This window comes from Larus michahellis, chromosome 5 (assembly GCF_964199755.1).
Source record: "Larus michahellis chromosome 5, bLarMic1.1, whole genome shotgun sequence".
In the NCBI taxonomy this organism is placed as follows: domain Eukaryota; kingdom Metazoa; phylum Chordata; class Aves; order Charadriiformes; family Laridae; genus Larus; species Larus michahellis.
Genome location: NC_133900.1, coordinates 72,069,139 through 72,305,022, shown reverse-complemented (window position 1 = coordinate 72,305,022; position 235,884 = coordinate 72,069,139). Strand labels below are relative to the sequence as shown.

At 40.0% G+C, this 235,884-nt stretch overlaps 2 protein-coding genes and 1 long non-coding RNA gene across 6 annotated transcripts; 1 reads left to right on the top strand and 2 right to left on the bottom strand.

The window, feature by feature from the left end:
- Positions 1-32,527: 32,527 nt before the first annotated feature.
- On the bottom strand, positions 32,528-46,062 carry LOC141744039 (uncharacterized). The gene is made up of 4 exons (XR_012587321.1): positions 45,849-46,062; positions 45,308-45,574; positions 36,557-36,661; positions 32,528-33,999 (listed from the first exon to the last, which is right to left on the bottom strand). It is a non-coding gene; the product is annotated as an uncharacterized LOC141744039 (long non-coding RNA).
- A 279-nt stretch (positions 46,063-46,341) lies between these two features.
- ATP8A1 (ATPase phospholipid transporting 8A1) lies at positions 46,342-169,784 on the top strand. 4 transcript variants are annotated; one of them, XM_074587941.1, is made up of 37 exons: positions 46,342-46,607; positions 58,570-58,684; positions 60,711-60,810; positions 63,128-63,226; positions 67,584-67,629; positions 71,092-71,132; positions 74,656-74,729; positions 76,630-76,699; positions 77,327-77,454; positions 81,937-82,048; positions 82,949-83,114; positions 85,619-85,746; positions 87,420-87,497; positions 89,989-90,077; positions 92,034-92,078; positions 94,689-94,761; positions 97,497-97,602; positions 98,844-98,926; positions 99,018-99,067; positions 105,007-105,076; positions 106,089-106,173; positions 109,925-110,064; positions 111,957-112,095; positions 113,978-114,042; positions 119,083-119,255; positions 126,415-126,598; positions 126,699-126,809; positions 133,758-133,832; positions 133,991-134,113; positions 136,550-136,628; positions 140,297-140,358; positions 146,170-146,226; positions 146,711-146,818; positions 159,749-159,837; positions 160,244-160,336; positions 168,057-168,148; positions 168,499-169,784. In XM_074587941.1, exons 1-37 carry the CDS (start codon positions 46,559-46,561, stop codon positions 168,594-168,596), a joined length of 3,495 nt encoding a protein of 1,164 aa, XP_074444042.1. In that variant the 5' UTR covers positions 46,342-46,558; the 3' UTR covers positions 168,597-169,784. The 4 variants fall into 4 exon arrangements, with proteins under 4 accessions (XP_074444042.1, XP_074444039.1, XP_074444040.1 ...); XM_074587938.1 differs by lacking the exon at positions 74,656-74,729 and adding an exon at positions 71,969-72,042 and having other exon boundaries at positions 46,359-46,607; XM_074587939.1 differs by lacking the exon at positions 92,034-92,078 and having other exon boundaries at positions 46,359-46,607.
- Positions 169,785-177,019: 7,235 nt separating this feature from the next.
- Positions 177,020-179,934, bottom strand: SHISA3 (shisa family member 3). The gene is made up of 2 exons (XM_074589255.1): positions 179,637-179,934; positions 177,020-178,750 (listed from the first exon to the last, which is right to left on the bottom strand). Exons 1-2 carry the CDS (start codon positions 179,923-179,925, stop codon positions 178,299-178,301), a joined length of 741 nt encoding a protein of 246 aa, XP_074445356.1. The 5' UTR covers positions 179,926-179,934; the 3' UTR covers positions 177,020-178,298.
- Between the last annotated feature and the right edge of the window lie 55,950 nt (positions 179,935-235,884).

Below are 235,884 nucleotides of genomic sequence, written 5' to 3'. Positions count from 1 at the left end.
TAGCCATGACAGACGATACAAAAATGGCCGGTATAGTGCAGATGAAGCATTTGCAGTCAAGATGTCCAGCAGCAGAGTTTACTTACACGCTTGTTTGCAGCTCATTCATTAGGATCTTTGCACAGATGGGAGAAAATTAAACAATAAAGTCTGAAGAATGTAAATATGCGCAGGGCAAACAGAAACCTGTGGAGACCTATAAAGGGAAATCACTACGTCCTCAGCCTCCATTTTATCAATGTTTTGTTTACTATACAAACATAGGAGAGGCAGAGGTGATGGGGCATTTGCTCAGGAATTATTCAGCACCATCTGGCATCTTGAGGTAATTAGTCTGCACTGCACCTCCTTCGGAAACCATAGCAACTCTACAATAACTTAATTGTGTTCTCTGATGATGGCATAATAAATAATAAGTGCCACTGCTGTAATATAGTAATTAATGCATTCTCAACTGCCCAGCTGCTGTATACAAATGCACTGTCTATTATGGGTTTCTTGGTAAGAAGTGTTTGCAAAACAGAAAAAGAAAAGGATTCAAAAAGAGTATAATTTTGCATGACATGAATCCTGGATAAAATCAAGGAGAAGCTGGTACACGATTTAATTGATTAAGAATTGCAGGAATCTACCTGATGTCAGTCAACATGGTTTTATAGGAAATAGATTAGTTTTGTCAAACAAATCTAATTGCATTTTTAAGAGCATAAGTTTTGTTGATTTAAAATAACTAAGCAGATGCAACCCAGACAGCTCTGTAAGGTATTTGATGTACTGCAAAATGAAAAAATATGACTACAACTCAGGATTACACAGTATAAATAAAGTGCATGTTAAAAAGATGAACAAATCAGAGGGGAGGAGAAAAAAGCCAAACCTCAAAATCACCATTTGACTCGGTGAAATGTAGGTTTTTACATCTAGAAACAATGCATACAAACTAAACAGCCAAGAAAAATGAATCAGGAAAGCAGTAAATCTGGAAAATATCTCTGAGTAATACTAGATTCAGAAATTAATCTCGATTGTTGGAAAATGAATATAGGCTAGTGGATTTGGTACTGATAAACCCAGTGTTAGAGTATGGTAATAATTTTTGGGTGTATGCTTGCAAGGTGAAAGAAATGATTCCAGACTGGAGAAAATGCTCTAGAGCAGAAAACTGTTGCGATGATATTGGCCAGTGTTTGACAAGCTAGTGGCGGAAAGTCGTGCAGACGCAGCAGTGCAGTGCAAACAAGCCCAGCTGAGAGACAACGGTTGTATCTCCTCCTCAATGGCTTCCAGAATTTGTGGTATTACCTCTGCATAAGGCTGCCCTACCATTGCGAACACGTGCCAGCTTGCTCAAAACTAGCCCGGGGATCCCTAAGCAGGCACAGCATCATGTTATTTAGACACGACAATACTCTGCCGAGTTTCTGTCCAATTCCATTCAGACACAATGGAATATGAGAAACTGAAGCCAAATGCATGTTTAATGTCCTAAAATCAAGTTGGATAACTTTCAGGAACACCCAAGGGACTGGGCTCAGTCCAGGAGTAGATGGAAGAAAAATAATGGCCTGTGATACATAGAGGATGTTACAAGAAACAATCGCGTGGCCCCAGTCAGTGAAGATGGACCTATGATTTCATGAAAATACACAGTCCCCCCATTCCCAGTCTGTGATTGCCACCATTCCACTGTCACACTGTGGAAAAACAGCAGTGTGATCATCCAGTCCTGGAACAGTAAAAAAAATTTGCAAATATTTTGTTTTCGTTAAACCTGAATTTAATTAGTCGGGCACATTTTAAAATCAGATATTTGTCAGTAAAATATCTCCAATAAAACCTGGATTCCTTAATAATAACGGCAAACTGAATTCTGAAATTTGCATGGGGAAAAAGTGAAATTTATCCCACAGAACATTATTTAGTGAGAGTTAAATAAGAGTGCCATTGCCATGCATTATGAATACCAAGACAAATCTCTCCTTAGCCACAACCACATTAATTTTGTAAAACACCAGCGCAAAACATCATGTTTATACTTCTCTTATCCTCTCCCCAGGCCTGTCGGTCATGTTAGTTTTGACACACCTTTTTTTTCCTAACACAGATATGACTGTGTTGTTTTCCCCGCTCCCTAAGAAGGAATGCACATTACAAAATCCAGAGCAAGTAAATACACTTGTATTCAAAGTGGTGACTGAAATATTTTGTAACCATATGATTACAATGCCCAGTCCCATGCTAGCTTAGGCCTAAACTGTGCCTTGATCCCTCACAACAGACCTAGTATGCTTTTATGGCAGAATAAATGGTGAGCTATGAAGAGTTGTAGAACAAAGATGTTGAAAATATTACCAAATACAGTAAGGAAAAATATTTTTGGTTAGAAAATGTAACGTCAGGTTAAAATATATTCAAACACCAAAAAAAAAATATAGCCAAATATATACACAGGGCTTTCAGAGAGAACAAATAATCACAAGACGATCAGGAATTATGTTTCTATCCATCATGATTCATATTTGACTCATATGGTAAGTGAAATTAATTTGAGTCACTGCCATAAGTGCGAATGCTTTTTCCTGGAGGAAGCTAAGAGTTGTTTTGACTCGTAATTAGCACCGTCCCAGATGAACATTCCCAAAAGTCTGGGGAAAACCAAAAACCCACGATGCCTAATTCTGCTGAACTCATCCCCGTTCACGCTCACAGAAAGAAACAGGAAAGTGATCGAGCAGTTTCTTCCCTTCCTCTGGCATCCGACCCCTCCTTTAGAGATATGTCATAGCATCTACTTATGCTGAATTTTGCCACAGGAGTGGCAAAGGTCTTTTGAAGCTTTCCAAGCCTCTTTTCCCGTGTCAGTGCAATGCACGCAGTCTGCCACACGAGGGGATGCATCCCAGTAAATAAACACACCGAAGTGGGTACTCCATCGATTACACCTTCCCCTGACCAGAACGCGCTGGATGGCACTACAAGCTTGGGGTATTTTCTGAGGGCAACGATATCTCACTCCCACCCGCTCTGTGTCAGCAGGGCACGCAGCAACATCACAGCCAGAACTCGTGGGTAAAAACAACTTTTCGGCATTTAAAAGATGACCACGATTATTTGACAGGCTTGGACAAAAATCTATAGCTTTACATCTACTTCTGCGAAAAGCAGATGGTAGTGCAATAATTTCATGCACGCAAGTCAATAGAAATTTGTTAAATTGATTTCTATATTTCCAAATACTGAAAAAGCTAAAAGGGCTACTATTGCCTTCGGTTGAACCAGTTTCAGCCCAGAGCTGAGGAACAGGCTTCCTCATACATGCTACAGACCTGTGTAACTGAAGCAGAATTCAATGATGTATGTATTTTTTTCCTGATTCCGTGATATGAGCATACTTCATTGTTCATTTTCAGATATACTGGGAGTTAAGCATAAAAATAACAGTAACCGTGTCTATGTAAAGCGTGGAGTGGGAGGAAAAGGGGGACTTTGAAACAATTTCAGAATTAATAATGGTGTGCTATTCTAAGCACTGCTATTTTATACTAACTTCACAGAAAGTTCAAAATTGTTTAAATGCTTTTTGTCAGAATGAGCAATACTAACTGCACAAAGCCTCTCACGTTCTTTGCAGAAGGAGGGAAGGGGATTGCTCCATTTCACTTCCTTTCCCCTTCTTTCCCAACCCTCTCCTTTCCTTCCTCCTTCCCCACATTTCTGCAGCTTGCACTTTCATATGAGAGGTAACTCTTACCTTCACAACCCCAACAGCACCAAGCTAACAGCCAGCAATCTAGTGATCACCAGAGCAGTCAGCCGGGGCTTTGCCCTCACTAGACATTTATTGGCATGTGCCGAAGACTAAAAGTTTGTTCCAGATGGATCCCAGCCTGAACAAGTCAATGGATCTCACCCCTACTAATAAGCCTAAGTGAGATACTTCAGCAGCTCGACTTGACAGCCATCATCAATCACAACAGAGAAAGTAGTTCAGATCATTTACTGCTTAGGCAGGTTGAGATCTTCCTTTTGAGATCTAAGTTAGGTGAACTTAGCCTCATTTCCAAGAATAGATGGATAGATGCTGGTTGCCCTGGCTCAGGCACCTTTCCAGGCAGCATAAAAATAGATCTAGGAAATCTAAAAGTTCAGATCCAATTTTGTCAGGAAATCTCCCACCAAAGACACTGCTGCCCAAAGACCGTCAAGATAAAATACAGAGTTAGACCTTACGTTTCATGGCAGAAATTCACTTTTGTGAGAAGATGCCACATTCCCTGGCTGCTTTCATTCTCACTCTCTCTTTCTGGTCTAGATGAAACACTGACTAACAAACTAACCCTGTTTGCTTCTTTCTCCATAGCTAGCGCCACTGGGAAATGCTATCTAAAAAATGCAAAAGAGGAATTCCGAAAGCTTTTTGTTGGTCACAAAGTAAATAGAAGGAACTACAGCTTACCCAATGAGCAAGAAAGCAATGACACATCAATAGTTTCATTTCTAGTTGTAAACAGGCCATTTTCTCTCCAGTTTGGGTTTAAGTACACTGCCAAAGTGGGAGCCCTCAAACCTCGTTTATACAGCCTTTGCCAATTCGCTGTCCTCTCAGTAATCAGGGAGTAAAAGCTTGAATATGTTGTGTGAAAAATATCTTTTTAATAAATTGCCTAATTAAAACTAATGGCCCTGGAATTCCTATGATATATGCAGCCATGTAGCTATTACAACTTGGTTTTCTCTGTGCCTTGTATTTCGTTAGCTAATCACTGACCTCTCCTCAGGGGCTGCTGTCATGCTACTGTGTAGGTGATGAAGACAAAGGCAGCACATGGCAGAGAAAATACTCCTTTCAAGCAAACTTAACTTTGTCCTACCATGTTTCTGCCACTTATTCTCATCTGAAATAGAAGAACTCCACCCTAAAATAAGTGGGTGCTCTTTAAAGTTGACTCGAAACTCTAAAGAACACCTCAAAAAGGGAAAATGTTCAGGCATGATCAAGGCAGAGGTGTTCTAATGAAGACAACATCTGATCTGGATCTGCAAGGGAAGTGTGCAGTGCCGGGAACTTTCGTGGCATTCACCCTGAGGACTCTCGTGGTCCTTGAGACAGCCTTGGCTCTCCAGCTCCCTCAGAGAATCACAGAATGGAAGGGGCTGGAAGGGACCTCTGGAGATCATCTAGTCCAACCCCTTGCCAGAGCAGGGTCACCCAGAGCAGGTTGCACAGGAACGCATCCAGGTAGGTTTTGAATGTCTCCAGAGACGGAGACTCCACCACCTCTCTGGGCAGCCTGTGCCAGGGCTCTGCCACCCTTAAAGAAGTTCCTCCTCATGTTTAGGTGGAACTTCCTATGTTCCAGTTTGTGCCCATTACCTCTTGTCCTGTTTCCAGGCACCACTGAAAAGAGCCTGCCCCATCCTCCTGGCACCCACCCTTTAAGTATTTATAAGCATTGATAAGAGAACCTGCTACCCTTGCTCTCCTCCTCCCACCTCCCACAGGTTAACATCTGCTAGCATCAGTTAATGCCAGTTAGCAATAGCTGACATTCTCTAGAGAAGCACCAGCTTCTGGAAAGGTTTCAGCCCATCACCTCAGCAGTCTGCAGAGGGCTGCCTGCAGACAGAACGGACACTCACCTGCTCCTGTCCTCACCAGATCTCAGTCCTGCATCGAGTTTGCTGAGGTCCTGCCTCCTTAGGACCATAACGCATCCTCACAGCCTACTTGGACCACGGCATGTCCTCACCCCGTGCTCCTGTGGAAGGGTTGGTCTGGGCCATGCACCGGGCTGAGCAATCTGCTGGATTGCCTTGATGTAGAGCAGTGAGAGAATCCTCACACCGCATTTCAGGGCTTCTTTCTAATCTTTGTTTTTGCTAGACTAAAATCACAAGCAATTTCCATAACCCCATTAGGCAAGGTATTTCAGAAAACACTGACAACCTACATTATATGATTATTGTAATAATGAGGTCTTTCATCAGGGAAGTCTATGAATAATTAATTCTAATTAAGTAGCTGATAGACACAGTAAATCATTCATCAGTGCTTGAGTCCTGCACATTACAGACTGTAATAATTTTTCTGTTAGCGTAAACGCTGAGCAAGAGAGTGTAATCAATGAAAACATTATTAAAGATTTGTGTCACTGCTAGGAAACAAATTGGAAAATTTCTTCTCTGACTTTGTTTTCCTTATTTGCTCTTGCAACATTAGGCGGTAGTTGTCCTTGGCCAATGACTCATTCTTACTGCGGCATTATTGGAAAAATAGGAGTGAAGCAGTAAGTACAACAGGAGGAAGAATAAGGAAAAGAAGAAAAAAGATGGGCTATAGACAGAATGTCGCTGACTTTCTCCATTAAGAAAAGTGATGAGGAAGATTTTTCTAGAAAGTGCTGAGCCAAAGATAATGGACACAGAAAGCTTATTTTGGGAGAGTGTTGTGTTCTGTGGACTGCCATCACACCTGCTGCATATAATTCAAACTTTTGGATTTATAAGGTGGCACATTATGCTTAATTCTGGGATCAGGTACCCCTGAGCTGTTCAGGTTCTATTGGTAAATTCTGCAAAGAAATATGCATATTTGAAAAGCAATGGCAAAATCAGCGTAATAAATATGGTTGTGATTACATACAGAACCAAGAAACTATAAATATTAACACAGAATTCCTGTTAACTCAAAGCCTATCTATAGATATAGATACAGATATATATGCACTATCTCTGTCAACTGGACAAAGTTCTCCTTAGACGTAAGTGCTCGCACCTTGCACAACAGAGGGAACCAGAGCACACAAATAATTCTGGCGATGTTACGGGTAAGGAGATAACACACAGAGAAGCCGTGGCAGCGCTGCTATCTCTTTCATAAATGCTGAGCCTTTAGGCAGGCTGGCTTAAAATTTATGAGTTAAAATGCTGGTGAAATTTTTGTCTTTGACTTGTGAATTCTTGTGTTCTCATAGTCCCAATTTTACTTTATTTTCCAGAAAGAACATCATAATCTAACTCGAGAAGAAAAGCTTTATTGAGAGTCTCCAAGTATCCTGAGACTCCGTATAAAGCCAGGAGAGACAGCAACTTTTGCAGTTGCTGAGATGTTTAGAATTCAATTAAGGAACCAGGTCTTTATGTGCTTGGGATATGAGATAATAAAAGCAGACTTTCACTTTACATCCAGGGTGAACAAAATGGAGGAAGTATAAGTCAGACTATGTAAAATACTTAGAGAAAAATCATCATTACAAAATAGCAGCAAATGTAAGAAGTAATTTTAAAAAAATGCATCAAGAACATTAAGGGTGATTCAAAGGAATTTAAATTGCCAAGTCTGTGACGAAAAAAACCATGTAAAATCAACAACCATAAAGAAAAAAATATATGAAGGTGGTAATGCAACTATAGAAGTATGTCCTCAACAATTTTCCTTTTCTTTATGAGTTTTCAATTTTTGAAGATAGCAATAATTATAAATACAGGAATTTGAATAGAGCCTATGAAGAAACCAGAACGTAAAATACAGGAACACAGGTAAAATGAAACAAGAGCAAACCTGTAAACAAAAGTCTCAGATTCTATGACAGTGTTCCTCCAACAGGATATTTGCCTATTCTGCACTTTCATGGTAGCCACTGCCATGGGAGGCATTGAACACCCCAAAGTTATGTTTTTTCACTCCTGTGAATTGTATGTTCTGTCTGAAACATACCTTTTTATCTGGAGCAGAAAATAAAAACCTCGGTAGCGTGCCTCTGCTTGCTCAGACCTGTAAGTACATAATGTTGGTCATTATGGGGAGTCCCACCGACTGCAAGAAAGCAAATGACATTTACTTCTGTCTTTGTAGAATCAAGGCTGAAAGTTGCCACTGATGTGGAAGAAAAAAATACTTATATGGCAGCTGGAAGAAACGATAAATCATACAGCACACTTCTCTGGCATGAAATTGCAATGAACATTGTACCTGTCTTTCCTTCCCTTTCACTGAGTATATATTTTGCTACCTCTAGTTATATACTGTCACATACTCGGAGATAGTTTTTTTAATTTTTAAATGTGCTCAGACAGCATTAAGGAGGCTATCAGTTACCTGCAATACCTGGGCATAGCTCAAGGTGGAACTCTCTTATTTTCCTTCATCTTGACACAAAAAAAAAAAAAAATAGCAATAATGGCAGGTTCTTAGTAATATGAATAAAAATATCAAAGTCCATCTATTCCTCAACAGCAATTTCTTAAACTGAAAAACAATCTGTTTCCCAAGAGGCAGGAAATAAGTCCAGGGAAAATGGATAAAGCAATGTTTTAATTTTTTTCTCTGATTCACTTGATAAAAAGAGTTGTACCTGTTTTGAAGCCAAGTGGAATGATCCAGCAAAAAGAGATAACAAAGCTCTGAGCCAAATCCATGGCAGTCAATGGAAAACATCTCACTGATTCGATGAATATTACAGTGTATTGAATATTACATTCAATGTTCAATGAATATTGAATTCCATCCTCTTCAGATTAATCCTAGTTTAGTTCACTTGACATCAGTTTACTGGCTAAAATATATCATTTTTCCCTTGAGAGATCACACTGTAGTTTTTTTTTAAAATGTCTCCATTAAGTGAAGGCAGAATAAAGTCGCTGTGACAGAGCTGAGGAGGCTCTATGTGCCCCATGGTGTTTCAGTCAGATCATACTCCTGTCACCTGGCCATGAAGAGTCCTCTACTGATGACAGCCAAGTGAGCCACAGTCTACCTGGCAGTCTGTGAAAAGCCTTTCTCTCATCAGCAGGTGTTTCATAAATGGCTTAAAAGGAACACAAAAGTCCCATGCGTATTCCAAAGTACACTCGGGCTTCCTGAGGATACGCTGAGTAGACCCACACAAGAGTACAACTCTTATTGCTGAAGGAGGCAGGGAGGAAGGTCTAGCAGACAGATTAATTAAAACTTCCACATATCTGCAGTTACGGAAATAAGGTGTTTAATGAATGAGCTAATGAAGACAGAATCCGCCGTAATGCTGAGCAGCAAGCCAGCCATAGCACAAAGTCTCCCTCTTGTTTTAATAAGATGAGCACCTGCATAGAATCATAGAATCATAGAATTGCTGAGGTTGGAAGGGACCTTTAAGATCATCAAGTCCAACCATTAACCTACCCTGACAAAAGCCACTTCTAAACCATGTCCCTCAGTGCCCCATCTACCCTTTTTTTAAACACCTCCAGGGATGGTGAATCCACCACCTCCCTGGGCAGCCTATTCCAATGTTTAATAACTCTTTCAGCGAAAAAATGTTTCCTAATATCCAATCTAAACCTCCCTAATGTAACCTGAACCCATTTCCCCTCGTCCTATCACTTGTCACCAGGGAGAAGAGGTCAGCCGCCATCTCTCTACAACCTCCTTTCAGGTAGTTGTAGAGGGTGATAAGGTCTCCCCTCAGCCTCCTCTTCTCCAAGCTAAACATGCCCAGCTCCCTCAGTCGTTCTTCATAAGGTTTGTCCTCCAGACCCCTCACCAGCTTTGTAGCCCTTCTCTGGACACGCTCCAACACCTCAATGTCCCTCTTGTAGCGAGGGGCCCAAAACTGAACGCTGTACTCAAGGTGGGGCCTCACCAGTGCCGAGTACAGGGGGATGATCACTTCCCTAGTCCGGCTCACCACACTACTTGTATCTTGCAAGTAAAGCCCATTACCATGGAGTTTATGAAGTACGTAATCATTTCTAATGTAGATCTTCCTATTTGAGAATGTTGGTATGATAGTTGATGTTCCACTGGCAGGGCTGGCAGACTGCAGAACGGAAACTGGTGTACAGAGGCCACCTCTAGTTTTACGAGCAACACCTTTATAGAGTATAGGGTTATAATATTTACCAGATTTTTTTACTATGTCCTTCAATATTTGTTCTGCTCTGTGAGTTCATAAATGTCCGAGTATCTTTTCTGGGTCTAATTTGTACTCTATGTATTAAAACAGCCAATCCAACTGTGACCTTCATGTCAAAAATATGTTTCTAAGGCACAAACACTAAATCCCATCCTCAAGCAAAGAACAATTCGGAATTCCTGTTTGCCACTTCCACATTTTAAGCCAGTCACATTTAATTAAAACTGCAACAGTCGTCTATTTGTTATAAATCCTAGTACAGCAAATACATCAACAACACTGTAAAAAATAAATAAACCACTGCTGTTTTACTTAACCAAGTTTTCAAGCACATGATGCACGATTGCTTTACTCTAATCTTTTAACTCCTCCAGAGATTAGAAGAATGATTCAGGATTGTTGCAATCAGAAGAAAAAAAATCAGCAGTAACAGACATGAGAAAATGGTTCATTCCTTTTGCAATCAAATTTACTGGGCAATAATACAGTAGCTCTTGAACACATAAGTTTGAAAATGAGTGTATTTCAGATGCGCTGAGAACAGGCTGCATTATCTTTATTGTATAAGAGCAAAAAGACACTCCATAAAATGAACCCAGGTACTTTACAACAGAAGTTTATAACTCACTCTTCTTTATACTGGAGCACTATTATAGCTCCCAAGTACTTCTATATTGAAAGAGTGGCTACTTCCTCGCAAAGTGAAATTGATTTGGTATTTTATTAAAGAGAAAAAATCCATTTTTTGGAAACGGCTTTTTAAAAAACTTATAAAAGCCTGTTTCAAGCCAGAGGACCAGAAGTCCTTCTAACCTCACATTCAGGCTCATGCAATAACCAATAATGAAGGCCTAGGGACATTCTTCCTTACTTTTGCAATTCCCATAAAATCTCAAAAGAAATAGAAGAACATTATTTAGGGATTAAAAATTTATTTCATTGTATCTCCTCACTGTTACGACTAACTACATTAGTGCCTTAGACAGGTATAAATGTAGAGGCTTAAACTATAGTTATACAATAGTTTGTGCAAGTCATCCACTCCTTCACTGAGGTTCTGTGCAAGTCAGAGCAATTGCAAAGAAAAGTGTCTAACTAAATGGGCAGATAATCAATCACCCGAGCATGAAACGACACCCAAGTGTGAAATCACACATGAAACCGATATTCTGGTACAAATACGGTCACATCTTTACATATCTTTGATGTAGATTTCAGATCTTCTTTCTGAAGACTTAAAACATTATAAAACATCATATAAAACATTTTATATGATATGAAGAAGTGATGCTAAATATTCCCCATCGATTATGTTATCTAAAAATGCAAAATGTTTTGGAATGCAATTAGTGTAAAGCAATCTGAGTTATTCTCTTACTACATTACCTTTTTTCTCATTTATGGGAAAAAAAAGAATTAAAAAAACCCCAAATATATGGGGTGTATATGGAATACTTTTGCCTTACAGTACAAAGTGCCCTGTGACATTTAATGTCCCTTAAAACAGTTCACAGAAATTGCAGATGTCTATTTATGACACTTTTAACACAATGCAGGTGCATGCTTCTCATATACATAATAGGATTTCTGTATATGTCTAAACTAAATCTATTTCTTGCACACCTCCAGCTAAAATTTCATTACAAAACTGACACTTGATAATAAGGTAATATGTTAAGTTGCCTCACAGGGCAGCAGGCAATCTTAGTCTGTTTTCAGAAAAAATGGCAAAAGCAAAAGTTGGGGTTTATTTTTCAAAATGGAAGTAGAGTTCTAAGTAAAATCCTTTTGAGTTCTTCAAAAGTGATAAATTCGGCTTCTACTGAGAATAAGCGGCGGACATAGGAAACAATAGAAGCCTGCAGCACCTGGCAGTGACAGCATTAGATAGACGTTCTGTACGTCTCCCAGCTGAGTGTTTTTCCTAAGGTTGTGGAGTTAGCCACTACAAAAATGAAAGTGCAATAACAGCGGTTTGAACAAATGGAAGTTTTGTACCAAGGTCACTTGGTCATGTCCACACGGAACCAGTGATTGTCATCCCATTCCTCAGTATGTAATTCTAGGTTTGCAAAATATGTAAGCAGAAATGTAGTGAGGAAAAATGCTTGCACAGAGACTTTGAACACAATCTGAACTCCGATTTGATTTCAAAGTTGTGATCTCTGGAGTGTCTCATCTGCTTTCATTCTTGTAGTGAGACCTGGGAGGCAGAAATCACTGCATACATCTCCCCTGCTTAGGGGAAAATTGTATTATAAATAAGGTGAAGAGGTAAGTGATGTGTGCCTGTTCAGCTACATGAAATTTGAAAGCAGCTATTCACAGTAAAAGTGGACGTTCCACACAGAACCTCAAAGGGAAAGGCAGTTCTCCATCTGGACTACTTTTATGATTGAGAGCAAAATTATTTGATCTTGTTCTTCTGTTACTGTTTGGAGGGTGTTCTGGAGATGAATACTGAGTTCAAAAATAGTTGCGGCAATGATCTTTCTTTCGAGCCTGTGATGTAAAGCTGGATGTACAAAGGTTCTGCCTGCCACCAAATTAATGACAGTCTTTTATGATAATAATCAGACAAGGCAAGGATGATTCAAAGTCCCAAATTTAGATAAAAGATGACTTCTCGTAACAATAACACAACAGTTCTCTAACCACTTCTTCCCCGAGTGAGCGCTATGAAGAGGGATCTACAAGATTTTCTTCCAAGAAAACAATATCCTTGTCATCTTACTTACTGACTTTGCTACTCTTCTTCCTCTAGGCATTCACCTACAAGAACTTGTTTTCTAAAGGTTAATATAAATTCTTAAATTTAGCGTGGGACACATTACAACACTGCAATAACACTATCCTCTTGCAGCTAATATATAAATTTCATCTTTTTTTTTGTATCAGGTAGTCCATGGAAGATTAATAGGGCTTTTAGGCTGGCTTTGGTTTTTTGCGAATAGCTTTATCGCTTATTTTTCACTTGAGCAGTGCTCAGCCTCCTATTAGAAGCTCAAGGGACAGTGCCATACTAAAAAACAAGTCATTCAGAGACAATGACCTATTAAGGCACCAGAACTGGCCATAGACTGTGTACATATTGCCCTTTGGTAGGATCACACAACTTTCTCCCAGTTTCCCAGGCTCAGTGATGCTCTTGCACCCACCCCAGTTGCATCTTCACTGGAGAGGCCTCAGTTGTGTCCATACCACACTTTGGCAAGGAGGCACCTTAGTCTTCATGCTTTTCTGGCATGACAGACACCTGCTAAACCAGGGCTGAGGTACGACCTGAACAAGAGGAAAGCCTATCCTTGGCTCTTCAGTTGCCTCCTGGCTCTCAAGATCCTGGCTTTCAGGCTACCAACGGCAAACCAGAAGCACAGGTCTCATACACCACATGAATGTGGTGGCTACCCTAGAAAGCATCTCAGACAGCTTTTGCTCACTAAGTGTCCTGGAGCAGTGAATAATATCAGTGATACTGCTTACAGCCTTGCTTTTAAAGCATGGCTGTTCTGCTTATAGGTGTGCCAGGACATGTCTTCTATGAAGGCACCCTATTTTTCATAAGAATGCACATACACCAGAAAAGAGAAAGTACTTTATAGCACACAGCATCGGCAACACAGAGATGGATGGGGACATGCCTTAGGACAAGGCAGGCTTTGTAAGGTCACATCATCCAAAACTTGCAATGCCAGTAAAGGTGCTGTAATATCTCTTACACGAAACTTGGAAACGGCACTGATACGGTGCCGTTCTTCTAAAGACTATGCAAGGAGCAAAGGTCCATCTGCCCTAATTCAGTAAGCTCATTCCTCCTTCAAGCTTAAAAGCCACAGTAGATCATTTCATGTACCAGGGTAGGTGGTCTGAAAATCACTGCTGCTTTCTTATTTTGGATAGTGATTTGGACCTTAATGTTTCCTGGAGAATAAGAGAATAACATACTAAATGTACTACAGGACTGACAGCCTTAAAGTCAGATTTGCCATTGCCATCAATAACCTTTCACCGTTTCATCAGTTCTTTTGTTCTCTGTTAAACAAATGTTAAGCTGATGTTTTAACTGAATGACCCACTCTGCTAGATCTCCTTCCAGTTCCAGTTTTCACCTTACATTCATTCCACAGGGCACCTCTCAGCATTACGGTCAGCTACTTTTCCTTCCCTGAGTTATCTGTCTCACCGAAAGCTACTGGTCCCCCTCCCCTTTTATTAAAAAAATAAAATGTCACCACCATAAAATATCAACCTTGCTTCAGGCCAAATAAGCGTTATGCATGTCTCTAGCCCTACATTCACTATTTCTGCCTTATTAGAGCACTTTGCTAACTACCTTGCTTCAGTGGCTTCCTGACTGTCTCCTTGCAGCTTAGCATGGGGTCATCCAACGTCACCTTCTATTGGATCTTCAAGGCTGGTTTTGATATTATCACTTGTCCTTCTTCACCATCTACAAAAGTGGTGGGAGAAAACTGTACAAATGTATCTATTGCATGGGAGATATGAGCCATAAAAAAGCAATGAGAAATTATAGTTTAAAAAAAAAAAAACAAACACAAAAAACAAACAGTTGGATACTCTACAAGAATGTGTTTTGTGTCTTCAAGTGAAAAAAGCAGCAGGTTTCTCTCATATGTTTTTTAGTTGCTCATCTTGATATCTTTACCTAGTAGGAGATTGCTTTAGAGCAAAAAATTATAGCCAATTTCCAGATGATTTCATCTCCTGTTACAACATTGTTTTGGTTATTTCAGAAGCAGTGAGTCTTCCCCATCTTGCCATGTATTCAGATCCTTATCTCCTCTTTCCTCACCACTGTGGCTTTTTCCAAGCAGGTTTAAGTATGCCATTTTATGATAATCAGTCTTTATTATGTTAGACTCCCATGCTAGCAGATAACATCTCAGGCCAAGGAGAGGGGAACTGCCCAATAGAAAAGACTGGTCAAGGGTGAAATGGGTCCAGAAAAGAGAAGAGCATCAGTGTGTGAAGATTCAATTGAGACTACAAAAATTATGAGTGGAGATAAGGCAAATTAAGGAGAAAAAGGCCCAGATGAAGGAAAAGAAAAAAAAAAAGTAAAGAGAAAACAAACAAACAAAGAAAAATAATTCAAACTCAACACTGAAGTTAAAAAAGATTATGAGAGTTCAACTTAAATCCCCAAAAGCTCACATATATATGCTAACATGACTCTTCTGGGAACAGCACACGAGTTGTGTGAGAAAATTATTTTACAGTACAAAGATGTTAAGATGGCAGCGGGTCAGCGGAAAAACCTTAATGATAATTTGCACACGGGGTGACAAGAAGTCCCAGAAAATCAAGTGAGATAACCCCTATTTATTTAGAGAAACAAAGCTTGCAATTCACTATATGAAATGTGGAAGTGATGGGTCAGAGCTTGACATTAAATCTTACGTCTAGAAGCACTATGCCAGCAAATGCAAAAGCAGACCTGAGGAAAGAAGATAGCGAATGAATTATACATAAGCATTTCTGCAACACTACAAGCATTTAAAGAAAAAGGAAGTACGGGAATGAATATGCAAGTAACTTCTTTCTGTGTTGCAAGGTCTACTTAATAGCCTGGTGTAACTGAAACCCTACCTATTGCACCCCAGTGTCCCCAGGACACATGCGGGGCTTGGAGACTAGCTCTGAGAAGGAGACATGCTGCACCATGTGAGAGAAAATACAGGCATGAAACTGCTGGGAAGGATCCCTACAACACTCTCCGATCTCTCTTCCCCGTAGCTGGTATCCTGGCAGTGTATTCCTGAAATCTTCACAAGGCGGGATTCTGGAACATATATATATATACATTTATATATATACACACACACACATATATACACCAGGAATATAAATATATTTACATATATTGCAAAGCATTGCAATTACTAAAGAAAACCATGGAGCGCATCGCTACCCAGGTAGCAGAGATCTTGATGAACGTGAAGTCAGTGGAAGGTCTGTACAAAGAGCTCCTCACAGTACAGAGATGGGAAAGGAAGATTTGTAGGAAATGCACGTGTCCAGATAAGTATGTCAGTTCAGGTATTTAGGTTTAGAGTTAGAGTTTGCAACTTCATCATTTTCCCACTTGGAAAAAAACTTTTTTTTTTTTTTTTGCTTCTGTGCTCCTAACATGTGCCTAATATGCTTTACTTTAATTCATCTTTCAGAAATGTCCAGGCTATGTGTACTGGGCAAAGACTGCAAAGTGTCTCCCTTCTAGAAATGAGAACAGAAAACACGGGAGCTGCCATCACAGATATTTTTAAAAGAATACATGTCCTGCAGGTACATGGGCATTCTATAAGAAACACAGTGTTTTTAGTGGGATCTCTTCCCTTTCATGTGAACATACCCTATTGGCAGTAACAGCCATGTTGTATTACACATGGCTACAATATAAAGGACAGACAGGATCAATATCTCCTGCAAAAATGATGAGTATTTTTGGTTAGACTTTAATCCGTGCCATTTAAATTCATGACTCACTTCTTATGTGTAGCTGAGATTTAAGGAGCTACATTTAAATCAAAGACAGTGAAATTACAATATTTTGACAAAGCAAAATGGTTAGTGTTCAAAGTTTTCTACTTCAATAGCACCAAAGATTTTTATTATGTTAAAATTAGCCACCAAGTATTATTAGAAATTATTCAGTGGTTTTAATGGCCTAGGTTTGTCCGTATTAAACAAAAAGAGAGAAATTTAAACAGAAATTTACATCATATAGGCAACTCTTTAAAACCCTTACTGTCTGTTTATTTTCCATTAAACTTTTCCTCTAAAATTTCAGCCTGATGCTGATGAATACTGGCCTGGATTGAGCCCTCCCCAGTAGATCTCCTGGCCACACTTACACCTCCATAGCACTACATCCCTCTCTTTTCCACCCCGTCTCAGAACTGGCCAGCATTTGGCAATTCCACCCCAAATACGAACTATCTTCCTATGATTATCCAGATACAGGCAAATCAGCCCTATCGTTTCTCTCTTCTAATGCCGTCTCCAAGCCAGAATCATGGTCTCAGCACCCGTATTAGACCAGATGATAAACACAGATAGTCATGGCTTCTTCCCAGTATCTAAAAACCCACAGACAGTCCGCTCCCAAGTAAGACTGCAGGTAGCTAGTTTCCAAGATGGTTTGCTCCCATGACAGACAGAAGTGGAGGTGATAGAGACAGGTCAGCAAAGCATCTCTGCTGTGAGCAGGCCGAGCCCTGTGAAAGACAAGTTTTTCAAGACCTCAAGTTTTCCATGGCAGAAAAAGGAATGCAACCTCCTTGCTGCATGCTCCTGTATGGATCCCAAGAGGCCACAGTGTCTGTGAAAAAAAGACTTCAGTGATAGCTGATATGATCACTAAACACCAGTACAGCAAGTATATTCACTGGTTAAGCAAAAAACCCCAGCTGTTGGCTTGCACCTACATCAGTTGACAGTAGATGGATGGGTTGCATGGTCGTCTCTGCATGAACTGCAGGAAGCAGCGGTGTGCTAGGGTTTTCTTTTCTCTATGCAGAGTTGCAAAAGACCTCCAGATATGCAATACAAAACTATTGTCTCCGGTTTTGATCCCACTCTCTACTGTGTGCTCAAAGGTGCTGGAAAATTGATAAACTAACAATGCAGGAGTTGCGAAGTCAGGAAATACAGAGGCTGGTCCAACAGAGAAGGGAGCTGACTCAGCAGGACTGGCACGAGTAGCGGAGAGATTAGATGAATTTAGAGCCAGAAGTGGAAAATAGTTCTTTCTAGGCAGCCAGCCTGCAACAGTAGTTTCTAGTTTATGAGCTCCAGGAGGGAGATGGATTGACAGCAGCTGCAAGAGTAGGACCACTCGGTCTGATCCTGAACCTTCACTTACTATTTTCCATTTACCGTGAAAAGTAAATGACAGAAGTCCTGGGAGAACCTAGCTGAATCAGGGGGAGGTGAGGCTGGAGTGGCCTCCCCAGCTGGTCCCTCAGCTCTCAGGCTCCCAGGAAGTGCTGAGCATGAGATTGGAAACTGTTCCTGGGGAGGTGAGTGAGCTGGATTCAGCTGAGCAAACAGCTGAGCAATGCTGGCTGGATGCCAGGTGTCCACAAACCCCTCTTGTTTCTGCCACTCCTTCCTCCTCAGTTGGAGGTCTCCTCACGCTCTTCCTCTGCTCCAGCATGGGGTCGCACCCACAAGAGACAGAACTTCTCCAATGTGAGCTCTTCCCATGGGCTGTGGTTCATCATGAACTGCTCCAGTGTGTGTTCCTTCCACAGGCTGCAGTCCTTCAGGAACAGACTGCTCCAGTGTGGGTGCCCCGCGGGGTCACAAGTCCTGCCAGCAAACCTGCTCCGGTGTGTTCTTCTTTCTCCACAGAGCCACAGGTCCTGCCAGGACCCTGCTCCAGCGCGGGCTCTCCACAGGGTCACAGCCTCCTTCAGGCATGGGGTCCTCCACGGGCTGCAGGTGGATATCTGCTCCACCATGGACCTCTATGGGCCACAGGGGGACAGCCTGCCTCACCATGGTCTTCACCATGGGCTGCAGGGGAATCTCTGCTCTGGCGCCTGGAGCACCTCCTCCCCTCCTTCTTCACTGACCTGGGTGTCTGCCGAGTTGTTTCTCTCACATATTCTCCTCTCTTTGGCTGCAGTTGCGCAGGGTTTTTTTTTCCGCTTCTTAAATATGTTATCCCAGAGGTGTTACACCATCGCTGCTGGGCTCAGCCTTCACCAGCCGTGGGTCTGTCTTGGAGCTGGCTGGCATTGGCTCTATCGGATATGGGGGAAGCTTCTAGCAGCTTCTCATAGAAGTCACCCTGGTAGCCCCCCTGCTACCAAAACCTTGCCATGCAAACCCAATATACTAGCCAGTAGTCGGGCTTGGGCACCCAAGGAAAGTCCTCAAGGCATATTCCTTAACTCTCCTGGGAGGGGCTGGGATTAACAGGGGTTGTTGCATGTGTCTCTTCTCCTGATTATTATACAGGGAAAAAGGAGGCCCCATCATTTAGTTTGTATTTTTCTGCCCTGACAGAAAATAAGTCGTTTCTTAAATATGTTTTCATCAAGGCACCACCAGCTTGGATGGTGGGCTCAGCTGTGTCCTGGGGGGTGGCCAGCACAGGGCAGCTCCCAGTCTCTCCTCAGAGGCCACCCTGCAGCCCACCCACTACCAACACCTTTCCACCAACACCCAACACACCTGGGCTTGACCAGCTTATGGGATGGCACTAGACCCAGTCAGAGCTGCCTCATGTAGAAAGTATGTGTCAAAACACCATTCTCTGTAGGACTTCAACACACTCAACACTTACAGCACGAAAAAGGCACGGGTTAATTGATTTTCAGCTTTTCCGAATTATCTGACTGTTCACAGAGTATGTGACAGGACATACTGCCTACATAAAACTCTAAGGAAAAAGGTGTTTTGCTTCCACAGCTGGTCTAGGTGTGGGTATTGAGAAAAGCAGAGGCAAAGAGTCTTAAGAAATAAATTAAGATATTCCCCCCAACACAGCACAAAAGAAGTCTACATGGCAGATCGCAGAAGTGAGATTAACAGCATGTAACGGGATCTCCAAAGGGCCGTCTGCATCTGAGGAGATACCTATAGCATTGCCTTCACTGAATATAGTGAGATGTCTTTCAGATCTCTTTCTTGTACCTTCAGCATCTGCCTGGAGACATCACTTGTAGCTGCTTTTCTAATGCCTTCAAATAACCCACCCAAGTTTCTCTCAGGCAGGCAGAGAAGCCCCTGTCACAGTGACCACAGAGGCTGGTACGCAAAATATCTCAAGTTAAAATTGTACTGTAAAACATTACGTCATAGTCTAGACTTACCACTTCTGCAACAATTCAGGGGAGGTTACATAAGTTACATAAAGCTCTAAAGCCTTCCATTATAAGAAGACACGCATTACCAGAGTTTCGTAATAAAGCATAATAGCATGTACTGATGTGTGGAAAAAAAAAACAACAACATTTTGTTTCCATAGCAATAGGAAAAATGTGAATAGTTTTCAAGGCCTTTGCTTTCTCTCTTTTATTGTTACTGCTGGTTGTAAAATATCTGACGGTGGAACAGCTAAGGTGCCTCTACTCTACAAAGATATACAAGAATCCATCATTCAAATTACATCATCCATCAAGGGTTAGTTTCCAGGAGTCTGGGTTGGTGTTGCTGGAAAAATTACTTTAAGCAGTGCATAGGTGGGAAGGGACACACATAGCAAGAACAGCAAGGCAAATGCTAGTCTTCCTCCAACCAGCAGTACTGAAACAATAACATTAGATTTCCAACTAAATATTGTCGCCATATGGAAATTATCTCAGGACTCATTCTATTGTGCAGATCAATTACACAGAGCCTCCTACAGTCAAGGTTAAAAAAAACCTCCACCTTGAAGTTTATCTGAGATTCTTTCAGCTAAGCCTGTTCTGTGTTAGCTGAAAGTGGTTTGGGACCTTTCACTCCCTTTATACAGGTGTGTAAAGTAGAGGCCAGGCATCCCAGAAAGGGTGAAGAGATACAGCTGCAAAGGAGCATCTCCCACAGTCTCCACCAGGGGTGAAGCCTTGCTCTTCTTTCTCATTAGGACTCCAGCACTGGTCCAGCTGTTGCACGAAATTGCTAAGTTCTGAGGCTTCTGCTGCCACCTGGCCTCTCTGAGAGCTGTTTTTGGGACAGCCAGCCTTACATTACTGGAAAAGGATCCTGGACTCCCAGGTGACCTCTAGATAGTCCCAGTCACTTTGCAGCACACGGGATGAACAGAGAGGAGTCAGTGGAAGAGGTGTTAGAAAACAAGCCCTCCTGTATTTCTTATTGGTGTTGGTGTTACTGTTTTCAGTTGCATGTGGATTTTGTGATGGAAATGGCTTCCATCTCTCTCCACCACTGTCAAACAGGGAAAGGTAAAAAGCACTCACTCGTGGAGCAATGCACCATTTAGTTGTCTACTATTACCACTAGTAGTAGTACACCTAGTCTACTTATTCTAACATGGCAAGGACCCAAATGGCTGGTAGGGGCCAAGATGGCAGTTCTACTTCAGTCTCAAGTCAGCAAACAAGTATCATTTTCCTAACTGTGAGTACTTTGGGGGAGGGAAAGGGGTGTTCTGGAATAAAGCTCCCCTCTAACAAGGGAGAAGGCTGAGCTGGTAGGATGGAGTAGATTACAAATTGTATTTCTTTGACTACAAGGTGGGAGAGGCTATTTGCCACTTGGTTGGTAGAAAAGACCACTTTTACTTCTGGCCATGACAAGGAGCTATTTTTGTGATTAAGTTCTGAAAGACTTGTGTAAGACATTCAGAAGAATTCTTATTTCAGTAGAAACATTAGAGTTTTCTTCACAGTTTGAGCCAAAAGGAAAATTATTTTTTCCTATCAAGTATTGATGCAGCTGTAATTTTAAGTGCGTCATGCTACATCAGTATCTTCTTAGTACAAGCTAATGCAGATCATGAGTTTTTTCTTATCTTCTTGAGAATTGTCTGTCTTTCCCTACTTTCTCTCTTTTTTATTTAAGCATTTTATATCACTCCTTTGTCTGTCTTTAAAATGGCACATATTTACTTATGGTCTGAGACCCAGCAGAATACTTAATCACTTACTAATGTTTGAGTGTTACACATTTACTAGAGGGTAATATAAAACCCAAATACGTCACCTGGCTAATTGCTTAATAATATTCATGCATTCTTTATGCCACATTCTGCCACGGATGCTGATAAAATGGAAAACACCTGAACAGCTGTAACCAACTTAGGGAGAAATACTCGAACCCCCTTGTTCAACTCTTCCTTTCCTGAGTGTGCCGCAGTGAGCAGCGTGCACAGGAGCCTGGATGTATGCAGTGGTAGACAGAGCTGGTAATAACACCTATTGTCAGTTGCCTGACAGTTTCCATTCAAAGATTCTATTTTGGCTGTTTATATTTCAGACTAAAATTTTCAATGCCAGGTTCTCTGCCTCAGGCTGAGTTTTTTTGGAAGCGTTGCAGGGAAAAAAAAATACTCTGCTGTGTCAGAGAGCTGATGGAGGAAGGGAATGCACTGCTTTTTCCACATTACTGAAACAGTTCAATTACCTAAGCAGGAATCTGCTTGCCATTGTTTTTCCCAGTCCTTGGGGGGTGCTGCAGCTGAGCAAGTGGCTGGATCTGTGTGACTATGGAAAAAACCACCTGGATGCTGAAAGTTGCAGCAGAGTAGCAGTGCTTGAATAAAGCAGGGTTCAGATCTCCGTTTTGGTTTCAGGGAGACTATTCACTGCTAGAAAAAGAGGCTGGTTCTAGCCATTTTGAGAGAAATTGGTGTCTCAAGGCAGAGAAGGAGGAGAGGGTACTGGGATGAGGCAGAAAGAATCTGCACCTGAGGGAGGGAGAGGGCAAAGAGGAAGAGAGAAGCACAGCCTTGGGCTTGCACCAGACAGCACTCTCCATTTCAGACCCTGACGGGGCCAGAGATCACCAGATTCCCCATCCTTCAGCTCTTAGCAGAGGCACATCTTGTCCTCATCACAGGGCCGCTCTGCAAACAGTGACAAGCTGCTATCTCACCTGGTGAGAGTCAAGAGATTTGTGTATTGGATCTAAAATGTTCAATACTGTTGATTGACCCTGCCATGTTATAGTCAGTATGATTCTTCTACGGCAGCATTGGTTTCCTCAGTTCTTGGAGTGGCTAAATCTAGGAAATATGCAGGAAAAAACATGCAAATAAGTTGCAAAGTCAGTGACATCAAAGTTACAGAAAACCAGATTAAAAACTGACTTTGTATTTCCCATCACATCTCATGTGGGACTACTCCGTTTCATTTCTGACAGCACTTAGCTGCCAAATTCTTCTTACATGCTTTGAGCAGAGAGAAACATCAACCAATGGTTTAGAATGGGCAGAAGAGCTGAGGGGAACAGCCTGGACGTTCCTCCTAATGCAAAGCATCCTCAGTCCCTCTAGCTCTCACTCTCTCTCAAAAGTATGGGGGGAATTGATTTTGCATCTGTGATTTAAAACCAAACAGTTGATAACAGTTGCTAACCTTACTGTTAAATGCATGTGCATATATAATTTACCATTCCTCTTAATTTTAAACCTCCATTTTAAGCTCTTTCAATAGAGAACAGATTTCTTTGGGCAGATATTTTTTTATTTCCTACCTTCATGCTTGATCAGTGCAGCAGGCAGGGAAGTGCTAGAGTCCTCTCTTCTTCCCCATCTCACATGGAGGATGTATTTACAAATCATGTTTTACAGGAGGCTTCCAGACTCTAAACACCCGTAAGCAACGTAATGAATCACAAGCACAGACATAATGCTGCGGACACAGGAAGCTGAAGAAAGTAACTGAAAAAATAAACGTGTTCTGCGGTGGGGTTGGAAGTGATGGAGAGGCAGGAAATGCTCATTTCCCAACCTTTTCATTCTGAGGTTTTTCAGGTGTCACGAGAAAAAGAGCCAGCAATGCTACCCTTCCACATGTGATGTCTTTCATCAAATAAAGGATGCCAGGCAGAGACTAAACACTTCATCAGGTGTCAGGCTCAATGTGCTCTTCCCCAGCTCACACGGAAATGTGCTCTGCAGTCACGTTGGCTAGGGGGGAAAAAAAAAGACTTATTTTTAGTGGCATCCATTTGAATCATAGTCAAATTTCCTGCAATTCACAGGCCAGCGTCCAGCCCTCAGGCCTTGGCGCAGGTGGGGACTCGGTGTGTCTCCGAGGTGGCACCGTAGCCAGGCAAGAGGAAGGAGCCAGCTGGCCCCGCTGCAGCCCAGCACTGGGAGAGCAGCCTCGGGAGAAGGAGCTGCCACTGCTTCAGCTACCCAGGAGGAGGACTAGGGGTGGGGGAAGAGCACTTTCTGAGCATGGGCTAGCCAGCTAGTTCTTATCCAAATGCCTGCTGTTCCCTTTCATCAGATGGATGATCAGCCTCAAAGTCAAACGCAGAGTTCTTGGATATTATTCTTACATAACCCACCCCATTTCAGGATAGCCTGAACAGGCGAATTCTAACAAATCAAAGAGGAAAGTCCATTTAGTGAGTATTAGTTTCAGCTGTGCATGTACTTTTGTATCAGACCCATCTCTTCGGGACCTGCTCTACGCACTCCTCCAGCTCCTCGTGTGCAGCCAGATTTGCACCATTGAGGTGCACTGTCATTTTCTCAATGCAGTCTCTGGGGTGACTCAGATCCAGTGTGCTTATCAAAGATTTAACAACAATACAAATACATTAATAGGACACAGATTTCAGACATATCAACAATTACCTGGAGCGCCGTACAAGTCTTGACAGAAATGATGTTCGTACACATGAAAGAGATTGAGAGCTAAAAATCAGTTAATGGTAAAATGGAAAAATACAAAAGAATACCGCAAATAAAACCCATCTCTGCTGTGGGCATATTTCTCTTTAGTGAAGAGAAGAGAAGATCATTTCCAGAAGCGGCAGGAAGAAACAATTGTGAGAGTCTGCCAGACAATCTGCGACACAAAAGCCTGGAGTGGAATGATAACCAGAGAAAAGCACTTTATTCCCTTTATGTGATGTATTTGTTTTCCCATCAGAAACCACAGAGCCGTGATAAGTTGCTGTTAGGACTCTGCAGATCTTTCCTTATGATGGATAGTTAATGAATGGAATATAGGTATGTTTAAAACTTCTGCCTTACTTTATTATTTTGGAGTGAAGCTTAACCGCCTCTCTCCCCGGTCAAGGAAAGGCTCTTTTTAACTAGACAGACAGCATCTCTTGGGTGCAAGACAGCATATCACATACACAGGTCTTGCCATAAATTAGCAATTCTGGTAACTAAGAAAGGGCTTCCCGGAGCTCATTGCTATTCTGGGACTGCAGTTGTTTTGTAGTTTTATAGAAAGATTTCTTCCTCCACTGCAATTTCCAGCAGATTCCCTGCAAACAGCTCATTTGCTTGAGCCATGAGTGAGAGAGAGAGATCACTTTTAAATAGCAATATCTGACCTAAAAACCTCTTGGAAAGGAATGGAGAAGTGAAATGGGAACGATATTGTTTTGCATAAAGCAATGTAATATTTCTTTCTTTGCATGATGTGCACGAGTGTTTTCCAGATGCTAAAAACCCACAGGGAAAGACAGTTGTCTCTGAAGCTGTAACGGTGTGCTTTCCCCCCAGGACACCAACCTGACCTTTATCTCCCATAACCGCTGTGGTGGATCTAGTCGTGATGGCTCAATGTGGTTTTAGGGAGACAGATAACAACACCACAGCCAAGGGCTAACTTGAGCAGCACGCCCACCTAACCACACTGCTGCTACTGTGGTCGATATGGAAATATGACTATAAGTCAATCATCTTACCTCCATAAATAATGAACAGCCCAAGAGCTCTTTGAGCTCTCCCGTATGGCAGTGGGCTGCACGCCAGAATCTCCCGGTGAGCAGGGATGCCTCTCAAGGTTACTTCTTGAGATTCCGGGATTCCTTGCCACAACAGATTCTTGGTAAGTGGTTTATAGCATGCTAAACTTTGAAATCTTAGCTAAGTGATCTAAAGGATTGATTGTGCATACATAATCCTTTAGACACAAACAATTGACCAAGTCTGGAACTAGGACTGGATCCAGCCGCACCTAGACTCCTCTCTGAGAAGGAGTTTAGAAAGCAAGGGGGTCCTTTCTGAACCTCAGCTCAACGGGAGGGTCTCCCCGACAGCTCTGTCTGACCCTGTCCTCTATGCAGCAAATAACCAAGTGTGCCTTTCCATCGAATATTGTTAAAACACAGTCACATTTACTATCGAACCTTGTTAAATCTGTGTTTTATATCAATAAAAGTATCACTGCTTGTCTCTACAAGTAACGCGCACCACTCCATCCGCAATAGAAGCAACACACAGCAGGAGCAAGGTGCTGCTCTGAAGCGCGCTACTGCATGCTCAGCGGAAGTGGTTTACTGTGTAGTGAAACACATAAAGCTCCCATTGGAATCAGCCACATAAATGACAAATATGGTTAGCGGCCCAAACGAACCTGCTGTAATTTAAGTGAGCAGAATGTAATTAATGACTTAAGTCAACACTGAAGCTACCTATGATAATCTTTCAAAAACAGTCATTAAATTTTTCCCAAGCACTGTCAGCACATTGATTAACAGGCAAAGTCAAAATATTGTTTTCTTTCTGAAGTTCCTTACAACAGAGATTTCCAAGCTGCAGAGAGCTGGTTAGTCAGGTATTCATTCCTTTTCATTTTAGCTGTTAAGCACAAGGGGATACAGCAGAGGAAAAATGAGAAGGAAATTAAATAAGTGTGTGTGTGCAGAAGTACACAGAGTAATTTTTTTATTTTTTTTAAGTTTTAAAAACCCACATGCATTCTTTTCTCATGTTATTACACCTAATTATACCTTGTGATTATCGAAGGGATGTTCTCAATTACAAATAGAAAAAACCCATTCACTTGAGACTGGAAATAGAAGCAGTTGTGCAGTCTCTTTGAATGTGGTCCACACTGAAAATTCAAAGCTTCTTTCTATATAATGCGATAAATAATCTTTCTCAGTCCTGAGTTAGAGATATCCATATTAATGTGGCCTACACCATAGATTTTCTTTGGAAGTCAGTGACCGGATTTTTTTCTCTGCAACTGCTGAAAGTGAATAACATAATGAATCACAGCATTTTGCCTTCCCCTCCCCCTCTTTTTTCGGTATACATATTTAAAAAAAAAAAAAAGTTTAGAGAGGAAATAAGTGCTCCTTCAACATTTACGCCATCCCCAAAATAACACACACCACATAAAGGCTCTGTTTGTCACTTTTGCTCACGCTTGAGTAACATTGCAATTTCATGCCCTCATCCTTGCCACTGTTTGGTATAAACCTTTTACAGAATACATCCCAGTACTCTTGTATTTTGTCCATCATGAAGTTTACAATGCCCAGCACTTAGGAATGCTGGTTTTGCAGAACTCCCAGTGTGCCCTTTTGCTTCTGACCTGTGCCAGGGTGGCTGTGCCCGAGGCTGAAGCCCACTTCTTTCGGATGCCATCTGAGGAGAAGTTCTGCTCTTCAAAATGTTTTGAAAGTAAACTGCTTCCAAGCATGTGTAGAGTTTGTTTGAAAGTCTGAATCTGAAAAACCCCAAAGTTTATGCATTCAACCCAGTAATCTGTGGTGGTGCATGATGCAAGATGGCACAGGATTGCTTCAAGTAATGTGGGTAATATCTGACAAAGAAGGAATAGCTTAGATCAGTGTTTAAAAATCCATTTCCTAGACATTTCAAATGATTCCTCACTTAACACTAATTCAATATTTAAATATAAGACTCTTCACGGAAGGGGAGATGGAGGAAGTGTGAGTGTGATGCCAAGAAAGAATGACTGGGTGGTTAGAATGAAACAGATAACGTAGAAAGTTAAAATAATACAGATGACTGAACTCCTAGCAAATGTGCATTATTGACTAAAGTGGGAAAATTATACAGATGAATTTACTGTCTTGAAAGTTAACTATTGAATGTGATAGACCTTATTGCTGGCTCAGAAGATAGGGTGGTATCCCTATGGACCCAATTTGCATAATCCTGAATTTCTCCGTGGCTGAGAGCTCCTAGCACATCATGGTCTCTGTTCTCATTAGAGCCTGTAGCAAAACCAGAAGGCAAACAGCAAGGGAAAAGGCTCTTCCAGAAAAAAAGTGAGGGGCACAAAATAAAAAATTCTTCCAGTTTTCCTAGCTATCATTGTTACAGAGATTTATTATCCTCTCTAAAACCAGTTGAAGCAGATTTGCCGTCTTTCAGATGTAAGGAACAACTTAAATGAGACAGAACTATTAAAATTGTTCTAAAAGAAAAAAAATCAATTCCTAACCATGCTGCTGAATGTGGGATACTGAAAAGGCTTAAAAGAAGTGAGAGAATGAAAGCACAGCCAAGTTTCAACTGTTTTTTCCCCTATTCCCTAAGGACCCATCAGAGAAACCGACTGCAGTGAGGAGAGTCATTGGTTGGTCCCCAGAGCTTGTAACATCAGGAGTAGTTGCTCCATCAGGAAGATGGACACAAAGGCTCACACGTCGTTTTCTATGTGGACATTCCCACCTGTGCTGGTTTAACCCAAAAGAACAAACTAATTCAAATTCTCACGTCCAGTGTTGTGTGCGATACACAGAGCCTGGGGGAAGTTTGGACACCAAAACCAAGTTACACCACTCCTCCAGAAAACAAAGTTAGCCCTAAAGAATGAAGAAGGCTCACCACTTCTGTAATCAAGCAGTAGGAATCTGCTGCTGTGACACTGTTGGCAGTTGAGAGAAATGTTTCTTTTCTAATCCCAGAGGAGCCATTGCAATGTGCAATGTCTGCTTCTGCTTTCTTCCTCTCCTGCTGGGTATCAGCAATACCAACAGAACACCTTCTGTACCATATATGCTTATCATTTACCTGTGAAAGCAGTGCTTTGTAGCAAGACCCTTCCTAATGCAAAAAAAAAACCAAACCAAAAAAAAACACCAAAAAAAACCACCCCAAAAACCAAACCCACATATTTTCAAGGGTGGCATTAAAATGTAACTGCAATTCTTTGTCATAGTGTCAGGAGAGTTCACTGTATTTTTAGAAACTAGTCAGCCAAAAATAGAAGAGTAGGTCTAAAATAAATCTCCTCTCATGACATATAAGGAATTATAAATCCAGTTTAAGCAGATTTTTAAAGCTTACCAAAATGTTTTTTCTTATTTTATACTACCAATCACCCAATTAAACTACAAACTGGAAAATCTCCTGACAGAACAATGTACAATAGAATTTAAATTATATCCTATCTCCTCTCAAAATTCAAGTCAGGACTGCAGAAGAATTTCTTTCTAAAAAAAGGGAGGGGAGGAAAAATTCTCAGATTTAGTTTTTACCATCTCTATCCATAATTGTTTACGTTAAACGCTCAAAAGTTTTGAAATGCTAAGACAAGAGCAAGAGGAGGAAACTGGGAGCAGGGGGTGGGGGAGACAAGGGCAAGGAACAAACGTTTTTGAACTGGAATTGCTGAGGGCAGAGGCTGGTCAGTTAATCTTGATGCAATCACATTCCCAGTCCTTTCTGGACATTGCTTTTCTAAGGTCACTTAGTTTAAAGAAGAAAAGGCTTAAAGTACAACTGAATTTCAGTGTTATGGCTACTACCATGATGTTTGAGAGACAGACTTAAGTTATTCTGTTACCTTGCTTCTCAGAGCAATGTAGGCAAAGCCAGGAGATAAGGCAAAATCACTACTCTTGAAGTTCAGGTGGATCCTGAATTTCTAGACTGAGGCTTTCATTTTTCACCTAGCATTGTCTCTTAATATTTTTTTTTCTTTCTCATTTGGTACAATGCATAACTGTATTTCAAGAAAGAAGAAACTGATGAAAAGTAAAATAATTTTTCAGAGGAATGAAAAGTTGCCATATAAAACGTCTCTAGAAATGAGGGAAAAAAATTATACAGAAGTATATCAACTTTAAAAAAAGAAGCAGAATCAACAGCCCAAGCAAAACAACTGACTAATTTGACCAGCACCTCCCCTGTGTTCTAGCACATTCAGATGTAAAGGGGTGAAAAAAATGTTTTCTTAAAAAAAGATAGGAGTCCTCATGCATTGTGTTGGAACACATGGCCTGGAGTGACAAAAGATCAAACCAACATATCTTTTACTATTAAGTGAGAAGTAAATATCTTCAATATCTTCTAATTTACAAAAGAAAGCTTATCTGGATGAATTATTACTCCTGCTAGCAGAAATAATTTGAGAAGTCTTCCATAAGGTGAGTTAATTAGACTTAACCACCAAACAACAGCAGATAAAGGAGAAAACCCAGACAAATAAAAACTTGGCAAGATTAGAAAATGCATGGTTAACATCTCGTTAAAAATGTTTAATATAGAGGATGCATCTAATATCACTCAGGGATGGGAGGAGAAGACAAAGAAAGGTAACTGAAGCAATGCATTTGTGTAAAAAGCACACATGCAGCAAGATGTTGGTGTTCTGGTGGGGAAAAAACAATCAAGTAGGAAAAAGCCTAAGAATATTTCAGTCCTTCTATAGAAAAGTAAAGTTTGACCCAAATTTCCCAAATTATAAGTTTAGTGAAGCTGGATCCTAAGCAGTCTACAAAACTACAAAAAGTAGTTTTGTTAATGTGTCACCTAACCGGTAACTCAGACTTTTTCCAGCCAGGTCTCACACCGATCACCAGCATGTTTCACAATGGAGGGTCGCTAGGTTAAACAAAATAAAACAGTAGGCAAATATTAGGATTTTTATGGTTACCTTTTTTTTCCTTTCTTTCTAGTCTCTGTCTCACTTTATGAAAATAACAAACACAGACAAGAAAAATAATTAGGATGAAAATAACTCCATTGCCAAATAAACTTAATGGTGTCACAAAATCAAAGTATGCAAGGAAGATTCAGGTTAAGTGGAATTATAATGATTTAATACCCAGGAGGGGAATTCAAGGCATACTTGTAAACACGAGGGGAAAAACTATCGCTATATTAAAGCATCCATCATTCCCTTCCTCTTCTCCACAGAAATAAGAATTCCAGAGAATAACATGTAATTATAGCACCACAGGTGTATGTACAGCTCAGAGAACGGTTACTTCATAATTCTTACAAAATATATCTCTGATAAACAGTACTTTATTTGAAGTTGCATTTCTTTTTGTCTTTTGCCTCTAATGAAGATACCTGGGACCTGGGCACCTAAAATCACTTGAAATTATTTCCTTCTTTGTTTTCATAAAGAAATATAGACATATATCTAGTGTGTGTCCCCACCCAGGCATGCATATATGCATATGCACAAAAGCCATTTTATACTCTATTTTGAGGATTCAGATTTTGCCCTTTTTTCTCGTACTGAGACAGAAAGAGCTTTTGGGAAGATGTGAGGCTGGAAATAGGGCTGGGGATGCCTGGCAGGGCAGGGACTAGGCTGGGGGCCAGGAGGGGAGGATGGCAGCTAAACTGCCCATGCCAGTGCCCCAAGCACAAGGGCTGTGGAGAAACTGGGTTGATCTTCTGTTAATACAATAGTCATCTTTGATCACTGATTCTTGCACACATCCTGTTTTTTCAGTGATTTTAATTTCTTTTCAGGTGGGTTGTCAGTTAGATGCCGAATACTCTTACATGGTTAAATCTGTGGTAGAATTATCAAGCACTGTCCTGATATACGTGCTCTTCCATATATTTTCAGAATAATCAGGTGCATTCACATTGCGATGCCATCGGATAAATATTTTTGACAGGGACTCTTTCAGCCAACTCGCTTTGCTGTACCAGAGACAGGGTTTGTGTCAGGTCGAACAATCCTCAGGTCTTTTACAAGAAGATGATGGCAGATTAAGCACACACTGAGAATGTGAGATGTTTCTAGGGGGGAGAAAAGCCTGACTTTTTTCCTAGAAAGAAAGTGTTTAGGAAAACTACTGGTCTTTTTGTCAGCATGCTAACTCTTGATCCTAGCACGCAGCTGACAAATGCAATTGCAATGCTGTAGTGAAATGGAGCAGGTCCCAACATGGAAAAGTTGTTCTTTGGCCACTCAGCTGTCTGCTGCAGGGTTAGACTAAAGAAAAAACTGCACCGGGTAAAGGGCATGTCCCTTTTCACTGTGAAATATAAGCTCTTCACTGCATCACCGCATCATATCCTGGGCTGCATCAAAAGAAGCGTGACCAGCAAGTCAAGGGAGGTGATTCTGCCCCTCTACTCCGCTCTGGTAAGACCCTACCCAGAGTCCTGCGTCCAGCTCTAGAGCCCTCAGCACAAGAAGGACGTGGACCTATTGGAACGGGTCCAGAGGAGGCCACAAAGATGATCAGAGGGCTGGAGCACCTCTCCTATGAGGACAGGCTGAGGGAGTTGGCGCTGTTCAGCCTGGGGAAGAGAAAGCTCCAGGGAGACCTTATAGCAGCTTTCCAGTATCTGAAGGGGACCTACAAGAAAGCTGGAGAGGGACTTTTTACAAATGCATGTAGTGATAGGATGAGGGGTTACGGCTTCAAGCTGGAAGAGGGTAGATTTAGATTACGTATTAGGAAGAAATTTTTCACTGTGAGGGTGGTGAGACACTGGAACAGGTTGCCCTGGGACATTGACCCCATCCCTGGAAGCATTCAAGGCTGGGCTGGATGGGGCTTTGAGCAGCCTGGTCTAGTGGGAAGTGTCCCTGCTTATGGCAGGGGGGCTGGAACTAGGTGATCTTTAAGGTCCCTTCCAACCTAAACCATCCTATGAGTCTATGATCCTTTTTGCTCCCACTGTAACCAAGGCACAATTTTAGTAAGAAAGGCACTCACCAGAGCAGTGACATCTTCACTTTAACGATGTAAATAGTGGCTTTGAACCAATATACTAAGTATTTCATGGTGAAATAAGAACTGAAACGGGTTGTCTATAAAATACATGGACTGTTTTAAAGAATGACAAATGCATTGAGCTTTGAGGACTGCAGCCCTGAGACAAAGCATGAGGTGGCAGTAACCTGTGCCATAAGGCACTGCATGGTACCCCAGCAAGCACTCTAAAATCATCCAAACTTTCTTCACCCAAAAGGATAACGAGGATTTGTTCGGTACTTTGCCAGACTGTTCATCAAATGTATTGATTTTCAACAGTTCATAAACACATATCAGTTTGAACTTTACATCACTGTCGACATAAGACCTAGATTAAAAATAAAGTTTAAGATCTAATGAAAGTGTTCCAAGGCATGAAAAGAGTCCAGATAAGCTGTGTTTATTTGGTGGCTGACAGATACTGTTAATATCTGAGACAGAATGTCTACAATAGATTTCTAAAACATCAAACATTTTTTAATTGATTCATTTCAGAAAACTTGTCAAGTAGAAACACAGATGGGGGTGGTTCTTGTAAACTCAGTGATAAGAAGCAAAATACAGGAACTAAAACAATAATATTTGGCATTATGGAAAAGCAAATTTGAAGCCTGTGAAACATCGAACTAAGTTAATAAATACCATAGCATGTGCTCCTATAGCATGCGACATTTATCTCCCCAGACAGGATTAACTGAATAATTCATAAGTGTTTCGGAATGGGGAATGAATGAGTTTCCTATAGTAATTCTTGTAAAAGAGATTACCAGCATCTCATGGGGTTCCCAGTACTCCCCTTTACACTATGAATGAATGTCCCACTTCTGTTTCATAAATGACCACTCATGATTGCTTTTTTTCCTTCTGTGCCATCATCATGTATGGAACGTACCTAATAAGATGACTGTCGCCAGCTAAGATTTTTTTTTCTTTTTCTCTTGCAGTTTATATTATTTTCAAAAACGGTGCAGCATTGCAACCAGCCATTTGTCTTCCATAGAAATAGAGGATCTTCACGTACAGGACTAAAATCAGATTCTCATTTTACAGGAAAAAGCATGCTGAAGTTGTTGTTCGGGTCAGAGATTGCAAGGATGAGCTCACAACTGCTTCTTTTACTCTCATCTACGTGTGCAAAGTCAGGGACTTAAGTTGATAATATGAATTTTATCACCTGTCAAATGCAGTTTAAAACAGGTGCTTTTTCAATGACAGCATCCCATCCCCAGAATGACTTAATCACAAACCCAGTTGAGATAACACTTCCGTGCAACCAGCGAGAATCCAATTAGTGTATGTGTCTCCTTGGTTTTATCTTGACTCTTCATCCGTCAAAATAAGCGATCCAGCTTTCGCAGCCTCTGCCTCAGCCTTGTGCACGCAAACATTTCTTGACCCAGCGGAGCTTTGCACTGACCAACACAGCTGGTACACTGGTACCATGCAGCACATTCGCAGGGCTCTTCAGCTTCTGCTTGAGAGAAGCACCTATTTTTGCTTTCCATGAGTGGCCTGTGGTCATACTGCCAGAATATATTTGACACCCTAATGTGGCAATTGTAGCAGAGGCTGCCGTTTTCTTTCCAGGTGGCTACAGGCAGTTCCCATGAGAAAGAGGAAGGCAGTAAGAGCGAAAATGGTGGAAGCAAAGAGAGAACCGAGAGCAGGGGAGGGAGCCTGTGGGAACCGGAGTAGGTTTCTCTTCCTCTTCACTCCTTCCCTATGGGAGAAAGGAATCTGTTTCTTCCCTTCGCCACATTTTCTTTGGGAAAGGAAAGTAAGGCAAAGAGCATGTGCTGAATGCTGAGTCATTGCTCTGGTTTACGAGCCTGTTGCCGTTCGTGTTTGATCACAGCACATTGATTAATGAATCAACATTGCCAATCATTAGAGTCAACTCATCTCCACAGCTAAAATGGTCTCCATAAATATACAGGAAATGCTTAGTATGACTGTAAAATAATACATAATTTTATAAATTGCTATTTTTAAAAGTTGTTTTAGCTAGTTTTCTATATTTACCCCTTTACTAGAGAAGAATGAAAAGTGAGCAATACTGTTCATTTGTTCTAAACTAAGAATTTTATAAATGTTACCAAAAGTTATTATCAACCACATTTTAAGAGACAATTGTGGAAATCACTGCAGGAAATGAGAGGCATTATCTGGAGCTAAATTCATATCTGCTTTCTAGCTTAGTGAAGAAAACAAGTAAATAAAAAGGGGTCACTGGGACGCATGCTGCTCTTCTATAACAGAGGGTGCAGTGCCTTTACTTTTCTCCCTCCCCTTTCCCAAAAAAAGCATCCCATTTAGCAAAAAATAATTTTCCTTCCTGTTTTTCTCACATTTATCTTTGGTAAACTACACTTTCCCCTTATATTAGGTCTGCATAGAGTTCCATTTGGCTCGAGACCACTCGGTTCTCTGGGTCCTAAGCACACTGCAGCTGTGCCTGGTATAGCTGAAATATAAATAGATTACCATCTCAGTGGGTTTTAAAGCCACAACTAAGCTTATTAAAATTGAGGCATTGCACAAACCACATTCAGTTTTATCAATTCCGATCTTTACAGCCAGTGACACTGAATTCAGTTTATTCCAGAGCAGGGAAAAGTGACAGTCAAAGTGATCTCTCCAGAATTAAGTTTATAGCAAGTATTTCTCTAAGTAGGAACAGCCTTCTTTCCAGCAGGTTAATGTTTGAGAATTAAAAGAATGTATAAAGCAATATTTTTTGGCTTAGAGGAAGCTAATCTTTATACAATAGCGTGCATCAAATCAGCTTGGTAAGAGATACAAAGTGAAAACTGGCATTACTGAAGCTGATGGAGCTTTTGCAGCTGACATGAGATGAACTAGTTAAACTTCACCCACGGTGAATACTGTTCTGTATTTCAAAATCTGAATAATCTACTTTAATTTCCAAATATCTGATGTAATAGTAAGTTATTTCACTTGGTAGTCTATATTTTTATGATCTTTTTCTCTCAGATAAACGTTAGATTAGTCTTATGGTGTCTAAAAAGATGTTGGTGCCTCTAGAGAACTAAAAGAGAAATGGAAGTGAAACACTTAGAGAAAATGCTTTTTTCGTTTCCCCTTAAATTTTCCTTTTCTGGGATAAGAGGGCTTTTTGACTTCTCCGAAATCTTACCAACCTTCCACCGTATTTGCATTCTGTTACAGATTTATTTATATTTAGCATTCTTCTTTGGCCAGCAGAATAGACTATGATGCTGGATTAGTGCTTTATTCATAGTAGGATTTCAGATGAGTCACAGATATATCTCGGCAGCAGCTGTTGCAGACCTTGTAATGCCATTAGGCTCTGACTCAGAGAGAGATGTTGCACTGGTGTATGGTGGCTATAGTCCTAGTGGTCTCTACAACACAGGAACTACTCAATGCAGACGATGGGAAAGTATCAGTGAAATTTTGATGCAGAGCATATCCTGAAGGCATAAGGCACACAATATGCACAAGTTTCGTGACCTTTTCAGAACTTATGTGGAAAAACACTGCAGAAGATGAGGAAATTCTACTCACAGAAGTTTGTAACTGGTCCCTGTCAAAAAAGATTCACTTCCTACCTCACAGTAAAAAACTAACGTTTCCTAGCTCATGGTTAAAGAAACCCAAACACCCAACACTTCCTTGCTCATAGTAAAAAACAAAACAAAACAAAACAAAAAGAAATACTACCTTGACGATGATTAAAAAAATCCCACTTCCTTGCTCATGCTAAAAAGCCTCTGCAGACCCACTGAGGACCACTAATGTCCATGAGAACTTTTAGAGGTCCTGCTGAAAAACTACGCATTCATATTACAGAAGAAAATAGGTCCCATGTGATACCAGAAATTTGGTCAGCAGTTTAGCTGGATGTCTGCATAGGATCAGACAGCATCTTACATATTCCCAACACTATTATAAAAGCTACAGTTTCTGAGTTATGGGGAAGAGTTATCATAGACACAGATAATGCTTGGCATTTTCAGCTTCAATGCCAAGAACTCTGCTAAGCTTCCACCCTCGAGTGATGCCATCTGTACAGAAACATTTAGCCCATCTTTACCTCTAAGGTCATATATTAAACTGACACACTCAGCTAAATTCAGATTTAGAACAGATAACCTGCTACATGTGGGAACACATACATAAAGTCCAGCCGCTTGTTCTAAGTGCTTGGTAAGTACGAGCTATGATCATCCTGTCTCTGCCAAGTCACCCAATCAGAGAGCAGGCGTTATTTTGGACTAATGGAAGATACATACCTGGCTCCTTGCACACCTTTGTAACACTCCACTTGCCAGTCAATGCTCATTTCATTTGATTTCATTCCACTGCCTTTACCTGAGTATATCTAGAACGAATCTGGCCTGTTAAGATATAAACAAAGTATTAGAGGACATGCATGCAGAGATTTAACAGACTAATCATGTGGCGAGTTATGGTTCTGAAAAACAGAAATAGAACGGCACATAATTGTTATAGTGTGAAGATACATAAATAAAAAGGGAGGAGAGAACGAGCTAAATCATTTGTTACACTGTTGATTACCCAGACTGACAGAGATTTTTTGGCATGTCAAACTTCTCAAAAATAAAACATGAATTCTCACTTCCCCATCACAGAAGAATGGGCATCTGTCATGTTAGATTCACTCCATCTATATTAGAACCTCTCAAAGCTTTTCAGAGACTCCAACCATGCTGCATGTTTTCATTTTGCAATGAACCCAGCACAAGGACATTATTTTGTTTAAAGGTCATGCAAAGCATTAGCTGAGTACACTCTTTAAGAAAACTATTTCATAAATGCACATTGTTAGATCATTTCATAAGGGCCCAGTGTTGCAAGGTTTTGAGTACACGAGCAATGAGCTCATTACTCAGCTTTGTCTTTACTTATGTAAAAGAGAATATGCATTGTAAACGCTTACAGTTACATCAACACAACGGATCAGTCTACCAAAGAGATAGACAAATGAAAAGAATGCTCTTCTAAAATGGTAAATACTACTTCTGGGCAACTAGATATATGCTAGATCCAGTGTGTGCAAACAAATGGATACTGTTAAACTAAAAGCAGGATGTTTTAGTCCCTCACATTGGTTGTTCAAAAGCTCCTGAAACAAAATACCTCAAATTCTTCTTTTTTGAATGTTATGGCTGCCTTTCTATCCAGGTAGTCTTACAGCTCTCTTCACCGTGATACTGCAGAGCTAAATGAACGTTGAAGACTGAATTTACTGTACTAGAAAGTAAAATACCATGTCATGTACATCCAACACAGGCTATAGATAATTACATTCTTCATTTAGTAATAACACTCTTAAAGATTACATGAGAATGCTCTTCTGCTCTTCACCTTTTTTTAATTGCCCCACACTACCTTGCCGTAGACAGGACAGAAAGAAAATGGGTAATGCAATGGGTCAGATCATTACAGAATAATACTGATTTATAGCATAACATTATTTGGCACTGTGTTTTTTAGTCAGAAGAGGTTTGTGGTTTGCTTTTACTGACTAGATAGTAACATGATGGGTTTAAAACTACGGCAAAAATTCTAGGCAGTATCCTTGCACTCCTAAGGTCAATAGCAAAAAGGACTGTCATGTTCAGCATATGTAGGATTTCTTTCTGAGCTTTTCTTTTGACTGAAGGATGTGGAAGATGTCCAAAGAAAGTTTTCACAAAAGCAGCGTGAAAGGAAACTTCCTTGGGAACTCGGGAAAAGTGGTTTGTGATCAAAGTCTAAACTAAGCAGTGTTTCATGCGTGTGTTAATAAGGTTCAACAGGCAGACCGAATGCTGTGACTTGTAAATTGTGACAAACTGGCTCTGTAACCTTACAGGAAAACTTCCTATATTTTTAAAGGCGTTCTAGAACCAAAGATAAAAAAAGCCAGCATGCAGGGTATTTTCACTTTTCATTAAAACTATTAGATTTAAATCTAAATCATCTGATGTCTTCATTGCAAAGTTATTCTTTTACAGATGGACTAAGATCCTCCTGGAATCCCTTGCTGTCAACTCCATGACAATCAGCTCCATGACAATCACTTGCAGTCAACTCCATGAGTATCCTGCGAGTCACGGGTTTCAAACCTTACCTGTTGCTGGAGTAGTTAGACATTTGGTTATTACCCAAACAGTCCAAGAGCTGAGACTCTTAACCAAGAACTAGGACAAACACCCACCCCAGTGTCAAACACCAGACATTTGTCCGTAACTCTGTAGAAAGCATGAGCTTCTTGATACCCTAAACAAGGTGTACTATGGTAGTTAAAGACACTTTATCCATTGTTTTAACTCACAGGCCAGACCTCTCTTCCTTTGATTGGTATAATATTCCTTTACTCCTGTCTGCCCTACGCACAACTATTTCCTGACTCCAGCAATCACACTTCGTCCTCCTTGGCACACAACTGTCTCCAGAAGTGACACTGGAAAGCACAGGAAGTTTAAATTTTTTCTAGGTTGAATGTTAATGTAGTAATGGCCCTCCTGATACTGGGGAAGACACTGGGAAGAGCTATTACAGTCAGGAATCCTGCTCTCTTCCTGTAGTCCTGGGACAGAATATATCCGGCAAACTGTGTAACCTTCAGAGATTTGGCTGTCAAATGCCGACTGCGCTGAGAATCTGCAAGCTCAGATGTTCAGAGTCATGACTCGCCCAGTCACAGTTGACTTTATTTTCAGTTTCTTCTGAGCAATGTCATAAAGCATTCCTCTGACAATCAGGTAAATCACCTACATCTCTGCAAAGGCTCTGCAGTTTTGCAACTAAATGATTAATTAATATTTAACATAGGAGTCCCACACCACATACTGTTTTCTCTCTCTTGTAAGGCCATCCGATATTTGGGTGCAGTGGCATCAGGGAAAGACATGTTTCTCCCAGAAACATGTATCTAATTGGATATGAGCATTTTAGAAATGCTATCGGAAAAGTATCTGCAGCTGTTTTAAGTTGAAACTTCAGGGGCCTCGTTCACCATCCAGTTATTCCATGTTTACAGTGTCATAACATCTTTAAAATTGAAAGTGTTAAAGTCAGCATAAAGTGGAGGAAAGCAGCATCGAATTATACTATTGCTATCAATGTAAAGCCATATAACTTAAATTTACACTCATTTCTTAAAGTGAAAGTAATCACTGAACTGCAGGATTAAATAGTCATGCTGTATAATAAAGACCTTTGAACACCACTTGTCATTACCCTTTTAGCGTTTTCTTACATGGTTGTCCCTCACAGAAGAAACCAATCTAATATAAACATCTGCATTTTGTTTCTCTTCTGTGGTTTTAATCTAGCATTTGCATAAGCGCGTGATTAGCCACAAAGAGGCCATCTGGTTGGCCACGCTCTTCCTGATCCATTTTCTTTATGTGCCAGCAATGCTTGCTCCTGTGCCATGTTCCTTCTGTGACAAATCTGCCCACCACAATACTATACTGAAAACTACCAGCACGACAGTTTTGGTTTCTGTCTGCTGAGCAATGGGTGTTTGTGTGTTTGCCGCAGCCTCACAAACATCACGGGATGCCTGCAGAATGCTACAATACCCTTGAACCCACTATGAATGCCAAGAAATCTGGCAAGAGTTCAATCTTTGCCTTGTTTCCTGGCGGAGTTTTTATTTCGGGCATGATGTTCTTCCTCCTCACAGTTTCTACAGCTGTGAGTGACTACCAAGAGAGTCACATTCAGGCCTGGACTTTGATGTTCTCCTTTAGCTGTCTGCTTCTGTATGACTGCTCTTCCCATTTACACTGTTGTAGCACACGAGGTCCTGTGCGTACAGCTGCTAGATACTGGCAATTCTGTAAGAAACTGTCCCTGCTGTGGACCTATATCCACTACTTAAGACCGTGGAAGCCTAAGATGATGGTCATTTCAGCCCAGCCTTTCATGGTGTTGAACCTCCTGTAAAAGGCTGAGCACTGTTGTCAGCATTATCACCGAGGGCAGGACCCCACTGTAGTGGGGCTGGCACTACTCAAATGAATATCAAGACAGAAACCTTCCTGCAAACAGCTCAAATCATAAATAAATGGAATTAAAGCAGCCAGGAAGTGCTTATCCAAGGTCACAAAATAGGTCCCTTGGCACACTCAGGAAGAGAACACAGGTATCTCACCTTTTCACACTCCTGAAAAGGTAACAGAACAAATAAATATGCGATCCTCAAACATGCATCTCTTGCTATGTCATAAAGTTACCCTAAAATCTGTTCAAAAGATAAAAGAAAGATTCCAAAGGTGAGAATTTGGAAGTCATGTGTGACAACTCCTATAGAAGTATATGGTACTATCAAGACAGCAGAGGATCTCTTTTCACATACCCTCTCTCTGTTTATATCCATCCCATCATTCTTACGTGCAAATCGAGTTGTGGGAAAGCCTGTTTTGGGAAAAGATAAAGAATAACTTCTTTTCCCTCCACTTGTAAAAAAAAAAAATTGTGATGCCCATGATGCTCACCTTCTCAGAAAAGGATAATGAGGTGAATCTGAAGAAGTACTGATACATTCACTTTTGTTGATCAGAAGAAATGTTCCTGATGGCACACACATCTGTACAGTCTTTCCACGGCCAAGCTAAAAAACTGAGCAAGAACTGACCACAGCTGCATTGCACCATTGTGCACATCTGTAGGTTGGCTGCTTCCAACTACCCCAGTTCCTTTTAGCATGTAAGATCACGCCTTTTCAGGAACTAACATGCCTGATGTGAGCCCTTTGGTGCTGCCACAAGGTGTTACAGGAAGCACACCAGAGAACTTGTCCTTGCAGATTTCCGTTGCAAGTAACTGTGAGTTTGGGCCAATGCTATGGAATTATGTATCCCTAAGTCTTTTTCTTCCACTGCCCTGAATGTGAATCTAATAGTGCATAAAGGAAATTTGAGTAAAGGACATTTAAGCTCAGGTATAGAGCTGGGTCTACAAAGAAAAAGGATACAGATATATATTTGTTACACTCTGGATCTGCTTTGTTTCTGTTTGGGGTTTTTTTGCTTTCCTATGCTTTGTTTATGCACTCAAGCACCGCTACAGCAGCTGAGTGAGAAATTAACATGAATGCCTTCACCGGCTTCTATAAATCAGCCCAGAGGTTGAATTATCTGATGTGTTTTGTGGTACGTTCTATATGTCTAAGTATCTACTTCAGGGGGTTGAGGTTTCTTTTATTAACATGTGTTGCCTCAGGGAAGAAGTTTTGTCTTTCATAATTATAAAGGATACACATAATATAAATTTACACTGCCTTGTACAGATCAAACACATTCTATAATGAAAACTTCACAGCCTGTTTCCACAGATGATCTATTTTTAAGCCAGAGGGATTGACTATAAGAATAGTTAAGGGCAAAGCAACCTTACATAAACAACAGCAAGTAGAAGACAAAGAATTCTTCTTATCTTGCAGTGAGATATTGATAAGCACATGTGAACACTGGATAGACTTTGCTGGCTTTACAGAGTGTAGGCTAGTTGATGTATTTGATGCCACATTTGGGCAAACGGAAGATTTGTTGATTTCTGTTAAACCACACAACTGTCAGGAATTTCACTGGGAGTACCTGAAACATCAGCAATAGTCAATAATTTAAAGTCAATTTTAAGTCAAATAATTTAAATAAACTTGGTTTGGAGGTATACTTATCTGAGATTAAACAAACCTAACATGACAGATTTCAAAGTTTAGAAAATAACAATGAGTTAACATATAATTTTGTAAATAAAACAACTTGTCACCATTTTAACGGCTCCAGGTAGAATTTCAAAGCACTTTATCTGATCTGCTTATAGAAGAGATAGCAGAAGCTTATGCTTAGACATACGCATAATGGATTTAAAAATCAGTATGCAAAGCCTGCAAGTGTTATCATTTCAGAGGGTCAAAGAAGGTAAAGAAAGCAAGAATGTGCTTTTCCTCCTTAGAGCACAGCACTGGTTTAGTCTTCAGCAATACCATACATATTCTCCTAGCTGATAGGCAAATTATAGACTCATCTGAGCTGAAGTGGCTGCTTCCCTGTACATTTTTACATTTTAGATGCAGCTATTTATAACATTTCATTAGAAACTTCCCATGCTATGGGAGTATTTTATATATTAAACTAAAAAGGTGTTGGTTAAAATATTGAGAGTTAGAGATTAATTGCACAGCCTTCAGTTGCTGCAATATTTTATGAAGCAGAAAAAAGACATATGCCAGAAATCCTTTCCAGACAACTCCGGAAAAGAGGCAGCAGTTACAGTATTGATTTTCCCTTCGACTATTGTATGAAACCTGGCCACCTGTTTTCTGACAGTGTATCACAAAGGAAAATTGCACCACTTCATATACATTAATAGCATTACAGCAAAAATCTAGATTAAATCTTTATATATGTCAAGTTTGTGAATACTTCAAGCCTGCAGACCTCAACTTCCCTGTGCATTCACTTTAAAGAGAGTATTTCTCACTCTGGGAGGCTACTACAGTGGACAGTTGGTATATCATAAATAATGGAAACTTCTATCTTTAAAGTCCTAATAAAATGTTTATACCATTTGCAAAAAACGATTTCAGTTGGGTTAGGTAGTCTATACCACTGAAAGTTATTGGAGATGAACTGGTGAGATAGGGCTGTCTCATCATAGCTCAGTCTAATCCATAAAACAATGAAGTAGTATCTGTGATATTTTTCACATACAAATAGACTTGCAACCAAGGCCTTTCACAATTTTCTTTTACTAGCTCAACATTTCAGCTGTCATTGCAAGGCTCTTTCTCCATCTGAAATAACTTGTTCTTCCCTGTGGATATTCAATTTCTCTGCATATATTTAAAAAACAAGGTTTCTATGCTCTTTCGTGCCAAAAAGTAGTGTCTGCTAATAAAATAATGCTAATAAATTACTATCAGTTCCACCAGAGCCTCAACATATTTCAAAATACACACTGAAATCAAAGCTCAATCTAGAGTGTTATCTAATCTTTAAAGCATAATATAGGCATACTGTTTAATTTACACCTTTGCTGGAAAGCTGACTGGCTTGCTTCTGTTTTGCAGCCCTCTCATGCACATTCCAAACAAGTGATAATCCAGAACCAAATATTGGATTCCTTAAATACAGTGCATACTCTCAAGTGTGTAAACTGAGCATACTCTCAGCTTAAATATCTGCAGCAGCCTTTTCTGACCTGTTTCTATCAAAACAAGGATGGTGGTGTGTGGAGATGGAAACTGCTTGAGTGACACAGGCTGCATTTACCACAGAAGAGGTGAAGGGATGGAGCTCATCTATTTGTTTTCCAAAGCAAAGAAATAAATATAAGGGCCAGCTGGTTCTGCTGGTAGATCTTGTGGGGGGAGGGGAGAAAGAATAGAGGCTACAGGGCTTCTCCTGGAGTAATACTGCAAGTGGATGGGGGCTGTTACGAAATACAGTGGTTGAGTTTCCTACATTTGGATGACATCTGGCTAAACTGTCTGTTGTGTAACTAAATGGTTAAATGTGTTTAGCTTAGCATTGAGGCTTTGTAGAATAAAAACTGGAAAACAGGAAAACTTCTTAAGTCATGGTAAGATTTAACAGAACCTTATTCCTTACCTTTCTTTAAAATATTATTCATACTATATATTCACAAAAGGCTTTTTCTTTAAAAAAAATGGGATATTAAGCATTCGCAATAACTCAGAGTAAACAAAAATATACTGAGAATAAAGCTACTAATTTTGTTACTGTGCTATTTTGTGACATGGATAGTGGCCTTGTTTGTAAAATAACTATTCGCTATTTTAAATAGCATTTGGCAGCATTGTTTTAGTATCTTCTGTACTCAAGTGGGTAAATTTCCAGTTGCCCAAAGGTATCAGTAATAAGTGCCACCTGCCAGGGATCTTAGAGCCAAAAAATATTTAGACATAAAATGGGATTTAAAAGTGGATTTAAGCAACAATTCTAATTGTCACCAGCACTGCAGTGATTTGGGGGAAAATGCATATTGACTGGCACGTATATAAATTTATATTGAGTTTCGCAGTCTGGCTGCAGCCTTTTAACAATAGCGTAGCTGTTAGGAATTGCAAACACACACCACCACCTGCCCCCCACAATCCTTTTTCACGGAAGTGCCCTATTTATGCTGGGAGTGATATATATATATATATATAGTCTCCTAACTGACTGTTTCAGCCAGGCTTCAATGGAATCTCAACAGAAAACTAAAAGCTGTTTCTTACAGAAAGTAACTTGCATCGGCCAAGCCTCCACCCACGGCTGACTGATCTATACTGAGTATTTCTTAAAACTGGATGAGCAGTGCATGTTCTCTCCAGGCATTTTGTTTTTCCAGTAAAAAACCATGAAGAGAGATCTTTCTACAATCTTTGTTTCTGGTTCAGAAAAAAAAAAAAAAAAACAAAAAACCCACAACAAACCCAAAAAAACCCAAAAACACAAACAACCCACACAGATTGCTGCATAGGATGATGCAGAAGAGCATTCTCTTTTGAAGAGGAGGCTCCAGCAGGCTTTCTGGCCCATGGCTTTAAAAAAAAAAGAAGTGCATTTATTTCCCAATGCAGTCTTCTGTGAAGCAAAGTATTCCTCTTTGCTGGTATCTGAGCTCAGAATTTAAGAGAAAGAAATTCTTGGTTCAATTTTCTCCATGGATGAAGTGCTGCTTGATCAATTTACAGATTAAACGTGTATGATTTTATCAAACAGAAAGACTGACTGTTGCTATTAAGAAAGACTATATCTATCTTATTTTCTCATGCATGTATGTATGCTTTGTAAAATCAGCAGTAATCACACATCCATAATCTGACTGTTATGTACTTTCTGGAGGACACAATGGTGGCCTTCAGCAGACATGTCAGCCTCAAATCTTCTCAAGATTCGTGGGACAATAGTAGCTTTATTCTATTTCATAACTTCCATTGTCCTCTAGGCAGTCAGTATGTTTTATGCCTGGCTGAAATGGATGCAAAACATAATTATGCCAAGAAGACCTACCTCCAAATCCTATCACCTTTTCTATTTTCTTCCTCCATGCTGCTTTTACTGTGGCTGTTTTTACTGAGACATAGGGAGAACGCGACACAGACACATTGCTCAGCCTGTTGCAGTCACCCAAGTGTCACGTTAACAGTCTGGAAGTAAAAATGCCACTGCTGCTTCAGCCTGAGGCATCTGTAGCTGGGACCTCCTTTCCACCAGCCCACGCAGGAGGAGAGCTTGGATTCACACTGACTCAGGGCTGTCAAACTGCGGTACTCTTGACTGGGGAAGAGATTAAAAATAAAAAGCTGGGCGAGAGTTTGAAAGCTGCCTGTCAAGAGAGCGGCAGCCAGCCTCCCTCCGCCTGAGGGGGGGCTTCAGAGCAACCTTTCACATTCCCTCTCAGGATGGACGGCTCCCGCGCCCTTCGCTTCATGTACACCTCGCCAAGCTGTGTAAGGGACCAAAGGACAGAAGGAGTGCCCTCTGCAGATAAACAAGGCCGGGCAGCTCTGCAGGCTTTCCCGCCCGCCCTGCCGCCCTCCGCCCCCCTCACCTCTTCTGCCCAGGCCGCACCGGCCGCACCGCCCCGACAAGCCTGCGCCGCACGGGGCCCACCGCCCTCAGCAGCCCATCTCGCCCCGCCCGGCCCCACGCCACCGCTTCCCGTCCCGCCGAGGCTGAGCTCCGCCGTCCCAGACACAGTCCCCAGGGACGCGGACACCGGCCGGCCTTTCCCCGGGGCTTCCCCCACTCGCCCCTAGCGCCGGGCAGCGGCCCAGGGCTCGGCGCGTTCCATTCCCCTCCTGTCCGGGGGGGGGGGGAGGGGGACAAGACACGCACATCGGAAAGCCATCGCTTGCTTCAGAAATGGGACACAAACCGCCCATAGTGCCGGTGCCCGGTTACGCCGCGACCGCCCGGCAACGCTGAGCCCAGGGGGGCGGGGGGAGATGGCGGCGGGACGAAGAGGCGGAGGACGGGTGGGTAGCGGGGGGAGGCGGAGTTGGTAGGTTCCGGAGGGGGAAGGCGAGCGCGGAGCGCGGGCGCGCCGGCTGTCAGTCAGGAGCGGCGGCGCGAGCGGAGGGAGGCGCCGCCGCGGCGCGAGCGTGTTGCCTCAGGGTACCGGGGGAGCCGCCGCGGAGCTCTGCCGCCCTCGCTCCCGGCCTCGCTGAGGCGCGGGTCGCGCTCCGGCGTGCGGCAGGTGTAGGGCGCGGGGGGGGAGAGGCGGCCGCGCCACCGCACACCCCCCTCCGCCCGGCGGCGATGCCGGCAGTACAGAAAACGGTGTCCGAGATCCGCTGTCGCGCAGAGGGTAAGTGCCGCCCCGGGCCCCCTGCCTCGCCCCGCCGCGGAGGGGTCTGCGCCGCCTGGCCGGGAGGGGCCGGCGGGGAGAGGAGGAGGAGGAGGAGGCGGCAGCGGCGGGCGGCCGGTGTCGCGGCGGGAGCTGGTGTCGCGACGGCTGCTGCAACGCCGACCGCCCCTCGCCGCGGCCTCCGGTTCCGCTGTGGCCCCTTGCATCCCCCGGTGGGGCTGTGGCGGCGCGGCCGGGCATGGCGTTGCTGGTGGCGGCAGAGTCGTTCTCCGGGCTGTCTCATATGGACTGGCACTCCGTTGTCCGCCGGGGCGGCGAGCCCTAGGCAGCGGTTGTTTTTTTCTTCCCGGTGCGCCTGGCTGCGCGGCGGTGGCTCATGGCCTGGGGTATTTGTCCTGGGGTATTCCTCCTAGGGATAAGGCGGGATGCCTCTTCCATAGGTAGCATGTTAAGTGTACATCGGTCATTAGAAATCAAGGTTTCTGATACAGGGAACCTACCTGAAAGCTTTAGACCGTGCTGGTGTTTCTTGCCTAAGGGCTAGGATTGCGTGCCTTCGGATAACAGCGTGTCAGGAACTGCCTTGTACAAAGAATCACTGAAGTGAAATTATATTAATTTGTTGCATGCAAAAGTAATGTTTGACATCGTTGATACCAAAGCATCAGAGTGTTGGGACAGCTTATGATTTCCAGTTGCTCTAGGTAATGATTGCAATGTCGCTGTCATGATGCAGGTATGCGTGTTTTAGCCCTTTGTCTGAAAGTTTTTGCACTTAAACCATTACATCCAGTTGATTGGGTTTTGGCTTTGTTTGGCTATATAGGGAAGTAGAAACTTTCTCCCTCTATCCTTCTTCCAAAGGATTTCTTTTTTCTTTTTTCCTTTTTTTTCTTGTGCTACGAAGGGCGTGAAGAAAGGTAGATTGGAAGTAGGCTGTTATCTCAGTGTTCATTTCCTGTTTCTCCCATGTTACGTGCCTTCTTCCCCCAAAAGTAGGTTTGTAGGAGATCTAGCTCTGCCTTTACCGAGGAAATGTTAGCTGGCCAAGAAAGAGAAGAATGTATCTTTCAAAGAAGAAAGGAAGAAGGTACATCCTTCCAGGGACAATTCTGAAATATATGTACAACCAGAGCAGCCATGCTGCTATACTCACAGTGGTTAGTAGATGCATATAATGGTACTAGCTAAATCTCCAAGTTTTCAGGGCTTAATTTCAGTTCTTTTCCAGACAGTTGGTTTTCACTACAAGCTTAGCACAAATAAACTGGGAAAATTGATGATCTCTTCAAAATGATCTAATTACAGGAATCTTAATGGTTATTAACAAATGTGGTGTTCCCTAAAGGTAAAATATCTAAGACGTGCAGATGCAGTAAGAGGGGGGAAGGGGAAAGTCTAGTTTATTTGAATAGTGTTCAAGGTTGGATGACTGTAAAACAGTTGAATACAGGATTTAAGAGGCTTCTGAAAAATACTTTCTTTAGGTCTGAAAATAGGTATGAAAGTTCTTTTAAGAAACTTAGCTTTTGGGAAATGATGTGATAGTTTTTATCATAGCAGTGGAGTTATTGACTCATACTATATATAGTATCACTCAAAGAAAAATAATTTAAAAACTGTTACTGTTTTCTTACTCTTAGTTTAATGTGGCAGTTACTCGTTCATTTTATTTATATTCAGTTCAATTTATTTATACTCAGTTCATTCACAATGGAACCAATGTCAATGAGTCTCTTACTTCCTTGTTTCTTTTTGAGATAAATGGCTTCCAAGTTTAGTTAGTCTACACGTATGGACAGTGTGGCTGCCATTTCTGAACAGTTCTTTGTAAGTAAATGTTACTATTTTCTAAAAAAAGAGAACTCCACAGTTCTGCAATGTGGGTCTCATCCCTAGCATTTGACAGTGACATAAAAGGACTGTGGAACCCTAGCTCTGGTGTTGTGTTTTAACACCAGCTGACAACTAAGCACCACACAACTGCTTGCTCACTCCCACCCAGTGGGATGGGGGAGAGAATCAGAAGAGTAAAAGTGAGAAAATTCGTGGGTTGAGATAAAGGCAGTTTAACAGGTAAAGCAAAAGCCATGCACACGAGCAAAGCAGAACAAGGAATTCATTCACTGCTTCCCATGGGCAGGCAGGTGTTCAGCCATCTCCAGGACAGCAGGGCTCCATCATGCACAATGGTTACTTGGGAAGACAAATGCCATCACTCCAAATGTCCCCGTCTTCCTCCTTCTTCCCACAGCTTTATATGCTGAGCATGACATCATATAGTATGGAACATCCCTTTGGTCAGTTGGGGTCAGTGTTGTCCCCTCCCAACTTCTTGTGCCCACCCCAGCCTACTCCCTGGTGGACTGGTGTGAGGAGCAGAAGAGGCCTTGACTCTGTGTAACCACTGTTCAGCAATAGCTAAACCATCCCTTTATTATCAACAGTGTTTCCAGGACAAATCCAAAACATAGCCCCATACTAGCTACTATGAAAGAAATTAACTCTATCCCAGCCAATACCAGCACATCTGTCCATCACAGGAGGCTCTTGTGCAAAGTGATGATAAGACTGCCTTCAGAGACCTCCATCAGAGTCTTAGCTACAGTGCAGAGTAGGAATTTTTTGTTATTGGTGGGGTCCCTATGTGTTCTTTGGAAGTCTCTGATAATACTGTAATCACAAACAGCAGCTCCCATAAGTGCTGTTATGACATTGACCATTCCATAGATTAGCCTAAGACTTGTAGGGATATGATAGGCAAGCTTAATATTACTTCCGTTATTCTAGAATTTTTGTATTGTGTCTTTGAGGTTAAAACCTCATTTTTTCTCCTGTCACTGCAGCAACTAATTTCTGCTTCAGAGACCTTTTCCATGGATCATGAGCTACCTTATCAGGCTGGACAGTCTTGACATCGTCTCAGAACTAAGCGCTCTCTGATATGAGGAGATAGTAATACTGTTATTAGAGAAAATCAACTGTTGTGCTCAGATGAAATAAACTAAGTTGGAACTGTCAGAATGATGCACACATGTATCAGTCCCAAGAACTGGTTGACAGTTGCACAGAAGAATTGATACTACAGTATGTAAATTATTACAAAATAAAAATTGTGGGTGTTTTAACATCTGTAAGACAATGTTACCTGCATAGAGAAAAGGATTTGGTTATAAAGGAACTACTATTTTTGTGGCATTCTTCCAAACCTCTGCAGGTTCTTGTGCTCCTCATGTCTGATAAAAGATAACCAGGCACGCTTATAACCTTTATTTAATAGATTTTTGTGCCTATTGTTCCTGTTGCATAGCAGAACACCTGCATTTCACCATAAGCCTAGGAAACGCTGCAGTTCTAAAGTGGTATGTGTATCAATGAAGTCTTGTTCAAGGCATGGAAGATCTGGCCTCCTAAATGAATTTAGGAAATTGCTACATGTGTTTTCACCACCAGTAATCTTAACTCAGCATTGTACCTGGGCATCAGACATTTGGTGCTGTGGAAATAGCATTGGTGTCGTGTATTCTGCAGTTGCAAAACACATGGAACCAGGACAACTACTCAAAGATTCCCCTACATCTAGCTTTATTAAATACAGTAATTAACTTTGGTTATTTTAGCTATATATAGCTGCACAGTTAATATATGCATCTATTAAATCATATAAAATGTAATAATTCAAAGCATGTTATTTCTTTTGAGAGACTCTGTAAGAGTAGAATTGTGGTTGGCAGTTCTTATTAAGGTTCTCTGAAGATTGAAGCATTAATGATTTTCATCCGTATATTGGTGGAGTTTAGTCAACTATATTATATCGTTAAGAAAGGGTAGAAGTTTGAGGTGCCATGGTGCTGTCTACCAACAAGAAGTAGGTAATAACTAGTTCTTTGTATTATTGGAGCCTAATGCCTGTATGAAAACTTAGGTGAAGCCAAAGTTGTGCAAAAGATGAGATGACTTGCATATGAAGAGGGACAGTATTTTGAAATTCTGTAGTAGTCATCAGGTTGCCTTCAGTGGACTGTCTGTTTTTGTAATGCCGAATATATCCTTGGGTGTTTCTACTTATGTTCTATAGGACTGTATAGCATTTTACCAGATGTAGTGCTCATTATGGTGACTTGTGTCTGTTGGTTTTTTTCTGCCAAGTCTGTTTTGCAGACTGAGATCCCAGTGCTTTGCAACGTGAAAAAACTTGATCTAATTCTAGCACAGGCTTGGCCATCTCTGTGGTACCGGCAGGTTCAAGCAGGTCATTACAATTCCCTTCTGTGCCCTGAGTCCTCAGAAGGACAGACTGACGGGTAAGGTTCCCAGTGCCTGTTCTCTCATCAAAGGTGTGTCATGGCCTTATAACAAATACCTCTGAAGGGACCTTCTGTTTCATAATGACACCCTCTGAACTGTGCGGCGTTCTTTGGGAATGTGAGCTAGCAGACTTACTCATGTGAGATGTTCTTGGCTACAGCACCAGCTTTCAAAGCTTTTGAGTGCTGTACTTTGAAAATTAACTTTTTAATGATTAAGGGAAGTTAATTAAAATCCTTCTGGTGATTTGAGATGGTTTTCTTTCCATGTCACACTCTATTTGTATTTACCTTTGTTAATTTCTTGTAATGAAAATGAGACTAGTTTAAGGAATGGAAACTGAAACTGTTCAACTACCCTACCTAAAGGAAAATTTGGATATATGGAAAATATTTGGGCAATGCTTACTCTTTAGAATTTATTGGTGGTGTTTTACTAATTTAGAAAATTTATTATCAAAACAGGATTAGGAAGAGTCCCTGCAAATATTGTGTGTTGAAACAGAGTTGCTTCTTCCAAATTTATTCTTGGAAATAAAATATGGTCTTCAGTGGATTTTCTTGTTGGAGAAAGCTCAAGCTGGTTGGTTGGGGGCTTTTTTTGTTGGTTTGTTTCATTGGTTATTTATTTGGGCTTTGTTGTTGATGAAGATACTATTTTTGCTGCATACTGAAAACATGTATTCTATGCAAAATACACATTTTTCTATGAACTTTTTTTTTGGGTACAGCTTGTACCATGGGAACAAACTACCCAGTTTCCATACTTTCAGAATTCGCAGCAATTCTGTTTAGAATCTCTTCTTGCCATTTTCCACTCTTGCATATAACTTAACTTCCATTCTTTAATTTTGAACAGATTGAAGGAAATCCTGAATCAAAACCTCCGTTATTTATTGAGTGACTTTGAATGAAATTCGTGGTGTTCTGTGCTTATCCATCAATAATTTCCAGATTCTATGTTCTGCTAGCAAATAACTTTCAGAGCGCAGAACAAAAATATTATGTACAGTCGTTCTAGTTTATGCAACAGCTTTGTAAATGAGCTTTTTGATTAGGGTAATAGTTACATTCCTTTTGATATTGAAGCACATTTTTATTGGTTTGGGCCCTGCAGTGACATAAAATAATAAAATAATCAAAATATATTATCAGAAAGTGTGATTCTGAGTATTAAGAGGAAATTAGTTTTGAAGCTTGCCATTTCTGCATAATAAATTGTCATAGTATGATGTGTTGACATTTCTTATTATTCTTTTTAAAGTGCTGACTTTAAACTTTTTTTTTCAAGTCGGATGCTTTTCTGTCAGTGGGGGCATGGAAGAATGTACGTCATAGAATCTGTTTGATAATTCAGCTGTGGTTAAATATCAGCTCAACTCCAGTTAAATATCAGCAGTTTTGCAGGCAACAGCAGAGGAAGAAGAGTCTTGGAATATATTTGTTTTTCTTTCTGAATGACAGGTCTTATTAGTACAGCATCACAGTTCCAGGTGAATAATGACAGGACCAGAGGAAATGGTCTGAAGCTGCAGCAGGGGAGGTTTAGATTAGATATTAGGAAGAATTACTTTACTGAAAGAGTGGTCAGGCAGTGGAACAGCCTGCCCTGGGAGGTGGTTGAGTCACCATCCCTGGAGGTGTTTAAGAAGCGTCTAGATGTGGCACTTCAGGGCATGCTCTAGTGGCAGAGATTGTAGGGGGCTTTTTTGTGTGTGTGTATGGTTGGACTCAATGATCTCAAAGGTCCTTTCCAACCATGAAGATTCTATGATTCCTGTTTGAAATGTGATAAGTGCTGTTTTACTCTTGCTAAATATAAGACTTCAAAATTATGACTAAGAAGTACTTCAGAATTTGCTGTGACCTTAAATTGTTGTGGCCTTTAGGCCAAAAAGAGTGATTCTACTTTTAATTCTAAGCCCTGGAATAATGCATTTCTGATAGCTTAGTGCAATGAACAAACAAGAAGCAAGTTAGGTCACTATCAGTTTAATACCCGCAACACAGCAATGACTACACTTTAAAAAAAAAAAAAAAAAAGAGATTAGAATGATTGCTTCATCTTAAGTTCTTACTTTTATTCTTTACACTGATTTTTCGTAATCAGAATTTTGTAATAGCTGATGCTTTGTTATTGTCTGTGCATGAAGAATAGGTTTTATTCTTCATTTCTGAATTCTGTACTTTAGGTTTTTATATTTTTTTTCTTAGTCAACTTTCTGAATGTTTAGGTCAATACTCTTCTGTTGTCTTGGAACCTTCTAATGGGTTACAGAAGGGCAACCAACTCTCTTTAATTCCTAGCATATGTTAAATGCATCCTTTTCAAACACACCTTTATCAAAAATGTAGCTACTTTCAGCAAGAGATGATCTGGTGAAATTTCTCTTCCATTAAGTATGGGTATGCTTTATTTGTTCTTGCGGTTACTTGTAGACAATGTTTTTATGGCAGGCTGGCCTCTGCTTATTTGTTTAATCGGCTGAGTTCATACAAATTGGTTTAATGCCAACGGATCCTCACTTCTGAAGGAAGAAGTATAGCACTTAGTAGCGCGCTTTTTTTTTTTTTTTTGTCTCCAAAGTGGTGAGCTTTTATGTAGACCTGCTGCACTGAAACGTGAGGTTAGTCAGCAGTTAAGCTCAAGCTTATAGTTTGGGCTTTTAAAATTTCATGGAAGGGTAGCTCTTAGAAGTTAGGGGGTGATGTAATGCAGTTAGGCTCAGGTGTGTGAGTGTAGTTGGATAGAAGTCCTACTTCATGTTTGAAAGTGAATAGTCGAAATGATATGTGTCTTAGACATTATTTCCTGTAAGGTGACAGATTTCATCAGGGATTGTAATAATGGGACTAATATGCAGCCTTTATTTCTGTCCTCTTGACTGTAAATTGGTAGACATTTCAAACGAACATATGAACTACCATAACTTTAACATCCTTACTTGTTGAAAAGCATATTCCTTTTTAATTTTAGTTCCTGGCATTATTTTGGGCCGTCTGAGTGCCAACCAGTTGTTGTCAAATTCTTTATTCCCCTTAGGTAAATAAAATAGGATGAAGATTTCCTTTCCCATTGTATTTGAAAAAAATTACTAAAATAAATCTTTTGATGATTTAATCTGTTTATGCTAGATGAGTGTGGGCGAGACATGGCAGAAATTAGAAATGCTTTATGATAGTTTTCTGAAGATGCGAAATACAAACAAACCCTGGGAATGTGATAGATAATTTTTAGTTGCAATTCTAGTGAATGCATCATGTGGGGAACTCCCAGTCATGCTCAACACGGTACCTATGAACATACTGTCCTGTATCTGACAAATTAGTGGAAAATTTCACTTGTAAAACATAATGTATTGACTTTAAAAAAAAAAAAAATTGTTGTAGGGAAGGCCTGTCCCATATGCAGGTGTTTAGTGTCCCTGATGACATTTGGCATGCTGAGTGCCCAGAAATGGTGCCTGAGCTTTGGCTTGCCTTGCGGCTGTGCAGCAGAGTCCTCTTTGACCTCAGGCAGTTCTGAAAACCAGCAGCTACCTGGCAAGAAGAGTGTGCCCAATTTCTGGGGAGGCATTAGGCAGCTGACCAGGATAGACGCATAGCTGCAGAGGAGTTGAAACTCAGGTGTGCTGACTCTTCACTGAAGTTCTTGTGTAGGGGATGCGAGCAAGATGTAATGGTGTTGCAAAGGGCGGTATATGGATGTTTAAAGAAATGGCAGCATGGGAGGATAGGATGTGGAAGCTCTATATCAAATGCTGAATTAAAATTTCAGTGTCTCTTTTTTTTTTATTTACACTCTTTCTGATAATCTTATATGAAAGCAGAGCATTTCGAAGAACATTTTGTGTCTCTTGTTGCTTGGAAAACATTTTAGTCATTTAAATTAAGCATATTTACCACTTCAGATTATATAATAACTTCAGTAATGCATAAGCTTTTAGGTATTTTTGTGTAAGTGTATACACATATAGACAAACACACACAAACAGAGAAGAAAAATTGTATCTCCTTGATACTGAGCTTTGTGTAGCAGTCTGTATACTCTAGTGAATGTATTATAAAATTTAGGCAGGGAGGTGGGACATGCGTAACCTTTAAAGCATCAGTATAGTATAATGCATCTAGGGCAGGAGGGATGTCTCTTCTGAAGCTGCAAAGTATGAAGGGCTATGTGTGAGGCTCAGAACTTAACTCCTAAGATTGCTTTTTAAGTGAAAATTGAAAAAAGTGAATTCAAGGTAGTAGGAAGTGGGGCAGTGAATGTTTACGAAGCTCCTCAGCACCTTTTTGTTGTCATTTTAGTTAAAGAGAACAAATAAATGCTGTAATACTGATATATGAAAATAAGTGCCTACAGTTTGTTAGTCTTTTTAACAAACAGGTAATATATAGTGTTTAATGCCTGCTAATATTTGCTTTATCACTGTCAGTATTCAAGGCTTATACTGGCATAAGTTTTTAAATGAATACTTTAATTTTAAAGTAGTACATTCCGCAAATGTGCAAACTCTTTCCTTATTTCCTGAACTTTGTCAGGCTAGGTTGGTACTTTTGACACAATAGTTTCCAGCTTTTCCACCTGAGGGCTCTCACAGGAGCCATATTTTGTGTTTGCTCCTTCATCAAGCAACTGGAAAGTAATTGTCCTGTACTGGGAATGATGGATTTGGGTGTATAAACATGTGACTGGATGTGCATTTATGGCTTGACTGGAAAACTAGTCTTCCTATATCCAGTTGTGCTATAGGGATATATGTTTATGGAGTTCTGTACTGGAGGTTGTGCATAGCCAGTTGTATGATGGTTGTTACTCCAAGGAGAGGTAGCAACAAGAACAGGAAATAGGATGCTTAGTCTGTGACCTGCGCCATGTAGTTTCTTGAGTTGAGGAGTATTGTGTGGATGCTTGTTCAGGTGGTCCCAGTCTTAGGCTGCCCTTCCTCTGAAGGGTTGTCTTGAGATACGTACTGAAGTTTTAATAGAAGCGTGTTGGATGTGTGCCTTTCATTGAGCAAGTTGGAAGGAAAGGAATAGAGAAATTGCAGTGGATGAATGTAGTAGTGGTGATTTCCTGCATAGTAATGGAATCTGTGAATTCTGAACAGCAAATGGCACGAAATTACAAGTTTCTGCTGAGTCTTTGCACAATGTGTGGAGACTTGACCTTGCATGGTAGTGTCTGAAATATATGTTCTGCATATAATAGGTAAGAGGCTATGTAGTAGGCCAGTGGACTGGAGGATGACTTTGATTTTGCATAACCTGTTTGTAAAGATTCATGTACAGCCTTAGTTATCTTTGACATGCATATACATTCTGCTGTATTCAGTTGCATTTTAACATAGTTTTTTTTCTATGTAACTTTTTCATTTGGCATACAGAATGATCCGTGTTTATTTAACAAGCAGCTATACACACCCAGATTATTATTATCCATTATTTTAAAGCTTTTTGGTGATTGATTTATGCCCTACCTGTGTTTACTTTACAAGCTCCATCCTGAATAGACTTCTTAGGCCTGTTGGTTGTCAATTTAATGGCTGAGTGGTTGACAAAATGTTAGTGAAAAGTCTTGAGAGAGAAGAATACATTGGTATCCCCTTTTACAGATGAAAGTCATGATGCAGGTTGGTACAAGATTCCTCGTATAGAAGAATAGACGCAAAGCTCAGCTTTCACTGACTAGTGGAGGCAGATGCTGGGAACGTCAGTAACTCTAATAATACCATTTCAAGTTAAGCACACACCAAACGAAGAATATACTCATGTCACTTTTCTGGGAATAATCTGGCCAGTCTCATGCAGAAAATTTGTAGCAGGTGAAGGAATGGTATCCTATTAACTAACAAATGCTTAGTGGCCTTGGCTTTCAAGGATCACGTCCTTCCAGCTCAAGATTGAGTTCATCACAACGAGCAAGAAATCAAGTGAAGGGCATGGTAGGACTGCATGAATTAGCAAGGAGCCCTTGACAAAACTCAAGTGGGACAAGGGAACATAAAAGAGGTGAAAGCAGAGACAGATGGCTGGAGAGGAGTATAGAGGGGTGGAGTTACCTAGCAAAGCCAAAGCCCGCCCGGGGTTTAATCTGGTGAGGGGCTTGTAGAAAGCCCTTCTTGTTCTCCTTCAGGTGTAACAGCAGGAGGAAGGTGACTGGGGAAAATATGGGTCTGCTGATGAATGGAACAGGGAACCTGCAGGACAAAGGACACCGAAGAGGATGCAGGACTTGGAGCCTTCTCAACTTTGGTCTCTACTGATAGATGAGCCTTCAGGAACCACAGGTTCTGGTATGAGGAACTATCAGGTTCCTGATACCAGTGGGAAGGTCTGGAGCAAGAAAGACTTACCTCAGTGGAGAAGGACCAGGTTAGGGAACACTTAAACTGGGAATACACAAATCCATGGGATCTGATGAGATGCATTCATGAATGCAGAGGCAGTTGGCAGCTCTCACCGTTAGGCCACTCTTGCTTGTCCTTGAAAGGTCATAGCGGTCTGGCAGGGTTCCTGAGGACTGGAAGAATATCATTGATCTCACTGTAGGGTAACTTTCATTGGTTTCCTGTGTTTGCTTAGTTTTAATTGTGACAATGAATTTTCTATGAGTATTTCTGAGAAGAGGTGATTTGTGCAAAAATATAGAATTAGTCATTTTGATTTAAGGTAGCTATACTAGACACATGCTTTGTGTATTTAATTTCATTGTTCAGACATCCTCTTGGTAAACACGTTTTCTACCATTGAGATTAATGGTTAAATTTTCACAGAGTTTTTTTAAGAAATTTACCTATTTATGTGTTCTTTTTGCAAACTCTTGTAACACTACTATAGGATGTGTGCATGTGTGTAACACTAGTTTAAAAGAAGCAGAAAGGGGGAAGTGTGTTATGTGTATTTTGGACAGATACAGTGCAGGAAATGAATTGTATAAAGGTTACAGTAAATTTCCCTTTAAATATTTGACTTTCCTATGAATTCAGCAGTGACCAATGTTAAGTTTTACATGGAAAACTTGAAAATGATCTGGTGAATGATCTCTGTACAATACTCTGTACACTCTGTACAATCTTCGGAGTTTGTAATGCGTATTTGTCATATAGCTACATTTTTTATTACACGTTACCTGGTATTACTGGTATATTCTTGAATTTCTTGCTTTTTTCTTACGTTAGTGTTGTATATTTCTTGTGATGTCTTTCTTTTAAAATACTTACCTCAGTACTGGAAGTGATTTCAAGAATTCTGCAGGTTTTTAACTCAAGATCACTCAGCTGGGAGAGATAGAAATTTATTATTGTATTCTCACTTCTGGATTCAGACCAGATGCATTAATAGACTATAGTTCATATTGCCATGAAGTGACACAAGCTATTTAGGTGTACTTATGAATTCAGCAGATTTTACAGTTATTATTCCATATCATATACACAAAGCATATTGACTATATACCTATTATCCTCATATCTAATTAAAATGATTCAAAAGGTTGAAACTTTTTTGTTTTTAAATTATCATTACTTGTTATTGTGAGAAAAGCAAATGCGTTTAGTTCACATTCACAACAGAAGTATTTTCTTCTCATAAAGTGCCTTGAATCTTGTGTATATAAACCTATTTATATGGAAAATCACGCTATGTTTTTACAGGCTATGAGAAGACAGATGATGTTTCAGAGAAAACTTCTCTAGCTGATCAAGAGGAACTGAGAACTATATTCATCAATCAGCCCCAGCTAACTAAATTCTGCAATAATCATGTCAGGTATTAATTAGTGTTTTTGTTAATACTGAATTTCAGAATGTTGCATAGCAAAAATGAAGGAAGACTCTGTGCATTCTGCTTCTGCCACTTCCTCTGACCACTGGTTACAGTTTCAGACTCTGGAGGGGGGAGTGAAGCAGACCAGCGAGGGCAGCACAGCTGCGTTGTTTACAACCTGACCTTCCAATTTTTTAAGATTGGGGTGGGAAAGGATTGCCTTTACAGCTGCACCATCAGCATATCCCTGGAGTATGGATTTGTTCTTCAGCTTTCAGTTCAGTTCATCGGTCACCTTTGAATATGTTTCTGGTAGCTGGATGCCAATGTAGGTGCACTTCTCTTGAGCTTGACATTGTGCTTTGGAAACTGTCTTTTTCAGTCAACCAGCTTCAAAGATGCTGTGGTGGCTTATGAAACTAGTTTTGAATTTCAAGTTCAAGCTTTAGGACTCTGCTGATGGTTTATGTTGTGGGGTTTTGTTTGTTTTTACTGAATTTTAAGTAATACACTGAATACTCATAAATAATGTATATTTCAATCTGAAAACGCCCTCAGTTCTGATGTTAAAATTCAAAGTAAATGAATGCAAAGATATCCCTGTCCCAAGTGAAAATAACGTGGTGGGCTTTTTCTTTTCGTGGACTTGGTGTTTTATAATGCTTTTGGTTCATGTGCGTGACTTGCCTTTTCTGTCTTTCCCTTTGTTTCTTGACAGTGCTGAACTTTTTGCAGAATATATTAATTGCACCTTTAAATCAACTGTTTTATGCTAAGTTAAATTAAATATTATTGACTTTAAAACCAGTTTAAATATTCTTAAAGTCTTTAGTTTTTAAGTTTTTGGCATGATTATTTTCAGTGTTACTGTTACTAGGACCTTAGATGGTAACAGTCTGTTTTTAAATAAATGTAAGGCTGTCAAAGAGCTGGGAGCTCAAACATTTTGTGATGATGGCTTAGCAGAGCTTATTACACTAGGATAAACTGCTCTAGCAGGGGAGTTGGACTAGATGATCTCTAGAGGTCCCTTCCAACTCTGAAGATTCCGTGATTCCGTGAAACTGTATTCTGTTCTTTCAGCCTTAGTAAAACTACACTTAATATCCAGTACTTATCAGTTTTTAAAAAAGTGAACTTTACATTCAGTGAAGAGTATAGGGTTTTTTTATCTCTTAACAGAGTTTTGTAATTTTAATCATTTCTTAAATGCACCATTTAAATTTAGCTGATCCTGTTGTTACTTTTTTTTTTTTACACTGAATTCTGCAAACTCATACTTGATGCAGAGGCTCCACAGCTCCTCGGTCCTGATTTAGCACCCTTCTCATTATGCTTGTTACACCTCTTTCCCCAGAAATTTTGTCTGAACAGGAGCCATTGCACAGAGTTACCTGCCCAGCATATGCCATGGCTGGTGGGGTAGGGTACTGGAGCCTGCCTTACCTGCGTCCTCAGCAGTGGCACAACCACCGGCCTGCTACCTTCTCTTTATTTTTTTTTTTTCTTAGAATCATAGAATAGTTTGGGTTGGAAGGGACCTTTAAAGTTCATCTAGGCCAACCCCCTGCAGGGAGCAGGGACATCTTCAACTAGATCAGGTTGCTCAGAGTCTCATCCAACCTGACCTTGAAGGTTTCCACGGATGGGGCATCTACCACCTCTCTGGGCAACCTGGGCCAGCTTTTCACCACTTCCCCTCATTGCCTCTAACTGAGCGGCAGCAGAACTTGACTACTTCCCACAGAGCAGGCAGAGATGACAAGGGATCTTCTTGGCTCAACACGAAGCTTGCGACAGTCTCCATAGGTGGCAGGTGCTTCCCTGGCTTAACTGGTTTATGGACTCCTGCAGAACTCTCTCTGTAGAAGTCTTTCAGTTTCTTTTTTAGCCAAAACAAATGTGTTTGCTAGCACAGAAATCGCAAAAGGTTCCGTTTTATTTCAAAGCTTGTGTAACTGAGAGGGAAGGAATACATTTGAAGAATTTTTCAAACTGTAATATGCATGTTTTTGTCTCTCTCTCTCAGCACTGCAAAGTACAACATAATCACATTCCTGCCAAGGTTCCTTTATTCCCAGTTCAGAAGAGCTGCTAATGCATTTTTTCTTTTTATTGCATTACTTCAGGTAAGATCAACAATAAGATGCTAACATTTGAAACTTGTTGAGAGCACATTTACACCATAGGCGATGTTTTGTAGAGACACTGAGTTTGATGTACTGTTCTTTGTAAGCTCGTTAGCCTCACAGAATAGCTGAATTGTGTAAATGTACCTTTAATAAATGTGTGGTTTTGTGTGTTTTACTCCTTGGAGATAACACAATACACACAAAGATTTTTCTGTAAAACTGGTTTAGTATAGCTAAAATACTGTCAGGTGAAAAAGACTGTTGTGACAGGAAAATCCCATTTCTCGTAATGGAGGGTACTGTCTAAAAACCTGTATTCTTAGAGTGAAGCTGGTAACAATTGAAGTTGAGGCTAGATGAAGAAAAACAGCAGTGGGGTCCAGTACTTCAGCAGCTATTTCCCATATCCCAGCTGGTTAACTGTGCTGGTTTGGAAGAAAGCACACAATCTTTTCTATACCACCACTGTAGCTTTGTTCAGTATGTTTGTAAAGGGCTATCCCTGACCCAGCTTACTGAGACTCTTTTGAAGAAGTACATAATGTTTTGCAGATACATCAAAATATTTTAATTTTGCAGTAGTTCAAGTCGATAAAGTAGATTGTGGCATTTTGTATACTATTCTATGAACGCAGTAGCTGATGATGAATGAAAATTTAACTGTGGGCAAGTGCTGTGATAATTACTATTGGCTAATTCTGTATTCTAATCATATTTGATAAACACACATTTTCTGCAAAATTTCTAGTGCATGTTTTAGAATGTTGTAGAGGTCATTGTGTTAGGAATTGACATACCACAAAAAAATTGCTAAAATAATGGCGTATATGCTGCCATGTGTACTTTTTTCTCCCTCACTTCAGATGTTTCAGCAAGTGAAAGTTGATGCCTCTGTACTTATTCAGGTTTCTTTGCCGCTTCTGTAAGCGCTTGGAGCAGTTTCTTAGGATACATCTGTCCAGGTAGCTTGCACCGTTTTCTAGGGGAGGAGAAAATCTGAAGTTCAGGATTTCATTAGGTTGTCTGCCTGCAAACCTGTGGCTTCTAAATAAGCATCCTTTTGACCCTGTTTGGCATCTTAGCCTAATCCAGTGGTCCAGCAGTGTTTCTTGTGGTGCCACTGTGCACATCAAGTTAGCAACACAGAATATGAGGCTTCAGAAGTTGTTTGAGGCTTGGCATGACTGCGTGAGAGGCTGGCAGGTAGGTGTTTGGGATGTTAGGAAGTGGGGTGTTAGGACTTACAAGCTCACCATCTACTATCAGGCTATCAGTGAGACTGCACTGGCAGGAGTAAGAAATACGGGGTAGCGGAACCAGAGTATGGGCTGCTGCTCCTTTTGCTTTCGTATTTCGCCTGGAAAATAACGTGTAATTGGAATGGGGGAGTTTGGGCATACATATAGAAATTAAAGGGTAGGAAGAGCTCAAGAAGTGATAGATGCCTTTCCCTTGTAGCCAACACATAGGCACTTGCCCAGCAGTAACTTTCTGCCTGCTTTCCGTGTAATTGCTTGAAAAATGTGGTCTAGAGTAACCTGGAAAATAGGTCTATATTGGTCTTACTCCAAGAAACCGCATGCGTACGTATAACATCCTGTTTTCTTTCAGATGCACAATGTGGTGGTAGCAAAAAGAAATGTGCATAATACATAAATAACATTGGCTGTTCTTCAAAGCGTTTTATGATGAATTGAGGATGTTTTCTAACCACACTGAGGCATTACTTACTAGTGTATTCTTTTCTTGCAAAGATATCATTGTAGTCATATGGGCTGCATTGCCTATTGTAAGGCAGCAATCCACTGACCTATCAATGTTGTCATTAACTTGCATCATCTGTGTCCATACCTGCTTACCAAAAATGGGTTTCTTACAATAGTCTGGCAGAAAGCAGCTATTTGAAATTTGTCAATTAGTAACTAGTGTGATACAAAATATGTTTTAGAGATTAAAACTGTAAGGAAGTAAAAATACTTTGGACTTGTGTCCACTCTAACAAAAATCTAAACTGAAAAAATTAATTGTATTTTATTTAATTTGAAACAGGAAAACAAAGGTGAGTGTGCTGCAGACACTGAAACCTCTGAAAGTAACTCCTCTGAATACTGTGCTATTTAAAATTGTTGTTTTATTCTATCAGCTTCTTTTGAATTGAAGATGATAACCCTCTCTTGGAAATAATCATCGCCATGTCTAAAATGTGAATCCAGTTGCCTTGTCTGTATTTGCACAGGAAGTACTGCTTCTTGTATTAAAAATATGTTTTTCAACCAATAATGCAAACAAATATTTATTTTTTTTCTTTTAATAGCAAATACCAGATGTATCACCAACAGGCCGTTACACAACATTGGTCCCTCTCTTATTTATTTTAGCTGTAGCTGCAGTGAAGGAGATAATAGAGGATATTGTAAGTATTTAACAGCCATATTTTGTAAATAGCTTTTAAATTTTTCATAGATTGTATTACAAAAATTTGTTGAATAATTCTGTGTTGAACCATTTTTGCCTTCTGGATCTCTTGAAAGCTTCTAAAGCTGCTTACTTCAGAAGATGAAATCTTTAGGATATGATGTTATGATTTGAAAGTGTGTTTACTATATATGTAAGTAACAATAACACAGTAAAACACTGAGTGTTGTGTTTATTATGTAGATTTTTCCTGGGAAAACACTTCTCATTAATGAAGTACAAGCATATTTCTAAAGTGTGAACTGGACCCAAAGACTCCACAGAACCCAGTCAAGTCGAGAGCATTGCTAGTTTTCTCAAGCAAGGGCTCTGCTAAAAGAACATTGGAAACTATTGAGTTCATCTCAGGTGAAATCTGGTTTTAAAACCAAATAACCTTTAAATATTTATTTGGTTAGAAAATTTTTTTTTCTTCTTGCATGAGCAGAGCAGAGTCCTTTACTCCCAATAATTATACTTGTGAGCTGGATTTAAGATCAATTTGTGAATGAGATACTAGACTAACATTTTACAGAAAAGTTGTGAGAACTTCTGGCTTTAGTCCAGTCCATGAATAAGGTAGGATTAAAGAAAAATCTTCCCGTAATCCTTTTTATTTTTACATCTTTATTTGAGGTGCCTCCCGAGAAAAATAGATAAGCCCTCAGGAACTCAGAGTTGCAGATCTACGAGGCTGCATAGTCTCCAGCATCTTCACTTGTCCTCCAGACCTGAAACTGGATGGATTTTTGTTTCATGACCAAATAATTCCTGGACCTTTCTAAAAAGTGTCTTTTAACCTCTTACTGGAATTATAACGTGACGCTTTCAGTATGTTTAGAATAGTAATCTATTTGGTGTAGTACATTTGAGATGAATGAGTACAGGTCACTAATGTGCCATTTTTAAAGTTTTAAAAATGGATTTTTTCCAGTTGTCAAATCCAGGTCCATACATGTGATGTATCCCTTTATTTCTAAAGTCATATGCAAAAAATCCTTGTTTTCAGTGTTGTGACTTGGCACAGTTTTGTAGACAGCAAGGGGAATAGGCCTTTTTCACTCTGCCCAGTTGCTCCAGCCCGGTGTAATTTATTGTTAGTCTTTCATGTCTTGGTGCTAATTGTGATCTGCTGATGTCTGATGGCCAGGAACGCCCATGAAACACTTGTCCTTGTTAGGCAGGCGCCCCCACCTACGCCAGGCTTTCCTTGGCTCTCTCCAGTTGGTGTTTGTGGTAGTGATGCTTTTGCTTCCTTCTTGCATTGAATGAAAACTTAGAGCTGTGATATTGTCATAACCAACGTGTCCGTTCTGCCTTCTTCTGTTTTGTGGGTAGGGTCCATTCTGGCTTCTTCTATTCTGTGTCTAGGGAAAGGAATTTCAGGCTCTGTTTTACTTCATACAAAAGATGTTGGAGTTTTCAGAGTACCTTCCTGCCTGCTGTTGGAGAACCTGGCTATTTAATTTGCATAACATCATTGAGTCATTTAGCTTTAGATGATGTTTTTTGTATCTAAGGGATTAGTCTTGATGCTTTACCAAATTACTCTGGATGCCAAGAATTTCTTAATCCTCTCTTGTTCTCTTTCAGTTCTGCAGACATTTTATTTTGAGGACAAGAAGTTAGATGCATCATCATATGGCAGAGTGCCTTGTCCACTAGAGGAGTAGCGTTCCTGGGTTTTGATGTTGTGGGCTGTTCTCTTGATTTTTGGAAAGTGTTGCAGGTAGTATAGTCTTGCCCTGCACACAAATAGGCGGCTTTCTGGGAACATCAGATTTACTATATTTGAGCAGAATTACAATGTATATGCAGAAACATGATCAAGAGGAAGAGTGGTGAGCTGCAAAGAAGCTCTGAAATGGAGGGTGGCTGGGCACATGCGGCCTTTCCTGCCAATACAGTTAACTCAGTCTCCTCAGTTACCTCTGTGGATGGATGGTAGTGACATATATTGTACCTCTGGGGTGTACGAGGCTCCTGGGCCACAGAGTTGAGTGGTCCTGAAAGAGACAACGGTGTTTCCGTTAAATGTTTTTGTTCTATTTTGCATTTCTAGTATTTACTTCCCAATAGTCACCTTCTTCTTACATGTCTTTGTTGCTTTCTCCTTACAGAAACAAAATCCCTTTTTAAAAAAAAAAAAAAACATAAAATCAATTCATGTTCTTTCAGATATTTTTAACAGTTCTGCTGTTAATGCTTACAGACTTACACCATCTGTCAGTGTCTAGGCAAATATAAAACTGAGGTTGCTGCTACTGTACAAAGTGTCCTTTTTAAAATTATCTCATCCAGTCACCTTACTTTTATGTCATTTGTTTGTACCATTTGCCTTTTGCAACTTGAAGTGTACAGTTTGACATGGGGAGGAAACAGAGAACAGGTTTAGGTGGTTTTTGCATGTATCAGCTATAACAATAAAGTTCACATTTCCAAATATACTACACAAGTATCTAAAGGCAATTCAAATACTATTTTTCTTTCTGTTAAATTTCCATTGCCTCAGCGTGTAGTTAATTCCTGCTGTAATTTTTTGAAACTGAATGAGGTGAAGGAGCTGATTGGGAGAATTTAGCTGCTAATTTAAAGGCTCTGTGTGTATATGTGTATATATATGTGTATATAGCTGATGGTAACTTCATCAATTTCTCACTTGCACAGCTGAGTTTCACAGACTATAGTCCAAACAAAACAATTTGCTTTAGTTTTGTAGTCAAACAGGTGTGAAATCTAATGTTGCCTGTTGGTTATATCCTGCAGGAATATTTGGCTGACTCTGAGAGCTGTGCTTTTTTTTTTTTCCCTGGGAAAGATGACCACTTGCTGTGTAGTAAAATATCAGTGTGTTCTCCCTTAACATTTAATTTTCATCATGTCTTAGTTTCTTTACCCAGTGAGATATCTAATATCTCCAGGAATGGTTATCTTCATCTAATATTAAAGCAAGATTAATTGGCTTTTGGATGGGAACCTTATATATCGATATCAATACATATACTTAACAAAATAATACTTTCAGCTCAAGAACCAAATACTTCCTTTTCTGAAGTGAAATCCCAAGAAGCCGAAGATCTTAGCAGAAAACTAAGATTATTCATGAACAGCATGTGTTTTCCATATATGCTTCAGAAGTGCCAGCAAAATTTGTGATATGCAGTGCTAGATTGTCGGCTGTTTCCAATGATTTTCACCCATCATAGCTCAGAAAGCAACTGACATTAAACTGTTACTTTTCAAGCTGGAGGAGACTCTTCCTGTGGGCAAATAAACACCTGCTTTGGTCAAGTTGTTATGCCTTCCCATTGATCAAAGGTTATTTATCTGTAAAATCAGCCATCTTTTTGAAAGGAGAATCTGCTGATAATCTCTGAAAATCTAGTGTAAGGTAATACTTTAACTTAGTTGTTGCAAAGTGATAAGGTGACCTTTTAAGAGCTGCTTGCTCAGAGTCATACCAGCATTTTATTAGAAATACATCCATTAAGTAACTTGATTTATTTTTCTTTCAATTTACACGATTGCTTCTGATTTTCTTTGTATTTCAAAGGCATGAATTCTGTAGCTCTCTTCAAAAAGCTTACTTAAAGCAGTTAATTCTTTTTAAAGTAACTTTCCAGATCCTGTTCCTGTTCAGGAAGCACTGAGTTCGTTAGTCTTAAATAATGTGTTTAAACTAGTGGTCACCTAAGGTTTTTGTAGCTAAGATGAGTTTGATTATACCTTGAAAATGCTGGTGGTTACCAGCTGCAGCAGAATATTTCTGTCAGAAGGTTTCTCACAGGTATATTAAAACTGAGGGACATCATGGCCTGCTTAGGTGGAGAAGGGGTTGTTGATTTTTGTTTGTCTGGTTTTGTTACTGTTGCTGAAGTCTGCAGGCACTTCTGTGCAAGTGAAGTCATGTATTTACACAGTCGTTGCTTGACTTCAGCTCTGTATGAGATACTTGTATGAAGAATAGTTCCATGATCTTTGCTCTGGTAGAATCATCTCCTGATTGCAGGAAAGGGCAAAGTTATCGTACACATATAAACCACTTCCGTATATACGGAACTTGTTTAGATAGCGATTGTGCACATGGGAGGACATTTTAGTACAACGCGGTTAGCCTGGAACTGGGTGTGACTTTCCTGATGAATATAACTATGCAAGTGATCCATAGTCCCGTTTAAAATGTTTTTTGGTTTTTTTTTTAAATTGTTTTTTTGGGTTGGTGAGTGGGAGGGGGTGATACGTGTGGTTTTTATCTTAAGTGTGAAAGCTTTATCATGTCAACAAAAGTCTTTAACCACTATGCATTTTTAATTTAGAAAAGGCATAAAGCTGATAATGCGGTGAACAAGAAACAAACCCAAGGTAGGAAACTTTTTAAAGCTTATTAATTGTGGTTTGTGGGGAGTTGTTTTTTGAATTTTTTGCAAGTAGTGGTAATGTCATCGGAACTGCTTAGAGGTAATTGAGTGGGAAATTGCTTATGCAGATTATTTCAAAATTTGGAATCTAAACAGTTGAAATAACAATTTGCAGTCACATTAGCCCCACAAAATGGGATACATTATAGATTAAGTTTATGAGGTTCCTAAGAAACTTTAATATTTACTCATCACAGGTGATGCTGTAGCTGTTAAAAGATCATAATCACCGCTATATTTAGTGGGTCTAGATTATGGTGAAAAGTCTATGCATTTCTAAGTATGCAAATCATACATAAATCTTAAAATTTACCGCAAATTTATGGGGGACAGAGGGGGAAGGTAACTTATGAAACTATTGAGCATGTATCTCAATAGGAGGTATTGGAGGGCTTAGGGCAGGGAGATAAATCTATTGACTGAAAGCACTGGGAATAGGAATCTCCAGAGAACAGGCCTGGAGAAACAGATAACCAAAGGAAAGCTAATGTAGGCATCCAAAATTCAATGCTTTCATCAAGCATTCATAGCTTTTGAGATTGCAGCCATCAGTTTTAGGTGGCAGTGAATCTTGAAGTGCCTTCTAATTTTTTTTTTCCCCAGAGTGTACAAAATTTTAAATAAATAAAACTTGTTTTACTCTCCTTCCTGCCTCTTCTCCTGGGTTACCTAGTTGGTCAGCTGTTTGGTGACTGTTCCTAAAATTCCTGAACGTTCCATGCACACGTCTTGGAAGTTGAAAGTATAATGAGGATACATAAAATATTGCTAGCACTGAGAAACAAGTTTCTTAGGCTAATGCAGGATTCAAATAAGTACAACATTGATCCTAGTGTACTGTCAAAGCAATATTTAAATGTATTGTCAAATACAGCCTATAGTCAAAGCAATAATTAAATATTTAATCAGTATGATGCTCGCTCTCTTTGTTTTCATGGGTTCAGCAGTTCTGTAATGCTGAAAAGTAGCAATGTGCGTAGTACATTATATATCCAGCTCCACCTTTGGTTGCCTTTTAAACATACCAAATTGTTAATGAAATAGAATATGAATGTATAGATTCTGAATATGGGTTTTCCTTCATCTGTCTGTTCCTTAAAGGCCATCAGTTAACCTTAAGTAATTAACTTTCTAAATTTCCATTATTATAAAAAACCTTTCGCAGAGGATTTTGATTTATTAGGCTGCATTAGGGATGATTTTTGTTACCTCGGGCAGCATACATCTACAGCAGGACACCATCAGACACTCAGACGTGAAGAAGTGTGTGATTCTGCAGTGTGGAGAAGTAGTCTTCTGTAGGGCAGGTAGAGCGTGCTTTTGAAAGTTTGTTGTTAAAGACATGAAAAACGGGAGATACAAATGTGAAAGCCAGACTGCAGAAGACTTTATGGCACAAGTTCTTTAACCATTATGCAAAAGGTGCATAGCAACACCGCATCTTTTTTTGTTCTTATAAGAAAATGGATTTCATTAAATGTCAGTGTATGTTAATAGTGCTTAAAAGCTTATTGGATCAGGTTAGTGTTAGAGTACTCTGGAGAGTTCAGGTGTCTCAGGATGTTTTCATGAGTCCGACTCATCCATTTGTGAGCTGATTTTAACCAGCTAAACCAGCAGGAAACATCCAGAAAGGAAAGCTGACAGTTTCCTTCCATTTAGTGGGTTAAACTGGCTCATGAAGGGGTCCAACAAACACCAGCGGCAGCAGGCATTAAGCAGTGAGGGCACACACCTTCGCATGGGGTGAGGGCAGAAGAGGACCTTCCCTTTGCCGTGGCAATGCTATGTTAGGTCAGCTTGGATGCATGTGAAACAGCCTTAGGATGTATTTCAGCAGTGCAGGTGCTTCTGCAGCCAGCACTTTTTAAGAAGCCCTTGGACACCTCTGGCAGCTTATTTGCATTTCAGACCTGCAGAACTCCACTGGCAGTTACTTTGCTTCAGCTATTTGTGAAACCTAGTCATCTGGATTGCTGCAAGGTATATTTTTAATCCTCATCAGTTCTCTCATCTGGTTGATGCTGTGGCTTCACAAACGGTATTGCTGACACAAGGAGATGGAAGTATGTAGTTGGTGGCACAATTATGAAATGTCTTGGGTTCCTTAGGACAGTATTGCAACCAGTTCTCACTCTGGATCTGTAGTCTTCCCAGTGAAGGGAAATAGTTTGTCAAAATAGGTTTTGCGTAATGATCAACTGATTGGTGAGACAGTCATTAAATATCTTGCGTACTGTCCGAAAGGGAGATTGCTCCATTTACCATTGCCCTGAGCATAATATGGCACTAATAAATCTGGGGAAGGAGGGGTAAGAGAATTTATCTTTTCCTAAAGAATTGTTAAGGAGGTTCGGTAATGACTTGCAGAAATAATTGAGAAATACAAGAAGAGGGGTCAATCTGGACAGAACCTAGAGCAAGACTTAGATGTAAAGGCCATATGTATTCCCAGATTTTGATCCACTTTTTTGAAATCAACACATGCTTGTATAAGAATTGGATCCTGATCAGGTACTTAGGTAAGCATCCTGGCAATTTGAAAGCAGAGAGACAGAGTGAAAGAGAACAGTCTCGGAGCCACCTGAGTACTCATACATGACAATACATTTTCTTTTAATTTCATTTGCTTCTTGCAGATTAATCTTCAATAGCTTTGTAACTGGTGCTAATAAAAAAAAAAAGGCACCTTTATTATTCTCTGAAAACATATTCTTGGCAATTAACTGGCAAACAAGGCATGGGGTTTATATCATAGGAGCAATACTTAAAACTGGAGTGGTGGAGGGTGCTTGCAATATTAATTGCTGCTGCCTGTGAAAATCTATACTAAATCTTAGGCTAAATTGCATGGGTTTAGGGGGAATGATTTTGGGGATTTCCAATATGTTTATGGAGGAGACGACTGCAATGATGCTAAAGTCCTCTGACATGACAATAACAGTAAGAACAGCTGAATACTGAGAAGTCTGCTGGTGGCTTTTTGTGAATCTTTTTTGTATGAACCTCATCAATATTTGAACTGAGAAAATTCTTGAATTTATTTCTCCACCCTCCTCCCCCCCAGTAATTTCATAACTTTTTGACTTTTGAACTTTTTATTGCAATTACTAATTTAATTTAGAAAATACCACGTTATCATACAATCTATATCAGATTTTGTTGATTCTCAAACAGTGTAAAACGTTCTTATTGACTTTGTAATAAGATTCTATGGTACAAAAAACTGTTACACAGAATATGTACTGTATAATTGAAATGTTTGAGCTGAATTTATAGAAGCAAGGCATGCTGTAAAATATTGTGTAAATGAGCTGTGTCTGATAAGGAATCTAACACATACCTGTATACTGCAGTTAGATTGTACGACTGGAAAATTCTTTCTTCTCTTTTTTCTTTTTTTCAGTACTACGAAATGGTGCATGGGAGATTGTCCACTGGGAAAAGGTGTGTGTTTATGTTGGTGACTTTTAGAGCATAATGCAGATTTAATGTTTGCTTTATTTCTCCAGATAATTGTCATTGATAAGAATTAACTGGTATGTTGCAAAATGTATGATCTTTTGTATTCTGTTTTTTTTGTTTGTTAATACTTGTCTCTTAAAATGCACTTTTAAGTGAAGTCAGTTTTGATGTCATGAGTCAGGCAAAACTGCCGTTAAATGGTGGGCTTTAAGTTTAGTGGAAAATAACTTGAATAATATAATTTACTTGGGAATATTTGCATATGGCAAAATTATACAGTTCCTTAGTTTTATTTGGCATGCCAAAGCAGAGACTTCTTTCTGGAAACCACTTACTTTGTTGTATTTCATGAACTTCTTTGGCTTTAACCAGGAGAACTTTAAAGACTGTTGTGCAGTAGTCAGGAAGGAACTGTTAAAGGTAGCTTTCAATGACTAAGTGTTATGCTATCTATCTAGTCCCTTAGTTTTATTGGTTTCCATGCCTGAAAGCCTGAAAAAATATATATAGCGTGTTGCAACAGAACTTAGGGGGGCTTAATTTCTTCTTCAACTCAACTTCAGTCTTCCAATAAAATATTTTACAGTAACTAGCAAAAGTAAAGAACTGCATAGAGACAGTCAGATTAGGCCTATTAAAGAATAGATTTCCAAACAATTCCATGACCTTTGAGTACCTAATACCTATAGGCTTCTCTAAGCGTGTGAGTTTCTAACAGTCTTTCTGGCAAATTCAGCAGGTAAATATTTACTGTGCTTAAAACAAAGGGATAACATATTTTGTTTGAGACCATTAACCAATTCCCAGTTTTCTTTCAGGTAGATGTTGGAGATATAGTTATAATAAAAGGCAAAGAGTATATACCTGCTGACACTGTACTGCTCTCATCAAGGTAGAGATGCCCACTGATGCTTATAGTGTAGAGGCTGGTTTCTCTACCCTGCATTTATTTATTTATTTATTTGTGATTGCTCCAAGGAAATAAGGAATAAACAAAAATGCTGCTGTTCTGAAGCGTAGTCTTTTATTCATTTGGGCATTTATAATTTCAGGCAGTGTTTCTTCACACTGTGACAACTACAGTTTTACAATTACACTGGCATTCAATTTACCCCTAAGAAAAACTTAGTATGTTACTTTGTTGTTGGATATAATACAAAAAAGGCTGATTCTCTGTCTAAAACTTCGACTTCAACTGCCGTATTTAACCAAGTTGGGTTTTTCATATGTACCTAACAAATTGCATCATATAAATAAATTAAAATGGATATATTACAGGGAACAGAAAAGTTTATAGTAGATATAGTCACCATTTTGATAGTTGAATCAGAAAAAAAAAAGTGAACGAGATGTGAACCACCAAATTAGCACTGTCTCTGAGCTGAATATTCACTTTATTCTCTAATATATATATATAGTGAATAATTTCAGCACTGAAAGCAGGACTTAATTTGTGGCATGTAATGCTGTGATTCTTTTACCATGGACAATCACAGGTTGTTTATCATCATTTCCTTGGACAGTTTTATTTAAGAAATCCACATCTTATGTGGAAGATGCACATTTTTCAACATCTATTTGATCAGGTCAATAGACAACATATTCTAAGAATTTTTGCAATGAAGATTATTTAAATATCAGTTTTACTTTGATTTATTACTGTATGTTTACAATGCAGTTTCCATATTTTTTTCTGGTACGAGCAGAAGCATTATTGTAATGTGTATGATTATGGATTAGATACAAATCCTCTATGATCGCACTGAAGTTAATAAATCCACTCATACATACAATTAATAATGTTAGGGTCTTATGTGTTTCTGTGACAGACTGTGTGGTGTAGACTAGTATATTGTTCATTCCATCTTCCATTATGTCTCAAAATTAAGTGTAGCTGTTTCTAAAACACTTCTCTTAAATTATTATGAAGTATAAAGTAGTTGCCAAATAACACTGTAAATTTTCCCCGCAGTCTGTCTTCAGTACTAATGTTTGTCATAACTTGAGATGTTTTTGTACTGAGTATCCTCTATAAACCTTTTACTTCTGTACTTCGAGAAACATTTATAAATGTTATTGGTTCTTCTCCACCATCTTCATATGCAATACACCATGTAGCAAAGAACATTTGTTCTATTGGCCTGATAATAGCTTCTGTCATGCTAACCCTAGTGTTTTGCAAGCAAAACAGATCACATTCTCTCAGAGCAACTTTATAATCTTCATGAGTAAGCTCCTAAATTTGAGTCTTTGTGTTGATGTCTTCACTGTTTTGCCCTTTTGGATTTGGAGGACACTTGCATCACAGTGTGCTCCAATTGTAGTTTGCACACAGAAAAATACCAACTGCCTGCAAAGCCTCCTTTCTGAGCCCTGTCCCTCCTGAAGGAATCCTGTATCACGTGTTGGTAAATTGAAATAATAGTTAGCCGCTACTGGACTCATCAGCACTGTTACCTCTTTGCTTAACCTCACTTTACCACCCTTGTCAGAACACACTGTCCAATGTGACCATTCCTCACCTTGAATTTTCCTGTCAGGTTTTCTTCTAGGATCCAGTTTGCAAAGGGGACTCCTTGAATTGTGATTGCTTTTCTGGGTCCAGTTCAGGCATTTCTTCCAGCTAAAACTTCCTTCTTAGTTATATTCCTAGAGTCCTGTTGCAGCCCACCTCCCAGGAGAGAACCCTGTGCTACGACATTACCTCTCATTCTGCCTCCATACCAGCATGTGCTCTCCTTCTCTACTTCTTATCTCCACATGGCCACACATTCTCCAGGAAGACGGTCTCGTCAATTTTGCGTTCCAGGTGTTCATTCGTGCCCGCTTACATTTTAGGTTTCAATACCAGTGCAAGCCTGTGGGCCTGGTTTTAATTCAAACTAATAATATTTGGTTCTTTTTACCAGCAATAGCAGTTTCTGGAGAATAAGATCTTAATTATTTTAGGAAACTATAATCTCTTACAGTAGAAAGACACAAACTTCTGGGATTTAATTCCAGTTGGTTCTTGCTAGTTCAGTGTAAATTGAAATTTACAAAGCTGAAACAAAATACAAGATTTCAACACGTCTACATAGAAAGGTTCTTGTCACCTGACTTTTCAGAAAAGTTGGTGGAGAATCTTTTGTTGTGCCTTTTACTTTTTTAATTAGTGTATGGAGTGGCTAGAAACTTTGTCAGTTGAGAAATAAGCATATCAACTTTTTATTTTTACTCTACAATACCAGTGTGTTCTGCAGCTTAAAATTGGTGCCTTAGAGTAAAACAATCCACGCAAGTAAAAATGAAAATATTCTAGCGCTTTTCCTTCTGACCTGATTAAAATAGATTTTGAAAAAATTGTCATCAGACATTTTAAATTAACATGTATTGTTTGTATAATAATTTCAAACTCTGTCTTTTTGTCTTTGTCCATTTGGTTTTTTGGTTTTTGTTTTGTTTCTTTTTTTTTCCCCCCCGTCACTTATTTTTGTTCTAATCATTTTCAAACTGGGATGTGTAGGTGGCAGTAGGGGAAGTAGTGAAAGTGACCAATGGGGAACATCTCCCAGCTGATCTCATCAGTCTGTCATCAAGGTTAGAATAAAGCAGTTGCACAGGATATGTGTATGTGGGTCCTCATATACCAAATATGAAGAACACTGCCGTGCTGATAATCTTTGCTTTGCTGTTCACCTTTCTTCACCAAAACCCAGACATTTATAAAATTAGAAAGGGTGCGGTTGCTAAGAGTACAGATCATTAAAGTGTAAATGCATGATAACTCTCCAAGAAATGAAATTTTGTTTCAGTCCTCTTTGGTTTTTACACTATCCCCATGAAATTTTGTCACAGAAGTTGTCATTGAATAAACACACACTAAAACACCAGGATAAATATAAGTTTAATTCCTTAGAGCAAATTAAGAAGAATATACACGTTTATACCAACCCACTATTTCCAGCAAAGAATGTAGTTTAATGTTGGTAGGACTGGTAGAGGACCCTCTGCACAAACTTGGATGTTGCACAATCTCTGCTGCATGCAATGGCAAAAGCAGCGCTGTTCTTGTGTATTGTGACAAAATGCATGTTTCTTAGAGACGTCAGCTTTATGCTATTGTCTGCACTGTTACCGCACTTTGTTTTTCCCTAACAAATCAATGGGCCTGCCTTGATCTATCTGTAACTTACTTTGGAGGTCACTGCTATCTGCTACAGTAATTACAATTAAGCATGTGTCTCACTTAAAATGTCTTTGCTGCCTTAGTCTGTTTCGAAAGTGCTTCACAAAAATATTGTTTGTTTTTTACTATTAACTGATAAAAATGCTAGAATTGTAATAAAGTTTTATACAGGTGATTCCATCCAAAAGATCCAAACAGAAGTTATTTACATTTTTAGAAAAGTTTGCCAAGAAGAAAATGCTAGCCTAAAAGGAATTTGTGATAATAATTTATCAGATCTTAATGCTTTTGCTTTAGAAAAATGTTAGAATGGCCTACATAACTTTATCCTGCAAGCATTTTAAAACTAAGTCACTTATCAGTAGCCACTGTTGCATTAAGAAAGCAAGTTTTAAAAAAACACGTGATGCTTCAATCTCATGCTAGAAAGAAGAAAAATATTAAAAGCTTTAAAGTGGTGTAGGGAGTAAACATTTATTCTTTTAAGTTGAAGAGGATTTTTATGACTTTACAAGATCAAGACATCTTTCTATTATAGATATAAGTAGTAAGTGTTCGATCCTCATGTCCAGAAAATGGGAGCTGAGTGAAGTAATTCAGAAATCTTGACCTGCTAGACCTGTTCTTGTTTAATATCAATTTGCAGAAAAGTAATTTGTCCTCTGTATCTCTGTCTTCATAGTTAATACTCCTATAATGTTTATAATATGTTTTAAAACCTGAAAGTATTTTACAAAATGCTGCTGTGTTACATATCAAAAAATGGTATTGAAAAAATTAAATGCAATAAGCCTTTTAGCAGTACATGTCGCATAGATGAACTATTCAAGTAGTAATGTTCTGCATAAACTTAAATCTTGTCATTTATAAAAAAGCTTTTTAAAATTGCATAGAGGACAGATATGTTTCAAAACCTGTGTTGTGTTATCCATAATTTAGACATTCTTTTATAAGAGAACACTTCACAAGAAAACTTCCATGTCTAAACTACTGCTGCCTACAGTAGTAGGCACTACAGATGTACTACATTTGTGTCTGTATCTTAATCTCATGTAAAAACATAGAAAACTTACTACGTACAGCATTTTTAGCAGTGTTTCATGTAAGGTAGGTAGGTTTTGGCAACCTTTTCTGAAAATGTAAAGTACTGTTGGTTTTACAGATTTGGCTGTAAATTATTGTAGTTCCGAAGATTTGATAAGAAAAAAAAAAAAAAAACCCACAATTGCCTAAATAACTTTTAAAAGATTACAGAAAGTTCGTGGATTTTGACATTATAACTTAAAACTAAGGAATTTTTTTTCTTAATAGTGAACCGCAAGCTATGTGCTACATCGAAACATCTAACTTAGATGGTGAGACAAACTTAAAAATTCGACAGGTAGGAGTTTCATTTTTGAGAATATCACTAATATTACTTTCATCTATCATTGCTTATTGAAACATATTTTATGACATTACTGTCCGGTTTAGAAGACTGTGAAATTTTAACGCTTTGAATAAAAATATATGGGTTATTGACATCATACAAGGTTTTGTTCAATTAATTAAGTGGAAGGAACAAGTGGTTACTCCTAAACCATACCTTGCACTTTGGTTTAGGGTGGGGTTTTTGGGGAAAATAGGTGGAAAGAGTTGTAGTTGGGTATTAGTTTTGTTTTAGAGGATACATGAGGGAGAAGCCCTGCAGAAAGAAGCTGATAATGCCAATATTGTCCTCAAGGGACAGGTAGGGAATCGTAGTTTTTGACTGATTATGCAGTCTCCATGCCGGGACATTCTTTCTGAGTTGCATGATGGGTTATGACCCTGTCTTCATCATGATGTTTCAAGATACCAAGGTGACTTTTTAACTGTCTGTAGCAGCGGTGTGATAGCGAAGTGGTAGCAGTCCCATTATGTTCCCTTAGCGATACTGTTTCTTTTGGTTTTGCACTACCAGATTTATAGTACATTTAATTATTGGAAAGTGATTTTTGATGTCATTACTAACTAATTTTGTTTACAGGGTTTGCCACTAACATCAGACATAAAGGATATAGAAAGCTTGATGAGACTTTCAGGCAGAATTGAATGTGAGAGCCCAAACCGACATCTCTATGACTTTGTTGGAAACATCAGACTGGATGGGCATGGGTATGTAAATCCAGCGAAGATCATCTCAGTATGTTCTATCCAACAGTAGATAGCTATATGTTGTTAAACTACTTAAGTTAAAATATGAATAGTAAAGCCTTTATTCTGTTAAGACCAGAGAGGTAAAAATCTTTTCTGATGTATTCTTTATTAGACTTCATTCTTTAAAAAAACAATGGGTAAAACTGTACTTCTAATGTCTACAACTTCTTTTTTGTACTAATTGACCTTCATAAAGCAGTAGCTATTAATAATAGAAGGGAGTGCTAATCAAATTCTAATAGTTCTGGAATATCTCTTCTTAAGTATCTCATCCCTTGCCTGTTAAGTTTCTGTTATAGAAACTGAATAGAAGTAGTTTCTTTTCTGTTTTTTTTTATTGTTGTTTTCTTTTGTGTGTCAAAGTCTGGAGTGGAACTGAGTCTGTCACTATATACCTCAAATTCTTCTAATTTGGTGTCTGAGACATTTAATACCTTAGCTTACTGAAAGTATGTTACTGTAAAAATAGGCAGGTTCAATGCAATTGGAATATACATGCTTGTAAAACTGCTTCAAAAATTTTTAAAATACTTAAGTGCTTACCAAATAGTGATACATGGAGTGTTCTATGGGTTTGAACCGAACATGATGTATTAGGAGTATGAAGTTCATTACTAGTTCCAGAATTGGTGAGTCCTTCATTCCCAAAGACTTAAAGGATTTCTTTTTTATTTGGTAGGCATTTATTTCTCCATATACAATATTATTCATGTTTGTGGTTTTAGACTGATATATATAGTATTAATTAATTATTAAATACCTTTTTTTTTTATATTCCGTTTTTTATTTACTGATTTCTTACAGATGCATTCCGGGAGTTTTCAGTCACAAGAGGGTGGATCTATTCTAATTCCACTGTACTTGTCGTTAAGAAGAGAAAAACATTTACCTGTAATTCTTCTCTGAAGGTAATAGTTATAATAGATCCACACATTCATCCTTCCTCCCTGTCTAGAGAGAAAAACATATTTTTCTTTTTAATCTAATTATTTAATTTTAAAATCTGATTTAAAAAAGAAACATTGAATGTGCTGATGGCTATTGTGCCTCAAGACTGTGTAGGAGGAATGCCATCTGCTGGTCAAGCAATTTGTCATTTGAGAAATTCAGTTTTGGAATATTTTGAATAATAGTTTCTGTGCAGTAAGATAGTCTAGAAGTGTGGCTCTAATATAATATTTACCTTCAGTGAAAAAGAATTGCAGGTAAGTAACTCTTTTTGGATCCTGACCTTATTTGCAACCTGAAAAATCAGGGATGAGTTCTCTTTCTGCTCATATTAGAGGTAGCACAGGTTCATCCAACTGATATTTATTTATCCAGATCCTTAAGACCTTCCTACCAGATTACGTAGATCCAGCAGTTGTTATTTCCTTTTTATCCACTACCATGTTAGCATTTTTGCAAAAACACTGGAGGATACTGAGAATGTATCTCCCTCATCTTTCCCTTTAGATAACTCATGAGTGCCATAAATGTTGTATCTGGTTGAACTTTTCAGTCTTTTCTTTTCCCCTTCATGGGAGAACAACACAAAAAACCAAAGGTTCTCTTTTTTTCCTTTTGGATGCTTAGTATTCAAGGAGGTAGAATTCCACTACAGTTATTTTGCTTTTTAGCTAAATCTGTGGACAGAAAGAGGCATTCTCAGCTTTTGAGTGTGTTAACTCTTATCTATAAAGCGTGCAGCTCTTTGTTATGCTCAGGAATATACAGAAGCATGTCACTTGGTTTGAGACAATGAAGACAATTGCTAGAGAAAGGAGAAAAGTTCTTTTAGCCTGGATAAATTTGAAATTATGATTAGACTCAGAGAATGGCTCAGAGAAAAAGGGTGAGCAAGTTAAAAACAAGGGAAGATATTGATTATCCAGACCTAAAGTAAATGTTTTCTTGAAGGCATACTGAAGAAATCTTTGGATAAGAGTGAAATATGCTTAAGAAAAAAATTTTGATATGCAAGTTTTCAAATGTGTCTTAGAAACTATTAGCTCTTAATATACCCTTGACAGCCCTGGCAGAAAAGTATTTTGAAAGGGTATTTCCCCATTGAAAACATCCCTTACGGAATGCAGCCCAAGTATGTTGCTGAGTCATTAGTTACATAGCATACAAGAAGAATCAGGTGAATTGGAGCAGTTTTGAGAAGGCTGAGGCCAGGAAATAGAAACTTGAGGGTTCTGTCAAGTCATTGCACCATCACTTCATTAGAGGTCAGCGTGACACCTGGCAGATCTGGGCTTTTTGTGTCCCTGGTTTTGCTGTCTGTTTTCATCTCCTCGGTCTGTGCAGCAGCTCTGCTGGAGACGACTCCCATTGGCTGCAATCTCAATTCTCTTCTCATTGTCTTCCCAATAACAGACCCTTGAGGAGAAATTCCTGTCCCAAGTTGGAGAAGGGTATCCATTCCATCAGCTAGTGTCCTGATGGAAAAAAGAATCAAGAAAGGACTTTACTGCATATTCTTCACAGTTTTGAAGAGGGGAAAGAGGAAGAGTCTTAGAATTCACCTGACTCTACAAGGAGTACAAGAATTAAGAGTGGAAAGTTTTGACTTCTGCCTTCCTAGAGACTCTTGTGTTAGTAAAAGGGATAGGAAGTCGTAGAAGCACAGAAAGTCTTTTGGCATTACAGAGAAGGTCCATAGTTGAAAAGGTTTCCAATTTATCTGTGGGGAACGTAAAAGTAACTTACCCTGGTTAAATGCCTTTCATCTTCTGTGACATTCTTGTTCATGTTAATAGACTAAAAATATCTAATTATTCTTGGAATGGCATGTAATCCATTCCTTATTTGAAATGTCTTTGTGGTGTGCTGATGAACGGTCCAAAAGTCTTAGAATGATTCTGATCCAGGCCTCCAAATAAATAAATAAAAGTGCAGAAGGAATCTTTGATGGCAACAGGAGTCCCTCTTAATGATTCTTGTGTAATTCAAACCCCAGCAGTTCCTTTCATACTAGAAAGGACATTTATTCTCTTAATTTTGCCATGATATGAACAACATCTCAAATAAAAGAGCAGTACAGTTGAGATTTAGAAAGCAAGTAAATCTCAGTATGTTTTATATTTCAGTTTTCTTTTTCGATTCCTTCTTTTGATGAATTGCCTGCACCTGGAAATTATTTTCCATGGCAATATCATTCAGCATTTCAGTTGCTGAAACGTACTTACTTGGTGGGGAGAATGATTCCTTAAACAGTCAGTGTGCTATGTGATAGTTTCCTGAAAAGTAAGCAGACTAAGTTGTAGTGGAGTGGGTTTTTTATTTATTCGGTTTTTATGTAAAAGCACTCAAATATTTTTCCAGATAGATTTTTTTTTTTGTTGTTGTTTGTTTCTGCAAATTAACATTGCCACTGCTAATTTTAGGGAAGAATGTGGGTTTTCCTCTTTACTTGCAGTCTTTGACTCTTAAAAGCTTGTGTATGAGAGGAGAAGGGGACATGATGTACCAGAAACAATTGTTACCTGAAACTTACTCACTGAGGCTGACATCATGCGCTTTGTGCTACCAAAAATGTTGCCCAATATCCTGGTTTCCTCAGACTCTTTATAGCTTATATATCAGAGATATAGTTGCTGTTATTAAGCAATTTATTTGTGATCTTCATAATGTGTTGGTTTCAAACAGCTGTAGAGGTAGTAGTTTTAGGTTAGAATACCAAATACTAGAGCACTGTTGACAAGTCAGAACTGCTAGCTGGTATTTATAGAAAGAAAAGTGCAAAAATAGGGTATTGTTTGTCCCACGAATAGAGTAACAGTTTTCCAAAACTTTTTATATTTTAAGAAAAACCTGAGCTACAGTATATGTATAAAGTCATCTGTCTGAAATTAAGACAGTTAAATGTTTCCAACATCTTATGAGGTTTTGTAGCTCATTTACGCAGTGCAGTTTGAAAAGAATAACAGAAGGAAATTTACTTGGTTTTGCAATTTAAAGCTGTGGGAAATACTGTTGTGGGTTTTAAACAGTTAATCGTGTTCATAAAGGGTACTTACTTCACTGGAAGAGTGGATTATATTGATAGTTCAGAAAATTATTTCACTTGAAAATTCGTTTGGAAAAACAAGTTTTGTAAGACTAGTTGAGTTTCATCTTACACTTAGTAAAAAAACTTCATGAATCAAAGGTAAATTAGCCCCTGATAAGTTTCAGTATGCTTGCTATGTAATACCATATCTTTAGTGTCCATAATCAAATTAAGTGGTAAGTAATATTTTTGCAAACTTCCATTTTTGGACTTGCTTTAAACTGTCCCATTTTCTCTCTGTCAACACTCCCAAAAAGTTAACTCTGAAAATTAGGTTCCTAGCATATTTATAATAATCATCTAAATTTTGAGGAATTAGCTAATAAGATTTAAGAACTGCTGGTTATGTTTATTTGTTGACATTGATTGTTTTAACGCTAAATTATAAAACTCCTTCCTTCTAGTACTGTTCCATTGGGGTCTGATCAGATTCTTCTACGAGGAGCTCAGTTGAGAAATACTCAGTGGGTTCATGGGATAGTTGTCTATACGGGACATGACACAAAACTTATGCAGGTTTGTCGCTTGGATTTTCTCTAAATTGTCTGGTTTGTTACCTTGTTATGCCGTTATACAGCACAGAAAATCCTGTCAGAGAACATGGCTAGATTCAATATATTAGTTAAAATGCCAGTAATAGAGCATCTTTCTTACGAAGTAAAACCATAAAAAATAAAGCAATTCCTCATTATTATTAGTCACTTAGTCACAGAGTAGTTTTTCCACTAGTAAGCATATTCACTGATTGTATTTTGTAACTTGTGTTTTGAAAACTATTTTATGAGCAAGTTGGATCACTATAGTTTGCCTGTTCATCTTTTTTTATTTTTGACTGCTCCTAAAACTGTCCTCTTGTGGAGCTTTCTTTCAAGTACAAAGGTAAGCATTCTTGTCAGAACACGAAGAGAAACTTTATTTGCAAAATGAGGAGGGAAGAGAAACATTCTCAGACTGTGAAATTACTTTTCCTACTGCTGTGTGAAATATCAAAATTGAGATGCATTTGTTGAGAAAAAAGAATACTTTCAGATTGGTCATGCATGTCTCTTATTTATTGCTTTTCTGATTTGTAAAACAGTTTGGAAATGTTTGATTGTATTAACAGTTGTCTTCTGTAGGACTGATAAGGTGATACAAATTTATTTTTAATGTTTAGTGTTAGCTGTTGCTGTTAGGAGTGTTCTGTGTGATTTTTTTTTTTTTTTTAAACTGCCTGTGACACAAATCTAATGTTCTGATTCATGGATTTATAAACTGCCTTTTTTTTTTTTTCTTTTGAGTGAAACAGTTATGCCATTTATGATGATGATGTTTTTGGGAGAATAGAAAAGGATGCAGTAACATGTAGTTTGAAAGGTGAGAACTGTGTGTACCTCTTGTAATATTTAATAGCCACTGTTGTTTTTTCTCTTGCAGAATTCAACAAGTCCACCTCTTAAAATGTCTAATGTGGAACGGATTACAAATATTCAGATTTTGATTCTGTTCTGCATCCTTATTGCCATGTCTTTGATCTGCTCTATTGGTTCAGCTATATGGAATCGAAGGCATACTGGAAGAGACTGGTATCTTGATCTAAACTGTAAGATGTAAAATAGTATATTAATATTTCAGTGTTCTGTTGCCTTTCATATTTGGAAAGGAGGATGATGACCATGCTTTACACAGTGTGGTTTTTATCAGTCTGTCTTTATTGGTTGTTGACTGAAGGCATCCAGCTAGGCATATCACACAGCAAGTATAAAATTTACCTTACTGTGCTGTCTGAGCTCTTGCTAAGTTCAGGAAGGGGAGCTGTGTTGTTTGCCTCTACATCTCAGCAAGGTCTGTATCAGCATTCCACTGGAATAAACAGTCAGGTCCCTAGACATCAGACAAAAGCCATTTTCAGCTATTACCAATGGGTTACATTTAAAGCTGCAGTGACTTTCCTGAATTTTTAAGCTCTTTCATCCCAGGAGACGATGCTGTGGCATTATAACTTTTATACAGGGATCTAACTAATTATTGGCTGCCAACGTGAGATTTTAGCAGACTGCTCCTAAAGAAGGTAAAACAGGCACAACAGATCTCATCTAATGTGTTACACTGGGTGGCTGTACTCACAGTGGATGCGAGGCAATGTGATGTTATGGAGGCCTTCATGGCAGCATGCAACATACTGACATAATTTGACATTAGGTGAGGGAATTTGCTTTACAGGAAGTTTTCATAAATATACTTTGTGGTCAGTTACTCACGTTTTCAGCACTTCTTACAGGGGGCCCAGAGCCGCCTTCGCTTAGGCAGTAGAACCAGAACTAGAGTTTCTGCTCCGGAAACAACAGTTTTGAATACAAAGCTGCTGAAGGTAGTCATCAAAGTAGGGATTTGGGAGTGGGCTGGTAAGTTTTAAAAGAAAAATCTTAGAATTTTGATTTGAAGGCACTCTCCTAAAGTTTCTGTTGAACAAAACAGTTGTCTGCACTTATGATGAACTTCTGTTTATTGAGAACCTTGGTTCTGTTTTTTGATGCTGAGAAAGAAACTTCTTTTTTTTTTTTTTTTTTTTTTAAGGAAGAAACTTAACTTTTGTATTTCCATGTTGAGGTGTAAAAAAGTGAAATCATTAATGGAACACTGATAATTTCCAGTAATATTAAAGGATGGCTTTAGATGTGCTGCTTCGCTTGTTATTTTTCATCTGATTCTTCTTATCAGTGCTTTTTGTTTTTTCCTCTCTGAGAAATGTAAAAGTTGTCAGAATGTGTTGGTTAGTACAGTAGTGAAGCAGTTCAGAAGCTTTTGGTTTTAGTCCTGATAAAAGAAACATGAAATAGTGGCCACTGATATTTTGTCTGCTGTTCAAATGATTATCCTTGTCAGTTTATTTTCTGCTATATGCCCCGTGAAATGTGGGCATATTAAATGAAATTGTGCTGGGTTTTGTAAAGTATGCCCTTTTAAGGCTGCATTCAGCTCCTGCTTTTTCTTGTAGCAGGTACTCTTAATATGTAAGAAGCAATTTATTCCCCTTTCCCTGTAGTTGTTTAATTTTTATGTGCTAGTGAAACAGGTTCCCAGCAGTGCCCCATCTTTCTGAATGCTATTAGTATTTAGTTAGAACAGTCTGTTGCCTGTGGATGATAAAAGAAGTGGTAATGTTAACAATAAATATCTTAATATTCTTTTATTTACAGGTAGCAATAGGTATCAAACTTCCTTTCATCTCAGTAGTCATTACTGAGAGTATCGATGTCATAGAGAATGTTAGCTGTCTGGTCTTTTAGACTGCTACTTCATTTGATGCTGGAATTGGTATTAATGAAAGTATCCAAAACCTGTTCTCTTGGATCTTAGAGTAGCAGCCAGATCCACATTCCATAGGCCGTGGAAATCTGTCTGAGACCGTTTTTCTTTGAGAGGTCTTTGAACAGAGACAGGCATGCTATATCTTGTACCCTTTTGCCATAGTGGAGAGCAGACTGCTATTTCCCATTCGCATCCTCTCTGAGATGCTACTATTGGAGGTATTTAAAACTTCCAAAGGGAAAAGCAATATAAAACTGCTTGTTATAAATCTTAATATTCACATTTCCAGTTCTTTTAGAACTCTCGTTAAACTCTGATTTCATCTTTTCTTTTCATGTGGTGTAAATTTACCTTTTTCATAGTATTTTGCTGGCTGGAAGGAGAGAATAGGAAGGTGTGAGGGTAAATAGAGAAAAAAATTCCACTCCACGTTTCCCCATTTAAAAATACAACATTCTAAAATTTAGAGTTTAGAATATAGTCGCTATATAGAGATATTCCCATATTATGATCTTAAAATGTAATGAAAGAGGATGGCTGGTAAGTTTGCTTTTCAGAAATTGGAGATGACAAAGATTGCTAAATTTGAACTCCACTTTATAATAGAGATCCTTATCTCTTTTAAAGGTCATATTTATAGGCAAGTCATATTGTAATTAATTCTCAAGTTTCTTCTTAGACATAGAACATTTAAAAAATAATTTTAAAACTTAATGCAATACTCTGAAGACTCTGTATATACGTACTTTTAAGTATTGTCTTAAATGTTTTTTTATTTGCTTTGGTTTTTGGCAGATGGTGGAGCAAGCAACTTTGGATTGAATTTCTTGACTTTTATCATTCTCTTCAATAATCTTATTCCAATCAGTTTGTTGGTTACGCTTGAAGTTGTTAAATTTATCCAGGCGTATTTCATAAATTGGGTAAATATCATTTTTACAATATCCATTGACTTCTAAAATCAAGTGGTTTACAAGTAAGTTAAACAGTTGATTGCTTGTCGTTATACATTTTTTTGCAGACTTTTTCCTAATGTAAATACTTAAGCTGTTTATTATTACTGGAATCTGAGAAGGTAATAATAAAAGGTTTTATTTACTGCTTTTATACCTGCACCAGTTTGCTTTCTGGAATGTGTTTTTAAGTGCTTTGTACTTTCTCATTATTAATATTCAGATCCCAGTTTCATCCAGAGTGATCAGAGAAGAGTGCTTTGCAGTCCAGTGGAGTTTTGTCCAGTTTCATTTCTTCTTTCTAAACATAGCCCATGTTTTGGATTTCTTATGTATTTTGATGATTTTTCCCACCACCACCATAGTTTAATGTGGGCGTTTTTCTACAAAGCCAGTGTCTGTTAGTATTATCTCCTACAAAACACGCGAAGATCATTTTGGCATACCTTAATTTTTTTTCTTAGTGAATTAATGGAGCAAAACAAGGGTTTACTCTGCCTGGGGTTGGGGTGAGGTATTCTCCTTAAAGGCATGTAAGTGCTTTTAATAGCATGCCTTCAATTTTTCCAAATGCAGATTAATCATACCATTCTGAACTCTTTAATCTGATACATTTAACAAATGTGTGAAATAGATTTGTGTGTGTGAGATACACTTTCTATCTGCATGACAGTGTATGTAGTAGCAGTGGAAGTGTATGTTTTAAAATAAAAGTTAAATCTTTTTGTGACCAGTCATTTGGTTTTGATTTCTCCATTTCTTTTGTTGACAAATAAGAGAATGCAACAAAATTATTCCTTTATGTTCTATATTCTAAAATAAATATTCAACAAAGGCTGACCCATTTTGAATGTGTAAATTGGCAACCGTAAATTGTAAATCCGTAAATTGTAAATCTGAAAGACGGCTTTAACTTCTGTTCCCTCGCCATTTCACATCATGAGGGATTAGGTGTCTTTAATGTATCTTAATCTGGGACTCTGGACACTTATTATCTTAAACATTATCTTTGTGTGTATGCATATCATACTGGTATAGAGAAGTTGGTCTTCTGCAATCTGTTGCACTGCATTGCCATACTTCATAATGTTTTAATCTTCTGCTGTATTTAAAAATAAAGTGTGTTTTACTTTTTTTTTAACAAGTAAATAACAAAAAAAAAACCCCACCACTTATGTACTCTATATTTATTGTGTACTCCTAAATTTATCTTAATCTTTTTATCTCAAGGTACATCTGTCTTGCTATTTAGAAGTGGCTGGTTGTGCATACAATATAAACAGATAAGAATGACTTCCCTTTAAGGGTTACAATGTAGTATTACTGCTTGTTGCTAAATCTATTTTAGATACATGGGTACAATGGTTTTCAATGATACAAATCACTGGAAATAATCAGAGTAAAATCTCAAAGAATCATATAGATTTTTGTTTTAAAGAGGAAATCTAATTTTTTTTCTGGGGACTTCTGGAAGTGATGTGACTGTGTCTGTGGCTTCCCATGTTGAAATTGTCATAAGTAGATAACTTGTATTCATGTTCAATCTGCTACTCTACGCTTACCTATTCTATTTTTTACTTTTGTAATAAATTGTGGAAGACTAACTTTTAAATATATATACTTTTTTATTTTTTAATCTGTAGGACATAGACATGCACTATGAACCTACAGACACTGCTGCAATGGCTCGTACTTCCAATCTCAATGAAGAACTTGGACAGGTAGAAAAAAATTACTGGTTCTAACTCGGTATTGGAATTATTCATGTGGTTTTACAATCTAAATTATTAAAACAGTGTGATGATTCATTTAAAAAAACTTATATTCTTGCCTTACGCTCTGCTTATTTCTGTTCTTCATTTTGTCAGATATTTTTAAAAACACTTTGCAATATGTGGGAGTTACATTTTTGAAGCCAGTATTAAATGAACAAACACTGCTTTATGTACCAGTGTGCATGTGGTAATCACAGAAGGTTGAAGTGTGTCATTAAATTTACAAAATCAGAGGAATTCTAAGCTTTAAGGCTGGCTGTGGCACAAAAATTTAGTCTCCGTATATACGCTATGATAACATGCATCTTCAGTATGTCTTTTTTTTTTTCCACACGTACTGCCTTGCTCAGAAGAGACAGTGGGTATGCTTTAGGATTTTGTCATTGTTGTATAAATTCCCTTTTTTTTTTACCACTGAAGATTGGAAGCAGTCAGTGGAACGGGGGCTTACAGCTGAATTAAGCCCTAGAAATTTGAAATGAATTCTTCATTTTGCTTTAGAGTTCGCTTTTAATACTATAAAATCAGTTAAGGTTTTTACAAGAGATCGCTCACCGTACGTTGTTCATTTTGTGGACGATGACTTTGTAGAAGTGTGTCTGGGGGACAGGGAATGTTATGTTTGCAGTTTCAGCCAGCTGTATTTGCAGCCTTCCTTTAAAAACATGCTGAACATCATTATTTCTGTTACACTGACAGGTGATGGTAAACTGATTCTGTGGAAAAAACATTATGTGCTCAGTTAATTGAACTGTATTATACACAGAAGAATACAATTCTTGCATTTCCTAAACTAGAAGTTTTCATAACTAATTATTTAGTTTATTGCATGGAAATGTAAAAATTGTTTTTAAGTTTTAAGTTTCCAAGAACAATAAATAACAACATCATTTTAGCCATGTAGCAAACAAGTCTTAGGGACTAATACTTAAGAGGTCTGCATTTGGGAAAACAGCAGTTGCAGGTTACAGTGTTCTAACATTGGTCTACATAGAGGACAGGGCCTTTGCCTACTGGGTTTAAGAATTATGTGCAGATAGCAGAAAAAATTGTTTGCTTCCTGGCCTTAAAGGGGGGAGCACAAGCTCCTCTACTGGGGAAGAGACTCTTCAATCTTAGCATTCCTTCTGTCTCATTTTACGCAATCTGTCTGGTGTTTTTTTCTCTCGCTGCAGTTAGCTTGTTATTCACATTCCCAGACACATTCCCTCTGTTTGACTTTGACGGTTCTTGCCTTTGCTTTTTAAGTTTCCTCATTGAAGACTCCTCCAGCACCAAGATCTAGTCAGGCTTCTTGGGATGTCCACTTTCACTTTCTTGACAGATTGTTAATTTGAGCAGATTTTTGTAGGCAAACCAAAGGGAGACTCTGCTAACAAAAAGAGCAAGTGCCTTCTCTGAAGTACATGCGGGCTGCACATAACGAAGAGAAGATTTCCTCCAAGAGATCTTCAGGTTTTAAGAAAGGCAAAACTTTGATGTTTGAAGAAAAGGTTGAGTTTCCTTAGCTGCAATTCCTGCTTTCCCATTCTGCCCACACAAAAAAATACAGTTTGAGGCATAAACCTGGCATGGAAGATTTCTCTAACTGCTCATTTCGCTAAGTCGTAATCCTGCAGGAAGAGAATCTTTAAATAGGAGATGCTGCGTAAATTTTACTAATACGTAGCCTTATTAGCTCTATGTATAATGCAGTTAATTCCTAATGAAGAATACTGTATTTTTTTAATGAGAAATAAATTTTAATGAATAAAAGTTAAAGTTTACCTTTGACTAATAGAGCCTTTGTTTCATCACAGACCATTTCTTCGTATGTTAACCTTTTTCTTAAGATTAGGTTTGAACTAAATTTCAATATATCACAGATATGTGTATTTCAGCTTTAATTTTTATAATACTTTAACTAGTGGTTTCAGAGAGGAAGGGTTTTATGATGTTAGGGAAATAGGAGAACTGGAGTAGGTAGAAAGGAACATATTTCTATCCCTGCAACTTGTCATTCCTGAACTGTTGGTTTTTTTACTAATGTTTTGTCTTGAAGAAGATATTTCTAAGTCAAAAAGAGGGGTTTAAAAATGCATATGGATACTTTTACCTTATTGTTTTCTGTCAGAAATGGAATATTTTACTAGGAAAGCCATTGGTTTTCACTAGTTTATTGCATTTCAACAATACATAGAGTGAGGGACAGTAAAGTATGCCACCATCCACTGAAGCAAGCTTAAGCTTCCTGATATCTCAGTTGGTTGCCATGTTTGGAAATGTGTATCAGGACTGTGCATCTGCCACATTTATGTACTGTATGGTGTGTTTTTTTCTACAAACTCTGCATATCGCAGTACCAGTAAAAATTCAGTGTGTTGATAGTCCTGAATTCTACCAGAGATGTATATAACTGCTGAATGTTAATGTATAATGAATTTTATCATTTCTTTAGGTCAAATATATATTTTCTGACAAAACGGGTACCCTGACATGCAATGTCATGCAATTTAAGAAGTGTACTGTAGCAGGAGTTGCTTACGGGTAGGTATTTTTATATACTTTTCTTTATCTGTGTGCCTCTCTCTTCCTCTGCCTGCGTATGTGTACCCATGCATTAATAGTACAGTTAAAATAAACTTACACCTGGCAGTACCTACAAATATGAATCAGTTTGTTTGGTACTATGAAATGTTACTTATAAGAGGTATCATCACTTCAGTCATGACGTCTTTTTGCCAAGAGAACCAATACAAAGTTTAAATACCCAAGGCTTAATGGTGTAGCATAACTTCAGTGTGCATGTTTTTTTCTATCGCTCAGTCTGTTTAATGTTGTTAGTAAAAAGAACTCTTCCTTCATACTTGCAAAAACTTGTTTCATTGTCCATGCTTCATATTTTATATAGGCATATGCTCTTGCACTAAATAATATGCAGGGTGAACAAGAATTTGAATTACAGTACTGTGGCATTAACGACATTCAGGTGGCTTTTATGAATACTGTTACAGTGGCATAACTCCAAATATCAATGTTGCTATTAAGAAATCTCTCCAAATAAATGCAAACAAAGCATGTTACTATTTCTTTGTCGGTAGTTGCAGCCAACTCCTTCAACAGAGTTGGTAAAAGCCTCAAACTTCTAAGGCTGTTTACTTGAAAATACTCATTAGTGGAATAGAGCAGAAGAACCTACATTGTAAATGCCAGTGTGGCTTACCAGTATGTGAGATGCTGGACTTGGGCCAGTCTCGGAGCATTCAGTAGCAGATAATTAGACACCTCCAGAACTGGGCAGAGATCAGGCAGAGGTTATGAAATTAAGCGTTGGGCTTGTGCTAAAGGTGATAATTTGTGGCTTTACCATTTGGATCCCTTTGAAAAGTCCTAATTTTCAGGAGTCTAATTTAGGCTTTCTGTTTTGAAAAAACTTAGATCCTTAATGCATTAACCATACTGATGATATTTTAATTAACAGTTATAGTTCTAACTCTGATATTTCGAATACGTATGTAAGTGTGTGTGTGATATATATTGGGCTCAATTTCAACTACATGAGGTAATTTTATGACTGCAGAGAAACTGCTCTGAGCTACCTATTTTCAAATTCTTTGTATACCAGTTTTTTTAAGATAAAAAAAATACATTAATGATAATGGCACTTAAAATCAGTATTTGATATTCAGTTCATTGTATATCTTCATCTGAAATTGGTATAGCACAAATTCTAAGATTTCTCCTTTATGAAACCTGGGTGTGAATGTTTTCTTTAGGAAAAAAAAATCAGATTTTTTTTCTTGCTATACTTTCCTGCTCCCATCCACCCAATTTTGAAAAGACATAGACCTGTTTTCAGCATCACTGTTTAGAAAGCAGAGTTTCTCTTTGCAGTGAAAAGCCATTACAGCATCTCTCTACTCACAGTCACTTTGTCTTTCTGTATTGATGCAAATAAGAAGCTGAGAACACAGAAAAGGGTAGGAGTGATTGTTCCATCTCCTATGCCTTTTCTAAGTGTGTTACAAATTGGGATATATTCAAACGTGTTATCACAGGGCAGACTCCATCGTGTGCTATTGCTAGCCTTGTTCATCAGTATTTTGTGAGCTCAGACAGACAAGCTGCATTAGTATGGCTTCAGATAATTAAAAAAACTACCTTTTGTTTAATGAGAAACTGTAGCAATGTGTATGTACTGAAATATAAAGCAAGATTTGTAAACAGGGTAAATGCCTTTATTATCTGCTTGTATAAGTTAGTAAGAAGACAAGCTTTCAATCGAAAAAGAAAAAGGTCATTTATAGTTTATGAAGCCTCAAGAGAAATATGATACTCTTGCAATGTTTTGCACTAGCAAAACACTCAGTTGAAATACCTTTAAAACTTTTTTAGTAATCTAATTTCATTAACTAACTTCTTTTTTATATGTGATCCACTTTTTTAGTCTTTGTGATTCTTTTTCCTCTCCCTGTTTCTGTTCTTTCCTTGCTTCTTGTGCAGCCATTGCCCTGAGCCTGAGGATTATAGTGTTCCTTCAGATGATTGGTAAGCTCTAAAGATCATTTAGTGTGTCGTGTTTGTTGAAGATTCAAGCTTAAAACCAGTGAGCGAGATTTTTAGAAACGGAGCTAAATGTGAGATATTTTACTCAAAAGTTATTTTAGCTTCAAATTGATGCAGACTGACAGAGTCTTACACAAATTTATGCCATCAGAATTCTACGGCATTAAGTTGTGTACTCTGGAATAGAATTGCTAATAGGGTCACTGAGGTATAGGACAGTTGCTGACAATCCTATACAATTCGGAATTGCGTACTGGAGAGATTTGTCATTTAAGGTAGCTGGTATTACGGTAACTTTGATCGCATTTTTCTACTGTTACTTAGTAATAGGTTAGTAATAATCTCTAACACGTTTGAAAAAGTCCATATGGGAGAGTGAAAAATATGTAATAAGTTATTGTTAATATTTTACTTCCTATAGGTAGTTTTAGAATATTAGCACTACCTAGCTCTTAACTGAAACTGAGATTAAAGCACCCAAATACACTTGGGGCCAACATAATCTCTTAACGGGTACCTCAGGAAAGATTAAGTCCTGGTTTCCTTTCTGTTGCCATCTGCATGATGCCTTCTACTTCTTCATCATACTTCCTTAAACTAAATATTTGCAATACCATTCAAAATAAGCTTAGATAGATCGGGAGACAAATGTCATTTACGGTCTTTAAATTATCACTGTTGTATTTGTCGAAAGTCACAGCAAGGTATGTCACACAAAACTCTTAACATGTTGTCATTTTATGTTTAAAAAATTTGAAAGAAAAAAAACTTGATATTAGAATTCGTTCTTTAGATTTAAAAAAAACCCAAACCCTGAACAACCCCCACACACACATACATATAAAAAGTGGCATACGTGCACACCCCAGAATCTTATGTGACCTGAATATCCTCACTTGATGTATCAGCAAGGTATTTCTTACAAAGACGTACAAGTGTGCTTAATGGCACACAAGTGAGTGGTTGCATTAAAATAATTCAATGCTTACATGAAATTAAGCATGCTTGCTTATAAGATATTTAGAAATAAGACTAGGTTTGACCAGTACATACCAGAATCTTTATAAGCACATCTGAAATGTATAAACTGATGCCTGAACAGTAGTTAAAAAAAAAAAAAGTACTTCTCTTTTATAAGCAATGAACAACTTGTAAATACGAAATAAGATACCTCATAAGAAAACTTTTTGTGTGTAAATGTTGTAACTAATAGAGTGTGTTTATGACACTAACATTTTTAGTCCTAAAATGACTAATGTACTGAATTCTATATTATTTAAATCTTTTTATTATTTATTTGGAAATATTGCTTTCCAGTTTAACACAACATATACCTGCAAATATTTTTCCTTTTTTTTAGCACTAAGAATCTGGAAAATATCTTGAAGTCTTTCTGTCAGAAAGCTTTAAGCAAACAAAGCTGAAACTGTAGATTCTAAACAAATTTAATGTATCTGAAGTTGTTGACATTTGGCACTTAAAGATCTATTTGTTTTGCATTTTACAAAAAAAAGTCTTGGTGAATGACGATGCTTTGAGTTTTTCACTTTAATAGATTTTTAGAAAAAGGAGTCCTTGAGTAGTTATATAGAGGACGTACTGCCACTTTATATTCCTTCATGGTAGTGCAGGACTAAACCAGCTAAACCAACTTTTGGTTTTCACAGAGAATCTTTAGACTGCCTTTGATGTATATGGCTTATCCTTCAACTTAAATCACTGAATGTCTCTGCACTCTTCTAAGATTATGTGAGCAAGGAAAGGTCAAAAGTAGATGAAAAAAGAATACTTTCCTCCAGCTGGATTCACTTTACAGCACTGTTTTGTTTCACTGAGATTCAGACTCATCTAGATTGTCTTAATGCTCGACAGTCAGCTGCAGTAACGAGTCTTCCTAGCTCAAAAATCTACATTTTCGAGCTCTCCACTTCAACCAGAAGATTTGTGCAATATGAGAGTTGTTAGTGACTTTATTTCTCTAGAACCATCTCAGCTTGCCAGCTGTTCAGTCCCTTCCTGCTTCACTGGTGTTGCTGTGTCTTCTTTATCATATTATATATCATACGAGTTTACTAGATTCCTGTTTTGTTGTGAGTAATCAAAAACAAACCTGACTTCCCTGATGTGTGAACTCAGTTTGCTTACCTCTTTCAGATACTGGACTTTTTTTCTGCAAACATTTTCAAACCTATTCCAGAACTGCTAATTTCTCAAAGAAATGTGATCTCTTTGGGCATGTCTTGTTCTGAGTCTCTTCAATAATCTCATTCTAGAGATCAGAAGACAAGAAGCCACAGTCTTACACTGTAGATTTATTTTTACTTTATCCTGCATTTCCTGAAGTCAGCAGAGAAATTTCCCTGGATTTAAGTGTATTTACATGAATCTCGGTTTCTTAAAATTAGGTAAACTTTGGAGATGGGAAACAAGTACCTTTTCATTTCATTTTCTCACAGTATTTGATTGCAGCCGTTATTGTAACAGCCATAAACCAAATTTGCATTTGACCTTAGCACAGTAGCATGGATGATTTGGATATGAATTGTTAAGAATATGCTAATGATGATCTCTTTTCTACTTCATTATTCCTAGGCAGGGCTCACAAAATGGAGAAGAAAAAACATTTAGTGACTCATCATTACTGGAGAATCTTCAAAGCAATCATGTAAGTTATATAGAAACAATTACCATTGTTTTGTGAAATCAAACCATTGCTTTGAGTAACTCAAAAGATTATGTCCTTTGAAGGAAAATAAATAAAAAATGTATTTACACAAAATCAGCATGCTCTCATGAATACTTATATGACTGTTTGTTGCTGATACTTGGTAATTAGATCCAGACCTTTTTTTTTTCTGGTAGGATTCAGATGTTAGGAGTCTGAAATATAATAGCCTTACCTTCTTCATTCTATGGGTGTTTTAACGTTAGTTATGCTGTTCATAGGATGTCATGACATCCATCAACGCTTTCAGGATCAGTCAGGTTAACTTACTGTCCTGACATGACTTAGGATTTCTGTGCCCAGGGTTAGTACAAGAGTCAAGAGTTAACCATATACATTGGTTTTGTGTACATGCTTCCTTGAGGTTAGTGCATCATGAAATGAAACAGGCATTCTAGAGCCTGGTATTTGCCCCAAAGAGACAATGCATTTCACAGAAAGTTAGTAACTTAGTTTATGATTTAACTAAGAAATAGTACCATCTTTATAATTTTCTGTTTGTCATTTGTGCAAGAGATGTTTTTGCCTAGTCATAACCAAGAACACCTACCTTAAATTGTGTAACTGTTTGTTCTCTTTTTGAAGAGTGTAAATAAATTACTCTTTTCTTTCCTTAAATTTTGTCTACCCAGGAGGATAATTTCACGGTTACCGGCAGACAGTGGAGCGTTTTATTCCTACAAATGGGGCAGTCTTAAATGCTAGACACCCGAGTGTGACTCTCAAGCATATCTAAAGCAGAGGGGGCTCTTATGCTTACCTGCACAGGCCATTTTCAGTGCTAGTAATATAGACTGCTCAGAAGAGGCATCGTTGTGTTACTGCTTTTTGTCTAGAGAGTCCTTAGCATGCAGGTGGTTGAATCTTGAGAGTTTTTCTGAGATATGTAGCATTAAGTATATATAATATGAGCATGCCAGCTATAAAAATACATTTGTACACATCTTAGAGTTAAAAATTCAGGCACACATTTGAAGAGCAGTGTCACCACTGTATGTTAAATTGTGTTCTGAAGTGCTTTGGAAAAGAATGTGTGATTCAGCCCTCTGAATACATCATAGAGGATATAAGAGCCCTCAGTGGAAGAGGACAGGTACCTGCTCCCAATAGTGTTTCTGTGCTATCGATTTAAGTTAGTTTTTCAGAGACTACTGCATTTTATAGAATAATTGTAACGTTATCTCAATTGTTCGCGTTCTTAGTCTGTTACTAATCTGAAATACTATAGATACACTACAAAAAAAAAAACAACCTCCATTGAGGTGGCAGCTGCTTTGAGCTTACTTAAGGGGAATGCTGGGGTTTCTTTTGAGCAGCCATTCAGGAGTCGGTTTGTTCATTTTTCAAGTTTCAGCTGTACTAATAAGGTGGAAAGAGACCTGGGAGTCCTGGAGGACAATAGGATGACCATGAGCCAGCAATGTGCCCTTGTGGCCAAGAAGGCCAATGGCATCCTGGGGTGCATCAAGAAGAGTGTGGCCAGCAGGTCGAGGGAGGTCATCCTCCCCCTCTGCTCTGCCCTGGTGAGGCCGCGTCTGGAGTACTGTGTCCAGTTCTGGGCTCCCTGGTTCAAGGACAGGGAACTGCTGGAGAGGGTGCAGCAAAGGGCTACAAGGATGATTAGGGGACTGGAACACCTCTCTTATGAAGAAAGGCTGAGGGATTTGGGTCTCTTCAGTCTGGAAAAAAGACAGCTGAGGGGGGGACCTTATCAACGCTTATAAATACTTCAAGGGTGGGTGTCAGGAGGATGTGGCCAGGCTCTTTTCAGTGGTGCCCAGGGACAGGACAAGAGGTAATGGGCACAAACTTGAGCATAGGAAGTTCCATCTCAACATGAGGGTGTTACTTTGAGGGTGGCAGAGCCCTGGCACAGGCTGCCCAGAGAGGTGGTGGAGTCTTCATCTCTGGAGACATTCAAAACCCACCTGGACGCGTTCCTGTGCAACCTGCTCTAGGTGACCCTGCTCTGGCAGGGGGGGTTGGACTAGATGATCTCCAGAGGTCCCTTCCAACCCTGTGATTCTGTTTTTAGCTGTATTCATCAAAAACAATCAACTATTTTGGTTATATACACTCTTTTCCCCTCTTTTGGCTAAATCATTTAAAATTGTTTCAGCTTTGTAGACTCTGAAGTGCCTGAGACGTTTATCTAAATGTCTTCCTTTAAAAGCTGTCTGCCTGACCTTGCAGCATTTTCCACACCTTTTTTGGGTTTGGTTGCTGCAACTTTCTAAAGGTTCTTAAAAAGTGTAGTCAAATACACTATTAGACAAAAGTAATGTAAAAGGGAATATTTTTAGTGAAAAAGACAGCATCCAAAGAGACTTCCGCAAATACAACAGAATTTTTTCAATACAGCATTCAGAATTACCTTCCCTGTAAAATGCTTATTTGAATTATTCTGTGTTTCTGGCTATCTACTTCTGATTCTTATGGTGGCAAATGCCACTAAATTCTATCTGTGTAGCCAGTATTGAAGTACAGTAGTAAGAAGTTATTCTGGATGCTGAAATTAGTATACAGATAATGCAGATAATGTCTGTTTTGTGTAGTTGTTGATAGTTTTTAAAGGAGAGGAAAAGGCTTTTTTTTTTTCTGGACTGTTACTTGTCTGTATCTATTACTACATTTCCATTAGTTACTGGTTAAATCACACTCTGACTTTTTTTTAGCCAACTGCACCTATAATATGTGAGTTTTTGACGATGATGGCAGTGTGTCATACAGCAGTTCCAGAAAGAGAAGGTGATAAAATCATATATCAAGCAGCATCTCCAGGTGAGACTGAAATAATTGAGTGAACATTTAGTAACATATTCTGTCACCTTACAAGCAAATTTTATTCAAAGTTTATTGTGTTTTGCAGCATCTTCCAAGATTAAAAAACAAAATGTATCTCAAAAAAAAAAGTATTGGTGTCAGCTAAAATCAGTTTTGTCAAAAGATTTAGACTCTTCTGATTTGCTTTAGAAAATACATATGGATGTCCTGTGCATTGTGTAAGGGCAAAGGGTGATTAACCATCCGGCACTCCTAAGGTGTTGTAGGATTGCTGTGAAAAACTGAAGTAACTGCTCAAATGCCAATAGAACTCAAACCAGGAGACAAATTGATGTCCTTGCTCGTGAACCTGTTCTGTACTTGGTAACCGTGGTATTGATTTAGAACAAAGACTGTAATCAAAAATGAAAAAGAAATGTTTTTAATAGGATACAAGTTGTGATAGGTTCTGTTAGAGACTGATAAAAGATTATAGTGCAAAAGCTCTGGTTCAAGCCTACTGTGTTCATAGGCAATTTTTGAATTCAGAAAATGATGAAGCAGGGCAAAATGATTAAAATATGCTCAGTTCTGCTAATGTATTATAAAAATTCATAATAGGAGAAATGACATGAAGCAGAGAGTCTCCAGCCTTCTTCTTCCCTCTCTGCCCCAGTTCCTAGATGGCTATCTCTCTAAATTGTGTCCTTCAACAGTTGGAAGACAAGGACAGAGGTAGGGCCATAAATAAAGCTAACTGGGTCCTGGCAATATTTTATTAGGCATTGCGAGCAAATTCCATTCTGTTATCCTGAGCCATTTGAAGAGAACAGATGCCTATGGAAGACTGGATTGCTGCTTGAAATGTTTCCTGAACGTAGGCATTGAAGATATCGGTTATTTACAGGAATGACTTATCGCTCTTTTCTTCTAAAACAGAATCTACGCAAAAAGAAATGTACCTTGTCCAGTGCCCTACTGAGGAAGGTGCTTGCCTAGGTGCTTCAAAGAGGGTGTTCTTGTTACTGAGCTGAGAGGCATGTTCCTCTCGGGGCTTATTTTCTCTGAACTGTAAACTCATTTCAGCAGTTTTAACGGGAGAAACAAAGAGTTCATTCCAGCACCACATCTAATCTTAAAAATCTATAAAGGAAAAAGGAAGTCCAAAAATAAAGAAGCTTGGACTGTGTCCATTAAATCATGGGGTAAACTAACAGTTTTCTAGTACATCTGCAAAATAACTAATGGACTTGTTGCAGATGAAGGAGCATTGGTCAGAGCAGCCAGGCATCTTCGTTTTGTATTCACTGGAAGGACGCCTGACTCAGTAATCATAGAGTCTGTAAGTACCTTAGAGTAACATTATATTTTGCTGTATAATAAGCTTGAGGGTTTTTGCGTTAATTCTCACTTTTCTTTTTTTCCTCCTTCAGTTGGGACAGGAAGAGAGATATGAACTGCTAAACGTGCTGGAATTTACGAGGTAAACAGCATGCTGTCTACTCAGTGTCTTTGTGTGAAAATACTTCATGAATTTCTCTTATGGGTAAAAATGTTTGCATTTTTTGTATTTTTACAGGCAAAGTATGCAGGTTGTGTGGTTTTTATCTCTGTAATACGTGATCATCCTATAGGTGAAGCAGTGTACACGATTAAGACCACACTTCTGGTTTTACTGTAAAACATTTTCGGAGACATAGGTTTTTTCCTCATCTCCTTTTTGGCTAATATTTTTCGCTTTTGCGCGAAGCTTGAAAATACCCTTTATCTAAAAACTTCAAAACATTATGTGAAAAGACAGTATAGGAAAGTACTTGAACTTTTAAATGTATTTCTGAAAGCCCTGGTACCATGTGATTTATTAAACAATTGATATTTGGGGGTAGGGGGGAAGACTGAAATAAGTGTTATACATAACTTCCGTTTGCCTTGACTGATAGAATGAAATTTTGCATTTGACCTTAAATATACCTGAATAATTATGATTTGTTTAAACACTTTATAGACTGAAACCCATTCTCTTCTGAGCATCATCACTAGAGTGCTGGCCAGTTAGTTTTCTTGGAAACTGAGTTTATCACGTACTTTGCTTTCAGTAAATATTCTCTGTCAAAGCTGTTGAAATTATGAAGGTACCCATAAGAAATCTGGATGCAGTTTCACTTGTTATGTAAATCTTTTTAAATTGTATCCATGTATGCCCTCTGTCTTCTGAGTGTTTGTGTAGGCCCATTGCTTACTTTGGCACAGGATGGGGAAGGGATTTATATGTAGAGGAAGCTCTCTTTTTTTCTTCGAATGATTACTTGTAATTGTGCCTGCGGAAAGTAGTCATTGTTTTCCTTCCTGTCCTATTACGTTTCCCATGAGCTTAGCTGAGGAAGCAAAAAGATCAAAAAAATAAAAATCTAAGGCTATACTGGAGAGAGAGGCTGAAGATGTGTAACTTGGGAGAAATGAGAGAAGTAGTTGCCTATAGTTATAATAATAGCAATAATAATGTGAAGCATAAAGATCACCACAGTGGGAAAAAAAAAAAATTCCACAGAAAGTAATTTTTGTAGTTTTGAATGTCTTTTAATGGCTGCTTGCAATTAGTGTTGGTTTTATGTATTGTAGAGGATGTACTTGATATTTTTCAGATTTATGCCATCGTTTCATTTTTCTGCAGGCACTTCTTTCACTTTCTGTTCTGGAAAGTTAGCAAGTATGGAGCACAGAGAGTGGTGGTGTTAGTTTGGCATCTGTGGAAGTTTATACTGCATTCATGGAGTAGCAGTGAAGGATTCCTATGTTGTTTCTGGGTTTGATCTTTGTATTAATTTCATATATCTCTTTAAACTTCTGTGCCAGTCTAAAATTGTAATTTAAACAGGGATACTATATGGAGAAAGGAGAATTGCTTTTAAATCTTAACTTTTGGTGGATTAAGTTTTTTTTGGTGGATACCAATCACCCAACTTTATTAAGCAGTCAGTTTTTATACCTGTTTCTGTTATTCTGCAGTATTTACCTTTGATTGGAACTGACTTGTTGGAAGCACTAGAGGTCACCCTTGTTCCACAGCAAGAGAAATTTTGGCTCCAAAACATAACACCATCTGTATGGGTAGAAGCACGTACCATCAGAGAAGTAATCTGTAGCGATTAAACTATTGAGTTAAGAGTTTCCAGGTGTTCCAAATTTTTCCCAGAAAAAATGCAAACTAATTCCTTGCCACCTTCCAGTACAAGCCAGATAAGACTCTTCTGCAAGTAGAGTGCAACAGTGTCAACACTTGATAGGATAGTCTTTCGGAGAAGTATGTTACGGAAGTAAAAATTGGAGAAATGCTTGGTAGAGTTGTCTTTTTATGGTATTGTCTTTTTATATCATAGCTCTGCCTGTGAAAAGAGAAGTAGTAGACTTATACAATATGCTAATTATATTTTGTTTGTGGCAAGGAAGTAGCTAAACTGAAAGCAAGTGGTAATCCTTAACCAGTTGACAATCATTCCTGAAATGTAGTGCTAATCGCTTGATAACTTGCGCTGAGTTTAGATTGCGGCCAGTACTCTGCTCAGATGCCACAACTGCTGTGGTACCTTAAGCTCAAAGAAGTGAAGAGTTGTTCAGACCCTCTGCTATTCGGGGTTCTCTCCATAATGTCAAGGAAGGAATTGTGCGGTGTTGTGCCTGTTCTTGTATTCTGTCACCTGGAACTGTAACAAGTAGAAAAACCGCAGCTGTCTCTTGGGAGCCAGACCCGACCCCTAGGGTATGTATCTATGGGGCAGGAGGAAGCAAGGCACTGAGTCAGATAAGGATCCAGAAGCATAGAATGTCGTCTGTGATGTCCACTATCAGTGCACAAATTGCACATCAGTCCTTGCATCAATGTGTCATTACTAGAGTGCTACTGAGTGAGGTTTTGACTTGTATCTGCTTGTTTTGTTAGAGGAATGAATTGAATTTTTAGCACTAGAATTAATTTCATTGGCAAGTATTGAGTATAGATTTAGTAGTATCTCAATATCTGGAGTGTGTACCATCTATTCATTTAATGATTGATTCTAATCTGTATCCCTGGGGTTACCCCCATAGTCTAGCAGAAACCATCTGTCATAGTTACAGAGTAAAGCTTCTTGTCTAAAACCTAATTATTTTTTATTTATAATGCTGATGTATTTATCTGAAAGACAACAATAGCTTGACTAGTCCCCTGTCTGATCAGTTGTATGAATAATCCACATTGCCTTGGCTGTTGTACCAGGCAGACAGAAGCCCTCCTAGAGCATTTGAGACCTTATCTCCTCTCCATCATTCAAAGAGGTCCAGAATATAGTGATCCTGTTCTGTGACTAAAGACTGATACTTCTAAATGTAGAAAAAGAGTGAGTGGCTGACAGAGGAGGTACCGATACCTCTGTAGCAGTGTTTGTTTCTGTGGTTGTGAGCCTACACTCAGAAGGAATTTTTGTCTTAAACCTAAGACAGATTTTTAAAGTAACGGGGCCCATCACAAGCTACTTCTGCATTCCCAGATTCTGGAAGTGTCAAATCTTGTGACTGAGAGAGGTGTTTCTGTCCCCTTAAGATGTTTCTGTCCATCTCTAATCCCATGGCAACTCCTTGGGAAATACCAGCTATTTGCCTTCTTGTCATGACCCAAAGGGCCACCCAGCCTGCAGGTTTATAGAGATCACGACGGTGGGTTTGCAGGATTCCATAACACACAAGGACGTGGAGGCTTTATTTTCTAAATGTCTTTATTACAGATTACTACAAATTACTACTAGAAAATAAAGTATACTCATGAGTAATGAAGTACGTTCATATTTTAATAGTAGCAGCAATCAATAGTAGCAGCAACTATATATTTCCGTATATTACAAGTTGATACTAAATTACCACTAGTGAAGAAATACACTTAATATTAGTTACCTCTATGTGTGTGCACACACACGCGTATTATTCAAAATAATATGGGTACAGTGCTCACCAAACTGCTCCCAGGAGTGGGACCTCAAAGCAGGTGGCACAGAAAGTCTCACTTTGAAGAGTGAGAGTCTGGAGTCAGCCAGGTGTTCCTGGTGGTGGTCCAGTAACCTGTCTAGGAGACCTCAGACGACAATTCATGCAGGGGGAGCTCTCAAAGACAGAGGCTCCATTTTGGGTAAAAGCAAGTCATTTTTATATGGCAGAGACATAAGGGGGTGTAAGACACCACCACCTGGAGCAGTGAATAGATGCTGCTAATTTCTGTTTTTCACCTGGGACAGCCAATAGATGATGGTGTTTTATTTTCTTTCAGACCAATTTTTATTTTTCCAGAGTGTTTTCCTGTTCTTTCAGCTAGAACAACCAATAGCAGTTGCCAGTTCCTACTTTCTCAGGAGGTTTTCTCCCTTTTCCAGACTTTTTCACCTTTCCAGACAATAAGTTGCAGTTACAGTTCCTTGTTTTGCGCATATTAATGGTTTCTAGGTACCCAGCTGTACTTGAGGTGTGCTGGCTGTGCTTCTCAAGGATGTTTCTGGTTTCCAGGCTAGCAGTTCCCAGGCTGGCAGGCATTTTCTCTCTCAGTATTTCAGCAGACGTCTGTTCAGTATTTTGCACCTTATAACCAGGTCACCTTTGTAGCTCATGTGACTTCTATGGGTGAAGAAAGCAAACCAAAAAAAAATGGTCTCACACTGACAGTTATTTGTAGTAGTGCAATTTTGTGGTTTTCTGTATTTCACTAAGAAAAGAAAATAAAACTGTGACTGCAATGAAAAGGCTCATAAAAAGATAGAAGTCCTTGACAGTAAGTCGTGCTCTTTAGCTTTATTGCAGTTTTACTACGAAAATGTATGTCAGTCAAGATTCGGTATCTGTCTTCATAGCTAAAGTTTCAGAATGCTACAGGAAAACATTGGTTATTCTCTGGTACATCTTCAGTAGATCGATAGGCAGCTGCATGCAGAACTTCAAGATTTCAAGACAAGTACAAAACTAATGAGTTTTTACCTGTTAAGGGCATATATATCAAATTATTGTTTATACAAACCCTAAATTACTGTAATTCCTTCACAGTTCCTTAATTGAACATTCAGGCAAGTGTAACGAGTTTATGTAACAGTAGGCTAGATAATCTTGGTGAGAATCAAAGTGGATCTGAGACTTGCTTTTATTTTAGGAAACTTAACTGTAGTTTAGTTGGTCTGAATTTCTCCACTGTTGTCTACTCAGATTCCCCAACTGGACAATGTCTAAGGGTTTTCGGAATTCAGTTTATCTGAGGTTTTTTGGATTAGAGATGAAATGGAGAAGGAATTGCAGTAGTTAATACCTTTTTATGCTCTCTTGTGCAATATTTGCAGTAAAAATGTAATTTAATATTGCTGTTCAGATGTCTGTACTTGAAGCAAAGTGCATGCACAGGTGGAATAGGAAAATATTTTCTTGAAGATAGTATTTGGTCAGTTACTTCACCAGTGATTATAAAATTCTTTCCTCCATCTATCTCCATACATCCCACTTACAGGATGTTTTCCATGTCAGTCTGAACTTCAGGAACTATTCATACAATAATGCTATTTGATGATGTATAAATGGGATCCAGTTCCAACAGGAACCAAAATTGGAAAAGGACCATTTACTTCCATCTCATTTGTGTATTTTACGGTGAACTGTTGTGCAAGACATGTTTTGTTCCTGGAATAGTTTTTGTGGGTTTATTTAAAAAGCTAAGGTTTGAAAGAATTACAGTATAAATACACGTTTTGACTGAATATGATCTTGAACCTAAGGTATGCTTATCAGAGGACCTCAAAGGGAAGACAGAAAGCAGAGAGTGACAGTCTTCTCCATGCTTTCCTCCAATTCCTACCTCAGTCATGAGGGGGGAAAAAGAAACCAAACAAACAAAAACCAAAAAACAACACTAGATCTCATTAATGACTGAGAGCCAGAAAGTAGTTAAAATGAGGTGAGCCCCTTTCAAATTCTTAGCATAGTTGCGTAATGAACGAGACTCTGGGCTGACAGTAATAGGATTGCGGCACAGTACGGTGTATGAGAGACTCTGGTTGGCTGGGAAAGAGGGAAAAGCTGAAACAGTCAGTGATGCACTACCTCTTTGTGATATTGGTCTCAGCTGCTTTGTGCTTTAAGATCCTTTTTTGTGATCAGTGAAAGTATTCAGATGAAGATTCTCAAATTTGTTTTTATGGGGAAAAGGGCCTACAGAAGTGTGCGCAGAAAACAGCATTCACTCTAATTAGTAGACAACACAACTGATTTTCCATACCTGTTGCCTGAATATATAATTCAGAATAAGTAGCCCTTACTTCATTTCCTTTGTCTTATATAAGCTATATATTGATATTCTTAGGTAAAATGTTGGTAAATATTTATATTTACAAACCATCTTATGTAGGGCATTTATTTCTCTTTCAGCACTAGGAAGAGAATGTCAGTGATCGTTCGCACGCCATCAGGAAAGTTAAGACTTTACTGCAAAGGAGCTGTGAGTTTTATTCTGGTTTCACTGTGTCAAAGAACATGTGCTACCAACACAAATATGAAAGCAAAAGGTTGTTATAACTGCAGTCAAAACACTGAAAATGTGGGGGAAGGAATGTTGATTTCTTTTTCAATTTACATCGTTTTACTAGGTAGCTCTTTAATGTAATGAACCAGTCAAAGTCTTTTTTTAGTAACTGCCTGTGAGGGTATGACAGACCTGTTCATCCTATTCTTTGTACTGGACTAATACCTTTATGCTTCCTATTAATTGCTTCCTTCTGCACACCAAGAAAATGGATGAACGTATGGTTTAATGTATAAGTTACTTGCTGGAATAGCTGAGCATGAATCTCTAGGTGGAAGTGGTAATCTAGCATAAGTGAGTAGATGGGAATTTTAACCTACCATTGATGTTATGCCAGAAGTAAATTTTCCTGAAAACAGCATCTATGGGAAAATATCTTAATCATAATGTATCTGAGAATGGCAGAGTCGCTCATTAGTTCTTGTTCTCTATTTTAAGTCAAGTTTGAGGGGAAGGGGGATACAAATCCAGTTCCCAAATGGCTTTAAAAAAATGAAGTTGATTGAATATAAATGTCCATTCTGTATCCACTCAAGTGGAGAGAAGGAGCTGTTGTTAATATTCTGTATATCAAGCTGGCTACAAAAACCTGAGAATGACAATTATGAAACACTAATTTTACCTTGTGGGCTTAATATTAAAGAGGAAGACAGCATTTTAGGAGGTCAAAAGAATTCATGTGGCAAGCCAAAGCAAGATGCAGCCCTTTTCAAAATTAAGGGAAATAAAGGCAAAAAATGTAGGCGAGAAAAACTGCATCATAGCAGAATTTGTAAATTTAAAGAACCTGAGGATTTGGAATGCCCTTTTTCTCCTTCCTCTGAGATAAAATTACTCATTTTTGATGCTGAAATAAATTAGTACAGCACTGCATATTTGTCTGATTTTTCTATTAAATTGTTCTGAGTTCATTTTATTTGTTTTGTAGGATACTGTAATTTATGACCGTCTTGCTGAAAGTTCAAAATACAAAGAAATCACCTTAAAACATCTAGAGCAGTTTGCTACAGAAGGTGGGTGATATTATTCAATGTAAAACTAAATACAAAATTCAGTCATTGCTCAACTTTCAGTTTTGCATTTTTATGTTGCAGTAATGTTTTACTCGCGTTAAGTTTGAAAATTATCTTTTAGTAATGCCTCCTAAAAAAGGTCTTCCTCTTCCTCAGAACTTTCAGTAATAATTTCATGCTTAAAACCACCAACCCCGCCCCCCCCAACAACAACAAACAACACAAACAACACCCACACAGTACCCAGTGGAGTCTTTTAAACAAAATATATTTTTCCAGAGCGCAAACATATGTCATATTGTTTGTTTCTCTGGAATCTCATTTCCCATGATGACTTTCGTGTCCCACGCTCAGTGAAATCTGTAGGGATGGCACACAGGAAGAAGCGGCCAAAGTGAAGATGCTTGGAGCTGATTAGCGTAGCGCTTTTAAGGTAGCTTTATGCTATATTATTTCTGTCACCAGTCAAAGTAACAGGAATCGCCAGCACTAGCTTTCGGTATGGTATGTTTTAGTATCTCTGCTGTTTTAACAATCACTTCTACAAAGCAGTTGCTGAAGGTGAGGAACCCCTCTGTGAGGGTTCATGAGGTAGGAATAGTAAGTAAAATTTAAAATACTGTGAAATGAAGATGGTTGAAACAAACAGCCAGGTAGTTATTTAATAATAGCGGATTCCACAGTACAGATGTAAGCAGGAAAGCAGACTGTAGAAAAGTTCCTGCTTTCATGTAAGTTCTTCTAGCACAGTTCCTAGATCTTCCATGCTATGGCCCCTTTCTGTATCTTAGTAAAGGGTTATAGAGTTGTACTGTGAAGTATCACAGTGTTTTAATTTATCACTGAGTTGTGAGAAAGTAGTTGGAAGCAGAATTATAACAGCTATGGAAATCTGAACTGCAGTTCACTCTTCGTTTTTTTAATACACTGTTATTCGAACATTAAATTTGTCTTTAACGTATCTGAAGAAATAAGCTTACACTGGAAAGCAAACTTTATTAAAATATTTTCCTTCTAAAATGTATTCCTTACCTTGTGATAACTGATGTCTGGCCAAGTTTTCTGTATCAGGAAAGATTTTTTGTGTCCGTTATACATGTGACTTGTCTAATTTTTCTCATTTGGTTTACAATGGAATTTAGCATTTTGATTAGTTGTCGTAGTCAGCACCTTTAGTCTCCTGATTCTGTCAGTGACAGCAGAAGCAAGCTGCAGATCTGTTTCTTTTTTTTTTTTAGTTTTCCATATCAAGATCTCTCCAGGAAACACTTAGTTAGCCTTAAATAATCTTAGAGTATCAAAGTATAATAAATTTTACAATAAAGTTGAAAGCAGAACTAAAACCAAACATATTTGTCTGATGGTACACCGTGAAGTCTCAGATAGACCTCCTTTAGCTCATGAATGTAATTGCATGAGCTGATTGGTCAGTTTGGGGTTTTATAAAGGCCTAACCAGTATCAGTTAAGGAAAAATTACTTAGATGGGAAGGTAGTTCGGGTCATAAAACTATATATTTGGTTACAGAAGAGGTAAACAGAGATCAATGTCTGCCATCCTGTGTGAACTGATATGAAAATTGCAATCCAATTCTTAATTACCATTCTTCTTAAATCAGTGGTACAGCTGATATAATTTTTTTCCTTAGCACTCAAGTTGGACTGAATGAATCAACATAAAAAGTGAAAAATTCCATCCGTCTTTAAAACCACTGTACATACGTATTAGTGTTAAAATGTTTGTTCAAGTACTTCTTGTACCCTTCTTTTCAACAGATGAAAAGACTTACTGTTCAGAAAAGTGAATTGCTAACCTTTCAAAAGCATAAAATTCAACCTTTAAAAAAAAAAAAAAGAAAAATTAAGTATGTCTCTCTCTGGAATCGATTAAAGAAATCGGTATTTATTTTTGCATCAGATTTAAATTGCAGCCTATGACGTTGCAAAGTTTCTCCTGAGTAGCCTTTCATGTGGCAGTACAGTATGTCCTTGGCATTTGCTGCGTGCTCTTGGTGTGTTGTTCAAAAATGAAGTGGTTAGCATGGCTGGCATTTATACTTAAGCATTTATTAAGCTTGAGTGTTAATGCCTGCTTGGATAAATAGAAAAAGTGTGTAATTTTCCTGTGTTGTTGTTCCAGTCTGTTAAGAAGCAGACTTAATGATATTTTGTTTTCCACATTTCATTTGGAAGATTCTTTTAAATCACAATGAAAAGAAACTTTCTAAAATTAAAAATAAAAAAAAAAAGTCTCTGATTTAAAAAGAAAAAGCAAATGCCTTGAAAACCTTGTTTGCTGATATTCCGTACACACATTCTTTTCTTCATTTTATCATCTGTGTAAAATATTTTGAAAGAATTATGGAAATAATATCACTGTTAGTCATAAATTCCTTTCCTCCCCTTCACCTCATATTCGTTGCTTTGGACCTTGCTAGCATATCCTTATTACAAAGAGGGAGGAAAAAGAAAATCAGTTGATCCGTCAGCCTGAAGTTTATTCTCTTGGTCTAGATGGTGAAACGCTGTGTTCCTAATGCTGTTCAGTTGTCAAGATGTTAAGATTACACATGGTTTTCATCCTGAAGATATTAAATAACTACCTTAGATGTAAGACACACATGTATTGTTTCATGTCCAGCCTCTTGATCATTTCAGACTTGCTGCTGGTGCTGAGCTATCTTTCACAATAGAAACGTGTGAACAAATGAAGATTGCGTTTAGCCATCCCTGGTTATGGTGCTGTTCATCTCCTTAGAGCAGAGTGGGCAAATGACCAAAGGCACTGACTACATTAGTCCTGTTTGTCCCCCCCTAAATCGATCTGTCTGCGAATTGTGGCTCCATGAGACATCATTTGGCTAAAGCAACACTCTTCTCAGTATATGAAGAGTTAGGCCAATTTCATGCTTTGGAAATCTAAGAATCTGACACTATGTGAAAATGAACTGTTAGAACATTCACACCTAGCTACTTAAATTGAATGTAAATGTGTGTTGTCAAAAAATAGATGTTTCTTATAATCTTGCAGTCTCAAATTCTCACTGTAGTACTTCAGATTTCTACTGGAGGAAAAAATCTGTTAAGTATAACCAGCACAAAGATTGTTAAGTAAAATCTCCAAATGTTGCCACAAAGATTTTATTGTAAGAATTTGGAAAGCTGAAAGAATCTGTGAGATGGGAAAATTAAACCTGAGTGGATTCCAAGTCAGCTTCTAGATGGTAAATTTCAAACTTCAACTGAGAACTTACTAAGGATATTGAGGAGGGGTGAGGAAGAGGGTAGCTGTAACATTATGCTGATATATTTTCACTTCATTGCTTTCCAACATAGCGACGTTAAAGTTTATAAAATTTTTGTTCAGAAATATAATTCAATCTTATAGTTTTAATGTTCCTAAAAATCTAATGTATATAAATGTAATTAGGATTGCTTTGTGTTTTGTTTACACTTTAAGGTAAGTCAAATCTTGTGTAAAATGTCCTTTTTTTTTGTTCTCTTCAAGTACATCACCTGTATTCCATTCAGCTATCTTGAAACAGTACTGTTGAATAAATTTCTATTTATATCATGTTTTTTACTTTATCTATGTTAAAAGAAGTTCTTCAAGACATACAGCAGTAAGTTGAAAATCAGGCATAAGCGTACATAAAATACGGAATAAATTCAGCTTTTAGTAGTTACTCATTGCAGGCATATCAAGGAAGGGAGTAACAAATACTGAATCATACTATCTGCTTTCTCTTTAGGCTTAAGAACTCTGTGTTTTGCCGTGGCTGAGATTTCAGAAAGTGACTATCAAGAGTGGTTAGACTGCTACCACCGCGCTTCTACAGCTATACAGAACAGAGCGCTCAAACTTGAGGAGAGCTACGAACTAATTGAAAAAGTATGTGTAGCTTTCTTGGTTGGCAGGGGTGTTTTGGGGGGTGGAAGGGCAAGGAAAAGGGGGGTTTTTATTAATGTCCTTACTTTCTATACCATGAAATCTGAATCATTATTGAGGAAAAACTCTTAGACAGAAAAAAATCTAGCAATATACTGACAACTGTGTCATGTAGTCCTTGCAATTCAGATGATCAAAATGAAGGAAAGATTAATATGACAAAGTTTTTGCAGCAAGTAGCTACCTTGCCAGAAAGTATTGATTTGGAGTTGAACTACTGGAAAGCTTTTTTTCAGAGTTGCTCTGTTGTGTAAAAAAGTGTAATAACAGGCAAGCAACATCTGCGTCTTTGTGTGATGATCATAGAACCATGGAGTAGTGAAGGTAGGAAGAGACTTCTGGAGGTCATCTAGGCACAAAACCTGCTACTCAAAGCAGGGCTAATTTTGCTTGCTCAGTGCGTTGAAGTTTTGAGTATCTCTAAGGAGGGAGTTTTCCCAGGTGCAGTAGGCAAATTTTTTAGCGCTCAACTGTTCTTTTCTTCCCCCTTTTCTGAATTAAAATTTCTACTGCTGCACAACGTGACTATTGCCTCTTGCCCGTTCACTGTGTAACTCTTGGAGGAAGATGGCTTCTCTGCAAGCCTTCTTCAGTTAGCAGAGGGAAGCCATGGAATCCTTCCCTTAGCCTTAATTTTTTCCCATATTAAACTAGTCCTGCTTCCTCAACTGCTCTTAATACAGTGCGCGCCGAGCCTCAGCCTATTTTTGTGTCCCTCCACTGGACTTGCTCCACTTGGTCAACCTCTTTTGTAGTGAACGCCTAGAAAGGGAGGTAGGTAATACCCAGATGCAGCCTCACAAAGAGCAGAGCTGTAATCACTTCCCTCGAGTTTCTGGCACCGCTGCTGCAGGAGCAGCCAAGCACGCGGTTAGACTTCACTGCCTCAACAAAAATGCTCCATGGCTTTTAAATGTATAAGCAAAAGGAGTTCACGAGACCAATATTGCTTGAAGTTTTGATATTTGACTTTTTGGGGATTTTAGGTTTTGGGTTTTTTTCCTTGGAAAGGATAAGAGAGATTACATTGATGAAACTGCTTAAAATTCAGAGCCTCAAAAACCTGCAGTGCTTAATTCATGAAAAAGAAGAGTGAGGGGATATAGCATCAGTCACTCGTGGGACTTCAGTTTACATAAATGAGCAGTTTATCCAAACATGCACAAGACAGTCTTAAAACTTCGTTAACGCCATGGAAACGCTGCTACCATTACAAATTTTTGTATTAGCTGCACAAGTACTTTGTCAGTATGTAGTATGCAGGCCATGCTGCAACCAGGATTGCATACTATTAGGTTTATAATGGTGTCATTAACAGGGTTTTAGCTAGTTATAAAGGTACAGAAATACAAAGTATAAAAATGGCTGTATTCACAAAAACCATACAGATTTGCTGCATGGGAAGTTAAAACCAAACATAATCAAGATTATAGTTTCAAGATTAAGATGAATTGACAAGGTGGGGGTTTTTGACAAGGTGAAGAGAAATCATTACAAGAAAGAGAAAACATAATAATAGCACTCCTTAAGTCTTCAAATCAGAGAGGTGCCCCTCAGGAAAAGGTAGCTGTTGCTGAACAAGCTACTGAGTTTGTGAATAATTGGGTGAAGTCTGAGTGGTCACACTGTGCAGTTTGTCAAGCCACATAGATATTTAACTTAAGGCTCATAGGAATAAACTGGAAGATCTTTATTAGTTGATACCAAATCTGGTTAACGAATTTAGAGAGCATTAATCTTGCTGTAAATATGGAAAGTTAAACAAAAGAAACAGAAAGATTAAAACTGAATTTAAACCAAAAAAACTGCATATATTGAATATTTTATGTTCACAGAATCTTCAGCTGCTTGGAGCAACAGCAATTGAAGATAAACTACAAGACAAAGTGCCTGAAACCATAGAGACGCTCATGAAAGCAGACATAAAAATTTGGATACTTACTGGGGACAAACAAGAGACTGCCATTAACATTGGTATTATATTTGCATTTATTTGATGGCTTTGTTACAGATTTAAAAGTGATAGAGGTTGCTAGAGTAAAATTGCTTTCAGAACGGAAAGTTATCTTGTAAAAAGAAATAATACTATATGTCATTCCAGAATTTAAATGTTGGCTTATTTTTCAGTCACTGGTAGGGGGAGAGTAGGGAATAATGGATTCTTGCTCCATTAAAATAGTAAGAGCAAGAAAAATTAATGTTACTATAGAGAAGAGGAAAAAAATAGGCATTTTTGCTTTTTTGTAGCATCTAAAATGAATTAAAAATAATACGTTGTTTGGGTTTTGAGAGTGAGAGGGAATAACATTAAGAAACTATAAGTATTCTTAGTTTTCCTTCTGTATTTTTCCTTCTTTCCAAGAAAGCCAGTAGGGACCATAATCTTAACTGAAGCAAAACAATATACATCGTGCATTAAAGTACTATAAACTTTACCATCAGTCAGAGGTTTCCTTTTATTTTTCCCTTTTATTATAAAGGAGGAAAAAAAATAATCATGCATTAACTAATTTCAACAGCAATAAATCAGTATTTTTAAATAGTAATACATGAAAGCTGCATTTAAGACTTAATATTCTTTGCGTGTGAGCGTTATCAGCACGTCTGCAGTAGCCTGGATATGTGCCCAAAATAGGGCATTATTTTGGTAACAGAATCACAGAATGGTTTGGGTTGGAAGGGACCGCAAAGATCATCTAGATCCAACCCCCCTGCCATGGGCAGGGACACCTCCCACTAGACCAGGCTGCTCAAAGCCCCATCCAGCCTGGCCTTGAACACCTCCAGGGATGGGGCCTCCACAACTTCTCTGGGCAACCTGTTCCAGTGTCTCACCACCCTCACAGTAAAGAATTTCTTCCTGATACCCAATCTAAATCTACCTTCTTTCAGTTTGAGGCCATTACCCCATGTCCTATCGTTACACTTGCTGATAAAGAGTCCCTCCCCATCCCTACTGTAGGCCCCCTTTAGGTACTGGAAGGGACTATAAGGTCTCCCCGGAGCCTTCTCTTCTCCAGGCTGAACAACCCCAACTCCCTCAGCCTGTCCTCATAGCAGAGGTGCTCCAGCCCTCTGATCACCTTCGTGGCCCTCCCCTGGACCCATTCCAACAGGTCCATGTCCTTCTTTTGTTGAGGTCTCCAGAGCTGGACGCAGGACTCCAGGTGGGATCTCACCAGAGCAGAGTAGAGGGGCAGAATCACCTCCCTCCACCTACTGGCCACGCTGCTTTTGATGCAGTCCATCACATGGGTGGTCATATGGATCCTTCTTATTACCATTATTATTTTTAATCTTAAAGACTTCTCGTATGCACGTGATACAGTTATCTAAGGTTATTTTCATTAGTACCTTCAGGTTTCAGGCAATACACATACTACCAGGATTTTCACTTTATTATATATATTTGTCTAGGCAGCCTGCATCGTTAGCACGCAGCATACATTCTGTTTAAAGCATCAAAGAATAAAAGAAAAGAATGGGAACATGGATATACACAAATTCTGTATGAAATGCAAGTTGCATTCCAAAAATTTGCAAGGCTAAGGGAGATCTGTTTGGTGTTTTCTGTAACTCCCTGTAAAGCTGTTTCTTGTCCTCCTGCTGAGCACCTCTGTGAATAAGGCACAACAGGCGCAAGTTTCATCAAGGAAAACTCTGACTGTTCTGACTTAGTACACGTCTGGCTAATTTTTAATAGAATGCAGTATGATTATTTTTTTTTTTACCACTGATTTCATCTGGGGAAGTTTTAGTTCTGTCTGTAGTTCTCTTACAGGAAAAAAAAAATGCTTTGTGTTATTATAATGGGTTTTGTGGAACAAATTTTTGAAAACAAAAATGTTTTCAACAGGTCACTCCTGTAAACTTTTGCGAAAGAACATGGGACTAATTGTGATAAATGAAGGCTCTCTTGATGTAAGTAAAATCTGCAAAGTTTTCAGTTAATGAAACGTTGTTTTATTGCTTAAGATATCCAGACGTCATGGTGGAGGTGGCCTGAAAAATAACTTGGAGCATCTATTTATCTGGACAAACACAGAAAAACGTGCTAAAACCACGATTGGGGGTTGTTTCTGTTTATTTGGTTTGGGGGGTTACTTTTTTGTTTTTATAATAATCTTAGTTAATTTTAGTATTGCGTACTTGGAAGACTGTGTATGGCCTTTGTGACAAAATGTTACTGAATAACTAGAAACTTTGTCTACAGCTTCCAAAACCACAGTGTAGCTACCGCACAAATGAACTTGAGAATGATGAGCAAACAAATTCCATGTAGTGAAATGACTATGTCCATGCAGGCGCGAAGCCAGGAGTTTCACGTGCTTCTAGTAGCACCTACCAGGGCCCAAACAAACTAATCCTAAATTCCCTTCTAATGCTGTTTCTTACAGAATACTTAATATCTGCCAAAAATTAATTGTTATTATGTGGTTAAACAGCTGAAATGGTAATCAGATATTGCAGTACAAGTAAGGGTTAAAACTACTAACTTGCAAATATATAGTGCTTTGTAGAGAAGAGATCCTTTAGATAAGGTAGGAATGCAATATTAAGAGAAAAATCCCATGAGGGAAAGAACTTAAATCCTTTTACCACCCTCTAAGGGAGCCTTAAATGAACTTAGAAGTAGAAGAATTTCCTCAGTGGGAAAACTCACTGTCCAGAAGGCTTCCGGAGGAAACCCTGAAATAAAGTTTACCTTACTCTGTATTGTGGTCAGATTGCTCAAGATAGGATTTAGGGAGGGAAAGTGAAAAGAAAGTATGAGAATCGGTAAGAAGGTTTCCATGGTAGCATATAAGAGTAGGCTACAACAGGAATTAAAATACTACCTTTTTTTTTAGAGAAGTGCTTATTTAAATGTTTTGACCCATTTAGAATAATGTATTTTCAACATCAGTATGAATTTAGTCATTATGACTCTATTTCAAATATAAATTGTTTTAAGCAACATATTCTTGCTGATAAGATTTTATAATAAAATCCCAAACACAGGACAGGCAGAAGCTGTTGATTAATGTCTGGAACCAGAGTCTGTTGATACAGTAAGCAACTTTTGACACAAGTAGCCTGTGATATTAATGAAAAGAGGCAATTTTCTTTTCTTAGTTTAGTTCAGTTCATTGGGTAGCTTTTGAAAGATTGCGATTGTTGTTTGTTGAAAAAACAGGAAAGGTTTTTGGTTCAAGCCCTTAACTTTGCTTTTAAATTTTTTGCTCCTCAACCAATCTCTGAGTAAAAATTAACCAATGGAAGGGAGAACTTCTGTCTCATATTTAGGTTGTTTACACAGACTGCTGGATTTCAGAACTACCGCAATACTTAATAGATTTTAAGTGCAAAAGGTTGACTACTTTGTATACTTCTTCATATGTAATGAAATAAAGCGAGGTAGTTTTATTTAACTACTGAAAAGAGTCCAATAAAAACTCATTAAACAAGCATTGCACATTAATCACTTCTAATGCAATGATTGGAAAGTTGAATAAATATATATTAAGCAATATATTTTAAAAATAAATGTATATAAATATAATTTAGGTATCTGATATGGTAACTGCACTGTACTCCCTGTTTCAAACTGAAGCGTCTGGATTGCGTGGAGATTGAGAGATCCTTTCCCTACATGCACAAAGTATCTTCAAAGTACGTGGGGATGCAGCTGAAATTGCAAATGCAAACTGGTCACTTGCAAATCCGTCTGTGATGATAACATAGATCATGTTTTTTCAGGAGCAGGTAAATGTAGGAATCAAATATTTTGAGGGCAAGAGACAGTTCAGATAATAATATTAAACTAACTCTTTGCCAGTATTTTAACAAGAAACTCCATTGAAAATTTTCTGCCTTGTTTGATGGTGCACATTTGATTAATGTAGACCTTGCGTCCTACTTTTTGCTTGCTGGTGTGGTTGGAATCAGATGTCAGTCTCTATTTGCAGTCCGACTGATTGAGTCAAAAACGGCCTTGAAAATTCTGATGGAGGAGTGGAGCAGGTCTCAGGAAATGGAGAGAGGGGTGGACTGCTGTTGATTGCAGAACCCTGAGTCAGTGCAGCTGCAAGGATGGATGCCATTCCTCTTTTCTTTCTGCATACCAACAGCTAGCAAGAATCTGTAATACTTGGTTGGAATATTGTCTGTTAAGGAATACAGCTGAAACTTTGGCTTGTGAGCAGCACAGATCCACCTCCCGTACTGGGTCTCTGTCCCGTACCTTGTAAGGAACTGTGCTCCCATGAGGGCTGCTGGACAACCCAGTTACCTCAGACAGGAGGAACTGAGCAGCCATGAAACCTTGAAGAAAAAAAAATCCCAGTGTAGTGGGACCTTTGTATTTAGGATCTTGGAGAAGAGTTGCTCTGTGGAAGTCCTTTCCTCCTTGGCTCTGCAAGGTATGGGCATAGCCTCTGGGCTATATAAAGATGTTGGTACGTTCGTAGGAGTTAGGAAGGTTGGCTTCTCTTGGTCTGCATACCCTTCACAGTACTGAAAAGAGTGGCAGTAAGTGGATGGTTCTTGCCTTGCTGTTGCAATACTAGTACAATATCTGTTGCATACCAGTCGCTGCTCCTGAAAAGGAGCTAGCTCAACTCTAATCCTTGTAGGGACAGGCAGAGTCCCCTGTCCCTAAGACATGTAATAAAGATTTAACAAAAGAAATACCTCCTCAGTTTGGTCATTATTATGACCTTAGCATGCAAGATGGAAGAAGTTAGAGTATAAAAAAAAAAAAAAAAAAAAAATTTGTTTAGACTGTATCCCAGCTCTGTGAAGTGAGTTTACAAAGAATATGCTGTAATCAGAGATCCTCTTTTGTGTGAACCAATTCCCTTACTTATGGAATTAAAAGAAAAATACCCCATTCCCACTCCTCACTTATCATTGGCTGGGATAGAACTAGAAGGACTTCCAGGAGGCATTTATGTATCTCTCTTTTCTGACACATAACTTGTTCATGGGAGTGGAGCCTCAAAACATCTGCTTAGCTTCATAAAGAGTTTTTGTTAGTAAGTTCTTACAGTTGTATAGAACACTGGATTTTATTTTGCCTTCGTATTAACTTAATGGAGTGCTAAATTTCAGTATAGTACTGTTAATCATAGACAGAAATCATAAAGAACATAGCATTATTCTTTTAATTGTGAACTGAATTAATAACAATAGAAAATAGTTTGATTACTATTCAGTTTTACTGAGAAATATTTAATGGAAATGGTGTAGAAGCAAACAAGGGATGTTCTGATACTGCTTTTAATTTTGGGCATTGGATTGCAGTGTAGAGCTACATAGCCCACAAAGGAATTTTAAATATGACAGGTTTACAGTAGGGGTAAGTGTTTTGTATTGTCTTGGGGTTTTTTGTTTGTTTTTAATATGTAGCATGCCTGGAGCTACCTGATGGCATGTCTGTCTGTGATAAAAAATTAAGGTCAATTTAAACAGAAGAGTTTATACTGCATGAATGAGAAGAAACAATAGATGGCAGGAATATGAAGTTTCAGGCTCTTGCATTGCTTAAATTTAGTCAGAAGCTAAATAGTCCATGGAGATGAGAAAAATTGGTACTTCCTTTGCGTTGCAGTATTTCTTAATCAGAAAAGACATTCTGAGAAAATAGTTACAGCAGTTATTGTCATCTTAAAGGCTTTCTAACATGTAATTTTAAACAGTGGCACTTCGTTTCCCTTGCTGTTTTTACGGAGGAAGAGCCATGAAACCCCAACAGCCCGATCTCCTTTTAGTTAAACCAATGAATCTTTAGAAAGCCAGTGGAAGCAAAGTAGGGAAAAAACATGGACACAACAGTGTGTGGAACTGGGTGGAGTAAGTTGGGTGGGAAAGGCAAAGCAATATCTTTAATTTCATTTCAGAGGGTTAAGATTTGTTATTACTTCTTGGTGTTTTATTTTTAGGTGGTTACACCAAATTTTATTTACGTGTATGCCTGACATCACTGAAGTAGCACAACATTTTGATTGTTAATCTTCTAGAAAAATAAAGGAACATTGTTGCCATAGGATGTTACTATTTTCCAAATTCAATGTTTTATAAGCTGAAGTTTTGTTTTCATCTTCCTTTCTCCTCTAAAACCCTTCTTACTTCTGGGCTGTGAAGCAGGAAACAATAGAAGAGTATGTTGTAGCTCTATGAAGGCCATTCAAAAAGAAAGAAATGCAACAAGCAGGTTTTTTTCTTCTTCATGACACTCAATGGTAGAGCTGTACCATAATTAAATAGGTATTAGTGACCTCCCAAAGCAGGCTATGAGGTCCTTCTGCACAAATACAAAAGAATGTATTGTCTACTGAATATAATCTAAAGTTCTCAGTACTGGATCACAGAATAGTGACTTGCGTAGGTGTGGTTCAAACTGTTCTTTGTAACTGAAAAATACAAAATATGATCCTTTATATAACATGTGGTCGATGGGGGCTTATCTTAAAATATAAATTTGATAGGATGGGTAGAATTATCAGTTTTAATGCATGTACTTATGTTCTGAATTATCTTTTTTACTTGTACTTTTTTTCTAAACATTTAGGACCATTTTGTATAATAACGAGCAGAAATTGTTTCTTCTGTTATCTATCTATATATATATGAATTTTCTTTTGCATAGGTATATAGAAAACTTATTTAACAATATCTTTCAGCAAACATTTGTGCAAGTATTGTTACCATTCAAAGAGCATTAAAAGTTTCACCACAACTTACATTTATTTCAGCAGAGTATGAGAGCAGTCCTACACACCATTTCTACTGTGGTTTCTGATAGTACAGCTGTTGAGCATACTTTTTTTTTCGTGTGATACTGTCTATTTGATAGCATAATCAAGAGGTAATTTCCTCAGAAAAGGAAATATCAGTGTTTCTGATCACACTGAAAAAAAAATTTGGACTTAAGAACAGTAGGAATTAAAAATAATGGACACAATTTGTTTTGTCCAACAGGGAACAAGAGAGACACTTAGCCATCATTGCAGTACTCTTGGTGATGCTTTGAGAAAGGAAAATGATTTTGCTCTCATCATTGATGGTAAATCTCTGAAGTATGCTTTGACGTTTGGAGTGAGACAGTATTTTCTGGATTTGGCTTTATCATGTAAAGCTGTTATTTGTTGCAGGTAAGGTTTACATTATTTTTGCTTTGCAGTATTTTTATTGACATTTTAAAGTTAAGAAACTTCTTTTATTTCACAGAAAATGCACATATCCATGTTGTCCAACCATGAAATATATATTAAAAAACCGAAACTTTAGCAGCTGAAGTTTTGAAATACAGTCATTCAAACAAAATATTTCTGTAGAACAGTCTGCTACAGGGTGTACCTGTCAAAGTAAGTCATTCAGGTTGTGTATGACTAGAAAAATTACTTGTTATCCATCCAGGGTAGTCTCAGTAAGACTGAGACAATGATCTTAACCTTAAATTGATACTGCAGTTGACTGCAGGTCTCAGCACATCTGGATTTTTTTATAGAGCTTCCTCCACGTGCAAGATTTTCTATCTGCTTTTTCTGTAAGCCATGATTTACGTTGCATGAGAAGTGCACAGAAATGTTAAAAGTACTACTCTGGGTGATTTTTTTATTTCCTGAAGCTGATGAAAACACCTTTTTTGTTATTATGATTGTTTTAGGGTTCTTTTGTGCAATCAGATATTCAAACATCAGCTATTAGAGCTGTAAGCTTACCATAACAAGAGAACTTTTTCCAGATCAAAGAAAACTAAATGTCTGCATTCTTTAAATATACGCAATGTGAAAGCAGTTTGGCTTGCCTTCTAATATTTCCAGATTTATATTAAGGAGTATGTAGGACTGTATAAGTGACAGGTTATGTGTTTTGGGGTCGTCTTGCATTTTTGGGATTTAAACTCAAAAACTGCAAGCATCTCCTGAGCAGTACGTCACCTTTTCTACGTTTGAATGATTGAACAAAAAGGGGAGTTGGCTGCTTGGTAAGCTAGATAAACAAGAACTGCTGCTGTTGATGTTTAAAGAGCTTGGCTTAGGCCAAGTGATTAATCTGTCAAAAAGCATAAGCAAGGACTTTTCTTTACAAGATCATTGGCAACACAGGTAGGATATCTATATTAGAAATGCAATCAAACAATACAGAACTGTGGAAATTGCTGCTATTTTCATCAGTGTCTGAGGTAACTATTACAAGGATAGCCAGTTAATGTTCTCAAAGTATTTTTCACTATTTTGACCTTTGTAGTAGCATAGAAAAAGCTGATTCCTATATTAAAGCAGGACAAATTAACTCAGAAACAAGGTATTTAAGCTCTCCTAGAGGCCTTATAGCTTGCTGTTTCTCAATATACAACAGTGTCACGAATTCAAGTTCTCACAATTAACGTAGGACTGAAATTTCTAGGGTTATCTGTGTATCCAAGTTACGTCTAATTCTATTTAAATAGGGTGCTATGTCTGATTATAATTGGAATGTTGCTTTACAAAAAAAAAAACACCACCATAATTTCTTACCAAATTCACATCTTCTTTCAATAAATTATATAAGCTTACTGCCTACCACCCCGTTATTGCCTGTCCTGTTATGTACCTGAAGGTAGAGACATGGTCTGTACAAATGTGAAAACTGTTGTAAATAAACCTTAATAGGTTGTCTGCTTTTGATTAATAAGGTAAATAAATGTAAGGTTCTTGTGTTCAGGTAGAAAGTGTAATAATGTTCCATTAAGATAAAGCAGATTCATCTGAAAAATCAGCGTTCAAAATGGCGCTGTTTTTTGTCTTGCAAAAGGACAGGGAAAAGCATATGAGGTTATAGTATCCAAATAAACACCTGCTTTGTCGTCTTTCCATACTGTCATGCAATACGTTATGCCACCAAGTGGGTTTTTTATCAATTTTTTAATGGTTTAGCTTTGTAGCCATGCTCCAGCATGAAAGACCCTGAATTTCAAACTAAGGTCTTACTGTCTTTTAAACTGAGATCTTACATCAGTATACAGTTTATATTGTGTATAAACATTTTTGTAACGGCAGTAGTCTTTCTGACAGGCGAGTTGGAGCTTTGTGCTTGTTCTATTAGTTCCAGTCTTGCTCCATATAGTAAGTAACAAGCAGGAGATGCGTGTAGAACTGCTCTTTCAAAACTACGTTTCTGTTTCTTCTCTTTCCTTGATTTGAAAGTATATTTTGTGCCTTTTGAAGAGACAATATTGCCATTTCTGTTCATCTGTAGGAGCATTGAAGGATATTTTGTACATATAGCTATCTTTTATTGGTAGCATCTTTCTGATGGAACAACAGAGCAAAATGAAAGTTTCTGTTCTGGTAGCGTTCTCTCTGCCATTTGTATGTTTCCATAATATGCTTACGTCGGCTGGTTTCAGTACACGTCTAGGTATATGCTCGGACATATTTTGTGGTTGTTTAAAAATTGGCTGCAGGTTAAAACTACAGTATTTGCTTGTAGCACTCACTGCTTTAGTATGTGCTTTTTTAATATCACATGCTTCTCAGAAGTCAGAATTCTGTCCAAAAACAAAAACGTTTCTGTTAATGCTCCATCATTAGTAACAAAAATTTCATTTCCTCTTTGTGAGCTTGAAAATAAAAAATTTAAAATGGTAACTTTTAATTAATGTAAATCACTTAAACATCATCCTGACTAAATGAAGATATAGGCCTCTTTTCCATCCATATAAAGGCAGTAAACATTTTAAGCCCTCCTTGGGTTTAGAAATGCAAATTACATCACTTTCTTTGAAGTTTTTAGACTGTGTTCACTTGTTCAGAAGCATTTATTACCTGTGGATCTTACAAAGACTAGCCATAACACAGATGAAGCTGACAAATATTCAGTAGACGTTTAACTTCAAAAATCTGTGTATGTTATTAATTCCAAGCAGATGTTTGGCTTAAAGACTTTACTAACTGAATTCCAACTCCATATTGGCTTCAGAGTAATGTGTGCAAGAATAATGTTAAATGGATTATTCTGTAGTAAAAACGTACAGCTAAGAGTGAACAGAATGAACAAAAGATACTTTTTATTAGTTTCACCAATAATTTGATGCACCGGGCAATGACAGTAAGTGCTATGTTCCCACTGCCACTATAACATTGTCTGAAAGGGAAATAAGCCACTGTTCCTGGAAACTTAAAAAAGATGAAAAAGAAGTTCTCATGTCAGGAATCTTCTATAGAAGCTGGCTGTAGTGAGTCCTAATACAGTACTCATCAGCAGAGATCAAATAAAACATATAAAAAAAATCATCAAAATGCATTTTGATATACTTGGACCACAGAATTCTTCTGAAGGGCTGCTGCCCAGAAGCTTTCATCCCAAGTTCACCATAAGGCTGTACTCGTCCTGAATAAAGTAACGAGATAGCTACCTTCAATCTGAAAGCTGTGTTATTTTTCACTCCTTTAATTTTTTCCTTTTGCAAATTTGTGCAATTAAATTTTCTGCAACCCTACTCTGATATATATGTAAAGCTTGAGAAATTTTACTTAGTTGGCACAAAATAGGCATTGGGGTTTTTTTCAGGTGATGTGAGGTGAGGTGATCTATGAGAAGGTGCCCTTTGGCATATGGAGAGGAGGAACCAGAAGAGCTACAGAGATGTTACTGAACCCACTGGGAATTAGAATATTGTATGTGAGCAAAGATCAGTGTAGATGTTATGTACCCCATTTCCATTAACAATGTCATGTCAGTGTTAAGCACTGTCATCTAGAAGAGAGAAGCAACCACCTTTAGGGTACCCCTATGCTGGGAACTCAGTAACCCATCTGGTGTTGAGGCTTAGTCTATTTGTTGAAACACTTGCGGGTTTTTTTCTTCCTATAAATTTATACAGTAGACTAAGTTAAAATATCGTGACATTTGCTAGATGAAAAATGGAAAATACTTTCTTTTTTCTTTTATAAATGATCTGTGGAGGTCGTTGTTCCTTCATTATTTCTTCTGTGACATTGAAATCGGATCAAGAGTAAGTCTGTCCTGTAGTAAAATGAATGCCTTGGTGATAGAGACTGAAGTCATAAACTGATATCTTTGAAAGCATGGTGCAGAGTGAAGTTATGCGCTTATGATGAGCAGGACCTCGAGCATATATAAGATGTCATTCTACAAAGACAAGGGGGCTTGTAGTTGAAACAAATAATGTAACAAATACGCTTCAAATGTAATATTAAGGAATTTATAGAAGAGAGAGTGTGCTTTAATTTCAGAAGTTGCATATCTGGATATAAAGTAATATGCAGGAAGACAGATCTTAATGTCTCAAATTTTTTTTAATCCTTTCTGCATTAAATTTGATGGTTTAAAACAGTTCTCTCTACTACGCTTGGTAATTCCTCCACCAGGAATAGTTTGGTGGAGAAATTCTTTCAGCTCTTAAGTAGTCTGAGTTTCCAACATGTTATGTAAGTTTTAACTAGTAAGAATTGTGATTGTTACTTTAATTTACTATTTTAGACAAAACTTAATTCTTCATGAATAAATGTGTGTTTCAGGATGTAAAAAGCATGTCTAGAAAACCTTGGGTTTCCCCTGCAGTTTTAAGCTATGTTTCAGAATAATCATGATCAACCTTAGATGGCTAAAAACTTAAAATAGTCTTTATTTTAGTGGGAAAGTGCTTTCCTTTCATAGGAAATTAATGTTGTTTTGGTGAAATTTACATTTCTAAAGGACATATTCACCAGAATTTCTCAAAAGACTGTTTCTGCTTTTGCCCTGATTACTTATCATAGAATGCCAGGTTGGAAGGGACCTCAAGGATCATCTGGTCCAACCTTTCTTGCCAAAAGCATGGTCTAGACAAGATGGCCCAGCCCCCTGTCCAGCCAAATCTTAAAAGTGTCCAATGTTGGGAATCCACCGCTTCTCTGGTGAGATTGTTCCAATGGCTGATTGTTCTCATTGTGAATAGTATTCCTCTTGTGTCCAATTGGACTCTCCCCTGGAATAACTTGTACCCATTAATCCTAGTCTTTTCCACGTGACTCCTTGTAAAAAAGGAATCTCCATCTTCTTTGTAGGCACCATCTAAATAGTGGAACATGGTGATGAGGTCTCCCCTAAGCCTTCTTTTCTTGAGGCTGAACAAACCCAGTTCTCTCAGCCTTTCCTCATATGTCAGGCTTCACAGTCCTTTGATCACCTTGGTGGCCCTTCTCTGGACCCTCTCCAACCTGGCCACGTCTTTTTTGTATAGTGGGGACCAAAACCGAATACAGTGTTCCAGGTGTGGTCTGACAAGCGCTGAGTAGAGTGGGATGATGACTTCTTTATCTCTGCTGGTGATGCCCTTTGTTGATGCAACCCAGCGTCCTGTTGGCTTTCTTTGCCCCAGCAGCACACTCCTCACTCATATTGAGCTTGTTGTCCACCAGCGCTCACAGATCCCTTTCCACAGAGCTGCTCCTCAGCTGAGTAGATCCCAGCCTGTGCTGCACTCCTAGATTACAATTTCCCAGCTTTTCTCAGATCTTTGTAACTTGGATTTATTAATAAAGGAAACTGATAATGGGTAATGGATAATAGCAGTGTGATGTCAGAGATTTGGGGTTTTTTTCTGAACTTTTTCTGATGCATTTACTTTTTCGTAGAACGTTATTATGAAATCAGTCACCAGCCTCAGCTGTCAGTTATAAGTAAAACAGGTTTTCTTGCATTGCTGTTAGTATTGTTTGTGAGGATCTTTAGGAATGCATAAATGCCATAATACAGCTGAATTTTTGGTGTCTGGTGGCATTCCTTCTTGTTTCTGTTTATACCATGAAAGGAGAGGGGCAGGGTCTGATCCTTGACTCCAGTGCCAGGAAGCGCAAGGGTGGATTGCCACACTGCTTAGGGCTTGCTCATTCCCTTCCCCGCCCTGTGAAACACATCAGTCCTAGCACATAATTTCTGTATATTATTTTCAGTTATCACATCTCAAATACTACAAAGGAATGAACTTCAGTTTACAGAGTGGAACTTTCATGTGAAATGGAAGGTACACGTGTGACACACAGAGCGGTAGATGGAACCAAAACTGATAGAGTTTCGTGAATAGACCTTTGGGGTCATCCCTGGAATAATTTGTCCCCTCAACTGTGGGCAGGCATTTTCTTAATGACACATAATTGGAGCAGCCCTGAAAAGAACAAGGGAGATGTTACTGGTAGTTAGACAAAGTGGAGAATCAAGAGTTCAAGAGTCAATGTTCAAAGTTAGAATCATAGAATAGTTTGAGTTGGAAGGCACCTTTAAAGGTCATCGATCATCTAGTCCAACCCCCACTGCAATAAGCAGGGACATCTTCAACTAGATCAAGTGTCTCAGAGCCCTGTCCAGCCTGACCTTGAATGTTCCCAGTGATGGGGCATCTACCACCTCTCTGGGCAACCTCTTCCAGCGTTTCATCATCCTCATTGTAAAATACAAGTATCTAATCTAGATCTACTCTCTTTCATTTTAAAACAGTTACCCCTTGTCTTGTCACTACACTCCCTGATAAAGAGTCCCTCCCCATCTTTCCTGTAGGTCCTCTTTAAGTGCTGGAAGGCTGCAACAAGGTCCCCCCCAGAGCCTTCTCTTCTCCAGGCTGAACAACTCCCAACTTTCTCAGCCTGTCCTCATAGGAGAGGTGCTCCAGCCCTCTGACATCTTCATGGCCCTCCTCTGGACTATCTCCAACAGGTCCATGTCCTTCTTAGGTGGGGGCTCCAGAGCTGGATGCAGTACTCCAGGTGGGGTCTCACCAGACTGGAGTAGAGGGGCAGAATTGTCTCCTTCAGCCTGCTGGCCACGCTGCTTTTGATGCAGCCCAGGATGCAGTTGGCTTCCTCAAATTTAGCAGTCTAGGCTTTGTGAAGATAGTGGTGGTCCACTTTGTTTGTTCCTGTTTGCATTGACTTCTGTCTTAACTATCTTGTTTGTTTATAAAATACATATTTAAACAGGAAAATAGAAAGCATAACAACAAAATATGCCAAAATCTGTAATTGTTGTAAGTTAATACTGAAGAAGACAGTGTTTGGGGTTTCTTCCATTACTCTGTTTTAGGGGCCTGTTGGTGTTTGATCTACGTTGTCTGCAGTCCTGTTAACATCTTGCTTCAACAAATCAAAGTTTTCTATGAATTTCGCTGGGAATGTGCTTTTAGCATATAGCCTAAAGGGCAATAACAGCATCGTGTGACTGACCAGGATGTTAGTTGTCCTGGGTTTATTACCTTTTCACAGAATGTGAAGCATGTTTTGAAAGTATGGAAGTCCTGTATTAAACCTTCTTCTTTCTGTTATCCCTTAGGGTATCACCACTTCAAAAGTCTGAAGTTGTAGAAATGGTTAAAAAACAAGTTAAGGTAGTAACTCTAGCGATTGGTGATGGAGCAAATGATGTTAGTATGATACAAACAGCACATGTTGGTGTTGGTATTAGTGGGAATGAAGGTCTACAGGCTGCTAATTCTTCAGACTACTCAATTGCTCAGGTAAATCATTACACTGTAAAATACTACAATAAAGTAGTCTAATATCAGCTTAATATTGGCGTGTGCATGTTCTGATTGTATGTTTGTTCATTTTTTGCAGTTCAAGTATTTGAAGAACTTGTTGTTGGTTCACGGAGCCTGGAATTATAACAGAGTAGCTAAATGCATCTTGTATTGTTTCTACAAGAATATAGTCCTTTATATTATCGAGGTAATTTTACAGTACAGTAAATCTGTTGCAAAGCTTGATCACAAAATAAGCTTTATTGGTCAGTCTTCTGTATTTTTACCACAATGGGGTTAATGGTTATTCATAAAACTTTCTTAGTTTGTTTAATATATTTTTAAATTAATATCTTAAGCTTGCACAGTGTGTATCCAGTTTTTACTGAAAGAAAATGCCCTATTTCTGTTAGACCTAATATAAACATTAGGTTAATATTTCCAAGTTTGGTATTTATGTATGTGATCTTACACTGTTGCAATATTTGAAAATACTTTAAATATCTTTTTATGAACAAGTATTGTAGCCAAAAATTGTGTATTTTTCTTAGCATATTTTTTACATTTTTAAATTTTCCTTTTTTGTCTTTTTTTGTGTTATTAACGTAAATAGATTTCATTCTAAGTGGTAGCAAGTTTGTAGCCTGTTTAGAAAAACATAAAGAAGAAAGCCATAAAAAAGCAAATCCACTAAAGATCCTTTTTTGCTTTAGAAGTGATGGCAGACTTCAGTTCCTGCATTTCAAAAGCTGAATATCTGATTAAATGATCGGACTTCCAGAAATACTGGTTAGCAGTAGCTTTTGAAATATTTGAAAAAACAGTATTAAGGTATTCTTTATGTTTAGGGAAAGCATGCAAAGGTAGGCTTTAGAACATACTATCTTACTAATTTTCTGTCATTGTCGCCTGCAAACGCACTGTAAATTTATAACTTAAATGAGATATAAATATCCCACCATTTGTATTCTTTGTGAAAGCAAGTTAAATGCAAGGTACAGAGATCATAGTCTAAAAATACAAAAGACTAGAAGAGGTAGTCTCTGCCTCCTGAGCAGATGGAAGGGCAAAGAGATCATTTTTATACGGGTTTATGACCCTTTATATATCATGCATACAAGCATTTTACCATATACACCTTCTCTGGAAGACAAGATGACTTCTACTTGAATTCCTGTACACCCAACGTTTGTCAGCTTGGAAAACTTTCACAGATGTTAATAGCTCCTGTCAATACTCTGAGTGAATGGGTAGAAATTCATCATTGAATGTCTCTAGAAAGGACAACTGCCAGTCTTGAATCTCTCTTTTCAGTTTTTTGTACGGATCAGGCGTGGGAGCAGAGAGCTCAATGAGTATTTGTAAGCTGCTGCTTAATATGCAGAAATGCTTCATCAGGAAAACGCCTGTGAAGCTTTTGTGGCCACACCTCCTCTGTCTTGGAGTTCAGAAAATAATACTATGAAAGGCATGTCTGGAAGTTGCTTTAATTAAGTTTCCTTTTATTAGCTGACAATAACTAAAAATACCTACCTTTACTTTAATAGATGCATATTATGTTTTTAAACAGTATATATTGGTACTGCCCCGCACCAATCAAACAAGTAATGTAATAGATTCCACTTCATCTGAAATACAGCCTTTTTCCTGGGCATTTGGAGGGTCATACAAAATAAGTGCTATTGGATTCTTGTTTCAGAAAACGATAAAGGTCTATAGCAATACTCCTGCGCACTGATTAGTGTTCGTGGGCATTTAAACTCCTGTTCACATGACATGAAACTAGAAGTGGTCTGTAATAACTTTTTCTACTCTGTGTCTTGAGTCAAAAGATATTTAAACATGGACCTCATCTTTAGTGTGGGACTAGTCCCAGCAACTTTAGAGGTTACATTCTGAAGTATCATTCTAAATTGCGAGTGAAAACTTTGAATTTCTAATAGACTGCTAACATGCATTCTTAAACTTGTACCAAGCCTCACACTTGCATGGGATAAGTGTATGCAGAGTCTCATACTTATTTTGAGGGAGCTGTCATTACCTTATAATGATGGTTGGGGTTGAGATCAATCCTAGCATCTGAGAAATCCTTTGTGGATTGGTTTTGGTTTTATAATTCCCATTACTGTGTACACTCTTGTTAAAACTACTCATTTTGTGAAGTTAAATCTCCCTTCAATATTGGAGGGATAAAATTTTCCTATTCCTACTTGTTGTTCTACTCTAGCTAGTAACAACTAATAATAACACAAAATAACCTTTTTAATGTTAAATAAAGAAGGTTTACAATTTTTAGAAAATAGTAATTTTTGAGATCTGTGTAAGTCGTTCATGTTTCATGTAGGGGAAAATTCAAGCAAAAGAGTAAAAGACCGGGACACAAACAGAAGAAACAGATACGTGGAGTTCACATTTAAAGTTCAGTCACAGATCCTTAAACATGGCCACTTTTAACAGTTTAAGTGATTTTAAATGATTTAAGTGGTACTACATAAACAATTCAATTATACTAAGTAATTAGAGCTGTAACAGCCTCTTTCTCATTCTGTAAACTTTGGATGATGGTTATCAATTTTTTTATTATTATTTCCCCTCCCCCAAGCCCTTTTCACTCCCCTGCTGAGTTACACGCTTTTTGCTGCTCATGTCCTTAAATTTACCATTTTGTTCCCGATTTCCTTTGCCTGACAGATCAGATGGATGCCTGTGGTCATACTGAGACCCGTATCACACATAATCCCAAGCATGAGCAGGCTTTCTGTATATACTCACCGTTTAGAGTTTCGGTGCTGTTGTTCAATATGCCATGGCATACTTAATGTATGCAAACTGCACCAAGTTCAGTTTAAAACATGGCAGCAGAATGCGATTGTGCTCATGCCCACTTTTTTGCATTATATGGTTTAAAAACTTAGAAATACGGGATCTGCATTGAGACCCATCTCATTTTAGATGGGCTATGAATCTAAATAGTCCATTTTCAATGAAATTCTGTAGCAATTGAACTACAAAATGGTCTGAATTTTCACTTCTCCCTCACATAGCCTAAAACACTTCTGAAGGACGCCTATGTCCTGCCCTTCTGTATAGGGGGGCTGGATTAGTCATTTGAGATGTCAGAATAGGATGTGCTCCCAAGGAGAGAAGTGGCTGAATCTGCTCCTAAATTAGTATCATGTACAACATGTCCTAAAAACTGTTTTGCAGGTACAGCTGCCTCCATTGTCCATCATAATCAGACTGAAACACACTTGTCCAGAGGTTTTTCATGTATGGTTAAGAGTGTTATTTTCTAGGGTCCAAGGTTCAGAAGTGGGTGACTTACTTTCTTCCTCTCTTACAGTTTGAGATGAGGGCTGTATTTATCCTTGCTGCTTCCCCTGCACTATCACCTCCACCCTAGATCTGCTAATTGTTTTCGAGCCATAGGTGTTCTTTATGTGAGCATGCAAATACTACCTTGTAAACAATAGAAAAATCCATGTTTCTGCTCAAATATTAAAGATGCTCAGTCTCTTAAAGTAGCATGTGTGGTATTCCACTAAATAGTAGCGTTTCTACTACAGAGGGCGTTGTTTTTAACCACATTAAAAGGTTTCTCTTCCCAGCCATTGTTTGATAGATTCAACAAAAACTTTAGAACCCAGGGGTGCTACCAAATTTCATTTCTCCTTGGCTTGTATCTAGAGTTCTAACCAAGTTCTAACCAAGATTTGTTCCGGTTCCTTATTACACTAAAACTTAACTGAAATTCCTGTCACTTGCGTGCTTTCTTTGGAACAAAGTAAATGCTAAAGCTTCAGGAAGTTACTATTATAACTTAAAGGATTTCTTTACAATTCTACAGTAAAACTGTAGTTTTCAGAGTTTAAAAAGCTTGAAAATTTTAACTTAAATTCTGTACAAAATAAAACTGAGTCTTGGGTTTTTAAGGAATAAAATGATGCATAGCATTTCTGAGAGGCTTGCTAGTGACTTCATATATGACATTCCATTGTAAATTGAAATTTTATGATAAATTCTTGCATTTCTTTAAAACAGTCACTCCAAAACATTTTCTAGTGTTGCTTAGCATCACTTACCTTTAATAGAAATGACTATGTGGAATAGAGTCAGTACATGTATTTAGACCTTTCTTTTTAAATTAAAGTTTTATAACATTTTGCCAGTTAGATAAATCACAACAGAAAGTTAATGTTCTTTGCATATACTCCTTGGTTATGAAGAGTCAAATATATGTCTACTTGCGGTCTGTTTTATTTTCTTCCTAGAGAGTTGTACTTTTGTTAAACTGTCTGAAATTAGCAGCAATGATATTTTTATGTACACATCTGTGTACATGTAAATGTACACTCAACCACTGAGTCACATATTTTCTATTAAAACTGTCATTTTCCACCACCCTAAACCCTTTGAAATTAAGAATTCTAAAATTTACTCCAGTATTTGTTACAAACAAGAAAAAAAAATGTACGGGTCAATCACATAATAATATCTGTCCTTCACTCCTCTCTCAAGACCTGTCTTCCTAGGTTGGGAGTAAAAGAATGTAGGAACTATGCATAATGAGAAGGTTGAAAAGAGAGAATGCAGTTGAGGAGCACAACTTGTATCCAACAGTGATGCTGAGGTTCTCGATTAGATGCACACATTTAGCTTAGTTGTAAAGCATCCAAAAATTGTGCTGATGTTGAGCGCATAATTAATTTTCAGTACTGAACAACTGATTATGCACTCATCTTTCTCCCTCATACTCAGCTACTGAGAAACTGCTGCTACTAAATGTCTTCTGAATTCATCACAGTTAATTCATAACTCCTATTTCAAAAGTCAAAACTGAAAATACATGAGAGCTTATAAAAATTCATTCAACTAGAGTAAGTGATTCCATTGTCATCTTAGTTAATGGACTGAAAGGTTAGAAAATAGAGTGCTAGTTACTGTTAATCAAAGTAAAGAAACTCAGCATTGTAAGTCTTCAGAAAATTCTATTTTCTGTACATTGTGTACATTCTGTACAGGTATTCTATGTCTGTACATTGCAGCCTCTAATATGTGTGATTTTGTATGCAATCTTTTTCCAATAATTGGCCACCAAAAAAATCTATATTTACTTTTCATTTATCGATTGAACAAGTAGCAATTTTAGCTGGATTTTAACTCCCATTTTTAGCATTAATAGTTGCTAATTTCAGTGTTTTTTCTATCTCAAAGTATTCACAAACATGTTCAAACATTCCACAAGATGATAAAGGAATATCAACTTGGTCATAGAATCTGATCAGCTGGAGACGAGCTTGGGAACATATTGATAAACATATATATTGATTGTAGCAATTCATGCTTCTGTAACAAAGTGAAATGAAATTTGAACTTCCTACAACACAGCACCTAAAAATTCACTTGAAAAACATGAGTCTTAAATTGAGTAGAATGTTGTTTAGTTTCTGTCGCTTTACAACTTAGTTTGCCCAGGGAGGTGCTGGAGTCACCATCCCTGAATGTGTTTGAGTCATTTATAGAATCATAGAATCATAGAATCTTCATGGTTGGAAAGGACCTTTGAGATCATCGAGTCCAACCATACACACACACACCCCCATTAAAAAAAAAAAAAAAAAAAAAAAAAAAAACAACCTACACTCTCTGCCACTAGAGCATGCCCTGAAGTGCCACATCTAGACGCTTCTTAAACACCTCCCAGGGATGGTGACTCAACCACCTCCCTGGGCAGGCTGTTCCAGTGCCTCACCACTCTTTCAGTAAAGTAATTCTTCCTAATATCTAATCTAAACCTCCCCTGCCGCAGCTTCAGACCAGAAATTCCTCTGGTCCTGTCATTATTCACCTGGGAGAAGAGGCCAACACCCACCTCTCTACAACCTCCTTCCAGGTAGTTGTAGGGGGCAATGAGGTCTCCTCTTCTCCAAGCTAAACATGCCCAGCTCCCTCAGCCTCTCCTCATATGACCTGGTCTCCAGACCCCTCCCCAGCCTGGTAGCTCTCCTCTGGACACGCTCCAGTACTTCAGTGTCCCTCTTGTACAGAGGGACCCAGAACTGAACACAGCACTCGAGGTGAGGCCTCACCAGTGCCGAGTACAGAGGCACGATCACTTCCCTACTCCTGCTGGCCACGCTATTCCTCATACAAGCCAGAATGCTGTTGGCCCTCTTGGCCACCTGGGCACACTGCTGGCTCATGTTAAGCTGGCCATCCACCAGCACCCCCAGGTCCTTTTCTGCTGGGCAGCTTTCCAGCCACTCTTCCCCAAGAACGTAGCGTTTAGCTGTGGTGTTAGGGGATATGGTGTAGGGGAGAACTTTGTAGAATGGGGTTGATGGTTGGACTCGATCCCAAGGGTCTTTTCCAACCTAAATGATTCTATAGGCAATATAGTTTTGGTATAGCTTATTAATAAAGATTCATCAGGCATGCTTCTTCTCCACTTTGTCACTGAACTAATACAAGCATGAAGTAAGAAATAGAAGAAAGCAGTCATGCTGCATGCTACACTGAAAAAAACGTAAGAAAATGTGCTGTTATGCCTTGCAAATTAAATTTGATTTTTTTTTTACCTCTTATCAAAAAGTGATAAAACTTATGCAGTGATTGTAGTTTAGTGCTCTGGGAAAGCCTCATCTTTTCATGAGTTTCATGTATGAGAAAGGACTTTGTACAATTTTCAGTTCAGGTCTACAGCTTACTGTTTGAATTCTATTAGTTAGGAGGTTTGCTAATGACTGGAAGATGACTGCTTCTAATCTTTAGGTGATTCCTGTGGTATTTTTTTCCCCTGATATTTCTCTGAATGTTTATTTCATTAAGAATTAGGTACAATAAAAATGCAGTGAGGTAAATCACTCTTAAATACTAAAAAAACCACAAAATTCTTTCTGAAAATAGCTACCTAATTGAAATGTTTTCATATTCAGGTGGAATTGCTCACATATTTGACTAGATGGCTCATTATCTGTTCTGAACACAAGTTGGTTTTATTTTATATTTTTTTCATATAGGTTTAAGCTATAATATCCTCAACTGAGTTGTAAACGTGTTCTAGAAATACTCCTTTTTGTGAAGCTGAGGGAAAAAAACATCTATTTATCACACCTTGCAGGATGTTTGAGTAATATACAGTTCTCATCTTTTTCAGATCTGGTTTGCTTTTGTCAATGGGTTTTCTGGACAAATTCTTTTTGAAAGATGGTGTATTGGTCTCTACAACGTGGTAAGATGATTTGTGCGTTCTCAGTTTGAAAATAACTATTTTCAGCCATAATCATGAAAGTTTCTTGAGTAAGCAATCTAAGGAATTCCTCACCTCTAAAGTTTTGCATTATGTTTGTTGTTTTTTGTTTGTTTTTTTTTTTGTAATCCACCTACTAGATGTTCACAGCAATGCCTCCACTAACTCTTGGAATATTTGAGAGATCCTGTCGAAAAGAAAACATGCTGAAATATCCAGAGTTATACAAGACTTCCCAAAATGCACTGGACTTTAATACTAAGGTAGATAAACAATGAAATAAAATTAAAGCAGAAATTAATAGGAATTCAGTGTAGTTATCCTTTTGGTTCTGTGCTGCTCATAATTAAAAGTTGAGGGGATTTTTATTATTACTATTTCCAGTTGTCTACTTGTCTTTGAATGGTGCAAATAACGCTTATCCTTTTTTAGCAAGTACGGAAGCCTTTATTCTTTTTTTTCTTTTTTTTTTTCTCTCTGATGGTAATAAAGCTGTCTTCTACAGGCAGAAGTGATTAGATCTGTCTGTCTCTGGGCTGTATGTATTGGTACTGTTATGTGGAAATGGATTACTGAAGCCTGTGGACAAGTGTTGCAGAGGACAATAAGAACTGTCATTAGATTTGTAGAGGGAGGTACTTGGTACTGTTCTATGTCAATTTGGAGTTGTGATTCTATGGTTTAATTCTGAGTTTGGGGAAAAAAATACTGGGAGACAGTTAATTGTCAGGATGGATCAAAAGAAGTCTGAGGCTACTTTAGGTGGAAAACAGGTGACATTCATCTTGGAGAGACTAGCACAAGTAGTAGTAAAGCAATGTATGACTCTAAATATATACAAAATACACAATTTCTACAGACATAAATATTCTCTATTAAAAAACCTTAGTAAAACTTTTTCTTCAATCTGCAGTTTCATGAGTGCCATGATGCTTGTAAGAATCCCTTCTCTTGATTCTTCTCCTTGATTTTTCTAAATATAATTGGGACATTTCAAGTAATGTCTTTGTATGTTGAACTTGGGGGCATTTTCAGTCTGTCATTGAATTAACAATGCCTGCATGTGATGGTCTGTAGTAGATGCATGGAACTGATACAGCAGACTTAGCTCTGTGCCACTTGGGCTGTAAAACTGGAGTACTCCTATGTATATAGAATTATTTATCTAAACTATCTTTGTTCACTGAAGCATATGAGATTTTTCTCCTTCACTTCATCCCTTCACACAAAAAAAACCCTAAAAATTGTTAGGAAACTAGGGGAAATATTGTTTCTTTTTCACTGTGAATGCTTTACAAATATAAGACCTTTCATAATCCATTAATACAGACACTTTCGTGTTGTGGTAGTTTTAATGCAATAATGTAAGTCATGAGTTGTATTTTTTAAATTATAAGTCTATAATATAATTTTTATTATTGCGCAGATGTATTGTGGACTTCATTGGAAGTTCTGTAGCTATTCCCATACGACACTTGTTACAAGTAAACATCTACAAACTTCGCAGCTACAAAATTCCCAGCTATATAAGTTGAATAGTTGGTGGTAAAGATTTGGAAACATTACTGCCTTGAATGTAGATGCAGATGTTTGTTATGGTAAAAGGGATCAAAGGTTATGAGGTCGTGACAGAGGTTAAAGGATTAGCATGTGACAATAAGAATTGGTCAGGAAAATGGAAAAGTAGAACTAATTTTTCTTGCACCCACCTGTGCTTTCTGTCAAATAAAAACTTCTGGTAATGACATAGCAAGAAGGAGAGACAAAGGTTAATGAGTAGCACAAGTTCAAATGTGCAAAGTATTGGAGTGTAAATTGGATCATACAACCCAGTGTAGTTGTATAATCTAACAAAAGACTTTAGGACATTGTGGAAAACGTGAGGCAGGCAACTTAATTGCAATTGCTTGAACACCTTAACACTCATAATACACATCAGTTAGTTACAATAAAGGCTGTGATTGTCAAAAGCATTGTTAATGAAAAAACATGGTTACTATCCTGATGGATTATGTATTTTTGATTAAGTCTTTATACAATGTATTATGGAAAGCCTCAATAGGTTGTTTATCCTTAAACTTAATACAGGTCTTTTCAAAAGGCATATTTTACAAATGAAAATAAGTTTGAAGGTAAAATTTGAATTATTTAGCAAATACATTAAAGGAGGTTTAATATGATGAGGCTGAGCACTTCAAGAATGGAGCATGTAAGGAGAAGTCTAAGGAAGATACTTTTATTTGTCCAGTTTTAATTCCTTTATATGTGGAAATATGTAGGTAGGTATATGTAAAACTCTGATTTTGATTGTTCTGCTCTCCAAATTTCTTATTACACAAAATGTAAATTATAAAAGCTAAAGTCCTTTTTAATTCCCGACTTAGAATGTAGCGCTTGTTCCAGTTGTCTGGTTTAGTTTAATTTTTCTGATGATATTCCCATATGTATTCATTTTAATTTCCCTTCTGATTTGAAATTAAAAGGAGGAGATAATACACACTTTTTTTCAAAACATAAAAATAAACAAATGACCCATGAAGAGCTAAGAGGCAGAAAGTGCCTGTCAGTTATATTACTTCACAGTGGTGGCCTGACAGAAACACATTTTGTGAATCTAACACACAGATAAAAAGAAAGGTCAGGGTTCACAGAGCTAGTTTATTGCAAATGGTTCTCATGGATTTTCTGTTTTCCTTTAGGTTTTCTGGGTTCATTGTTTAAACGGCCTCTTCCACTCATTCATTCTATTTTGGTTTCCACTAAAAGCCCTCCAGCACGGTAAGTATTATGAAAAATAAAAATATAAATATTGAAAAGTGCTAAATATCTAAATTTCTTCTTTTTTTTTTTTTTTTTAGGAAAGCTTTATAAAAACTAAAAGTTTTGTGTGATTAAATTTCAAGATATCATTTCCGGAACTAGAGCAGATGCAGTATATTTAAAATGTTTTATTTAAAATCTGTATAAAGTAGGAGTAATACGATGTACATATGCATACAACTGTATAAATAAGTTTGAAGTAAACTGAAACGAGATGGAGGAAAAAAGGTTGCTATGTAATTATGCTATTTTTTTATAGAATACACTACCATGGTAAATACCTATGAGTTCCTAAATCACTGCTGTCCCTTGCATTGTCTCTTAGATTTTGTAAGCTTTTACTGCCGATGTTCGTACCTTCTCTCCTGTTACTTCAGGGACATACTAAGCCATTAGTTTATGTCTGTATGAGCCGGTTTATGACAGAGGAAACTGGGACATCTTGGACGGCTCAGTCCTGTCTTCTAGTTCAAGTTGTATGTGCACCTGAAAGAAAGGTGCACAGACACCTGTATGTGCACCAGTTCCAGAAAGGAACGGAATGGCTGGGAGGAAAGCTGTATTAATTAGAGGAAACTTCAAAGTACTGCTTCCCGTTTGTGGGAACGTTTGTGTGTATCGGAGCTCTCATAGGGGTAGGGTTTTGTTTCGCTTCCACTTTGTGGGGAGCAAAAAAAAGCACGTACCCTGCAGCTTTTCTGTAGAATTAGTAGTCTTCTCAGTTTCCCTGATACAGCCAAGCAGTCTGACCTGGCGTAGGGGACAGAAATATTCTCATGGCCGTTTTGGAACTGTTGAGACTAGTTAGTGAGGTGGTCACAGCTGCTTGTGCCTGAAAAGGTTAAGGGGAAAACTTCTTGCAGAGTATTTTGTACTCGCTGACTTCTGATGAGTAAGAGGAGGTAGGTAGCAACCTGTTTTCTCTGAAAGGCCAGTGGATGTGAGTTCAGTGGCAGCGGTTTGCATTGGAGAGGTTTACACAGCCCAGGAGGAAAGAGGTCCCAAAGTGTCAATGCATACTCTAAAACCACAACCTCAAATCCAAACCAAAATCCCCGTTCAAAGCTGTACAGTCTGTGTGAGAGATTTATGCATGAAATGATGGAGAAGTGTTTAATGAGTATATGTGGTGAAGCAGAATAAATATTGTTTGTGTGTGAATGGCAAAGCTGAGGCACTTGCATGAGCACTTGTGAGAGCACTGTAGCACAAGCCTCCTCGGCTCGCAGCCCCTGGGCTAGAACTGACCTGCTGGCAAGTCTGAACAAATTGTCTTCTGTCTTCCTCTTTCATGCCTAGAGAAAGGCCAGGTGAGCAAGGGGAGCAGAAATAGGACCTGGGGATTGTGTACATGGTGGATGCTATAACCAGTACTTGCCATGGGTCCAGCAGGTGCACAGAGTTCTGCATGAAGGCGAAATGAACGCAGGATGGGAGCTGCTGTTAATTAAATCTCTGATGGCTATTTGTGTAAAGAGGAAATGGAAATAATGCTATTAGTTTCCTAGGGAGGAGCTGATGAACGCCAAGGAGATCCACCAGAGAGAGGAACTTCTGAGAACAGGTCTCAGACTTCACATTCTCTTAGCAAAGGGGCGCAGAAGGATCCTGGGACATGAAAGGAAGAATGGGAAGGATGGGGGATAGCTCAGCTTTGTGCATAACGGTGCTGAGTCCCAGCACTCTGACTGATGAGAGCAGACTTAGCTGCCTGCCTGTTCCTCTGTTTTATCTTCATTATGCTCTTTACGGCTAGGTATATATTGTTAAGCACTAGAGTGCATGTTTGAGCAGGTATTTATTAGAACATTGCAAATCAAATCTTGAAGATCATGAAAATCTCTCAGAGCTCACAGTGATCCTTTTCTTTGAGCGTTTTCTACTGTTTACTCTTTAGTCTCACTTGTCCACCTCTTTCTTGTCTGTAAGTGGAAACATTCAAACTGCCTGCATTGTAGTAGAGTCTACCAAGAAATATACTATCAGAGAATAGGTATGGGTTTGTAAGAATTGTTTGACAGAATTTTTTGCATGGGACCTAACCATTGTACGGTACACAAAATTTCCATGTACTGTCATGTGCATATGAAAAGCGCCAAGGACATAAATCTTCACAGAAGCTTCTTCTGATGCAGCTTTGTCAACTAACAGTAAATGGCAGAAGCCAAACTTACATATACAAGTAGATCCATGAACTGCTTCCCCTTTTGTATAACCTCTAAAGTGAGACATGGCTTCAGCTTTATTTTCCGGCTTCCAGAGCTTTTGTAGTCCTTTGTGTTGTGCTAGTCTGTTGTGCTAGTAACTGGGGAAGTGCCAGGAATGCAATCGGTATTACTAGACCTAAGGGGACAGCCACTGTGAGCTCCTCATCTTGGAATGGGAGAGGGCTAGGTTAAGGAGAACTATTTGCAAGCATTTTTATTCTAGTCTTTTGTGTGAACTTTCACCTGCTGTTTCTTCCAGAATATAAATAAATAGATCTCTTTTTTTTTTTTCTGTGATAAACTGGCCTCACAGGTCCAGTAAAGAAAGGAGTGACTCTTCATCCACAACTAAAATGAATTTAATTTCAAGCATGTGTAAAGGTGATATGAAGGCTGGAAAAACACTCAACAGAAATATGAAAACATACTTAATTAGCAGCACTTAATATACCATATGCTATCTGAGAATAGTGGAAAAATAAGTGTTTTCAACTATAGAACGTTTTTATCAGCTTGTCACCTTTCTCTGGCGAGCCCAATCAGGAGTTTTAAACCCATCCCCATGTCCACCAAAACAAACCAAAACACCTTTATTCTTCTCTATCCCCATGTCTAGATAGTTCAGTTGTGTGGTGTCCCATGTCTGCCAAGAACTTTCACAGAACTGGGATCAGAAAAGCCTGTGCTCTAGCAATAGTCACAAAAATACGTTCTGTTAAATAAGCATAAATGCACTACTTCAGAATTCTGAACTTAAGAACCACAATAGATGTGATTTTTATGCAAACGCATCTCTCTTCAGGGCACTGAACCTGTGCATAAATGCTGCATGTGTATGTGCATATGTGCAAAATGAATATGAATTTATATGAATCCACAGATTTGAGTTGGGTAAATTCTGAAAATGTATGTATAACAAGCATCTCAAGAACTGAAATTGAGTATATTTGAATCTCAGAAATACGGATAGAAGCAAAGATAAGTTTCTATACCCAAAATATCCAGAATCAGTGAAAATCTGACTCTCTAAGCTTGCTGTTTACTTACATGTTACTATCAAGGTATACTATAGCTGTTACATTTCATACTTTTCTGAAGGTAAGATACTGTATCTCTGAACTTAAAAGTCACTCTAATTGAATTATTACTGAATACAATATTACTCTTATTGTTATATGATGTTACAAAAAGCTCCTATTTCTAGGATAATTCCTGAAGTCACTGAAAGTTTTAAAGGAGTAAAAATTATAAAAGTCATAGATCTCTACTGTTCAATGCAGTTCAACATGAAATCTGCTGTTAGCACAGCACACAAAAGTGCTACCATCTCTTTTGTACAAAAAATAAAATTTTTATATATGTATATTGCTATTGTGGATATTTAATGTTTAAATGTTCTATCACTGTTTCCTTCTCCAGGTACCGTATTCGGCAATGGTAAAACTTCAGATTACCTGCTCCTGGGAAACACTGTGTACACTGTAAGTCTTGCTGCAGCTATCTAAGTGCGCTATCAGCTGACTGTCTATATTGGCTTTATCTTTAACTCTTAAATAAGAGATGTGGTTTTATTATTATTTATAATGCTCTACTTAGAGTACAAGAATAAGAAATGGCGCTTTAATGACTCTTTGAGATGCTTTGAAGTGCATTTTGCGTTCTAATTCCAGTCTTTAAAACAAAGCAGTTTAATAAAAGATGCAGAAGATACATCTGTCCTTTACTGGAGACTGTCTGTTTTTTAAATAATGGGAACTGTAATTCCCTAATTATCATGCTTATTAATTTAAGGTAAGTTTCTGCATTGGAGAAATCCCAGGTTATTGGATATGGAACTGGTTTGTGGACTTATGAAGATACAATTCTGTTCTTCCTCTCAATTTATCCTGGGGCCTTGAAAGAGAGATAGAGACACATGGAACCAGGGTTTGTGGGATGCCCACATCAGTTTGGAGAGAACCAGACTGCCAGAATTACACCTGACCCACACTTAACAGTAATCTTCTGTTGCTCTCATAGCTATTAATCACTATTGTGGGGTTTTTTTTTCTTCTAGTCTTTTATCTCCTAGAATAAATTAATGAAGTTAAATATCTGTTTCTCACTTGCTAGGGACCTTAAAGATCATCTTGTTCCAACCCCCCTGCCCTGGGCAGGGACACCTCCCACTAGACCAGGTTGCTCAAAGCCCCATCCAGCCTGGCCTTGAACACTTCCAGGGATGGGGCATCCACAGCTTCTCTGGGCAACCTGTTCCAGTGTCTCACCACCCTCACAGTAAAGAATTTCTTCCTAATATCTAATCTAAACCTTCCCTCTTTTTGTTTCAAACCATTACCCTTCATCCTATCACTACACTCCCTGATAAAGAGTCCCTCCCCATCTTTCCTGTAGGGCCCCTTTAGGTATTGAAAGGCTGTGACAAGGTCTCCCTGGAGCCTTCTCTTCTCCAGGCTGAACAACCCCAGCTCTCTTAGCCTTTTTTCATAGGAGAGGTGCTCCTTCTGATCATTTTTGTGGCCCTCCTCTAAACTCTCTCCAGCAGATCCATGTCCTTCTTATGTTGGGGGCCCCAGAGCTGGACGCCGTACTCCAGGTGGGGTCTCACCAGAGCGGAGCAGAGGGGCAGAATCCCCTCTGTCGCCCTGCTGGCCACGCTGCTTTTGTTGCAGCCCAGGATGCAGTTGACTTTCTGGGCTGTGAGTGCACATTGACGGGTCATGTTGAGCTTCTCATCCACCAACACCCCCAAGTCCTTCTCCTCAGGGCTACTGTCAATCGATTCTCTGCCCAGCCTGTGTTTGTGCTTGGAATTGCCCTGACCCACGTGCAGTACCTTGCACTGGGTCATGTTGAACTTCATCAATGTTACCCAATAGATGAGTTTTCCAAGATCTCTCTTAGAAGCAAAATTGCGCATGTGCATACTCTTCTCTGTTCTTCAACGTTAAGAGTTCGATTAATTTTTCAACTCTCTGTTGTTGGCAAAAAAAAAAAAAAGAAATTAATTCTTCCATCAAAATAAGGGGGCGTTAATACAAACAGAGAGTCACATCAGAATTTATTTCCTTAGGGAATAGGGAAACATCATAACTGAAATAAAGGGAAAGTAGTATAGAATATGTTGTAGTTCTTTGAGAATGTAGCTACTGTCAACATCTCCTGTGTACAAGAGAACATTTTGAATAGTGTTTTCTGCTCAACCAACCAGACAGGGTAAAGAGCATAAAGTACTGAGTGAGCACAGCCCATTCTGTGTATTTCCTACTGCTGTGGCAGTTAAAATAAAATTTCTTCTGCCAGTCTGTACATGGACTTTAAAATTATTCTTTCTGGCACATTGAAAAATCGTTTGTTCACACATTCTCTTAAAAGTGTATTTGCTCTACACTTCCCTTTCCCTGTTCCAAAGGACAAGCACAGCATGTTTTGTCAGCGGTGGTTACATATGGTCATGCAATCTATCATATGATGAACTCATCTCCATTAGGGATGGATGGAATATCCTGGGTAAGTGTTTTCTGTGCAAGTCTTAATAAAATTAAGATGTAAGGTCACAGTCGTTACCATAGCTCAGTCCTGACAGAAGTAGTTCAACTGACCCAGGTCTATTTGTATTATGATCTCATAACACCGAGCAGTGTTTAGAAGTCAGTCATTTATGTGAATGTCACTGCTTCCCCCAGTATTGATAAATGCTTCATAAGAGTATCCACCAGAACCTCCTGTTGTTCTAAGTGAAACAGGTTCTTCTTGGGGAGAGGTTTTCTGCACTGGGTTTTCACCCTATCTACAAGTGTTTCATTGTTTACTGCACTTAGAAGTTGCAACCTTGCTCAGTACAGCTGAAGCTTATTTTATGAACTGTATGTATGTTATGTGTGTATACGTGTGTGTGTGTGTATATATATATATACACACACGAGTTGCATAACTTCACCTATCCTAGTACCTAAACCAAGTTTTCTCGTAGCATCTCCTTTTCTGTGATTGCTCTAAAAGTATCCTTTGTGTTGCCCATCATTTTGTGGAGTGAGTTAGCACTGTACATGTTAAACACAATTATTAAACATACTGCTGCAGTCAACAGCTGAAGTTCATTCCTGAAGTGATCTCAGAACTTCATCCTACTCAGTCTCTGCTCCGTGCTTCGTTACAAAAGAAGGACTTGGCTTCCAGGACTTCCAGACTTGGCACCAGGAGAAAACAAGTTACATGCTGTATTAAGAGTTACTGGATTACACTAGGTCCTGTGGAGCCGAATGTTCGAAAAGTGCTGTCGTTTAGATTGTCGCCCGTGAGTTGATGGATAAGTCTTGAAATCCTACTGTTCTGCAGAACATCTGAGTATCATCTGTGACATCAGCTGACTCAAAAACATCAAAGACAGATTTGCAGCAATGTTTTCCACCACCTTCAGAAATTAGTTAATTTCTGATAACTTTCAGTATAGTAACCTGGAGCTGCTCATTACTGTTTGTCAAGCTGTACCCATAAATGATAAAACAGAGGTCACAGTGTAATTGTTCTATCACCTTCTGCAACGAGTTTTCAACAAGGAGACCTGAAACTTCACCATCTTGAGAGGCTAATTGCTTGACCTGCAGAATGGCCAAGAATTTCCCAAGAAAACATTATTTCACCATTAAATAAGTCTAGACAACCTGCTTTTTCATTTGTTCTCCAGATTCTCTACTTTCCCTCACTTCAAATTGAAAATCTGGGGAGGGATGGGGGTTGCAATTGATGTATTCCTGCTCTTGCACAGGAATTCAAGGAGGTCTGGAGTACACATGAAGATCTGAGAGACTTTCAAAATTGGGGGGTGAGGGTGGATTTTGAAGATTTAAAAAAAAAAAAAAAAAAATCTGTACGTGTGAAGTGATGTGCACTGACAGTTGTCAGTCATTGTCTTGAAATACTAAAATCAAAAAGCTAAGGTACTTCTCATTCTTCCCACTTATTTTCATCTGTTTTTAGGAAGTCTACATTCATCTCTTGTGCAAAAATCAATAGCAAAAGGATTCAGAAATTAATACAGTTTCTTTGGATCTACAAAGCCGGGAATGTGCACTGATTCATATCATGTCCTGGAATTATTTCTTCAAACATAAATTTCAAATAAGACTAGAGTGCCATGAAAATATTTGTGTGAGCGTTCTTGAGAGGTCTTTTTAAAAGAAGCTCAGTGCTTTATACAGAATTCCAGTTTCATTTCTTGTTTCCTGCGTAGGATTCAGTGAGCTATTGTTAGTTTGGATCAAGGGGAGGAGGGAGAAATAAAACCCAAATACTTCAGTAAGCCACTGTGCGTAGTTGGTAACTTTGTGAGGGGAATCAGTTTAGATGCAAGGAGGGTGTATATTCACGTAGTCTGTGTCTCCTTTTCTAGAGACCTGCAGTGTTTGTTTTGTGTATTCATTTTGTCTGTGCAATGAGAATTACTGATCTGATCCTAAAGAAGGATGTTTTTCTTACGACTGACTCAAAAGTAGCAAGCAAGTGTACTAGATGAGAAGTATTTATTCTTTTTGGCCAGAATTTATTTTTTTCACTCATCCAAATACAGCACCAGAACTGGATAGAATAAGTAAATTACAACACTCATCGTGGTCCTTAATTTTCTTCTAATTAGATTTCACACATGTCTTAGATAATGGAATTGTGGCACTGGGATTTTTTTTGTCCTTAATGCAGCAATAGTTGAAATAGGAGATTCCAGAATTACAAGCATAAACTTACAGCTAGGTTGAAAGCTTTCTGGCAGGATTTGTATCCTTCTGTGCACCAGACATAGTGAAAGACTTGTCAAATATATTTAACCAGTTATTTTCAACTTCTGATTGAAGTAAATTTCTTCTGAGTTTCTGAGGCTCCTTGAAGTTCAGCCACAGACAAACTTACTTTACATCATTGCTGCCAACCTGGTCAACAAACAAGTTTAAACTACAGCTGTTACAGTTGGAGTTTGGTCTTTGTGACTCAGTTTTTCAAGTCTCTTGTTCTTCAGATCGCATATAAAGCAAAACTTGTGATACATGTTCACACGAGTTACAAAACGTAATAACTATTTCTTTGCTAAACAGCACACTTGTTTGTGTGAATTTCAAGGGAAGGCGATAAACAGTTTTCCTGAATCAACTAGTTCTTGCTGTGGGATTATAAACTTTCTACTTCTGCTCATCTCTAAATTGGAGTATATCCTACAGGACAATAACATGACATTTTCAGTGACTGCTCTATAAAGAGAGTAAATATAAGAACAGAGTAAAAAATGAGAGGGAAGAATGAAAATGACATAAGACTCATTCAGTCTGTTATTTTGTATGCAGAACATAGGTCTTGGGCTGCCAACATTTAACTCTTTGGCTTTTTAGGGTTGTGCAAAGGTCATTCAATTACTAACAAAGTACTAATGACGTAAACAAAACTTTTTTCTTTCCCCTCCCCCTTTTTTTTTCAGACAGACTAGTGTAAGCTTGATCAATTGCAAGTTTTCAGCCCAGCATCTAGATCTTCTAAATCTGTCTTCATGTAGAAAGTAGTAGTCATCCTCCCCATAACTAGGGGGACTGCCGTCTCTACTGAAGTGGACTCCACTTCTCACAAGTGGAGCAAAATACCATCAGGAAAGAAGGTTATGACTCAGTAAGAGCCAGACTTGCAGAGTTCCAGGAGGCAAGGGAAATGTTTAAGACTTCTAATACAAAAGGAGAGTTTTCCAAATCACATGAGTGGAGAGTATTAATGGAAGCTAATCGTTCTCAGTGTTCAATTACCAGGTTATTACTGGAATGTATGTTTAAATCATCTAGTAGCATTTTGCTGTGGTCATTTTGAAGGGGCACTTAAATTTCAGATCTAAGCGCACACACTTACCAAAAAAAAGAGGAAAAATACAGCTAGCTGTGGTCTGGAAGAATTTCACTTTGGGGCCGCTGTATTTTTGGGGAGGAGATTCTATTAAAGCGGAAGGGCTTTTCCATAGCTTCTGCAGGTCCATAGAAATGATTGCTTTCTGCGTTATGAACTTTGGTTTGGATCCTATTGCACAGCTAGGTCCGCTGACACACACAGTACTTCGTTGAGTATTATTAAGGAGCTCACATTTAAATTTAAGAGACTGATTATCCTTTCCCTTATTTCATTTGTGCAAGTAAACATGCAGTATGAAAACCATTAAACTTTTTCTTCTGTTCTTCTGAAATTTTAACAAAACTAATCAATTCTGTATGTTAAGTAAGATTCCCGTGTTAAATAAGAACCCTCTCTATCTTTCTTCTTTTTTTAAGTTTGTGGTTCTGACTGTGTGTTTGAAGGCTGGACTAGAGACCTCATATTGGACTTTGGTAAGCAAATGACTTTGCCATATTCTCAAATGTTCTATAAATTATAATGGATGAATAATTGTATTATTTTCTTCTTATTTATTATATTAGGCCCTTACAGTTTTTCAGCCTGCCCCACAGTATCAAACTAAACTCTGGATACTGTGTGCAAAGACAGAATATCCACGTATAAAAAATAATGTTGAATATTGAAAAGGAGGACATTGGGATAAGGCTTAAAGGAATCTTTAAACTAGAAAAATCAAGTTACTTGAACTGATTATAATTGAACTTAAATTGGCTTAAATGCAGTAATATTGATGCTGAAAGTATTGTCTTTCTTTAAGGAATAGCTAACTGAAGTAGCCAAGTTAAATTACTACAAGGCATGGAAAATTCATCCAATATGTCAGAATGACACTCTAAATACTAAGTAGCAAAAATCTTTTTTTATGTCATAATACATCTGTGATGATTGTACTGTTTTCTTTTTTTGTTTTAACAGTTCAGCCATATAGCTATCTGGGGCAGCATAGCACTTTGGGTAGTGTTTTTTGGAATCTACTCTTCTTTGTGGCCAGTCATTCCTATGGCACCTGATATGTCAGGAGAGGTAAAAGTATATTTTAACTAATATTCAAATGTGCGCAATGAATATTCTTGCAGTCTTTAGTACAGTTATAGTCTGTGTTGGATCCTTCTGCTAACTAGAGGTGCGTAAGAGGGTTGCTTCTTCTATACCTTCAATGTGGTAGCCGTGTTTATATAAAACAGAATGAATTTTTACTCTTGTGAAAATGGAGCTCAACTAACAGGCTGTGATTATGTGGTCTAGTAAGGAAGAATAGACAGGTAAGCTGCTTTGCAGTTCTTTAGTAAGTTTTAATTTTCTAGAGAGAAGTCTTAACAAATTCAGAACTCAGAATTACAATGCTGATTTGGCTGGAGTTTTTTTATAATGAGGTAGCACAAGTAGTGCATTGGTTAAGGCTTTTTTCCTCTTCAATTTTACAAATTTGGTAAGTATTTGAATCTGTAAAATGCCTCAAAAAAATGGAGGTGCCGTATCATTGCATGAGCAGCTGCTTGTCCTGCAGACTTCTCCTTTTCTATTAATGTTCTGCTTGGAACGCACTATTGTACTCTATCTTTCATCTTTTGACCGAAGGTACTGCTTTTTCTTTCATTTATTATCCCGTTTTTGTAAACCTGCTCTGAATATTGCAAATGCGACTGAATCCATAAAAGAAGCTTAATTGCTGCCTGTGCTGATCAAACTGGGACTTCGGTCCCAAATTCTCAAAACCACTCAGTTCCTGAAACGTCTTTTCATACATACAAGTTTTGTATTAATTTCCCAAACACTAATGTCTGCTTCTGGGCATGGCCTGTACCTCCTGAGCTGAGAAGTTTGGTGCGCAGTCTCAGTGGGAATCAGAAACTGAGAATATCTGCTTGTTTCAGAAGGATACTCTTCTAATGGTTCTCAAAGCGTATCAACTAAATCAAGCCTTACACCAGTAAAAGAGTGCGTGCCTTTAACTCCACTTCTGTGATATAATTCAGCAGTGTAAAAACTCATGCAGCATGTGGGAAATTTAGGTGCATCTCTCTCCTTCATTTTGAGGTAATTCAGACCCACAAATCTCACCTCCTGCATATAAGCAGTTATGGGAAAATTAGTATATAGGTGTTTATATAACTGTGACATCTTAATGGAAAGCACAAGGAATTAACTTAAGTACTTGGGCACCTAAGAAAAAAATGAATCTGAAATTACACAATTTCTTGCTGATTTTCCTCTCTATTATAACCGCCTACCCATGTATATATGTAGTTTTTATGTATTAACATGTTGCCTCCACTACTCAAAATTAATTATGTACATTGTACTAAATTAAAGTAATTGAAGCTATCATACTTCTGCATTTTTTAAATGTACTGTATTTTATAGAAGAAATATAATTTTTTTTAATTTGTTGTTTTTATAGATTTTCTAAAAGCTTTATACATTGTTCTTTTAGAGAGAAGAACTTTATAGCAATAAGCACAGTGGGAGCAGCAGGCTGTGTTATACTTGGTATGACGTAAAAGTGACTACTGCACTGTTGAAATAACTGAATATTTTACTTAGTACATGTTCAGTCTCTGAAATTTTTGTGAGCGAAAGATATTTTTGAAGGGAGTGTAATTCCTATGAACTTGGAAAAACAGTTGTTTGTAAAGAGGTGTAGCTGTCAACAAAAATAAATACTCGTGGGGTTTGAATTCAACGCGACACCAAAGTAGTCTGACTTACGAACCCAAAATTTATTTGTTTATTTATTTATTGTGATAAAACTGTGTCTGTACTTGAAACAGCTGATCTTATTTTACTAGTGTGTTTGCTTATGCACCTGTATAGTAGCCTTAGATGTGTGTAGGTTCATGCAGTTGTTTGGGGGGCATTGTTGGGTGATGTCACACTTGGTTTTGTTTTCTTTCAAAGAATGTAGTTAGAAGTCTGTAACATCAGAATAAAGTCTCCTAAACATCTCATAGACCATAAAAGCTTATTTTAAAAGCTTTGGTCTGTCTTTTTGAGCTGTACTGTCTGTGGCTAAAAGTCCTGTCAACGAATACTGCAGCTCAGATTGAAAGCAGGATTTTGTTATGCGCTCCTGGAAGCCCCCCTGGCTGACCGGGTGGTCTCTGGCAGGGCAGGATTCACTGGGTTTCTCTGAAGCAAGTCCAGGCCTTCCATAAGTATTCAAACTGAAAGATTCACAAATTCAACTGTGGAAAAGATTGTGGTGTGATAGAAACAAATCCATATGGACATCTCTGCTTGCCTGTGCAAATACTACTTGTCTAATTTCTTCAAATGTGCGAGTCAGACTTGAAGACTTTATCCAAGTACATTTGGCAGAAATTAAATGAACAAGTCAAAAGCTGACCTCTACTTCTGTAGCTTTTTGTCTGTTTTACCTTGGCTTGATCTGATAAATTATGCTGAAGGGGATTTTTCAGGGGTGTTTTTTTCGAATGTGTTCATTAAAAATGCCCCTTTTTAATAAACTGTAGATTTATAAGGAGATTGAACCAACTATAATCCTTAAAAAGTTTAAATGTATTCTCTTTCAGCTCCTTAGCGCTGGTAACGAGAGTTCTACGTTACTAGGTTTATAGTCTCACCAGTCAGTATTCTTGATACAATATTCATCCAGCCATTCAGTCCTAACTAGATGATGATACCCGTCTTCTACAAACATCTGTTTCATGACTTTTTTTAGACAGAAAAGAACGTACTGAAACACTCCTAAGGATTCCATCTAACTTCTTCATATTCATGTCATGAAAATAATAAGGTCCTTGCTGCTTATTGCTGGTTCTGTTCCAAGAAAGTAAAATACTTAATAATCTTGAAGGGGAGAGAAAAAGCATATGGAGCTTATGGAAAACTCATTCATTGGATGCGGAGGAAAGGTTTCATCTAAATATTTCAAAACTCTTATGTTGGAGCACCAAAGCTAGCAGCCCGAAGTTAAATCATAAGAATTGTTGGTTTGTGTTCATCTCTTAGTATCAAAGCTTCACTTACTGAACAAGTACGTCACATATTTTTGCAAGTTTTCCCTGCTTTGTACACTAATTTTGTTTCCATCATTTTGTGTATCATTCCAATTGTAGAGAAGATAACTGAAGTTGGCTTTTACGTATGTGTTGCTCTATGTTAGTAATACAGAAGGAAAGATTACAGAACGCTGTGTTCTAAAAGAAAATTTAGTGAAAAGAAAAATGATGACTTTCTGACAGAGTGCAAGCAGTTTTGTTCATTATGTAGGCCACTCCCCTCCTTCTTCTTTGACATGTTCCTAATACTATAATCAAGTGTATTTTTCTTTCTCTCTCTTCTGCTCTGAATTTTACCAAAAAAGCCAAAGACCCCTTTGATCCAAAATGCCCTGTTGATCTAGAATGCTGAGGCACTTCTGCCATCAAGATCTTTGGTTTCTGGTCTTTCACGATTGCTACTCCCACACTGGACCAACTTCTCCCAACTGTAGAGTACTGTTCCTCACCATGTGGGAACTAGATGGTACTCCCACATCCTATAAACAGTGGTAGCTAGGCTGCCAAGTAGGTAGTGCAGCAGAAGGGTTGAAAGGTGTGACTTCTGGCTCACAGAAGCAGAGGTATCCTGGCACAAATGTTCTCCTGGTATGAGTAACTGATAGTTACATAGCTGATATCTGTTAGGGACTGGCAACAGGCATCTGGTTGATAGTAGCTTTAGATAGATAGATGTTTCTTTAGTAAAATTCCGATAAAACCTTTAGAATCGACATTCAAACAAGAAACCAGTTACATTTTGTCAACCTTAAAACAGTTTCTATTCCAGTTTTTCTGCAGACACAGGCTAGAAGGAAAAATGGATGGAAAATGGGAGAGAAGCAACAGGATTTATGGAGCAGAAGAAAGTGGAAAAATAGGCCGTGAAACTGAAGAAAGATATGTGATACAAAAGGGGTGTGATAACCTTAGTAGTTAACCATATAGTATCTATGGCTAGTTCAGGTACTGGAGCAGATGAACTTTAAGTTACGAGTCTTTTAGTAGTCTGAAACAAGACTTACAATTTTTATCATTAATTACGCTGAAGTTATTCTTTACTTTCATATTATTTTTGTTTGTACTTTAGACTCATTCATTGAAAATTTTTTTTCTTGAGTTTATTCTAAGAATTGGGGACTATATTCTAGTCTTAGAGATCCTAAAATACTAGGAGTTCAAGTTTTATCTGCTTATAGCAAAGTATTAAAATACCTTTTCTACCAGGAGGATTTTGGTAGTACTAGCAAAACGTGATTTCTGTTGGAGGGAACTTGATGCACAGTGTGTGAGAGAGAAATGTGGAAAACATTTCCAAAATTTTCAGTGATTTTTATAACAACTTTGCAGTCTCAACATAGGCTTTATTACAGTACAGTGTTTATCGGCAGTGATGGTTATTCCTCTATTTATTGTCCGTCACTGCTGTCTAGAGTGGAAGCATCTGAACAACTATCTTTGCAGGTTAATTTTCTTAATATTTTACCTCTTAAAGTTGTGGTTTTAAGTATAGATGCATAAGAAAGGAAAAAAAAATACTTCTTTATAGGCATTTTTTGGTTAGATTTAACATCATTATGGAGAAGTGAGTCATACCATGGGACAGCTGTTTTGACCAACTACATGAAACAAGCTCCATTTAATTTCAAAAAAGGTGCCACTACAGACTACAAGAACATTTTCATTGCAGACCTGAGTAAATCAACTGCACGTATGTTGTTGTCTGCTACATTGATATAACTGAAGTTGATACTTCTCTTTTATGTGTAACATTAACAGAGTAAGTGACATATACTTTCAGTATTTTTTAAACAAATTATATTATTTTCTCAGTTTAAACCATGTGGAGTTTTTATAAATATATGAAAGTAAATGCCAAGTCTTTTCATGTTTGATATTTACTTTGTAGGTGGTAACTTTTTTTGAGACTCTCCAATACACACAAAACTGTTCTGTGATGTTGAACAAAATGCATTTTAAATCTGTGATCCAGTGGATTACAAGGAGGCATTTCCTGTTGTCCATGTTTTGTCATGTTGTGCATTATACCCACTTGAAAGAAATACATGATGTTGTGATTAAACCGTTATATGTTTTTATATCTGTGTAGTTCTCTTGCAATAATTGCATTAACTAATGAAGTCTCTATAACTTACCATGCTCATTAGAGTAGCTACCATTCGTGTGTCAGTAGGCCATAAAGCTGCTCAAACCTTTCAATTAATGCTTCCATCCTTGCAATTCAAAAAGCTAATTTTCTTTTTAATGCCACTTTAAAAAAAACAGATTGATTTTTAAAATTATAAAATAGATACATTTCTGGGTGGGTATGGTTACCTCTTTCTTGAATAAATATGGCTGTGATTTGAGTTGAAAACCAAATCGGGGAGGAGGGGAAAATAAGCCAACCTGTTGTATATTTCATACTGGTACAGCTCTTGACTCTTGGTTTTGTTACTGTTGTGTGCTCTGAGTTGTTAGGCCTTTTTTTTTTTTTTTAATATGCCTACCTGATTAATAACTTAGCTTAAAATTATAACACTTACTGGAATAAGAAGTATGACATTGAGATTATAAACAAAAGTTCAGTATCTGAAGAAATTTTTAATTTATTGTGGTACTGTAGATAATGCACTGTAAAGTTCTCCAGAACACCATCTGTTTCTGCTCTGTCTGACCCAGGGGATCTATAAAACTACTGACGGAAATTGAAGTTAAGGAACGAGCATGTATTTTACAGAATTTTAGATCATTTGATTGAGGTTTGCAGAATCTTTGTGAAAAACAATAATACTCGTTGTTGGATGACTTAGCTGCACCACATAGGAAAAATGTATTAGAATATACTACGTTATCAGTATTAGTTTCTTAAATCTTGCTTCCCTCATTCTACATAACCTGCTTATATGGAATTGCGCTTGTTAAAATACTAGATATACATCCTTTAATCCCCTGATATTATTTTACACACTTTTACAAAAGTAGCTGTCCAGATACTTCAATCTCTAATGAACAGGCCTTATCTGGGGAGATATTTGTCTAAAGTCTGATCTGAAAGGGGGAATTTGTTTTAGTCTAGTGGAGAGCAAAGCCAATATTCAAGCTAGTATACAAAATCATTGAATGGTTGAGGTTGGAATGGACCTCTGGAGGTCACCTAGTCCAACACTCATGACACCTAGATAAAGTTGCCCAGGACCATATCCAGATGGCTTTTGAATATCGTCAGGAATGGGGCTCCACAGCCTCTGTGGCCAACCTGTGTCAGTGTTCAGTCACCCTCACAGTAAAAAAGTATTTCCTGATGTTCAGATGGAGCCTCCTATGTTTGCCTCTTGTCCTGTCACAGGGCACCACTGGAAAGTGCCCAGCTTTTTCATCTTTATACCCTCTCTTCCGGAATCTGCCTCAATTTGTAAGATCCCCCCTGAGCCTTCTGTAGGCTAGATAGTCCAACTCTCTCAGCCTTTCCTCTTGTGTGAGAGCTGCTCCAGGCCCTTCATCATCTTCATGGCCCTTCATTGGACTTGCTCCAGTATGTCCATGTCTCTTGTATTGGGGAGAACTGGCACCTCTGCAGGTGTGACCTCGTCAGTGCCGAGGAGGGAGGACCTCCCTTGACTTCTGCTGCCCATACTTTGTCTAATGAAACCAAAGATACCATTCACCTGCTTTGCCGCAAGGGCACATTGCTGGCTCATGTTCAACCTGTTGTTCACCAGGACTCCCAAGTCCTTTTCTGCAAAGCTGCTTTCCAGCTGGGTGGCCCCAGGGTGTACTGGTGCAGGGGGTTGTTCTTCTCCAGGTGCAGGAGTTTGCACTTCTTGTTGAACTTTATGAGGTTCCTGTCAGTCTTTTAAGGTCTCTCTGGATGGCAACACAACCCTCTGGTGCATCTGCCACTTCTTCCAGATTTGTGTCATTAGCAAACTTCCTGAGGGTACACTCTGACCCATCATTTAGATCTTTAATGAAGGTGTTGAACAGGACTGGCCGCCGTATTGACCCCTGAGGTATGCTGTTAGTTACTGGCCTCCAGCTAGAGTTTGTGCCACTGATCACCACCCTCTGGACCTGGCCATTCAGCTAGTTTTCAGTCTACCTCACTGTCTGTTCATCCAGCCCATTCATCAGCAGCTTCTCTGTGAGGATCTTCTGATTTATGCCCTGCTGTGTTGTTCCTCCAGCTGTAAAAGGTGCTATTAATGGATATTTGTCTCCTGTGTTTTTAGAAGACAAGTGTTATTAAAATAACTTTTGCAGAATACAGCATAATAAATAAATTTAAATAGTTGTATATTTAAGAAAATTGCTATGGTACTTTCCCTCAATATTAGCAGGGGGACTTATAAATAATGCACCTAAAACTTGAAAATTAATGATTCTCTTTAAGTTCTTCAGTGAAAGAAGTACTGTGCTATGCTTTTAAGGGAACCTGTCAGATAACTTGGTTGACAATCTGTATTTCTAAAAATTGCCTCAATCCCTATATGGTAAAGAAATACTGAAGTCTCTCAGTTCTCATTTCATTATCACAAAACTTGTGGAAGAATAGCCGTTCTTCAGTGGCTAGTATCTGGGGTAGTTATGCTGAGTTAGCCAGTACTTTTTTTTTTTATTTTTTTTTCCTGCCTCACTGCTTATTACCAATCTGGATTAAAATATTATCCCAAATATTTCATTTTGGGGGGAGTAATTAGTGTAGTACATTTTCAGCAAGGTACTGTTGCTTATTGACAGAGGATGTTTGAAATACAGTTTTCAAGAACAGTGAAATAATTAAACAGTCAAATTCCGTACACATTCCTGCTGCAGTTATGCATACAATGACACTTAAAAGATGAATGATATTCAGCTGCCACCTTTCTCCCTAACAGCTTTCTCTCCTGGGTAGCACAGTAGTGACGAATTACTTCGGTTCTTCACAAATTCCAGTGAAGCTCAGAACTCCTTCCTGTTCCACCTATTGCAGTGCAGACAGCCCCTGACCTGGTAACAAACTCCGTCGAGCCACCAGAACTCATGTGGTCATCGTGGCTTTACATCTCCTTTGCCAGATACTATTTCTTACGTCATCTTTCGGTCGACTCGGATAGGTTCCCCTCTGCATCTTTTACTCTGAGGCAAAAGAGGACAGTCTAGCCTTTTCTTGCAGAATGACTAATATTTTCTGGTTGCTAGCATGATTAAAAGTAGCGTCATAAATCTCACCTCGCCAGTATTTTCTAGCTTGTCTAATTTCACATCAAGGCTGACTAATTCTCTTCAACTTTCTAAAGGTTTTTTTTTACTGTTAGTTCAAGCTGTAGTACAACCTTCTCAGCTAAAAGAACCTGCTTCTCTTCCTGATTCTTGAGGAAGCTTTTTTTTGTTTGTGTCATTCTCCTTTTCAGCTTTTTGAGGAAATTTCCAGGTACTCATATTTATCGTGAAGCCTTTTTTCTTTACTCTTTCCTTGCTTTTTATCTTTGAAAGCTCTTCCATCTCTGTTTCTGTCTGAAGTCAACAGAGATAGCAAGTGGTAATTTTTCTTCGTAAGAGGTATTGCTGGCACTGTGATTTATCGCTGGTTTGTTTGGGTTTTTTTTTCCAAATGTGAAATACCTATTGAGGTAACCTAGGCTTTCATAAAATGCAAGGAAGCAGTTAAATGCCTGTGAACTTAATTCACAAAGTGAAAATGAGCAACCATTCGAAGCTAGCCACAAGAACATGTAATAAGGTGCAGTCTTGCATTTCATCTCTTTCCGGCCTCGAATGCCTTACTATGGTTCTACATAAGTGCTAATCTGATGATTCACAAGCCTGAACTACCTCTCACAGTTAGACCCTTATCACCTGTGTTTTTTTAAAATACCCATTTATCCAACAGTTAAATACTAGAACAACGTTCTGGGTTCACCCAGAATGAATGTTACGCAAAAGGCAGATTTAAGTTTCTCTGTGCTTTGAAACTTTCAGGGTAATTCTTTCCGTGGAAAAGGTGATTGAACAGAGACTGTGTCTTCTGCTCTTATTCCCATGGAATAATTGAACACTTACTGGATTAGAAGAGACAATGTGCTGGGTTTTTTGTAATTTTTTATTTTTATTTTTAGGAAAAGGCAAGATGTGTGTTCTGATGGATACTTAGAATATTAAAATAATCATCGAAACAAGGGACTGAACTAAGGACAGATCTGTAGGAGGGAGACCGAGGTCTCAGTTAATTCTCTGTATTGCTCTGTCTGGCTTCATTAGCGTTCATATACTCTGTGTCACCATAGAGGTGGTTCCTGAAGCTTTAGCATTTATAGTACATGTCTGCGTTTGTGAGGTTTTTTTATACGTATTTTTATTATTGATAATATTTTTTATTTGCCCTTGTATAATTAAGACCAGAATCTTAATTGTGCCTCTGTGGGATACATTCCACCTGCAGTGAGGAAATCAGTGATCTTGCAATGGACATCAGTCCATCAGTCTATAGTATCCTTAGCTGAAGAAAATGAGAGGAGCTAGGGAAAAGGGAAGATATGTTAGTCTATCCTTACTCATTTTTCTTGTCTCGTAGGAGATTTGTTCAAGTAAGAACTTCTAGATTCTGCCTGCAGATATCCACAGTTATCTGCCTCCTGACTGCCTGGTACTCCCTCTGTTTCAGTGCCTTATACTGTGTGTTGTGTACCAGTAAGGCTTTGTTTTCTTTTAAAGGTATTTGCAGAAAATGGAGAGACTCCCTGCTTGATACACCTAATAAGCAGAGTTCCTACGTAGTTCTTTAATTAATAGGACCTATGAGATGTTTTTTGAACTCTAAAAAGCAAAGAAAGACTGGAGGCATTACAAGAACCCACTTGTTGGAACTTCATTGCACTGGGAATTAAATGCAAATCTGTTTTAATATTACAACAGTGAGTATTTTGGCGTGCATGAAGGAAAACATGCAGATACCTAAAACCAATGAAGTTGTCTCTGTAGGTTGTTGAGAGGAGAAACTGTAGCTGGTTTGATGGTGTTGAGGAGGTATTATTTTAATAGTTCTGTAGTTTATAAGGAGGGGCCACATACATAGACGACACCTGAAATAGATAAACTGAAAATGGTTTTCATAAGCTTTTCTGCAGCAAGCATTTTCCTGCTCTTTTCATCTTTCTCTCTTTACTTACAGAAGGCTTTTTAAAACCTGAGTTAGCTGTTTCGGTAGAATATTTCATAGTGAAGAAAAAGGGAATATTTTCTGTTCATGTTGGCATGTTATTTCCTAACAGTACATCTTCATCAGTGCATTAAAAATGTTTTGCAGCCCGGATTTCTAATCTGCCACTAAGCTGTGAAAGGGAGTAATTCTCAGCATTTTCTTTCTTTTTTCAAAAATAAGAACTTTTATAAAAATCTGTACAATGCACTTAATAAGCAATGTTAATTCACTTTAGAAAGTCCTAATATTGAGCATGAGCTCCACAGATGACAAATCATTTATCCTCCCTGCAGGATTTGTAAATCCTACAATAAACTAGGCTTCCCAGCTCTCATTTTGGATTACTTCTGAATTCCCCTGGGAGCCACTTTTGTGGCAGATTCCATTTGGTTTCACAAGGCCTAAAGGGGGAAAACTTGGCATAGACCACAAATCTCTCACATTAGGAACAATTTGTAAACCACGAACAGAGGCAGCCAGAGTCCGTCCCCAGAACAGGCTGCTCCTGTTAGTGCCATTGTCTGAAAAGGATTGGTTTGCCATTTCCCAGATGACCTGCCTATGTGTAGAGAGATGTGAAAAGTTAGAGACAAAAATGTTTTCTACAGAGTGAGGGGGGAGCTTTCTTGTACAGAAAGGAAGGAAATACCTCTGTGGGATTTTATTTTTTCCCCTCTTCGTCCAAAAAATACAAAGAGGCCCTCTGTCTTTAATGCGAATGTCGGCTTTAAATCTTTTAGGTTTGGATTAACTCTGTAAAAGAAAAAAAATCTGACAGGCTTTCAAATATGACGCAGAAAAACTTTTTTTTTTTCCCTCAATTCATGTTGTTCATTTGTAAAGCCAAAGGCTGGATGGACTGAATAGTAGGCGCCAGTTGTTCCTTCATTCATAGTTAGCATTACAATGGTCAGAATTAACATCCTAAGACCTACATTATCACTTTTGCTGTTTCACCAGCAAACATTTAATACAGGGTGGCTAATGCAAGCACAGCTCTTTGCTATGTCCTTATATATTGAAAAATGTTGTTGCTAATAGGAAATAAGAGTCGTAGTTACTTCAAGTTGTATGTTTTATGTTTTTTCTTGGGTTTTAGGAAACTTCGTCTCTCTAATTGCTACTTAGTTATACCAAGTCTTGCAAAATGTAGTTGTGATGGACGTTTCCTATTAGCTGCTGTTTTAGGAAATGGGTATTTCATCAAGTATGTCAAAAGTCATGCTTTGCTTATAAAGTGACCGTGCTAATACATCTTCTCCACTTCCTGAAAGAAAATCGTCTTTTTTTTCCTCCATCAAAAATGGAAATTGTTTTATTTTGAACCTATTCCTGCTCAGTGTTTACACCTTTGCTGACAGCTGTTGGCAGAAATAAATGGCGGAATCTCAGGGCAATATCTGTGTCCTTTTAACGTAGCTGTGGAAAGTTTACCAGTTCTTCAGTTCAAATGCATTCTAATACTTTCCAAAGAATCAGTGTCACTAGGAACTGGGATACGAAAAGAAGGTAAATATAACTTTTTACCTATATGAGAATTTTTTTCTGAAAACAATTCATTTTTGTTTTTATACATGAACGCATCAAGTATAATTCCAAAATGTTCACATACACGCATTCAGAAATTAGACTTTAGTTACTGCAGCTACTTGCATTTGTCTGCTAATTAATATTAGTAAAATCTCAGCTTGTTTATTTTAGTTATGTACTGAGGTTTAACCTTTGAAAGGAATTAGTCTCCAAGTAATGAAGCAAAAGATTTGAAAGGGTATTGTTCTGTAGCAATGTTATTTTCAATCTCTCTGCAATCTAATTACATTACAAAGGTATTTTTAATACTGACTGCAAAACAATCTTTCAGTAAGATGCTTCATTAAGTATTTATCATACCCTTTGCATCCATAATATTATTGATGTCGATACTTGGGCATGAATTACAAGGGTAGATTAAAGTGGTTTTTTCGATTAATGTCCATACATTATGATGTTTGTTTTGGCTTTTTAGTGTGTCTTAGTTATGAGTGTGTTTACAGACCAAGTTCAAGTTATGAACAGAAGAAATTCCTGTGTATTAATATAAAGCAGTGTATAAAAAAGCAAACACGCAGCTGAAAGCAATGACCTGATCTGCAAATAATTCACCATGCGTTAATGTGTTAGATCATCATTTAACAATGTGTTGCATACTTCTGTAATTATGTAATTAGTAGTTTTCTAAGTTCTCATTTTTAAGCAGTTCTGTGGCAGTGTGGGAACTGTGGTACAGTGTATTATGTTAGAGAGAACTTTGATCCAAGTTATATTGCAAAATGATTGTAACAGTGTCCAATATCCATATCAAGGGTCAGGAACCATTATATCCTGTTCGGGTTGATTGCAAATAAGAAATTGTGCTCATAATGTATTGACAAAGATTGTGCAGATGGGAGGAATGGATTTTCGATAAATCTGATTTTAATGGAAATGTCTCCAGTCAGCATAGTGGTGTAGAGCAGGGCTGTGGAGGGGTAGATTCCCCCTCTCTCAAAGAGTTAAGCAGTGTGGTCTTTCTACCAGCTTCTTAACATGAATTAGCGCTTACTATCTACTGGATTTCTATAGCGACTCAGGCAATTTTAGAAAGGAGTTGAAGTTGTATTTCACATCAGAGAGTCTAGAGTGGTTCATTTAAATTTGCTTTTGATACCCTCAACCAAGTAATTGATATTTCTAAGGTTTTTTTCCTAGTTCTTGTCATAACACCATCACATTTTGTGCTTTATTTCCCTCCAGGCAGCTATGCTGTTCAGCTCTGGAGTGTTTTGGATGGGACTTCTATGTATTCCTATGACAGCTTTACTTTTTGATGTAGTGTACAAAGTGTGAGTACAGAAGTGCTGACATTTATGGGAGAAAGTACTGACTTTTAAACGTGTGTTCTAATTACTAATATAAGAAAAGCAAATGAAGACCAGCTCTGGTGATTATATAAAATTATTTTTCACCTTGTTTGTTTTTGATGAACTTCATTACAAGAGTTATTAATATTTTAAATGTTTCAATAATTGCCATGTATTTTTTATAAATATTTGCTGTTTCTAATTTGCAAGAACAGCTGATAAAATACATTATTTAGACTTGCTTTATAATATTTCTTCTTGTAAAGCTTAATTTTAAGTCATCTGGGAAAATGGATTTGTAAATTGAATGCTTATGTAAGTGTTAAAAAAAATCTGTTCTTTTACTTTCAAGAAGAGTAAATCTGGCAGTATTTTGTATTATTTACAGAGTAAAGAGAGCTACTTTTAAGACACTGGTGGATGAAGTTCAGGAGTTGGAAGCAAAGTCTGAGGATCCTGGGGCAGTTGTGCATGGCAAGAGGTACTGTAAAAATCTGAAAAATCTGTAGATCATTGTCTTAAAAAAAAAAAAGCTAAATATTTTCAGCCTTATACGCGTATCAAAGGCGAAAGGTTATTTTTCAAAATGCATACAAGCAAAAGGCATCTGTAAAGAGGTTTCAAGTCTGCTGAGCCCGTATGTTTTTTCATACACTTCAATGTAAGTTTTACTGGGGGCTTTAACTGATGTGTTTCTTTGTAATTGACTGTTATGTTTCTAGTTATTACGTTGAGAACAAACTTGAGGTACACTTTTAATTCTGTCGCCTCTGACTGTGTTAACAGTTAACACAAAGTGAGTTTAAACGTGCATCCTTCACTAGCACAGTTATAAATTGGACCTAAGCACAATAAAAACATAAAATAAATTTTTAAAACCTCTTGCTAGCGTAGGGGAAAACAGCAAAATCTGTCTGGGATTTGCTGAAATTCAGTAGAACAAGCTGGCTTTGTATCTCATGCAATCCAGAGCAAACAAATTTAATGAAATTATTTCTTACCTCATATAGGTTAAAGTTAAGACTCAACAAGAATTCCCTTGTTATATCCTCCTTCATGGGTCAGGCAGGTAATTTGAAAAGGGAGAAGGTAGAACTCAACAATTGGACAATTTCTATGTGTAAACTCAGCATAAAGGTGTGCACTCACTAAAATACTTGAGGCTTTTTAACTCTAGCTGAACTTGTAGCAAGTGCTTGCTGAACGGCCGTGTGAGATGACAAAGCCCCCTTCTTCCCCCCTTGCAATTCATTAGTGCCATTTGGCTGAGCTAGAGCTTTCTTTCCTTGTCTTCATTTTCACGAGTTTTGTGAAGTCTACAAAAAGCTGAAACCGTTGATACTTGATTTTCCTGTTCTTTCTTTCCTTTTGACTGCTGGTTTTTTAGTGTCTTCATGGCAAAGGGCTTAGCCAAGAACGCGCTTTTCCTGCCGAGGTATGCATGGAAAGAGACCAGAAAAAAACACAAACAGCCACTTCTTTTACTGTAGGTTCAATTTTCAGGAAGCACCTTTTGTTCATAAAGATACTTAAGTTCCCTTTCTCCTTCAATCTTACTGTGTCCCTCCTCCAGTTCTGTGGGAATCAGCTTACTAGGATTTACCAGGTTGAGACCAAATTACATTGGATACCAGGGTGACGACCACCGTTTCTAATGGGTGGAATATTCAGCTCATGTATTTGCTCCTACTTTTCCTTTCTTTTCCTAGAAATTATTTTCACAAGAATGTTTTGTCTCTAGTGGAGTTCATCTTCCCTGGTACCATAGACAAATACCAGGGGAGGTACTGTGAGGCCTGGAAGCTCATCCCACCACCTGTGGAGCACCTAGTCTAGTGTGGTGGGCTACATAGGAGCACATACCTGTATAGAGTCTCCTGTCAGGCTCTATATGCTGTATTTGTGGCAGCAGCTTCATACTGTGGAAGTACTGCAAAATCCCCTAGTTGATGACGATGCCTTCATTGAGCATGCTTTTCCTCATCACTGCAAGACCCAACAGTGCTTTAAATGTGATCTAAATTGATTGTTAGGAATGCCTCTCCAGTGGCAGTGCTCATTCAGGCAGCTTCAGGGCAAGATCTTCCTCCACATTAACCAACTCATATATCCATGTGCGGAGCTTTGAGCTAGAAGCAATCTATGCTGTGTGCTCTTTCGCAAAGACCAAAAGTTGTAAAAGAATGAATTACAGAAAAGAAAGTAGACATTAGTACTAGACAGTGCTAAAAGGGGAACATCTTGTGGGTGTAGAAGAAAGAAAGGTAATGTGCCTTTTTAGTGTTCCGTACTTGCATTCCCAAGGCTTCTCTTGTATTCCCAAATTCAGCTACATTTACTTCGGTTGTCTAGGCAGTACGCTCTTCCTTTAGAATGTCTTCCTACAGAATGTCTTCCAAATCCTTTCTTATTTATGTAAGAGGAACTTGGTGTTTTCACCACTAGTTTCACAAATATCTTTTTATCCCACAGTTAAGTTGTTAGGAGGGCTTCGTGACGGTGGGTTAGTTATCTGCCAGAGTGTCTTAGATCCGTTCCTTCTCCACAAAGTTATTTTTAGATCTGTATTCTTTGAAGTATACAAGCATCCACCGAACATACAAATCAATGGATGTTAGACATCTTAGTAGGATTTATCTCTTATTTTAAAATCTCTTAAGGATTTATTCTCTCCATGATTTTTTTTTTCATTACATCTTAATTCAGGTAGAAGGGCCAAAACTTCACCCTTCATGGAGAAAGTATTCTTTGTTAAAGAAACAGTCTGATGAACTGACTTAGTTGCATCTTCAGAAATTTGATTGAACTATTGCAAACATTTTTGGGTCTCCTAAATTGCATAAGACCGGATTAACTACTTAACCAGTGCAGAGTCAGTAGTTAAATTGGTAAGGCATGTCCTCTACATCTGTTTTAAATACACGCATGAGACTTATTCTTGAGTTGTAGTGCTTTTCATGCAAGATCAAATAGTTATTTTTGACAAACTTACTGTGTATTCTTCAGCACCAAATAATATTTATCTAATGTGCATACCTCGGGAAGTACCTTTTTATGTTGTAGCAGAAAACGGGATTTGTTTTCATGAAATGCCAAAATAACCTAAGAAAATATAAATCACTGTTTGATTAAGAGTTAACTGGGAAATAGCAAGAACGATAATTCAGGAGTTTTTCCACTCTGTCCATTCCCATCTTAAAAATACTACAACACAAAATAAGAGGCTCAACTTCCACAGATAACAGGTCAGGTTTTCTACCATTGGCTAGATGCTGCAATCAGGCAGTATCTGAATGTTTACTTAGAAGACCTACGGTCCCCCACAATATCCTTCTCTCTAAATTGGAGAGGTACTGACTTGATGGGTGGGTTGTTTGGTGGATGAGGAATTGGTTGAATGGTCGCATCCAGAAGGTAGTGGTCAACAGCTCAATGTCCAGATGGAGATCAGTGACAAGTAGTGTCCCTCAGGGTTCCATACTGGGACCAGTATTGTTTAACGTCTTCATCAACGACACAGACAGTGGGATTGAACACACCCTCAGCAAGCTTACTGATGACATCAAGCTGAGTGGTGTGGTTGACACACCTGAGGGATGGGAGGCCAGCCAGAGGGACCTGGACAATCTCAAGAAGTGGGCCCATGGGAACCTCATGAGGTTCAAGAAGGCCAAGTGCAGGGTCCTGCACCTGGGTTAGGACAACCCCTGCTATCAATACAGGCTGGGGGATAAAAGGATTGAAAGCAGCGCTGCTGAGAAGGACTTGGGGGTAGTGGTGGATGAAAAGCTGGAGAACAGCCAACAATGTGCACTCACAGCCCAGAAGGCCAACCGTATCCTGGGCTGGATCAAAAGAAGCATGGCCAGCAGGTTGAGGGAGGGGATTCTGCCCCTCTACTCCACTCTGCTGAGACCCCACCTGGAGTATTGTGCCCAGCTCTGGGGCCCCCAAAATAAGGACGTGGACCTGTTGGAGCAGGTCCAGGGGAGGGCCACAAAAATGATCAGAGAGCTGGAGCATCTATGCTACGAGGACAGGCTGAGAGAGCTGGGGTTGTTCGGCTTGGAGAAGAGAAGGTTCTGGGGAGACCTTGTCGAAGCCTTTCAGTATTTAGAGGGGACCCACAGGAAAGATGGGGAAAGACTTTTTAGCAGGGCCTGTTGCAATAGGACAAGGGATAATGGCTTTAAACTGAAAGAGGGTAAATTTAGACTAGGTGTAAGGAAGAAATATTTTACAATGCGGGTGGTGAAACACTGACCCAGGTTGCCCAGAGAGGTGGTAGATGCTGCATCTCTGGAAACATTCAAGGCCAGGCTGGACAGGGCTCTGTGCAACCCGATCGAGTTGAAGATGTCTCTGCTCATGGCAGGGGAGGTTGGACTAGATGACCTTTAAAGGTCCCTTCCAACCCAAACTATTCTGTGATTCTAAGTATATTAGTGTTAATTTTATGGCTGTTTTTTCAGCTAGAATATATTTGTGGCAGATGTGACTGTGTTGATGTGATATTGCATGTATTTAAATACAGCTAAGATTGTAGGCTTTGGCTTTTGATATTTTCCTACCAAACAATCTTAGGATGGGAATTTTCTATTTAAATTCTGAACTTGCACTTTCATCTGTTTTCTTAAAATTAGCATAAAATTTGACATTTACATTACATTGAAATTATTTAAAATACTGCTCTTCAAAGATCTTTATTGTATTTTAGCATATGCTTTAAAAGTAGGACATGGTAATATAGTCTTAAATTCTGTCATCCCTTCTATTTTTCCAGTGCTGATTCGAAACTGTTTTTAAACTGTTACTATTGAAGGCTCAGGAAGAGCATTCCTATTGTATCTCGCTGTTTCGGTGTGTGTAAGGATGTGTAATCAGACAATTTTTTTCCCCAAAACTGTCCAAAAAGACTTTATTCTGTTATTCTGTAGCCAACACGTTGAAATTGGTCACATATATTTGTCAGTTAAGTAAGAATATATCTTGAGCAAGAAGGTGCAAATTTTGCATGGTCACTTTTCTAACAGAACGTAAACTTTCATGTTGGAATACTGTTGACTCGAGGGTGCCTTGATAGCATCAATAATAGAGTGGCTTCTGTGGATTAACAAATTTATGCCACAAAAAGTATGATTTCTATCATTAGAGCCATTGTAATTGAAATGCCACAAAACCATTTGTACTTAAAATTGAAATGACTACGGTAAAAGGATACTTTTTGTATATAAACCATTGTTGAAAAATAGTTTTTCTGATACCTTGTATGTAATGCTTAAGCAGACACAACTGTATTAATACTTAGCACAAAAATATTTTTACTGGGTTGAATACTATATAGACTAACAATAACATGAATAAAAGCCCAAACTTGTGGAAATGTCTTTAGAGATACATACTGCAAATGCTGTTTCATATAATCAGTGTTTTTCATTCAGTCCACTTGGAAATTATTTTTAGACCAGATAAGTGGTTGGTGAGAAATATATAAAGTAGTAAAGTTGGTTTTTTTCTGTAAGTGAGATTAATTGCCTGTCAATATATACATTTCATATTCAAAAATAGTTAATATTCTGCTTGTCCATATTGGTACACATAATGAGCGTAGGCGTTTAGTTACTATGATTTACCACTGGATAATTACAAAACCACGTTTTCTTGAGTTCTCATGTATATTTTTAAATATGCTTTTGAATGGCAACAGAGTGATTCATAATAAAATGCCTGCAGTATTTCTTCAAGTGTAGAAATAGAGCAGAATTTAATACCTGAATAGCTGGAAGCGCTTTTCTTTTCCCAAACATATTTCCTACTTTATTTGTATTTTCTGTACCAGCAATCATATCTGTGCAGTGGAAACTTCATTATACATAAACTAAGAAATGTGCTTACTTCATGTTCTTGTAAAACTTAAGGCAGTATTTTCAGTGCTTAGCATTTAAGCAATCTGAACATTTCATTCTGGAACACAAGCAAAGAACAGGGATGGTAGAAAAATGCCAGAATAGGCCTGCTATGTTTTTAATAAAATAGTTTTTTATTAGACAATAACATAGAAATTTGCTGATTTCAACTCACAGTAAGAAGGTTTTCTCAGATGTATTGCAAAGGAGATAGAGCTGATAACTGTATCTAAGTATTCGCATGGCCTTCCACCTCTTTGACCTTCCATCTTACATGAAGATATTTATTCACATCCTTGTGGTTTAAGCCTCGGTCCCTAATTTTTTATTGACCTTGTCACTTAAACAGTTTGTAGCTCTGAACTAAAAAATAAGGCTCCTACACAGCGTAGGGGAGCAATCAAGATGAAAAAAATTATGAAAACAAACAAATAAATCTCCAAAGAGCTAGCATGTGAAAAGAGTGAGAGTAAGGTGTGTCTCAGTATTCCAGCCTCTCCATTCTTGGTCCCGTCAGCAGATGCCAACTGCTCTCCTGGAACTGGTACCTAATTCCTTTTTTACAAGGAAGTCTCATTCCATCTTTTGATTCAAAACATTGCCACAGAAGCAGTTTTCCCTGCCTATTCCCTTACCCTGTAGATTTTGCAATTAGAACTCCTCTGTGAGAATGGGAATAATCGGTTTATTTCCCCTCTTCCAATTTAGCCAAGCTCTCACTTCCTGGTACATGCTTCAACCACCAGACTGGAGGGGAACAGAAAGGAGAGAGAGACTGTTAGTCTCTGCAGTTTAAGACAGTGGTTCAGCTTCATATATAAGAAGTATATACTCACTGAAGAAAGAATGAGCATTTCTAATGTAACGGTTTGAATGCTAATCTAGTAAGGGAAGCAGTCTAGTTCCATTCCTTTCACCACTTAGTCTGGTCAGTAGCCTGGAAAGGTAAGTCTGTTGAGCTAATTGACAATAATATTAAAAAGTAATTTGACTGATCAAAATTCAGTAACATAGGTATGTGAACCTGTTATGCTTCCTACATCTCTACACAAGAAACAACTTTGATAATCTGGCAAAACTACAACAAAATTAAATCACTATATACTCAGAGTAAACATAAGATACTTTTTAAGTGAACTGATTTTTAGACCAGTTCACATGGGGAGGGGCTGGATTTTTCAGCATTGGAAAAGTTTAAACAATAGGTGGGTATTTCTCTCAAACACAAGCTCTAATTCACAGTGAATATCAAACTTAGAGGAAGAAATCTTTTTTGGTGAGTTTTGTGTGAGTTTTTTTAATATAGTCCCTTGCACATCTTGAATATGTTATCAAAATTGTCAGATTTCGAAAGCTTTCTGAGCTAAGAGCACTGTCTTATGTAAAAAAAAAAAAAAAAAAAAAAAAAAAAAAGAAAAAGACTGTAATTCGACCTGGCACTAATCAGGCCACGCTATGTCAAGGAAGCCAGTGCCTTCCCTTTACACCGCATGTTTCTAAAGGGGTCATGCTCAAATGTTCACATTATTCATTTATTTGTACTGTCAGCGCAGAACAGTGCTTCAAACAGATGCTTTGCCTGTGCTGTGATGAGTACAAACATTACCAGGGATCTGGACTTCATAATCTGCCCTCGCACATGCTTGTAATCATCTTAATAATTAGTTCAGGCACAATTTAAAAAGAAAAAGGAGAATGGACACTTTTCCTTTAATTCATTCTGAGCACAAGAAGGACATGGACCTGTTGGAGCAGGTCCAGAGGAGAGAAATGAAGATGATTAGAGGGGCTGGAGCACCTCTCCTGTGAGGACAGGCTGAGAGAGTTGGGGTTGTTCAGCCTGGAGGAGAGAAGGCTCAGGGGAGACCTTATAGCAGCCTTCCTGTGCTTAAAGGGGCTACAGGAGAGATGGGGAGGGACTCTTTATCAGGGAGTGGAGCAATAGGATGAGGGGTAACAGTTTTAAACTGAAAGAGGGGAGATGTGGGTCAGATATTAGGAAGAAATTTTTCACTCTGAGGGTGATGAGACACTGGCCCAGGTTGCCCAGAGAAGCTGTGGATGCCCCATCCCTGGAGGTGTTCAAGGCCAGGCTGGATGGGGCTTTGAGCAACCTGGTCTAGTGGGAGGTGTCCCTGCCCAGGGCAAGGGGTTTGGAACTAGGTGATCTTTAATGTCCCTTCCAACCCAAACCATTCTATGATTCTATGAATGATTATTTCCCATTTAACAGACTCAAAGGGATACTGTAAAGAGTAAGTAAATATTTTTCACACATGTCCACTTTCTTTGTAGCTTAACTGAAAGAGCCCAACTACTGAAGAACGTTTTTAAGAAGAACCATGTGAACTTGTATCGCTCTGACTCTCTGCAGCAAAACTTGCTTCGTAAGTTTTCACTGACAAAGAGAAATTAATATCCATTAATAATATAGAAGTAAAATTCTACCTTTCGCTGCACTTGTTTATAGTAAAAATCTAATATTCTAAACCCAGTAGACCATGTTCTTTGCCTGTTGGTAGGTTTCTCTTCATTCCTAAGATAGTGCATAGAGTTCTTTCTGCTATTTTATAATTGCAAAATTAGGTAAGAAACGGCATGGATTTCCTACCTACTGATTGCTGAAAAGACGTTTATTCCACCCTGTTGACCTTCATTAAATTGTTTTTATTAAAGCTTTTAACAAAAGACATCTGATCAAAACTTAATGACCTTCTATTTTGTTTTATATCTGCAGATGGCTACGCCTTCTCTCAAGACGAAAATGGAATAGTTTCCCAGTCTGAAGTAATAAGAGCTTACGATACCACAAAACAACGGCCGGAGGAATGGTGAAGGAACACGGCTCGAGATTTAGGCCTTATTAGTTACTTTTGTGAGACAGACTGCTAGATCTTTGCTGGGACCTGCGACCATGGCCCAGTTACCAGAGATTTAAAGATCTGTGATGGTCTTGTTCCATAAAGTTTGGATTTGTGTATTCAGTAGACATAAGCACTGTGCAATTATACTGTAACACACCATCTCTAAATTTTTTAACGAGTATTTGCTTAGCCTTTGTAAACAGATTGGAATTTACCTTGTATCTTGCCAGCTTGCTTATTTTACAATGAAGTTGAATCAATAGTGGTCATATACTCAGAAGGCAATGGTCAGATCGCTAAACATACTTTACATTGGCAGGCCATTAGCATCTGTGAAGGTTTTCAAGTGTTAATATATTTAAATACAGTTGATAACAAGCCTTTGATTTCAACAAGTGCTGAAAAAATAGTATCGTACTGGTGTTAATTCACCTTCTTTGAGAAAGATTTTGAGTCAAGATGTTTATAGATGTTTGTGTCAAACTAACCTAAAAACGTTTGCCAAAGAAGTTCCATAAATGTTTTCTGTTGTTAGAAATAATTTGAAAGGAAATTAACTCCAGTCCTGATCTCAGAACTGCATGCTTGAGTCTCCGCACTTGAGGAGAAACATTTACAGTACAGTGAGTCTAATTTGAGTGGCCTTTACGGCATTTGCTTTCAAAACTGCAAGTCTTTGCACCTTTGGCCTTATACAAGCTTTTCCCTTATTTTCATTTCGTATTGCGTATGTTGAAAATGGCTGCCACCTTGTAAAACTGAGTACACATACTATTTCGTTCAATTTTTAAGAATTGCTCTGCCTTACTTCCCTTTTGCAAACTCCAGTTATTTTTGCGATGCGTAGTTGTATCTGCTTGTACTGTAGGTTCAAAAAGAAAGTTTGTTTTAACTTATTTTAAAATAATTAATTAAATTTTCGACATTTTTACACTAAAATTATTTGAAATGCGTACGTTGAAATAGAGAGCAAAGCATGCCCTTCGCTAGTCTGTGGTATGTACTGTTTTATTTGCACTAAAGCCACTTCCTATAAAGGTGTGAAATACATTGCAGCAGCCTCTTTACAACTTACTGGTCGTGCAGAATACCAATATACCCTCTCCTCTAATGAAAAATGGAGAGGAAGTGACTGCAGAAAAAGAGACACACCTAGTTTAAGAAAAAAAAAAAAAAAAAGGAGGGAGGTGTTAAATGAGAGCATTGTGGTAACTTTTTTAAGTAGTTATACTTGGTATTTCTCAACTTACTACTCAACAACCATCAGGTTTGAAAATAAGAAAAGCTACTTTAACTTCAGAATTTAGTTAAATCTTGTAGCTTTTTGGTCCATGTTTCATTCTGAGTTTAAAACCCAACATAATTACTATAGAAAATACATTTTTCTATAGTAGCAGTTTTTAATTAAATTTCTGTGCATTGCACAGATATGATCTTTATTTTCCTTGAATGGAGATCAACTAGATGGAAAAACAGAACAATGACGTCCCCAATGATCTGTTAAATTGAGAATTTCCTCTTTACTCTCCAGATCATCCACTTTCAACTTAACAAGTCATCCAGTCCCATCTTTTCTCTGCCCTCCTTCAGTAGTCATATACTTACTAAAGGTTGACTTTTCCTCCTTGCCGTTCATAGAGCTAAACACTTAACACGGAACGTTATTGCACTGTCCAAGTTTCTGATGCTCCATTCCAAGAGCAACTTATAAATACACACGGGAAACCCAACAAAAGGCACTATATGAAAGTACATATTTAGGAAGGTGGATCAATGGGAAGGCAGTCTGCATTTCACATGCATGTAATGCAGTGTCTTCCTCTCGCCTTCCCGGAGCGATCTTTAAACAGAAAACAGAAGAGCCAGGGACAAAGGGAACGTATCCCACTAGAAACAGTACTGCCAGTCAGTCATGCAGACAAGAACTGCCTTCAGAAAAGCCATTGCAGGCATAGATAAATAGATGGATCAATATGGGAGGGCCAAATCACTTGACCTAAGGCAAGAAAAAATTTGGGGGCATGCCCCTTTCCTAAAATGGGGATCCCTATTTTCTGTCACCCGAGGGACAATGACCAACTTCAAAACATTTCTGAAATTAACCATGACACTGTTGCTCCTTTAGAATCTTTCGGTGTACTCAACTCGTATAAAACAACTCAATCTATACATACTCTCTTTATGGGTAAATTTTTTATTATTATTGGGTTTTTTTCTGTTCTAAATGGTTTAATTGCTGATTTTGCAGAAAAGGATGTGAGGACGTTGTAAAATATTTACAATGAGAGATTTATATGATTTCTGATTCTTCCTATGATACAAAATTAAAATTCTGTCTCACAGTTGTAATACAGTTTGTGGAAAATAACACACTGTGTATCCCCAGTTTAACTATCTTAAAAAGGAAGAAAGCAACTGAAACAGTTCTAAAATCCTAAATTTAGACTGTAATTTAGGTTTTTAAGGTAGTCTTATCACAGCGTTTCATCCTTGCATCTTTACAGAATTTGAAGTAGTATTTCACAAAGTGCATTTTTCGGTTTTATTACTTCTGATGGGGTTTTCTCCTGTATCTATACTTCTGGTAATTAGTGGTTGGATGATACCAATTCTTGGAAACAGTAAAAAAAGCCAATGTGGCAATTCTAACTATGGGTTTTGATTGCTCGTACGATTCCATTTGCAAATGTAAGATCATCTTAGCTATGTGTGCCCATTTTTAAATCAGGTCAAGTATACAGTGAGCACTTTATTTTCGTGTTGAGTACACAGGACTATAATCTGTTACCATCCTGTTTGTACATCATATCTTTGTTAAAATAAGGGGATCGCGCAGTCATTTGTTTAAAGAAAAAATAGTTAAGGCAAAAATTCTCGTAACAATGCCTCTGTTCTTATTGTTTGAAAATTCAAGTTTGTATCAAATACAGAATTCACCCGGACTTTTCCATCTGTTTCACATGCGCTGCATAGCAATTACAAGTTAGTATTAAAAATTTCCGTCAAAAAGTTGCACCAGTGCCACTTAGAAATCGGGTGTCTTATATACTGTTGCTTGATTATTTTTAAATATATACATAGATATATATAAATGATTCAAAAGAGTAAGTAACAGGAAACAAATTTTAACAAACCTATTGGTAATTTGTATTTAGAATTTTTTCTTGCCATTTCCTAATTTTACACTTATTTTTGCAAAGCAGTTTCAACAGATTTATACTTAGTCGTCATCCTATTTGTATAAAATGATAAATAAAATATTTTGAAACAGTGAAAGATAGCTGAAGATTCCTATTATGTCCACATGCATTCATAGAATTCACCGTGTTACGAAGATGCGCGTGAAGTGTCTTAAGACTTCTTTCGTTACACTTAAACCCGTCTTGAATGATGAGTAATTTGGAATACGTGTTAAATTTAAAGAGAAGTTTTTTCCCTTTTTTTTTTCCTTGTGTATTGCGTAAAAGCGCTTGTAGTTCTGATGGATTTATCATTCCGTCTGCATGAGGCAATATTGCTAAGTGTTCTGAGGCAGTGCATGGTGGTTGCTGTTCCCTGTTTTTTTTAATGCCTTCGTTAAAAGTCTGCTCGTAATATATCGAGAAGCTAGCGCTATGTAAGCAAACGAGTTTGTCGGTTCAGCTTTCTTGGTACTGGATGTTTTCACTGGTAACAAAACTCAACAAATGAGTTTCTCCTCCCCCCCCCTCTCCCCCCCCCACCTCTTCTGCCCTCGCTCCCCCAGTTTCCTCGCTGTTAACCAATAGATCTTTATTAAACAAAGGAATATTTTAGCATTCCAAACCTGGTCCCTGCTTATGCAAACCGTTCCTTGCGTAGGCTTCAGCTGGGCTGTTTGTGAGCGTAAGAGACTGCTCATCCCAGCGGTGATGTGCGAAGTTGGGCGCTTCGGAGAGGTGATGATACTTTTAACTTAAACGAAAGCATTTCCATGTAGAGAGTGATTTGTGATTGCAAAGCTGTGACCAGAACAAGTTGGGTTTTTTTAAAAATCATATTTTATGGTGTTTCTTTATTGTAGAACAGAAGCCATAAACGCATTAATATTGGTTTTCTACTTCGACTTAATTTTTCATTAAGACTTTCAGTGTTTGATATGTGCAAACCACTGCAGAAAGCGGTCGGTCTGTAACAGTAAAATTTGCATTCAAGGTCAAGTGAGGTTTTACAGCTCCACTAAGCCATTACTGCTGAAACTGTCGTGGAAATTATGAAGCTGCATGAATGAAGACTTTTTGACTCAGTGTTTATGGTAGTTTCTCAGGTTTAGTTTTAACTGGATGTTAAATGCACTGTGTTTTATAAATATTTCTTCTCTTTTAGTAACACATTCAGTTCTATGCAGTGTTACATGTCATTTGGCATTTGGTGAACGTGCATGTTTTGAACTGCAAATTTTAAATGTTTTGTCTTTTAATTGTTAAAAAAAATGAATAAACTTTGCCATTAAATGAAGAAGCTTGGTTGAATTGATTGGTTGCAAATGCTAGGGATCACTTTCAAAGGAAGACATATATCCCATCGCTCCTGGTTCTTTAAAATGGGACAGATCAGAAATAGCGTTTCACAAATTACCAAAGAATTCTTATGTTATTAAGGTAAACTGAAAAAGTGGGAAATGGTTTTGAGGGTTTTTTTTTTTTTAAACACCTATTTTGAGATGTCTTTTTCAGTTCTCACGTGAAGTCCAGAAAAAGTTATTAGGAAAAAAAGGGGGGGGGGGGGGGGCGGAGCACGTGAGTCTGCAATTTAGTGATTTGCAGCAGAGCCCAAACATACTCTGGGGCTGATGCCATATTTTGAAAGAAATATGCAGTACAAGAATCGTAGAGTGGGAATACGGAAATGTCATCTCCTTTTTCAGGCAACAGTGATAAATACCGTATCCTTTGGCTATGATACGAGCGGGTATTTCTTTCCCCTAACAGCGCCCACCCACTGAACAAAAATCAGTGTATCCAACCCTAAACTGAGTTCTGTTCGTAGATAGGTGGCGAATTCTTTATATACGCTCCGTACAATGAATTTATTTTGTAGATATTGTATCCTGTCAAGGCAGGTTTGATAACAGATGCATCTTTCACGCTGTTAGTTTCATGATACCCAGCCTCTAACGGTAGAGCCGGTGTAAGAAGATTACACCACACGGCCTGTTGCCGCCTCTGTTACACTGGCAGTCATGAGGCCATGGAAATTACTTGGGTTACAATCCAGTTTATAAGGATCCTGGCTCCCTTTCAAATCCTTTCCCTCCTTTCTTACGGCAAACGTCATTTTTAAGCTGAATCATTTCACTAACCTGATTCACACCACAGCCCCCCTGAATTTGCACAAGTTGTAGATGGAGAGAATAAAAACGACAAAAAGGGGTTTCTCCTGCCTTTGCTAACGAAGGTAGCGTGTCGTGGAGTTACGGCCTCGGGGTAATTGCGACTGGGGAACTGCTTACACGGGTGTTGTGGAGCAGCAGCCCCCGCAAAAGCAGAAGCTCTGTTCAGAGCAGCACGTCCACCGAGCACATGGCAAAACGCAGAAAAAGTGCCAAAAATTTACTCCATCTCCATAATACTACTGTCAAGCTGCAACTGAACAGTAGGGACCAACTGATTTTGAAATTGTCACTTTTTTTTTTTTTTTTAATTCCAGTGGGATTAGTTTTACAAATAACCCATGAGTTTACGTAGCTACATATCATACCGCTTACCTAGTTTCAAATAAAATCCTTCAGACATTCCTGCAAGGACGTGTAATGTTTTTCTTTGCGCTGAAGAGTCTTTTTTGCACTTTGGAGATAGATGCTTGAGACACCCAAAATGTAGAAACACAAAACAAACGGCTGATCGTGTCCCTGTTATTCTTTGCCCAGGGAAGGGCTGGGTTTCAGATGTGCCGTTACCCGTTAATGGCAATCGAAGCATTTTGTGCATGATGTGCGTGAAGGACAATAATCAATTTACTGTGATTTTTTGTTTCATTTTGATTTATTTCAGATTGGTGTCACTCTAGTAAAATGAGTATGAACTAACTCCAGTATTACAAAAGAAATGGTTAAAAAATAGTGTTAAAGAAGCGTCATGGCAGTAAAGCAAGTACTGTGTAAAAGTTATTTCTGATAGCAGTTACTTCTTTTGGTTCAAGCGTACATCTAGCCCTTCAAACTTAAGTACTCAAAATCTAATTTTTAGATTTTTTTTATCAAACATTAAAGTTTATCTTTGATGATATCTTTGACATTTATCAGTCATTAAAACAGCGTATCAGAATGCCATTCGTGTTCTGTCTGCAAGTTTCGGGAAAATGGCTATTTTCTATAAATGGTAGAAGCATCTAGAGCCAATATGTCCTTTTCTTTAGGCGGGAAATTCGGCGTTCCCACCTGCACCCTCAATCCAGCTGGAACTGGCTGGCGCAGGCAACGGGCATTTTGGTCCCTGGGCTTCTATTCTGGCCACCTTCACCTGGTCCCTATTTTCTGGTCACCTTCACCTGGTCCCTATTTTCTATTCTGGTCCCTTCCCTTCAGCCATGTGGGTCACTGCCAGGGTGGCTGCATGAACAATCGTGCATAGATTCATCTCAACTTATAGATTCCTGTCCGTCTGTTTCCAGGTGGTGCATACCCCGCACCTCACCTGCTTCACAGGTCACCCCTCCTCTTCCCCAGCCTTAGACCCCCCCCGCCCCGCAGGATTTGTTGCACTCTGTGGCCACCCATCTGTGAGGCGCTTCACACTCTGTAAACTTGCTGACTTCTCCACGTCCGATCCAACGAAATTATTCCCGTGCATCCAGTTCTTCAAGCATTTTATGGGGTTCAAACCCATTTTGCAGCACCCGGGGAGGAGAGGCAGTAGCTCGGAGGAGTCTTTGCACTGAGTTTCACACTACGCGGCAAACTGCACAGCCTTTACTTAGGCTGAATAATCACTACAATCTGTAAGCCTGCACACAAGCGTCGCCAAAAATCCGTCCCTGCGCTAAAACATTAATAAATCCGCCCGCTGAGACCATCATGGCTACACCCCCAAAGGGTCATGGGCAATCGCTGGGCCCGGCTCGCGGCCTCCCAGGTACAGCCCATCCTGGAGAAAAACACTGAATTTCAGCTGCCCACCACCCGTGTCGGCGGCTCCGATGGCTAACCACTCTTTACAGGAACATAAAATTGCACCTTCTTAACTAGACTCGATCGAGTTTCTGCTTCCAGCAGGATCTGTGTTGCCTTGGTTTACTAGATAAAAAAAAAAAAAAAAACAAACAAACAACTTTCCTACTAATTTCCTACTATTTGTAAAAAATGCAGTTGAATCGTTTTACTGTCTGTTGCTGCTGTATACAGGAATGATCAGCAGATCTCGCAGGATGCTCCCAAACAGCCGAGCTGACAGCTGTTGCAATATTGAATGATTTTTCCAAATAGTTACTTCATGAACAGTCCTGTATTTCTTACCCATTCCAAATTTACAGTGAGACTTCTATGAAACCCCATCAAAGATGGGTAAAAATTTACCCGCCCCCTTCCCTGAAGACCATTTCTTAAAAATTTGCAAGCCAAAACGCTTACCTCTCAAGCAATTCCCCAAGTACTCAGAATCTACTTTTTAGATTTTTACCAAACACACACTCCTGTGCATCGTTACTTCAGCTTGTCATTAACAATTGCAACACTCAAGCTAAAACCTGTTACTTAAAACACAGAAGCATAGAAAGTGTTGGGTTGGAAGGGACCTTCAAAGGCCACCGAGTCCAACCCCCCTGCGGTAAGCGGGGACATCTTTAACTAGATCAGGTTGTACAAATCACTGTATACCACTTAAGTGGTCTTTCTGCTTAGAATCCACATGTCCAGTAGTACAATCTATTGGATTGTAATATTAATTATGCAATAAAAAAAAAACATATTTAAAGGACTATTTCAAAATTTATTTTTTTTTCATAAATGCTAAGATACTGATTTTTAGATATTTGCTAAGGAAAAATATGTATTCAACTCTTGAGGAAGAACCAATGAGGCTTTTCTAAAACCCAGAGAAGCACGCTGTAATTCAGAAGTGCTGTAATTTCGACATGCATCGATGTGCCGGTACTTGTGAAATACAGCTCAGCTGCAACGTCCTTCAACAGATCCCATAGACGGGGAGTCTGGGGCTGATAAAACAGGACAGTTCAGCCCCTGACACTGTAGATTCTGACACACAGCACGACTTTGTTCACAAAAATAAGTATACATGTCTATGTAAGTATAATATATAAGTATACACACACAAGTATATATGTGTATTTTCCATTTGTTAGCTGCACGTGTTTGGTTAAATGCCTTTTTTTTTTCTTCTTCTTCCATTTGGTTTGTTGGTTTACTTGGAGGAAGGAATGCAGAAGGGCAAACAAAATTTATTCCTAGGGCAGGATGTTTTAAATTAAAACACCCAACTAATCAGTGTCGGTTTAACCACATCTTTACCACAGTTCCATATAAAAGACATTAATTGATCTACTAGTTCGCTATATATTCAGAATTTTATATTATATTAAACCTGCACAACAGGTGCACAGTTAGAGACGTAAATCATTCACAAAAGCAAAATTTAACTATTTTTAACAGGAAAAAATACAGTATAGTTACACCATCGAAACGAAAACTTGCTCATCCAACGCTACCTGTACAGAGACATACAGATGACACAACATTGCAACCACACAGTTTATTGATTATTTTTTTGTGTGTGTGTGACTACTAAATAATTAGTGTTGTCAATGCTGTAAATACATTTTAAATTACAAGCTTGTCTTTACATTTCATACATGGCTAATTTTACAAATAGAACTTTGCGATCGGTTCGGCCAACTTACACACGTTGCTGAGCAAAAAGGCAACAATAAATACTTCCTTCTGAAATATGCTTTAATATAGCGCCATTTTTAGAATTTTCTGCAGAGAACTTATTAGTGATATTGCTGAATACATTCTGCTTTTCTCATAGATGATGATTTGGCTGCTTGGGACTGGCACGTTTTCAACTAGCGTAATTAGTACTAGTTTTACCTATCGTAGTTACAGTTTACTAATGCAAATATGCGGTGTAAGTTCAGGTATATTATGTGTATTTTAAAAAACCCCACGCATTTTGATATCTATAGCAAAATACTTTCTTTTATTTTCATTGCTCATGGAAGCGGGAAGCAGTCAGCTCTTTTCGGCATCCGCAAACTCTTCTCTTTAGTCTAGTTCCTCTCTGACTTCTCAGGCTTAGCGCTGCTTTATAGAACTAGTCTGATTATTACCAGTGGAACGCAGCCACCGTCTGTTAACTAAGTTAATAGCACTTAAGGTTAAAACATCATTTATAACACCATGAAATGAGTAATTTTATCCCAAAACGGTTTTTCTACTTGTCTCCGAACATGTTCCGCGCAAATTAGACTGAACGACTCAGAGCGGTCACTTGATTTAGAGCAACTAAGTTTGGGATATTTTACAATTCATTCGTGAGTGTGATCCAAGTTCGGGAAATGAGCTCCCAAACGAGACCTTGTGCTTTTCCAAGGGCAACTCACCCACGGGAACGGTTCTGGCTTCCGCAGCCCCAGACCGCGTCAGGGTGAGCCCCGGCAGCAGCTTCCCAAGACGCCCGGCATTTCTTGACAACTCCTTTCAGCTCTGACTAAAATCGGAGCAGCTCTTCCCAGCCAGGGCAGGCTCTGGCTGGAGAGGATACCCAAAGTACGGCGGCGACACCAGAAATCCCGATGGCTGGGTGAGGTGGACGGCGTGGGCTGCCTGGAAGCAGCCGGATGTGTACGGAGGGGGTGGCGATGCCGCAAGGCACCCTGGCTCTGCCCGGGGAAAGGAGAACCTGCGAACGGAGCCGCCGGTGGAACTGGAGCTCGTGGCAGTACTGGACTGCCTGGACGGCGTCCTGAAGCTGGTGGAGGCCAGGATCATGGGAAGAGTCTCGGTCTGATAGCTCCGCAGAGAAAACCGTATGGGCTGCGACGGTTGTTTAGGTCTTAAACACGTGCAACAATAAACCGCTACCAGAGAGCCCACGATAATGAAGGCAATAAATATTGATCCAACAATGAGGAATGGGACGTAGATCGGTTCTGGGAGAAGAAAGAATAAGAAAAGCCGCGCACATTAGCCTGCGAAGCGACAGGTCTGCTGTGCAGAAACGAACTCCATAGAGTCTACGAAGCCCCGCACCGTTTCAGCCCCACGAACACGCTGAGCTGCTCGTAGGACAGAGCTTCCTACCACGATCCTTAGCACAAAATTAAAGTTTAAACCCCGCGCGTACCAGGCAAAATTACTTTCTGGTGACAGTTTTAATGGTTACCAATGGTAAAAGCTTTCTACAGCGTGTCCCGTTGGTGGTTCCGGTTAGGTTTTGCTCAGGAATCGCCCTCCTCTCCTCCTCCCTCGCCCCCCAAAACTGTCGGGACTGTCCAATGTAACAGCCTGAATCTGCCGGCGGAGCTCAAACGCTGCGGATGCTGTTAAGGTGGAAAATAAGGGCAGAGCGTGTGACTTGGGACACCAGCCTCCCTCTGCGCTGCCGGATTCCTTTTGTTCGGAAACCCGGCGGTCCCTGGCACCGTGGGGCTGTGACTGCAGCGCACCGGAGCCCGGTCTCACCCCCGGCGACAAAAGGGAAGTTGAACGGACGCCGCCAAGTTTCCCGATGCAAACTTCAAATACAACCCGTCCCTTCCAGGTGGGTCGGACCCCGCCGCCGGGACCCCTCCGGACGGCGGAGTTAACGCCAGCGGCCGCATCCCCGCACCCCCGCTGCCTCCCCCCGCTGCGCACCTGGAGCCGCTCCCGCCTCCTGCCCCCCCGCGCCCCGACCCCGGCTCCGGCACCAGCCCCGCAACCCGGCCGGGCTCCGGCGGCCGAGGGGATGCTCGGCGGAGGAGGCGGGGGGGGGTCCGGCTACCCGCCCGCCCCGGGACCCGCGGCGGGGTGGGGGGGGGCGGACCGGGCACTCACGGGCGGTGACTCCCGGGTCCGGGGGCTCCCGGTCGTTGGTGCAGCCGCCCTGCTCCAGGCGGGCCTCGGCGGCGGCGCAGCAGTAGCGCAGGGCGCAGGAGCCGCAGCAGATGGTGGCGGCCGCCGTGTCGAAGCCCTCGGGGCACTGAAAGCCTTCGTGGTAGCCCCCTTGCCCGTCCACCCAGCCGTGGCAGTACTCGCCGCCGCCGGGCTGGCCACCGCCGCCGCCCCCCAGTAGCCCCACCAGGAGCCAGCGCAGCAGCAGCCCTCGCCGCCGCCGCCCCGCCATCGCCCCGCCGCCGCCGGCCCGCTGCCCGCCCGCCCCGCCGGGGCAGGCAGGGGGCGGCCCCGGGAGCCATGCGGGGCCTCCGGCGCCGCGCCCGGGGGGGTGGGGGCAGCTCCCCCCACCCCCAGCAGCCCCCCGCAGCCGCGCCCCCCCGCGGGGCTTCCCCGGGCTCACCTGCCGCCCCCCGGCCCCGCCGCTCCGCTGCCGTCGGGGCTTCATCACCCACCCCCCCGCCACCGTCCCGCTGGTCGCTGCCCGCCCCCCCGCTGGAGGGAGCGGGGGCTGCGGCCAGGGCGAAGAGGGTTTTTCGGAGGCGGGAGCGGGGCGGGGGGGCTTCAGCCTGTCGGGGGCTCGGCCCCTCTGCAAAACGGGCTGCGCTGAAACGCGGGCATCTTCCATCCCCGCACATGCCCCCCCGCCTCCCCCCGTAGCCCGGCGCCCCCCGGCAGAAGGGTTTCTGGCATTGGCACTTCATTAAAGCAGCCCTGCGCTTCCAAGAGTTAAAAACCAAAACAAAACAAAACAACACAACAAGCACGGCGTATGATTTATTACAATTTCCTTTCCTCGATACTTTTTTTTTTTACGTGCAAAAAGCCATCGCAGTATATCCCCAGAAGATTTATAGCCTCTTTTAGTCAAACACCAGGCCCCGTCACCTTTATTTTCCAAAGGGAGAGGGCGAGCGTGGGGCTGAGGAGGAGGGACACATCTGTTCATATGAGCGTCTGATCCTTTTTCTGCTGGAAGAATAATAGCAAGTCACCAAGCATCAGGAAAACCACAAAAGGAACTGCTTATTCATTTATTCTTGGGAAAAAGAAAAAAAAAATATTTTAAATGAACTGAGCAGATTTGGACTTCTGGTTCAAGCAAAGAAACATTTCTTTAAATGATGTGTCCCCTGTGTGCTATCTAAGAGGCGCTCCTGCTTTCACAGTAAAAGCGCTTACGAAACTTATATTAAAGTTGGGCTGAACTAAAGAATTCATTTTTACTGCATCTGAAACTTCCTGCCATCATTTACGGCTGGGGTATGAATATGTATATCGGAGTCTGACCACTTGTCAAACATTTTGAATGGCCGTGTCACTAATTTCCAAAGTTGGCAGGTTCGGTGAAACAAAAGGAACAAAGTGTGCTGTGTAGCAGCAATAAAACTGTGTACCGAGAACCATCTATCAAGACCTTAGACTTCTGGCCAACCCCTAAATACAGTCCACAAGCACAATATTTGTGTTTGTTTTTCTTTTAACTGATCTATTCTCTCTTTTCTTTTTTTTTTCCCCTCCCTCTGACCCATTTTTTTTTCTGTTTTCATTTCTTTAAATATAACCAGAACTACCAGATAGGAAAAGCAAATCAAAAAAATTGCATAAACGCAAAATATTTTTCATGGCTATTTAACAGGTGTAGGTATAGAAATAACGAAATCGGACCTTACAGAAAAGAAAATAGATTTCGAACGTGAAGATGTGATACTCTGTCCTCTTCTGCATTTTCATTTTGAAATGATGATGTGAATTAAACTTGTACCAGCTGTCCTGACTCCGAGTTCCTCGTTTTTATAGGCCAATGTTAAATATTAATATAGTTTTGCATTTACTTCACTGTGGGTTTAGAGCAAACATAACCTCCATGGAATGTTTTAAAATGTATGGCTTTTAAAGGCCTAATCCAGCTTCCAGGAAGGTCAGAAGGAATCTCTTTGTTGACCAGGATGAGGCTTGGAGCGGGAGCTGGGTAAGGTCTGCGCGGGATGTTCAGCTCTCCTCAGGCGCAGGGGACAGAGGGACAACAGATCCCTCCTGTCAGATTTGCAGGAAAGCCACGTTCGGTAGGCATTGCTGAGTAAATGTCTTCATAAGAATGTTGACTTTGATAATTAAATCACCAGCTTCCAAAAAAAAAAAAAACCAGAAATGAAAAAAAATCCTTCTGATTTTTATATATATGTATTTTTTTATAGATACATATTTTTATATATATACACATTAGATATTAAGCTACTGCAGGGACTGCAGAGATACTCTTCTCGGGGAGGAGGTAGCTGGGGGAGGTCCCAATCCACAGGCATCAGCAAGGTTTTGACCTGGGTTTATTCCTCCTGTGTTGCACCTCTAGAGCTTGGATCGTTAATAAGAAGTTTGTCTTTGTGTCCCCTTTAGGCAGAGGCTCCTCTCTGCTCCCCTCTTGTGCCCCGCGGTGGCAGCTGTACAGGGGCTCCCCCAAACAGCCGCAATTACCCTTCTCTTTATTTCAATCCCAAATCACCCCATCCTGCAAGAAAAATCCCATAAGGGCTTAAGTATTTGCTTGAAAGTGCATATGTGGGTGGTTTATTTTTGTGTGGATAAATGGCATTTCGATCACCCCAGTGGATCTATCTCACTTGTGCCAAATAAAAATCAGAGGCAGATTTCGGTACTGCTCTTGCACACACAGAGTGAACCTTGAAACCTTGAAGATACAGGATCAATTTTCCTATGAACTGCTGGGCTCTTAACTGACTTCTTTGGGCTCATTTTTTGCTTTCTCTGAAATATTGATGCAGTTTACAGAGTGGGATGTGACTCTAGCGGAGGTGAACTGGGTTGTTCTGACCCAGCGAGACAAAAACCTTTGTTCTGCTCCCCTTCTGTAAAGGTTGCATCTGTGCAACCGCATCCTTAAAGAATTTGAGGTGCTAGCAGATTCATTTGCATCTGTTTATGTCATTTGCTTTAAACTAAACCCACAAATAATTAAGAATACAGGAAAACATGTCATGCAGACTGTCGGTGAGCATCCTTCATCTGCAGTTTGAGGGCATCAGATGGCTCTGAGTACCTCACTACTAGACTGCTTTTTCTTGGGCAGCGTTCCTGCCAAGTACCCACGCTGATTTTGCTTATTATTTATTCTTAGCTTATTTTTTATTCTTCCAGCTTCCAGGTGATGTGTCATCATTAATTTTGAGCAGAAAACACTGTTTTTGAAAGCTCATGTAGCTATTGCTGTTGTTTATAAAGCTTGGTATTAAAACTAATGAAGGCGAGATTAGTCATACAACAGGCGGAGAAGATAATTTCAGTGTAGTTTCAGGTATTATTATTTACCGGGCTTTTCTTACTGTCCCCACAGCAAACCTATGGGGAGAGCACGTGATAGTACTCCTCATCTGCTTCGGTGCAGGAGCAGACGGTTTTTCTGAAGTGACTTCTGAAATGATTGCATCCCTGCACGCAGTAGTTACCTCACTTCTGCCAAATGGATCGATTGTAAAAATCAGATATTAAAATCTCCTTAAACAGATTCAGAGTTCCTACCAATAATTTTACTACACTCCGTTTTCTGGGTTTGGGCTTTTTTTTTGTTTGGTTTTTTTTTTTTCTGTTTTCGCTATGATGCTTTTGGGGTTCCTTTAGAGTATAAAGCAAGTCAGTCAGCCATGAAGCTCTAGCTTGAGAGACCGCTTCAGGCGCGCACTACTGATGTTAGTAAAGCCCCAGGACTTTGGCTTGGCTACTAGAGTCGGAGCAGAGACTGGATTTTCCAAACCCTCCTAAATAATGTCACACTTCCGTCTTGACGAGGGTAATGATACATGGGCTCAGCTCATGTCTTGCGTGATGTAACCATCAGGATCGGTCATTTCACCCTGGCTCTTCATTAAATATGGTCTTGTATTTCAAAGAACATAAAGACCAAATTAAGTTTGTCTTCTATTTCAAAGAACATAAAGGCGAAATTGAGTTACCAGCTTCTAAAAACAGCCTGGTACAAGCAGATTTCCCTTTAAAAGTAAAAAATAAAAGAAAATGTACCATCGAAATTGCAAACCCTTTAGCTATGTGAGTTGCTTCATTAAGCCCATAAGGACTGTGCTGAATAAAACCCTGTACGCTGCTCTCTAAAACTATGTCCTTAGTCTTGGCTGCTTGTTGAGAAAGCCCTTCCTGCAACCCCCTTGCTTGGGAGAGCCACCTGCCAGGCCACGCGCATCCCCGTCACCTGCCAGGCCACGCGCATCCCCGTCACCTGCCAGGCCACACGCATCCCTGTCACCTGCCAGGCCACGCACATTCCCGTCACCTGCCAGGCCACGCGCATCCCTGTCACCTGCCAGGCCACACAGGTTTCCCAGCCCGGGACGGCTGGCAGGAGCACCGGGATGTGCCTCAGCCTCAACCTCTCACCACGTCTCTGCTCCTCCTCCGGCTGCAGAGACCTGTCCCATTGCCTACATCAGCAAATTAAGTCAGACCTGTGAAAACCACAAAGCGTGCTGTGGTTGGTTCAATCACTGGGAAACATGCTTCTTTTCTTCTTCTTTCTTGCTGCTTTTTTCAGCATCCTTTCCTATCTGGGAGGGAGGGATCATGCTGGACTGTCTTGGGTTGGGACCCGCAGGCCCTGACAGTCAACTCGTTATGATTTATTTCTGAATAACTATTTCTAATATGATCTATGATTTATTTCTGAATAAATATGGCTGGGATTTTGCCGGCGCTGCGTTGTTTTTCACCCCGGTCAGGAATGTTACCGTGTTTTCTGAAGTCTGTCAGGAACCCTTGAGGGGGAAGGTTACATGGGCCAGCCATTAAAGGCAGCACCACACGCACTTGCCCACAACTAACCCATTGAGAAAGCCGGTTACAGCTTTTGGAGAAAAATGTCAGGGTCAGGCTATCTCAGCCTCATAACTGCCAAAGTAAGCAAGATTAGTCACGCTATAAATGCCTCAGGGCTCACTCAAGAAGTAGGATGTTGGGTTACTGATATCTTGCTATGTATATATACGTATTGCAGTGATGTTCCCTTATCTGAAATCTGTAGCACTGCTGGGTGGAGGAGTTAGGTTCAAACTTCAGAAATCATTATTCTCCTTCTAAGGCAACAAGAGCAGAAGACATTTTCAAGCCAGCAATGCAGCCCTCCCTGTTCAAGGGACATATTATCCCTGCCACCTCCCATCTATCCTTTAGGAGATCGCTCTTGTCTTACACTTGAGCTCTACAGAGACCATGTCATGAAAGATGAAGAGATTTCCTTACATACAGTAACTTATGTGCACCAAATCACAGAATTGTAGGGTTGGAAGGGACGTCTGGAGATCATCTAGTCCAACCCCCCCTGCCAGAGCAGGATCACCCAGAGCAGGTTGCACAGGAACGTGTCCAGGTGGGTTTGGAATGTCTCCAGAGACAGAGACTCCACCACCTCTCTGGGCAGCCTGTTCCAGGGCTCTGCCACCCTCAAAGTAAAGAAGTTTTTCCTCGTGTTGAGATGGAATTTCCTGTGTTCCAATTCGTGCCCGTTGCCCTTTGTCCTGTCACTGGGCCCCACTGAGAAGAGCCTGACCCCATCTTCTTGACATCCGCCCTTCAGATATTTGCAAGCATTGATGAGGTCCCTCCTCAGTCTTATCTTCTCCAGGCTAAACAGACCCAGGTCTTGGCCTTTCCTCATCAGAGAGGTGCTCTGTTCCCTTGATCATCTTCGTGGCGCTCTGCTGTTCCCTCTCCAGTAGTTCCCTGTCCCTCTTGAACTGGGGGGCCCAGAACTGGACACAGCGCTCCAGATGTAGCCTCACCAGGGCAGAGTAGAGGGGGAGGATGACGTCTTGAATGTATCTCTTGTACTCAACCGCAGTGGTGCTCTCTGCTTTCTGTCTCAGCATCCAGGTGCGCATAGAGCTGTTACAAGTAGAAGAGCAAGGACAGATGTCTAGAAGAGATAGGAATTGGTGATCTTATTATGGATGTGCAGTTACCCTTCCTTCACTCCAGCTGTAGCTAAAAATAGCCTGTCTTATGGCTACTGAGCAAGGTTTTCTGAAGAGGTGTTTACTTTGCTTTTAAACCAGAAGTTCCTGTGTTCTTGAATTCAGAAACAAATTTTCCAAGCAACTTTTCTCAATTATGAAAAAACAATACCACTAAGTATTTGCACCACCAACTCTCCCCAACAGCGATAGCCAATAAAATCCTAAAGAAGAAGTCAAAATAAAGTGTAAAAATGACCATTTCTTTGCGTTTCTAACAGGTATTTTCAAAGCACTGAACAGGGGAAAAGGTTTTGACTACCAAAAAAAGAGACTGAAAAATGGTCACGTTTTGACCACTGCTTCACCTGAAAAATGCTAATCAGCTACAATTTGGCACACAGCTCCTTCTCGGCAACTTGCGGACAAAGAATGAGTTATTGCTAGTAAATAACTATATTCTCTAACAATCTTTGTCACTGTCACCATTTTTAAGCAGTACCAGCTAGAGGAGGAAAGCTCAATATGCCATTGCCATGCAATTCCCCAAGCAGAGTTACTGGTATAGTCATATTAATGACTAGTGCTACGGAAAGGTCAGGGGAGAGAGATAGCATCAGTCAGACCTGCTTTGCTCCATAGTGGAGTGTGCACTCCTTTTCCCTTGCAACAGAATTAATGACAAAAAAAAAAAGAAAAAAAAAATGAAAGGATGTGAGAGAACATGACACCTGAGTATAGAAAGAAAATGTGCTTCGCACGGAATGAAGACGACTGTTGTTTTTCCCCTCTCACGGAGAAAAAAGAACATTTGAACATTCCAGAAGAAAAAGTGAATACTTACTAATGCAATTTTTTGTCAAAATAAATACTGCTAAATATGAGGGCACTGTAAGCGGTTAATCCTTAATTAACAGAGTGCCTAATAAACATGTGCCTGGGTTTAAAAATATACACTTTCCATTATTATTATTATTATTATTACTATGATGATGATGATGATGATGAAACTAAAGCGTGAGCATAACTGACAATTGATGTGTAAAGAAATCTCCAGATGGACTGGCCATAGAGCGCCTTAAGCCTCAGGTAAGATGCTCCCTTTACAGGACTATAGGAGAACCAGTTCTGTAGGATACATTAATATCTAGCACTAGTTGATGTTTTTGAACACATCAAAGTTCTGCACAAATAACTCATTAGCAATGGATCCGCCGGACCTAAAACAATAATTGCTTTGTAGCACTGAACCTGATAAACTGAACTGTTCCCTGACACTTTAATCAGCAACCAATTAGGTAATTTATTAAATATTTTGATACTACAAACAGGAATTTAAAAAATGCTTATATTACTGCTGTTGCCAGTTTATTCTGAGCATTAAATAGCTGCTATCCAATGCGAAAACCCAGAGCAAATCCTGCATCTTCTGGTGCAGGATCATTCCCGCAGTTCCTCTGGCTCAGGTCCTCCACTCCGGTTTCCTCAGGCTACATCTCACCAGCTGAGGACCACCCATTCAGGTTTGCATTTATATCATTGCATGTTCATAAAGGATAGTTACATTTCATTCATTCATTGCATTTTTCCTGGTTTTGCTACGGCCTCTTAACACTTCCTATGTACAGCAGATTTCCCAAAGTACGTAAAACACTACAGGTCTGAAAAAATTAGCATTTGGTGACTTAAATTAGATCTATAGTTACGATCACCTAATCAATGAATGAAAGATTAGGTGAGGTTAAAGGCTGAGGCCCATATTCTTTGTTCTGGCGGCAGGTGGGTAGGATTTAAGAGAGATCTTTACCTCAGCTTCCCCCAGTCTGGGGACAAGTCAGGGACTGGGTGAGCCCGGGGCCGCTTTGACTGGCAGCAGAGTTGCTGCGAGTCGTCCTCAACTGCTCGTTGCTGCATTTCTGGATCCCGAAGCAGATGGGTCCCCCCATTCACCTAACCCAAACTCATCTCTCTGGCCATGGATAACTGCTTCAGGGGAGGCAAAAAGCCTCCTCTCCTCCCCATGCAGCGAGCAAGCTGTTTGACTGATCAGGGTGCACGCCGAGGAAGTATTTGGGGTTTCTGGTCCAAAGTGCACAGTCCTGAAATTTGCCCCAACAGGATTTATGTAGAGGAAAGGGGTCTTATCTAGTGATCCCAATATATAACAGTTTTAAACTTTGGATCGGTAATAATTGGGGACTGGCTTTAACTCAAGTCCTGGAGCAGGCACATTTATACTCTTCCCAAAATATTTTTCCTGGTAATTTTTTGACAGCAGCTGAACATTGAGCAGATGTCTTCATTGAGCTGCCCTTTCTCTGAAATAATACAGTGAACTGAAAGTCCCGTAAAGTGTCTAAGTTGAAGTGTGAATGTGCCTCCCTAAACTGTGTTAAGCTGCATTTACAGGCATTTTATTTGCCCTTGGGCTGCCCACTCACCTGGTTTGTTAAGGTCTTGCCACAGTTCTTCCAAATGTGGCTGCTCTTTTTGGCTCTCTCATGAGATCTGTCATCCTCAAACAAGCTGGTAAACTATAAACCATCTCTCGCCATCATCACGAACACAATTCAGTAGTCCCAGGCACATTCTGTGTCTGCGTCCTACTGCTCTCTGTGGAGCAACCACTTCTGTTAGTTGGTGCATCTCCCTTGCCTTCGTCAGAGAGTTGACATACTCCAGTGTTTGTCCCCCATAGCACCTTCCTTCATGCGGACGGTGGCTTTTCCCCGGCTGGATGGTGCCTGCGAGGGGGCCTGCCTTGCTGTGTCCCCTGGCACAGCGTCCGTGAGCAGCTCTTCTCTCATGGCTGGTTAGCGAGTAGTGACTGCCAAACCTCTTATCTGCTCCTCGAGGAGCCTGGACCACTTGCGCCTCCATCTTTGCGTGCAACTGCAATAACCATGTGTTCAGTGGTAACTCGGTGTCGCTGTTGGCCTTCAGCGCCTCAGCTCAAGAGGGATTGGGAGGGTTTGCAATGGTGAATCATCCAAGCGAAAAGTTTCACTGGAGAGCTTTTAGCAGGCAGCCACTAGTGTGATTTATAGCCCTCTCGCCTAATATCCCCTGCACTTATGGCTCTGCTGGAGTGGAGAGCAGCAGCACAGCAGCGTTGGATCTAGGAGCTTGTTAGGGGCTCCTGACTCAGCTTTGGGAGCTCACTTCTGCTCAAGCCAGACAGTCCCATGCACACTCTGTCCTTTTCTATCTTGGTCTCCACACCAATTTTCCTGCTGGGGAGATAAAACCCTCGGGAGAAGGAAAAAACCTTGTATCTCTTCCTATGTGCTTAGTTACCAGTCACCAGATGACTCTCCTGAAACCCAGCTTTAAGGAGCAAAAGTCAGCTCAAACCCTCTTGCTTGGCATCCACCCTACTTCAGTGACACCAACAGGCTGCAGGGTCTGAAACCCCAGCCCCAGGCGGAACCCGGGCTGCTGCTCTCCACTCGTCTCTCCATGGGTAGTGGACCTCCTGCAAACCAGCTCCAGCCCCCAAAGCTTTCATGGCAATGCTCATAAGCGCAGGACTGAGAGGACCCGGGTTGGGGATAGCAGCCCCCTGCCTTGGACTACCCTTCAAGAAACCAGATAAAACACAAGCCCACCACCCTTTGCAGTTCAGAGCCTTACCACCATGTAGGTACAATGGAGTTATGAAGTCTGGTTGTTAATCAAGGAAAAAATCGAGTAGGAAGATGTCTTTGAATGCAGAACAAGTACAGGCTATGTTCTGCGGTGCAGGAAACCTAAAAAGGACTAAATCTTTAAAGAACTATATTTAGATTCATAAAATGTTTTGGTGAAAACATTAGGTATTTTGGAGAGTAGTAATGTTGCCTGAAAATACTTAGCTCTTGAATTTGATGTTAAGTATTCACGCAGACTGATTGTAGTCATGTGTTTGGGGAATTAATAGCTTTACTTCTAAGTTTTACTTATTAGTCTTATATACAACAGCCCAAGGAAATTTTCTTTTGCTTATCTATGTTTCAATCTCCTTCCTTGGATTTCTTCTGGGATCTGACCTATAAAAACAACTGGATTTATGATACACTAAAGTTTACAGCAAACACTTAACAAATACTCCTATTTCAGATATGAAATTAATAGTGTTTAAATATAGTCTCAGGTGTTCTCGTTTTTGCTGTTTACAGGGTGAAGTAGTTTTCTAGCAAATGTCAAGGAACCAGCTAATGGGTAAATATTCCAAGGAAAGTATCTGCGCACCGCCATCTACATTGCAGGCCGGGGGTATTGCAGGAGCTGTCGCTGGGAGACCTGAAAGGGGGGATTTATAACCAAAAAACATGAATTCTCCTCTTCTGGCAGCAGTTTCTACTGGTGCAGAGCATGCCTTGCAGAAGGGCCATTATAATACAGACTGTGCATGACTGCTGTGTGGGGAGTGAGAATTAACAGAGAGTTTGGAGAGTAATTAATTCTCTGAACGATGTCATTTAGAGTATCAAGGACGTGTTTGAGAACGGCTGGGTGAAACCATGCAGGAGGGCGGGAGGAGCACGCATCCCATTTCTTGCTGGAGAGCCCCCGACGCAGGGACACCAGGCTGGAGGCGTCACCGCAGCCCAGTTTGCTCATTGTGTTATGAGAGCACCACGTCAGGTCCTGGCTGCTGGTGGAAGTGTCTGTTTCATACACTAACGCTCTCTCCCTTCTGGCCCCTGCCCTGTCTCTGGCTCTCTCCAGCTGCCTGTCACCTCACCCCGCTTCCCTGCCAGCAGCCGCTACTGCCCACCACTTGTATTTTCCAAGAGCCGGGTTGGGACAGTCTACACTGAGTGCAGGAGGGCAGTCTTGGGCCACCCCCAAGTCCAAAACATCTGTACAACAGAGCTGCAAGCATCTGCCCAGGCAGAGCCACCAGCTCCACAGGGACACGCCACACAGTCCTGGGGGAGAGAAACAGGAGGGTGCCCAGTGTACCACACGCCCAATTTATATAAATAGCACATGGGCAACTTTTCATTCCCTCTCCAGGGCTACCTCTTGCAAATGAAAAAGCTCAAGAGGAAATCCATCACTGCAGAGCCCTCCTTCAGCTCTCCACCTATGTCTTCTAACCTATGCCCAACTGTCCTCTTCAAGAAGCTTCTGAAGGACAGTAGGTGGTTAAAAGAACCTGGGAACCATTGCACAGAGTGACACAGAGGAAGAACTAGTGATACGTGCAGCTTCTACTTTTACCACCCACTTCTGCATGTCTTGCAGACCACCAGCAGCCCATGGGTTGTCCCTTGGAAATCCCCAGTGCTCAGAAGAGCACACTCTGCTCATACCCTGGCTGCTGAGATCTTTGCTACTGGATGGCTGTGAACTGAGCGCATCCCACTTGTGTTTATTACTTTATTGCTGAGGCTGTTTTTTCATATCCTGTAGTGATAAACTGTCGGGTTTTAGACGAAGAGGTGGGAGGAGCGAGGGCTGGCACTAATATGTGCTGGGACACAGCCTAGCTCAACCGGGTTCAACAGCTGGGTTTGGTAGTTAGCTGGCATCTCAATACAAATCTTTGACAACATCAATAATAGTTAGTAGCCTCAGCCCTAAATTACTGTTTATCCAATTATAAAGAAACGGTCCTAAATTAGCTGAAGCTTGAGTCCCCATGAGCCTCCCTCTCAGAAGAGAAGTTAATATTTATCATACAGACTGCCCATAGTCCCCTGTATTATCCATGTTTGGCTTCCTCCAACGAGCTTATCTCATCTCAAATTGACGATGAATTATTATGAACTTACTTTGGACATCTTACTTTAGACTTTTGGCTCACTGTCCTAGGAATTTTTTCAGTGCCAGATTGCTGACTTCAGGCTTAATTAATGATCGCTTGTTATCAGCTTGGTTCAAATGTTTGGTTTCTAACTTTCGGTTGTGTAGTCTAAACATTTCCAAAGTCCAGATAGACGGCTTTAACTTAAAATGTTATGATTTTGATATTGACTTGATGCCTTCCTGGCTGAGTGTGAAGATTTTATTCTTCCATCACTTTGATTAATAGACCTATTACAAATCCTACTCTTTAGAGTACCAAGGAGTGAAACAGCTAAACACCATGTAGATAAACCTAGTTAAGAGTTAATCTTACGTTTCTGGGAGAAGTTTTTTATTCGCTCAGGAGCTGCTTCACTCTTTGGTACAATTTTCAAATTCTGAATTATTGTACTTCTCCGCAGCCACTTATTTGTCTTTTTCTTAGCCTAAACTGCTGTTCTGCAGCTCACATGCTGTACAGTTAATCATCGTTACTCTATTACACAGGCATTTAAGAGTTCAATTTAATAGGAGGAAAGTATTCTGCAAAACTCTCTGGTAGTGAATTGCAAGGTCTTTACCCCTAAGAGTTCAGACAAGATATAAGCTCACATCTTTACATGAAACACTGGACGTTCTCCTACCACTACCCAGTCATCAGCCATTCTCAGCTGCAGTTGTCAGACCGTTCACAGATTTCACAATGGCTTGTTCCCACACCCTACGTCCAATATCCCTCAGGTATTAAAAACATACTTTGGGATATCATAGTCTTTAGCACCGTAAATATAGCAATGCTCAGGTCCATTTTTACTAACGCAGCTCATTTTGTCATGTTGGCTTGTAATCAAAGGTACACTTGGGTTTTGCAGACTCATTCTAACTAACAAGCAGATTTCATCAATTGTTTCCTTAAAACAAAATTTGGGTAACTTCTTGTTAACAGAAGCCATGTTTGAAATTGAAGACACTTTTCATATCTCAGGTTCATTGTACCAGCCAGGGCTTTTTATTTTTATTTAGTTGGAGATGTTGCACTGAGACCAAGATGCTAAAACAATTATCAGACTTGAAAAATCATTTAAAAAATGCTTCTTATTTTTTGGTTTTGATCACCTGAGATTCTTAAAACACTCATTGAATTTATTAATGTATGTTCTGGGATGGATATATTTGTATTCTCTGTCTTGCATTTACCAGCAGTTGTAAAATGGAATTAACATCCCGTCTTAGTGCATACTTCTGGTTTATGCAAATAATACTGTAGAGCATTCCCATCGCTTTGGGGCGAAAGATTAGATACGTTCAGTTTTCTTTTGCAGATTTCTTCGTCTCTCTCTAAAGAAATAGCATCACAGGTAAACTAGTTATCAACTGGCCCCAAAAAAAAGCACTGCACTTAAAAACATCGGAAGTACGAGGAGTAAATACATCTGCACAGCACTGGTGAGTTCTTTATTCCAATGGCCTCTTGTGACCACTCGGATTCACAGGGCAACTTAATCCTACAGGGAATTTATTTGTTTTGTTCCACTCTCATCTCTAATAAGTTTATACAAACCTTTTTGACTTCTGCCCCCCTGTACAGGTCAGGGACATCAGATGCTGTCTCTTCATGCTTGCAAAACTTAGGACTATTATCTGCTTATTAAATGGGAGGCTTGCCTTACCATCAGTTGTCCTGATTAATTCCATGGTGAGAAGTGGGATGAACTGTTAAATACTGACTCTATTGGAGTGCTTAGACCTCTGTGCGTAGATAAATCATAAATGGAGGGTTATTTTGTGCCTTGGCTGCAGGCGTGATTGCTCAGGCAATCACAGCTGTTGTATGAGCAAATATGCTCAAAAGTGGGTGCATAAACGAAGTTCTGGGCATAAAGTTGTAAATTCCGTCACTCAGCAAAAAGTGTAAGGTTACGCCAAGGTAAATGGAGAGATCGCTTTCCTTCTTTATTTCTTTATTTGTTTATTGGTTAGTTGGAGAGGTAAGATGGTCACTGATAGACATAATGAAATATCTCATAAGTTATGATACTTACCTGGGTTCTTTTTTGCTCATTCAGCTGTTGGTTTGAATATCATAGAGCTCAGGAGGTCTCCTCTGAGATAACTTCAGAGTCATACTGATCTCGGTCAGATAATCTCTCTTGAAACAGCTGATAAATTTTAATGGGTATCTGATTATTTTTCTCCTGGCTAGCTGTGCCTGATACTGTAATATTACCATTGGGGGTAGTTAGCAAATAGGCTTTTGTATCGATGTCTGAATTTTTTCTAAATCTCATTGACTAGCTCGGCAGTATAACGAAATGTTATATGATGTCTGTGTAGTTTTTCCTACAAAGAGGTTTTTCTGTCCTACTGGGATGTCTGTAGAAAAGAACAAGTTCTCTAAAATCTAAGTGATTTACAAACTTTGCTTTTTTTTTTTTTTTTTTGGCTGCAATTCTTCCTGAGAATTCAATGACCATTTCTTAAATTGCATCAGATAAAATCTGTCATTTACTACTGTGAATTCAGACTATCGCTAATAACATAATGAAAATAATTATTGTTTGCCAAAGGTGGGCAGCTCCAACCATATGTGTGCCTGCGCTGCTGACACCACTGCCTCTCCCTCTGAGCCCCGGGGAGCCTGGCCAAGTGTCCCCAGTGTGTTCAGGACATTGCTCCCGGACAACTGATGCTTGCCGTTGTGCAGCCAAACTGTGACGGTGACCGGGGGATGTGAGCCTCCTTTGCCCACTCATACACCTCACGTAAAGGTCATTCATGCTCCAGAAATTACAGAGTTAGTCTCTCAAGGTATCCCTCTATATTCAGTCACCCCGTGTGTCCCTCGCCCCAACAATAAAGCTTCCTCGGAATGGACCTTTTCTTTGCAAAGCAGCCGGACTCTTCCTCGTGTGGAAGAACACGTAAGCAATTCAGCAGAGAGAGGCTGGATGATCAAGCTTGGCTGCTTTCAGGACAAGCTTCTTGATGGCGCGTGTTCATCTAAGGTGGTTCTGAGTTTTGGGGAAGAATCCTACGCTACAGACTCCACCATTAACATGGTTCTTTGGACAAACTATGTCATATCTATCTGGAAGACTCAGAGAAATTGAGGGAGACTTCTGAGTAATTTGCCTCAGATTCAGTGCAGACAGAACTGATGTGATTACAGGGGAAGTATCCTACCACCCTCAAGAGTGTATGTTCCCCGTGAACTTTAGTTAAATTTATAGCTTCTCTTAGACAAATGGCTGTGAATGAGATAGCTGCTTTCTGGGTAGATACAGACAGAAAAAAAATTGTGCTCAAAAAAAATAATTGCTACTATCCATCATCTGTTTGTCGTCTCAAGAGTGGTCTGCTGCAACTCTTCTCCTTAGGGTAGCCATGGGAAATACTATTTGAATCTTCCAGGACCTCATAGCAGAAAAAGGTATCATGACACAACTTAGTGCTGGATACCAACATTTTTGGCCAAGGGGTGTACTTGAGTTTCAGGGTAGAAGAAGGAAGGATATTTTTTTTTCCTTCCCCACATCTCTCTCTCTTTCTCCTCTCATTGAGGCCCAACTCCTGAGACACTCTTATCCGACTCTTCGGCTGGGAGATTTTCCAGAGGAACTGAGTGGAGTCTCCAAGACTTTCCCTATCCCCCACCTTCAACAAGCCCCTGAGGACCTACAGACCATTACAGACTTCTCTAAGCCCATGTTCATGGCTACTCTGGTCTGCTTCAGCACTTTGCAGGGGGGAGAAGAGAGGTCCTGGCCAGGGGAAAGGGAAGCAGGGTGCTCTAGGTGCTATCCCTCCACTGCTGGAGCATCATCCCTGCATGGGCAAGGCAGAAATACAGCACAGCTGGGCAAAGTGGTGCAAGGCAAGCTACTGCTCTAGGATGGTGAATGCCACCACCACGTGGGGTATTGGTATCAAGCAGTTTCATGTGCACTTGGAATCACAGTGCTCCCAGAGCATCTGTGCCCTGGTCATCCTTAACCGCATTGTAAAGGTGCTCGGGGGTGCAGTTAGCGATGTCGCGTGGGTTGGCCAGGGAGGAGGGACACGGCTGTAGTACAGTCTGGCTGCCTCTCCCCAGCCCCTCTCTGGAGGTCCCCGACAGCACCACGGTTTGGTGGAGTCAATGGGAACCTTCACAAAGACTTGAGCGAGCTTCGCGTCAAGCAGCCTGAGTAGACGCGGCTTGGAAAGATGCTCTCCCCTGGCTGACCGCAGAATGACTGTCTGTCCTCCGCACAGGCCTCTGGGGACAGCCAGGAAGATTTGAGGAGTGGGGAAGATTAATTTATTTTTTTACATTTTCAGCGTTTGTCTTTATGTGGGCAGCGTAAAAACCGATCTATTTTGCTATTCTCTTGCCTGCTTCTACCAACTTGGTTTTTATTACTGTTTTTTATGCTATGGTAAGTACATTAACCTTCAGTTTGAAATCTAGCTTACTTTTGAAATGAAAATCTTATATAAATTACCAAATTAGATCCTAAATATTCCTCAGGCAGTTCAATATTTACTTATTTTATTTTTTTTAATTACATTAGCTAGAGGCATTCTTTTGGATTTGTAGGTGTTTGGATAACTTAATTTAAAATAGCAAAACAGACTAGACTAGATAAGAAAAACTTAGGTCAAATTATTCTGGTTGTGACATATGTGATACATAATGTTGTGTAATTAGATATTAAAGTGGTTGCTGTGCAGCAGGATGTTTTATGAAAATGGGACAAATGTTTTTTAAATGTACCGCTGGAAACCAGACAGATGGTAACCTATATCCCCAAGGAGGATAGCTGAATTCCACCAAGTTTTTGATATGAATTTGAACTGTAGTGAACAGGAAAGGAGGGAATTCGTGATTATAGCTTAGCTCGCCATTAGTCAATGTTTGGCTGAATGTGCGAAGGATGCTTATATGGTGCTTAGTCTGGACAGTAATGTTTTCTGGGGATTTGTTCTTTCTCGAGCAACAGCAGAGCAGATGGTGACAAAGCAGATCTAGCAATAAATCATGGAGACAGGATACTTGAAGCAAGCAAGATGATCTAGAGGAACAAAATAGAAACTGGGGGATAATTGTTACGCAAATGTGTATTCCCTCTGATTTTATTAATGCTGGGGACAATACTTAAAGGCTGAGCATTTTCATGTAGCTTGGCTGTTAAAACACCTATTAAAATTTTTAATCAACGTCCTTTGGGAGCAAAACTTTTCAGGTCACATTAAAAAAAAAAAAAATCGCAGCTATGTACTGAAACTTCTGCTGACTGCACAATTAAAAAACACCTGACAGTCTCAAACAGCGATATGCCTTTCGAAACTCACCACTTTTGCATCTCTGTAGGATTCGGTTTTGAACCAATGACGGGCTTCAGCGCTACCTGGTGCACATAACAGCAACAGGAACAACACCTACAAGTATTCTATGAAGCACAGAGGAAGAAAGGACAATCCCAGGAAACAACATCTCGATAGACCCATTTTTGCCCACTAGCAGTTGGATGATGGTGTTCCCTCTGCTCCCTTCCTGGGAGGCCGCGCAAATCCCCATCCCTGCCTGAAGCTGCTGCTGCTTTGCCAGCCGGGCTGCAGCCAGACCCTGGGAATGTCCCTTCCTCCCCGCTCCCTGCTGTTTGCTCTCCTGCCATCACACCAGCACCTGCATCGGTATGGCAGCCCTTCTCTGTTGTCCCACTTAATATTTTGGCTGGAGTGTTTATAGTTACATTCCCCAGGTTGGAGGCTGCTGATATGGAGAAAGGCAATGGTGAGTGGTCCATGGCCTTGGGTGGCAAAGGGACGCTTATGCCACCATTCTTGCACTAAGCTAGGCAGAACCTGGCTTCCAAGAAACACCATGTGATGAGGAGATCATAGAATAGACGAATCATAGAATCATCTAGGTTGTAAGAGACCTTTCAGATCATCAAATCCAACCATTAACCTAGCACTGCCGAGTTACCACTAAACCACGTCCCTCAGCACCACGTCTACACATCTTTGAAATACCTCCAGGGATGTAGATCTTATGTAGATAGATCTCTTCACATGATTTTGCTCCCTCCGGATGATTTATTTGTCAAGAACTAATTCGTTATGTAGATGTTGTTTTATCCTTAATTATTTACTAAAGGAGTCCCTTGCAATAAATAATCTTTAGGCCTGATCACTAAAAAAATCAACATATAATCAACAACTCTTTAGCCTGGAGAAGCGAAGGTTGAGGGGGGACCTGATTAATGTTTACAAGTATCTAAAGGGTGGGTTTAAGGAGGACGGAGCCAGGCTCTTTTCAATGGTTCCCAGCGACAGGACAAGGGGCAATGGGCACAAGCTAGAACATAGGAAGTTCCGTTCAAATACACGGAAAAACTTCTTTACAGTGAGGGTGACAGAGCACTGGCACAGGCTGCCCAGGGAGGTTGTGGAGTCCCCTTCTCTGGAGATTTTCAAGACCCGCCTGGATGCAGCCCCGAGGGAAGTGCTTTAGGTAATCCTGCTCTAGCAGGGGACTTGGACTAGATGATCTCTAGAGGTCCCTTCCAACTCTGAAGATTCTGTGATTCCGTGATAACATATATTTAAAGTACCAGACACAAAAAGAAATATCTTTGGGTGACAGGATTTGTCTGTGGAGAGTAAAGAGATTATTTTTAATAGGTACATACAGTTCTTCAATTTTAAGTGTCTCCAGGGGAAGTTGACTAGATAATCTCCAGAGGTCCCTCCCAACCCCTACCACTCTGTGATTCTGTGATTTCCTGGGCAGACAAAATGCTGGATGGCAATTCCCAGCCCACCAGGCTCAAGCAAAGGATTACCATTGCTTTTTGTACGCAACGCCACAGCTCGGATAATCCGAGAGACAGAAACTATCCATCAATTCAACAAATGTTTTTTTCACAGGTCTCCATATTAGATCATTCCCGGCGCCTTTCAGGATGCGCCGCGGCACAAGCAGCATCGTGCAGCCTTGACATGCAATCAAACCGCAACCACCTTATCACACGGCGATTATCAAGCGGTTGGTAATCGTGCGGCCTCTTGGATCATTCGTCATTCACTGAAAGTGAGCGTTTCCTCTAATCTGCCTCATCTCAGCGAGGCCCTGCTGCAGGTGACTGGTACACCTAGGTGTGCTCGTGTGCTGCGCAAAGGAGCGTTGCACAAAGGAGACTCTTTTTAGCGGATGAAGGGCCAGGCAAACTAAAGGCAGGATTATTGAGCAGTAAGTATTGGCATTTTTGGTGCAAAATGTTATCATGAAAATGTATTTCAGCAGCCCTCCGAGAGAGTAATTTTCAATCAATAATTATAGAAGTAGAGCTATTAAACCTCAGATGAGCAATTCCCCGATATCATAATGCCTCCATTTTCTTTTTCTGATCATGTATTGGAATGAGTTGTTGTAATGTAAAAACAGGTGGAAAAGCGAGACAAGCCATTATTGGGAAGGGCTAAAAGCATAATATGTCGTTCAGTTTTTTCAGCAGCTTGTACCCAAGTTTGAATGAAGAGAGCGAGAAAGCCTGACATCTCCTGTCTGCACATCTGCTTGGGTAGCGGCTGGAATTAAACTTTACGTTGTAGACTTTCAAGAAGAAACAGATTGGTTTCCCACGTACCCATATGTATTAAGCTCTGTGTAATGAAGGCTTGCATGCTGAGATCTACTTGGGATGTGTTTGCTCATTTGCCCATTTCTGATTATCATCAGGATGTTTGGGTGTTAGTTAGGTACTGCAGAAGTAGCATCCTTTGAATACCAGAACATGTGTAGGGAGCCAGAATTTCTACTAAATGATACAAACAAATTAGTTTAATTGTAAACTATGTAGTACAGACATATAAATAACTAGAAAACGCTACGTGCTGGAAGTGGTGATGAGAGGCTTGGAAAGACAACAGGACAACTGGAAGAGAAAAGAGCATGGTGCCAAGAGCGGGTAAACAGTATCTCCGTTACAAGGAATAAGAACAGATTAAGGCTATTTAGCAGGGAACAGAGACAGCATAGGGAGGATGCAGCCAAATTGGGAAAGGCATGGAAAAAGTGGATAGGGAACAGTGGTTCTTTATATCTTCTAGTAATAGCAGGTGGTAGTTATAGTGGTGGTGACTACAGATGGTGGTCACCACCCCTGGAGGTATTTAAAAGACATGTAGACGTAGTGCTGAGGGACATGGTTTAGTGGTGACTGGTAACAGTTGGGCTGGATGATCTTAAAGGTCTCTTCCAACCCAAATAATTGTATGATTCTATGATTCTACGATTCTACAAAATTAGCAAAATGCTAATCAAGATTTGGGATGGGACATTTCAAATGCTAAAAACCCAAACCCAATAACCACTAGACTATCTTGCAGGGAAAAAAAACTTCCACCCAAGGAAAAGTCAAAACTGCCACCTGATGTGAGTGGAAGCACAACTACGAGCAATACCATAAGCAATTTAACTTCTGCCTAGTACAAGCTCGCCAAGCCTCAGAGGGGGTGACTGAGCTTGCGTTATGTCTGTATGCCATGATTTCCCCTTGCACTTGTGTTTGCAGCCTCGAGACGTGTGTTTGGGCATGTGGCTGGTGCGTTCGGAAGTGCATCCTTCCCGGTGGAGCCACGGCTGAGGATGGGGACCAGGGGAGAGCCTGGGTGCACCCACAGGCCACATGGATGCAAGGTCCCTTGGCCATTAGGTCTCTCCTAAGGCAGGCTGACGGTCGGCATGTCACTGCTGGTAACAATGTGGTGCAGGAGTATGGTCCTGCAACCGTGATGGGTTCGGAGTAGCTGCCAGGAGTGGTTACTGCATCTGCTTTTCCCCAGTTTGCACATTGGAGCTGGTACTAGTTGCGCTTTGTCCCTCCTGTCTCCCCTTCCCAGTGTACAGGTTACTTATTTATCTACCAAGAGAAAAATAAGATATCCCAGTGGCAGCACACAAAATTGCTTCTTAATGCTCGGGGTTTTTTTCTCTCTCTCTTCTCTCCTCTCTTTTCTCCTCCTTCCTGTTGAAGACAGGATGCAAAAAGAATGCGAAACAGTAAAATTTACTTATTTCTTTTAATTTGTAGAAAACTTTTATAAGGAATGGTGTTAGAACAAAAAGGTTTAACGAGTCACATCTCCAATGCTTTACTTAATGTTGTCTTCCTTATAACATTAAAAGATCATCAGAGTAAGGAGGCTGCAATTCCTGCGTCTGAAACCTCGTACGTTGTTTTACTGTTTAATGCCGTACAAAGCCAGGGTCGTGTTAACAACTTTGATTCTCTGGGGTCATTAATTCCATCAAAATCAATGCAACCAGACCTATTAATCTTGACAATCAAAGAAAAGAAAAAAAGACCAAATCAGGATCATCAGGTGAATGCATTGTAACATGGTGGCACAACCTTTTCATTTGTGAAGAAAACCAAAATTCAGGGGCAGGGATGTCTTTACTCTTTCTAAGTTTTAATTCTTCAGCAAAGTCAGTGTAAGGAGAGAAGCAAGGTATCAGGATCCATACCCAGTATTATCTGTTAGAGATAGCTCTTTTGACAGGGCCACTTCCATGTTAAAGCAAAGGAGGAAAGCTTTGGGACTGCAGGCCTGGGGTCCACCGGCAGTGGTCACCAGCGGGGTTTTGGTAGCGCCTGCTCTAGGAACAGAGGGAACATCCTCACGTCATTCATGAATGAGACCACTCTCTTGTTCCTTGTAATTATTTTACAGCGCGGTAAAGTGCAGCATTAAAATTTTAAAGAGAGAGGCCATATAATTGATAAATTAGCAAAGAATCTTTTAATTCAAAAAAAAAATTGTTCTGTTAGTGTGACATATAATGATGACAGAGGCTACCAGAAAGTAATTTGTCTATAAATAATTTTACTGAATAATTAATCTTATTTCATCTTACCTTTAGAAGCTGGAAGCATAATTGCATCTTTTGCTTGGATTTAATACTAAGGTTTGATTTGAAAGGCGTTACTACAGTGAATACATAGTACAATAATATAAACTCAAATATCCCAGGAGATCCTTAAGGTCTGAGTTAGTAAGATATTAGTTGCTGGTATAAAATTTCCAAGACTATCTTGTGCACAGATGCTATTTTTAAGAATAAAAAAAACCCCTTCTGGTGCTAAAGCTGTGGGAATGAGGCCCTTTTCATGTCCAGGGTGATGTATGAACTGATAGCTCATGAGAGGTGAAGCGTTGACGAACTTATCAGATGTCTACCTTTAGAGTTATGGCTGGGTGAAACTGTTTGACCTTTACTGATGTCCTGAGCAGCCTGTGAGCTTGTTTTTGTTACCGGTGACAATACGGTCCAATTTGATACCCTCAGACCAACAAAACTAAACAAATTAGCTTTCCATTCCAAAGAAAATGTAACCTAAAGCAAGCTATGATTTATGTGAAAGAAATGCTGGCTACAGCCCATGGGGTCTGCAGCTCTTGCCTCTGGCCAAATTACTTCTAAAACCACACAGGAAAACTCTGAAGTTCAATGAATGAGTAGTACTTACTACCAAAAAAATAAATCGCTGGGGCCTGTGCGGATACTGGCAAACATATCAGACCTTCCAGAAGCACAGTTTTTTTATGAAATGTTCAAATGGCTGGAGAGGTTCGTGTGCCAGGCGACCTGCTCTGCTCAGTGAGAGCAGCCGAGGGAGCCGAGGGAACAGAACCTGCTGCTCCAGGTTGATTTTTCAGTGACACTATGTATCGTGCAATTGAAAACTCAAAACACAGGTGCCTCCCTGGAAATGTGTCTATTTTGTTGGCATCTGCCACCAAAGCAGAAATCACTTTGGACTTTGCATTTCAGTCCAATACTCTTTCCTTTTTTCCATGTAAGGGAAGTTCAGCGTTTGCTCTGCAGGGCCTTCCTGGCACCAGACAATGGACACTAAAGAGAAAGTGCTGTAAATGCTGTTAGATTTCTACCCAAATTCCAAGCTGAGAGAAGAACCAAGCACTCAGCAGTGGTCCACACACCGCCTTGCTGTCCACGCTGGCCCCGTTCATCCCTTAAACTCCTGTCTTCCCCAGCACTAATTAGGTCTTTTTTTTCAGAAGGTCCTCCCCAAACCAAGAGGGCCTGTGAACGGGTCTTCAGCCTCCCGTGGGATGTTGGAGGTGGGTGGGACCGCCCCACAAGGGGGATCAGAGCCCATGCTGGTCTCACTGGGCTAACAGTGCCCCTCTTGGCGCAGCCTTGCCTCTGTCCTGGAGCACCTCTTTGAAGGTATCCACACGGTGGTAGGTGCTATATATAAAAGGACAACAGCAATGTTAACTACACGTGGCAGCACTGCACTGCCTGTGCCTTTTCCTCGGTGGAGATCCAGCTGTGGGACTGTCTGCTCATAGCAGAGACAGCGAACGTCTCTTTATAGCATGTGAAAAAAGTGCTATTTTCAGAGCAAATAAAAAGAATATTTGGGCTTCCCAAGAAACCCATTCAATGGTGATCCTTGTGTACTGTTGTGGTTCTCTTGTTTTGTTTTCTGTTTTTAATAGTCCTATAAATCCTTTGGTATATTCTCTTCAGACTATATCCATCCCTCCAGCATCTTTTTCCTTGAGGTTTATATCTGCCATGTTTACTCTTAATTCAGGTTTGCAGCGCTGTTTATTTAATTGCGGGTTGAGGAAACCCTGAGAAGCGCTGGGGAAGGTTCCTCTGGCAGAGCGTTTGCTAGTTAGAAGGAGGCAGTGGTGTATTTGCTGGGTGAGGAGTGAAGGGTGAGGAGGGACGGGGCTGTCCTGGCCGTGGACCCGCCTGGGTCAGCTCTGTGTTCTCCTGCCCAGACCTTCCAGACCTGAAATGAGAGGTGTGGCAGGGACCCTACGTCTGGAGGAAGCCCATATCCAGAGGGTATCCAGGACCAGTGGATGGCGCTGAAGGTGAAGTTGCCAGGAGGGGACACTGTGCACAGGGACCCTCCCACAGGACCTGGTGAGGCAGCAGAAGACACAGAGAGGGCTCTGGGTGTCTTGTCCTGGTAGCCCTTGGGACAAGGAGGGATAACTTTAGGATTTGTCTCAGATGGTGTGTGTTACCTGACAGGCATCAGCTGTTTACCAGCTTTCCTTTGAAGAGGCTGATGCCGGAGAGTCTCAGTGGGTGTGCTACTGCTCCTCAGAAAGTGGGAGGTGGGAGGGTGGTGTAGGATAAGGATTAATAAATAATAAACCATTCCATTTACAATGGAATCTCTTCCTTTTGTTCCATTTTGCCAGCTCTGTGAGGTGCTGAGGTCTAGCCTGAGTAACAACGCAAACCAGAAAAAGCAAGAACTTCAATCCCTGTTGTCTTTTTTTCACATTTGTTATAAAAAAATAAAATAAAATAAAATAAAATAAAATAAAATAAAATAAAATAAAATAAAATAAAATAAAATAAAATAAAATAAAATAAAATAAGTGTTTGGAATGGCCTTATAACACGGAATAGGAAATGTTACAGCAATGCTGAGAACAAGCTGTGTTTCCTCAGAGTATGAAACACTGGAGCTTTTTTCCCACCTGCCAGGAGAGAGAAGAAGAGAAAGAGGAGGAGGAGGGGGATGGACAGTGATTTTCTTAGAGCTCCAGCCCCTGAAATCATGTCGTTTTTAGAAAAATCTTTTTTTCTTTTTTAGGTAGTTGTCTAGCCTTGGAGTTGTGGAACTAGGCTGCTTTTACAATAGTTTGCTTAGGAGAGAAAAGGAGAGTCTGACTCATGATTTTAGAAGAGGGGAGATGATTGGTAAGATCCTACAGTGCCTCTTTTCCCCATTTTCTTTGACTCCCGAGCACCTCCTTAGAATTAATACATTTCCTCACTAGTAGCGACTGGAACTTTTTTAAGCTACATGTCCAAGAACAGCAGGATGTGTGCACACATCTCTCTTTAGGATCTTTAGCATCAGATGAATGTAAAAAATGATTATTTTTCTAAGTGTCGCTGTAGTTACTTGTTGTTCTTAGAAAGAAACTCATAATGCAAGTTATTTATCCCTGTTATCCTGGGCATGGCATCAAAACCATCTGGGTGTATTTGACAGTCATAGGACTCATAATAATACCTGAGTGGAACTGGATGTCACATGGGACTTTCTTGTAATGAAAATACCTAGTTGCAATCCTAGCTCTCTTGTGGCTGCCATCCTTTCTTTGGGCTGACCAGTCAGTAGCTGCCGTCACATGGAGTGATTCGAACTGACTCCTGCAGACAGGAGTGTGCAGCATGGGCAATTGGTAAACTACTTGAAAAGAGTTTGAACAGAGACTTCGATGTCCTCCAGAAATTTTCTTGTTGCAGGGACACTGTGAAATACTTCTGCACGCAGTGGCTGTGCTGAATCAAGAACAGGTTTCTCACATACGGCTGTGTTCTGCGAGAATATGGTGTGGCATTTACCCGTGCACAAAGTGTGAGTTTATAGTTCCCATTTCTAAGAGTAAACATGCTTGGGATTTTGCTTTTGAGAGGTACCATCAACGGTTTTATATTTCTGGAAATCGGAACTGGGTTCCTGCAGGAGGCAGGGCTGCCTTTATTGCATATAGAAATATAGACATATTTCCAAAAATCATGCAGACAAAGCTCTAACTCTGAGAGGGATGTATTTCCACTCTTTAAGTTGCAATTAGACTTTTGAAAAATCCCTTGTTGTTTTGTCTTATCACAACTAACTCTTCTAAATACTGAGACCTGGTTGAGACTCAAGGTGGGATCTGAGATCCCAGCTGATTTCTTTCTATTCAGACATTCATCCCAGCCGTAAAGGTCTTGTAGGTTAAATCAGGCCTTTAAAACGACTCCTCTGTAATTCCTTGTCTTACAATTCGGCCTTTCCCAATCATCCTTGTAACTCAACTGCCCTCCAAGGATTCACAGAAGACTGACTGACTGGCATTGAGACCAGATAAATTATTCTGTTGATGGTGCCTAGGAGGTAATAAAATCCAGTTTAGTCTCTCCAATCTGGAAAGCCAACAAAGTCAGAAGAAGGAAATAGCAGTAAAAGCTGCATTTTGTCAAAAAGTCAGTGAGTATGTGACTGTGAATATCTACAAGGGCAGTCTCTAGAAGAAGACGATGCCATTTCTGCAGCCACCTTTAAAATGCAGACAAAAACTAGAAATAATGGATGATATCTCCATTACATAGGACTGTACCTCGTTAATTTTCTTTGTGACTAGAAGAATATTTATATAGCAGCTTCCAGCCAGGGAGCTCAAAAAAGCTTTACAAACTCCAATTAGCCTCACCCCTGAGTGTGGTCAGTGCTATCTCTGTTGTACAGATGGAAGGACGGTGACACGGGAAAGTTGTTTATCAAATGAGCACAACCAGCCTGGAGAGAAGGTAAAGCAGAAGCCCTCAAACGCCTGCCCCCTGTTCCTGCACTTTGACCCCTCCCTCTGTCAAAGAGTCTTAATGAGCTTTATGTATGTATAGAAATACCAATGCATAATAATCTGCCTTAGCATTCTGAGGGAGGGCTAATAAACGTAAGAATAAGACATAAATCATTGACTAAAATGTCAGAAGTGATGAGAATAAAAGATTGCTCCTGCCTTGGCTGAATTACATACGCAAATTTGCATACACGACGAAATGAACATCTTTAAATGAATGAATTAGAATCTCATGTAGAAATGACTGAGCCGTATTTGCATACAACATTTATTAGGAGGAGATGCGCTTTTTTGTGGAATAAACAGGGAGAGCAGATCCCTGGAATCTGCTGAAGCAGCCTGTGCTTGTAGCTCGTCTCGTCGGAACACGCTGTCTCCCCTGCTGGTGCCTGCAAACAAATACGAGTCGTGCCCTGAAAAAACGTAACTGGCAGATTCAGGAAAACACTGACGCATCCATAACATTCATAGGAGTTTACCGCATTGTTTGTAGTCCGAATAAATTAAAGCCACTGACTTTTTCTTTATATTCTTTTATTTTCAGACAGCCAGATCGGTACTTTAGCAGACTTTGAATTCACCATTAGCACAAGAGCATCCATATTTATTTCAGGCAAACCATACGCTGTTAGCTGAAAGACAGGAGAACTTTTCAGTGAGATCTGCCCCAAAGGTATTGATGCAATGCCAAAGTATTGGAATTGGGAAGTATAGTATACCCTACCTATATCTCCCATCATCCTGCTATAGAGAACTGTGAAAAAAAAATCCTGTCTGAAATCTAAGTTATCTCATTCGACGTATTAATTCAGAAAATTGTACTTTTCATAAAATTTCATGAAGTACCAAGCTTTCTTTGAGGCTTTACTTCACTCCACAGCTCCTTTGATTTGGAGTAAAGGTGGGAGCACTCAGCATCTGCGTTTTCAGCAATGCTCAAAACTATTCAAAGCATGGGAAAGTCTTTTTAACCAGTTGTAGTTTAAGCACAGAGGAGAGAGAGGAGAGCAGGAGGAAGCATGTCAAATGTCTCTGAGTCCCAGCACAGGCATCCCATGTGAGACTGACCACCACGTTCCTTTGGCGCTGGTTGCTTCTTGGAATGAAGAGCTGATGGACATCCATGTCAGCCACATTTCCCCGTGCAGGGTCGTCGCAGTAGTAATCCTCCAGCTGTTCCAAGAGCTGTGTATATTAATCAAACCAATGGTCCTTAATGAAAAAACAAACAAACAAAAAGCCTTCTTTTCTATACACCTTACTGCTTTTTTTTCTGGAAAGTGTGATGTTTTAAGGAAAGTTAGTAGCTCTCATTAGCGAGCACGGTCTGTGTCCAGGCAGGCTATACATGCCAGATGTGTTAAAATCAGCGTCTCGCCACCGGGGCGGCGGATGTTGGGCGCGTTTCGGTGCCGAGGCGAGCGCTGCTGCCCTTGCACAGGGGCTGCGGGCCCCGAGCCCGGCCAGCCGAGCCTCTTCCGAAAGGAATGCGGGAGAGGCGAGCTTGTTCCAAAAGGAATCTGGGAGTGCCCTCTAGGGGTACCGCCAAAAACATCAGCCCTTCCCGTACGGCGGGTCTCAGCCTGCGGACGCTGTGGGCAATCTAACGTTCTAACCCGTCGTGACACTTCGGGTGTGTTCCGCCGCATCCCCTGGATGAGCATCCTCTGGCAGATGCTCATTCATTCACCCGGAGCCTGACCTGTCTATTCAATACTCAAGGCTTCGACGCCACATAACTGGAATGCTCATCACCCGGGTAAAACCTGAGGAGAGCCACCGGCTGGGCACAGACGGGTGGAGGGGAATGACCCAGAGCTCCTCCAAGGGTCATAAAGCCACTCCAGGAAGTCCCTAAAGCCTTTAGGAATAGTGCAAACTATTTCCAGATAGCAATGCATGACCTCCAGGTAATGTTGCGAGGCGAAGAAAGTTAATGATTGTAACACTTCTTACTGCAATAAATGTCCACGTTTGAATCATGACCACAAGAAAGACAGTGACAGGAATCTGTCTAGTATGGATCTGATAAGCAAAGATTTAGAGTTCAAGCATCATCCCCAAAAGTGAGCGCTAATATAATCCAGACATAATCCAGCACCTTTTCTTACTTAGAAGTAAGAGTTACAAGAAACCTGTATTTCACTTGCCAAAGACGTTTTCCTGTGACATTCTCAGTTCGCAGAGACATAATACGATGCAGATTGCCTTGGTACAAATGAATTTTGGACAGCTGGTTACATTATCAGTAGAACTGTCTACCACATACCTCTTCAGAAAAAGGATGCATGAAAAGGAAGGCTGTGGTACTGTGGCCATTTGTGACCTTCCCATTGCTTTGTCACTCTGAAGTGTAGGACACATGACAGCATCCTGCATAAAGCAAGGCCACAAAACACCACCGCACCTCAGCAGAGCAACCATCTGGCTTCACGTCCTAACTTCAGTTCACTCAAAGAGTTTGCTTTTAAAAGACTTGAAGGTAAATCCTCTCAGACATAACAACCTTTCCTATCTTAGCAATTCTATCACCTTACATTTGGCAAGCTTCAGTATGTCAGTTCTTTCAAGCCCATAGCTGATATTTGGAGAATCAAGTTTTTAAAAGGAGAGCAAAGCACAGGCTTGAGCAAGGAGCAGGGCAATCCTCTTCATTGCTCTAGCGCTTCAGTGGCTTGCTCATAGCCTGGATGCCTCTGTACAAGCCACTGGGCAAGAATAGAGCAATAGAGTGGCTCCTGCTCTGGCTCATTGGCCTTCCAGGGAGGCAATTTTATAAGTATTGAAGTTCAGAAACATTAAAGTTCAGTTCACTTATAAACAAGTATATTTGATTCCAACTAAGAGGATTTGTTCCAGGTTTGATCTTAGCAGTGTCACTGGCATTTCTGAAGAGTGTCTGAAGGCAAGGTGCAGCCTGAAGAGGTCTTTCTGATCTTTTGTAATGACACCAGCTTTCACATTTTACTTTAGGTTAATTAAACACCTACAGATTCCATCCTTCTTATTATAAACAAGATATGCTAATTCCTAGAACAGACCCAAACAAAACAAAAAACTTCCCCCACCAAGAGGAACTTCCCCTCAACCTATAAATCCATAAATAAATCAGAAGAATAAAAAACATATCCAAGCATCTGCACTGGGTTTGCGTGGTTTTGGTAGCTGGGTTGCTGCAGGGGTGTCTTCTGTGAGAAGCTGCTAGAAGGTTCCTCCATGTCTGATAGAGCCAATGCCAACCAGCTCCAAGACAGACCCACCACTGGCCAAGGTTGAGCCCACCAGCAATGGTGGTAGCACCTCTGTGATAACATATTTAAGAAGCAGGGGGGGAAACCTGCCTGGCAGCAACCAGGAGAGAGGAGTGAGAGAAACAACTATGTAGAAACCTAGGTCAGTGAAGAAGAAGGGAGGAGGTGCTCCATGCGCCAGACTGGAGATCCCCTGCAGCCCGTGATGAAGACCATTCTGTCCCCCTGCAGCCCATGATGGTCCATGGTGGAGCAGATATCCACCTGCAGCCCGTGGAGAACCCCACACTGGAGCACATGGATGCCCAAAGGAGGCTGTGACCCCATGAAGAACCTGTGCTGGAGCAGGCTTCTGTCAGGACCTGTGGCCCTGTGGAAAGAGGAGCCCATGCTGGAGCAGGTTTGCTGGCAGGACTTGTGACCCCATAGGGGACCCACTCTGGAGCAGTCTGTTCCTGAAGGACTGCAGCCCGTGGTAGGGCTCACGTTGGACAAGTTCATGGAGAACCGTCTCCCATGGGAAGGACCTCATGCTGGAGCAGGAAAAGAGTGTAAGGAGTCCTCCTCCTGAAGAAGAAGGAGCAGCAGAAACAATGTGTGATGAACTGACCGCAAACCCCATTCCCCGTCCCCTTGGGGGGAGGTTGAGAAATCAGGAGTGAAGTTGGGCCCAGGAAGAAGGGAGGGGCGGGGGGGAAGTGTTTTAAGATTTAGTTTTTATTTCTCATTACCCTACTCTGATTGGATTGGTAATAATTTTCCCCAAGTCGAGTCTGTTTTGCCCGTGACGGTAATTGCTGAGTGATCTCCCTGTCCTTATCCCGACCCACGAGCTTTTCGTTATATTTCCTCTCCCCCTGTCCAGTTGAGGAGGGGAGTGATAGAGCATCTTTGGTGGGTACCTGGCGTCCAGCCAGGGCCAACCCACCACAGCGGCTTATCTTTTAAAGGCAATCATATTCCTGAAAATACAGTGGGTACTGCTGTGCATACATTTTGGTGGGGAAACAGCATGTGCTAAAAGCAATTTCTCCATCTTTAAATACAATCTTGTAAGGTTGGAGAGATGCCAATCAGCCTGCATTCCCTGTTCATCGTAATGGACGGAACATGTCCCTTGAGTCATTCCTCTGAAGTTATGCTCTGGATGGATTTGTCCCTTTGTGTCCACTCGTCGGGTTTCACCAGACAGCTGCTAACAGGAGGGGGGAAGGAAATATTGGCAAATGTGTCAAAAAGTGGTCATATCTATCTGACCATTCTGAGTCTGAATATAATAAGTATTGACTTTTTTCTCTCTTTCTTTTGTATTTGGTCCTATTGGTTTAGCATTTTGTTACCATATAATTATTAGCAAAAAAACAGAATCAATATAAATACAGCCCTTCAGTTCTTAATTTTCTGTGTTATCTACACTCATTTGTGCATTGGCTTTGGATGTATGCATTTTTGTAAAAGTTCTCTGTTATCATTTTAAAAGAGTGAAGAAAAAAAAAAAAGAAAGAACGTCCAATGCTATGATTCCAGAATTTTCTGGTAAATTTGGTAGGAGAGGCACTAGGCGTTAGCGGTGAAGATCAGACTTTTGCTTTAGGAGCTTCATTCTCAGCCTGGAAATCACAAATTGCTGTTTACTCTGTGGATTCATACAAGATCCAGACTGATGGGATTCTGACCCAGCAGTCATCCAGGAGGTACTGAAAAATAAGTATTTCATAACTGGATGGAAGTTTCTTTAGGGACCTGTGTAGAAATAAGTGAAAATTTTCTGCAGTTTCTGTTGACATGGTTGTCTGTGCCCAAATCACAAAACCTTTAAAACAAGTCCCAGCATTGGCTACTGTGTTGTCACTGTCAGGTAGAAGCACAGGCTCTAGGCAATGTTCAGGATACAGAGGAGACTGATCCGCCTCTCTCAGAGAGAGGTTACAGGGGCTATTACAAACTGAAAAGCCACAAACCCTTCACATTTCTTTATTCAACTTTACACTTGCCTTGAAATGCCGATGGTCAGAAGGAGAACACTTTGAGGTCTTGGTTTTCCCAAGCCACTCAAAACTTGCTATTATGACCAAATACCTAATAATAATAATTTTAATACCAAAAGTCTACTGAAATCCAAATAAACCCCTCTCAGTATCCAGCTAGCCTAGTGAAATGCAACTCTTGGGGAAGCTCTGATGAACCCTCCAGTTTGCACATATCGATCTCCTCTATAAGGACAACCAACAAGAAGAAACTAGTGGCTTTTCTCCCTACACCCCAAAGGTCTCCTGACCGCTAGTCTCTGCGAATACCTAAACCATCAGAATTAGGCCCTCAGAGCAGTTGATAGTGATTTTTTACACCACAGTCAGAGACAGAGGAGTTTGTACCCGACAGCCTCAGAGTTAGGTCAATCTTGCTAGACTGGAGCTGTGGGTTTAAGCTGAATGGCGCTTTTGTCCCAGACCTCCTGCTCCTCATGTCGTCATTCCAACCATAGACCATTGCTGAAGAGCTAACAGATCCTCTGACTGATTTTCATGCTCTAGGGGCCATGAAATGCCCAAAGAGAAACAATGAACTCTGCTCCACCTTTTTGAGAAACAGGTGCATGTTCTTAGCAGCAGGAAAGGCTTTGAGATGGAAGTACCAGCCAATAGCCCTGAATGGACGACCTCATGGTCTGGAAGGACATGGCGTCGTTTTTTGAGTGAACATTAAATGGCTTTTGGCATCATCCTGTTGGATAATACTTCCCCCCTTAATCTTCAGTTGTTTTCACAAGAAGTATTCACTACATTTAGTTGCTGAACAGTTAGTGTCTGAATTTCGAACATCTGCAACAATACTACCAAACCTAGCAAGTAATTGCAAGAGTTTCCCAAAGCCCTGAAAACCTTGCCCCTCTGTCAGCAACAGCTGTTCCATTAGTTTAATAGTCTGCACAGTGCCCTCAAGATCCTCGAATTACTGCTTTATATTTCTGCCTTGGCAACGTTGATGTATTTTGAGTGCTCCTTTGTCACCAAACCGCTCTTCTCCTTCCAGAGAGAGATGTATGAAAACAGGAAACTCTCTTCTAAGGTTAAAAGCAAATGGTACAAATGGTCCATGAGATGTGAAACTTCCCCAGGAAGTTTCCCTGTTCTGTGAACTTCTGGAGGGTTGTTTTGGGTTTTTTTTCTTACAATACTGTCAGCATAAATAAATCAAAGCACTGTAACATCTGAGCATTGTGTAAAATAAGGCTGGTAGCTTAGAAAAACAATCACTCTTCAGTGTGAAACAGTAGGAGTGTACAGGCCATTTTAAAAATACTTTCTGGGTTTGCACTGTCATTATTACTAAGTGTCCTCAGTCCCAGAAAGAGTTTCTTTTGCCTTCATCATTCTTTTTTTTATTTTCTTCCAAATTATAAAAATGCATTAAAAACCTTAAAAAAGCACAAGCAAAATGAATACAAAGTGTGCTTAAAGTCTTCTGTCAGAAAATGTTTCAATTAGAAAAATTCCATAACTTGAAACTGAAATGTCTCACAGGAAGATTTTTCAATAACATTTTGTTTCAGTTAATAAAACATTTTCAGAAAGTTATAACATCTGTTGCAACATATTTGGTCTAGAACAATTTGATTCCATCATCAAGTTATTTAGTTCAGAAATTTTAAATTAAAAATAAAATTGTAAATATAAGCCGTGCCAAACAAAACATTTGTCTATCTTGCTTTACAGGAAATTTTGAGGTTCCGTGTCTTCCACAGAAATGAAATGCCACTGGAATTCCCCACCGAAACAGGAACCTGTGTGGAGCTCTCATTAGAGACAGCAGCCCTATAGCCAGCTCTGTGGGAATTTGTTCTCCCTAGCATCGCCTCTCTTCTCCCGTCAGTGGCAGTGTTAATCAAGAAATGGTGTCTTGAAGGTCAATGGATTTGGGCTTAAAGCAGCATTTTGTCAAAAGGTGGCTTGACCATGGGATACTTCGTTTCAGAGCTTCAGGATGGAGTTGGCCGTGAGGTAGGTTGGCTCCTGCGCTCCACACAGAGATACCTTAAGGAAGGTGCCTTGAGATGCCAGCTCAGCTGAGGTCATCAGCCCAACCAGGGGCAACACATGGGCAGATGCAGCAGGGCTCCAAAGACTCTGCTCCAGCTGAGGCAATGCAGTTGGAGACAAGGAAGCATTTAGACCAGCCCTTTGGTCTAATTTTGAAAGACCATTTGGGTAGCACACCAGGCCCTGCCTCTCCTTTGGGTGGAGAACCACAAGCTCTTTTCCAAAACAGAATACCAAAAATGATGCTCTTCCATGAAATCAAATGAGCTGTCAGCCCACTTGTCTCTCTCCAATTTGTCTCCACAGGAGTGCTGTGAAGAAAAATCTGCCTTTCTGAAGTGCTCAAAGTACAGAGGTGGGCTCCATGGCGTGGTCAGAGGCAGAGTGAGGGTAGCCAGCCCTGGGGTCCTCCCCAGCACCCATTCTCAATTGGAAACCCTCACTCTGTGAGACTGACACACCCCTGCATGCCACAAAGCCAGGATGAAAAGGGTGAAGGAAATTAGCATCTTTGGACAATAAGAGATCACTTAGCCAACAAAACGACGTTAAAGATCAAGCAAACTGGCAAGAGCAGTGCTGGGTCTGAGCAGAAGTCCCCCTGGCACTTGCTGAGGGAAGACCAGCAAAGTCGCTGCCCTCCTGCCAGGATGGGCTGACACACTTTGTTCACCAGGTTGCAGTAAAGATCAACAGGTTTGTCCACAACCTTCAGGAATGAGCTGCCTTGACGTATCCGGAGCCTCACAGCTCACCTATGCATAGAAACTGCACAGTTTTAAGTTACTGCTGTTAAACCTGCGTATTTCTCTATTAATGCATGGTTTAAAAGCTGGCCTAGGTTTAGATTGTCACTCTTCAAAAATAAAGTCCTGTATTCCTCTCGAGAATGTATTATATGGAAAGAAACAATAACGTAGGTCTCAGAGCAAAGAGGAACTTATTCTACCACCATACAATGGTACAAATCCATGGTATTTGGGACAGGGAACTACTGGAGCGAGTCCAGCGTAGGGCAACCAAGATGATTATGGGACTGGAGCACCTCCCTTATGAGGAAAGGTTGAAAGAGCTGGGACTCTTTAGCCTGGAGAAGAGAAGGTTGAGGGGGGACCTGATTAATGTTTACAAGTATCTAAAGGGTGGGTTTAAGGAGGACGGAGCCAGGCTCTTTTCAATGGTTCCCAGTGACAGGACAAGGGGCAATGGGCACAAGCTAGAACATAGGAAGTTCCGTTCAAATACACGGAAAAACTTCTTTACAGTGAGGGTGACAGAGCACCGGAACAGGCTGCCCAGGGAGGTTGTGGAGTCCCCTTCTCTGGAGATTTTCAAGACCCGCCTGGATGCAGCCCTGAGGGATGTGGTTTAGGCAATCCTGCTCTAGCAGGGGACTTGGAGTAGATGATCTCTAAAGGTCCCTTCCAACTCTGAAGATTCCGTGATTCCGTATACACAAATCTGGGGGACTGTGCAGTTCAAGTCTTGTTAAGGAGATGAATGGAGAGGAAATACCCTAAAACAGTCTTCATTTACAGGCATTCATCTTGCATGGTTATTTGCATGATGACCCACAACTTCTCTGGTGCTGTATATCACGCAGTTAGTCATTGATCTGACATTCTCGTGCTTTCCCATAATTATTCCCTTTATTTCTTGGAAGCCTGCAAATCTAGCAAGGTCTGGTACAGCACTGCTATTCCGTTTTGTTGGTCCCAGCCTTTAGTCGCTCAGGCCTTCGGCATTGCCCACTCCCACGTTTGTGCTCAGCCTCACACGCCAGATCTGTGTGATCAGCTTCACGGCTTCCCTTCTCCCTTTTAAAAGCCTCATTAATTGCCGTGTATGCTCATTTGCAATAAAGAGGCCCAGATCTACGCAGGAATCAAAGGAACTACTTTTTCTCACACAGTATAATTAAATTGTGGTGTTTAACACAAGAGGAAGTTACAAAGGCCAAAAGCCTAAATGAGATCAGACAAAATTAAGACAAATTCATGGAGGATGGTGCCATTGGCACCTATTGAACACAGGTTCCGAGGCAACATCTAGCTTAGAAAATCCTTTGGTATCTGAAGGGAGGTGTCGTGCTACGTGTGCACTCTTAGTTGTGTGCTTTCTTCGGCATCCACTTCCAGGCACTTTCATATAGCAAATATGGGGCCAAATGAAAGTGTCTTCTTCTCAATGTGGTGTCTCTGATGTCACTAATTTCTGCAGGATGGACACGCTGCTTGTCTCCTTGTTCATGAGCCACCAGACAAGAAAGGTGTCGTTTCTGCTCCTGGAGCTTCGTTGAGGCCTGATTCAAACGTGGGATAGAGCTGCCTTAAACGGCACTTGGGGGTTCTGCAGTGCCCGCTCTCAAAGCCCAGCAAGGGTTCACAGGAGCTAGGACTCAACACGTTTCTCTGCTTTATTTCTCCGCTCAGAGCAGGTGGAGTGTGCAATAGGAGGAGGGATTGCAAAACACAGAGGAGCAGAAGAAAATCCAACCAAGCTACAACCATACAGACATCCGCGGTCTGCAGTTTAACGCTACTAATCACTGTGTCACCAATTCAAACTAGATCCATAATTTACAGACCCCTGTGTGCATATAGGAGAGAATTGCTTTCAAAGAAACCAAAGGATCTCAGGTCCAGAAGTATGTGCTTCTGGAGAGTCTGGGGACAGTCTTTTCAGCAGCACCCAGAGACAGGACAAGGGGCAACGGTCACAAACGGGCAACAGGAGCACAGGAAATGCTGTCTGAACATAAGGAAAAAATTCTTTACTTTGAGGGTGGCAGAGCCCTGGCACAGGCTGCCCAGAGAGGTGGTGGAGTCTCCTTCTCTGGAGACATTCAAACCCCACCTGGACGTGTTCCTGTGCAACCTGCTCTGGGTGACCCTGCTCTGGCAGGGGGGTTGGACTAGATGATCTCCAGAGGTCCCTTCCAACCCCTACCATTCTGTGATTCTGTGATGTGCAGGATCAGGGCCTGGGGTGGGACCTGGCTCTGGATCTGGTCAACATCCTCCTCTCAGCCCTGTGCCCTGCATGCTGGTCACACCTTGTCCCTCTTCACCTGCTTGGGAGAACACCCGCAGCACAAGCTGGTCCCCAGCAGAGAGGAGAGACAGCCCAGCCTTTCCTTTTCTAGCCGCCCATTTGCATTTTGATAGCATTAATCGTTGCTCTACGACAACATCCTTTCTTCTCAGGAACACATCACTGTGTCACCCTTTCACCTTCAACTTTCTCCACTTTGGGAAAAGCTATGCATTTTAGGCTTGAAATCTTGTTATTTCATTTTGGCAGCTCTCCCTTCCGATACAGAAAATATGCTACCTTTTTCTGATCTCAAGTCTTGTATCTCTAGCTGAAGCCCTAAATCCTACTCATAGTAATAAATAATAATAATCAATATACACCATATGCTTTCTTTCATACTCTCATGTATAAATTGTCCGTGTCCCTTAAGAATTGGTGTGGGAAAATATATTCTGTAGCATTCTTCATAACAAAATAGTTACAGCCTATTCTACATACTAGGAATTCAGCGAGACACAGCAAGAAATCAATAAAAACACAAATTGCTCCATCAATACGTACATTCATTTATACTCTTCAAGGTTATCTTTGCTATGCCAGCACAGAGACACATTTTCTCCATATATAGCCATGCATATTAAACTAGGCAAGAGAGAAAGGAACGGAAACAAAAGCTATCAGTACAAATCTAATCTAGCTAGCATGCACGTTCAAAGACTTTAGAGTTGGTTTTCCCCTCTGTTCGAAAAGCAGTCTGAAATCCAGACACATCAGCCGACACTGACTCTCCTCCATTCCCTGCAAAATCATCTCCTCCCAACGCAGGTACCTTTAATCATATAAAACATCTCCAATTTCATCTTATGTGTGTATCATTCTACCAATTGATATAGTATCTGTGAACGGGACTCTTTCTGCGTTGGTGACAGATGGGTTATAACCAATGAAATGATGGCTTAAGTTACGGTCAGTGGTCATCCGTGTCAAAGGAGAACAAAGGACCACCCACATGAACGTCTTTTGGGCATTTCATGTACATGGACTCGTGATGAAACCCACCGATCCAAGAAGAACCCACAAAGCTCATGTCTTTACTGATGTTCCCATTCATAGACTACAAAGCTGATAATTGCAAAGCAGAACTGGGCCTCTTATGCACAAAATCAGATTCTGCCAATATGGAGCTTTATGGCCAGAAGAGTTCATATTCCTAGTCAAAAGTGGAAAAATACCAGGGAGGATGTGAGGAAGGATCTGCCTGAGGTAACAGACTTTAAACAAGGAAGGTAGTGACAGGGAAAGGTTTCTTTGCACGAGGTCTCTGACACAGGCTCGCTGTAGTAGGAGGTACCTCTTTTTGCCTGTAATAGTCGGTCATCGCAGAGAAACAGCATTTCAAGAGATGGCACTGGTGAACACACGCACTGCTGGCCTGGCACATTATTAATGTTGTGCACAATAACGTGCTACTTCGTTGAAGGATTCTTATTGCACTGTTTATTATTTGCACAATTCAATCCAAGTTTGACTTGCCAGGCCAGTGTCACTGGTATTTTTCCATTCTGCCCAGTCCTCATGCAGTCTCTTGACTCTTATTTCTACAGTGTTTACTGTTTATGCATATTTTCTGCAAGGTCAAGCTGAACATGCACCTTCCCATAGGAGCTGAACATTACGTTGTTTATGGTGGATATTCATTATTTTTGTAGGTTGTTCTACGTGGTATGCCCAGGGAGAGAAAATGAGCCTTGAAATAGCACAGAAAGAGCTGCTTCCTTGATGCTACTTTCCTGATGGAATCATAGAATCGTCTAGGTTGGAAGGGACCTTTCAGATCATTGAGTCCAACCATCAACCTAACGCTGACAAAAACCATCACTAAACCATATCTCTAAGCACCACGTCTACCTGTCTTTTAAATACCTCCAGGGATGGCGACTCCACCACTTCCCTGGGCAGCCTGTTCCAATGCTCAATAACCCTTTCAATGTAGAAATCTTTCCTAATATCAATTCTAAACCTCCCCTGGTGCAACTTGAGGCCATTTCCTCTTGTCCTATCACCTGTTACTTGGGAGAAGAGACCAACCCCCACCTGGCTACACCCTCCTTTCAGATAGCTGTAGAGAGCGATAAGGTCTCCCCGAGTGATACTGATTGTGTGGGTAACAGCTATTCTCTTTGCTCTCATTCATCACTAGTGAGAACACCAAGGTGTAGATGTGAATTTATTTGATATGTTCTGGGCACCTCAAACCTTAATGTAGGATCAGCCATGTGCTACTGGAGAGCATGTCTCATGGACTAATTCTTCCATTTCTGACCAGATCTCCACCCTGGATTCACCTAGAACTTATGTGACTTGATCCAGCTGGTCTTCTCAGAACCTGCATAACTTTTAATTAATATGGATTTTTCTTTTCCCAGCAGACAGAATAAGGCCATGAGCTTGAGTCTTCTACTTTTCAGATTAAAGCTTCATAAAAGGCCTTACCAACACTATGTGAGAGAGAAAGATGGAAGTCTGTGTTCTTGGAAAGCATCTCACTGCTCTGGAGACACCTGAATATGCCTCTTTGGCCATGAAACACTGGGTTCAAATCTGCCTCTCTGTTCCTCTGCATGTCAGGTGCACTTTTATTACTCTTTGCTTTAAACATGTGTACAGGGAAACCTTTCTCTGAGCTTTCCCTGATGAAACCTCAGCAAATCTTGTGAGTGGTGGCAGAAGTCAGTACCGGAGAACCCAGACATACATATACCATAGGAGATACACAGTACTGCAGTCTTAAAACTATAGAAACACAAGGTTTCTATAGTTTTAAGATATATAGTTATATAGTTATATAGCTATATAGCTATATAGTTATAGCTAAACATAACAGTGAGCAAACTTGTTTGTTTCCCTCTCGGGAGGCTGAAAGCAAACTTCACAAGTGTTTTCCCCTACATGGGGTGTCTGAGCAATACATGTGTTGTTATGATTTTTGCCCGGTCCATGTTCAATATGGAAATGACAGTCTTGCAATTTTTGTAATCATCTCACAATCTATCTCTGGATTTCAGCATTTAAGCAGACAGGGGCACGGTAATGCCCCATGATTAGCTCTGATTGTGAAACTCCTTCCATAACAAAATGATAAAAGTGATCAATCACCTTAACAATAGTTAATAGCTCTTATCCAAAGCCATAATAATCCCACTCTGCAGTTTGACTATAGCAAGCTATTACCCTATCAGCCCAGCCTTGTGTCTGAAGCACCACTGTTCTCTCTTCTCTAGCAGCCTGAAAGGACACCTTATCTCGTGGTCTCACAGGCTTCTTTCCACCTGCCTCCACCCCTGCACAGTAATTTCTGCTCCTCCCCGACTCCCAGCCACCACCCAAAAATTTCAGTTAGCTCCCCAGGGAGGCTTTTATGGGAAGCCTCCAGTTCTTGAGGCCACCTCTTGCTGCCTGGCAGTTGTGGGTTTTTTTCCTCACCATATGTCACATCAGTACCGGACCTTTTCTTTTCACACCCATCCTTTTTCCTAGCAAAATGGAAAAATTACACAAGTCTTTAAACACATTCTGTCTTGGCATGTGCATGCCAATAAAGAGCAGGAAAACTAGCTTGTATCACAAGAAGTGTGATCCCACCGGTCTTCATGCCAGACCTGAAAGCCTGCAGCGGAGCAGACACAACCCGTAGCATCTCATTGAAGGGTGCAGGCATGCAGGGACTCTACCTTTTCCAGCCCAGCTACTGCCTCTCTCAAGGAACAAGCAATTTCTGATGATGCCCCAACTTTGGGAAGAGGAAAGGTCACTCCACTAAACTGTATCTGCCTCTCTGGTGTGCCTCAAAACTAATTTTTGCTCATTTCTAGTTAAACTTAGTACAATGAATGTTAAAGGACTTATCATTTTTTAGGATGTGAGATAAAACTTTCTAAGAAAGCGAAGACAAAGTTTGGGAGTTGGTGGAATATGAAGACATGACACATTTCCGTGCAGAAGCAAAACCGGTTATGGAGCACACAGGCAGGACACCACCAGTTAGGCAGCACACATCGCCGTTTGCATTCCGGAAAGGAGTCATCTTCCTTATGCTGGACTCAGAGAGCAGCAGGATCTTCGCCATCCTGTAACTGTGTGTTCATTATTGGGATCTGCGCATGTTCTAAGTCTTGCTCCTCTTTTTGCGCAGGCCTGTCATTTCATTAGTAAAGGCAGGCAGGGCACTTATGGTGCTGATTTGGGGGCAGAGTGAGTTTTCGGTTAATATTTCTCAATCACTTTTCTGCAGATTTACCACTGTGAGCTGGTCCAGCCCACCAGCCATCTGCAGAGGTGAACTCATGAAATAAAAAAAAAGGAATTACCTGCTGAGGTAAGACGACTTCTTTATAACATTTGGAGAGCCACACAGGCCTCTGTCCCGCGACAGAGAAGCAAAGGGTGCCATGGATTTGGGGGACGTCTGTAACCCAGACCCCAGAATGAACCGGGAGCACACTCCCCCAAGGCTTGAGTAGCAGCAGAGCTTCAAAGTATGCTCTCATTAAATATAGTTTCATTAAGTAATTAAATAAATAATAGCCAGAACGGGGAAAAAAATATCACCTCATCAGTACTGTAACATAGGTAGGATCATAAACAAGGCAGAGACAGGACAAAATGACTGTGAAAGTGGAGACAAATTTTTCAACAAAGACAAGGGAAAACTGCGTGCGGGATGGTGGGGGTGTTGCTGAACTCTCCCCGGGAACATAACTTGGTCCTCTGGGCACACGTGATGATCTAGTGCAGTCAGCAGCTCCTCAGCTGCTCCTCAAGCAGACATGATGTGGGGAGTCCAAACGCTTTTTCACTTAGGGGGGTTTCCCAGGCGGCACCGGCACATCACACGCAGAGTATCTTTGGCAATGTCTGCCCGTGTTTCCCAGGATGCCACTCCCTGAGAAGCAGACGACAGCTTTCACATCCTTATTTAATATGTCAGTAAGTAACCGCAGGTTCCCTTTTCCCCTGCAGTGCCCAGAAATGGTACCCACTCTGGCGGGATGCTTCACTCACTCTGCGATTCAGTAGCAACGACTTCACAAGCTGCGCTTTTGACTTCTGGTTTGGGGTGGGAGAACACCCCGTCTTGGAGTCATTAGATGGGGGATAACTAGGTTTATTCAGATTTAATCTGGGGGTTTTTGCGTCCTTGTCTACCTTCTGGAAGATCCGCTCAAATTTTTATCAAATAGATTTAGTCTTTTTACACTTTAATAACTGTACTATTTTATTACATGTTTTTAAGTCAAAAATAGATCCCCCCACCTTTGGCACATCTGCAAATCTTTTTTTCTTAATTTATTATTTGCTTATACATTTAGTTCACACACTCCCTTGGCAGAGATAAGCTTTCCACTGTAAGCCCCAACATTTCCAACTCATTTCCTACTGCCTGTGGCTGTTATCTCCATGATAATATCTGTGTTTCTGGCCCCACACCAGCTTGTCTACCTGTACCCAACTTAAAATTCATAAACGTTCCATTTGATTTCAAGCTAATATTCCACTCGTCTTCTTTAGCAGTGTCCATTGTTCAAGGAAGGAATTGCTCTGAGCTAGTGATGCTGTTGTCATCTTCTTTCCCGTGCTGTGCACGCTCTGCTGGCGTATGCACTCTTGCAAAGTAACATAATCCATTTCAATTCTGCATATCTTCCCAAATATCAGGCATTATCTTTGCTTACATTTGCTTTCATTGCATCTCTATATGCTATTTTTGTTGGCCGTGACTTTCTGCCACTCTCTTTTCATCTAATATTCTGGATTGCCCTTACCAGCCACAGCGTCACCTCATGTAGCCTCCATCAGAAAAAGGCTTCAGTTACCGCCTTTCAGAAATGTTATTTTCTTTGCCACTGATTAATTCTGGCTTCTCAAACAGTCACTCCTGTGAGTATTTTGCCCCAGATTCTTGTCATGATCTTGTCTCTTACTAAAGACTTTGGACCCCAGGACTGGCTTTTTGGCTTTAAATGAGTGTGTTTCTCTTTTTTGAGTCTTGAATTTCTAGATATTAATTTAGACAGATATATATACACATATGCTTGCAGGTGTATACATATGTATAAATATTATGTATTTTTTATATATAGAATATGTCAGCAATAGTAGCGACATGTTTTTCTTCTGTGATGATTTTCGTCACTTCCCAGCGACGTCTCCAAAAGAGAGTTAAATGAAAACCATTAAGCACATGAGCTGCCTTAGATCAAAGTGTTGCCAGTAACAAAGTTGCCTTCTGATTATCTTCTTGTCTGCCGGCATCCGTATCTTGTGGATGGTGAAGTGAGATTTAAACCACCTCTGATTGCCCTGCCACGTTTTCGAAGAGCTTCAACTTGCAACCTTCAACTTCCAGCCTTTTTCTCGGGATACTTTCTCAGCTGCTCCTCCTCCTACTGCCTCGCGTCATTCAGCAGCCATGCAGAGCCAGAAAGTGTACAACAGACGCTTCATTCAGTACCTGGTTTTACCTGATCATCAGCAGGTACCACTGCTGCATAACAGCTGGTGTGAACTGGCTTGAAGTTACGGTTCTCTGCAGCTTAAACCCCACCGAGCTTCTCACCCAAGCAAAACAGCTGTGGTGCTGCCGTGAGACCTCATGAGGCTTTCTAAACCCTGGATCCCAACTGAGCCGGTTGCAGTGAGACATTACCAGCCATTCTCAGAGGTCAGAGTGCACGTTCCTGGGCCAGCAAACACTTAGTGACCGGTGAGCTCAGACCACCCCCTTCAGTGCACATGGTTTGGGGAGATCACAATATCCTGCGCCGTATAACTTTTTTGTTTCCCTTGGATCGGGTGAACTTAACAGCCATATCTGCCAGGGACACGGAAAGACACAGCAAATTTGGGCTGGGCTAGAAAAAGCAGGAACTTGTAGTTATAGTCCATCCTGCCCAGACCCAGGGACTGTCTGGGGCATGTCGCTGTTGCAAACAGCTGATTGATGAAGAGGTTTGCACAAGGTCTCGGGCTGCCTCAGACTGGGCGATGAGGCAGACGCTAACGGCAGACCTGCAGCAGGCAGCAGGGCACGGCGAAGCCCCACGCAGAGGGATGGATGTCGGCTGACAGCGAGCCATAGAACAGCGACACCGGGCACCAGTTTTGGTTCACAGCATCTCCCTTCCTCACTTTGGTGTCATCTCGTTTTTCTCCTGGCTAAGCTCCTCTCTTGGCTGGCTGGCAAGACCAAAAGATTGTGAAGGGCAATGACGCCCTGCTTATGTTTGTCCTGCCTTTGCCGCAAATGCTGATCGAACGAATACATCACAAAAGAGATTGCTGCAGCTTAGCCAGAACTTTTCAGAACCAAGTGATTCAGGGAAATACTAGTTATTCAGTTACATTATAGACACAGCCAAGAACATCAGAGAAGTCAAGAGCTCACTGTTTACAAGCTGATACAGAGAAGACAGTGGAAACATCTGGCCTCTGCAAGAAGACCGCAGCCAAATGACTCCCTCCAGTGAAAGTTTAAGAGATGTAACAACATTGTAGGCATAAAGATTGTGGCGAAGATAGGGCTGGTGCAGGGAGTTAAGTACATTCCTGAAACTGAGTGGTTTGTGAAACAGTCAGAATTACTTGCATGCTAGTCCTCAGACTACAAAATCACAGAGACCTTGTCTTCATAGAATCATAGGATGGTTTGGGTTGGAAGGGACCTTAAAGATCCAAATGATAGGACGAGAGGAAACGGGTTCAAGTTACGTCAGGGGAGGTTTAGATTAGATATTAGGAGACATTTTTTCACTGAAAGGGTTATTAAACATTGGAATAGGCTGCCCAGGGAGGTGGTGGATTCACCATCCCTGGAGGTGTTTAAAAAAAGGGTAGATGGGGCACTGAGGGACATGGTTTAGAAGTGGCTCTTGTCAGGGTAGGCTAAAGGTTGGACTCAATGATCTTAAAGGTCCCTTCCAACCTCAACAATTCTATGATTCTATGATTCTATGATTCTATGATCATCTAGATCCAACCCCCCTGCCATGGGCAGGGACACCTCCCACTAGACCAGGTTGCTCAAAGCCCCATCCAGCCTGGCCTTGAACACCTCCAGGGATGGGGCAGCCACAGCTTCCCTGGGCAACCTGTGCCAGTGTCTCACCACCCTCACAGTAAAGAATTTCTTCCTAATATCCAATCTAAATCTACCCTCCTTCAGTTTAAAACAGTTACCCCTTGTCCTATTCCTCCAATCCCTGATAAAAAGTGCCTCCCCATCTTTCCTGTAGGCCCTGTCTTTCCTGTCTTGAACAACCCCGACCATAAACCCACTCTGGGCAAGAGCTGCTCTGATATGTGATGTCTCTCCAGAACTTCACACAAGATGTGACACAATAACAACTATAAGAATTCACTATCTCCAGAGGATTTACCCTTATTGCAGTGATCCTCCCACTTTGCTTTAAATCCACCCTCTTATCCTCAATAACAAAGGCCGCGTGAGACACTGGGCCTTGAATGATTGTGCTGGGACTAATTCTTTTTTTTCATTATTATTTTTAAAAGATCTGAGGCAATGTGGCTTTTGGTCCGAGCAGATCTTATTTAATCAAACTTCTCAACAATATCATTCATAATAATGACAGTCCAGCGGGAACTTGCAGCATCCTGAATTAAATCAAGTAGTATATAAATATAACCAAGGTATTCTCAAAGTAAATACAACTAACCAGTTTTAAAATGGCAACTGGCTTCTGCTTTTTAATTGGGGTGACATTTTGCAAGGCCATTCCTTGGTGAGTTTCATATTCTTCCATTCTGTTCTGCTTTTCTTATTTGTATAGTGTTACCAAGGCATATATGAAATACATTTCAAAGTACAGATATCAGCTCATTTACAGCTAATTATAATAGGCAAGTGGTGCAGTAAATGGAACACCCGATTTTCTCCCCTCTTTTTTTTCCTTTTGGTTGAAGCTTTTGTGATGTTCTCCAGGTGACTCCCATGCATAATGTAACACCAGCAATGCTGTTTGCATAATAAGCTATTTTCTACCACAGAAGCAGAAACATTTTATCACTATAGAGAAGGCTTGGATTATGAATACATTTTCATATAAGTTGATTTATGTGAAAATTACCAATAAATGTATTCTAGCCATAAGTAAAATGTTTGTTCCTACTTTAAGGAGTAGGATTATTTGAAACTTAGGGGGAGGGGGAATGCGTATCACACCAAGGGAAACTATTTTATTAATATGATTCAAATGTCAGAGCTTGCAGTCACCTTCCAAGGTGTGGAGCTCCCTCAGCTTCCTCCAGCTAAGTCAATGAGAGTGGAAAATGCCCAGCACTAGACAGAAGTGCTCCGCATCTGACCACATTGAACCACCAGTTCCACGGCATTTAATGCAATAGAAACACTAAACCAAACCCTGCTCTAACGCGATGGCACCTTCTGCAGCCTCCAAAACTGTTATTTGTTGCCCTCTTGTTTGAAATGCAGCTACCTTTTCATATTATGAGGTCCGCATTTCCTTATTAGTCTTTTTTTTAACTTATTTATTTCAGTTAGAGCAACGTTCTCAATGAGACCAGCTGTGGAGTCTCACCTACCTGCCAGTGCTATAGGAACAGGACTACGAAGGCTGGGTCCAGTCCACCAGAGGCAGACGGGCATCATCAGCACTTCCATGCACTCGTCATACCCACGCCGCAGCCTGTGGAGGAGCGGGGCTAAAAAAGGCTCCACGTGGCCCTTCACCCGTTCCGAGATCAGCGCAGGATCACAGCTCCCGTGTTTGGTCACAGATGAGATGTGACCTAGATGCATATAAAGCACCAGCACCAGTCTCAAAACTGACACCCTAGAGACTAAGCTGGTGCCCTTTGAAGCCAGCAGCAAAACAGAGGGCTTTGGATCTGGCCATTTGCATTGGAGGGCATCCCAGAACCAATTAATTGCCATTGCAAGCGCGTTTTTGATGGGCTAGGGTAAAGAGGCATTCCTCGGGAAGTGCTGGACTTGCTCCTATTCAACGAGGAGCTGATTCTGCAAAGTCCATGCCGTAAGCAAGCCCTGGTCCCCCTGAGCCTGCCGGGACCTCGGCAGAGCTGCCTGACACAGCGGGGCTCTCTCCCAGCCGAGCAGATCAAGCCTCTGCCTCTGAAACAATGACTAAACGTACACCTCAATTTTTCAAAGCCATACGCGCTCAGATCTCCTGCTACTGTAAATCAAGGTGGTTTATTGACACCAAAAGAGTTCTGCTGCTTTACATGAGCTGAATGTCTGATCCAGTGCTGGTGATCGAGATTATTTCTGCTTAATAGAGATACCAACAGAAGAAAATTTTTCATACAATACGTCAGTGGCTCTCAACTCCACAAAATTAAATGCTTTAGTTTGGGGGGAGAGGGGAACGCAATGGACTGTTGCAAATGAACAGCACATAACATCTTTTGCTTCAGACTTCTTTCTGTAGTTGTAAACATTGCTTAATGTCATAATTTTCCTGCAGATTTTGTAAACTTCTGCAAAAAACACAGTAAAAATCCATTGATTTCACTTGCATTATACCACAGAGGCTGGTGTGGATTTTTATCCAAATATATACTGGGTTTTATTCTAAATGCCTTCCAGTTTTACTAATTAATTCCCTCCTCTTTTCCCTGCAGACCTGCCCGTGAGGAAGAGCACTGTTCAGCAAACAGCCCGGAGCACTATACGTTGTTCCTCGGTTCAGTGGCGGAGAAAACACCGTGACTCCTCACCAGGTACCACCGGACCTCGGTGGGAAACTGAGCCCTCTGCAGCGTGCTCAGATGCGCGCCCTTACCCACCTGCCCTTGTCGAGGGCCGGATACACAGTGCCCTATCTTTGTGTGAGATCTGACAAAACTGCTGCCCTGGGTTGCCTCCAGGCAAAACCCAGCATCGTTCATTCCTGCTCTTTGCTGCCGAGACGTGTCTGTACCTACCTCTGCTTCTCATTTACATTTGCTATTAGGGTCACTTTATGGAACCCAGCTCACTGCATTTCTCACTGGAGTGAGGGATGTTTTGTATTAAAAGGTAAATTAAAGTCTTTTCCAAGGGGGATATTCCCTGGTGTCGCAGTTTAACCCTAGCCAGCAACTAGGACTGTGCAGACGCTCACTCACCTCCCCAGTTTGGATGAGGGAGAGCATCAAAAGAGTAAAAGCGAGAAAAAAAACTTGTGGGTTGAGATAAAGGTAGTTTAACAGGTAAAGCAAAAGCCATGCATGCAAGCAAAGCAGAACAAGGAATTCATTCACTGCTTCCCATGGGCAGGCAGGTGTTCAGCCATCTCCAGGACAGCAGGGCTCCATCACGTGTAACGGTTACTTGGGAGGACAAACGCCGTAACTCTGAACATCCCCCCACTTCTTTTCCCCCCAGCTTTACATACTGAGCATGATGTCATATGGCATGGAATATCCCTTTGGTCAGTTGGGGTCAGCTGTCGTGGCTGTGTCCCCTCCCAACTTTTCGTGCCCCCCCAGGCTACTTGCTGGTAGGGCGGTGGGAGGAGCAGAAAAGGCCTTGACCGTTTGGCAACAACCAAAACCACCAGCATGCTACCAATGCCATTTCTCATCCCAAATTCAAAACTCAGCACTACACCCTCTGCTAGCCAGAAAGTTAACTCCATCCCAGCTGAAACCGTGACACCTGGACACACCTGGGTCCCAGCTTCCCTGTGTGATCAGGGCAGTGCGCCTTAGGTAGCCAGCTCCACGCCATCTGCCCAGCAGCACAAGTCAGCAAGCCAGCCCCTGCAACTTGCAACCCGTGTAATACTTTCAGCCCCTCTCAGGTGAGCATTGCCAGCCACAGGTTTTGGCTCAGCACCTCTTTTTATGGGTAACGCAAATCCTTGCAAGCATCTCCTGCATGGTTGTGGCGGTGTGCTCTTCCCTTTTTCCCCCCCCCGGCTCCTGCTTAAGCCATGGCCATCAGCAGGAGTTGTTATGAGTTGCACTTGAACTGTGGGAGATGGCTGGCGACACAACCAAAACACTGTCTGGAGTGGGAACCTAGGTATCTTGTTCCCATGAGAATATGACTATAGGTCCATTATCTTACTCCATAAAGAGTGGACAGCCCAAGAGCCCTTTGAGCTCTCCTGCACAGCAGCAGGCTGCACAACAGGATCTCCCCTTGAGTGGGGACACTCGCTTAAGATTCTTCTCCTCGAGGTTGAGAGATTCCTTGCTGCAACAGATTCTCGGTAAGTGACTGAGAGCATGCTAAACTTTGAAATCTTAGCTAAGTGATCTAAGGATTGATTGTGCATATATAATCCTTTAGACATAAACCGTTGACCAAGTCTGGGACTAGGATTGGATCCAGCCGCACCTAGACTCCTCTCTGAGAAGGAGTTTAGAAAGCAAGGGGGTCCTTTCTGAACCTCGTGACTCAACAGGAGGGTCTCCCCGACAGCTTGTCTGACCCTGGCCTCTATGCAGTAAATAATCAAGTGTACCCTGGCATCGAATCTCGTAAAACACTGTCGCATTCACTACTAACTTTGTTAAATCACTGTTTTATGTTAATAAACATTTCACTACTCTCTTACAAGTGAAGTTATTCACTCCACCCCCGACACCGGTGTCCCCTTCCTACCATGCACTCATCCAGTCCTCACCACAGGCGGTTCCTGCCCTCTAGCCTGCTTGGTAGCTCTCCCTTCACACCCAGGAGACTGGCTAATACCGCTAAAGATGCCTTGGAAAAATTTCTTCCCCCTTGAGATTTCCATCTGCTCTCCCTGCTCTGCCGCTGCCACTGCCGGCACTGGAGCTGTGGCAGCTCCATTGTCCCCAGTTGTGGTCACTGAGCCAAAATCTCTGACGTGAAGAAGGAGCAGCCCAGGTTACCCAACTGCAGATGTGCCAGGTTCTCCTAGGAGCAGGTACCACCAAGACGCCCTGGAAAAATTCCCTCGTTCCTCACTGAGCCCGGGGCTCCCAGCATGAGGACCCTGTTTCAGTTCGCCCGGTCCTATTCCCCCAAACAACCCGACTGATGCTAATTCACAAAGTAACACTGACCCCTAGGTCTTTGCATTTTTCGATTTAAAAACATTTAGAACTATACTTATTTTACTACCGTTAAATAAATTTGTGTCCCTAAGATAGTAACTAGTACTGCTGCTGGAGCATGGATTCAAGAAATTAAACTAATTGATATTCAGACGAGATGGTGTGGAGATGAAAGGTGGGAAGCAAGCTACAGTATAGGGGTGTTAGATCATGCATTCTTAGTTACACATTTACTATACCTATAACAGCTCACTTTTCTATTTTAAACCCTACTAAGTGGAGACTATTTAAATGTACTGCTGTAGTAATAAAGAAAAGGTCAACTCAATGTCTGTCTTGGCCATTAATCAATCTTTCCCATACTTTCTAATTATCTTGATTGCCTGATTGAATGAAGCATGGGACACTGATCATCTATATGTTCCTTGGTTATAGCTGCTCTTGGCACCATTTTTTTTTTTTTTTGGACACCAGAGAGGATATTTTCATATGGCAACTTTTTTCAAAAAAAGACCCCCAACTTCTCCCTCTGACAACCAACTTCCTTTCTGCCTTATCTCCCACCATTTTCTGTTGCAATTTTGCAGGCTGTTCCCTATAAAATTTTGAAGTGTCTTTAATCATCTCAGGCAGCAATTTTGAGCTGTTTTTTTCCCCTCTCCTTTTCAGTAATCTGGGATTCCCAGCATTATTCTCTCTCTCTCTGATTATGAATTGTAGCTTTTTTCTTTTTGAGGGAGCTTAATGCAATGCAATAACACACAAACACAGGGACAAATTATAGACATGAAAAGATCAGATTTTTTTTTTTATAATGATAATTCCATTTTACTCCTGGGTGTCACATATCCATGAGGGACCCCAGATCTTCATCAAGAGCATCCAGATAGCTCGTTACCAGGACACCCGGGGCCGCACAGCAGGTCTCCATCCCCACATGACAGGGAGAGCCTTGTGGAAAGAGCGTGGCAGGGGACCGGCAGCAGTAGGACAAGAAAAGCGTGTAACAAACATTATACAGAAAGGGGCAATTGTGCAGCTTCCGTATGAGCTCTGGGAGATGGTTTAGTCTCAGTTCTGCCATGCAGAAAGTACCAGGGAGATGGAAGACCTGCAAGGATGGAAACCTCATCTTAATTCTTCTGTACTGAATTCACTGGGAGACTGAAGAATGCAGAATGGGATCCTTTGGAAGTATTTCTCACCCCCTTCCATTATTTCTACAGCTTGATTGAATGAGTCATGCAACCAAGCTCCTTCAGATATCCACGAATGCCAGGCAAACAAAGCATATTCAACCCATCACTGGGTTTTGTGGTTGGTTTTTTTTCCCCCTGTTCATAAATAGCTTGAGAAAAAAAATGCATTCATTGTTTGAAATCTTTGGCCAGTAATTTTTGCAACTCACACAGAGCCTACAATTTGCACAAGCAGCTTATGGTGGACGCTGTCTTCCTCCAATGCTGCGTTAGTGGGCAGGTGGCCCCCACAGCCTTCCAGCCAGAGGCACCAGCAACCTCTGCAAACCTCCTCCCCTGCTAGAGCTAGTGTGCACTGGTGGTGTGAGGCTTAGGTTCTCCAACCACATCCCAGGAGCCTAGATCCGACTGGGTTTCTGCAGCACGATGTGAAAATGGAGCTGGAATATTGCTGGCGGTGGGATTCCTATTTTTTCCTGGTGCAAATGCTGTGTTACCGGAGAGATAATTCCAACCGTTAACATCCCCATTCTTTACATATTGACACCCTCAAAATCACAGTAATTTCCCCAGCAACTCTGGGGCAGTGGGCTGAAGCTGGGGGAACCAAAGCCCACCACACTCCCCAGTGCAGCACCAGGACCCCCAAGCCAGGGCTGAGCGAGCTGGGACCTCTCCAAAGCAGATCACAGAATCACAGAATGGTTCTGGTTGGATGGGACCTTAAAGATCACCTAGTTCCAACCCCCTGCCCTGGGCAGGGACACCTCCCACTAGACCAGGCTGCTCAAAGCCCCATCCAGCCTGGCCTTGAACACCTCCAGGGATGGGGCAGCCACAGCTTCCCTGGGCAACCTGTGCCAGTGTCTCACCACCCTCACAGTAAAGAATTTCTTCCTGATATCTAATCTAAATCTACCCTCCTTCAGTTTGAGGCCGTTACCTCGTGTCTTATCATAACACTGCCTAATAAAGAGTCCCTCCCCATCCCTACTGTAGGCCCTCTTTAGGTACTGGAAGGGGCTATAAGATCTCCCCAGAGCCTTCTCTTCTCCAGGATGAACAACGCCAACTCTCTCAGCCTGTCAGATATCACCCTGGGCCCTGAAAGAGGTCAACTGAGGTTGCTGGAGTGTCACACCCGTTTCTTCTCCTCTCTTCCACACTTTTATGGCAGAAACAATCTACAAGGATGTCGGAGTAGATCCTGCTGCTCAGCATACCCGGCTGGCTAATCCTTGGTGCTTCTCTGCTCTGCGTATTAACCCCTCACCAGATGTACTTTATGTCTCCCCGCTGAAGATCTAGAGAGCCTGGCAAACTGATCTTCCTTTTTCTTTTTTTTTTTTTTTTTAGCACTTTGTTGGAGCCGGCTACTGATTCTATACATTGCAGAGCCACGTTGGCAGCACTTGTGGTACCTTGCTAGACCTCACCCCTGGCAAATGGTGCACACTACAAGAAATACACAGTACAGTCAGATTAGCGTGGGTTAAGGGACATCACTGTTATATGACTTTGTCTTATTTCCTGGTCTTCCAAAGACAATCCCATAGTGATAAATGAAACGGTACCTCTAATGGAGAATTACTATCTGCAAAATTACAAACTTTAGTTTCAGTAATAGTGCATTCAGGCAATATTTACATGACAAATAAGAAAAACCTCTGACAGAAGAATCTTTCATGTACTTGTCTGGCTTTATCACTCAGCTCACAGTTTTATCTTGCGTTTAATCATATTGCCCTTCATCTGCCATCCAGTAGCCAAAGTACTAAAATAGCCTTAATCTCTCTGTATCTCATTACAATGTGAGACTATGGTTTTGCACAACTTTCTGTTAAGTATGATATATCTCAGCAGCATAAAATATACGCCCAAAATGCATACAGTACATGGAATAGTACTATAAATTCTAGGACCATCTTAAAAGCGAAAGCGCTGGATAAAACGATGCAGAAAATACCGAGTGATGGGTAGGTAAAGTGTTATTAATATATCATAAAGGCAAATGAAAAATATCAAATGCAATCTCATTTAATAAAGAACACAGGGAAATACACATCAGTGGGTCTGATGGCATAAGACTTACTTTGAAGATTGTATCCTTCCTTCCTGAGAGCTTATAATAAAGGGCTCCATGACATCTGTTTAGGGCAAATACAACGGCGGAGAAATCCCTTTGCTTTGTTTTTAATCTCTAAATCTGTAGCCAGTCTGACATAACATATTTTCAGGCCAGCACAACACAATGCAATAAGTCAACAATATTTATAAAGATCGCTATTTACTTGATTAACTCCTCATCAGCTTTAGGCCATAGATATTCAGCACTGCATAGCACTGAGTCCTTAATTGGATGTGATTGTTGTCACACCTTGGTGTTAAATTTACTCTTCACCTGCCTGGCATTTACAAGCGGAAATCCCTTCAGGCAAATGTATGTGTGAATAACTAATTATTATTATTGCTGTTATTTTAGCCTCAGCTTGGGAGATTTACACTCTGAAGAGTAGCAAGTGGCACTGTGGAAGTCTCTGGAAAGACTGAATTTGGGCTGTAATATTATACTGCAGTAGCTGGCAATTTATTAGTTACACATTCCATTTGTCTACACTGGTTTCTGTATATTTTAAGATCTCTGCTTTTAAGTATCTCTAAGACCCCTGTTGTTTCAATTACTTGTCACTGTGGCCTGAGGTATCATTACTACGCCGAGGATAATAAACAACTCCTCCTATTTCTGTTGCTAGAGCTGTGACTAACTTAGCATGATCAAGAAGCAGCATAGGATGGAGAAGTAAGTGCCATATGGTAGGTGGTTGATCCTAAATCATATTCTGCTCTGCCAGCTTTCTTATGTGGTCTTGGGCAAACCTTTAAACCTTACTTTTCGGAAGAGCTGAGCACTGTATAAGCCCACAACACACACTGACTACAAAAGATCGGATAGTGGTTTTGAAATCATAGATCCTCTGCAGTTTCTTTGTTGTAATAGGGTGGAGGTCTGATGCTAGGAATAGCAGGAGCCTATTTAATACAGCACATTTAGAAATGCAACACTGAAGGACTAAGCATCGGAGCCGGTTCATTTGCACTGCAGTGTGTGGCTGGATGTCAGTGCACGTTCTGATGGGGAAAGCTTTAACACTTCAGGTTTGAGATGTTCGTCCTCTCACATGAAGTCTTGATGCTTTAATGCTTGACAGCTCTCCCACAACTCTACTGCTGCCATCAAAGTCTGGATACAGCTTCATCTGGCTCTTTCTGTGAATGTCGTATTAAAGCTCTCTCTGTAGCTTCTTTTTATTTTCTCACAGCCAATACTAACATTTGACCCATTTAACACAGAATTTGGGCCATGTAACTTTGTTAATTTATTATAACCAGGTTCATCCTGTTGATTAAAAAAGTCCTAGTCTACAAGAACTGTGCCAGCCCTGAAGAATGCAATGGTTCAGAGTTACATCTCATCTGTGCCTGTGCATCATCTAACTTAAGTTAATTTTAAGCGCAAAGAATTATGTCATCTTTTATTCGCTTACAGTGCCACAGAAGTTATACATTGAGAGCTCTTTACTTTATGAAGGAACAGAAAAAAGACCCTGTAAACTTGAAGCTCATACAGAATCCTGCTGTTACCATTCCTGCAATCGTATCTTTCAGCTAATTTGTTCCCATTAAGTGTAATGTTACAGAGAAAAACTGCTTTGCAAACATTTAATGGCTTCTATCAGTCTGAACAAATGAATCCATAAGTTCCTGCCTGTTTAAATATCTTTTTCTTTTTTTTTACCTGATATTCAAAAGAAGCAGTCTCTGGTTGCTTTCTCCTGTAAGTGTGAGACAGTGAGGTCTCAGGCATTCGAACGTTGCTGCTTTTTGGGGGGTTTTGTGGACAGACCGACTTGCAGGCTCAGACTGTGAACTGCACAGCTGCATCACAGGACTGTGTTCTTTCCTTATTCTGCCTGTAATAGGCTGCAAGGACAAAAAACTCGGGTGGTGGGACCAGAGAGAGCGCTGAGATCTTAAAATGGCCGGTGTGATTTCTTAAAGAACAGCAGTCAGAGTCCAAAATCTTTGATTGCTGCCTTCCCCCACGAATTTTGCTACCCCAGGCTGTTTGCTTGGAGGGATGAACCAGTAAATGAACTCTCACAAAACAAAAGAAAAACAAACAGGAGAGTAAATGTAAGAAAAAAAGGAAGAGATGAAAGAAGAGGAATGGAAATATGTGTAGGTTCAACTTGTTGCTTCATGTTCTGGAATGAGGATTCCCCCTAAATAGGGAATTTAACTGGTACTGAGGAACGACTGAATTTATAGCGCAGCAACTAACCCCATGTAAATGGTACAAACGGTGCTCGGGCACGGCCACTGCAAAGCACCAGCTGCCTCGAACGCAGACCACCGCGTGCGAAACCTCTCCATGCTGGACATGAGATTTTTTTATTTTCTGAAGTCTAGCTGACCTAAAAATGGATTTGCCATCCCCCAAAGCTGCAATGTTCAATAAGAAGAAGGTTCAAAACGCAGCTCCAATGCTCCTCTACCTGTGTTGGGCATGGCCAAAGTTTGATCATATTGCCTGTACCCTGTCTTTCACCAGCAATTCCAAAAGAAACTGCTTTGTCCCATCATACTGCTGGTTCAGACTTGTAGACATTTCAAAGTATGCTGGGAAGTCACACAGCTATGAAGAGTTCCTTCTGAAGCTGCCTTTGTACCAGCTCCACCTGTGGACATCGCCGTTGCAGTAACTATTGTAGCCCAAATGTCTTTGTGCTATGTTCCAGCGATGTCGTCACCTGTGAGGCAGGTGCCAAATGCCACACATGGCCAGGCACAACTGTAATGACACAGAGTAGGGCACAGGTGCTGGAGACACTTCTTGAGAGACAGCTGCTTCCAACCATGTCCAGCTGTCCTCCACAGATCTGTCCCTGGAGGGAACATCAGCCAGCAGAGCTGAGTCTTGAAGAGTTCTAGCGTCCTTATTTCGGAAGGGAATTCTTCTGTACAAGATGGGAAGAGTCCACAGAGAACTCATACAGGTCCCCCATGGCTGGACTGTGAGCAGACCAAGGCTGCCGAGCTCTCCAGTAACAGTAGCTGCTGGTAGCTGGGTCTCTCGCAGAGTTAAAAAAATGGACGGCCTCTTGTCTAGCCGTTACTGGAACGGTTAGTCTCTAATTTGTCAAAGAAAAGAAATACTGTTGAAAAATAAAACAGAGAGTCAACAGGGTTGTTTGCAATCTCCACACTAAAGATGTGTGATGAGATGCAGAGTTACATTCCCCAGTGCTGAGGGTGTTGTGCAGTGATTTGTCCCAGGACAAAGTGTTTCTACGGCACTAATATTTTATACCCCACCTAAATGGCAGAACAAAAGGGAATGAAACCTCCCAAATTACTAACGACCTCTTCTTTAC

Excerpts from the sequence above, each read along its gene's own strand:
- SHISA3 (XM_074589255.1), bottom strand. The coding sequence starts at position 179,925 with ATGGCGGGGCGGCGGCGGCGAGGGCTGCTGCTGCGCTGGCTCCTGGTG. Across the intron at positions 178,751-179,636 it reads GGACCCGGGAGTCACCGCCC|AACCGATCTACGTCCCATTC; the intron begins GTGAGTGCCCGG and ends TTCTTCTCCCAG.
- ATP8A1 (XM_074587941.1), top strand. The coding sequence starts at position 46,559 with ATGCCGGCAGTACAGAAAACGGTGTCCGAGATCCGCTGTCGCGCAGAG. Across the intron at positions 110,065-111,956 it reads GCTACGAACTAATTGAAAAA|AATCTTCAGCTGCTTGGAGC; the intron begins GTATGTGTAGCT and ends TTATGTTCACAG. Across the intron at positions 126,810-133,757 it reads TAGTCCTTTATATTATCGAG|ATCTGGTTTGCTTTTGTCAA; the intron begins GTAATTTTACAG and ends CATCTTTTTCAG.